The sequence below is a fragment of the Schistocerca gregaria genome, chromosome 5 (assembly GCF_023897955.1).
Source record: "Schistocerca gregaria isolate iqSchGreg1 chromosome 5, iqSchGreg1.2, whole genome shotgun sequence".
Classification (NCBI taxonomy): domain Eukaryota; kingdom Metazoa; phylum Arthropoda; class Insecta; order Orthoptera; family Acrididae; genus Schistocerca; species Schistocerca gregaria.
The window spans coordinates 376,209,240-376,416,940 of NC_064924.1; the positions used below are offsets into that span (position 1 = coordinate 376,209,240).

Sequence of the window (207,701 nt, forward strand, 5' to 3'; positions counted from 1 at the left end):
TAGAATGACACCATTAATAAATATAGACTTCGATCAGAAATCGGTAGCTAAGGCAGAGTATTCAAAATTTCTAGGTGTATGCATTGATGAGGGGTTGGACTGGAAAAAACACACTGAGGATCTGCTGGAACTTTTGCGTTCAGCTACTTATGCTCTTAGGGTCGTTGCAAATTTTGGCGATAAACATCTGAATAAATTAGCTTACCAGGCCTATTTTCATTCTCTGCTTTCGTATGGCATCATATTCTGGGGTAACGCATCATTGAGTAAAACAGTGGTTGGTTGGTTGTTTGTTTGGGGAAGGAGACCAGACAGCATGATCATCGGTCTCATCGGTGTATGGAAGAATGGGGAAGGAAGTCGGCCGTGCCCTTTCAGAGGAACCTTCCCGGCATTCGCCTGCAGTGATTTAGGGAAATCACGGAAAACCTAAATCAGGATGGCTGGACGAGGGATTGAACTGTCGAGTAAAACAGTGTTCATTGCACAAAGCGTGTAATCAGAATAATTGCTGGAGTTCATCCAAGATCATCCTGCAGACACTTATTTAAGGAGCTAGAGATCTTCACTGTAGCCTCGCAATATATATATTCACTTATGAAATTTGTTATTAACAATCTGAATGAATTCAAAAGTAATAGCAGTGTACATGGCTACAACACAAGGAGAAAGAATGATCTTCACTACTCAAGATTAAATCTAACTTTGGCTCAGAAGGGGGTAAATTATGCTGCCAAAAAGTCTTTGGTCACTTACCTAATAGCATCAAAAGTCTGACAGATAGCCATATAGCATATAAAGACAATTAAAAGAATTTCTTAATGGCAACTCCTTCTACTCATTAGACGAATTTTTGGTTATAGTAAGTGGGTGATTTCCCCAACTCCCACAAAAAATATTAAGTGTCATGTAATATTTTGTGTAATTTAATATCTTGTATAGACATCTTTTATTAACCTGACACATTCCACATCATTATGAAGTGTCGTATTCATCATCTATGGAACAAGTACTAATCTAATCTAATCTAATAACTATAAAGGACATTGCTGAATTATATATACACATGCATATACAGGATGAAGCGAAATTCGCGCTCTCGGGCGTCGCTGCGCGACTCCTCACATGCCAGCGATAAAAAAAAGTCTGTCACAAAATTTCGTCCAGTGAGTACATCCGGCAGAAAAAGGACATTAAAGTGTGGCAATCTGGCAACACTGTAACCAAGTGTATGGTAACTACCGCTTTCAGAAAATGTTAGTTATTACGTGGATAGAATTCTGGGTTTGCATGTTGGAGGTCGATGGTTCGATCCTGGGTTACGGTGCATCTTTTTTATTTGCTAACTTCTTTCTAACATTTCCTACTGTAATACACACGATTTCTTAGGTCACATGTTTCCTAAATTAAAACATTTTGTAACGCTAACAAATAAGTAGACACTTGAAACAAATGACTTGTCATAGGACAGAGTAACTAAAAAAACAATATCAATTTCGAGATGCTCAATATGATAGCACAATACAATAACACAACATCTACTTCTCATGTCTATTACATATAATATGAGTGCTCAGATGTCGTGCATTAGCAACCAGTGACAATAATAATGCCTATATTAATGACTATATGACCTTTACAACAGAATACCTTGTCCTCAGAAGAACAGATGCTCAAAGAGACTTCCCTGCACGTCAAAAAATAGAGCAACCCGCCGGATCATACATCTCTGGACCCTTCGCAGGAATGCCGAATTGAACACACGCAACCAATTCTTCCAAATTTATCAGCAGAGTAAAGTACACATGCTCATTCAAGTGTCCCCACAGGAAGAAATCCAGGGGATTTATGTCACGTAAATTCGGTGGCCATACAACTGGACCTCCATGTCCAAGCCATTTCCCTGGAAATTTTATGTCCAAATACTGTCGCTGATTAATTCGATAGCATGGAGGTGCACCATGATGTTGGAATCATTTCCTCAGACGAACATGTAGTGGAACATCTTTCAGCGAATGAGGCAGATAGTTTGAGAGGAATGTCTGATAAGTTCATGCAGTCACTGGTCAGGCAACATTTGGGGGCCCAAACACCTGTCATCCAATATTCCAGCCCAGACATGGGTATCATAGCAAAACTGATACCCACGGTTGCAGGTGATGTGTGGGTTAACCTCACACCAATGGTGGACATTGTGCATATTGAAGACGCCCTTATGAGTGAATGCTGCCTCATCCGTCCATATTACAGTGTTCACGAAGTCTTTTTTGGCTTCCTGCTGTTGTTGGAAGCATTCACAGAATTTCATACACTGATGGCGATATGAAGGTGCAGGTGTTGCGTGAAAGCATAATGATAGGGGTGTAGCCCATGCTCGTGCAGTATGTTAATGAACGTGCATTGCAAGACATGCAGCTGCCTTGCTACGCTACGTGTACTTCGCTGAGATACTTGGTGTATGACGTCCAGAATAGCTTCCTCAGTGGCTGGAGTATGGTGAGTCCGTGGACGACCTCTGTCACTCGATGGTGGAGGGAGAGAACCTGACTCCATAAGGCACAGCTCCAGATGACAAAACACGTTTTTATCTGGATGGCGTCGACGAGGATACAGCACCATATTCATGAATGGCAACACCAGCTCGGTTATCAGATGCACCAAGGACCAGAAGCATATCCACATATTCATCGTTTGTGTATGCCATACATCTGCCACACTGGTTTTGACATTTACAATTAGGAAATTCGATATGTGTATGCATGTACTTTGCAGTCTGTCACAGGTGTGTTACTCTACTCACAACTAGTCCCTGTCTGGTTGGCAGCACACACAGTATAATCACGCTGTCAGGCCTGTTCGGTGTTACACATAACGCGAATTATCCCCCAGACAAATACTGTTCTGCATGATCCATCCCAACACTGCTAATTGTGAAATGTTCAGTTTAGAATTATATGGTTTCCCTAATGGTAATAGAAGTGATGTTTCACCAATTCAATCGATAGAATATTGATAATAATAATAATAATAATAATAATAATAATAATGCACTTAGATACATACTAAACAGCATGTGGTTACCAGACTCAATGCTGATAGCTGTAATCAGTGGGACGATGGTGATAACTCATAGAAATAGTAACCGAGTTTGGACATTATTTGCAAAGCACGTTGCTAGTGCTGCTGTTAGCGTAAGTATTGTATATGTACTGGGTTTGATTACTCGGAGACCAGTTGTTCTTGAGCGTTCTCTCAAAATCAAGCCTGGTATTGTAAATGTACGTTCGCTGCTGGCCATTAATGGTTACTTGCTTACTGCTATGTTAATTGCTCTTGAGTATTGAATCTAACTATCTTTTACTTGTCAGTTGCAAGAGTCTTTGCCTAAATTGCTTGCTCATATACACTCATGCTCATAAATTAAGGATAATTGCAGAATGTGGTGCCACACAACGTGGCACTACACAAAACTGGCGCTTATATCATAGGCACATAGGGAACACACATGACACAGATCTGTAAGTCAACGGTATTGGTGATAAGTTGAGAAAACCGTCCCGAAACATGTGCTACAAAACGCCACTGTTTCCTGTGCATGTACCCCAACATCACTATGGGATATGATCACCATGCACACGTACACAGGTCGCACAGTGGGTTGGCATACTCTGAATCAGGTGGTCGAGCAGCTGCTGGGGTACAGACTGAGAGCATCCCAGACGTGCTCGATGGGGTTTAGGTCTGGAGAACAGGCAGGCCACTCCATTCGCCTGATACATTCTGTTTCGAGGTACACCTCCACCATGGCAGCTTGGTGGGGCCATGCGTTATCATGCATGAGGAGGAAGGTGGGACCCACTGCAGCCCTGAAAAGGCGGACATACTGGTGCAAAATGATGTCCCAATACACCTAACCTGTTACAGTTCTTCTGTCAAAGACATGCAAGGGTGTACATGCACCAATCATAATCCCAACCCACACCATCAAACCATGACCTCCATACAGGTCCCTTTCAATGAGATTATGCGGTTGGTTCCTGGTTCACGCCAGATGAAAACCCGGCGGGAATCACTTTTCAAACTACACCTGGACTTGTCCGTGAACATAACCTGGGACCGTTGCTCCAATGACCATGTACTGTGTTCTTGACACCAGGCTTTACGGACTCTCATGTGACCAGGGTCAGCGGAATGTTCCTTGCAGGTCTCTGGGCGAATAAACCATGTCTGTTCAGTCGTCTGTAGACTGTGTGTCTGGAGACAACTGTTCCACTGGCTGTGGTAAGGTCCCGAGCAAGGCTACCTGCAGTACTCCATGGCCATCTGCAGGCACTGATGGTGAGATATCGGTCTTCTTGTGGTGTTGCACACTGTGAATGTCCCGTACTGTAGCGCCTGGAAACGTTTCCTATCTGCTGGAATCGTTACCACTATCTTGAGATCACACTTTGTGGCATACAGAGGACCCGTGCCACGACCTGCTGTGTTTGACCAGGCTCCAGTCATCCTATTATTCTGCTCATCGTAACGTCATTAATATGTGTTCATTGCGCCAGTTTCAACACACAGTCACCATTAGCATGTATTAAAATGTCTGCACACTTACTCACTGCACCATACTCTGACATGCACCGACACACCTCTGCGTTTGTGGACTGCTTCAGCGCCACCGTGCGACGATCACAGCTCAATTGCACATCATAGTCATATCCCGAGGTGATTGAAACCCGAAAACCTCCCACCAAAGCATTGTTTCACCATGTATCAGCATTATCCTTAATTTATGAGCATGAGTGTAGTAGCTTGTCCATATAGTTGTACTGTCAATTGTTCTTTTGTGCTCTCTCAGTAATTCACGCCTTTTGTCATAAGTAAGCTAGCTGCTGTGTAGTGATGGTCACTTGTTTGAAAGCTGTGTTATTTTGCTTGTAAATATTGAATCTAATTGTTTCTTTTTTTGATCAGTTACGTGTGCTATTGGTTGAAGAATATTTGTTTATTAGCTAGTAGCTCATTATGATCGCTTGCTTAAGGCTGTGTTATTTGATTAAAACTGTTTTCTTTCAAACTTTCATAAATGGTTTTACTGCTTAGTCATGACTTTTAGCAGATACAACACTCTAACAAAATAGTTTGCAAGGTTATGTCCAGTTAGAATTGAGATTGTTGTTTGGAATTAGTCTAGAACTTAATGAATTAAGAAACTTTATACAAGCCATTTAATTGGAACTGTTTTTCCTAATGTGAGATTTCTAATTGTACTGTAGTTTGAAATTAACAATCCTGCTGCTTTGTTTTATTGAAAAGAAATGTTTTTAGTGATGCCCAAGTGTGTCTTATTCTATATTGCTCATGTACCGATGTATGTTCTGTGTGCTCTGTTGTTTAAATACATTTTGAAAAGCGGCAGTGTCTTTCCACTCTGGGACCTCTGTGCCCAAGCAAGTTAAGTATCACCTAGCTTCCCCCTGATTTTTTTTATAATCATGAGTAATTTGTAATGTTTTCTGTGTTTACAGCGTTCTCCACCATGGAAGCGAGAAGTATGTCGGGCGTGAACTACTTAACGAAAGAGAATTTGCAGTTTGAACTGAGTATAAGAGGTAAACTGAATCAAGGGAGCATGACAGAGGTGGACCAAAGGCTACAGGGTGCATGGGATAAACCGATTAACATCACGGCGCAGTTGGTGAATGAGATGTATACAGAATGTGCCACATGTTCCTCCTTACTCAGTGTTGTGCAGGAGGGTGTTGGTTTGTTGGAAGGCATTCCTGCCCCCCCCTCCCTCCATGCACAGATGTTGCAGTTACATGCTTTAGTGGATCATATCGTAAACAGAGCTACTTACCTCTGCCTAATTGATAAGGACTGCAAAGATGGGACTTCTATATAATCCTTTCAGGAAGAAATTATTTGAGTTCAGAGAGTCCTCTCTTTTGTTAAATGGCAAGAATACAGGGGGATGGGGGATGTTAGGGAAGGGGAAGTTGTGGAGAGGCGAGATGAGCCATGAAACCAATTTAGCATACTTTTGAACTCACTGTTGACCATTATTCAAAACGAGAGAGTGCTCTCTGTTAAAGACGTAGGTCGTATCTAAGAGAATTTGTGGCTTACCGTTAGACTGCAAGAGTAGGCTGCGGCTTTACAGATCTCTGGGGCGTTGGTTTATCAGGCCATTAACCCTTTGTCCCATGGCTGTTTAAGCTAGCTTATAACCAAGATGTTGGAGGAGAGAGAAGCTATGACGACTCTACACGAAAGAATTCTTGGTGACTGTTTTGGCACACATAGGTGGAATGATCTGCCTGACTAATATTTCCATAAGGTTTAAGCTGCTGAAGAAACCATGCCTGACTATGTTGAGCAGGAAAGTGCGGTTAGGAGTGCTCTACGTTTAGACGTTTCCTAAGCAGAAGTTGTAATGAGTGTTTTGGAGGGCATGAGATCTTTGGATCTGTCGCAGATGATGTTTGCAGAAAAGCCAAGATCGTCTGCTGATTGGTAGTTAATATAGAAAGTATTGGTTATGCTGATGAGAAGCGTGGGAACCTAGGACCGTCTGAGACGGACCAATTGTCACTGAGGCACGCTAGTGTCAAGCCTCGAAAGAGCAATGGTCGATAGCATATATGTTTCTGTGTGTTGTAGGACAGAGCTTTTTGTTTCGAATTGTGGGGTCCCGTGGGAGAGTGGAGCAAGCAGCTGACACAAGGAGCCTATGCTAGGACCAAAGGCATCACAGGTCCACAGGCATCACAGGGTATGTGTGGTTAAAGCTACACAGGTGCCCTCTGCAAGTACCGGTCTGGGTGCTTAGGCCCTGGGGGCACCAGTAAACTCAGGTAGGAGTATTTCCCCAGTTGATTAAGATTGGTTTAATTCTTGCAGAGGTATTGCTGGGTTTCCAAGGTTGTGACCTGTGAATGAGGTTTGTTGGACGGTTTACAGGTACACTTCAGCAGATGCGAGAAAAACATATTGCAAACTTAGAACAGGAAGCATTACATGGCCTGGGAGCTTTTAGATAGTGAAACCGTTCACTATGAATCTTTGGAGCACACTTAGCGCTTACTTGATTATGCACATTGGCAGTGCAACCTTTGGTAGTGAAACAGTGAACTGTATTTTTGGAGCACACTTAGTGCATGCTTGATTACTCACACTGGAAGACATACTTCAAATTCATCTGGATTCAAAGTCAAAATTTTGCCATCATGTGATTTTAGATAATTTTTGTCACATTCAAGGTAAAGGAGCTGAATTCGAGGTTGGGCACTTGGCCAAATCTCAGAGGAAACAATTGTTGAAATTTTCGCACCTGTTCCCAGAATTTTTAACTGACAGGTCGGGGATGACTAACAAAACTGAGAACCAAATAAAGCTGACTGATCAGATCCCAGTGAGGCATGCGCCCTGCCAACTGTCTGAACTGTGCTGGATTATTACTCAATTGTTAAAGGATGGCGTGATAGGGACTCTGTCTCACCATACCCATCGCCAATCTTCCTAATTCCATTTCGGGTATCGTCTGGTGTTGGATTATTGATGTCTAGTTCAAAATTTCTTTCTCCTTGTAATCCAGCAAATTCAGTTGTTTGGAGTTCGAAGAAAGAAACTGGAAATTTTGGGTTTTTAAGACTTTTTTGTTCTAGTTCAAGTAAATATCCTGGTTCATATTTAACAACAGGAAAACCGAGTTTCCATACTTTTAACAACAAATAATAAAAAATGTAACTAGGCTGTTTAGGTTTTTTTATTGGTAACGCCGCCGCCACGTAGCGCTTGTTAGAAAATCACTGGCTGTGCAGTGTGCAATCTGTGGCTGGTTTGCATTGTTGTCTGCCATTGTAGCGTTGGGCAGCTGGATGTTAACAGCGCGTAGCGTTGCGCAGTTGGAAGTGAGCCGCCAGCAGTGGTGGACGTGGGGAGAGAGATGGCGGAGTTTTGAAATCTGTAAGACTGGATGTAATGAACTGCTATATATATTTTGACTATTAAGGTAAATACATTGTTTGTTCTCTATTAAAATCTTTCATTTGCTAACTATGCCTATCAGTAGTTAGTGCCTTCTGTAATTTAGCTGGCAGTAGTGGCGCTCGCTGTATTGCAGTAGTTTGAGTAACGAAGATTTGTGGTGAGGTGAGTGTTTTGTGAAAGGTATAGGTTAATGTTAGTCAGGGCCATTCTTTTGTAGGGATTATTGAAAGTCAGATTGCGTTGCGCTAAAAATATTGTGGTCACCTTAAGTACAGTGATGCACAATTTTTCAAAGGGGACGTTTCAAATATACAAATAAAAAATAAAATATTAAAAACACAAAATAAATAAAAATTTAAGAAATTATGAAATTAAAAAACTGTTGATTCATAAGATGAGAGCTTGTTAGTGATTTGTCAGGTATGTTCTCGAGTTCTTATTCCTTTCTCTTTTTGTTATTATTCTGTTACTATAATTAATTTTTTCCCATTTGCAGCTCATGTAACATTATGCTATGTCGAAGTTTCGTCATAGTATGAACTCATTCAGATAACAAAACAGATAAAAAAAGTAGTTGCTCGCTGAGCGCTGCGAATTGCTAAGCGAATAGGTTCGGGTTCGAATCCCGACAGGGCCGGAAATTCGCTCGGAGCCTGGATGCTTTGTTGTCCTTACATTCGTATCGTCATTACGCTACTAAGATGGCTGATCGGGCACAAACCGAAAGCCAGTTTATTAACAAAGGAAAAAAAACGTCAACGTTCGAACGAGTAATATTAAGTCCATCCCTCTGTTGTTTGATTGTGGAGAGAGCAGGAATCCAAACAGAGTTTAAGCAAGAACCTTCGTCTCTATTTCTAAGGTCCCTTGTTAATTTAAACGGAGCTGCTTCCTTAATAACACCATCCCAGTAGATAGAAGTATGCACGAGAATCTCTGTGTAGTTTCATTCCATAGGCTGACCAATGTATGACATCCCACAACTGAAAAGAATGCTATGAACACCCACCTTACGTAACTTAAGATCATCCTTTGGGGACTCTAAAAGGGCCTGTACACCCGTAGTCGAAAAACACTTCTCAGCGCGTTTCCGCAGAATAAGACCAAAACTGTTGAAAAGTTACTTTGGTAAGGCAAAGAAGGCCGTGCCACCTCGTTATTTTCATCTCTCACTTGATTCACCGTTGTCTGGTAGTGCAAACCGCGTCTGATCTGTTTTTCACTACAACGATTTTGGGTAAATGGTCAATTGTGCTGACAAACTTGGAGGCTCTGAGACGACGTGGGCTCCATAAACTAGGATACCAAAAAAACTGTTCAAAGAATAAAAAGTAAATATTCTCGGAACATTTCGTTAATTCAACACCAAACCCTGCTTCAGTTAGTTGTAACAAATCAGACAGAGGAACGAGAGAGAAGACAGAGAACATCAAAACTAACTAGATATCAGAATCATTCAAACGCATTCCCTCTAATCGAAGTATGAAATCCTCCGAATTCTTAATCTGAGTAACATACCGACTTATTAGTGGGTTTCGCTACACGTTACGTCGGAGAACCAGTGCTATTGACAACAGGCCTAAGAGTTACTCACTCTTGTGGATCTTCTAGAGGTCATATAATCTGTGAGGGACAGCAGAATGAGAGTTAAGATTCTCGATAATCTCTTCGGACAAGTAAATTTCCTTCAGGAGAAAAAGAAAAAGTTCAAATGTGTGTGAAATCTTATGGGACTTAACTGCTAAGGTCATCAGTCCCTAAGCTTACACACTTCTTATCCTAAATTGTCTTAAGGACAAACACACACACACTCGAACCTCCGCAGGTATCAGCCGCACACTCCATGACTGCACCGCCTTCAGGAGATTGTTAGTCCTTAGCTCAACCCTTTTTATCAGGTCACCACTGAGTCTGCGTTACGCTGAATCACATAGTAAACTCTGTATCTACTGATCATAATTCTGCTTGTCCACTACAACTGTAGCATTACCCCTTTCCGTGGTGAGATAACAGTATCAGGATATAACCTGACTGAAAGCAAAGCAGTTCTCCCAGCTGCTGTAATGTTACTCATCGGACGAAGGTACCACAGTCAACATACGACATACTTCTCTCCTAACCTCCTAGGCAGCTTCAGAAGGTAGATTACAAGCAACTTATTCTGCAGAACTTATAAAGTCACAACTGGTCAACGCTAAGGCGTCGGTGCAAAGCTTAAACCATCCCTAGTATGGATAAACCTGCGTCGCCCAAAGTCTTCTCCGTGAGATTCATCACAGAAAGTCGTGATGTAACATTACATTCCAAATCATAGAATCCTTCAAACTTAATTGAATGCTGGACAGTTACAGAATCAAATTCCCAGTCAGACTGCGACCAAGAAGCATTACAATAAAATGCCACAATTTTTGAAGCAGTCATCAAATGAAACTGAAAATTCCGTGGAAAAAATACCAACAGTCGGTGACTATAGTCTTTTCAAGAATAAGAGCTGAGCAACACTAAGATTCTGGCATGTACTTCCAGCTTTTGTTGGGGTGTTTTTAAGGTAGCAATTTAGATTAAATTAGCACGTGACCTTACAAATAAAGACAGAGTTTTTTGTTCCAATTCTGCTTGAAATCCTTCTCTCTCTCCTTGGTCGAACCTTTGGAACAACATTATGGTCTCGATAACGTAACAAAAATGAACTACACGCAGAAATTCAGCTTTCTAATAAAAAAAAGCGACGATACATTTCCTTCCCATAGGGGTAAACAAAGTGCAACTTGAGTTTCTCCCGGTAAGTTTAGTGTTCCAACAATTTTGTCACCTATTGTGCCAATTTGTTTCTTTTTTTTTTAGATATGTAAACGTACTTTAATTGTTTGACCCTTGGAAGAGAGATTTCAAACAGCTTTTAGAATCTCTGCATTCAATCCATCCCAATATTCGCTTCACAATGGAGATTGGGAAGGAAGACCGCTTTCCTTTCTTTCATCCGTTGGTCGAGTTGAAGGTTCATGGTACATATGGACATGACGTCTATACGAAGCCAACTCACATTCATTTTTATCTTCAGGCTGATACTTGCCACTATCCGGCTCGCGTGAAAAGGGACATCGTACGTTGTTTCATAGGGCCGACGTTATTTCAGCCGCGTGAATCCACCATTGCAGAACATTGGCTTGGTACCGGACGTCCTATGGAAAACAACAACACTGAGATGCTGGCGTGTACTTCCAGATTTTGGGTTGGTCTTACTAAGGTAGCAATTTAGATTAAATTAGCACGGGACATTAGAAATAGAGAAGGAGATTTTTGTTCAAATTCTGCTTGAAATCCTGCTCTCTCTTTGGTCAAAAAACAGAGGAACTGAATTAATGCTACTTGCTCGCAGGTTATTGATTAATATTCACTACTCGTAACATCTGATTGCGGCCATATTTGATTTTGTGGTGGTACTAGCAAGTGACTCAAATACCGAGGTTTTAAATATGCTTGCACAGGCTTTCTCGTTGTGTTTGTCCCTTGGAAATGACGGCAGTATGCACCTGTCGAAATATCGGCGGTTGTCGGGAACCTCACCCGGCTACATTCCCGAGTTTGTTTGAACAAACCTTACCGTTGACATTCTTTCGTCCCTTTCCTATTCCTTTTTTTTTTACTTCTTCGATGTTGAACAACAGGGGAGAAAGAGTGCATCATTGACTTGTGCCATGTCCAATCACTTCTCTCTTGGTTTTCCACTCTTGACTCTCGTACATATTGCATAATACCCGCGTTTCCCTATAACTTAAACCTATTTCTTGTTACAATTTCCAAAAACTCGGAATGTTTTATATTGTTGCACGCGTCCTCCGATGCGACAAGTTTTGTGAGGAAAAGGGAAATAGCAGTGAAACATTAGCCGCAGCCCAGGAATGTGTTTCCAGAATGAAGCTATGCAACAAATTATGCGCTATTTGGAAACAGCCCGTGAGATTAAAACTGTGTGTCACACTGGGAAGCTTGTAAAATAGGTGAAGCTACTGCCATAAGTGTAGTTGTAAGGGAGGGTCGTAAGTCCCGCCAGAGTAGCTCAACCGGTAAAAGCAATGTGCATGAAAGTCAAAGTTCCGGGTTTGAGTCCTGGTCTGGCAAACAACAACAATTTTGATCTCTCTGGAAGTTTCAACTAGTGCCTTACTTTCTGTCAATGGTGCAATAATCTATGGTATTGCAGGAGTGGAGGTTCAAACAAAACTAGATTTTTGGCATGAAGATCTCATGAAGTGGTCTAAAACAGCAAAACCAGTTAGTGTTGAATACGTTCTCTCCAACAACTCATCTTTGAATTGGAGTTGAGGAGACTAAGCTCTGTAAAAAGAAAGAGCTTCCCATAAATACTGGTGTGAGACCAACACTATATGAGATGAATCACTTAAGACTTGTACCATACATATTGCGGGACTGGAAAGTGCCACTGATGTGGGATTTTCACAGAACAGATTGGTGGTCAGAGGTTCGTATTGTTAGCCAATCAGTAGTCTGTAATAATGCTTTGAAAGTATACTATTTGTACAAAATACACTTTTTTAAATGGAACAGTGCCTATACACACTAACGGACTAAAAGTATGGTAAATAGGAATATCAGTAGTGATTATTGCAGCAATATAGTGCCAGTCTTTTACGAGGTATCGTATTATGCAAAGTTTCCACACAGGCACTTGTACAATCCTTGTAGTGGCACACACAAAAGAACAACACAAGTAGATACACTAGTTAAGTGGATGCTGATCTGTAACGAGACAATTCACCTTCACATGTTGTACTCAAAATAACCACCGGGAGAATCTGTACACGCTTCCAGTCTGGTGTGGAACGACAGTTGCACACGTGCTAACATTTCAGCGATGTCCGAGCAGGGTGCAGTAACACCTCGTTGCATATCATTGGATTTAGTTGATACTTCCTTGTAGAGGGCGTGTTTCAGCTTCCACAGAAAAAAAGTGTATAGGCGTCAAACCCGAGGAGGTCCAGCCAAGGTACAGGTCTTCTGCATCCAATCCAGCGATTTGGAAACAATTCGTGAAGACATGCTGTAGTACTCGTACTTCTTGCACTACGGGCTGGACAGCTATCAGTGTCACATGGCATTGTGTTTCTTTTCTGCTGCTCTAATACTTATAATCTGGAACATCATCTGCCGCAGTTCGATATACAGCAGCAGGAGTTGGTTCTCTTGTAGTCGTCCTGACCCGTGATGGTGGCATAATTCCCTGTAACGAAATAACTAAGTAAATAATGAGTCTGTTCAGTAATAACGACTTTGTTCAGCAAGACACTGCTACTCCTTACAACATCATACCTGATCTACTGTTAGCTAACGAAAATTAAAAAAAAGAAAAAGAAAAAAAAATACTGGGGACCTGCAGCTGCAGTAGTGGAGACGAAAGAAACACTGTTACTTTCGTCCCCGGTAGTAATGCTTCTTTTGCCCCGACCACGCTTTTCTGTTTAATTCATATTTTAAACAATTACAGTACACTTACGTTTACAGCGTACTGCCACCGTTATCACAAAACTAAGAAAATAGATAAAACTTACGTGAGACACTGAAAAATCGTTTTACTGCGCCACACTCAACAGAGACTCTCCAATACTCGCCAACAATTGGTAGCCAATAGGGAAACATGAAGGGAACACATTGTTTGAATCACGTGATTTTCGGAGCTACATGCGAAGGTAGAGGAGAGATGTTACTTCCATGCCCTGTTACTTTTGTCCTCGGTCTCCCCTACCACACGTTGTGCCTGCAGAGGAACGTTTCCTAGCATCCGTGGAAGATGGTCTATTAGGAGATGCGATACTTGTGTGCGTTCCGTGTTCCGTCTATGAGAAACAAGCCTATGCGTTGATGATTCACAGTCCCACACCACACCCCATGGATGCTGATGTTCCACCTGACGAAGCCAACGGGGATCGTCAACTGACCCACAGTAGATGTTTCGATGGTTGACCTGGCCATGGTTGGTACATGTGACTTCATCCCTAAACCAGATACATGATTCATCTGGAGTATCCTGTCTTAATGACCATGTACAGCAATTAACACGATTCTCATAATCGTTTGCATGCAGCTCTTTATGGAGAGAGATGTGAGAAGGATTGGACCTATGTCGATGGAGAATGCGTAGGACCCTTGCCTGACTCATGCCACTTCACCGTGATATTGCGCGGGAGCTAACGTGCGGATCAACTTTAGCAGTAGCAGCAAAAATATTAATTTTCCCCTCTGCTGTCGTCACTTGTTTCCTTCTGTTACGTTGTCTAGGATTTACATTACCATTTTCACGTAAGTGGTTGAAGAGATCTATAAAAAGTTTCCGACATGGTTGATGTCTATTGCGATATCGTGCTGCGTACATCGTACAAGAACGAACAGCATTCTTCCTACACTCTCCCTACACCATGGTCATGCCAGCTTTTTCTGCACTGGTAAATCTCATCATCCACTCACGACCTACTGCTTGGACCGTCACACACCTACTGACTAGCAAGTTGCAGCGCACTCAAGAAAACACAAGCACACTGTAAGCAAACATAACAAAACCGTACCTAGCAATTAATCAGGCTGAATGTCAGAAACAAGCGTCGTTGTGGAAACTTTTCAAAATACAATACCTCATAAACTATGCGCACTAGAATATAGCACTGCAATAAACAGCACTGGCATTCTAATTTACTCTACTATTATTTTGTTAACGTCAGTACACTTTAAAAAAAGTGTATGTTTGCACAAAAACACACGTTCTGAGTATTATTACAATCTGTTTATTGGCTAACAGTATGAGCTCCTGACTAACAGTCCATTCTGTGAGAACCGCACATCATTCTCACTTTCCACTTCCACAATGTCTGCGGTGCCAGTTTTAGGTGATTCACGGTGTAAAATTCGCAGTCTGGTTGGTGTCCAGGCAGCTAGTACAACTGAAGCAAAATCCGGTTGAAGAAGACGGATGGGTCAGTCGCCTAAATGTTGTGCATAAAATGGAAACAACAACCCGGTAGAGCACCCTGAAGCATACCATTAATATTATAACCCCAGAAAGGATAGAAAATTAAGAAATTTTACTTATTGTGCGTCTACAGTGTAATAGCAGAAATACATGATTACATTTTCAGCGATTTTAAAGGTATACAAGGAGAGAAATTTGGTACACAAAGCTGCCACCTCTGGCAGTGATAATTGCTCTAACCCTGATGGGCATAAAGTCGAACCAAACTTCCTGGCAGATTAAAACTGTGTGCCGGACCGAGACTCGAACTCGGAACCTTTGCCATTCGCGGGTAAGTGGTCTATCAACTGAGCTACCCGAGCACGACTCATGACCCGTCCTCACAGCTTTAATTCCACAAGAACATCGTCTCCTACGTTTCAGGCTTCACAGAAGCTCCTCTGCCAACCTTGCAGAACTAGCACTCCTGGAAGAAAGGATATCGTGGAGACATGGCTTAGCCATAGCCTAAGGAATGTTTTCAGAATAAGATTTTCACTCTGCAATGGAGTGTGCGCTGATGTGAAACTTCCTGGAAGATTTAAACTGTGTGCCGCACCGAGACTCGAACTCGGGACCTTTGTCTTTTGCAAGCAATTGCTCTACCAACTGATGGTTCAAATGGCTCTGAGCACTATGCGACTTAGCTTCTGAGGTCATCAGTCGCCTAGAACTTAGAACTAATTAAACCTAACTAACCTAAGGACATCACACACATCCATGCCCGAGGCAGGATTCGAACCTGCGACCGTAGCGGTCGGTCTGCTCCAGACTGCAGCGCCTAGAAGCGCACGGCCACTCCGGCCGGCCTACCAGTTGAGCTACGCTCTTCCCCACTAAAGGCAAAAGTCCAGAGTTCGAGTCTCAGTCCGGCACACAGTTTTAATCTGCCAGGAAGTTTCGTATCAGCGCACACTCCCAGCAACCATTGACCAGATGTTTCCAGTGGTTGAGACGTCTGGAGAACGTGGTGGACAGGTCACCTGTCATACGCTCTGTATCGAAGTACCGGTAAGTCAGTACAGCATGGGTAATATGCAGCCATGTGTTGTCTTGTTGAAAGACAACATTGCGGAGATATCGAAGATAAGGCACATCGACTGGTCTTAACAAGTCAGAAACGCAATAGCTGCTGTCGAAACCAGCATGAAAAGTAGATAAGTTCGTGTAGTGTGCCAAATGGCACCCCATCTGTACCTTCACATCAGGTGCTGGGCCCTTGTGCTGTTCTCGTTTCAGCCTGGATACGTCCATTGTGATGCTGTATTCAGAACTGAAAGTCTACCGAGAAGAGAACGTGGTGCCACTACCGTGCCCATTTTGTCACTGGGCGCGCCGCTGTCGGCGGACGTCTCCCTGCTGCCGCATTGAGGGTAGCCCAGTCAGTGGTCGCCATGCTGGCAAACTGTGGTGCTTCACTGTCCATGTCTCGAAAACAAGCCCATTTCCTGACTCAGGGTATGTGACATTCCTCTAAATATAGTGGACTTGTTTCTAATGAAGACTAACCACTGTCTACGTGTTCCTGTCTCACTCGCGAACTGAAGACTTGAAGGCACGACGAACGTTCTGCAGGAACTCCCTAGCAAGACTCCGACTTACAACTAGCAACTTATGTTCGTCTCTCTTCCTGGTAGCGCTGCCGCTCCAGGGGGCGTCACTTTCGAGGCCAGAGTGATTGGTATGCGCTCAGTGATGTTCTTGCTGTGGGCAGACGTCGATTCCTTATACCATCTGTCACAAACTCTTCTAGTGTGGTATTATCTCAGTACATTACACTAAAGAACCAGCACAGCTGACTGAACAATCTATCTGTCCTCCTTGGCGCTAGTTGCAAAGCGCTATTGAGATCCTACATGGCTTTGAGTATGACGCCACTGAACCCATCGTTTCCGTATTTGCCTTGTAGTCATGGTATCCCAATCAAGACTAGCAGCAATGCAGAAGAATGATAAATCGCAACATATCACGAGCTTCTCGCAAATTACCAATATTTAAATGCGATATGTGAAAGAGAAACCTGCTGCATAATCTTTCTTTATATACAAATTATAGATGGCGTTACTCCTATCCAAGCATGTAGCACACTTCATGACGGTTTCAAATTTTTTGCATGCTGCCTACATAATGTTGCAATTTTAATGGTCAGCTGTGTATATGAAATGAATTAAATTGACTGGAATGACATAAATCCATCGATGAGCATGAAATCAGTGAAGATGAAATGACACGTAATATGGACCACTGCAGACTGTTCAGAAGCTCTGAAACTGCATTGTAATAAATGGTAGTGATTTATAAAAATTTGTGACAGATGAGGATTCCAACATGGGTTTCCAACCCTTTAATGTATATGAGCATCATTCCAGCTCTCTGAGTTGAGTCCTGCTGTAAAACAAATTTTTCATTTCTCTTGATATCTTCATTGTATTGCAAGTTTAGCATGTCTGGATGTTTTGTGCAGATATCATCATACATAACTGCATCTTCAGCAGTTTCATTCCCATCAATCCATTATTTTTATTTCAACATATTTTATTCATTTGAACTGGGAAGGAAATAATATACCAGTTAGGGCTCTTCAGTGCTGTTCTGGTTTGTGTGGTGCCATAGATAATTTTTGACCCAAGATCAACTAACTATTCTTAAGGAATGTTATATCTAAGAAGATAATGAATACAAAACTAAAATTCAGTAGATAACAATATTGCTATATACCTTCATAAAGTTGTTATGGTAAAATCAGATCTAAAATAAATAAACAGCAAATAGCACCATCAATTTGATGAGTGAGGTAAGTTGTTTCTAATGGCTCTGAGCACTATGGGACTTAACATCTGAGGTCATTAGTCCCCGAGAACTTAGAAATAATTAAACCTAACTAACCGAAGGACATTACACACATTCATGCCCAACGCAGGATTCGAACCTGCAACCGTAGCGGTCGCGCGGTTCCAGTCTGAAGCGCCTAGAACCGCTGGGCCACTGCGGCCGGCGAGATAAGTAGGAATGGAGATTAACTAGTCTTTTTGTACATGTTGGGTAAAAACTGGGTGCTGCAGTGGATTAATACTATGATACCTGTGATCAGTGGGCAGGTGTTACCAATTCACAAGATAATTTTTATGTAATAAATGTCTTATGTATGTTAAATATGCCACAAACACTAGAGAGACTGAAGCAAATAATAATCACAAACGATTGTGAAACAACGGAAACAGACGTTTTTGTCAAAGTGCAACTCAAGCACAATGCAGGCACAGCTATGAGCATCCATTGTCAATTTAAACAGCTTGACTACATTAATAAAGATTTTTCATCTATTGTTATTTTATTTGCAAGAAAAATACCTGAAATTGGTGCACCTCATAAGACTGTCTGCACTTGAGTCTCTGTACCCGTGGACATTTTGTTATCATAAAATAATCTTATGCCCATCTTAGGTCATCAGGTTAATAATAATTACAGTTGCCTTGCAGTTAAAGTAGCATTAGAACTGTCTATTTACAACAAGAATAAGACTTCAGTAAATTTAAGCACAATTTTCAGTTAGTCATTTACAATGGAAAAGTAGTGCATGGTGAAACTATCAAAAAGTGTATATTTTTAAAAGAGTTAGCACAAAAAAGACTTTCAAATTCACTTCAATCGAAATTCGTCAGAAAGAATTAATGGATATCTTTAGAGGACTATCGCAAAGTATAGTTGTTGACAAATTGCTGCAAATCATAATGATCTTTCCTCTTTGTCTTCTCTTGAGGCTGGAGGTGAAACTGTTGCAAAAAGTGAGTTTTGCCTCTAGAACTTCTTTCTTAGGTAACTTCAATATTTGAATTACGTGCTTTATTGTGAGTGGTACTCATATATTTAATTTTCTGGTTTTCAATTATTTCTGTCAAAATTATTTCTGACTCCCTTTTCCAGTTCAAGGGCATTTAGACAACTATTATGATAGATATAGTTAATTGATATAGGCCCCATAATGGATATCTATTTTTTACTGTAAGTAAAAATGGACATTTCGTGTAACAGAGTTGTAAAAAACAAAATAATGGCATGTATTTGTTTTATTAAAACGTGCATACCTGTAATGAATTATGTTTGAATCGATTTTGTTATTTAATAATTCTGTCAATAACAACTATATGTTCAATGATACATGCTTTGAAATTTGGTTTATAAGAACGTCAGTGTTCTTAATGACTTTCCTGGAGGTTCAAACACATTTTTCAATTAATTTAAATATTTTATGGCAGTTATAGTCTTAAAATCAACTTAAATTTTTCTCTACAACACTCTAGAGGTAGAATAAGGTGATCCCACACCGACTGTGTGTAAAGAAAAATAAGGTCTTTTATATGAATCACATGCAGTATGTCACCCACAAACGTCACGTTTGTTTGGAGCTTTTCTTATCGTCATTGTTGTATTTATTCTTCTGTTTTATGTTGTTCAGCTTGACTACTCTCTTCCTTGGCAGTAATCTTTTCTTCTTGAGGTTTCTCTTGTCAGAGCCTGCAATGACAATGTATACATTTAACAGAAATTTTTACCAGTGTTTTACTATTACGACAAACAAATAATCCATATAATAAGCCATATTGTGTTGTACGACAACATGAAGGCAATGAATTTGAAATGAACACATAAAATTAATTTTTAGTTGCAATGCAATATTGATCTATATAACTTTTTCACATGTTTATCACATCTTAATTACTACATGTCTGTTAATATTAAACGACTCAACTCACAGTTTTGGTGGTCTTGCTCAAGTCATTGTTTGTTATCCAAAACAGACATTCATTCTTTCTGTTTTATTTTAAGTGATTCTACCGGCTTACTGTGAAATTAATTTCCGTTAATATAACAACATTTTTATGTTGATAATGCCGCATTTATTACAAACTCTAAATAAGACATGTGAGAGCAAATCACAAGATTTCATCACATCACTGAATACTGACTCAAATAACTCATTGTTTTAGGATTCAGCACAGTCTCCCAGAAACATTCTAGTCTGACTGTGTCCTATGGTTCCGCCATTTTTGTTATTAGAGGAGACAACATCTAGCCTCACCTATAACAAATAGAGAGGACGAGAGGGATAGCCATTGGTGGCCTTGAAACAAACTGTTAAGTGTGAAATTTCAGTTTCTCCCAGGACATAAAATGTTCAAGCAACTTACAGGAAGATGGTGATGTCATCAATAAATTATAATATTTCGATAGGTGCACACCCTGTCATTTTAAAGGTGCAAATACAACGAAAGCGTGTTGCCCAACTAAATTTGAAAGAGTGGTAATACACACACACACACACACACACACACACACACACACACACACACACAAACAAACACACACACACACACACACACACACACACACACACACACACACACACTGTAAACGCTGGCACAACCACACAACGAAAGATGATCAAAAGTTATCAACGTGAATGTTAATAACCACTGGGTGAAGTAACATTAATGCTATCCATCTGCTGATTGAGCAGGAAGAGAGGAAGGTCCACACAGAATTTAACCATAAACCTCCATTCCTATCTATAAGGTCACTTGCTAATTTAATTTAAACATCTTCCTTAATAACACTATACCAATAGCTGGAAGTGTGTTTTAGAAACTTCTTATTCTTATATTCCATAGGATATCCTCCTTCGAAGCCAATGTTCTGCTGAAGTATTACAGAGAGCCGAGTGGGAAAACCTCTGCATGAAGTCAGGGTAGCTGTTGAGAACCTGTGAATCGTCAACGATGCTAGTAAAACATTATTAGAGTCCAGTTACATATTCACAATGTTTACAAGTCGTCGTATTTGGTACCAGCCTTGACTGTTGCTCATTCACGTGGGTGCTGGATTCTAGCTCACGTCCGTCGAGTCAGCTCAGCGTTTGCACGCCCAGGAGGTGATGTCAGCGACCCTCACTTCCCGGTGGTCTACCGGAGAGCAGGCGCGACGGCTTCCCAGCGCGAAATGGTTCCCGCGCTGGCCGCGGAGTGTACACGGACCTACTCCGAACTCTACGATCACCCTTCATGATGCATCCATGATGTACCTGGTGTTGGTAGTCGTGTGGCCGGTTGATCTCCTCCCTATCCCTGGTAGGTTTCAGCGCCCGACGGCGCCTGTGTGTTGAACAGGAGTGTGGACCCCAAGGGACCCTGCTTGTGACTTCCTCGTTGAAATCCGATAATGGCAGCACTCTGCGATTGGTGTTGTCGGCAGACCGTCAGTTTCTCAATTAGAAGATGGTAGGCGGCGAGCAGCACGAATTTCATCATGTGACGGCTATCATCTTCAGTACGTCTTCAGCTAGTTCACAGACCGTGCCAGAGAATCTAGGACATAGATTCAATACAGTATCGCAATCATGGAATCGAGTACTATTGCTGTGAATGCCGTGGATCCCAATGATCAACTCATGACAGAGCTGGAGAGCTGCAGCATTTAAAGGGAGCTAACATGAGGCTATGACTCAAGGCTTGGTTCGTACTGTTGAATGTGCCCTCTTTATTGTGCGAGATTTACTTAACAGGCTATTGACTGCTGTGTCGGTACTTGCTAAGAGCTCCTATGAAAGAGATACAGTTTCTTTCAGCATGCCTTACGAGCTAACTAATCGCTTGTCTCGCTTCCTTTCGTTTTCTTTTACAATCTCCTTTCTTTCCAATCCCTACTCAGCAGACAGTGTTGTCGAGTCGAACCACCTGAGAAATATTGGTTTGCTACTTGCTTTCGCCTCATTCCCTGGCATGACTTGAATTTGCCTGTGGCACTGTGAGTGGGTTATAATAAAATTTTATAATTTCTATCCCTTACTATTCAGTGCCCTAACAGCAGATTACCTTGGCCGTTGTTAGCGAGTGTGACACTTATGCTCAGTACACCAGTCCTCCACAGTCCCGATTATCTGAGCAATGAATGACAAGCCACAGTAGCAAGGGATACTATAAACACTCGCACTTCACAAACCAAAATCATCATTTAGGGACCCTAAAAGGACCCTATTCTTAGAGATGTTCGAAAAAACACATTTCACACCATTTTTCCGCAGAATACGAAAGCGTTTTTGGAAATACTTCATGCTTAAGGCAAAAAGGCCGTAGAAAAGAGTGCCATACGTCTTTATCATCACTCGCCCAATTCAAGATAGGTCGATGGAACAATAAGCATCATATCTGTCTTTCAACAATAACCATTGTAACTCAGTTGACAAAATTTCACAGTCCGAGACAATATGAACCCTTTAAACAAAGATACATAGCACCCTTTCATGCTGGGCCATATGGCGACAGCTATCGGCATCTATAGTAGATACAAATCCAACGATCCTTGAGTCTTCTTCCTGACAGACAACTCAAGGGAGGGAAGGCAGCCGTCCTTTTCCATCTCCATCAAGAAGCAAATATTCAGGTCGATTGAATTCAGATGTTCTAAAAAACTGTTTAAATTCTCACTTCCATCAGGACAGGAAATAAAAGTATTGTCTACATATCTGAAAAAAACACACAAATTTCAAAGCCCCCGACTTCAAGGCACATTCCCGGAAACCTTCCATGAAAAAATTGTTTACAAGCAGAATCAGATAATAGGCACTGGATCTCTTAAACGTAATCCTGCTTTTCCAACATAAATGCAGTATTTCCCTTGTCTGTGGGTAAGATAACTATATCAGCTCCCTCAGATGCTGTTGTACTTACTCTGCGAACATCATCCAATAATAGACCAAAGGCTCACATGGGATGACCACATAAGCTACCTGACAGGCAAACTTGCATGTGTAATATTCCTGCTGTATAAACTAAGATGTTCTGTCAGTAAAAGTTTGATCCTTTGCTACTGTGCATTCTTTCAGTCACAACTACAATATGGGATCCTGTTCTGGGGTAATTCACCAGGCAGAAACTGTGTATTCAAATGGCAAATAAAGCAATTAGATGTTTACAAGGGTTGGTTCCAAGAGAAAGCTGTAAGGAGCACTTCAGTATATTAAACATAATGACACTCCCAAGTCTCTATATGTATAACTGTTTAATATACCTAAAAGAAAATATACAACAATTTACACAGAGAATGAATTTACATTTGCACAACACTCAAAACAACTGCATGCTTGATATACTGTATTCTAGGCTGTCACTGACACACAACAGTCACAAACACTTAAGTCTAAAGTTATATAATAAACTGCCACAATCTGCCAAAACCCTCACCCATTTTAAATTTAAGGAGGTATTAGACACATGGCTCAAAAATAAAGCATATTACTCAATTGAAGAATATCTTGAAAGTAATTTGAATGGAATGTATAAAAAATTGAAATAATGTACTATCATTAACTAAATATGTAAAACCCTATAATTAATTCTTGAATGTAAACTGTATAATGATTATTGCTGAAGTTGTCTGATTAGTAAGAAGTTTGTGTATTTAAATGTATTTATGTATATGTAAAATGATAATGTGAGCCAAATGTACAAATTAATAACTACTAAAAAGATGTATGTATATCTATACAAAATGTATAATGAAAAAATTAGTAACAACTATACTTTTATGAAATAGGTTCTTTGACAAAGCCAACTGCATGGTAAACATGCTGAATGGCTAATAAATAAACATATGAACATATGAATAAGTACACAACATATTTGTGTACTAACATCCTTGGCAGTGTCGTGAGTTACTTTGTAAGTAGCCTGTTTATATGTTGTATGTTGGCAGCGCTATAGTCTGTATTAATATCACTGACAGCGCTCTGCGCCCTCGGCAAAAGACTCTTTGGCATCAGTTAGCAGTTAGTAGTTAGTAGTTAGCGAGTGGAGAGGTTGGAGATGTGTTCTTCATGGAGACTCGGTGTTAGTAGGACATGCATTGTAAAATGAAGGAGGATGTAGATGGTAATGTTTGGGTACTGCAATTATTGACCACTATTAATTTTTGGAACTGGATGTCTCATGAATAAGGTATAATCTGCTAAATACATTGTTTGCTCTTCAACAAAATCTTTCTTTTGCTAACCATTATAGTTAGAGTCTATAGTAGTTAGAATCTTTTTATTTAGCTGGCTGTAGTTGCTGCTTTCTGTAATTTCTGTAATTCGTGTTATGAAGATTTTCTGTAAGGTAAGTGACTTATGAAAAAGTATGGGTTATTGTTAGGATTTCTTACAATTCAGTGCCATTCGTTTGTGTTAATTATTTGAAGCCATGTTGTCATATATTGTCGATAATAAATGAATAGGTTAAGTTTGAGTTGTCTTTGTCAGGGAAAATTCTGTTATTGAGTGCTGGAATGGTGAAAAGAAGTAAAGAGACAGTAGCAGCAGTTTCACTCAGCAGTTTAAGTAAACACTAAGAAGTTTCAACTTTAAAAACAGCCTGTTCGACAGCATGTATAAAATCGACAACTGGTAAATGCTAAGCCGTCAGTAGAAAGATAAAACCTTTCCCTAGCACGGATAATGCTGCCTTGTACAAAGCTAACCTCGTGAAATTGGTAACAGAACGTCGAGGTGTAGTATTAAACTCCAAGCCACGGAAACCTTCAAATTTCCTTGTTCAGGTGTTGAAATCATAATGTTGCGCCAATGTTTGCCATAGTTTTACACCATACCATGTCGCAAAACACCTTGTAACTCTATTGAACCCACTGTAGATCGATGTGTGCATCACATTAAGAACTCTGTAGATTTCTTATGTCGATTAGGGGGAGTCCATTTGAATGCTCCTGAAATCTTAGTAAGTTTTGATGTGGTCTCTCTCTTCATTCTCGTTCCTCTGCCTGATTCTTTACTTGTACCTGAGACCGTTTGGTGCGGGATTAACTAACCTATTTCGACATGTGGTGACTTCCATTTGTTGTCATCTACTATTGCTAATTTCTTTATACAAGATTTCTAGAAATGTGCCTTGGAATTGGCGCCATTTAAATTTGCTTGTTTTACTCAAATATGTAGACAGTACTTTTGTTGTTTGGCCTCATGGAAGTGAGAATTTAAATGGCTTTTTAGAATATCTGAATTCAATCCATTCGAATATTCGCTTTAGAACAGAGATGGAAAAGGATGGCTGCCTTCCTTTCTTTGACGTGCTGGTCAGATGGAAGGCTGATAGTGCATTGGGACATGCCGTCTATAGGAAACCACCCACCCTGGTTTCTATCGATAGGCTGGTAGTTGCTAGCATCTGACTGATCGTGGAACAATACTTCGCACCTTGGTTCACAGGGCCCACGTCATCTCGGACTCTGAAAGTTTGTCAAGCCCATGGTGATGTCAGCTCTCGGCAGAAGGGTTCCAGTGAAAGACAGACCAGATGCACTGCTCTATAGACCCATTGTGAGTTTGGTGAATGATGATAATGACAGATGACATCTAGGTCTACAGCTCTCTTGCCTTACGTATTATTTCCAGTAAGATAATTCGTATTCTGCGGAAATATGGTGTGAAACGTATTTTCGACTGGTATCTGAGGTTAGGGCCATTTTAGGGTCTGTTAGGAACGATCTTGGTTTGCGTAAAGAGGGTGTCTATCATATTCCTTGTAGTTGTGGTAGGTCCACAGCTATATCTGCATCAATAGTTTGTCAGCCACCTGACGGTGTGTGGCAGTGGGTACTTCTGATATCACTGAATCGTTCGCCCCTTCCCTGCGTGGGAAGAATGATTGTCGGTAAGCCTCTGTATTAGCTCTAATTTCTCGAATTTCCTCGTTGTGGTCAGTTCACGAGAGGTATGTAGGAGGAAGTAAAATGTTACCCGACTCTTCCTGAAAATTACTCTAATGAAATTTCAATAATAAATCTCTCCTTGTTGCATAACGCCCCTCCTGTAGCGTCTGTCATTGGAGTTTGCTGAGCGTCTCTGTAACGCTCTCTCTAACGATCCCGTGACGAAACTCGCCGCTCTTCGTTGGACCTTCTCTCTCACTTGTACCAGTCCTACCTGGTAAAGGTCCCAGACGTAAGAACAATACTCAAGAATCGGTAGAACAGACACCTTGTAAGGCACTTCCTTCGTAGGTGGATAACATATCCTCAAGATTTTTCGTATGAACCTCAGTCTGGCGTCTACTTTTCCAGAGTTCATTCCACTTAAGGTCACTCCAGATATATACTCCTAGGTATTTTCCGATAGTTACTGTTTCCCATAACTTGTCATCATTAGTATAATTGTACAGTGGTGGTTTCCTATCCTATATATGCACAATGTTACGTTTATCTACGTTCAGGGCCAACTGTCAGAACCTGCACCATTTACCAATCCTCATTAGGTCCTTGCGCAAATCGTTAGTGTCTTCTGGCGTTGCTGCCTTCTTGTAGGCAACCATACCTGCGAACAGCATTAAAAAGCTTCCGACGCACTCTACTAGGTCATTTATAAACACTATGTGATCAAAAGTATCCGGACACCTGGCTGAAAATGACTTACAAGTTCGAGGCACCCTCCATCGGTAACGCTGGAATTCAGTACGATGTTGGCCCACCCTTAGCCCTGATGACAGCTTCCACTCTCGCAGGCATACGTTCAATCAGCTGCTGGAAGGTTTCTTGGGAAATGACAGCACATTCTTCGTGGAATGCTGCACTGGGGAGAGGTATCGATGTTGGTCGTTGAGGCCTGACATTACGTCGGCGTTCCAAAACATCCCAAAGGTGTTCTACAGGATTCAAATCGGGACTATGTGCAGGCTAGTCCATTACAGGGATGTTATTGTCGTGTAATCACTCCGCCATAGGCCGTGCATTATGAACAGGTGCTTGATCGTGTTGAAAGATGCAATCGCCATCCCCGAATTGCTCTTCAACAGTGGGAAGCAGGAAGGTGCTTACAACATCAATGTAGGCCTGTGCTGTGATAGTGCCACGAAAAGCAACAAGCAACAACAAGCACAGCAAGCCCCCTACATGAAAAACGCGAGCACATCACATCACCACCACCTCCTAATTTTACTATTGGCACCAAACACGCTGGCAGACGACGCGCACTGGGCATTCGCCATACCCACACCCTGCTATCGGATCGCCACATTGTGCACTGTGATTCGTCACTACACACAACGTTTTTACACTGATTACGCTCCTTACATCAAGCGATGCGTCGTTTGGCATTTATGGGCGTGATGTGTGGCTTACGAGTAGCCGCTCGACCATGAAATCCAAGTTTTCGCACCTTCCAACTAACTGTCATGGTACTTGCAGTGGATCCTGATGCAGTTTGGAATTCCTGTGTGATGGTCTGGATAGCTGTCTGCCTATTGCACAATACGACCCTCTTCAACTGTCGGCGGTCTCTGTCAGTGAACAGACGAGGACAGCCTGTACACTTTTGTGCTTTACGTGTCCCTTCACGTTTCCTACTTCACTATCGCTTTGGAAACAGTAGACCTAGGGATCTTTAGAAGTGCGAAAATCTCGCTTACAGACGTATGACACAACTGTCACCCAATCACCTGACCACGTTCGAAGTCCGTGAGTTCCGCGGAGCCCCCCATTCTGCTCTCTCACGATGTGTAATGACTACTGAGGTCGCTGATATGGAGTACCTGCCGGTAGGTGGTAGCAAAATGCACCTAATGCGAAAAACATATGTTTTTGGGGGTGTCCGGATACTTTTGATCACATAGTGTACTTCGTAAACAGTAACAGGCCTGCTTCATAGGTTCACGGGTGCCACGTCTGATAAAGTTGCGGAAGCTGCACAATATCGCAACGAGACAGCTGTTCGTCATCTTGAGGAGCTTACTGACGTGTTGCTGCGGTCCTATCACACTTCTTTGGGGTACTACCGAAATTACCTTCACATCTGTCAATATTGTTCCGTCAAGAGTGACGTGTTGAGTCCCATCTCCGTGGAGGCCTTGAATCCAGTCGCGGTTCTGGTCCGATATTCGGCAAACCCGTATTTTTTTTCACGATACGACACTGCCGGACCGTGTCAAATGCCTTTCTGATGTCAAGCAATACGGCACAAATCTGGGCGCCAACGTGTACAACAGCTGTGGATCTCATGGAGGAACAGAATGAGCTGAGTTTCACAAGATCTGTTTTTGTGGAATCCATCTTCATATTTATAGACGATATTTTCGTTCTACAGAAATGTCATAATACATGAGCATAAAACATGCTCCATAATTCTTCAACCGAGTGACGTCAACGATTTAGGCCTATAATTTTGAGCTTCCGTCCAGCGACCCTTCTTGAAAACGGGAATGACATGTGCTTTTCTCCAGTCGCCAGGTACCCTTTGTTGCCCCAGCAATCTATGCTCCACATCTTCGCCCTCTGCACTAAGTATTTGATGTTGACTACTCCGATACTCTGCAATTTGTATCCTGACACTCTGGTCAAGCAAAAATATTTTATTAGTTTTCTGGACATTCCTTGTAACACCCATAGTCATAGATGCTATCACGACCTCATGATCACTGATACCCTCCTCTATGTTAATTGATTCGAGAAGTTTAGGTTTGTTTGTTGCTAAGAGGTCTAAGGCGTTACACTCACGAGTTGACTCTCTACCTATCTGGTCGAACTATTTTTCGGAGCCGGCCTCTGTGGCCGAGCGGTTCTAGCCGCTTCAGTCCGGAACTGCTCTGTTGCTACGGTCGCAGGTTCGAATCCTGCCTCGGGAATGGATGTGTGTGATGTCCTTAGGTTAGTTAGGTTTAAGTAGTTAAAAGTTCTAGGGGACTGATGACCTCAGATGTTAAGTCCCATAGTGCTTGAGAGCCATTTTTTATTTTTCGGATAAAACAATCAGGCTATCGTCACATAGTTTTGGTAACATGACTCTCTCAGTATATATCTGGCAAGTAGAAGCCACCGCCCATTACAACAGCGTGATCAGGAAAATTGTTCACGAAATTCTGCAAGTTCTCTCTGAAGCGCCCTACCGCTACACCTCCTCTCGCAGGTGGTCTGTAAAAGCACTAGATTACAATTTTTGGCCAGGGTGTGTAAACTTACTCAGATCAATTCATATTCGGAATTCGTGATAACCCTGCTATATATTGTCGGTAGATATTATTTGCAACAAATAACCTATCCTCACGATAATTGTTCCAATCTGAATTTAGGATTTCATTGCTATCCAAGTCCGGTTTCGACCAACTTTCTGTTTCTAATAGTGTTTGGGTCTACCTTTAAGCGATACTAATTGAGGGTCGTTACCATGGATGTTCTTACACTTTACTAACATCATATTAATCTTTTCTATTGTCGACCTACAGGGACAAGAATTCTCTGAGATGAATACGGCTCTTGTACCTTCGATTTTGGCAGGTAGTTCATCTCTGATACGTAGGGCGAGGGTGGGGAGGAGGGGCACTCTAACCTAAAAACGCCCATGTACATGCCACACGTAATCCGCTACCCTAGTAGCCTCTTCCTGCGTGTAGTGCACGCCTTACCTATTAAGGGGAACCCTATAGCTCTACACACGACGGCGAAGGTCGAGAAATTCGTATCTGATACCATCTCTGGTTTAGACCTTCCACTCTGCTCTAAATCAGAGGACTGTGATCACCCCAGGATACAACGCCACAAGTAGAGAGCTAGGCCTGCACCCCTTGTGCAGTGCTAGCTGTCGTCACTAAATTATCCATCTTCCTGTGCGAGCCGCGCGGTCTACAGCGTCTTGTCAAGGGCGGCGCGGCTCGGCCTGTTGGAGGCTCGAGTCCTCTCTCGGGCTTGGGTGTCTTTGTTGTCCATAGCGTAAGTTAGTTCAAGTGAGATTAATTACTGTGTAAGCTTAGGAACCGATGACCTAAGCAGTTTTGTCCCATAAGATGTTACCACAAACTTACAAATTTTTTTCCTGTCGGAAGTGAGGATGGTCTTAGAGCGCTAGCGGCAGGCGTCATTCTTGCCGAATGAGCAAGGGATTGGAGCCAGATGCACACATTGACCTCAATGCATAGGTTCAAAAAAATGTCTCTGAGCACTATGGGACTTAACATCTGAAGTCCCCTAGAACTTAGAACTACTTAAACCTAACTAACCTAAGGACATCACACACATCCATACCCGAGGCAGAATTCGAACCTGCGACCGTAGCGGTCTCGCGATTCCAGTCTGTAGCGCCTAGAACCACTCGGCCACTCAGGCGATCTCCGTGCTTAGGCTGAAGTTCTCTTTCAAGTGTGACATTCAGAGCTCCTTTGTTCTGAATCAACACAACTCGGTCAACTTGTATCGATCCAGAAATAGGGAGTTCTGGCTCAGGTCATCGAAAACAAATAGTACACGTTCTGGCGTTCTGCCATTATTACACCTCAGTCCCTTCTTCCTCACCCACAGCATCTGGCTGCAATGCAAGTTTTATATTGCTCTTCTTTTATGATGATAGGGCAGCGGTGTATGTTTATGGAACTGTACTTGCAGTGAGTGTACTGGTATGTGGTTTTCCATGTATGCTGACTAATTACACTGCTGTTTGCTGGTTCAATACAACTAACCTTGCTTGGTAAATTCTTTAGTGTGTTTTAAATGGGAATACTTTACTGTGACTTATTTTCGGCAATATAATAAGTATGTCGTGACAATTAAAAAAATGATTCTCTAGTGAGTGTATGGTTGACACATCGACATTCCCCTGTAGATGTCAGAATGATCAGCATTAATTTAATTAACCAATCAGATCACTCCCCTTGATCCCACATACATTTAATGAAAAAGTTGTCACAACGGGTAACTAATAGGACGGGGATGACCATAGCAAACAGGAGATATGGGCGCTGCAGCTCACGAAAGGTAACAAACAGGGTGTTCATCTAAATTTGAAATTGAACTGTGTTTCTCTTTGAACCCTGTTTATTACAAAGTTCCCTGATGGCCTACATTAATAACAATTATTTACAGGACTTCTTCAATCAAAAGCAATGTATAAAATAATAAAACTGTCAGTTGTTAACATGGAAAAATACAAATTTAATAAATGTATATCTCTACAAAGTTTGAATAATTCAGGGAGTTGGGACAAGGCTGTAATATACAAATGATACACGCAGAGATAAATCCACGGTGATCACACAATAATTGTCTGGTAGAAGTGTGAAAAGACTACATATGCAACTAACATTCCCGACTGATTCATAATGGGCCTGCAGATGCTGGATTACGAAGTATGGCTAGTCCTAACAGTGTGCCGATAAACGCACATAAATTTCTGCACCCGATGAAAGAAAAATTTCAAAGAAATAAAACCAAGGGCTCAGAGGATTTTACTCTGAGCATTGGGGATGCAGATTTAGAAGAGGTAGGTTGCTGATGGTTTCTGGGAATGGGGCTGGACAAATTTCTGACAAGAGAAAATCACATTCATAAGATATATTCTAAAATAAGCACAAACGTATTGTTAACAAAGAAAATGTCCTATACAGTGGATACAGAAGCCTAGCTAAAAATGTACTGTGGACTTATCTTCCCACTTATATTGTACTGTGTACCAATATGGGTAGGAGGAGCAGAAGTACAAGTTCAGAGAATTTTAAAATTTGAAAAGAATGGTATCAGATGCATAGTGAAACTAATGTCACAGAAGAATTTCAGTTATTAGCTGTACAAAGTCTAGACATACAAGAGACAATACTTTTAGTCCTACATTGTACAGCAGCTCTAAACACAAATTTCCATTATCACAACACAAGACCTGGAGACAATTACCATATTTGCGACAAAAGACTGAAATTCATGGATAGGGACCATAGAAATGCAGGTAGTTTGTTTTATAACAGGCTGTCACTTAGCGTAAAGAGCATAAAAGAACTCAACACTTTTTTTAAAAAAAACTGAAGAAACATTTCTTTTCTGGATTTTGGTTAAGCTAAAGCAATACTTTCAGTGAAAATCATAAAACAAAGGAAATTAAAATTGCGAATGGCATACTTAGTGAAAATACAATTAAAAAAATTTTTTTTCACTTTGTATACATTTCTAAATATTTTCTGCAGCATGGCATGCATATGTGATATAAAAGAGTAGGAGTAGTTTTTCAGTCTGTACAACTATCTTAGTATTTTTCTACAGTATGGCATACATACCATATACAGGGTGTCCCAGAAATGTTGCAACAGACTTTGAGGGATTATAGAGGGTGATTGGAGAAATGATGAACCCATGTCCAGAAACGCCATCCGACGACGCTACAGAGTGTCAAAGTCACAGACATCGACATCTGCAAGTGGGCTACCCCTTCGGCAGTAGACGTGACTTTGTACCCTGACGCTGAAACCCTCTAAAATCTCCAATGTCCTCCGTCTACAGGAGAAAAATAAACTGCAGATGGAAACCTGTGTCCAGAACCATCATCCGCCAAGGCAACAGAGCATCACAGTCATAGGAGACAAGGCTTGTCTACGCCACAGCTAAATCTATCCTCTCCACTGGTGATCAGGGCAATCAGTCGCGATCACTAAATAACGAACAATATTGCGAGATGTTCCACCTACTGGCAGGCGCTGGCCCCTATAACTTAGACTCTTCATAATGTCGTTGGATGACGTTTTGGGACACGTGTTCCTATAATTCATTTGTTTCTCAAGATACTCTCTACAGCTCCTTGAAGTTTGTCACATTTCTGGGCTACGTTATATAGCTTTGTCTACTTCCTTATTTCTGCAAGATTTTTACGTAAATAAATGTAGGCTATAAGCATTTATCATTATTACATATTACTAAAAGTTTTTTCTCCGTGTTGTTTGGCTGTATCTATAATATCTTGTTACTATTGATTATCTGTTACTATCATCATTTAAAAAAATTGTTTTTTGTGTAAATTATAAACTTTTAATAAATTCCATACAAAACCAGCAACATGACATGTCTAATAACACAGTGAAATATATTCAATAGACAAAAATAAACAAAAAATAAATAACAAGAGAAAGATTATCCACTCATTTCATTTCAAAGCATCTAATTTATTTCAGCAGAAAGCAGTGTTCATAAGTTGCTGTGGGGCTTGAGAAGACAACTAAGGAAAAACTTGAAGACATGCAAATTAATCGACAGAGCGTCTGTCCAAGTTTTAACCCACATTTCAGGTGCTCGGTATGTTTGTGACATGGAAAATTTCAATATAATAATTAGAGTCTTGCCAAAAACATCGCAACATGTCATGGTTGATATCAGGAACTTACAATAACTTGCGTTATTTATCCTTCTTTGCAACTATTCCTAATTAAGCAGCAGTGGGAACAAGAACAAACAATCTTTGATATGACCCCATAACAAGAAATCAGATGGAGATAAATCAGGTTACTATGAGGGCCACTGTCGACAATGAGAGTGATGGTTAGAAGCATATGCATTCTAATATAGGCAATTTGGCACTGAGGTAAACAAGAACGTCTGAAAGTGTGGGGGAGCTCTGTCTTGGTGCAAAATGAAGTCTCCAGCAACTGTGGATTAAGCCAAAGATGTAACGTTCCAGGTACACAAAGCCAGCCACGATTTTCTCCGAAAAGAGAAATGGTCTATGAACATTTGAAGAGGACAAGGCACAAAGCACTTTAACTTCAGGTGAAACTAAAATTTGTTCCATAATCTCTGTTGCCGAAATACACATTCTATGACGATTCACTTCTCCAAACATATTAAATGTGGATTTGTCACTGAAAACCGACTCCTGAGAGGAACTGTCTTCCTACAGTTGCTGCTGAAGATCATTGCAAAGGTCAGAATGAAATCCACTGTCCCAAATAGTAAGCGCATTTAACAACTGCAGCCATTTGATTTTACACGCAGATGTTTGCGCTGAATGTACCATGCCATTGACAGCATTATCTGCAGTTCCCTGCTCGCACGTTTTGTCGATTTCTTTGGGCTCCTGAAGAATCATTTCCGCACACACTCCACCTTCTCAGCTTGTGATTAACCGCCGGCCTGTTTTCTTCGCACCAGATATGCAGTCTCAAAGAAGGTGTTGTACCACTCATGGATTGTTTCGTCCGTTGGAGCTTTTACCTAATATTTGATACGAAATCGTCGATGAACCGCCACAATCGAGTCACATTTAGCGAATTGAAGGACACAAAACGCACAAATCTCTCCAGCTTTCGTCATGTTATAACACGGCTGCTCCCTAGTGGTACACTCTGCAATTACGCCACGGCGTGTATTACGAATCGAAACTTGGAGATATGCTCTACCCACTGATATGCGTCATTTTCCTGAGTCTTGTAGTTTTCGTGCAGTCTGTTTATGGTATCCTGGAGGTACTTGTGAATAACTCCATGTCAAATCTGAAGGAGTGCCTAGCACAGTGGTTCCCTGCTTGGGGTTAATTATCCTCTGAGGAGTAAAATGGAATCGTCTTAGAAGTAAAAACAAAAGGGTTCTATTCCATTTCGGTCACGAAATTAAATCATTTTTAAAAGACCATTACTGTTATCAATATTGCTTAAGGCTGATTACATAGATTACCAATAACTGCATTTCACTTCTCAAATGCCATCACTAATGCTTGACGCAGTGAGATGAATGTTACAGCTTGTGAAACGAATGTATGAACTACATCTTCATCAAATCATGTACCTGCTACAAACGTTATTGGCGCTTTGTAAGATACACCTATTACAGTAAAATGAGACATGTATATCACATATGCTTAAATACCTCAGGACAATAAGTTCTCCATGTTGGAGATAGTTCCCGCAATGGACCAGTAATTGCTTCATCATTCATTTCACGACAGATTCGAACTGATAATGACAGCATGATGTAACGACAGCTATGTAATGGGTACAACACTTCTGTAGGGCCTAACAACATTATTATTATTATTGTTAGTGGTAGTGGTCAGACACAAAGCGCTGGTAGCATGAAGTCTTCTTACATTGAAGAGCCAAAGAAACTGGTACATCTACCCAACATCGCGTAGGACTCCCGCGAACACGCAGAGGTGCCGCAACACGACGTGGCATGGACCCGACTAATGTCTGAAGTAGTGCTGGAGGGAATTGACACTATGAATTACGCAGGGCTGTCCATAAATCCGTAAGAGTGCGAGGGGGCGGAGATCTCTTCTGAAGAGCACTTTGCAAGGCATCCCAGATATGCTCAATAATTTTCATGTCTGGGGAGTTTGGTGGCCAACTGAAGCGTTTAAACTCATAAGAGTGTTCCTGGAGCCACTCTGTAGCAATTCTGGACGAGTGGGGTGTCGCATTGTCCAACTGTAATTAACCAACTACAAGAGAATGCACAATGGACATGAATGGATGAGGTGATCAGACAGGACGCTTACGTACGTGTCACCTGTCAGAGTCGTATCTAGACACATCAGGGGTCCCATGTCACTCCAACTGCACACGCCCCACACCATTACAGAGCCTCCAGCAGCTTGAACAGTCCCCTGCTGGCATGCAGGGTCCACGGATTCATGAGGTTGTCTCCATACCCGTACACGTCCATCCACTCGATACAATTTGAAACGAGACTCGTCCGCCCAGGCAACAAGTTTGCAGTCATCAACAGTCCAATGTCGGTGTTGATGAGGCCAGGCGAGGCATAAAGCTTCGTGTCGTACAGTAATCAACGGTAGACGAGTGGGGCAACGGCTCCGAAAGCTCATACCGATGATGCTTCGTTGAACAGTTCGCACGCTGACACTTGTTGATGGCCCAGCATTGAAATCTGCAGCAGTTTGCGGAAGGGTTGCCCTTGTGTCACGTTGAGCGATTTTCTTCAGTCGTCGTTGGTCCCGATCTTGCAGGATCTTTTTCCGGCCGCAGCGATGTCGGAGATTTGAAGGTTTACCGGATTCCTGATTTTCTCGGTACGCTCGTGAAGATGTCGTACGCGAAAATCCCCACTTCGCTACCTCGGAGATGCTGTGTCCCATCGCTCGCGCGCCGATTATAACACCACGTTCAAACTCACTAAATTGTAGCAGCAGTAACCGATCTAACAATTCCGCCAGACACTTGTTGATTTATATAGGCGTTGCCGACCGAAGCGCCATATTTTCCCTGTTTACGTACCTCTGTATTTGAATTGTACCAGTTTCTTTGGCGCTTCAGTGTGTTTCAGCCATTTCTGAAGTAAGGAGTGCAGCAGTCAAAGCATGTACAAACAGTTAATATGTGCAGACACTTCAACTTGGTTGATTTCAAATGGGGTTGCAGAGCATGGTTGAACCATGTGTCACTTAGGAGGGGAGCGGTGCGGAGGAAACACGTTTAGTAACAAGTGTCTACTCTCAAATTGGGTAGTTAACTTCCTTTCCCGAAGAGAAACTGTAGACAGCACTTGCAATGGACTGGGATTTTTTTCAACATTGTGTTAGAAATGTTAGAAATAAGCAGTACCAATTGTCTCATTGACTCCTTAATTCGTGGTTCTGTAAAACACCTACAAGAAACAAATATCATTTACTATTCATTGTTTCAAGAATAAAGCTGTTGAAAGAAAATTTTGGACACCTAAAAGAACCAAATGTGACTTCTCTTTCATTATTAAATAAAAGTGTAGAACAAAATTCTTATTCGTTCTAAATTTTAGCTACGCGCTAATGTTGAAGATGGGGGGGGGGGGGGGGAGGGAGGTACTACATTCATTCTCATAAATTAAGGATAATGCTGATACATGGTGAAACAACGCTCTGGTGGGCGAGTTTAAATCACTTCGGGGTATGACCACGCGGTGCATTTGAACTGCGGTCGTCGCACGGTGGCGCTGGCAGAAGTCCACATACACAAAGGTGTGTTGGAGCACGTCAGAGTACGGTGCAGCGAGTAAGTGAGCACACGTTTTCAGACGTGCTAATGGTGACTGTGTGTTGAAAATGGCTCAAAGAACACATATTTATGACGTTGTGAGGGGTAGAATACTACCTGATCCGGGAGGCTAGTCAAACGCACCATTCTATAGCATCGACCCTCCGTGTGCCACAAAGTGTGATCTCAAGATTATGGTAACGATTCCAGCAGACAGGAAAAGTGTCCAGGCGCTACACTACGGGACATCCACAGTGTACAACACCACAAGAAGATCGATATCTCACCATCAGTGCCTGCAGACGTCCATGGAGTACTGCAGGTAGCCTTCCTCGGGACCTTACCGCATCCACTGGAACAGTTGTCTCCAGACATACAATCTACAGACGACTGAACAGACATGGTTTATTCGTCCGGAGACCTGGAAGGTGCATTCCACTGACCCCTGGTCACAGGAGAGCCCGTAAAACCAGGTGTCAAGAACACAGTACATGGTCATTGGAATAGTGGTCGCTGTTTATGTTCACAGACGAGTCCAGGTATAGTCGGAACTGCGTTTCTCGCCGGGTTTTCATCTGACGTGAACCAGGAACCAGATACCAATCCCTTAATGCTCTTGAAAGGGACCTGTATGGAGGTCGTGGTTTGATGGTGTGGGGTGGGATTATGATTGGTGCATGTATACCCGTGCATGTCTTTGACAGAGGAACTGTAACAGGTCAGGTGTACCGGAACGTAATTTTGCACCAGTATGTCCACCTTTTCAGGGGTGCAGTGGGTCCCACCTTCCTCCTGATGGATGATAACGCACGCCCCCACCGAGTTGCCATCGTGGAGGAGTACCTTGAATCAGAAGAATATGGTGGCCTGCCTGTTCTCCAGACCTAAACACCATCGATCACGTGTGGGATGCTCTGGGTCGAATTTCCGCTGCACGTCTTCAAATCCCTACGACACTACAACAGCTCCGACAAGCACTGGTGCAAGAATGGGAGGCTATACCCCAGCAGCTGCTCGACTACCTGATCCAGAGTATGCCAACCCGTTTTGCGTACTGTGAACGTGTGCATGGTAATCACATCCAATATTGATGTCGGTCTACATGCGCAGGAAACAGCGGCGTTTTGTAGCACATGTGTTTAGGGACGGTTTTCTCAACTTATCACCAATACCGTGGACTTACAGATCTGTGTCGTGTGTGTTCCCTATGTGTCTATGCTATTAGCGCCAGTTTTACGTAGTGCCACGTTGCGATTATCCTTAATTTATGAGCATGATTGTACGGTCAGGGGTACTGGTCTCTCAGAAAGACTGGGAAGCAGTGGCCTAGCAGAGAGAGTTGCCCGGCCTGCCGTGTAACGCCTCTCACCAGCACGCACCGTGTCGCCTGCGCTGCCGGCCGACGTGCAGTGCCCGCGCCGGTTGCTGCTGCTGCGGTCTGGCGGCTTTCACGCTGCGAGAGCTCCTGGCAAGCCCCTGCCGCGCCTCGCCACCTGTGTCCGCTCCTGCGACACACAAGCACAGCACGCCCATTCACTGCGATAACTCTCGCAAGATACTAACACAACTCCGCTGTCACACGTACAAACACGGACATTTTCTCCAGAACTGACTGGCAGAGACCGAAGCTGTGAGAAAGCGCAGGTGAAGTCTTACAAAAAAGTATAAGGAGCAGCCGGTCACCATTAAACTGAATAGGTATATGTCTGGCCTTTTTTAGGGGGAATTATTATTCGTTAAGTTATGAAAGCCTACTTGTTAGAAGAATGAGATTTTCTCTCTGCAACGGAGTGTGCGCTGATCTGAAACTTCCTGGCAGATTAAAACTGTGTGCTGGACCGAGACTCGAACTCGGAACCTTTGCCTCTCGCGGGCAAGTGCTCTACCACTTGCCAGCCAAAGGCAAAGGTCCCGAGTTCGAGTCTCGGTCCGGCACACAGTTTTAATTTGCTTGTTCGAAGTTTGTTGTTTGTGTGTAGCCTACACTGGCCGAAAAAAAAATTAGTACACCCTTTTAAAGGTTACCAGTTTACTCAAGACTTATTGTTGCAACAGTGTACATGAAATGTTTACATTTACATATCAATAACACAAGCGGTTCTGAGATACCACATTTTGACCCGTGTTGAAAAGCTCTTAGTTGTTAGCAGTTTAGCGTCCACGGGTGGCAGTGGAAGCGCTGACTCTGTCATCCAGTCTATCGTACAGATAGCGAGTACTATCCTGGGATACGTGGGTGAGTCAAATGAAAACCTTAACTATTTTTTTAAATATTATTTATTGTGCAGAAATGGTTCAAAGCTGTATAACTTTTCAACATAATCTCTCCCACGCTCAATGCAAGTCCTCCAGTGCTTAAAAAGTGTATAAATTCCTTTAGAAAAAAATTCTTTTGGTAGTTCGACCAACCACTCATGCACCGCGTGGCGTACCTCTTCATCAGAACGGAACTTCTTTCCTCCCATTGCGTCTTTGAGTGGTCCGAACATATGGAAATCACTTGGTGATGAGGAATGGCGCCATTCCTTGCTCGTTTCTGGTTGGTGGAAGTGAACCCATGTTTTTCCCCCAGTAACGATTCTTGCAAGGAAGCCATCGCCTTCTCGTTCAAAGCACCGAAGAAGTTCTTCACAAGCATCAACACGTCTTTCTCTCATTTCAGGAGTCAGCTGCTGTGGCACCCATCTTGCAGACACTTTGTGAAACTGGAGCACATCATGCGCAATGTGGTGTGCTGAGCCATGACTAATCTGTAAACATGCTGCAATGTCATTTAGTGTCACTCGGCGGTTTTCCTTCACTATGGCTTCAACTGCTGCAATGTTCTGTGGAGTCACAACTCGTTGTGCCTGACCTGGACGAGGAGCATGTTCCACTGAAGTCACACCGTTTTCGAACTTCCTACTCCATTCTTAGACTTACCGACGTGACAAAAATGCATCACCGTACTGAACCTTCATTCGTCGATGAATTTCAATAGGTTTCACACCTTCACTAGGAAAAAACCGAATAACAGAACGCTGTTCTTCCCTGGTGCAAGTCGCATGGGGGGCGGTCATCTTTATACTGTTACTGCGACGGTATGTGTGCATCTGCGCTGTGCTGCCACCTACAGACCATTATGCACGCTGTTTGTAGCACGCTTACCAACTTACAGGATAACGGCGTAAAATTTCGATTTGTTATTACAAATTTAAGGTTTTCATTTGACTCACCCTCGTACGTTATGCCACCCCTGCTCGACCTGTTCACGCAGTTCTGTAAGACTTGTTGGTTGGTTGGCGAGTCACACGACTTACGTCTCGTTGTATCATGCAAGTGTTCGATTGGAGACAAGTCCGGATATCGTGCTCGCCCGGTAATGTCTGCACGTCTTTCAGAGAACTCTAAGTTTCACGGGGCAGTGTGTAGGTGAGCATTATTCTGTTGGAACAACACATTATCTTCCCGTTGTAAGAACGGCAAAAGAACGCATCTAACAACGATCTTTGCGTACTGAGTGCTGATTAGCGTCCCCTCCAGAACAGTAAAGGTAAAAAAGGGCTTTTAGATTATCGCACTCTAGACCATAAGCCCAACGGTGGGGTCAGTGCGTCTTGGACAAATGCACTCTAGGAGACAGCGCTCACTAGGTGTACGTCATGCGAGCGGACGACCATCATTTGAGTGAAGGAAGACTCTTGTTTCATAACTGAAGACCACAGCGCGCCATTCCATCTTCCAAATGATCCTCTGGTGGCACCAATCGAGCAGTGCACGTCCACACTGGGGCTTGAGTGGAAGATGGGGTAGAGGTGTGCGTGCCCGTAGTCCCACTGCTAATAACTGTGTAACAATAGTTTGCGCTGAACGTCTGGGTTCACAAGCCCTCTTACCTGTGCTGTGGTAGCTGTTCAGTCTGGCACTGCTGCCCTTACAACACGACGATCCTGGCGGGAGTCTGTGCTATGTGGACGTCCAGAACCTCTTGTATGGGTGTAAGAATGTTCAAATGGCCACTGATAGAAGCATCATCGTACAAGTGATGCAGCACGTCCATCACGTGTGGCAATTCTCGGAAAGGACCATCTCCCACTCGCAGAGCCACAATTTGACCTCTTTCAACTCGCTCAGTTGACTGTAGAAAGCACGAGTGCATCTCCATAACATTGTTGCCTGCTTGCTTCACAAATTTGTATCACACTGAGCCTTCTGGCTGTGAACATTCCGTATTCAAATGTAGATACAGGTGGCGCTCTGGTAGCTATGCCACTACGCTATCTGTTGACGGTCGACGTTGAAACGATTATCAGTACGTCTGGAGGTGGAATATGCAGTCATCGAATCAAAATCGACGTTGTCTTTCCAGGTGTACTAATATTCCTTTTCCAGCAGTGTATTTAATATTTTTAAACAGATTACTTATTTATTCTTACAGACTACTTATTGTTTCTTAAAGCAGAAATATCAACAGACAGGACGTTTCTTCTTTTTCTTGTAAGCAGGGTCGGCAAGGATTAACGGATTCGCTATGGTTAATTTAAGGGGTGGCAGGATGCCTTCCTGTACGGATTTAGCATGGTTAATTTAAGGGCTGGCTTGATTCCCTACCTCTCGCTACTCTGTAACCCCACCCTACCCCGTCCCCGAACCAGATATATGTACCCCAACTGACTCCGTGTTGTGAAAGTGAGCATAATTTTGCTAAATGTTTGCGAATCGCGTAACGGAGACTAACGTTGGATACCAGTGGGATGTTTGAAACCGCCTAAAACCCAGGTTCAGGGTGGCCAGCATACCCACCATCGTTTTCAGCCTGCTGTGTGGAGTCGATCCGGGATCAGTACCCTCCCCATCACGGAGCGGGGCTTTAAGATCTACGGCTATCCAGACAGGTCAACATACATGAGATTTAAAAAAATATTTATCAGTTTTCGCAAGAGTATATCTCCTAAACGAATGAAGATAGAAATTTGGGATGAATTTCAGCTTGCCGGCAGCTGTAGCCGAGCGGTTCTAGGTGCTTCACTCCCGAACCGCGCTGCTGCTACGGTCGCAGGCTCGAATCCTGCCTCGGGCATGGATGTGTGTGATGTCCTTAGGTTAGTTAGGTTTAACTAGTTCTAAGTTCTAGTGAACTGATGACCTCAGAAGAAGTCCCATAGTGCTCGGAGTAATTTGAACCACTTTTGAATTTCAGCTTATGCATCGAAACAAAAAAATTATCTTGGCGCCAGTTCTAAGTTACTGATCATGTGATTGCCCATGAGGGGTCTCCTTGGTGGAGTTAGCTTGTTAGGTCGTTCACTGTGCAGCGTACATAGGGTAGAGATAGCACACAAACAAAAGGCAGATTGTGTTCTCCATGAACTAGAACTGTGAAGTATGATGTCAGAACATATGTTAACAATGAGCTACCTCAGAGCTGGATCGGCAATATGGGGCCTGCACATCTCGTACTACATACGAGGCTTCGAGGCAGTCGGCATTACGGTATTTGTGTGTTTTTTAAAATTTTTATATGTTGGTGAAACACTCGCTTTTCAATAACTATGAGAAGAATCTATCATCTGGATGTTCGTCGTGTGTTCCGTTCACATTTGTGAAAGGTAAATGAAAACTTTGATCCTAAACAACATTGTAAAACGTACACCAAGCTTGTATGTGCATGCGTGACAATATATGTCCTACAATCGGATGGTTCTTTTGAAAATAAAAACCTAACTAAGCTAAAATTTACCCCAAGTCCCTATCTTTACTCGACTAGAAAGTACTGTCTTGTGAAACTGGGTTAATCTTTAGGAAAAACCCTGTGTTTTATATTACTTTCTACTGCCTGTGGCGCTGACATCATGGGTGTGGAGTGAGAAGCTTTGTTGGCAAGTTGTTTTAAGTTATTGCGATACTTCCTATATTAATTTTTTTCAAGAGTAAACATGTAAACACTGAGGCCCATAAACCATGTATACTCCCACTCAGTTTTTGTGCGCTAATGATTTGTTAAAATTACCCCGTCAGGATGGTGACATGTCTTACTAAAAGTTGGTATGCACTTACTTTTCGAATCTCCGTACAGTTTAGAGAATCTGACTGTGACAGGGATACTTATGTATTACGGTATGTCACCGGAATTCTTTTCGGTTAAGATTGACGTTAGTATAGTTCATAATACCATCCTCTTACTTGACACAGTCTAAAGAATGAAGTATGTGCTGTGATAAAGTTTTGCACTGAGTGAAAAGCGAGATTAGTGAGATTTAACCCGGACTACACAACTGAAGTTGCGTAAATAAAAAACTTCTGCTCACTGCAAATTGTGACCTCACTCCATTGCCCTTGCACATTGTGCCGCTTGCTGTCGCTCTGTGGGAACTTGGTGATAGTGTAGTGGGAGGATTTGTTCTACTCCGTTGTATTATGAGTAAGTTCCTGCACCGAAGGAGTTCTCGGTAAACTATCGCTACCTGCCGTGAATTTCGCTAATTAAACAGCCATTGGCTGGTGTATGCTACACTCAGCCACGTTTAATACTCGTTCCTGAACTTCTCAGTATACTTTTCAGCATCCAGGTCCCGTATTCACTCGCTACGTGGTATAACGATGACGTTAACCTTTAACGGGGCCTGTTTTATTTAACAGTCCTAGTTTCACTCACATTAATTTTATTAAGAGTTTGATATTATTTTTATCAATTAGGATTTTGTACCTCGGTATCAGTAATTGACAATCGCTAATTACAGTGATCTGAATCAACAGAGGTATTAGAAAGTTAACATTATTCCGAAAAATTCGATGAATTTCCTACTGGAGGCTTCATTCGGCGTGTGGAAGTGGCTTCCGGCCGCGGTAAGAGGTGGCGGCCGGGCCCTCACGCTGTAGGTGTTTGCAGGCGGCGCTCCTGCTTTCGAAGAATTCTGGACTCTGGAGCGACTATGGAAAATAGCCAAGGCACGACCACGCCAGGACTGGAGCCTACCCAAGGCCGTAGAGGCTGGCTTTTTTCAAAGGGGCACTCCGATCGCGAGCCACTAACTGGAACCCACTTGCTAAACAGCAGCGGTTGTTGCTGTGGACCGACGGTGCTAGAAGCTTTTGATGTTGACTTACGCACAACTTCGTTGTGCCAAGTGCAGACACATAGCCTGCACCTTTTTATTTTATTTTTGTCAGGTAAGGATTCGGGCTAGTTTTGCTGGAGCGTAATTTTCGATGGTACAGACACCTTGTGACACCAGTCACTCAGCACGTTTTGCCGCTATTGGCTCCAGTGTGTTAGAGACATGTTGATGGGAATCTAAGTCTTGAGGCGAAATTGTACCATTGGTGCCGCCTTAGAAAGCTCTTTGAGCATTGGATAGCGTTTTGGTTGTGGTGCAAACACCGAAGTTTCGCAGCCGGATAGAGGCGCACTGTGTTCTGAGCAGGACATTTCGGCCAGCTACTAACGTAGAGAGGAGTTTGATTCAGACTGCGATAGCCGTAGGTCGAGATTCTAGTTTCGGACGGCACACACCCTTCCTGTAGGTTGATGCAGACGGAGGCAGTGAGTGGTTCGACTTAAAGGACTTTACCGAGGGCTGTCCTGCTGTGTGGCAACCTGGCCTGCCGTTGCAGGTCATCTCGCGGCGCTCACGCAGTGCTACGACGTAACCGTGGTGCTGTTGCCTGCCAGCTCCAAACTACAGTTTTTGGTGAGATAACTTGGTGCTTTTGCGGTTAGGACTCCGTTTCATTCAGATTGGTCAGCTTAGTGCAACGTCTCGTTTGTCTCAGCTGGTGTTTAGTCTTGTGTGATAGCAGTCATATTTGGTTTTCACGTTATCTGTTTATAATTTTTGGTCGACGAGATTAGCCATTTCTTCTTCTTTTTCCCTTACTTGCCATCTTAATAGACATATACAGGGTGATTTTTTTCACCGAGTATTAACTCTAGGGATTGATCGATGAGAGGATACAGAACAAAACATATCTAATGAACGTACGTCCTCCGATGCATGGGTTCATGCTAGAGACCATTTATTCAACCATACTTCGCTACAGAGACTGCAATCTAAAACGCACTGTACCATGCACCCAAAGTTACAGTATGCACAGTTTCTTCGTAGAGGGCGGTACTGTTCCTCATACGTCATGCCTTAGCTCCCTCTCCTGCCACAGTAATTGGTAATGCTGTGTCCGATTCACTTCTCTTGCTGACTCGCCTTGTAGTGGATGTGATTCAGCGTTGTACACAATGCCTCCGTATTCGAGTCGGGAGGTTGTCGAAATGGTGTTTAGTTAGGGAAAGGCAAATGGAAACGGGCGGCAGGCATCAAGGTTGTATCAGGAGATTTATACTCGCCGACAACATCCGCAGCATTCAGTATCTGCAACAGCGTTTCGCCGTTTGCCTAAGACAGGGTCATTTCAGCACGTGGGAAGTCATAAAGGACGTACCCGATATGTTCGGGGACCAGACTTGGAGGAAAATGTGATTAACAATGTGGAAGGCGACCGCCGTGTCAGTACCAGGTAGTTGGCCCGCCAGTACAGGGTAAGCTACACAGCAGTGTGGAACATCTCCATGAGAACTGTTAATACCCTTATCACTTACAGCGCCTGCAGGGCTTACTAGGGACAGACATTCCACGTAGGGAGCAGTTTTTTCATTGATTTCTTCACCAAGCAATCATGATTCCGAGATTTGTGTCATCCATCCGTGTAACAGGTGAGACCACCTTTACGCAGAGTGGTGTGGAGGGCGCAGAGAAATGGTATCCCCCAAGGAAATGTGCTAGCCCCACTGCTGTTTAATATTTACACTAATGACCAGCCTGTTAATTCTGTCACGAGATCTTTCATTTATGCAGATGACACAGCACTTGCAGCGCAAGAAAGAACCTTTGAGGAGGTGGAAGAAAAACTCACAACAAGTCTTGAGGCATTATCTAACTACTACGATAGCAACTACCTGAAGCCAAACCCCTCCAAAACACAAGTGTGTGCATTTCACTGACGGAACAGAGAGGCACGGAGGAAACTGAGAATAAGCTGGAGAGGTCAACAGCTGGCCCACTGTGACACCCCAAAGTACCTCGGAGTGAAGTTGGACCGGTCCCTCACCTTCAAGGACCACTGTACAGATACAAAAATGAAAGTCAGTGCTAGGAGCAACATTATTAGGAGACTGACGGGCAACAACTGGGGAGCACACCCACAGGTCCTCCGCACATCTGCCCTCGCTTTGTGTTTCTCCACTGCTGAATATCCAGCACCTGTATGGTAGAACTCCAGCCATGCCAAACAGGTAAATATTGCCCTAAATGAAACAGGACGAATTGTAACCGCCTGCTTGCGGGCAACCCCTGTTGACAAAATCTACCACCTCATGGGCGTAGCACCGCCAGATATCCGAAGGAGAACAGTAGCTGAAGTGGAAAGAAAGAAGCAGGAGACAGATCAGAGACACCCCCTGTTTGGATGCGAACATCAAACGCCAAGACTCAAGTCGAGAAAAAGTTTTCTCCAGACAACGCGACCAATCCAGACATCATCTGCAGACCATGGGATACAACTCTGGCGTAGCTCATCATCAGAGAAATATTGGGACAACCCGAAGGAAGAACTTGCTATAGGTCATCATCTCCCATACACAACATGGAAGGTACTCAATAGACCTAGAACTGGCGTATCTCGATGTAAGGAGAACATGAAGAAATGGGGATACATCTCAGGGGACGAACTATGTGAATGTGGTGAACCTCAAGACCATCAGCACCTACTCAACTGCAGGAAACTGTCGGAACCTGTGTCCATGGACGATCTGATTATCGCCAATGATAAGGCAGTCTGTGCAGCGGAATACTGGGCAGCACATGGAATATAAAGACGCACATATTCTCTGTAATACTTGTAATATATATGCTAAGTATGATATGCTATGTGATATGCTATGTATGATATGCTATGTATGATATGCTATGTACTATAAGTTATATTTAATATGTTATGTTCTGGACACGTAGAAATATTGGTACACGACAGTGGCCATTTACTACACTGACCCCGATTACAGCCAAGGTTTTCGGGAGGTTTCCGTAGGTTGTAAGGCAGACGTCAGACTTATTAATCCTCTTGTCATTATTCCCAATTCGGAGTCATCTGCTCCAGAAAGGGCTCGCCTGTTATTTGGCTAAAAAGAAGAGCAGCCTTATAATGGGCCGAATATCAAACATCGTACCTCATAGAGAATGGAAAGTACAAACAAGATATTTTCGAAATACCAGATCATCTGTTCAAATAAACCAAAATGTGATAGAGACTGCGAATTTTACAGTTTGTTTAGCCCTCAAAATACCGTTATACGCTAATGGTCAAAGTGACCCCTTTTCACAAGAACCATTTCAGTAACATAGTAGCGCAGAGAGTTGCTCCAGGTCCGGCAATTGACAGTTTCTACAACGACAGTGGTGCAGTTATGTCCCATGTGAGGATCGAGTGAGTCAATAACGCCCAGAAGCGATAAATTCGCGGTACGGGCGAGAATTCTTGATTTCGCGCTGTAACGAATAGGCGAAACCAATTGTTACATATTTTTTCATACACATTGCGTGTTGCTGCAGACTTTCCAATCAGGTGGCACAATACTATTTACTGCAAAGAGAAGGCCAAACCTCTGTTCATGACTCGCAAGGGAATGGTCATACCTTTCATGTCGAAACCTGGCGTTATTTTTTGCCACTCTCAGTTAACCTCATTTAAAATCCACATGTCAGAATTCAGGTGTAAAAAGGGAATCTAACATACGTATTGCTGCTTCATTTAATTTGTGGAATGTGCTTCGAAACGTATCTGTCTGTTCCCAGTTCCAGTTTAAAAAAATGTATTCTGTGCATTCATTCTCGCCTCACAGGTGATGGGGAATCAGGCAAATGTTTGTTCAGCTGAAGCCATAAGAGGAAACCTCCGTGAAGGTTTTGTGATGTGCTAAATGGTGTTTAAACTTTCAAACGACCATTTAAATAAGCCAGACATGCTGTTAAAAGCGACTGAAACACTTGATATTGCAAGCTGTGAATCCAGCGACGAAGAGTAAACTTAAGAAAGTTATAATGATGAACAAGTTTCGAGTAGTAATGTCACATTTAATAATTATAATTTTTCTGCGAAAGACACGTCAGGGACTAAAATTACTTAAACAGAACAAGAGAAAGTGAACGAATGTGGCTAGAATCACCTACCTGTGAGTACTGTTCCAAAGAAGCTTCGCTTTCTCTGTTCCGCAAAAAATAACAAAATTTGTATCGTTAACCAGATCTGGAAGTGAAGGATTCAAACTGATCGATGATTTCATTATAAACACAAAGCAACCTACCATCTACAATACGGATCAATCAAATTTTGAAAAAGAAATACGAACTAAAACTCCCTTCTATTCGGAGAGGAATAATGTTCCGAGGCGATTGCGCCGTCCGCAACCGCATTCACACAATAATACCTATAATCAGTTTGTGTAATTCATTCTTATCTGTGCAATATGTCTATCATCAAGAATCGATCGGAAATTTTTGATCACATATGAAAATATCAATGTACTACACAGAATAACTGGCTGTGGAATCATCGAAGTTTGGAAAAGTGGTAAATTAAAATATTATCCTTTTTATGTGACACGCTCTCTTCTGTTTTGTTGGAGAAAATACTTTCTCCTTCTAGATTCTTAGTCAGGCTGTAAAAGCTCTGAATTATTATGTGCGGCATTTCGAACTGATCTTGACAAAAAAGTTGAGATACTTTACGGGGAATGTAGTGACCGTTAGACAGAGAATTTTTTCCGTCAGTGGAAAAGATCTTAAAGAATACTAACAGAGAAAATTTTCTTGGATAGAGCACTGTAGTTTCCAGTCCAGGATCCTGATAATGTTCTCATGTTGCTATCAGTCGTACATTATCAGCTTTCCTCTCCTTGGTTTCAGAATCAAATTGAATATGCGTGGCACTGCTCATAATATGCTCAGATTTATCCATAGCTCCGGGCCAGTTGTGACCAAACACGGCTGCGTCTGTCTGCAATCTCACTGGGCGCAAAAATATAAATTTCGATCACTGTATCAATATTTCATATTTTTCCAATAGTTTGCAAAGAATAAAGTTATGACTGACGTATTGCAAACTTCGTACTTGTATTTATTCGTGTGTTCTCCATTGCTGTTTGGAAGGAACTTCATGGATAAACTGTGACTTATAATGTTCTATCCATGTAGGATTATCTGAAGTTTGCTTTCAGTTTGTGATTTAGCGCTGGCCTCAGAAGCCAACAGAAGCGGTGACAGGAGAACGATGCATCGCGTAGCGATATAATTCAGGGCTCTACACCACGCAATTTCAAGAGCGGAGACCTTGGGAAAAGGATCCAATTTCATTGTTTTTTTTTTTCATTTATTTCCAGTTCCTGTCTGAAGCTGAAATTTAGCATGCGGATTTTAGCAGACGTTAAGTACGAATGGGAAACTGTCAGGGCAGGTTTCGACATGACAAGCATGACCATTCCCTTGCCAGACGGTTGCCATTTTTCAGCAAATGTCAATGTAACCGTGTCGCACATGCATTGACAATGCGCTGACGCATGTTGTTAGGCGCTGTCGGTAGATCACGATAGTAAATATCCTTCAACGTTCCCCACACAAAGAAATCCGGGGACGTCAGATCCGATGAACGTGCGGGCCATGCTATGATGCTTCGACGACCAATCCACCTGCCATGAATACCGCTTCAACCGCACGCGAGCTATTTGCCGTACGTCCATCATGTTGGAAGTACATCGCCATTCTGTCATGCAGTGAAACATCTTGTAATAACATCGGTAGAACATTACGTAGGAAATCAGCATACATTGCACCATTTAGATTGCCATCGATAAAATGGGGACCATAATGCCGCACCACACATTAACCCGCCGAGATCGCTGATGTTCCACTTGTCGCAGCCATCGTAGATTTTCCGTCATCGTCTCGTAATTTCTATTGTGCCCAGTGGTAGAATTGTACACGACGTTCAAAGTTGTCGCCATGCAATTCCTGGTGCATAGAAATATGGTACATGTGCAATCGATGTTGATGTATCATTCTCAACACCGACGTTTTATAGATTCCCGATTCTCGCGCAGTTTGTCTGCTACTGTTGTGTGGATTAGCCGCGACAGCAGCTAAAGCACCTACTTGGGCATCATCATTTGTAGCAGGTCGTGGTTGACGTTTCACATGTGGCTGAGTACTTCCTGTTTCCTTAAATAACTATCCGGCGAACGATCCGAACACTTGGATGATGTCGTCCAGGATACGGAGCAGCATACATAGCACACTCCCGTGGGGCATTTTGATCATAATAGCCATACATCAACACGATATCGGCCTTTTCCGCAATTGGTAAACGGTTCATTTTAACACGGGTAATGTATCACGAAGCAAATACCATCCGCACTGACGGAATGTTACATGATACCACGTACTCATACGTTTATGACTATTACAGCGCCATCTATCACGAAGCGAAAAAAGTGGTCCAACTAAAACATTCATATTTCTTTACGTACTACACTAATATGTAATAAAAAAGGGTGTTCCTGTTAAAAAAAAAAAGGCAGTTGATATCCGTTTGACCTATGGCAGTGCCATCTAGCGGGCGAACCATAGCGCCATCTGATTTCCCCCTTCAAGCTAGGCAAGTTTCGTTCTTTGTAGTTCTTTCGATTGACGCTTATTTCGTGAGATATTTGTCCCGGTCACGATCAATGGATCATCCTTTATACCGAGGACCGCTTGCTACTATGCATAATAAAACAAAAACAGTTGTTATTGTTATTCCTCCAGGACAAATCGTTCAGAAAATAAAGGAAAAATTAACATATTAACGAGACACGAAGAAACTGAGGACCTGGGATCTGAACACGTTTTTCTCCCACAGATGTAGCACATGACACACCAAAGTACTAATTTCTACTAGGCAGCGCAGAGAAGACATGGAAAGAAAACTTTATTTCGTCGTAGAGTATGAGCATTCGTATAAAAACTTTTGAAGCACACGTTGCCGACAGGGGTCAAGTGTATAGATACGTGTCACGCTAAGTTGGAGCTGTAAACACAAGGAGCGGCATGGCCCAACTAAGAATGCTGTTTATAGCGCGGACAAGCTGTCAAGTCTTGGTGCACTTTTCCCCTGGCTTATACAGGCGGACAGGAATCACTCAGAAGTTCACACTCCTCATTCTTGTGAACTGCAGCTGCATTTACATTCTTTTACATAGCAACACGGGAAAAACAATTACGTGCTTGTAGTTCAATAACTACGTATTCGCCGCGCGGGGTAGCCCCGCGGTCACGGGCACCTTGTCACGGTTCGCGCGGCTGCCCCCGTCGGAGGTTCGAGTCCTCAGGTGGTGCATGGTTGTGTGTGTGTTGTCCTTAGTGTAGGTTAGTTTAAGTTAGGTTAAGTAGTGTGTAAGCCTAGGGGACCGATACCCTAGCAGTTTGGTCCCATAGGAACTTACCACAAATTAAATTAAACCTATTTATTAAATTTTGTCCTCATTTGTGACTCACTCTGAATCTGCTGGCGAGCGAGAAATTAAGTCTTCGTTATCGTAATGTGTATCGGTGTGTAAGCTGCCTGTGTGGTTAGAAAATAGAACAGAACAAGGACTCTCCCAAAAGGTAAATACACAGAATTAGACATGTTTCATTCAAAAAAGTGACTATACAATAAAGTCATATTGAATGCCAGTCACGTTGTAACGTCATTATACATCTGGAAGCAAGCATAGGTGACTGGTTGTCATCATACTTTAATCCACACGTTAAACACATTTCTGCGTCCCCACGCATTCGAAATTGTTTTCGCTATCCAGATGAGTAGAAAAAAACATTTAACAGTAAAACAGCTACATCGATACTGCTTCCACACAGTTCTGTCTGGAAAACTCGACACAAAAATCAAAATAATGCTAACGCACTTGCTGTGTTTGCAAACTTGGAAGGTAAGTGCTCACAACACGTGCAACGCACTCACCTTGCACAGAAATCTCACCGGCAGCATCATTGGAGTCTCCACCTTGTTCCTGCTCTCCAGCAGACGAGTCTTCTCCAATGGCTCCCACCTGCAAGCATACGGAAATCACAATGCGACTGCGTTATATTGTGAAGTTGTTGCTGTTATTGTACATGATTGCAAGGTGAGCTTCATTCTGTGATACATAAGGAGGAAAAGTATATGGAAATTACCCGTTTACGATGGTACTATGGTAAGCAAAAACTATATGAATGCATTGTGTCTGTTCTTTCGGACAATTCGATATAATCTTAGTTTAAAGAATCTGACGCTTAACAGCACCGTTTCTCGTTCCATCGTTTGCAGTCCCTGGGGTAAGAGAATTCTTCGAAAGAGTGAAGTATGCCTTTCCGCAACTGACTTCAGCACAAAAGACGCATAAGACGAAATAAAACTAATGTGATTGTTTCTGTCTTTGATTTCATTCTCAGCGCCTATTAGGCCTATTGAAACAACGTAATTTCAGAATTACTCTTACACTGAACTAACATAATAACAAACAAGACACAAAATATTTAGGTAACGTCCACTCGTAAAGGAAAAGAAGAGGCAGCTTGCAATAAACAAACTAAAAGTTCTCAGTTCAGTGTATTTACTTGCAGCGTGTTCGTAAATCGTGGGACTTTACAGCGAGGTGGCAAAAATCATTGGTTACCTCCTAATTTCGAGTCTGATCTCATTTTGTCCGGTTTTGTGCAGGAACTCGACGTGGGATGGACTCAGCAGGTCGTTGGAAGTTCCGTGCAGAAATATTGAGCCATACTTCCCCTATAGCCGTCCATGACTGAGAAAGCGTTGCCGGTGCAGCATTTTGTGCATGATTTGAACTCTGTTATGTCCCATATGTCGATGGGATTCATGACAGGCGATCTTGGTGACCAAATCATTCGCTCGAATTGTGCAGAATGTTCTTCAAACCAATCATGAGCTGTGACCCAGCGGTTCTATGCGCTTCAGTCCGGAACCGCGCTGCTGATACGGTCGCAGGTTTGAATCCTGCCTCGGGCATGGATGTGTGTGATGTCCTTAGGTTAGTTAGGTTTAAGTAGTATAGGGGACTGATGACCTCAGATGTTAAGTCCCATAGTGCTTAGAGCCAACTGAACCACTTGAACCATTCATGAATAACTGCGGTCTGGTGACGTGACATCACTGTTCGGGAACGTGGAGTTCGTGAATGGCTGAAAATGGTGTCCCAAGTAACCGGTCATAACTATTTCCATTCAGTCCATTTCATATAAAATCAGCCCACACCGCTAAGGAACCTCCATTATCTTGCACAGTGACTTGTTGACAACTTGGATCCACGGCTTCGTGGTGTCTGTGCAACACTTGAACTTTACCATCAGCTCTTTATCAACTGATACGGTTACGAGCACCGGAGAGGCTCTGTGGGAGATGTCGTGCTTTTAGTAAAGGTACTCACATCGGTCGTCTGCTGCCATAGCCTATTGACGTTAAATTTTGCCGCGCTGTCCTAATGGATATGTTCGTCGTACGTCCCATATTGATTTATGCTGTTATTTCACGCAGTGTTGGTTCTCTCTTAGCACTGATAGCTCTACGAAAATGCCGCTGATTTCGGCCGTTAAGTGAGAGCCGTCGGCCACTGAATTGTCCATGGTAAGAGACAATGCCTGTAAACTAGTGTTCTAGGAACACTCTTGTTGCTGTGGATCTCGGAATACCGAATTCCCTAGTTCCAACTACCATTCCGCGTTCAGTGTGTGCTAATTCTCGTCGTACGGCCATAATCAGGTCGGAAGCGTTTTCACATGAATCAGCTGAGTACAAAAGACAACTCAGTCCTTTATACCTTGTATATCCGATACTATCACCATTTGTATATGTGCATATCGCTATCCCGTGACTTTTCTCATCTCAGCTTAGCCAGCACACATGTTCTACTCACTATGAGTAACTTCAAATATCGGATTTGTGTACTTTGAGAAATATATTGTAACAATTAATACGCTGACATATTTCGTATTCTGTCCGTTTCATAGGATTAGGAATTTTACCAAGATCGATATCTAAATAAAAAGCAGAAAACTACTACTGACCCAACATTTCCATAAATTACGTTACAAGAATGGTCACGCGTCATGGTAATATTACTTAAAACTTATAGACCTACATTCGCGGCGTAAACTCTCTCTTTATGTTAACAACAGGAATTTGTTACAATGAATGAAGTATCTGAGAAAATCAATACCCGTGATTCTACCACATAATTCATCCATTGAGCTTCTCAAAAATAAAATTGTATGTGAATAACGAAGTTTGTAGAAATAGCTGGACTGCCAGATTTCTATATACAGTAAGTCTATATTTTCTTGCTCTGAAAGGTTTAGATCTGCTTAAATATTTTTCAGAAAGGTAGTGAACCGTGGCCTTATCGCTGCAGGAAGTAAATTTAAACAAACATAAATCGTGTAGTGCGGACAGACAGTATGTCTGCTGCTTTGCATACAGCCAGACTGGAAAAGGGGATGTCGGCCGAGTGGCTTCCCTTACGGTAACTGCTGACTCGACTCTCATGCAGAAGAAGCAACGCAGTATACCGGTACTGGCGCCGTGTGTCTGCTTCCGACCAGGGATTGGAAATTAACCGTTACCCGGTTACCGGTTTTTCAGTCGCCTGTTAATCGTCGTTCGCACAGCGAGTGGTTTTAGATAATCTGCTTAATGAATTAACACGTTAGAAAAACCACTATTAACGGTATCAAGCGCTTTATGAAAACCTCACAATCCACTGCTCATTAACCGCAGGGTCGACTACTCATAACCGCTTTTTGCGAGTAGCTTTTGGAAGTCGTGTTTCATTCCGTCTTTGCTCGAACGGGAAGATCTTGCCTGCTTTCTGGTCGATGAAGTGGGACAATGTTATCAATACTAATTTCTCTGTGTCCATAACTCCATGAGAATCTGTGTGCTGTTCGAAAGTAACCTATCGCCCTTGATATCTAGCAAAAATAGGTGGTAAATATACTGAACAGGAGATAGTTCCGCTCAAGCTTAGATTTTAAATGACTAGACCCAATGTTTTGTTCAAACCCAGCACCCGTAGTCATTCTTAACTAAGAACAGTCATCCGTTACATACAGAATTTTACACGATCAGCGACATCGGCGTATGTTTGAACTTGCAAATATCACTTAATGAAAGCCTTCATTACTGACCAAGACTCCCTGACACAACATATATCATCTTTGCAGAATCGTTGTGTTTGCAGCACTGGCGCAGGTTGTGTTGGCAGCACTGGCGCAAATCGCACACGCTTGAATATTAAGCTCGTCAAGATAAATAATTAATTCTATAATAACTGTCAATTAAGTGAATACTACACCGTAACGAAGTTAGAGTCTGTTTTATGTTATCTGTTGAAGGTTTCACTCATTTCAAAGTATTTCTCGAAAAAAAAAGAAGATAAGGGCCAGTTTTCGCGTACTTCTGACGTAGGTTTACCTACAAATTTAAGACATTTCTTTAAGTATTAACGGAAGAATGTAGGTTGTTTTCATTACACATAATTTAATAATACCGTATCTACTTGGGGAATTAAAGGTTTTAAGTTCTGACTTATATTTACATTCAAAACGCGTGAAGTACGTACCGCGCATACATGATCTTAGGCCTAATTTTTCGGGTATACCAGTTTTGATTTTTATTAGTTTAACTGCATTAAGTTACTATATTAATAGTATACATGTATATTAGTGTTCCACATAACTTTAGTGGCTTTTGTGATCTGTAGTTAATAGAATATTATTGTTATTGCCTGGAAAAATTTTGTAAAAAAATTGTAAACAACCATGAGCGAGAAGTGTTTGAGCTGCCGTAGGAAAGTCAGTTCTGGGGTTCTGTGCAGCTGTCGTGACAGATGGTTACTTTGGGGCGAATGTACTGGCATGGGAATCAGGGAAGTAAATGGGTCTCTTCCATGGTATTGCAAATTATGTTCAAGGGATAGCAAAATAGCGGAACAGGAAGGGAAGATTAGAGACCTTCAGGCTGAACTGGATAGTGCTAGGGAGGAACTGATGGGATTAAGGGGGGAGGAGGGTGAAGACAGGTGGGAAGTGATAGCAAGGAACAGGGACCACAGAAAGAGAACAGTATCAGACAGTTCCATCATTGGCACAAACAACAGATTTGCCTTGCTACCTCAGTCAGCTAAAGAAGAAGCTCAAGTAGATGAAAGTGTAGTCAGCACTCAACTGACTTTCACTAGGAAACAAACGGTTGCAAAAAAAAAAGTAGAAATTAGGTGGAAAGTTCTGTTTGTAGGTAGTAGCCATGAAAGAGGTGTGGACCAGATTTTGCCGGAAAAATTAGGTGACAGGTACCTAGTCATAAGTATTTTCAAGCCCAGTGCATGTCTTGGCCAAGTTATAGAGGATGTAGGATCATTGTGCAAAGGTTTTACAAAGAAGGATCATGTTGCGGTAGTGGGTGGAGCGAGAAACAGTATTGATAGGGATCAGGGCTACAATACTGAGTTTGACCTGGTAAAAATAGCATGTTCAACGAACGATAGAAATGTTGGCTTGGTTCCTGCTTTCATGTGGTATGACTTGGCCCCAATTGAACAGCTCTGTCAGGAGGGTCGATATGGAGCTAGATCAGCTGCTTCAGGCAGCTATTTTGTTAAGCAAAGGTTTGGTTCCTGTTGATGGTATTGCTAGGTGGGACTTCACAGGACATGGCCTGCATCTCAGTAGGAAAGGGAAGGGTAAACTGGCTGGGATGATAAAATCTTCAAGGGGGGGGGGGGGCACTGAAACTCAAGGGAGCAAGTTTTTGGGCTAAGATCAGTATCCAATCATCCTACATTGGTTGAAATTAAGCTTAATGAAAAATTCAGATAGGCGGGTACTAGAGATGTGAAAATATCACAAGATTCTCATAACAGTGAGAAATAATGTTAGTATGTCACAAGATTCACATAAAAGCACAATAAAAATTATGTTAATATATTACATCAGAATATCAACGGATTAAAAAAAAGTATATGAGCTTCTAGTTTGTATAGAAGATTTAGAAAATGAGGGTGGAATAAATGTACCATGCCTGTCTGACCATCATATAGTCACAGGTATGGAAATGGTACATGTAGGTGGATATATCGTGGTTCAAATGGCTCTAAGCACTATGGGACTTAACTTCTGAGGTCATCAGTCCCCTAGAACTTAGAACTACTTAAACCTAACTAATCTAAGGACATCACACACATCCATGCCTGCGGCAGGATTCGAACCTGCGACCGTAGCGCCTAGAACCGCTCGGCCACTCTGGCCGGCGTGGATATAAGCTTTCTGCACATGTAAGTAGAGACACTATGGAGAGAGGAGTTGCTGTATATGTTAAAATAAGTCATAGAGTGAAAAATTTGGAACTTAAAAAATTTTGCAGAGAGCAACACATAGAAGGAAGTACACGTGAGCTTAAACTAAATAAAAGCACTTTTATAATTGTAGCTGTGTATAAGTCCCCATTGGGAAATTTCCTTTTTTTTTGATAACTTGGATTCTTTGTTGTGCTACCTGCTTAAATGGTTCAAATGGTTCTGAGCACTATGGGACTTAACTTCTGTGGTCATCAGTCCCCTGTGCTACCTGCCAGACAAAGGAAAGCAAATTATTGTTTGTGGAGATTGCAAAATAGATTTTCTGAAAGAGTCTGATGGAAAGCTTGACCTTGAGCTTGGTTCTTTCAATTTGGCATCAGTTATTGATTTTTCTACTCAGGTGGTACAGGAAAGCAGTACACTGATAGATAACGTTTTCATAGCCCAAGATAAATTTAATCAAATAAAAATTTTTCCTGTTAAGAATGGTCTATCTGATCATGATGCACAGCTAATTACAGTATATGATATGGCTCCATAGAGTAATGCAGAACAGTCCTCCAAAATAGAGCGTTCCATTAACGATTTAACACTTCAGAATTTTATGGAAAGCTTACAATAGTTAGACAGGGATGAGGTGTACAGGGAACATGATGCTAATTTAAAATTTAACCTGTTTCATGATACCTTTGTGGTTATATTTGAAAACAGTTGCTGTAAGAAAACAGTGAAATATAATTGTAAGAAACCATGTAAAAAACCATGGCTTACTAAAGGGATAAAAATATCTTGTAAACAGGAAAGAGAAATGTGTCTTATAGCTAGGAGGAGTAACGATCCTGAAACAATGAAACATTATAAAAACTACTGTTCTGTGTTAAGGAAAGTTATTAAAAAGTCCAGAAGTATGAGCATTATGTCTGAGATTAGCACATCTGATAATAAAATTAAAACAATTTGGTATATTGTGAAAAGGGAAACAGGGCAACCGAGAGCACAGGAAGACTGTATTTCTATCAAACACAATGAAAAGTTTGTTAGCAAGAAGTGAGAACTAGAAAACATTTTCAATAATCATTTTTAAGTGTTGTAGAGAAAATATATTCCAGCTATTCATTAGAAAACGCAAAGCAGTATATGGAAGAAGCAGTACCTATGCAATTTGATAAAACTGAAATTCAACCCACCTCTCCTCCTGAAATTAGGAAAATAATAAATTCACTCAAAAGTAAAAGCTCATATGGAACTGATGGCATTTCCAACAGAGTATTAAAAGCTTGTTTCCAACAAACAAGTAGGATTCTCAACCACATATGTAGTAGCTCACTGAAACAAGGAATTTTTCCAGACAGACTGAAATATGCTATTGTTAAACCATTAAATAAAAAAGGGATAGCTCTGATGCTAACAAATACCGCCCAATCTCACTTCTGCCACCTTTATCCAAAATTCTTGAAAAAGTACTTTATTCAAGAGTAGCATCACATATTTGTAAAACTGGAGTACCAACAAAAAGTCAGTTCGGTTTTCAGAAATGCTTTTCAACAGAAAATAGTATATATGCTTTCACTGATGAAATATTAAATGCAATTAATAACCGAACATCACCTATTGGGACATTTTGTGATCTCTCAAAGGCTTTTGATTGTGTGAATCATGAAATTCTTCTTGATAAGCTTAAGTACTGTGGTACGAGTGAGACAGTGCACAAATGGTTTAATTCATGCTTAACTGGAATAATGCTGAAAGTTGAAATTAACAGTACAGATAGTCTACAAAAACCGGCAGAATCCTCTAACTGGGGAGGTCTCAAGAATGGTGTCCCACAGGGTTCAGCCTTGTGTCCCTTATTGTTCTTAATATATATTAATGACTTGCCACTCTACATTCATGAAGATGCATAGTTAGTTCTTTTTGCTGATGATACAAGTATAGTAATCACACCCAAGAAGCAAGAATCAGCTGAGGAAATTGCAAATAATGTCTTTCAGAAAATTATTAATTGGTTCTCTGCAAATGGACTCTCACTAAATTTTGAGAAAACACAGATTATACAATTATGTACAGTAAATGGCATAACACCATTGATAAATATAGGCTATGAACGGAAGTCTGTTGCTAAGGCAGAATACTCAAAACTTCTAGATGTGTGCATTGATGAGAAATTGAATTGGAAGAAACACATCGATGATCTGATGAAATGATTAGGTTCAGTTACTTATGCTATTATGGTTATTGCAAATTTTGGTGATAAACATATCAGTAAATTAGCCTACTACGCCTATTTTCGTTCACTGCTTTCCTATGGCATCATATTTTGAGGCATTAAGAGAGAAAGTATTCATTGCACAAAAGCGTGTAATCAGAATAATAGCTGCAGCTCATCCAAGATCACCTTACAGACATTTATTTAAGTAACTCGGGATAATCACAGTACCTTCGCAATACATATATTCACTTATGAAACTTGTCATTAATAACGTATCCCATTTCAAAAATAACAGCAAAGTGCATAGCTACAACAATAGAAGAAAGGATGATATTCACTATTCTGGATTGAAGCTCACTTTGGCGCAGAAAGGGGTGGATTATGCTGCCACAAAAATCTTTGGTCATTTGCCAAATAGTATTAAAATTCTGACAGATAGCCAATCAACATTTAAAAGCAAATTAAAAGAATTTCTGAATGACAACTCCGTCTACTCAGTAGATGAATTCTTCGATATGAAGTTGTAACTGTATAAAAAAATTAATTTTTTGTGTAAAGAAAAATTACGTTAAAGTGACACGTTCCACATCATTACGAAATGTTGTTTCATTGATCTGTTGAACAAGTATTAATGTATCTATGTATGTATCATGCCAACTAATCAAATATCAGACTTATCGCTTGCAACAAACTGTTAGGAAGTCTGAACACGAAGTTGTATAGCAAAACGGAATTCTTGACCAGCCTCTATTGTGTTTTTTAACTAAACCTGCACAGATGTTAAATGTAGTTTTATTTGTAAGTTACAATATGTGCACATATTTAAACTTGAAATGACATGATGTAATACTTTGTGCAGGACGAAAATCCGTACCCAAAACTAATCCGATTATTAATTAAGCAGGATTATATGTTATGTATCTGATTTTTTTACACCAGTAGTGAGTCATTCGAACCTGGAATGACCAAACGAAAAATTTTATGTCTGATAAGGATTTAAACTCCGTATCTGTCGTCTTTGTAGACTATGCAGCCTTTACCTATCGAATTCTTTTCCCCTTCAGCTAATAGAACTTGAAGGAAGTGATGAAAATTTCTGGCTGACTGGAAATCGAAACCAACACATATTCTCATTTTGGTCTACACACTTGCAAAGACATTATGATAATTTACGTTCCAGACCGGCATTCGAACTGAGGTACGCCGCTTTCGCAGCGACAGCGAGGAGTTCGGAATTTTTGTGAAAACAACAAAATAATGGAACTATCGACTCGGGAGAGGCAAATTCCGTGAAAAGGGGCATCCCAGTCAGGTATCAAAGTTATTGCATCTCATGTTCAAATGAAATAAAAAATAACTGCTCTGTGACGATTCGTTCAGAAGATAAAACAAACTTCATCGTTTAATCAGCACTTATTGGTGACGTAGTTTCTATTCGTCGCCACTATTGCTAGCAGCGGAACACCGAATTTCGTTACGGGCATTCCTAACAACTGTGCAGCCTGACACTTTTTTTCTTTTTTTTTTTGACGTTACGAAATTTGAAAGTCTATTGCTGCCTGTTAAAAATGGTCTCCTGAGGTGGGAATCGATCTTGAAACTTCATCATAACAAGGAAACACCAACCTACCAACCGCTGCAGAACATGCGTGGTGTGTTCAGTATTTCATCGTGTCAGAATAAGTCCCATGACTACCTAAAGGTCGATTCCTGTCTCTTCGATACATTTCACTTCTTGGTTCTATCGCATTATTGTTCGAACTACCTCCATTACTCACTACGTACTTTGTACATGCACGGTAGCTACTCACATACAACAGTTCCTCGCAATTTCACTGACACTTCCATTACATTTTGTATCATATCTAATTAACCCACCGAAACCGTTTCATATTAGCTTTTTAACTGCCAATGGTTGCATGCTTTCTGACAGTGGCATTAAAAACTGCTTACAAATTGAATGCGATCAAGAAAAATCGATTATCTGTTAAATAGTTAGTATTTAGTGCGTTGACAATTTCCACTCACTACTTCCGACACGGAAACTGTTGTCCTGTCTTGTCAAATGATTCAAAATGGCTCTGAGCACTATGGGACTTAACTTCTCAGGTCATCAGTCCCCTAGAACGTAGAACTACTCAAACCTAACTAACCTATGGACACCACAAACATCCATGCTCGAGGCAGGATTCAAACCTGCGACCGTAGCGGTCGCGCGATTCCAGACTGTAGCGCCTAGATGTCGTGTCTTGTCAGCGGGATGTAAACACGCTTCCTGCCGTCGTAGCTCCTATGATCATTACACGTATCGGAGAGATCTAGAAGTAGTTGCTTCAGATCGGGTAAATTATTCCATAATTTCCTTAGGTAGGTAATACTTTTGAAGTTAATATCAGCTATCTCCTGTAATTCGTACATTTCATTAAACTAAACTAATTGATCAAGGTATTACCTTATAAGAGAAATTAATTTGAATTAATTCATCATCATGATCTTAGTAACGAAATTTGGAAAATGCTAAAACTGTTGGTCTCGCACCGGGGAGAACGACGTTTCAAACCCCCATCCGGCCATTCTAATTTAAGTTTTCCGTGATTTCCCTAAATCGCTTCAAGTAAATGTCGGAATGGTCCCTTTGAAAGGGCATGGCCGTCTTCCTTCCCCATTCCTTTCGTAATCCGATGGGACCGATGACCTCGCTGTTTGGTCCCCTCTCCCAAATCAACCAACCAGCCAAGACTGTTGGAAAACGCAAAGTCAAATTGCCAAAGATATTAATGTCAGCTGTTAAATGTTATTGGTAATTTCTGCCAGATAAAATGTCCACACTGCTCGACATCAGCAATTTCATGTAGTTCAAAATGGTGCAAATGGCTCTGAGCACTATGGGACTCAACTTCTGAGGTCATCAGTCCCCTAGAACTTAGAACTACTTAAACCTCACTAACCTAAGGACATCACACACATCTATGCCCGAAGCAGGATTCGAACCTGCGACTGTAGCGCCCAGAACCGCTCGGCCACTCCGGCCGGCTTCATGTAGTACAAGAAGAAAAGTATTGACAAGCTTTATCCGTTTTTATGTAACTAAACTCAGCTTTCCATGCAGTTCACTGTGAAAAACTCAGAAGATAAAAACATTCACCACTGTCACAGAGGCTGTAGAGAGCTCTGCTGTCTCTCGAATTAGTGAAAATATTGCAGCATTTTGATGTAATTAGTTTCCACCTCAATGATGTAGGAAAATATTGCACAAATATAAACTTCGCACCTGACAGTAACTTTGACGCCAACAAAACATTTTAACTCGTTTCAGTAATATGATTTACTGGAAATGTTATGCAACGTTCGTTCTCGTCAAAAATATGTAACTTACTTATTGGACGCTGTAACTACACTATAATACTGTTTTAGTGCGACAGGAATGGTTACGGATGGCCAAATTTAAATGTACCAAGACTTCTGTCTCTGTGTTCTCCTGACCTATGCAGGCTCCACTACGGTTGATCATAGACGACCCGAGCATTTACGAGCTTTCTGTTTTTCATTTGATGTTGCCAGACGTGAATAAGGTCGTTTTATGTATGTTAAAATGGTGAGTTATGTTAATTTAACCATCACAATTATAGGCTTCATGGTAGATAATGGTGAAGGTTCTTCGTAGTCAAGCAGAATGTTGGAGATATCAAAATCTGGTTATTCAGCCTTCTTAAACACAGCAGTAAGAAGGCTACTTCTAGTTTCTTTAGTGAATTTCATTCTGATTGCTTCCTGACAGGTTAAAAAAGAAAGAGATGGGAGGCCAGATGACTTTAGTTTATGAGAGAGATTTGAACTGGCAGGTTACTAGCCGTGTTTACTCCCATCTGATTGCCACAGTGATAATTCACAAAGCAAAAAATTAGATTAGTTATAGCTACTGTGTGGAACGATATTTCTCCACTCAAAATCTTAAATTTATTAACTCGGTCTCACATTTTAAGAGAAAATCACTCAAAGTATTAAATGAAAATGACGAGGAAAGTATCTAGTGAATTTAGAAGGATAATTCTGTGGCGCTCCATGAAGTAACTTAACATTACAGATTTACCAAACACATTCTGTGATATTGTCAAATCTCAATTATTCTAGCAGCAGGAAGAACAGGTTTCCACAGTTGACATGTTTATTTAATGGGCTCACATATGCAGAGAACAGCTTGCGCTTAAAAGACGTGGCTGAGGCAGGGAAAATTATTTCTGTGGCCCTCCTATTCCATAAGCGTCATAATTTCACAAGCTGCGACATGGTCGCGTATAAAACAATGACCCGAATATAGAATAAATTTCCTTTACTTTACGTCCATGGTCCCAGGTTTTTTGTCGACAGACTACCGGTTTCGGTCTATGATGGCCAACTTCAGATCTGTTTCATGAAAACCTGTCCTAACTTACTGCACCCATAGTGATATCGTCAAATGTTAAACACAAAGTCAGCATAGGCAAAGTCAAATATATATAATTAACAGCAAATGCAAGAGTCATCTTGTCAGCCTTACTGACCTTAGACGTAAAGGAAATTTAGCTTCATAATTGTTTATTTTCTGTCTCGAGCGTAGTGCAAACTGAAAAGCTCATTCAGCAGATGCGATTCACTTTTTATGGAGCATCTCCAGTGGTTGTAATGTAAACTTTACAAGTTGTTAGGGCATTCTTTGATCATTATAGACGTTTAAGGTTGTCATTGTCTGACATTTACACTGCCCTCAAAATAGAGAAACACAGATGAGAAGAAAACTACACACCACTGACTGCAAAACACGAACATCCAATAGAAAAATGTTTTAAGTTATAAGACACGTTGTTTGCTTACCTTAGCGAAAGCGACATCCTCCGATTGTGACCCCTGTTCGCCACTCGTGTCCTTTGAGAAAGTATTCGCTATCTCGGAGTACTCGCCGATTCCTTCTCTCTGTAAGAAAAAAAAGTAGACGTAGGTGAAACATACCTAAGAGGTCTGTGTACTGAGTCAAGGAAGAGCCAAACCAGCTACAATATTCTTTGCTGGAAATGGAATCGACATCTTTCACAATGCCAACTGTAGGCTTGGGAACGTCATCGTCAGACAACCGTCAGTCTTTTCTGAAATCTATGTAACTAGTGTTTCATAGATTAAGGCTATACAAAAGAAGTGGATATGTGCAAAAAAGGCACCGAGTATTACTTAGTAATAAAAGAACAGACATTTAGCAAATACATGGCATTATCGTGAACACAAGTGTACGTATGTGAGTGTGTGTGTCTCTATGCTTATGAGCATATGTGTATACTTGTGAGTAACTTCATTAATGGCTTGATCTGCAGAATAATAGGACCAGGTCTGTGTGCATACCTTGCTGAAGGACAGCTCCTGCTGTTGTGGCTGCATCCCATCTCCCGTGTCCTTCGAAACGCTGCTCAGCATCTGGGGGTCAACGCCAACGCCTTCATTCTATTAAAAAGATAAAAACGGTAGAAATGCTAATAAGAGATTAGGAATCGGGGAGTGAAGCACCTGAACGCTCTATATTGGTCAAAAAATAGGCATTTTGGGTTGCAGTGCATTTCCAATAAAAATCATTCATTTCTATCTGTAAATACACAAAAGGGAAATACCATGAAAACGTAGTTGGATGTCAATAAGCTTCTTCAACGTACACACCCTCTTCTTGCGGTAATTCTCCCAATATCAGCTTTCTTAAAGCACCGATACAGATATTCGTTGTGCCTTCTTTACCATCTTGCAGTTTCTGTATTGTATACTGGGCCATAAATTTTCCCTAAAATCTTCCTCTCAAACCCACAAATGCGATCTTCCATTGTCTGTGTACTTGCCCACGTCTCACAACCATAAAATACCACCGGTCGCACCAGTGACATGTATAGTTGTATTTTGCTTTCTTGGGATACGATGCGTGACATGTATTGGTGGTTTAAAATGTAGTACACCAGGTTCGCACTTATTATTCTTTGTCGAATTTCCTTCTCCATCTCACCTTTCTTCGACAGTATTGCCCCCAGATATCTGAATTTTTATACTTTTTCAAAACTGTGAGCGTCTATTATGATGGCGTCCATATCATTTTGCCAACGAGAGACTACTGTATACTTTGTTTTCTCATCGTTGAAAAGTAACCCTAGTTTGCTCGCTTCTAGCATTCATCGAGAGGCAACTGCTGTCACCTCATTTAGAGTTTCGTCCACAATCACCACATCATCTGCAAATGCAAAGATCATATCACTTTCAGCCATCTCCATCACCCATGTCTCACCTCTTCTAGCGTTATGTTGAACAGACCTGGTCAGGGAAGATCGCCCTCTCTCAAACCATTTTTAACTGAGAAGGGTGGTGACAAATGATCTACAAAGCGTACTTGCCAACTATATCCGCTGTAACAAACTGCAATCAGTCTAATGTAATTCACTGATATGCTGAACTCCTGCACTGTCTTCCAGAGGGCAGCCCAATTAATGCTGTCGTATGAAACTTCCTGACAGATCAAAACTGTGTGCCGAATCGAGACTCGAACTCGGGACCCCTGCCTTTCGCGGGCAAGTGCTCTACAGGCAGGATTGAAGCTGTGAGGACGGATCGTGAGTCTTGCTTTGGTAGCTCAGTTAGTAGAGCACTTGCCCGCCCAAGGCAGCGGTCCCGAGTTCGAGTCTCGGTCCAGCACACAGTTTTGATCTGTCAGGAAGTTTCATATCAGCGCACAATCCGCTGCAGAGTGAAAATCTCATTCTGGAACGCTGCCGTATGCCTGCCAGAAGTCAATTAATATAAGGTGTAAGCTACAGTGGACAGACATGTTCTACCAGCAGAGGGCACTCCCCCTAACAGAGTATTTGTACACCAGCCAACTGGTAGACTTCCAAGAGGTCGTCCGCGAACGAGGTGGAGAGATAGGACCTCAATGACTCTGGAAGAAGCAGATCCAACAGTCACCACTGAAGATTCCCTAGACAGAAGTATATAGACAAACATATGTAATAAATTTCTGTGATATTACAACTATTTTCTCATGATTTGTGAACGTAATGTGTTAATCATTTCATTATGTTCTATGTATGTGTAGTATTTGTACATTTTTGTCTTCTGCCATGGGCCTAAATAGCTTGTGTATGTGCAATAAATGACGATGAAACGTACAAACCAACAGCAGGCATGTAACAGACAGAATGGCTATCAGAGGGCATTACTGTTGTTTGTGCCAAGTATGGTATATACCGAGTGTAAGTGTCAGATACTGAGATATCTCTATGAATGACATGGAGATACTATGTGGTGGTGGTGGTGGTTAGTGTTTAACGTCCCGTCGACAACGAGGTCATTAGAGACGGAGCGCAAGCTCGGGTTAGGGAAGGATTGGGAAGGAAATCGGCCGTGCCCTTTCAAAGGAACCATTCCGGCATTTGCCTGAAACGATTTAGGGAAATCACGGAAAACCTAAATCAGGATGGCTGGAGACGGGATTGAACCGTCGTCCTCCCGAATACGAGTCCAGTGTGCTAACTACTGCGCCACCTCGCTCGGTGAGATACTATGTACTGGTGAAATACAGCATTATCAGAACCTGACAGAATTTGAAAGGGGCCCCATTGTTGGTGTCCATTTGGCCAGCTGGTCGAATCGCGCAACATCTAGATTTGTGAACGATTCAGCTTGACTTTGGCCCCAGGCTGCACTTCTGGGGTCGGGAGAGGGTCAGGCAGACTCATTATCAAGATTACGGTTGACTGCCGGCCGCTGTGTCCGAGCGGTTCTAGGCGCTTCAGTCCTGAACCGTGCTGCTGCTACGGTCGCAGGTTTGAATCCTGCCTCGGGCATGGATGTATGTGACGTCATTAGGTTAGTTGGGTTCAAGTAATTCTAAGTCAAGAGGACTGATGACCTCAGATTTTAAGTCCCATAGTGCTTAGAGCCATTTGAACCATTATGGTGTACTATATCTGGCCACCAGAAGGGAGGATCACCGTATTGTGCACCAAGCGCATTTGACAAATTCGCATCCGCACCTGCCATCCGAGGACAAGTTCTGTGTGATCCCGCACTGTAAGTCGGAACTAGCAGCTGCCAGACTACGGCATTACTGTCCCATTCATAGGCTGCGTTTGAGGTGGTACTCTGACTGTGAAGCACCGACTGCCCGTGACTGCCATCCTATTGTGTTCGGCGATGAATCGAAGTTCTGTACTACTGCGAGTAACCATCATCGGTGAATATCACGGCGACCTGGGAAGAGACCCATTCTTCCATGTATTGCAGAGACAGTGCAGTGTTACCCCTAGCATCATGGTTCAGGGTGCTAACAGATACGACTTCTGGTCATAGTTGGTAGTGGCTGAGTAAACTCTGACACAAAACGGCACCTCACGTACATCTTGAATCCTGATGTATTACATGCTACGTGGCAGTATTGTGATGCCATATTTCAACATGATAATGGCCGTCCAAACATGTCACATGTCGCTACGAACTTCTTGCTTGATACTGAGCTGTTTTCACGGCCAACAAGATCCCCCGATCAGTCCCTGATAGGACTGTTACATCGTAGTACATGCTTAAATTTGTTATAGTTCTACCAGGCAATCTCAGAAGAGAGAAGGCAAGCTGTGAGGCATTATGCCAATCAGAATGTCAACATGATGTACCGCCGATGTAACCGACGTAGGGGCAGCAACCGAACATGGCCACACAACCTCTGTATGAGTAACGCAGAAATGAAGATGCTGCAGCGCTACATAACAAGCAAGTGTGGAGCAACACTTCGTAACTTCAGCGCCAGAGCGCCACTGCAATAATTTAAAATTTCAGAAAGACTTCGGCTCGGCGACCCAAAATAATTATTGAATTACCACTGTGAGGCAAGGAGCGCTGAGAATACCAATAAACGAGGGTATATGCTTAAATTCAAGAGACACCGAGTCTTAGACGTTGGCATGGCCCTCTAATGAGGCTTTCGGAGCTTAGAGACACATCCAATCATGCGGAAATTCTTTCCAAGTTGTTAAAACAGAGAGAATGACGGGCTACTGAGTATGAGTATCAGTGAAACCATGATAAGATGACTGACGATGGTTTGCCCGCTACCTGCTTGCTGACTTCCAACACCGATATACAGCCAACCTGATGCATGCAACATCTGTGGTCTACCCTTGCTACCTGTTGGGCCATGGCAGATGAGGAGAAGACTGGTGTGTGGCCAACTCTCGTCCAGTGAGGGTGAATTGCAGATGATTTGCATGCTTTCATCTCCACACTGACCAGGTGTGGTGGATTTGCACAGCCTCTGGCCGACTTGTGAACATCTGCTGAAGTTTTGTTCGATCCATGGTCGACGAACAGGGCCTACACTTCACGACAACCAACATCCTGGACCACACAGCCAGCTGTCTTCACCTGAGCATGCGCGAAACGTCTATGTGGGCACTGAAGTGCGAACTGCACTGTACAGCAGAACATCTGGGCGGGCTGCCACGCCGCCACCAGACCAGCGAGTGGCCTGACTCATTGACCGGTGGCAGCGACATCACCACCTGCTGACGAGGCGTCACCACTTTTTCGCATCACACGCTGCATGAGACACCCTGAGTCATTTTATGACTCTATCAACTCTGCCTCAGAAACAAATGTTATTTCAGATATTATTGTGTCACTGACCCCTCTGGGTGTAAACCGGACCGCTCACCCACACTCCATGCCTCACCTCCTGTACATAGTGCAACTGCAGCTCTCCAGGTCGCAACAGCACACCTGCGGTACCGGAATGGACATCAACTCCATCCCAGTGCCAGTATCAGGATATCAAGGTCAAATTAAAACAGTTATGAGTCAGTTCTCTGAGGAGAGGATACAACAGATTTATGACACCCTATCCTACTGAATCAGTGCATGCAACCAGATCGGAGGGGGCCTAAAGTCATACTGGGCTCGTTATGCCAAGTTCTTTGCACATTTGATTCAGTTTTGTAATCACTGAAAAAACTTCACATACATGTCAACATATGAGGCTCATTTCGTTGTCTTTTCCTCTTCAGGATGTTTTCCTTTTTTTTCAGGCAGGATTAATATTTAAGACCTGCACCTGAAATATACTAATATTCGTAACTGCAGCACATGTGTGACATGAACTGCAGATTACGTACGTAACAGTATAAAACTGTTTTGTCTTGAGGAATTTTTTATGGTGTCTGACTGTGTGATACCAGTGACATCTATACTACCTGGACGATATCTCAGCGTTGAACTCCAGAGTGCCTGCAGAATCCTGTTGGGTACACAGTTCGCCATATTGTAGTTAGACAAGACGTTCACATTGCTCGATAATTGCTAATTAATCATCTCTCTTGTAATTTTGTTGCCGATCGTTGTGGCCGAGAGGTTCTAGGCGCTAACCGAAACCGCGCTGCTGCTACGGTTGCAGGTTAGAATCCTGCCTCGAGCATGGATGTGCTTGATGGCCTTAGGTTAGTTAGGTTTAAGTAGTTCTAAGTCTAGGGGACTGATTACCTCAGATGTTATGTCCCATAGTGCTTAGTGCCATTTAAACCATTTGTAATTTTGTTGCTGCAAATGACAACAGAAAATATTTGCGTTCCAGAAATATTTCCTGTGGTTTGTATTTTTACTGTGGTTACTTCTAAGGTATTTCACCAGCATTTACAACAGTATTCCTAAACTCAGGTGCCTTTCATCTTTCACATTCCTCTTGTCAAAATTGACCAAGAGCAGCTCTGTATTGGTCTCACTATTAGCTAAAACTGTGGGCAGCCTCCTTATTAGATCTACCCATGTCCTCTTGAATGCCCTTCACACGATCCAATTCAGTCCATGCCTCGATGGGAAAGGTTTCCGACGGGAGAGGCCAGATATTGTTAATCTCAAGTCAAGAAATCCACAATTGTTTCCTCGCTGTAGCTGCTGTTGTTTGAAAAACTGAAGTAACCTTGAGGAAACTTCTTCTGGACATTAGCCTTGAGGTCGCCAGAACGTGCGCACATAATACATGCCTTTCCTGGTGATCTTAGTTTTCTCCACACTAGCAGCTACCTCACGATGAATTTCTGATGGCGCTATGCCTGCAAACTGGTACAGTTTTACAAGCGTCGTAGGTTTCAGGCAACCTGTACTATGTCTACATGTCTCATTTAGTGGAAAATTTGTGGTAAGGTCTTATGGGACCAAACTGCTAAGGTCACCGGTCCCTAAGCTTACACACTACTTAATCTAATTTAAACTAACTTACACTAAGGACGACACACACACACGCATGCCCGAGAGAGGACTCGAACATCCGACGGGGGGAGCTGCGCGGACCGGGACAAGATGCTCCAGACCGTGCAGCTACCCCGCGCGGCTCTCGTTGCCTAATCTGTTTGCATGGGTAGATTTGTACCAGACTGACCATGTAACCTCTGCTGCACTGTCTCAAGTTGGTAGGGCTGTCTTTCTCAGGGTTTGTGGTTGAGAACCTTATATACTACCACTGATCTCGCTAAGGATATTATTTCTGGCTTTCTCCTTCATTCTCGTACTTTCACAGTGCTGCTTGTACATCGCACTATGAGCCACTGTGACTCCCAGGTATTTAGAATAGGTCATATTCATCCCTTCCCATGTAATGTTAAGTTTTGTGACATGTGTGACTGAGCTTCAGACGATATGCACAAAGATGAGTTTTAATTGGGTTTGGATGAAGTGACTGTCAGAGTAACAGATACTAGACTCTTTCAATGCCTCTGTCACGTGGGCTTCAACATCTTCACTGTCTTCAAAAGATTTCATTTTATTCGCTAATGCCAGGTCATTGGCATAAAGGAAACTGCTTGTGTTTGTCGGAAGTGTTTGGTCATTGGTACAGATGTTAAGTAACATTGGTGAAAAAACACTTTGGTCAAGCAGATGAAACCAGATGTGTCCTTATAGTGTCTCATTCATGCGCAATGAGGAACAATTGTAACTGCTGTGACAGGAAGAACACCTCGAGAATTGATAACATGACCTACACATTCTATTTCCGCCTGGAAAAAGACACATTTTTCTTTATTAGAATTGAGTCCGGCCTCAGACTAAACTTGAAATAAAGTGCGCAAGTAGGCAAGATGTTTCGCTGTGCGGCCAGCAACTACAATATCGTCCAGATAATTTGTATGTGAACAGAAGTAGTCAGCTTTTCTAAGTAGCGTAGGAAAAAGACACGGGCTGATGCGCTACCAAAAGGCAAACGAAGGAACTTTAAAAGTCCTAAATGTGTTCTGATGACAATCACATTTTGCGAAGATTCGTCAAGAGGAATCTGAAGGTAGGCATCACGTAGGTCAGTTTTTGGAAATAGCGACCAGCACCTAAGTGATCCATAGTTCGTCAGAGCGAGGCAATGGGTAAGTATCCACAACTATTTGAGGATTGACAGTGGCCTTGAAATCAGCACAAATGCTAATTTTACCTGATGGTTTGCGAACATAAACTGTTGGGGAAGACCACTGACTTGCAGAGATTAGTGTGATTATCGCACCCTCGGAGCCAGTTTTGTAAACCCACGTTGCCAGTTTTGTAAAGGCCTCGTCGCTATTGCTATGGAGGCCGAGTTGCCACTGTTATTACAGTAGGTCGAGTTCGTGAGTTCGTGAAACTGCTTGTGTTTGTCGGAAGTGTTTGGTCATTGGTACAGACGTTATGTAACATTGGTGAAAAAAACACTTTGGTCAAGCAGATGAAACCAGATGTGTCCTTATTGTGTTTCATGCATGCGGAATGAGGGTGCACTGCACCACTAAGACAATTTCTCCCTGCCACTATTACACAGCTATGCCCCAGGGTCAGGTTACAGAATAGGAGAACGAAGGTTCTACAACACTCCAACAAATTAGTAACGAAGTCACACAAATGAGTTAACGGTTTACTTATCTTCGTGACTTGTCGAATAATGAAGTCTGGAACACTGCATGTAATATAACACAAATAAGGACCTCAACGGCTAAGTGCAAATAATCGTAGGTAAACTTCACAATACATAGCAAATGCAATTTACGACTGTCTGTTCACTTCTAAGAGTTCACTAAACGACGTTACCTGTCTACCACAGCCCTGGACGACGATCTATAACCAAGTGGGCGAGAGCTGCTCTTCTATCTTCCGAGTAGGCTTCTGTCCGTTGTCGTCCGTTCATTGGCGGATTGTACTCGGCCGGCAATTGGCCGAGGCGAAGTCGATATCTTCAACCTCAGCGCCGCCTGTGGCGCTGGTGCAACTCGCCAGGTGGGAGTCTCTTTGGCACTAGCACCAGCTCACATCTTTACGCATGTGGTGTTTTTGCCCTGGCTGTGTCTTATTCGGACGACACAGCACTAACGACCATAGTGGGGAGGGAAGCATGTTGGAGAGCGCGTTGGATAGCGCGAAGGAAGAAAGTAAGTTTAAGCTTTAACGTCTCGCTGACGACGATTCTGTCAGAGACGGAGAACAAGCTCGGGTTGGACAAGAATAAGGAAGGAAATAGTTCTCGTCGTACTCAAAGGAACTATCCAGGCATTCGTTTTGATCTGTTGATAGAACCTCCATAAAATATAAATCTGTGTGGCAGGGCACGGATTTGAAGCCCGCTACTGCACAATGTGAGTCCAGGGTCTTAATTACTGTGTCAATACTCTCGGAGGGTTACACGATAATTGTGTCCATGGGCAACATTCTTCTGGAAGAGCATACCCACATATCTTTGTAGAAATAAGGGCAGAATGTAATAGATGATGTACTGCACATATTTTGCATTGCACAGTGTTCTACCAGCAGATACCCAAATATATACTTATTTTAGGCTATACCTGTACACGTCATGAAGCCCAGTGTTGTTACCTTGTACTATAGAACAGCTGTTGTTCTCTCGGGCATCACCGCACTCGAAAAACCGTTATTACTGACTTCAAGACAGAATATGTTGTTATCATTAAACACAATTAAGCACCATTCCTTCTTCTAATTCCATTACCCTACACTAGACCAGTCGTATTACATGGTCATGAAGTACGAGAGGACATCTGGTCAGCGGAAATATTTCTCTCATACCAGCTTGCGGTAAAAGAATTTTGGCGATCCTAGCTGACATTCTGGGCGCGACCTATTTGTACTGGGATTGCTAAGCGAATAAAAATGACTACTCGTGAGACTTAGATGTGTAGACGTTAATCTGTACGTAATTTTCTTCGAGAAGAAATGCGCTAAACCTGTGTAGCTCCCTTAGACTATCTAGGCCAACAAAGATACACAAATGACCCTATGGATGCAACATGTTGGACAGTTCTACCTAAGGATCACGTAGCATCCATCACGCTCACAATGAGACTTGACTGAAAATCGTTTGATAGAAAGAATAGCGCACCTCGACACCGTCCTTGTATGCTGCAGTGTTCACTAGCCGCACGATTCTCGATTCAACAGCCCATTCTTAAAGGGCAACTACAGCTATAGAATCAGCATTTTTATGATATTCGCGTAGATTTTGCCCAAACAATAGCACAGTGCTTCAGTAAGTGCCGTTGTTGTCCTCTATCCATCCTCCATTCAAATATGATATTTCTTGGTCATGTCTTTACAAGTATTTCAGAAGGAATCATGTTTCATAGTGTTTATACATCCAAGGTGTGTGTGTGTGTGTGTGTGTGTGTGTGTGCGTTTGTGCCGGTGTGTGTGTGTTTGTGTATGTATGTGTGTGTTTGTGCGTGTATTGCCTTCTCCAGGGCAGATATCCCCTACCAGCACAGTGTGACCACTTTGGGTGCATACCTTGGCGACAGAGAGTTTCTCCTCTTCTTGGTTGTCTCCTTCGCTAGCGTCCTTTGAAATGCTGCTCATCATATCTGGCCCTTCACCGGCGTCATCGCTCTGCAGACAGCCGAAAGTAGAAGAGAAACGTGTGTAAGACTAACGTCCCCGTGCGATACAGTGATACTACTGTCAGCAGAAAATACAGAATTGTCTAACAGATCTTAGCCAGAACGATTTAGAGGCATCGATTGTGGTCTATAACTGTCTGGGAGTAAAATAAGTTGTACCTTCACGTTCACTCATTCCATATCGTTTTGTTTCATATTTTTGTACAATTATTATGGCGTATCTGGATGTACTATGTGAATAACTGGCTTTCTTGCAACTGTCTACTAAAAACTTCTTGTTTCGATTGCACACTTACCTTGGTGAGAGCTACTTCCTCTGATTCTGGCCCCTGTCCGTCATTACTGTCCTTTGAAATGCTACTCAACATTTGTGAATTCTCGCCGGCGATTTCGCCCTGCAGAAAAACAATAATTACTTTTGAAATCCACGTAAGAGATGAAGATTTTAAGATTTCTACATTAAGAAATACAGTATGTAATGCGAGTTAGAAAATATTGCGACGTTTTGAGTTCCATTCCACTCCCCTCCCTCCTACATAAGCTGCTTCTCGTCACCACCCACGACATTTGAAGTACACTATCACCAGAAATAAAGCAATGTGCTAAACAGCAAAGTTATAGAGTGGAAAAAACAGTTAAGGTGAAATATATTTCCTTATTGACTAATACTGTATAACCACTTTTTCTACATTCCTGATTTATTAAGTTCTTGAGAATATAGCCGAGCGATAATATACACGATATATTATTGTGTGCACACACGGTATCTTGATTTCTTTTCCAAAAAAGCTTTTTCATTTGCTTCCTTGTGCATTTTCTTATTTATTTTACAGCTATCCAGTGCAACTAGCACTGGAAGTAGATCAGAGAGACAAGGAAATTGCTAGAAAGGCGTTCTAGGAATCATTGCACAATGCCAGACGCCAATCTACTAAAAGCAATAGCCACTAACATCCAAAAATGTAAACCACGAGGCCAGAGAAAGATGGATGAAAAGCTATGTTTGGAATATAGCTGTGCACAGATGCGTAAGATGCACAATGTGGAAGACAGTTAAATGAGACTATGAGAAAGCTTTCCAATGTGGTGCTTTAGGAGACTTACTGAAGACCTGATGGACAGATCGAATTAGGAATGAAGATTATCTGCAGAGAGTCAATGAAAAACCAAAGGCCTGTTTAGAAAAGATTGAATAAAGGCACTGAAATGAAGTGTGTGGATATATGGGCATGTGATCGATGAAGATGCAGTCATATGAAACGATGGCAGTACAAACTATTCAGGTATGCTGAATCTGTAATTTGGTGAATATGTAACTATGCACATATAACAACATTGGATATTACTGAAAACTGTATATGAAGGATGGCTGGACAGAAATGATCGCAGAGGCGGATCTTGATGTGAACACACACTGCTGACAAAAGAAGTGAAGTGCCCAGAAAGAGAGGAAGAAACAAAATGAAACTTTGCGGCTTCAGAGGGCATGTGATGTTATTTCACTGATTACATGACAGTATGAGTCCACTTAACAGCATGGCGTTCCACCCTTCTGGCCTGTACGCACACATGGATTCTGTTGGAAGGTTGTCATAAAGCCATTTTATTCTCTCCTGAGGTATGCATGCATGTATTAAACTGGGGAACTAGAAAAGTTGGAGAGGTTTCGTCCCACTGTAGCCCTCAGTGGTTCACAACCCCACAACAGGCCACAGCAGTCCACCCACCCCACTGCCGCCCCACACAGAATCCAGGAAGACGATATATTCGTGCTCCCCCCCCTCTTCCCCCGTCCCCACCCCCAACGACACGATGGCCCCCAGTGGACCCCCGTGGGAACGTCTCATACCAGATGAGTGTAACCCCAAATGTTTGTGTGGTAGAGTAATTATGGTGTATGCATACGTGGAGATGGTGTTTGCACAGCAATTGCTGACTTAGCGTAACTGAGGTGCAATAAGGGGAACCAGTCCGCATTCACCAAGGTAGATGGAAAACTGCCTTAAAAACCATCCACAGGCTGGCCGGCACACAGGACCTCGACACATAATCCGCTGGGAGGATTTGTGCAGGGGACCGACATGACTTCCCAATCAGGAAGCAGCGCATTAGATGGCATAGTTAGCTAGGTGGGCCTCCTGTGGTAAACTGTCCACAAGTGTTGTAGCTGTCCCTTGATATCCTGGATGCAGGTACTGATACGTAGTTGACATATGAACTGTTCCCACACATGTTGAATGGGGACAGGTCTGGTGATCTTGCTGCCTACAGGAATAAATTAACTCACACAGTCAGTTCATACTGGCACATGTCATGTGTAGATGAGCATACTCTTGTTGCAAAAACCCCACCAACGTATTGTTGCAAGAGAGGTAGATATGAGGATGTAGGATATCCATGACGCACTGTTGTGCTGTTAGAGTCCTCTCAATCACTGCCAGCTGTGACCTGAAATTATATACAACGGCTACCCACACTATGACATCAGGAGAAACACTGCTGGGACTCTCCAAAACATTGGAAGAATGAGACCTCTCCACGGGTCATCACCAAATTCGCCAATGATGGTCATCTATGTTAGTGGAGAATCCCAATTCATCACTGATTACAATGTGGCGCCATTTATCAGCATTACATACTTCCTGGTCATGGCACTACTGCAAAAGCAGCCATTTGTCATTTGTGTTGTGGTGTTAGTGACTTCATATGCATGGGACAGTAATTCCCCAGTCCGGCTGCTAACCTCTGACCAACAGTGTGGGATGACACAAGATGTTGCTCTCAGACGTTAGGTGCAGATGTGAAGGGGTTAGTATGTCCTTGGTGCATAATACAGAGCTTTCACATAGTGTTGGTGATGCATGGTGACATGGACACTTGACGACCAGTATGCTTGCCTTCATATTCCCTTGCAATCCCCAATAGTGTTACTGAATGCTTCAAAAATCTTAATATCCCTCGATTAGACCAGGTGGTCGAAAGGAAAACCACAGTGAGACCCCTTTCAAAATCTGTTACATACTGATCACACAGTCTCACATGAGTACACATCATCTCCTTGTCCTTTAGTGATCAATAAACATCTGACACTGTTCACACCTCTTAGACGTCCTACCAGGTCTGTAAAACACTAAAGAGCGCTAGGATACTTTGGCTCATTCTACCTACTGCAGAAAATTGCACTTCTAAATAGGGTATCACTACTGGCATCAGATAACCTTCAAATGACCTTTGGTGTCATATTACTGTCAATGCAATGCAAGTGTCATATTCAGGGTCACTATTGAAACGTGTCAAGTTTCCTCACGCCCCCTAGGTTCCTCACACCCCCTTCCCAGGGGATGTGGGGGAAGTGGAGTGTAGAGGGAGGAGTGGATGGACAAGTGGGGAGGTGGAGGTGCACCGGTCACTTTACCTTAAAATCATCATGCTGTCTGCCAGTCACTGTGGGTTCCCTAGACATTGACTTCTAAGCCAATGGCGTGTAAGTTGCGCCTCACTTTCTAATTAGTTTTAATTTTCATAATTCTCTTGCCATCATTTGCTGTCTGAACTTCATGTTGTTGAGAGAATGAAGGAGTTGCACTGCTTTCGAGCAATATGCTCTTCATTCTAGCACAGTGCTCTGTATTGAGAGTATCAGGGTGTGGGTATTTGTTACAAAAATTATTCAAATAACATGCGTTCTGTCATTCGCTGTAGTAAGACATAGAGTTAAAACGGTGAGGTAAGATACTTTGAAAGTATACGATAATGACATCATCTCCAACACAGTGGCAAATGTTGAGGGACCCCCTGCTCTCAGAGAATTAGCTCTAATTATTTATTAAAAAAGACATTATCGAACTATTAAGCTTATGTTTCTGATACAATGTCTCTGATATATCCTGGGGAGGCATCGAACTCGAACATAATCCTACTCATATATATCTTAGAGTAAATCTGGATCATGGGCTGACGTATATAAAGCATTGCCTAAACACCAAACAGAAAGTGGCAGCCACAAATAACATAGTGCGAAAACTGACAGGTACATCATGGGGTGCCAATACATGCACTGCGCTCAAGCGCCCTTGCTCTATGTTATTCCACTGCTGAATATGCATGTTTGGTATGGTACAAGCCCAGTCATGCAGGAACGTAGAAGTGGCTCTAAATGATTCTTGCCGGATTATCATGGGTTGCTTAAGACCTACTCTGTGGACAAACTCCATTGCCTCGCTGGCATAGCTCCTCCTGAAATCAGACGTTAGGTAGCTGCGAGATATGAGAAAACTAAGGCCACAACGAAGGAAGCCCATCCACTATATGGTCATCATCCCACACATCCTAGGCTGAAATCAAGAGAGAGCTTCTTGACAACTACTGAGGCTCTCATCGAGAATCCACATGCGGCAAGGGTCTCGCGATGGCGGGAGAAATGTCGGGATTTGGGAGAATGGGTGGCTCCAAAGGAAGAACTTCCCCCTGGACATTCGGAGATGTGGTCAATATGGAGGTCTCTTAATAGATTATGATCAAACACAACGATATGCAAGACCCATCTGCTGACTTAGGATTTCTCTGTGGACTCAGTTCTTTGCCAGTGTGGCGTTGAGCAGACTAACAGCCATTTCCTTCAGTGTTCCTCATCACCAACCACCTGCACCATGCAAGACCTTATGAGAGCTACACCAAATGCAACTGAAGTGTCCAATTTTTGTTCTTCTTTTGTGTAAAATTATGTCAACACACACACACACACACACACACACACACACACACATATATATATATATATATATATGATAAATAAATATGGTAATGTTACATTTGCTTTCACACTGAATGTGTCTCCACACTTCAATATCTCTGATACAGATAAAACTTTATATATTTGACACGATAAATAAGATAATGTTACATTTGCTTTCACACTGTATGTGTCTCCACACTTCACTATCTCTGATACAGGTAACTTTTCTTCATACTCTACAATGCTAGCTTAGTTGCGTATTATTTTGTGAAAACGCTGACACCGTGTGTAAATACGCCACCTGAAATGCGTGAGAACGAAACGAATGCCATGTGATGATGTGTAAATATGCCATCTAAAATGAGTAACAAATCACATATTTTCAGACACCTCAACAGTTAAGACATATAGCACCCGGTACATCGTCAATACCTGAATTACCTGCATGTCTGTATAACTTACAATGCTAGCTGAGCAGTGTACTGAATGAGGTAACATATCGACATTGCATACTGAGATGATGTGTAAATAAACAAATCGAAATGCGATTGCGTACGTGCCGAACGTCAAGATAGAAAATTAATTTTGAGCCCAGCAAGACAATGAGTTGCTATACCTGACAGTAAGTATCTGCCCATCTCCAGTTATTACTATGTGTGAATTCCACACATATATGTACACACTGTAGCAGAACAGAAGTCCAAAAGTGTGTATCCACAGCCTTCTGCATCAAGACATAGGAGTTTATTTAGACTCCCAAGCAATCAAGAGGAACATCGGTCAATAGAATACTTTCCACCCTCACACATATTACTAATGAATGCCACAATGCAAGTAAACACGCACACATACACACACACACACACACACACGCGCGCGCGCACACACACACACACACACACACACACACACACACACACACACACACACACACACACATAGCACTCTCAATGTACCTCAACCCTCCACTGAATTGACCTTGTAATGATGAAAAATAATAACTTCGTTGGGTAAATGGACAGAAAATGCACGTTTAATTGTTGCTGTCATCGATCTACATATGTTAACGAAATTAAAATATGAAGCAAAATAGATATGATATACAATTCGTGATAAATGTCACCCATTGAGTTACAAACCTGTGCGTGCCAGCAATAATACTTAGCTCAAATTGTAAAAGCGTTGGAGCCTTCTAACCGTCAGCTTCTGGCCTTGGGACATCACAGTTTTTATAGCTGTATCACATTAATTTAGGGTGTGTTAACCCTCATATTTATAACCAACAGATTTGCATGCTAGAAGAAGACAAGTACATACACAGCACAATTAATTTACGACTATGGTTCGAACTTATGATGATGCAATGAAAATGATAGTAAAGATTAGCACTTATCAAAAAGGAGGTGATACACCGGCTCACTAGCGACATCACAGCAATCTTGCTCCAACATTGCTGCTACTTCATGCAACGTGTGCTCATCTCGCCCACTGGTAGATGTCTGAGAGACGCATGCGTTCGCAGCTGCGGTGACCTTGTAACATGTGCTGCAGTGCCCCTGATACATGCTACGTGTGCAGGCGAGTGTGTCAGCAACTGTCTCTTATCTGCAGGCCTAGTGCTATGTGTCAGCGTGAAGGAAATATCATTCAGCGTCAACCGTCAAAGCACCCAAATTATTTATTTTAAATAATGCACTGTCTTGGTATACCACTGTGATTATATTTGTTAAACAATGCACTCTCGAAGTAATTGAGCATATGTACATATACACTGCACAATAAGCCAAAACACACACACACAACAGTGTGTTGTGATACTTTGGCTTGACTCTCTAGAGTGATAAGGCTGCTACACTATTCTTGTTCCAATTCATTCCATACACAGAGAAAAATTCTGCTAGCGGATATTAATAAAAAATAGTTACCCATCTTTTACACAGGCTCCCCTCCTTGCTGATAAAATATATCTTTTGATATTACCTCAAGCGTTGAAAAAATAGTTATTTTATAAAGACATGCAGGACCTACCTTTCATATACTGTAGTGTTAACCCAGTTATAGCACACACCAGTATGAACAGGTTTCCAAACACTAGTTGTGTAGTTGCTATCACAGTGACAGAAACTACATTTCTTTTCTTTCACATTGTTGTATAGATGTGAATAAGAATACATTTCCTCTTGTATTAAACAACTGAAGATGTAGCCAGATGTCTTCTCACATTGTGTGGTGTTTTCGGACTGATTCCTACAGCAGTATGCAGAATAAATCAGTCCTGCTTCTTCTTTTGTTCAGAACAGGGGATGTGTTCAACAGAAGGAATAGGCTCTATCAGATACCAAAAACTCTATCGCACAAACTATTTTGCAGTGGCAAAGCGTTTAACATTTAGTCTAGTACGATATTCGCCCATTCTGGTTGTATTGCACGCCAATATACCAATAACCTATCCACGTCAGCTAATTAAAAACAACTGACTATGCAAAGTTGCACTACAGTCCTTAAGTGTCTGTGCGGAGTTTTACGGCTGTGGAAAGCTGTTCTGCAGAAGGTCGTTGGATACCCTCACATATAATGATACACAGATGGTTTTTATTATTTGTGAGGTGTTGCAGGTAACAAGCAGTGAGATTTCCCTGTAGCTATTCTCCCAGGTAATATATGAATCTTACTGAGTGCTCGCACGGAAAAGATGGTTGTCGATAAATCTCTTATTTTCTCTCCGACTAATCGATAAAGTTCTATACCTCATCATATTGTTGAACGGTGTCAGAGACATTACGTAACTGTTTACTAATATATCTTGTACAGGTACGGAAGACGCAGTATGGTGCGCGCCACATCAGCCAGAACATAATCACCACCTCCCTTATGGCTGGTATGCTCACCTTTGACACGGATAACTGCGGCGACGTGTCATGACATGGAAGCAGTGAGGCCTTGATAGGTCATTGGAGAGAGTTGGCACGACATCTGCAATCACAAATCATCTAATTCCCGTAAATTCTGAGGAGGATGCGATGAGCTCTGACGCCACATTCAATCACATCGAGATGTGTTCAATCAGGATCAAATCTGGTGTCTTAGAGGGCCAGCACATCCATTGGAACTCGTCACTGTGTTTCTCGAAGCACACCATCACACTTCTGGCCTTGTAACATGGTACACTATCTTGTAGAAAAATGCCACTGTCGACGGGAAACGTGATCGTCTTGATGAGGTGTATGTCGTCTGCAACCAGTGTACAGTACTCTTTGGCCATCATGGTGCCTTGCACGATTTCCATTGCCCTCATGGATGCCCACGTGAATGCTTCCCAGAGCATAATGGAGCCGCTACCAGCTATTCTCCATCCCAATTTACAGGTGTCAAGGAGCTTTTTCCCTGGAAGACGATATATTCGTGCCCCCCATCCCCTCTTCCCCCGCGCCCACCCCCAACGGCACGATGAAGAAATTGCCAACGGTCAGATGCCTATTTCAGTCGTTTGGTCTGTTTGGTGCACAGTGTGTTCAGACACACTTGTACTCTCCCCAACATTAAGTCCGATGTTAGTTCCGCCACATTTCGCCGCCTGTCCTGTTTCACCAGTCTGCCCAGCCTATAACGCCCGACATCTCTAATGAGAGGTGGCCACCATGCGCAACGACGTCTGGACTTGGTTTCAGCCTGGTTTCGCCACTTGTTGAAGATACCACAGCACTCCTCGAACACCCGACAAGCTGTGCTGTTTTCTAAATGCTCGTACCGAGCCTCCGGCCCTGCCCTCGGTCAAACTCAGTTAGATCGCGCAACTTCTCCTTTCTGCACATGAGCAACACGCTCACTGATATTACATACACCGTGCATGTGTCTGACTAGCAGTCATTCTTCGCCAAGAGACGTTGCTATCCCTTCGATGGGTTTGTATCGATAGCACGTCGTTGGTCATAATGTTCTGGCTGATCAGAGTATGAAATAACTGTGACAGTACCAAGGAGCACACTGTTAATACTGTATTCAAACGTTACTGCATTGTTTCGGCCTACTCATCTGCATTTAGATTTGTTCAGCTGTCATTCATTACACCAACAAGAAATTTTTGTGTAAGTCGTCTCCTATCCTCTTATAGTCAGTCAGCGATGACACCACAACACTGTCAGCAGATTGCTGCGCCTCCTATCAGGCAGATCATATATATATATATATATATATATATATATATATATGTGTGTGTGTGTGTGTGTGTGTGTGTGTGTGTGTGTGTGTGTGTGTGTTTGAGAGAGCTCGCATACTAAGAGGTCTTGGGACTTTTATTAAGATTGCAGTTTGCAGCAAGTTTTGCAATCGTGTCACTTAATTTTGGAACTGTGTCGTACCGTTTTCATATGCTACTGGGTCAAATTCTCACATGCAGAATCTGGTGTCTTTTTCACATTCCATTCATTTCTGAACACGAGGTGATCTGATTCCGTCTCCGGCTTAGACTTACGAGTAACATTTTTATACCTATTTTTTAATGTTATTTCTTTGCGTATCTGAGATGAGTTTATGGAGGGTGTGTCAAGTGTTCTTGTTCGACGTTTATTCGACACTACTTTATCAAACAGTGTGTCATTTTTCTGCTGGTAAAGTCTGAGATGATCTCGTTGCAGCAGATTTGCTTAGTCGCTACAGGGTTAGTTCAACGATACAGCAAGTTACAGAACTTAGGACGTTGAGTCGGTGAGAAAATATTATTGGTCGGCTAGCAGCAAACTTCTAAGGTAGATGCCTCGAGAAAGATAAGGATTATATTCGGTGGTGAGTTGTCTTTCAGTAAATGCCAGATTGTCACATAACTGCTGTCACTCGAGTCAGCTGCACGCTTCTGTCCTCCTGCATATTTTCAAGTTCAGTGACGACTGTAAACTCTGTCTTGTGCTATTCCCACACTAACAAATTTTTGTAGGCTTGCAGGTTTCAGTGTTGTATTTGATCATAAACAATCTCTATTCAGTGTCCTCAGTACGTTGCAAGTATCAGCCGTGGTGAGAATAGCATTCCTTGGGTAGTTGTTTGTGAATGATTTACGCCAGAGCTAAGACAATTCGTTAACCAAGAGAGCTGAAATTCAAATGGCTCTGAGCACTATGGGACTTAACATCTGAGGCCATTAGTCCCCTAAAACTTAGAACTACCGAAACCTAACTAACCTAAGGACATCACACACATTCATGCCCGAGGCAGGATTCGAACCTGCGACCGTAGTGGTCGCGAGGTTCCAGATTGAAGCGCCTAGAACCGCTCGGCCACATCGACCAACACCAAGAGAGCTGAAGTATTTGGTGTTTCAAGAGGCATAATATCGAAGATTTATACCGCATACAGGGAAACCGCCGTTTGCTTATAAAATAACTTTCTGATTTGAATCGTCGATGGTTCTCATATGGACGTCCGGATACTTTCGATCATAAATAGTTTACATAGTTTGCATATCGCTAAAATGAAGTGTGCTTTCTGCTGACAAATCTCATTTTAATATTTGCACACCGGCGCTTTTTATTGCACTGTCCAACGCCGTCCCCGTCGCAGCCGCGGTGATCCACAACGACACGACGACTTCCGCAGTCCACTTCACCCCTCCGTCGCCGCACAGAACCACTCTGTCAGGGTAATCGTGTGGTTCGGTCCCCAGTGGAACCCCCCCCCCCCCTCCAAACCCAGGGAACGTCTCACACCAGACGAGTGTAACCCTTATATTTGCGTGGTAGAGTAATGGTGGTGTGCACGTACTTGGAGAACTTGTATGCGCAGCAATCGCCGACATAGTGTAGCAGAGGTGGAATAAGGGGAACCAGCCCAAATTCGCCGAGGCAGATGGAAAACCGCCTAAAAACCATCCACAGACTGGCCGGCTCACCGGACGTCGACACAAGTCCGCCGGCGGATTCGTGCCGGGGACCAGGCTCTCCTTCCCAATCCGGAAAGCCGTGCGTTAGACCACAATTTTACACATCGCAACAGTGTTCTAATGGTGATTTACATGATACTAGAGTGAGATTATTGTATGGTCTTCGATGCATGGGGAAGCATTTTACAGGTGGCAGCAATGAATTTCCCAAAACAACCAACAAAATGTCACAGGTACACTAATTACGTATAGAGAACATTCAATGAAATATGCAGCTAAAGAAACAGCAGAAATTAATGACAATGAAAATGACATTCATGATGCCTTTGATGGGAGCTGGAAGAAGAGGGGGTACACTTCAAAGAATGGTTGTTTTACAGTAACAAGTGTTGACACAGGTTAAGTTATTGACTTTCCAGTACGTACTAAATATTCCTACGTCTCAATAATAGGCATGTATCGAAACAGAAAGGTACTTCGCAAACATAGCTCTGTGAAAAACTAAGATGATTGAAGTTGGGTGATGAAAGTTTCTGCTGTTATAGCTGTCTACAGCAGATCTCAGTCTGAGATAGGTGAACGATATGTTGAAAAACTAGGCGACGAAGAAAGCAAAGCATTCAATACTGTCTCCCAGAGTTAACTTTATGATCTTCCAATATAAAATTAGAATGTATAGGACATGTTAAAAAGAGTATGGGCACCCACCGTCGTGCACTCTAGAGGAAACTCGATGGAACAAAGCTTTCTCAAGTCAAGTCTAGCCGGCCTGAGTGGCCGAGCGGTTCTAGGCGCTACAGTCTGGAAACGCAAGACCGCCACGGTCGCGGGTTCAAATCCTGCCTCCGGCATGGATGTGTGTGATGTAATTAGGTTGTTGTTGTTGTGGTCTTCAGTCCTGAGACTGGTTTGATGCAGCTCTCCACGCTACCCTATCCTGTGCAAGCTTCTTCATCTCCCAGTACCTACTGCAACCCACATCCTTCTGAATCTGCTCAGTGTATTCATCTCTTGGTCTCCCTCTACGATTTTTACCCTCTACGCTGTCCTCCAATGCTAAATTTGTGATCCCTTGATGCCTCAGAACATGTCCTACTAACCGGTCCCTTCTTTTTGTCAAGTTGTGCCACATACTCCTCTTCTCCCCAATTCTATTCAATAATTCATCATTAGTTATGTGATCTACCCATCTAATCTTCAACATTCTTCTGTAGCACCACATTTCGAAAGCTCCTATTCTCTTCTTGTCTAAACTATTTATCGTCCATGTTTCACTTCCATACATGGATACGCTCCATACAAATACTTTCAGAAACGACTTCCTTACACTTAAATCTATACTCGATGTTAACAAATTTCTCTTCTTCAGAAACGCTTTCCTTGCCATTGCCTGTCTACATTTTATATCTTCTCTACTTCGACCATTATCAGTTATTTAGCTCCCCAAATAGCAAAACTCCTTTACGACTTTAAGTGTCTCATTTCCTAATCTAATTCCCTAATCTTAATTCGACTACATTCCATTATCCTAGTTTTGCTTTTGTTGATGTTCATCTTATATCCTCATTTCAAGACACTGTTAGGTTAGTTAGGTTTAATTAGTTCTAAGCTCTAGGGGACTGATGACCTCAGAAGTTAAATCCCATAGTCCTCAGAGTCATTTGAACCATTTTGTCAAGTCTATGAAGTATAGATTGATGTATAAAATTATCAACGAGTTGCAGGAATATTATGGGAATGTCATTAGGGAGAATTCTGAAGATCTGTAGGCAACGAGGAAAGCAGTGTGGGCCAATTTCCTCCACCGCATATCCACTGACGAGAAGTCAACCCATTTTCTACGTCCGCCACCATTTGATACATAGTGCAAGTCTAGGAAGGCACAGGTACATGCCACTCTCAACTCATTCGCACACAAGCACTCTATCTCCGATTCAATTACGGTCCAAATGAAACTAATCTACAGCCATCATGCCCACACTGGCATACTGAGGAAGTGCTTGCACAGCAAGACTCAAAGTGGAAATCAGGCCTTCGACAACCGCATCCCTAAAAATGCGTTTGTTGGTTACAGAACTTCACAACGAGGAGTGTCAAATGCTGTGATAACGTGGAACAATGGAAACATTATGAAACTAAAAGTTTTAGAACCATTAGGTACATCATCCGAACAGTATACTGTAACCATTCTAATAGAACTTGACAGCTCGCGTGCTGAAGGTTCGATTTTGCTGCTCTCCAAATGTATAGAGAGTGAAAAAAGTAAAGGAAACTAGCAAATGAACTCAGAGATAATGAGGAGCTTGGTTAGGATGCTTCTAGCCTCTTCTTGGGAGCAGATCTGTAACTTTTTCCTAGCCTGAACATGTTGTACAACTTGATGTCTCATTTTCTCAAAACTGTAAATTCTGAAAAATTGTCCCGTTTTCTCCGAAATTATGAGAGAAAATTTACTGAAAATTTCAAAGTTTGCAAACACCTCAGTACTTAAGCTGTGGATCCTGTCATGCTGATTGCACCAGTGATCCCGCTGTAGTAAAAATTTTAGACGAGGTAGCATCTCGGCTTAAGCAACAGTTACCCAGTCACGACATGCACCACCTGTTCAGGCAACAAGGCACATCTAAGATCCTCAGTGAATTTGCCAATGAGATATCTACCAAAGTCCTTAAAGAGTTTCAAAGGAACAATTATAATATACCAACTAAGACACGACGCACCTGTCCTGTACCACTGCAGTGTGGACTTCGCTAGCTGCATGATCGCTGGCATCCTTAACGTTTGGGACTCATGGAGAGGGTGCATCAACTACCAACTGGTCAACTCACCGATTATGACTGTAGTATTAAGAATCTTAGGTTAGATGTAGAGACAGGATAAATTAATAGTAGATAAACTGCAGCGAATTTCAAGATCTTGGTCCAACCCTCTGTCAGGGACATGCCCACTGGAATTGCTCGGTGGGCATGGCCACCAATGTAGGTTTATGTCACATTGGCACACCTGGAACGCTACAGGTAGTATAGATTTGTTTCGCAAGTATCATGTTGTGTAAAACTTACCATAGAATCAGATAATAGATACTAGCGCACAAACCAAGTAGATAACATTGCAGTAAATCTTACACGTAGAGTAAACAACGATAGTTAAAACAAGAAATGTCCATAGTGTATTAAGAATCCATATGCTGTAGTAATAACAAATTAACTGCAGTAATTGTAAATGTAGATGTAGAATTACGACCCACGAATGGGTTGTTGTGTATCACATTGTTGTTTGAAATAAAGGAAGCTTAAAAAAAAAGGACTGCCCTTGTACTGTGTATGGACTCCATGGACTCCACAATTAACAGAATTCCAACTGTTGACACAATTCCTTCTCTTTCAGAAGCTTTCGAATTTTTCACGAAAAATCTTCATATGATTCCCAAAGAATGTCTAGCTTTTCGTTGGTCTACTCGTCTCAGTACAGCAGGTTTTACCTGGGGCTTAGTTCCTTTAGGAGCTCTCATTATGTCAGCAGCAGACCTCCGCCTTTGATTTAAGTAAGCTTTTGTCTTCCAGGATATACTTGTCGGGGACACCATTTCTCTGTCACGGGGATCAGTTTGTGCCTCCCTCCTGGGTCGCCTTCTTGTTGCTTTAATATCTACGAGCTAGCACGCTAACTGCTCATCTACCGAGGCAGACATTGTAATGTTCTCAATAATATCTGCAAACAGTGATGAATATTAATAAATACCCTGTTCATTTTCATCCGACTCGCTGCTGTCAGAAACTACTTGATTTGGTAGTTCCACGACTACATCTTCAGTTTCACTGCTTGAACTGTCGGAAAGTTGCACACTAAATTCATTGTCTGAGTTTTCAAGCAAATTTTTTGTTTTAACAGTCAGTTTCATCCTTTTATGCATTCTATCAGTGTGCTAGGAAAATATAAGCTTCCACTCGCCACACTGTTTACCGGTTGACTGGGGTGAGTGTTACACTGATAAACATTCAGTCAAAACAATCACTATAACTCAGCAGTGAATGTAAACCAAAAGCTCTTCTTACTATCAACTGAAGCAATTACAGTAAGTGCCTTGTATGTATTGGATCAAATAATCACCACAGCATGACTTATAGTTTAGGCGAATTATATCGATAGGGTTTTTGTTCTACCATCTATGGCTATTCCTGCAAACAGCGCGAAAGCAGGAGAAGAAGAAGAAGAAGAAGAAGGCGTGATTTGGTACTGAGCGTATTGCTGTAGGAACAATTTGAAAACTCCACTTAACACGGGAAGTCTGCTGGTTACCTCATCTATTGTTGGATACGAGTTCAATTGTATTCTGATAGCCACCTATGTGTCGGTGCTAAAGTGCCATGATGAGGTTGCTGTCGCTGTGGAAGCAGCTACGCAACTTACATTTGTATGTGTATTCACAGTGATGTGTATAACGCTTGAGGAAGCGAAGAGTAAAACCGCTGACTGCATTTCTCCCCAACTCAGTAATTCACGCGTACACTGTGGTGCACGATATTCGAATGGCTTTTATTCATAGCAATAGTTTTAAAATAGAAGAAATAAAAATTTTGGATTTTCGCCGATGACATTGTAATTCTGTCAGAGGCAGCAAAGGACCTGGAAGAGCAGCTGAATGGAATGGACAGTGTCTTGAAAGGAGGATATGAGATGAACATCAACAAAATCAAAACGAGGATAAGGGAATGTAGTCGAATTAAATCGGGTGATGCTGTGGAAATTACGAGGGTCGGTCAAAAAATAATGCCTCCCATTTTTTTTCTACTTAAAAAAATTAAGTTAAGTGAAAAATTTGAATTTGGCGCCATTCCTCAAACCTTCTTCTGCAATCCACTGCAGTAGTAACTTTCTGTGTCAACAGGTGGCAGCACAGCAGAAGTTTGTAAGATGGCCGACATCGATGTTCGTTTGAGACAGCGTTGTGTGATTGAATTCTTGAATGCAGAAGGTGAAACGCCCATACGCATTCATGAAAGACTGAAGAAGGTGTATGGTGTTGTGACAGTGGATGTCAGCACTGTTAGACGATGGGTTCGTCGTTGTAAGGAAGCTGAAGGGCAAACACCGTTGACTGACGAAAAGCGGAGCGGCAGGCCGGTGAGTGCAGTGACTCCACACAACATTCAGCAAGTTGATGACATCATTCGTGGTGACCGTCGGGTGACTGCAGATGAAGTGTGTCGCATTATTTCTCTTAGTGAAGGCAGTGTGATCACGATTATTAAACAATTGGGGTACTCAAAAGTTTGTGCACGGTGGGTTCCAAGAATGTTAACCGATCAGAATAAAGAGGCAAGGAAAACAATAGCCTCCCAACACTTGCAGCGCTTCCGTTTGGAGGGAGATGAGTTTCTGAAAAAAATTGTGACCGGGGACGAAACATGGGTGCATTTTTTTGAACCCGAATCAAAGAGGCAGTCAATGGAGTGGCGTCACACAAGCTCGCCGAGGAAGAAAAAATTCAAAACTGTGCGATCGGCAGGGAAAGTTATGGCAACAGTTTTCTGGGATACAGAGGGTGTGATTCTGGTTGATTTTTTGGAGCAGGGATGCACAATAAATTCTGTTCAATACGTCACAACCCTCAAAAAACTTAAAGCACGTCTTCAGCGAGTTGGCCCAACAAAATCAATGGCAGATGTTCTTCTTTTGCATGACAATGCAAGACCACACACCAGTCGTCACACCTCTGACGAGATTGTCAAAATTGGATGGGAAGTTTTGCCTCATCCCCCATACAGCCCTGACCTGGCACCATCAGACTTCCGTCTGTTCGGGCCACTAAAAGAAGCTCATCGTGGGATTCATTTTGAAGATGAGGAGGCCGTCAAAACATCCGTGCGTCAATGGCTTAGGAAGCAGAGCTGTGATTTTTACCATGCTGGGATACATGCCCTTGTTCAAAGATGGACCAAAACTGTAGAGATGGGCGGAGATTACATTGAAAAATGACAAAATGATCCTCAATGTTGTGGGTTTCAACCTATGTAATTGCATTTAAATTTCCTGACAATTAAACGTAGCAAAAAAAATAGGAGGCATTACTTTTTGACTGACCCTCGTAAATTAGGAAATGAAACGCTTAAAGTAGTAAACTAGTTTTGCTATTTGGGGAGCAAAATAACTGATGATGGTCGAAGTAGAGAGGAAATAAAATGTACAATGGCAATGGCAAGGAAAGCGTTTCTGAAGAAGAGAAATTTGTTAATGTTGAGTTTAGATTTAAGTGTCAGGAAGTCGTTTCTGAAAGTATTTGTATGGATTAGAGCCATGTATGGAAGTGAAACATGGACGATAAATAGTTTGGACAGGAAGACAATAGAAGGTTTCGAAATGTGGTGCTACAGAAGAATGCTGAAGATTAGATGGGTAGATCATATAACTAATGAGGAGGTTTTGAATAGGATTGGGGAGAAGAGAAGTTTGTAGTACAACTTGACTAGCAGAAGGGATCGCTTGGTAGGACATGTTCTGAGGCATCAAGGGATCACAAACTTAGCTTCGGAGGACGGCGTGGAGGGTAAAAATCGTAGAGAGAGACCAAGAGATGAATACACTAAGTAGATTTAGAAGGATGTAGGGTGCAGTAGGTACTGGGAGATGAAGAAGCTTGCACAGGATAGAGTAGCATGGAGAGCAGCATCAAACCAGTCTCTGAACTGGAGACCACAACAACAACAACAGTTTTAAATACTGTGGTGTGCTTTGACTAAGTTACCGCTACAATGTATGAAATGTGGGTACTGCTTTTGTTCATAAAATAATTTTTTTCGGTATCAGAACTAATATGAACAGATGTGTTTAATTAGTGAGGAGGGGTAGCCTGTGAAGATGACCACTTTATTTTTATTAATGTCTGCTGGCAGAACAGTGGCACTGGCGAGAGCCAGGCTCTGTAATTTTTTTTAATTTACTTCTATAAAGTTAGATGACACATATAACTGACGTAGTTAGATTACTGATTTATCGCCCCTTGCTATGCGGCAGTGCTGGCCAGCTGATAATACATCTCGATTATGCGAACATCGAACGAGACTAAACGTGAGGCGCTTTCCTTTTTGTTTGTAGCAAGACGACGATGCAGGTTTGTGTGTTTTGCAACCACATACAGATTCCATAAGTCTAGAATTTTGAAAACGTAGTGCCACTCAAGACTGTTAAAAGTACGAGCGTAGGGAACAGGTTCCCGGACTTCTTAAGTAGTAGAACCAAGTGCGGATCCCTCCGAGACAAGGGTATCGTCAGGAGTTCCCCAGGAAAGTGCGTTAGGAACGTTATTATTTTCTATATGTGTATATGATTTGCAGGACAGCGTGAGCAAGAATCTGTAGACGTTATTGTGGATGAGCGACTGCAAGGGGATAGGAGATGACTTACACAAAAATTTCTAGTTCATTTGATGAATCACAGCTAAATCACTCTAAGTGCAGATAAATAGGCAGAAAAGATGCTGAAATGTTCGAATACAGTGTGCTGCTTGGAACAGTCTAGGCGAACGAACATGTATGGAAGGAGAATGGTTGACTTCGATTTATTGGAAGAATTTTAGGGTAGTGAGGTTCATCTGTAAAGAAAACCATATATAGATCATTAGTGCGATTCACTTTTAAGTACTGATCAAGTGTTTGGATTCTCTACTAGGTCGGGCTACTACATTTGTTACATTTCGCGTAAGGATCACAAAGATAAGAGAAATTGGGGCTCGAATGGAGGTATATAGACAGTCTTTTGGTTTTGGTTCCTCACGCTATTTGCAAGTGGAGCAGGAAACGAAATGACTAGCAGCGGTACAAGATATTCTCTGCCAATCACTATCCTGTGGCTTCTGCATTAGTATTAGACATACAGGGTGTTACAAAAAGGTACGGCCAAACTTTCAGGAAACATTCCTCACACACAAATAAAGAAAAGATGTTATGTGGACATGTGTCCGGAAACGCTTAATTCCCATGTTAAGAGCTCATTTTAGTTTCGTCAGTATGTACTGTACTTCCTCGATTCACCGCCATGTTTTCATACGGGATACTCCATCTGTGCTGCTAGAACATGTTGCTTTACAAGTACGACACAACATGTGGTTCATGCACGATGGAGCTCCTGCACATTTCAGTCGAAGTGTTCGTACGACTCTCAACAACAGATTAGGTGACCGATGGATTGGTAGAGGCGGACCAATTCCATGGCCTCCACGCTCTCCTGACCTCAATCCTCTTGATTTTCATTTATGGGGGCATTTGAAAGCTCTTGTGTACGCAACCTCGGTACCAAATGTAGAGACTCTTCGTGCTCGTATTGTGGACGGCTGTGATACAATACGCCATTCTCCAGGGCTGCATCAGTGCATCAGGGATTCCATGCGACGGAGGGTGGATGCATGTATCCTCGCTAACGGAGGACATTTTGAACATTTCCTGTAGCAAAGTGTTTGAAGTCACGTTGGTACGTTCTGTTGCTGTGTGTTTCTATTCCATGATTAATGTAATTTGAAGAGAAGTAATAAAATGAGCTCTAACATGGAAAGTAAGCGTTTCCAGACACATGTCCACATAACATATTTTCTTTCTTTGTGTGTGAGGAATGTTTCCTGAAAGGTTGGCCGTACATTTTTGTAACACCCTGTATACGCGAACAGCTATGTAGTTCTCTCACACCGATCAACGATGTGATGAGGTACACAACTTCGATCGTTTAGTCGGCGTGTAACTAAGAGATTTATCGTCAACCATCTTTTCCACGTGAACACAAAACAAGAAGCGTACAATACCTGGGAAAAATAGCTATGGGGTAATCTCATGGCTTGCTGCTGCCTGCGAAACAGCGCAGAATAGTAAAACAGTTTGTATATATGTGAAAGAATCGAGCAACATTCTACAGAATAGATATCCGCAGCCCCAAAATTCCTCACAGCACGCTCAAGGATTGTAGTGCGACGTTGTAGAGTAAATTTTTTTAACTAGCTGACACGGTTAGATTACTGATTTAATGGAGTACAATACATCTCGATTACGCAAATATCAGACTAGGCTAAATGTGAGGCGCTTTTCCTCTTCATCAGTATTTCTTTGTTTTTGTTTTTTAAGAGCCAAGGAGGCAGCGTTTTTCGTTGATTAAACTCATATTAATTTTGATCCTATGTAGTTTATGAGATAGGGTTTTTGTTATGCCATAGATAGCTTTTCCTTTTGTTGTACACACCATATGTTGTGAACAGTGCGAGAGAAGAAGTAGGAGGATTCCTTTATTCTGCATATTGCTGTATGAATCGAACTCAACATAACGTGGGAAATCCGCTGGCTACAACTTCTATTATTTGACACGAGAGGAAATGTGTTCTCATAGACATAGATGCGTCAATGTGAAATTACTGTAAATTGGTTGCTGTCGCTGTGGGGGCAGCTACGCAACTTACATTTGTATGTGTATTCACAGTGATGTGTATAACGCTTGAGGAAGCGAAGAGTAAAACCGCTGACTGCATTTCTCCCCAACTCAGTAATTCACGCGTACACTGTGGTGCACGATATTCGAATGGCTTTTATTCATAGCAATAGTTTTAAAATAGAAGAAATAAAAATTTTGGATTTTCGCCGATGACATTGTAATTCTGTCAGAGGCAGCAAAGGACCTGGAAGAGCAGCTGAATGGAATGGACAGTGTCTTGAAAGGAGGATATGAGATGAACACCAACAAAATCAAAACGAGGATAAGGGAATGTAGTCGAATTAAATCGGGTGATGCTGTGGAAATTACGAGGGTCGGTCAAAAAGTAATGCCTCCCATTTTTTTTCTACTTAAAAAAATTAAGTTAAGTGAAAAATTTGAATTTGGCGCCATTCATCAAACCTTCTTCTGCAATCCACTGCAGTAGTAACTTTCTGTGTCAACAGGTGGCAGCACAGCAGAAGTTTGTAAGATGGCCGACATCGATGTTCGTTTGAGACAGCGTTGTGTGATTGAATTCTTGAATGCAGAAGGTGAAACGCCCATACGCATTCATGAAAGACTGAAGAAGGTGTATGGTGTTGTGACAGTGGATGTCAGCACTGTTAGACGATGGGTTCGTCGTTGTAAGGAAGCTGAAGGGCAAACACCGTTGACTGACGAAAAGCGGAGCGGCAGGCCGGTGAGTGCAGTGACTCCACACAACATTCAGCAAGTTGATGATATCATTCGTGGTGACCGTCGGGTGACTGCAGATGAAGTGTGTCGCATTATTTCTCTTAGTGAAGGCAGTGTGATCACGATTATTAAACAATTGGGGTACTCAAAAGTTTGTGCACGGTGGGTTCCAAGAATGTTAACCGATCAGAATAAAGAGGCAAGGAAAACAATAGCCTCCCAACACTTGCAGCGCTTCCGTTTGGAGGGAGATGAGTTTCTGAAAAAAATTGTGACCGGGGACGAAACATGGGTGCATTTTTTTGAACCCGAATCAAAGAGGCAGTCAATGGAGTGGCGTCACACAAGCTCGCCGAGGAAGAAAAAATTCAAAACTGTGCGATCGGCAGGGAAAGTTATGGCAACAGTTTTCTGGGATACAGAGGGTGTGATTCTGGTTGATTTTTTGGAGCAGGGATGCACAATAAATTCTGTTCAATACGTCACAACCCTCAAAAAACTTAAAGCACGTCTTCAGCGAGTTGGCCCAACAAAATCAATGGCGGATGTTCTTCTTTTGCATGACAATGCAAGACCACACACCAGTCGTCACACCTCTGACGAGATTGTCAAAATTGGATGGGAAGTTTTGCCTCATCCCCCATACAGCCCTGACCTGGCACCATCAGACTTCCGTCTGTTCGGGCCACTAAAAGAAGCTCATCGTGGGATTCATTTTGAAGATGAGGAGGCCGTCAAAACATCCGTGCGTCAATGGCTTAGGAAGCAGAGCTGTGATTTTTACCATGCTGGGATACATGCCCTTGTTCAAAGATGGACCAAAACTGTAGAGATGGGCGGAGATTACATTGAAAAATGACAAAATGATCCTCAATGTTGTGGGTTTCAACCTATGTAATTGCATTTAAATTTCCTGACAATTAAACGTAGCAAAAAAAATAGGAGGCATTACTTTTTGACTGACCCTCGTAAATTAGGAAATGAAACGCTTAAAGTAGTAAACTAGTTTTGCTATTTGGGGAGCAAAATAACTGATGATGGTCGAAGTAGAGAGGAAATAAAATGTACAATGGCAATGGCAAGGAAAGCGTTTCTGAAGAAGAGAAATTTGTTAATGTTGAGTTTAGATTTAAGTGTCAGGAAGTCGTTTCTGAAAGTATTTGTATGGATTAGAGCCATGTATGGAAGTGAAACATGGACGATAAATAGTTTGGACAGGAAGACAATAGAAGGTTTCGAAATGTGGTGCTACAGAAGAATGCTGAAGATTAGATGGGTAGATCATATAACTAATGAGGAGGTTTTGAATAGGATTGGGGAGAAGAGAAGTTTGTAGTACAACTTGACTAGCAGAAGGGATCGCTTGGTAGGACATGTTCTGAGGCATCAAGGTGTGGGGCGGCGAAGAAGTTGTCGAATGAGTTGTTTGAATTGCCGATGCAACATATGTGGGACGGCGAAGAAGTCGTTGTTTAATGTTGAATGAAAGTTGAACATTGCCACCTTAAATCACGCGAGCCTGGCAACTAATTTGGTGGCCAGTCAGAAAGCGAAGGGAAACTTACTGACCTTAGTTCCCAGTCTGCACGGCCACATTCCTGTACAGCCCAGCTAAACGAAAAATATCCATAGTTCTTCACGGGATTAGGGCTGCTTCAATAAAATTTAAAGTTCCAAACAAGATTTTATTATCTTAAAGGCTCACACAAATTACTCGAAACTTCTGAAAATGCTAAAGACATTAAATATTGTTAATTCAGCCAATCGTTTAATAGTTCAGAGGCGACTTCTACAGCAAGTTCCTCCCGAATAGTTCATTACTCTAACTAACGGTGCTCTATTAATAGTTCGTAATAATGTTAAAAAAAAAAGATTAATGCTCGCCTTAAAAGTGGAGTTAGTCACCACTTGCCACGCGGAATTATACTTCACACGGACGGCACAATAACAGTTTGTTACCAAAGTCTAAACGATCCAGGACGGTGTACAGTCCTCGCGATTTTCAATGTCCGTTTACATTGCTAAGTACGCGCATGTCACAGCCCGCTATGACGTCACCCGAGGCGAGGCGCGATCGGACGTTAAGCTCGCGTGGACTAGGCGTTGGTCTAATGCGGAGTGAGCTTACTACTGCCTCTGCCGCTCTTTTTATATAGCTCCGGCGCGTACCGCCAAGAGAGCATCTGTTCTTTCCGTTGTATGCAGATGCCTGTAGCCTCCAAATGATCGCTATCTCAGGCACATAATCTTAAATATCACATTTAATAATAGCTTTACAAACTTCTCAATTTTTGTATACATACATCTGAGCAGTACAGAAGCACGTAGAAAATCTCAGCCCGCTAAAATTAAAACTTTACTCTCTAGAATTTTTACAATGGAACTAACGGTAGATTGTTACCTCTGAACCATAGCTTTATCAAGACTTGTATCAGCTGTTAATTATGCTACAAGACTAAAACTTGGTGTAGCTTTGTTAATTGTCCTATCTGATCATTGGTCTTAAAGAATTTGTTTTATCATTAAAATTTAAAGTACTTAATCTATAATGCTTATGTACATTTTACTCACAAAAGTAGTTTTTACTAAATTACTAAAAAACTAGAAGAGGTAACTGATTGTGGTATTTCCATTATTATTATTAGGGTGAACTGAAGCATCCTACCAATTTTCAATATTGTAGCTCTATTATTTCGCGCCTCTGATTTTTCCGAAAAACGCGGATTCTGGAGTCAATTTTAGTTTTATGGTTTTGGAAACCAGCACCACTCATTAATGACTTCTTACTGCACCTTCTCACCAAATTTTGGCTTCCTAGCGTCATTATTTAGCGCCTCCTATTTTTCTTTCAAAACGTGAATTTTACGTAAACTACTAATTTTATAACATTAAGATTTGTTACCTGAAACATTATTACATAGAACTATACTTTAACAAAGTTTTACACACAAATCTTAATTTTTACTTTTATGTTAAATGTGGTGCAATACTATATGCAGGCGCGTTACGATGACGTGACGCTACTAGCAGTGAACTAGGGTAAGTCCCGTGCACTCGCTCGCCTCTGTATCTTATACATGATACAGCGCTTGCTTTGCTTCATCACCCCCTTTTTAATTTTCGTGAAAATCTATTTTTGAACAAAATTAAATTTCTAAAAGAACAAACAAGCGATGGATTACTTTAGTATACCTCTTTCAACTTAAGTTGCTTCTTCTTAGGAAATTCCTTATTACTACATACACAAAATAACCATACTCATATACACATAGAAAACCTAGTACAGAAGACATTCACAAATTATTTACATACATTTACATGGAAATATAAATTTTTCAATGGTTACAAAACAGTTATTTTTTTTTTTTTTAATCAGTCTCTTCCTGAAAAAGAAAATACACACGACTTTTATCACTGCAACGCACTCACATTTTTCTTTTACTATAATACTCGGCACTGTGGTGGGTGTCCTATTGTAACACTCATTTAATTTCACTGATTGACAAAATTGTGGGAGGAAATTGTATTCACTGTGGTTTGCGTTTCTACTTCCAATCTCCCTACCGCTTGTTGTCAGTCATTCATGCAGCCTGCATGTCCCTGAGAAACAGACAATACAGTCTAAGTTTCTGTTTTCAACTTATATCTAAGGTAGGACAAAGTACATTTTATAGTTTATATTCTGGCACTATTTTACTAATTGTGAAGTTGTCAGAAAGACATTTAGCACTAAGTCGTATCTGATACAATAGCTCCTACTTTCTTCTTTCATAAATAATCTTTTAGGTTCCTAAATAGTGAAAATTCTTTTAGCAAATTAATATATTAAGATCTTGCTTCAACTTAGAAAATTGAGTAACCTTTTAGTTTTAATGTACTCTGGCTTAATTATCGTATGGATTAGTTCATCAAAGAAGTCATTTGCTGACCAGCACTTTGCTTTATTGTATGAATTACTAAAGAAATTAGTTATTTTCAGTATACCGATTCCAAATTTCTGCATTTTCCAATATTTGTGTGTTTCTGTTGTCTGTTTAACTATTTATTTGCCTCAAGCAAGATTTAGCGTTTTTCACCATTTCACGAGACGTGAGGGAATTATTCTTTAATCCTACATCATTTACTTCAATTTACTTACTTCACTTCTTCACCTTATTCATTTTCTCCCTTTTCTTCCAGATTCAAAATACTTCATTTCTCCACTTCTTTCTCCCTTTTCCTTTTGTCAGCCTATTGACGTCCTGTTTCTATATATTTGGTGCGATCCTCACACCACTTCCACACATCTCCATTTATTTAATTCTAAAACGCCATTGCTTGCCTCTATGAGCATTACCTTCTTACGCTGTTTTCCTTCAGACAACCTTATTTCTAGCAACATACTACCTTCTGCATAATCTCATGGATTATTCATATTCATACCGTACTTCGTATACTGCAAAGTGTCTCTCTTAGTTGTAGTTTCTAACCCTTTACAATTACATGAAATATTTTAATTTATTATTTTAGCCATGTTTGCCTCTTATTGGTACTCAGACTTTTGTTTTGCCATTCACTAGGTAGATCCTTACTAAGAATACTTAAAACCTAATAGCATATATACAACATGAAGACATATGTGATTCTTACCTGTTATGATAGACCAGAAGAAGGGAATGAAACTTGAAAAGGAAATAAAGTTTCACCCAGCTGGGACTGCACGGTACGCCAAACCGTGTATCCGCCAAAGAGTGGCAGACTCCCTACAGTAATTAATTACTGTTAATTTTAAATTCCTTTAGGATGTGTCTCTCTTCAACCTTAGCACTTTCCTCATTCTCACTGAAAACCAAATTTTCCTGCAAGTATCCTTTATTCTTTATTACTCTAATAGGCAGTTCCCAAGTTTCATTACTACCGCCTATATGACTTCCTATAAAAGACTCTCTTATCACTTTAGAGTCAGGTAAAGTTAAAATTAAGTTGTTCTGATCAAAATTGATCTTTCCCTGGTACTTTGATAAGAAATCAGTACCAATCAACATATCAACACTTAAGCCTAGCACAATCAAACAAGGATGATCTATTACTACGTCATTTATACCAATGGGTATCAAAGCTTCGTGTTGAACTGGTCTAGAGACTTTTCCAGTAGCACCTATAATCTTTAAGCCACTTACTTTCATAACTGTTAACTTCTCTTTATTGGGTATGGTGTCAAAAAATGTTTGTGATAAAGCACTTGCTTCACTGCCACTGTCAAGCAGACAACGCACAGTGACTCCTGATATGTTTACTTTGATAACAGGGTGAGTTATTTTACATTGAACAGATTGCTCACACACCTCGTCTAATAAATCTCGTTCTATGTTCTTCCAGCTAAAGTAATTCTGATCAGTTGCAATTACATTTACATTTACATCCTGGGGCTCATCATGCTCTATAATCTTAGCTGCTTTCTCTAATCTGTCCATTAACTTTAAATCGAAGCATCTGACGACTTTTTCTACTTTTGTTTGCTGCACATCAGCCAAACTATCCTCTACCTCTGAGCAACTGCGTCCCTGCGCAATATTGCTGTTCATAAGAATGTCGTCACCTTCAACCATTTGTGGCACGTTTACACAGCTACTAGATTCTTTCACCTCGTTACTATTTCTACCCCCTTCATTCATCATTTCCTCCTCTCTAAAGTTTTGCAGTACTGATTCTACTTCTGCTACTTCTACTTCAGCTTTTAGATTGCCATTTTCATCGAAGATGTAAGCTTTTACTTCATCATTATTCCCATCAGACTCAAACCCATTATCTATTTCTTCCCCATTATCTACCTTGAGTTCCTGTTCTTCCTTGACCCATTTTTCTAGTGTATCCAAAATACTATCCACTATTTTGTGAGAGTGGCTTAACACATCACTGGTATTATCTGTATTTATTTCGTCATCCATGTTGTCTGTCTGTGTATGTTGGCTGATTGTCTGTGTTTCCGTTACTGGCTGTGTTACTGTTACCGCCTGGTGAGCGCCAGTTTCCTCATAGACGGGATTTAGTTTCCCACACGCGGCCTGTTGTGTTCATCTGTGACACCACTAGATATAGTAGCATCATGACTCCCTTCTTGTCTTAATGGCATAGGATTTACTTCTCCACTTTCGTCATAGTAGTTGTTACGAAAGCGTGGTGAGTATCTACCCCCTCTTCCTCTGCCACGGCTTTGGTTTCGATAGTTTGTTTTGGTGTGCCTAACTTCCATATTTCTAACGTTCACGTTTCCATTATTTTGTACGTGATTGTTAGAAGATTTGTTATTCTGCTGCACCTGCTCCTCAGCAGCAGCTACTCTTTCCACTCTTTCCAGATATTCAATAAATTTGTCTATATTATCTCTAGGGGCGGAAATGATCCTCTTCTGCCAGTACCACGGCAGCTTACCTTCTAAACCCATAATGATCATATCTGGCTTCATCTTTTCTGTCAAATGTGACAGTCTTGAAACCCACTTCCTAGCGAAATCCTTTACTGATTCACGCCCTGGGAAAAACTTCTTACCACTCCAGAATTCCCTTAACACATCATTTTGTTTGTTATGTGACCAGTATTCGTTGAGAAATGCAGACTTAAATTCAGATAAAGTTTTACATTTGATCATTACATCCGCTGACCATCGCAAAGCATCACCTGACAAATGACTTCTTATAAATGAAATTTTTTCTCTTTCTGACCAAGTGTTGGGGAGAACATCCTCAAAGTCATTCCAAAATTCAAGAGGGTGAATGTACTTATCAGGATCAAAGCGCAAAAACTGTCGACACCCTATAAAAGCGGCGTCAACTGAAGTCACATGCTGTACAGTAGAATGACTAGAATTAACAGAGGTTACTCTATTTTCTAGGTTAGCAATGTTAGTATTTAATTCCTCTACTTGTGACTCTACTGCTTCAATCCTGGCAGAACATCTTTGTTCCACTGCACCACGAATTTCGGTACAGGTTTCTTTTACTTTCTCAATGTTTTTCTGACAAGTATCTACTTTAATTTGTACCTCTTTAACTTTGTCAGAGCAAAGTTTGGACTCGTTGCTCAATCTTTCGGACAACCTCACTTCCAAAAATTCATCTGCCTCTTGATAATTTTTTTGAATTTGATCTATTTCACATTTGAAAGTACTATGCATTTTAGTTAACTGTTGCCCTACTTTTACTTGAATGTCATGATGAATAGCATCTATCTTATAATTCAAACTATTCCATTTTGATTGCAGTTCTTCCTTTAGTTCTTTATTACTAACCTCAATTTTATTCTCCAACTTTTTATTACTAACCTCAATTTTATTCTCCAACTCTTTATTACTATTTTCAATTTTAGCCTCAATTTTATTTTGGTTTGATTCGAGTTTGGCAAACAGTATTTGCATCCAATCCGGAGCTTCTACCTTGATACTTTGTATCTCTTGACTTGACTGAGCTGGAGATATATTGAGCTCAGTTTCACTACCTGACAAAGTTAGCAACTCTACTGGCTCCCTTTTGACTTCTATTTCACTTATTGATTGCATCCCTGCACTCTCATTTAAATTAAAGTCATAATTTACTGGTGACAAATTACGTTCTAGTTCAATATTTGAGGGATTAATGGAACCATCCTCATTAAACTCAATTCCTGATCGTGAGGATTCTTGGTCAGAGACCGGTTCCCTTCTGAAATGTACACTACTTTCCATATCTTTTAGTTTGTTAGCAGCAGTTAATAAATATTTTAAAAGTCTTTGACTTAACTTAAATGCTTGATTTCGACGAATGATGTCGTCGCGGTGTACCAGCAATCGTGATGCGACGCGTCGCGACGTATTGAAGGCAGCAGCAGCAGCTGTAGCGTCGAGTACCGCCACAGGAATCGCCTACTGCAATAGCTCCAGGGGGGGGGGGGGGGGGGGGCAGCAAGGCACCGTTGACCGCTCGGCGCAGCCAGCAGCTGTCTCGCAGATCAGCGCAGCTCCGCGATGACGCACCGTCTTCCTTTAGTCTCAGCGCCGTCGGCAGCCGCGATCCAGCATCGTCGCCTTCCTCACCATCGTCACTAACCAACGTACAGCGGTAGACACTTATTGTTTATACACTACACCCGCCTTTACTGGTAACACTGTTCCCACACTAGTTCAATTCAGTGTCCTGTTATTGCCTACCGAGTTCGTTAATTTATACCAATCGCTTTCACACATCGAGCACTTTTATTTGCTTTTAATTCAGTTTTCCCGGCCGATAAGCACCATATGTGGGGCGGCGAAGAAGTTGTCGAATGAGTTGTTTGAATGTTCATTTCACGTAACAGACTATTGCCGATGCAACATATGTGGGACGGCGAAGAAGTCGTTGTTTAATGTTGAATGAAAGTTGAACATTGCCACCTTAAATCACGCGAGCCTGGCAACTAATTTGGTGGCCAGTCAGAAAGCGAAGGGAAACTTACTGACCTTAGTTCCCAGTCTGCACGGCCACATTCCTGTACAGCCCAGCTAAACGAAAAATATCCATAGTTCTTCACGGGATTAGGGCTGCTTCAATAAAATTTAAAGTTCCAAACAAGATTTTATTATCTTAAAGGCTCACACAAATTACTCGAAACTTCTGAAAATGCTAAAGACATTAAATATTGTTAATTCAGCCAATCGTTTAATAGTTCAGAGGCGACTTCTACAGCAAGTTCCTCCCGAATAGTTCATTACTCTAACTAACGGTGCTCTATTAATAGTTCGCAATAATGTTAAAAAAAAAAAAAAGATTAATGCTCGCCTTAAAAGTGGAGTTAGTCACCACTTGCCACGCGGAATTATACTTCACACGGACGGCACAATAACAGTTTGTTACCAAAGTCTAAACGATCCAGGACGGTGTACAGTCCTCGCGATTTTCAATGTCCGTTTACATTGCTAAGTACGCGCATGTCACAGCCCGCTATGACGTCACCCGAGGCGAGGCGCGATCGGACGTTAAGCTCGCGTGGACTAGGCGTTGGTCTAATGCGGAGTGAGCTTACTACTGCCTCTGCCGCTCTTTTTATATAGCTCCGGCGCGTACCGCCAAGAGAGCATCTGTTCTTTCCGTTGTATGCAGATGCCTGTAGCCTCCAAATGATCGCTATCTCAGGCACATAATCTTAAATATCACATTTAATAATAGCTTTACAAACTTCTCAATTTTTGTATACATACATCTGAGCAGTAAAGAAGCACGTAGAAAATCTAAGCCCGATAAAATTAAAACTTTACTCTCTAGAATTTTTACAATGGAACTAACGGTAGATTGTTACCTCTGAACCATAGCTTTATCAAGACTTGTATCAGCTGTTAATTATGCTACAAGACTAAAACTTGGTGTAGCTTTGTTAATTGTCCTATCTGATCATTGGTCTTAAAGAATTTGTTTTATCATTAAAATTTAAAGTACTTAATCTATAATGCTTATGTACATTTTACTCACAAAAGTAGTTTTTACTAAATTACTAAAAAACTAGAAGAGGTAACTGATTGTGGTATTTCCATTATTATTATTAGGGTGAACTGAAGCATCCTACCAATTTTCAATATTGTAGCTCTATTATTTCGCGCCTCTGATTTTTCCGAAAAACGCGGATTCTGGAGTCAATTTTAGTTTTATGGTTTTGGAAACCAGCACCACTCATTAATGACTTCTTACTGCACCTTCTCACCAAATTTTGGCTTCCTAGCGTCATTATTTAGCGCCTCCTATTTTTCTTTCAAAACGTGAATTTTACGTAAACTACTAATTTTATAACATTAAGATTTGTTACCTGAAACATTATTACATAGAACTATACTTTAACAAAGTTTTACACACAAATCTTAATTTTTACTTTTATGTTAAATGTGGTGCAATACTATATGCAGGCGCGTTACGATGACGTGACGCTACTAGCAGTGAACTAGGGTAAGTCCCGTGCACTCGCTCGCCTCTGTATCTTATACATGATACAGCGCTTGCTTTGCTTCAAAGGGATCACAAACTTAGCTTCGGAGGACGGCGTGGAGGGTAAAAATCGTAGAGAGAGACCAAGAGATGAATACACTAAGTAGATTTAGAAGGATGTAGGGTGCAGTAGGTACTGGGAGATGAAGAAGCTTGCACAGGATAGAGTAGCATGGAGAGCAGCATCAAACCAGTCTCTGAACTGGAGACCACAACAACAACAACAGTTTTAAATACTGTGGTGTGCTTTGACTAAGTTACCGCTACAATGTATGAAATGTGGGTACTGCTTTTGTTCATAAAATAATTTTTTTCGGTATCAGAACTAATATGAACAGATGTGTTTAATTAGTGAGGAGGGGTAGCCTGTGAAGATGACCATTTTATTTTTATTAATGTCTGCTGGCAGAACAGTGGCACTGGCGAGAGCCAGGCTCTGTAATTTTTTTTAATTTACTTCTATAAAGTTAGATGACACATATAACTGACGTAGTTAGATTACTGATTTATCGCCCCTTGCTATGCGGCAGTGCTGGCCAGCTGATAATACATCTCGATTATGCGAACATCGAACGAGACTAAACGTGAAGCGCTTTCCTTTTTGTTTGTAGCAAGACGACGATGCAGGTTTGTGTGTTTTGCAACCACATACAGATTCCATAAGTCTAGAATTTTGAAAACGTAGTGCCACTCAAGACTGTTAAAAGTACGAGCGTAGGGAACAGGTTCCCGGACTTCTTAAGTAGTAGAACCAAGTGCGGATCCCTCCGAGACAAGGGTATCGTCAGGAGTTCCCCAGGAAAGTGCGTTAGGAACGTTATTATTTTCTATATGTGTATATGATTTGCAGGACAGCGTGAGCAAGAATCTGTAGACGTTATTGTGGATGAGCGACTGCAAGGGGATAGGAGATGACTTACACAAAAATTTCTAGTTCATTTGATGAATCACAGCTAAATCACTCTAAGTGCAGATAAATAGGCAGAAAAGATGCTGAAATGTTCGAATACAGTGTGCTGCTTGGAACAGTCTAGGCGAACGAACATGTATGGAAGGAGAATGGTTGACTTCGATTTATTGGAAGAATTTTAGGGTAGTGAGGTTCATCTGTAAAGAAAACCATATATAGATCATTAGTGCGATTCACTTTTAAGTACTGATCAAGTGTTTGGATTCTCTACTAGGTCGGGCTACTACATTTGTTACATTTCGCGTAAGGATCACAAAGATAAGAGAAATTGGGGCTCGAATGGAGGTATATAGACAGTCTTTTGGTTTTGGTTCCTCACGCTATTTGCAAGTGGAGCAGGAAACGAAATGACTAGCAGCGGTACAAGATATTCTCTGCCAATCACTATCCTGTGGCTTCTGCATTAGTATTAGACATACAGGGTGTTACAAAAAGGTACGGCCAAACTTTCAGGAAACATTCCTCACACACAAATAAAGAAAAGATGTTATGTGGACATGTGTCCGGAAACGCTTAATTCCCATGTTAAGAGCTCATTTTAGTTTCGTCAGTATGTACTGTACTTCCTCGATTCACCGCCATGTTTTCATACGGGATACTCCATCTGTGCTGCTAGAACATGTTGCTTTACAAGTACGACACAACATGTGGTTCATGCACGATGGAGCTCCTGCACATTTCAGTCGAAGTGTTCGTACGACTCTCAACAACAGATTAGGTGACCGATGGATTGGTAGAGGCGGACCAATTCCATGGCCTCCACGCTCTCCTGACCTCAATCCTCTTGATTTTCATTTATGGGGGCATTTGAAAGCTCTTGTGTACGCAACCTCGGTACCAAATGTAGAGACTCTTCGTGCTCGTATTGTGGACGGCTGTGATACAATACGCCATTCTCCAGGGCTGCATCAGTGCATCAGGGATTCCATGCGACGGAGGGTGGATGCATGTATCCTCGCTAACGGAGGACATTTTGAACATTTCCTGTAGCAAAGTGTTTGAAGTCACGTTGGTACGTTCTGTTGCTGTGTGTTTCTATTCCATGATTAATGTAATTTGAAGAGAAGTAATAAAATGAGCTCTAACATGGAAAGTAAGCGTTTCCAGACACATGTCCACATAACATATTTTCTTTCTTTGTGTGTGAGGAATGTTTCCTGAAAGGTTGGCCGTACATTTTTGTAACACCCTGTATACGCGAACAGCTATGTAGTTCTCTCACACCGATCAACGATGTGATGAGGTACACAACTTCGATCGTTTAGTCGGCGTGTAACTAAGAGATTTATCGTCAACCATCTTTTCCACGTGAACACAAAACAAGAAGCGTACAATACCTGGGAAAAATAGCTATGGGGTAATCTCATGGCTTGCTGCTGCCTGCGAAACAGCGCAGAATAGTAAAACAGTTTGTATATATGTGAAAGAATCGAGCAACATTCTACAGAATAGATATCCGCAGCCCCAAAATTCCACACAGCACGCTCAAGGATTGTAGTGCGACGTTGTAGAGTAAATTTTTTTAACTAGCTGACACGGTTAGATTACTGATTTAATGGAGTACAATACATCTCGATTACGCAAATATCAGACTAGGCTAAATGTGAGGCGCTTTTCCTCTTCATCAGTATTTCTTTGTTTTTGTTTTTTAAGAGCCAAGGAGGCAGCGTTTTTCGTTGACTAAACTCATATTAATTTTGATCCTATGTAGTTTATGAGATAGGGTTTTTGTTATGCCATAGATAGCTTTTCCTTTTGTTGTACACACCATATGTTGTGAACAGTGCGAGAGAAGAAGTAGGAGGATTCCTTTATTCTGCATATTGCTGTATGAATCGAACTCAACATAACGTGGGAAATCCGCTGGCTACAACTTCTATTATTTGACACGAGAGGAAATGTGTTCTCATAGACATAGATGCGTCAGTGTGAAATTACTGTAAATTGGTTGCTGTCGCTGTGGGGGCAGCTACGCAACTTACATTTGTATGTGTATTCACAGTGATGTGTATAACGCTTGAGGAAGCGAAGAGTAAAACCGCTGACTGCATTTCTCCCCAACTCAGTAATTCACGCGTACACTGTGGTGCACGATATTCGAATGGCTTTTATTCATAGCAATAGTTTTAAAATAGAAGAAATAAAAATTTTGGATTTTCGCCGATGACATTGTAATTCTGTCAGAGGCAGCAAAGGACCTGGAAGAGCAGCTGAATGGAATGGACAGTGTCTTGAAAGGAGGATATGAGATGAACATCAACAAAATCAAAACGAGGATAAGGGAATGTAGTCGAATTAAATCGGGTGATGCTGTGGAAATTACGAGGGTCGGTCAAAAAGTAATGCCTCCCATTTTTTTTCTACTTAAAAAAATTAAGTTAAGTGAAAAATTTGAATTTGGCGCCATTCATCAAACCTTCTTCTGCAATCCACTGCAGTAGTAACTTTCTGTGTCAACAGGTGGCAGCACAGCAGAAGTTTGTAAGATGGCCGACATCGATGTTCGTTTGAGACAGCGTTGTGTGATTGAATTCTTGAATGCAGAAGGTGAAACGCCCATACGCATTCATGAAAGACTGAAGAAGGTGTATGGTGTTGTGACAGTGGATGTCAGCACTGTTAGACGATGGGTTCGTCGTTGTAAGGAAGCTGAAGGGCAAACACCGTTGACTGACGAAAAGCGGAGCGGCAGGCCGGTGAGTGCAGTGACTCCACACAACATTCAGCAAGTTGATGACATCATTCGTGGTGACCGTCGGGTGACTGCAGATGAAGTGTGTCGCATTATTTCTCTTAGTGAAGGCAGTGTGATCACGATTATTAAACAATTGGGGTACTCAAAAGTTTGTGCACGGTGGGTTCCAAGAATGTTAACCGATCAGAATAAAGAGGCAAGGAAAACAATAGCCTCCCAACACTTGCAGCGCTTCCGTTTGGAGGGAGATGAGTTTCTGAAAAAAATTGTGACCGGGGACGAAACATGGGTGCATTTTTTTGAACCCGAATCAAAGAGGCAGTCAATGGAGTGGCGTCACACAAGCTCGCCGAGGAAGAAAAAATTCAAAACTGTGCGATCGGCAGGGAAAGTTATGGCAACAGTTTTCTGGGATACAGAGGGTGTGATTCTGGTTGATTTTTTGGAGCAGGGATGCACAATAAATTCTGTTCAATACGTCACAACCCTCAAAAAACTTAAAGCACGTCTTCAGCGAGTTGGCCCAACAAAATCAATGGCAGATGTTCTTCTTTTGCATGACAATGCAAGACCACACACCAGTCGTCACACCTCTGACGAGATTGTCAAAATTGGATGGGAAGTTTTGCCTCATCCCCCATACAGCCCTGACCTGGCACCATCAGACTTCCGTCTGTTCGGGCCACTAAAAGAAGCTCATCGTGGGATTCATTTTGAAGATGAGGAGGCCGTCAAAACATCCGTGCGTCAATGGCTTAGGAAGCAGAGCTGTGATTTTTACCATGCTGGGATACATGCCCTTGTTCAAAGATGGACCAAAACTGTAGAGATGGGCGGAGATTACATTGAAAAATGACAAAATGATCCTCAATGTTGTGGTTTTCAACCTATGTAATTGCATTTAAATTTCCTGACAATTAAACGTAGCAAAAAAAATAGGAGGCATTACTTTTTGACTGACCCTCGTAAATTAGGAAATGAAACGCTTAAAGTAGTAAACTAGTTTTGCTATTTGGGGAGCAAAATAACTGATGATGGTCGAAGTAGAGAGGAAATAAAATGTACAATGGCAATGGCAAGGAAAGCGTTTCTGAAGAAGAGAAATTTGTTAATGTTGAGTTTAGATTTAAGTGTCAGGAAGTCGTTTCTGAAAGTATTTGTATGGATTAGAGCCATGTATGGAAGTGAAACATGGACGATAAATAGTTTGGACAGGAAGACAATAGAAGGTTTCGAAATGTGGTGCTACAGAAGAATGCTGAAGATTAGATGGGTAGATCATATAACTAATGAGGAGGTTTTGAATAGGATTGGGGAGAAGAGAAGTTTGTAGTACAACTTGACTAGCAGAAGGGATCGCTTGGTAGGACATGTTCTGAGGCATCAAGGGATCACAAACTTAGCTTCGGAGGACGGCGTGGAGGGTAAAAATCGTAGAGAGAGACCAAGAGATGAATACACTAAGTAGATTTAGAAGGATGTAGGGTGCAGTAGGTACTGGGAGATGAAGAAGCTTGCACAGGATAGGGTAGCATGGAGAGCAGCATCAAACCAGTCTCTGAACTGGAGACCACAACAACAACAACAGTTTTAAATACTGTGGTGTGCTTTGACTAAGTTACCGCTACAATGTATGAAATGTGGGTACTGCTTTTGTTCATAAAATAATTTTTTTCGGTATCAGAACTAATATGAACAGATGTGTTTAATTAGTGAGGAGGGGTAGCCTGTGAAGATGACCACTTTATTTTTATTAATGTCTGCTGGCAGAACAGTGGCACTGGCGAGAGCCAGGCTCTGTAATTTTTTTTAATTTACTTCTATAAAGTTAGATGACACATATAACTGACGTAGTTAGATTACTGATTTATCGCCCCTTGCTATGTGGCAGTGCTGGCCAGCTGATAATACATCTCGATTATGCGAACATCGAACGAGACTAAACGTGAGGCGCTTTCCTTTTTGTTTGTAGCAAGACGACGATGCAGGTTTGTGTGTTTTGCAACCACATACAGATTCCATAAGTCTAGAATTTTGAAAACGTAGTGCCACTCAAGACTGTTAAAAGTACGAGCGTAGGGAACAGGTTCCCGGACTTCTTAAGTAGTAGAACCAAGTGCGGATCCCTCCGAGACAAGGGTATCGTCAGGAGTTCCCCAGGAAAGTGCGTTAGGAACGTTATTATTTTCTATATGTGTATATGATTTGCAGGACAGCGTGAGCAAGAATCTGTAGACGTTATTGTGGATGAGCGACTGCAAGGGGATAGGAGATGACTTACACAAAAATTTCTAGTTCATTTGATGAATCACAGCTAAATCACTCTAAGTGCAGATAAATAGGCAGAAAAGATGCTGAAATGTTCGAATACAGTGTGCTGCTTGGAACAGTCTAGGCGAACGAACATGTATGGAAGGAGAATGGTTGACTTCGATTTATTGGAAGAATTTTAGGGTAGTGAGGTTCATCTGTAAAGAAAACCATATATAGATCATTAGTGCGATTCACTTTTAAGTACTGATCAAGTGTTTGGATTCTCTACTAGGTCGGGCTACTACATTTGTTACATTTCGCGTAAGGATCACAAAGATAAGAGAAATTGGGGCTCGAATGGAGGTATATAGACAGTCTTTTGGTTTTGGTTCCTCACGCTATTTGCAAGTGGAGCAGGAAACGAAATGACTAGCAGCGGTACAAGATATTCTCTGCCAATCACTATCCTGTGGCTTCTGCATTAGTATTAGACATACAGGGTGTTACAAAAAGGTACGGCCAAACTTTCAGGAAACATTCCTCACACACAAATAAAGAAAAGATGTTATGTGGACATGTGTCCGGAAACGCTTAATTCCCATGTTAAGAGCTCATTTTAGTTTCGTCAGTATGTACTGTACTTCCTCGATTCACCGCCATGTTTTCATACGGGATACTCCATCTGTGCTGCTAGAACATGTTGCTTTACAAGTACGACACAACATGTGGTTCATGCACGATGGAGCTCCTGCACATTTCAGTCGAAGTGTTCGTACGACTCTCAACAACAGATTAGGTGACCGATGGATTGGTAGAGGCGGACCAATTCCATGGCCTCCACGCTCTCCTGACCTCAATCCTCTTGATTTTCATTTATGGGGGCATTTGAAAGCTCTTGTGTACGCAACCTCGGTACCAAATGTAGAGACTCTTCGTGCTCGTATTGTGGACGGCTGTGATACAATACGCCATTCTCCAGGGCTGCATCAGTGCATCAGGGATTCCATGCGACGGAGGGTGGATGCATGTATCCTCGCTAACGGAGGACATTTTGAACATTTCCTGTAGCAAAGTGTTTGAAGTCACGTTGGTACGTTCTGTTGCTGTGTGTTTCTATTCCATGATTAATGTAATTTGAAGAGAAGTAATAAAATGAGCTCTAACATGGAAAGTAAGCGTTTCCAGACACATGTCCACAAACATATTTTCTTTCTTTGTGTGTGAGGAATGTTTCCTGAAAGGTTGGCCGTACATTTTTGTAACACCCTGTATACGCGAACAGCTATGTAGTTCTCTCACACCGATCAACGATGTGATGAGGTACACAACTTCGATCGTTTAGTCGACGTGTAACTAAGAGATTTATCGTCAACCATCTTTTCCACGTGAACACAAAACAAGAAGCGTACAATACCTGGGAAAAATAGCTATGGGGTAATCTCATGGCTTGCTGCTGCCTGCGAAACAGCGCAGAATAGTAAAACAGTTTGTATATATGTGAAAGAATCGAGCAACATTCTACAGAATAGATATCCGCAGCCCCAAAATTCCTCACAGCACGCTCAAGGATTGTAGTGCGACGTTGTAGAGTAAATTTTTTTAACTAGCTGACACGGTTAGATTACTGATTTAATGGAGTACAATACATCTCGATTACGCAAATATCAGACTAGGCTAAATGTGAGGCGCTTTTCCTCTTCATCAGTATTTCTTTGTTTTTGTTTTTTAAGAGCCAAGGAGGCAGCGTTTTTCGTTGATTAAACTCATATTAATTTTGATCCTATGTAGTTTATGAGATAGGGTTTTTGTTATGCCATAGATAGCTTTTCCTTTTGTTGTACACACCATATGTTGTGAACAGTGCTGTATGAATCGAACTCAACATAACGTGGGAAATCCGCTGGCTACAACTTCTATTATTTGACACGAGAGGAAATGTGTTCTCATAGACATAGATGTGTCAATGTGAAATTACTGTAAATTGGTTGCTGTCGCTGTGGGGGCAGCTACACAAGTTGCTTTCGAAAACTTATTTGTAATACCGTGTGCTTTGACTAGGTTAACGCCACAATATACGAAATATAGGTCCTATATTTCTTAATATAATAACTATTTTTTCGACGCTGGAGGTAATATTAAAAGATATGTTTAATCATCAAGGAGAGTGAGGCTATGTAGAAGACAACCAACTTTTATTATTATGCCCGCAGTAGAATTCGTCTCTAGAGAGTTAAGTGTAACGAGAACTGTGCAGCGGTCTTATCACTCTAGCGCGCAGGTCGGGTATCATACCGCGCTCCCATGTGCCGTACATGTGTCGCTCATCATATGGTGCATGTGAAAGTATGTTCAAATGTGTGTGAAATCTTATGGACTTAACTGCTAAGGTCATCAGTCCCTAAGCTTACACTCTACTTAACCTAAATTATCCTAAGAACAAACGCACACACCCATGCCCGAGGGAGGACTCGAACCTCCGCCGGGATGCGAAAGTATGATGAGTTATTACGACAGTGTATTATGTAACCAAAAAAATTACGATGGCAGTGCGTTATGTGAAACAAATAATTCGGTACTTTGACGGCTGTTATTGAATGATTATTTCTTCACACTGGCGAATAACACTAAGGCTGGCGGAAGGGAGATAGTTGCACACACACTCGCCTGCACATATTGCATGTATCAGGGGCGCTGCGATGCATGTGCCAAGGCCACCGTGGCTGCGAATGCCGTCTGTCGAGACCTTCCAGAGGACGAGATGGACACACACCGCGTGACGTAGCAGCAGCGTTGGAGCTGTGACCTCGTCAGAGAGCTGGTACATCGCCCCTACTTTTGGTAAATATTGACGTTTACGGCCATCATCACAAGTTCAAACCAATGTAGTAAACTGATTGCACTGTGTGTGTACTAGTCTTCTTCTAGCAACCCTATTAGACATATATATGGGGACGAACACACCCCTATTAACGTGATACAGCTATAAAATACTGCAATGTGCCACAATCAGAATCTGACGGTTAGAAGGGTCTCAAGCTTTTCAAAAAATGGTTCAAATGGCTCTAAGCACTATGGGACTTCACATCTTGGGTCATCTTTCCCCTAGACGTAGAACTACTTAAACTTAACTAACCTAAGGACATCACATACATCCATGCCCGAGGCAGGATTCGAACCTATGACCGTAGCAGCAGCAGCACGGTTCCAGACTGAAGCGACTAGAGACACTCGGTCACGGCGGCCGGCTCTCAAGCTTTCACAAGTTCAATTAGCTGGTAGTGCTGGCACACACAGTTTCGTATTTCAAACCGCGATGTATGTCGCGCTGTTTTGATTCATATTTTAATTTTCTTTAACTTACGTAGGTCGAATGCAACAACATCGAAACAGGGATGTTCTATCCGTATACCCGACAGAGTTTTTATTTTGCATCTTCGCAGATTCAATTCGGTGAGTGACTGAAGTTCATAAATGGCACTAAGCACTATGGGACTTAACTTCTAAGGTCATCAGTCCCCTAAAACTTAGAACCACTTAAACCTAACTAACCTAAAGACGTCACACTCATCCATGCCCGAGGCAGGATTCGAACCTGCGACCGTAGTGGTCGCACGGTTCCAGACAGTAGCGCCTAAAACCGCTCGGCCACCCCGGCCAGCTCGATGTGTACGTCCGCAGGCAGTGTAAAAGCAGGTATAACCTCGCCTTAATAGTCCGATTAGAACATTTTCTGCTATTTTGCATAATATGCTACGATGTCATTAATTTATTCTGTCAAACTCTCTTTGCTCGCCATTTTTAGTTTTCCTTCTCATTGCAGCGAACGACGGAAATCACGTGATAGGAATAATTTGTTATAACAAATGGCCACTCCCTAATCCTCTCACTACAGGGAACTGAGCTAGAATGGAGAGCATATTGCCCGAAAGCAGTGCAGCCCCTTAATCCCCTCAACAACACGAAGTGCAGACAGCAAACGATGGCAATCGAATTATAAAAATTAAAATTGATCAAAGGGTGGAGGCCTGAGATTGTAAGCCATTGTCCGAGACACCTATACTTTGCGACCCCACAGCGATTGACAGAGTGTATGTTGACTTCAGTTTAATGCTATTGGTCGACTTCCACCTACCCTTCCTTTCTCTCCTCCCCTCCCGGGGGATCTTGAGACGTGTCGCCAGAGGCATTCAATATGACAGTCACAACTGCATCGACAGTAATATAACACCTAAAGTCATTTGAAGATGATTTCGTAAAGGCAGTGATACCCTACTACTCTTAATCATTTACGTACCTGCCAGTGTTTTGTACGTGTACGAAGTTACGTGGATATGCGGCAATGTCTACTGCGTGCTTCAATTTTTCTGTCGGGCTGTGTATAAGACCAATTGTTGATGAAGTGGGTGGCAACACCTCTGTGAAGTTTGAAAGTAAGGGGATGAGGTACTTGAGGAAGTAAAGCATTAAAGATGGGTCGTGAGTCTTGCTAGGGTAGCTCAGTTGGTTGAGCACTAGCTCACGAAAGGCAAAGGTCCAGGGCTGTAGTCCCGGCCCGGCACACAGTTGTTATCTGCCACGAAGTCTCAAATTAGGTCTTGTGCGGCCCACAGCGCAAGCGGCCAAAAAAACTTCGGTGCGGCCGTGATGTTTCTTTCTGCCTATTCATGAGCAATACATTAGACTTCTTTACGCATAGTCTCATCTGCCAGACCCTGCACCCAGCGCCAGTTCACTACATATATTCGGGCAGGTACTTTCTTACGTTAGTGCAAGGTTGTTCCTGGGGTTTTGGCTGATGTCCACCAATATTGTCTTGCTTCGTTCGGAAGCAAAATTAGTGCAATTTATTGAAGTACGGAGCTTCGAAGACAGAACAGCGGGAGCGGCGGGTTAAAATATTTAAGTAGCTCGGACACAATTCTCATCAAAATATTGTTATTTAAAAAGTTTTAAAACTTCGGAACAATTTCCTACTTACCTTAGCAAGAGCGAGGTCATCCGACTCTGGGCGTTGTTCGTCGCTTGTATCCTTTGAAATACTGCTCAATATTTCAGAGTCTGCGCTAATGCCATCGCCCTGGAGAACAAATAAGTATCACTGAAGCGCCAGATAAGTTTGACGCTATTAGGAGCCATTCGAATCTCAACAGCAACTCTAGTGTAATACACTCCTGGAAATGAAAAAAAGAACACATTGACACCGGTGTGTCAGACCCACCATACATGCTCCGGACACTGCGAGAGGGCTGTACAAGCAATGATCACACGCACGGCACAGCGGACACACCAGGAACCGCGGTGTTGGCCGTCGAATGGCGCTAGCTGCGCAGCATTTGTGCACCGCCGCCGTCAGTGTCAGCCAGTTTGCCGTGGCATACGGAGCTCCATCGCAGTCTTTAACACTGGTAGCATGCCGCGACAGCCTGGACGTGAACCGTATGTGCAGTTGACGGACTTTGAGCGAGGGCATATAGTGGGCATGCGGGAGGCCGGGTGGACGTACCGCCGAATTGCTCAACACGTGGGGCGTGAGGTCTCCACAGTACATCGATGTTGTCGCCAGTGGTCGGCGGAAGGTGCACGTGCCCGTCGACCTGGGACCGGACCGCAGCGACGCACGGATGCACGCCAAGACCGTAGGATCCTACGCAGTGCCGTAGGGGACCGCACCGCCACTTCCCAGCAAATTAGGGACACTGTTGCTCCTGGGGTATCGGCGAGGACCATTCGCAATCGTCTCCATGAAGCTGGGCTACGGTCCCGCACACCGTTAGGCCGTCTTCCGCTCACGCCCCAACATCGTGCAGCCCGCCTCCAGTGGTGTCGCGACAGGCGTGAATGGAGGGACGAATGGAGACGTGTCATCTTCAGCGATGAGAGTCGCTTCTGCCTTAGTGCCAATGATGGTCGTATGCGTGTTTGGCGCCGTGCAGGTGAGCGCCACAATCAGGACTGCATACGACCGAGGCACACAGGGCCAACACCCGGCATCATGGTGTGGGGAGCGATCTCCTACACTGGCCGTACACCTCTGGTGATCATCGATGGGACACTGAATAGTGCACGGTACATCCAAACCGTCATCGAACCCATCGTTCTACCATTCCTAGACCGGCAAGGGAACTTGCTGTTCCAACAGGACAATGCACGTCCGCATGTATCCCGTGCCACCCAACGTGCTATAGAAGGTCTAAGTCAACTACCCTGGCCAGCAAGATCTCCGGATCTGTCCCCCATTGAGCATGTTTGGGACTGGATGAAGCGTCGTCTTACGCGGTCTGCACGTCCAGCACGAACGCTGGTCCAACTGAGGCGCCAGGTGGAAATGGCATGGCAAGCCGTTCCACAGGACTACATCCAGCATCTCTACGATCGTCTCCATGGGAGAATAGCAGCCTGCATTGCTGCGAAAGGTGGATATACACTGTACTAGTGCCGACATTGTGCATGCTCTGTTGCCTGTGTCTATGAGCCTGTGGTTCTGTCAGTGTGATCATGTGATGTATCTGACCCCAGGAAAGTGTCAAGTAAGTTTCCCCTTCCTGGTACAATGAATTCACGGTGTTCTTATTTCAATTTCCAGGAGTGTATGACTGTCTTACTATGGCTCAAAATGTTCATGTGTTAATTTTGGAATGAAACATTTCAGCTACCAGCCATACATGATCTCTTCAAATCTTATTTCCTCCTTACTTAAAATACAATACTTCAGAAGACAGCAAGCACCTACCACGTTAAAAGAGACACTGCTTGATTTAAAAAAATGTGAATCAAAATCATCAGGAGGTAAGGATGCTGATGACACAAGTGACTAACAGTGATAAGCGATAAACGTTTTCGGCCAACAAATCGCTGCTTTAAATGCCGGTATGGTTCCTCGGAAAGGGCACGGCCGACTTCCTTCCCTGTCCTTCCCTAATCCGATGACACCGATGACCTCTCTGTTTGGTCTCTTCCCCCACAACCAACCAACCAAATCGCTGCTTTAACCTCACAGTGTTTTAAGTTTTCATGACTTGGAGTTTCTACAAGTCTCGACATCGAATCAAAAAAGTTAGTTCGCTTCGGCATAGGTTGGCGCATGAATGCTCTTAAGTTGTGCCAAAGGCTCTTCTCATAGAGATGAATTCGTTAATTAAGCTATGCAAATTATAATTTTAGACCAATGATAACTTTTAGTGTCTGTAAATGGTCGATTCTGTAATATACAACTAAAAAAATTGTTCATTTTAAGGGTAGCACGAAGGTAATCAGAACCGAATTGCAAGCGCAAGAATCGCAAAGAAAATCCACCATCGCCTCGTTGCAAGAACCGTCATGTCGTTCGCTTCAAGTCATTTAGGGAAACCATAGAAAACTTAAATTATGATGGTCAAAATTTACTTTGAAGCCCACTCTCTTCGAATATGAATTAAGTGTTCAAATAGAAGGTCTCCTCGCTGAATTTGGACAGTTGCCATCTTTGTAGATTAGCACGACTACAAACTCCACTTCGCGGACTGTATTGTGGGGATATTTTCATATTCGACGCAGAAGTCTGCAAGTAATTTACGGTGGAGAGTCCGATTAGCTGTACCGTGCACAATGCATTCGTCAACTATTTCTAGATTTTAGAAAAGCTTTTGACTCAGTATCACATCAACAGTCATTTAAGAAAGTGTGATTATATGAGGTTTCAAACGAAATTTGTGACTGGATTGAGAATTTCTCGATAGCGAGGACGCAGCCTGTTGCCTTGGATGCGAGTCATCGACAGATGTGGATGTAACTTCAGGCGTACATAGGGACCCTTTGTGTTCGTATTAATGACATTGGAAACAGCATTAATAATAGCTACGGATTTTTGTAGACGATGCAGCTGTTTATAAAGAAATGCTGACTGAAAAAAATGTGCACAAATATTCAGACAGATCTTTATCAAATTTCGAAGTGGAGCAACTTTGTCAACTTACGTTAAATGTTCACAAATATAAAACTGTGTGCTTCACAAAACGAAAAACCGTTGTAATTATGACTGAAATATCAGTGAATCATGAATGGGATCAGCTAGTTCATACAAGTATCTGGGTCTAACAGTACAGGGTGTCTTACTCAAACCTTCCTGATATCAAGGACTCAGGAGAGAAAAACCACTATAGATACGACAATGAAAAATGCTCCCCATTGTAGAGCATCTTAAGAATTTATATTCCCGCTTCAGAAATGCCAAGTATCGTCGCCAGAGTGTAGCATGGTCGCATGAAGTGAAAATGGCGACTCCACAGCAGTGAGTGCAAGCAGTGATGTGATTTGCAGAAACAAACTCGCCGATTACTGTGCAAATAAATTATCGTCGAGTGTATGAGTGAGACCCACCTGATGTGAAAACAACTAAGGAATGGTATGGGATGTTTCTGGCAATGGGAAGTGTTTTGAAATATGCTGACAGTTTCAGAAGAGGCAGTGGAGGACATCAGACAAAACGTTTTCAAGAAGAGCACGTAAAACAATTTGTCAAGCATCTAGGCAACTTGATGTACCTTGATCATGATTGCATCGTGTAGTTCACCAGCGTCTTCGTATGTGAGCTTACAAAGTGCAAATTCTGCAACATCTGAGCCGGCCGGGATGGCCGAGCGGTTCTAGGAGCTACAGTCTGGAGCCGCGCGACCGCTGCGGTCGAAAATTCGAATCCTGCCTCGGGCATGGATGTGTGTGATGTCCTTAGGTTAGTTAGGTTTAAGTAGTTCTAAGTTAAGTCCCATAGTGCTCAGAGCCATTTTAACCATTTTTTGCAACATCTGACGCCAAACGACGAACCACGCCGATAACAATTTGCTGCGAATACACTGCAGCTTACTGATATGGATGCTAGCTTCCTGGGAAGATGTTTGTTCTCAGATGAGGCAACCTTTCATCTATCAGGAAGGGTTAATAGGCATAATGTTCGGATTTGGGATTCGCAAAATCTGCATGTTGTCATTGAACATGTTCATGATAGCCCTAAACTAAACGTCTGCTGTTGGTTAATGAATTACAGGATTGTGGGACCGTTCTTCTTTGCGGAACAAACAGTGAATGCGACAGTGTAACTGGACATCATGGAGCAGTTTGTGTACCCTCAGATACAAGACTTGCAACCCAGCATCGTTTTTCAACAAGATGGAGCTTCGCTCCATTGGTCAACGGCTGATTGCAAGTTCCTGGATAGGAAATTTCCCAGTCGTTGGATCGGACGTGGAGGACCCATTGCCAGGCCACCACGTTCACCCAACATAACGCCACTTGATTCCTTCATGTGAGGAATCGTGAAGGACCACATGTATGCGACCAAAGTGGACGATATTCCTACGTAGCGACGTCGTATCACTAATGCAATTGCAACAACAACAGAGGATATGTTACAAAGAACTTGGCAAAAAATCGAATGTAGACTCGATATTCTTTGTGCTTCAAATGGTTCACTTGTAGAGATGTATTGATGATAAATAAATAAATTCTTTGGAACGCTCTACAAGTCGAATCTACTGTGGTTTTTTTCCCTGGGTGTTTGAAATCAGGGAGGTTTGAGTGGGACACTCTGTATATAAGAAAATGAAATGGTTAAGCAGATAGTAAAAATCGGGGATACTGGACGTATACAAAGAAAAGCAACATGACTGCTTACATATTTGTTTGACTCACAGGGGAGGGGAGGGGGGGCACCTTGCAAGATGTAAGGGGAATGAGGGCAGATATTTTTATGCGAGGGTTGGAACTTGAATAGTGGCAACTATTTATTCACAACCGATACAAGAGAGTTACATGTTTGCACCAGTTACTGTCCTTCAGAGTAGTCACCAGCGTTGTGTAGAACCCGTTACCAGAGATGTGAAAGACGTAGTACACCGTTAGCAGAGTCTGTTCTGTTGATGGTGCGAATGGAGCGGTCTAAAGTTATGGTGATTCTCGTGTACGACTCTAATGCTGTTATCCTAACGCATTACATTCCTCCATGGCAGACCGTCAATTCACACTGTTCGTTTTTGGAGCATCACCTGCAACCACCTTTACGAAAAACGTGACGACATTTTATACGCAACCCACCCATCATTTTGCACGACAATGCGCGGGCGCACAGAGCGCAAGCTGTGGCTGCTCTGTTCGGTCGATGAGACTAGGGTGTACGGTAGCATCCACCATACTCCCTGGACTTAAGTCCTTGTGACTTTGATTTGATTCCAAAGATGAAGGAACCACTTCGTGGCAATAGTTTCAGATCTGTTCCAGAGATTCGACAAGCAGTAGGCCGCTCCATTCGCACCGTCAACAAAACAGGCTCTCTAACGGTATACTACGCCTTTCACACCGCTGACAACGGGTTCTACAGAACGCTGGTGACTACTTTGAAGGACAGTAACAGGTGAAAACATGTAACTCTTTTGTATCGGTTGTGAATAAATAGTTGCCACTATTTATGTTCCAACCCTCGTATGTGCTACCTTGATACATACGTACATCAGTGTCTTGCTTGTGTTTTCTCTGCAATGACCCGACCCACTGCCCCAGGGAAAACAAACATTAATGGCTTGCCCTTGCCTTATGTACCTGAAAGTATTAACAAACCTAAAAAGATACTACACCTAATAGCTACAATTATTTGTCTGCAAATGAAGTAAATACTGATGTGAAAAGTAAGTTCAAAAAAATGGTTCAAATGGCTCTGAGCACTATGGGACTAAACATCTGAGGTCATCAGTCCCCTAGAACGTACAACTACTTAAACACATATCATAATTACACTTGTAGTCTCCATTGTCTACAGCAAGTGTTGTTTGTAAATGGTAGATCTCAATGGGACTTAACTTCTGAGCTCATCAGTCCCCTAGAACTTAGAACTACTTAAACCTAACTAACCTAAGGACATCACACACATTCATGCCCGAGGCAGGATTCGAACCTGCGACCGTAGCAGTCACGCGGTTCCGGACTGAGCGCCTTAACCGCGAGACCACCGCGACCGGCGAAAAGTAAGTAAACCGTTTATTGTTTCAAAATTAATCGCCATAACTGTTCGTACATTGATCCCACTATGAACAAGACTGTCAATGTCTTAATGAAAAAATGTTTGTGGTTGCCTAAGGAAACCTGATTGTACCAACGGGTCCACTTATTCGTCCGAAACTCCAAAAAAATATGGAAAGCGTATGGGGGGGGAGGGGGATCGCGATCTTATGGCGGATCTGTGAGGACTTCCCAGAGAGACTTCTGGAGCGTACTCGAAACTGCCTTCGCATCATCTGGCCAGGCATTATCCTGCAACAAAATGACGCTGCCCGTCAACAATCCTAGGCATTTGGATCTGATGGCTCGTTTTAAATTTTTGCACATTTCAAAGAAAATGGCAAAAACGTTCGTAAACAAGTCTAGCAATGGCTTTGTCTTGTGAGTAACGAATGGCGATAGGCGCGCCGCCATCATATCGCTGGCCGCGGTCTGTGCTTGCGTGCTCTAGAAGATAGACACCAACGACCCAGCTAAAGCATGCTCACAAAGGTTCAAGAAACGGTATTAAGCGAGTAATCTAGCAGCATACTACATTCCCCTGCGTATCGCTCCCGCAGGAGCCTTAAAGACGAGATTATTTGTAGATTAATTACAGTGCGCACAGAGGCACACGCAGTCACTGTTCCCACTGTCCATGTGTGAAAGGAGCGGGAACAAACTCTAATAAGAGATACAACGGAATGTAAATACCCTCCACTGTTCACTTCACAATGGTTATCTGCGCACAGATGTAGATGTAGATTTGACAAACTTGTGCCACGACTTTGACGAGCATTTACTGAAGAGAGGTAACAGTTTCGGAATATGGTGCTACAGGATGAGAAATTCGTTGTAAAAATTGTTTTGGGGAAGGAAATCGGGCATCCCCTTTCAGAAGTGCCAACGCGGCATTCACCCCATGTGATTTAGGAAAATTACGTATGGGGATTTGAACCGCCCCCCTCATCGTCTTATCAATGAGCCGCCTCGCACGGTGACGTCATGGGGCTGAGACAGGCAGCATGTTTTTATGAAAAAGGAAAGTAGTTACCGGCATTCAACGTGCTGAAGAAGATTGTTATTCAGGGATATAAATGGACCATTCGTATCCTAGATGCCTTAAGTATTAATAGTAGGCTATCTGAACAAGGTAAGTATGACCCTCTCATTCAGCATTCTGATACGGTGAGAACGAACTTAACTTCCAGCTCACCATCACTTTATCACTAACACGAAATAGCTCAGCTTGAGAACAGTCTCACAGTATAACGGATAGAGAGAAGACTAGATTAGATTACATTAAATGTAATCTTAGATCCAATTGATCCATAGTCAGGAATCCCAAGTATGAAGAACATGTCAGAAAAACAAGAATACACATTAAATATTTACAATAAAAACAAGTATACTAATCAGTTAATATACCTTCCACATAAAGAAAGTGAAATGATCCTCATTGATATGGAATAACTAAAAAAGATCTTAAGCGTATCTTCACTTTAAAAGCGATAAATATTAAATTTTAAAGGACTTATTTACAATGATTGCATCACTGCATTGAAAGTTCTGTGATGTGTTCCTCCCAGGTCAATTTATTATCAAGCTGCAGTCCCAAGAATTTAACACTGTCCGCTTCTTCTATCCGTTTGTCATCATATTTTAGGCATATACTGGTGGAAATCGCTTACAAGTTCTGAACTGAATGCAGTGGTTTTTTTAAAAGTTTAGTAACAAAGAATTGTCTAGGAACCATTTACCGACGACTCTACGACACCTCTTGATTTGTTATTTATTGCAATGTTTTTATCATCTGTAAGAAAAATAAATTTGGCACCTGAAAATGTTACTGAGGAAAAGTAAGGGTCTTAATATTGAACCTTGTGGGACCCCACACGTAATTAGTTCTCAATTGGATGATGCCTGATAGTTTAATAAATGTGTCTTTCTAATTGCATTTTTTTCCTGTGAAAGGTACAGGATTTGAACCATTTTGCAGCATTCCCAGTTACACCGCAAAATTTTAAGACATGCGAATGATTTTCACCTACATTCTACTTTCACTGAGCACAGTTGTACTTGTACTTATCTGGAATTCTGGAGAACCTTATGAACCATAGCAAAGCAGCTAGGCTGACAAAATATCAGTGTGAAACCGAAACAGAATGTACTGTGACCTCAACAAAAATAATTCAAGAAGTAGTTCGCTGTAATTGAAAGTACGAGGTACAGTCATATGGAGCAACAGTAGTGACTGAAAATCAAAGGTGTCAAGTACTTACATCACATCACTAATCATGTTTGTTTTTATTAATGAATTCTTTAGTGTCTACTTTCGTTCTGGAAAGAGATAGATTTCATACTCCAGAATGCTTCCTCTCCCATCAGAATCGTTTGTATTTGTGGAGCTAAGGTAACTGTTCGTGTTTCTTTCTGTTTTTGTTTTTCTCCACGTGTATCTGCTTACCTTGGCGACTGGGAAATACTGTGCTTCTGACTGCTGTCCATCATCGGTCTCCTTAGACATACTTCTCCACATTCGTGTGCCTTCGCTGTCTCCCTCATTCTGCAGCAAGAAGAAAACACAACCATATGGCGCAGAAGACATAAAGAGCAGCCAATAGAACCATACGAACACCACTAACAACTAGAAAATTCGAAGCCAGATATGAAGCAAGTCCTTCAAAATTCCGTGTAAGTATCTCCTAAATGATGTCCCTGTCTACAACTTGCTTTTCTCTGGTGCTGTATGTACAAAGATCCCCTATAAAAGAATTGTGCTGAATAAGAGAGAAAGTAAAAATATACATTCCAGTTTATGCAATAAATCTGACGTTTTGCGTAACTACATTCAGTCCAACTTAGGACTCTTCTTTCTTTTAATAAAAAAGGAGTGGTTTTGACAGATTTGGGAGGTGATAGTAGGCATTTATTTGTCTTTTTCTGGAACTGAAACTTTGTCCTACATCTCCAAATCGATGCATAGACTCTATCGGTGTTTTTCACACTTTGCAGAATACAACACGCATAAACTGCTAATAAATTTTATTATGTCCCTTCAAAGCGATTGTTACGCATTACGAGACTGTAAAGAAAAACGTTTCACTCCAAAATGGCGCCAACGACTCGGAAAGAACCTCAGGTCTAAATGTCAACAGAACTGTTCTGAGTATGTCACCGCATCATCATAGCATGGATCAACGTTCTGGCCTGTGTTGCAAGTTGTCTTAGTCATGGTGGCGTATATAAGAATGACTGTCCCTTGGAACTTTGACCACAACGGTGATCCACATTAGGGCGTGATGACGCAGTCTCGTACCTAGAACATTTTTTATTGACGTTGTTTACGGTCGAGCAAGCAAACATTAGCAAATACAGCCTACTCTGTGATGATGATGATGATGATGAAGATGATGTGGAGATGAGGATAACGTTGTTGATGATGATGGAGATGAGGACAGCGCTAACGACGATAATGATGAGTTGACATATTTCTTGTCCTTGAATCTCCTACTGCTGTTAAGAATTTTTAGGATTTGTCTCCCTACTTGTTGCTTTTAGAGAAGAACACAATGATCTTTTTACCTGCTTACCTTCGTGAGGGCATACTCCTCCAGTTCTGGACGCTCTTCACTGCTATCCTTTGATATGCTACTCCATCCTGGCGAGTTTTCGGCAAATCCGTCTCTCTGTGGAAGACAAAAATATGAAAACCTTAAAGGAGTATTAACTCGAGTAAGATCACTGAACGAAATGATGGGCATCCTGTTAACTCGTGTAAGGTCACTGAACAAAATAATTGGCATCCTGCCCTCCCCCACGACCCCTCAAAATAACACGCTGGTCGCTTTTGAGCGCTGTAGATGGTGTAGAAACTGGTTGCACACAGTCAAGTGACCCTCCACTGGCTGAGAAGTAGTATATATGTGCTACCTTACATCGAATCAGTGCAGTAACATAGATCTACGTGGAGCCGTGACAGAAAGCCGAAATTATCGTGTTTGGACATGCCCGTGATACACCATTAATTAAGTTGCCGGATTTGTTGGTATATCGATGCTGTCTGTTCGATGTGTTCACAAGGAATGGCGTGCCACTGGCAGGCACGGACATAAAAAGATCCTAATCGACAGTGACCGGAGACGTTACACCTCATCAGTGACAATCGCTTACAAACCCAGCAGGAATTTGTGCTGTCAGTGAATGCAGGTCCTTCTCAACTAGTTTCAGGGCGAATGCTGGGAAGGGAACTTCATGCAATGGACATTTAGAGTCCGGTACCTCGTAAAAGACCTTTGTACACAGCGGCACATAAAGCTCCGTGCCTTCAGTGGGCCAGCAACACAGAGCTTAGTGAAGGCGTGCAGTGTGGTATGACGAGTCGCGATTTTGTTTCTTTTCAGATGATACAAAGCGCGCACTCCACCGACACTTCAAAAAAGCGTTTACGCTGCATTGTATAAGGGTGTAGTTCAAGCCAAAGGCCTGTTCTTCGATGTTTTTGCGAGTGGTTTTCGTAGCACGACTTGTACCCACTCTTACATTTTATAATGGCAGGAACCGGGATATGTATTTCAACATTGTTGGTGACCAACTGCTGCACTTTTTCTATATCTTCACGATGTATATCTTGTGGCCACTCTATTCTTCCCTGACTACAGCAACCGTGCTCACTACATCGCACGCATATGCTTCTGATTTGACGAACCCTCATGCATTTTACTCTAGCTCAAATGGTCCCCTAAACCACCTGATTTTGACCGCATAGAAAATTTTTACAGTTGGTTTGAACAGTGGATACAATGAAAGAATCAACACCCCTGTAATTTGGAAGCTGTGTGGGATCTAGCCGTCAATACGTGGCTCGAGCTGGATATGGCAGACCTGAAGAAAATTCCTTGGCGAATAATTGAGGGCATTTTCAAGGATGGGGGGGGGGGATCATATGGTATTATGATGACATCTCCTAAAAGTGACCGATTTGTTGTCCGATTTTATTATAAGAAAGAAAGATTATTTCTTCGATCAATTTGAATACTTATAGTGCAAGTAAATTGTCTTGCTAGCAATTCTGTGTAGTCAAAGACACACCTATATGAGGTTCTACTTGATTATACACTACTGGCCATTAAAATTGCTACACCACGAAGATGACGTGCTACAGACGCGAAATTTAACCGACAGGAAGAAGATGCTGTGATATGCAAATGATTAGCTCTTCAGAGCATTCACACAAGGCTGGCGCCGGTGGCGACACCTACAACGTGCTGACATGAGGAAAGTTTCCAACCGATTTCTCATACACAAACAGCAGTTGACCGGAGTTGCCTGGTGAAACGTTGTTGTGATGCCTCGTGTAAGGAGGAGAAATGCGTACCATCACGTTTCCGACTTTGATAAAGGTCGGATTGTAGCCTATCGCGACTGAAGTTTATCGTATCGCGACACTGCTGCTCGCGTTGGTCGAGATCCAATGACTGTTAGCAGAATATGGAATCGGTGGGTTCAGAAGGGTAATATGGAACGCCGTGCTGGATCCCAACGGCTTCGTATCACTAGCAGTCGAGATGACAGGCATCTTATCCGCATGGCTGTAACGGATCGTGCAGCCACGTCTCGATCCCTGAGTCAACAGATGGGGACGTATGCAAGACAACAACCATCTGCACGAACAGTTCGACGACGTTTGCAGCAGCATGGACTATCAGTTCGGAGACCATGGCTGCGGTTACCCTTGACACTGCATCACCGACAGGAGCGCCTGCGATGGTGTACTCAATGACGAACCTGGGTGCACGAATGGCAAAACGTCATTTTTTCGTATGAATCCAGGTTCTGTTTACAGCATCATGATGGTCGCATCCGTGTTTGGCGACATCGCGGTGAACGCACATTGGAAGCGTGTATTCGTCATCGACATACTGGCGTATCACCTGGCGTGATGCTATGGGGTGTCATTGCTTACACGTCTGGGCCACCTCTTGTCGGCATTGACGGCACTTTGAACAGTAGAAGTTACATTTCGTATGTGTTACGACCCGTGGCTCTACCCTTCATTCGATCCCTGCGAAACCCTACATTTCAGCAGGATAATGCGCGACCGCATTTTGCAGGTCCTGTACGGGCCTTTCTGGATACAGAAAATGTTCGACTGCTGCCCTGGCCAGCACATTCTCCAGATCTCTCACCAACTGAAAAATTCTGGTCAATGGTGGCCGAGCAACTGGCTCGTCACAATACGCCAGTCACTACTCTTGATGAGCTGTGGTATCGTGTTGAAGCTGCATGGGCAGCTGTACCTGTACACGCCATCCAAGCTCTGTTTGACTCAGTCCCCAGGCGTATCAAGGCCGTTATTATGGCCAGAGGTGGTTGTTCTGGGTACTGATTCCTCAGGATCTATGCACCCAAATTGCGTGAAAATGTAATCACGTATCAGTTCTAGTATAATATATTTGTCCGATGTATAATACATTTGTCCATTGATTATCCGTTTATCATCTGCATTTCTTCTTGGTGTAGCAATTTTAATGGAAAGTAGTGTATGTCTGTATTCGCCATATGATAACACCTCCAAAGGCAGTACTATATGCTTTTTGACGTACTCATTCTCTATCACTGAGATGATGAATATGAGCATTGACTTAACTGTCTAAATCATTTTATTGCTTCAGTAAACGTTCGAAATCAGAGTTCCCGTTTATCTTTATATCCAGCACTGTGTGACTGGCTCATGTTCTTATGTTGAGCGAAGATTTCTGTACCCCACATATCAATAGTGAAGAGGTGACGAGACTGCTGAAACATTGCTGCTTTCCAAAACCAAATCAGCGAATGATCTGTTGTATTATGCTCATTGTGTATGCCGTAACAATCCGAGATATGGTGATTTCTTTCACCTAGGTATTGTTGATCACGACTGTTACACATGGCTGCTCATCCAATGGTACAGCTAGTGGATGCGCGACTGAGTGTGTGTGTGTGTGTGTGTGTGTGTGTAAAGTTCCCCAATAAAATATAGGCATGTTTTCTACTTACCTTTTGCAGGGGAAGATCCTGCGACATTGCATTCTGTTCACCATTAGTGTCCTTTGACGTGCGACTCAGTCCATTCGCCTCTTCTCCACTACCTTCGTTCTGTACAAAACGGAAATGAGTGTAAATTATTTAAATATCAGTAGCAAATACGTCATTTAAAGTAGTTTGATGACCAAACCTTCCTATCCTTCAAAGAATTCTTAACTGAACAGACACATGGTTCATTCATGGCGTGACAAATATAAATACGTTAATGCTGTCCAGCGACGGCAGAACAGATGAAAAGACTTTTTTTAATGAAAAAATCTAGAAGAGATGTAGACGCTGAGTTACACATGACTAAGTGATGTTGAGAAACGGAACTAAAATTGTTTTATGCGTGTAGCGATGTTATTGTAGCTTTCTCTCTTACAGTCAAATATCCAGGTGAAATCAGCATATTAATGGTTTTATAATACACTCAAGAAGGCCAGAAGTTTCGAAAATAATCCCTAAAATTTCCAAAAGATATGTATATCTATCAGGTGTTGTAAAGTGACTAACAAATAACACACCTTACTTTGAATTCCTGAAACAATTCCAGTTAACTCGATATGTCACACAACATAGTTATGTAAAAATGTACATATTAAGAGACAAAGCGAATAAACAAATCAGCAATTCGTGAATATAAGTCACTAACACTCACACAAGTAATTGCACGCACGTAATTTCCCAGAGCCGAACTACGAGACGCAGTTCTGAGAGAAGGAGAATTTTACGATGGCAACACCCGTCCCATTGTTAGCCGAAACCCACCCAGCGAGACATCTAGTGGACGCAGTGAGACACTGGAGCCACTGTGCAGGCCAACGGCAAAAGCCGCCCCTGTCTCTGCTTTTAACGGCGGCCCTTTTGCAAAGACTTTCTACAGGAACACGGTGGAAGATGGCTGATAAACATCTGGAGAAACCCAACTGAAAACATTGATGACTCACTGTAGCCACCTGCATTAAAACTCGCATGGAAGAAAAAGCTGTTTATTTCCGTATTTAGTAGCAGAAGTTAAACTGTGCCTTACGAAAGAAACGAGGCCTGTTATAGGCTACAAAAACTCTATTGGGTGAAGTTATAACAAGTACGAACGCTCTGATTGGCCAGAAAGAAAACGCGTGGCCACCAGCATTGATATACGCAAATTTAGACAGAGAAATTCGCTCTTTCTCTTGCAGCAAATCGTTGAGTGTTTGAGCAAGGCGACTCGCACATCACTGAGACGATTGCGAGAATCATTGTGTGAACATTTGTTCACAGACTCGTCTTAATTCACAAGAAGTTAAACTGCAAAGCCTCCTAGTACGGAGAATCGCACCGAGCATTGACAGTTTGACAGTTAACACTTTTGAGCGATTTGAGAGCAATGATATACACGCTATTCCACCCAAATAGCGTGTACCATGCCAATTATACTTAAGTTACAAAACATCTGCTTCACCGACGATGTAAGAAATGCATCAGACTGGGGTTTTAAAAGGGAAGACAAATTTAGAATAGATTCTCAAGTTCACAACTCGCGCCGAGAGCCGCCACTGGCGCCGCCAACGAAAGGTAAACACGCGCGCTCGCGCTACGCCAGCATGTGATATTCAGTTCACACTCGGAACTGTGGTCGTCTCCGTTTCTCGTATTTTTTCGTAGATTCAACCATGACCTGTAGTCAAGCATATTTACGATGATTGAGCTTAACTGAAACAGAAACGCGAGATTTCCCATCCAACGAAAAGAACTGATGAGCTAGTGTAGAGTGCTTTATACCCTGAAGTTATGGGATTGTTTTAATTGTGTGCTTCTTTCTGATTGCTCTTTACCGATCCCTATCCATTAATTGGTTATTTTAATTGTGAGTTTTAAGCTTAATTGAAATCTCTGGCCCCGACTGTATTTAATTTGTTTGTATTTTATCGCCCCCCAGGCCGGCCGTTGTGGCCGAGCGGCTCTAGGCGCTTCAGTCCGGAACCGCGCTGCTGCTACGGTCGCAGGTTCGAATCCTGCCTCGGGCATGGATGTCCTTAGGTTAGTTCGGTTTAAGTAGTTCTAAGTCTAGGGGACTGATGACCTCAGAAGTTAAGTCCCATAGTGCTCAGAGCCATTTGAACCATTTTTGAACCATCACCCCCAGACAGTTATCAACCACCATATTATGACAAAACCTTAGAACAATCGTGAATTTCGCTTCACAGTTGTGAACACCCAGTATCAATATTTTACTATCCTCTACATATCATATTTATGATATTATGGTACTATGAAATCATACTTAGAGAAAATATAAAACTGAATAACGAAAATCTAAGATTTTCATTTTTCTCTAGCATATAATTACGCCTGAACCCGTAGACTAATTTCTGTTAGTGATAACGTTTCCTTTACAGGGACTCTAGTAGAACCAACATTGAGATCATTGTCTGACTACATCATTGTCCGTACTGCTGCACTCTCCGAAGTCTGCAGGTGTGAGATGGTTTTAATCTGCCGGGAAGTTTCATATTAGCGCACACTCCGCTGCAGAGTGAAAATCTCTTTCAGGTCCACCCTTACCGATGCAAGGACTGTGAACGATTCTTAACACAAATGTCAAAGTGCAGTGGGATACTCCAATGTTGAATCCATAACCGTTCTTTGTCAGCAGAACAAACTGCAATAGTTGTGGCAGGACTTCATATCAAATTCTACATAATTTTCTTTGTGCAGAATTCTGGGCTGGTGGGAAGACCCAGTCAGATGTTCAGCTACGATACCAGCGAAATTCATTGGTGTATTTTCTACCAAAATGAATCAATGGAGAGGTCTGAGATAGTGTGAATGAGACACAACTATAGAAGCTCGTGCTTCTAGCATGTTTGTGCTCAGAATGTCTTCCAATAAACTGCAGCATATCCTGCTAAATTAAGGAGCTCACACAATGTATCGTAAACAGGTTTCAAGCCAAGATGGTCCCAATGATTCTGTTGAGAGCCATGAAGTATTTGAAACATCGGACGGTATGGACAGTCTCTTTATTGGAAATCATTCTCTAACAGATTCCCTACGCCCTACTCGTGCTTGTATGGCGGGTGCTTCTGCAACCAAGGTAGCTGAAGTGTTTGGTGTTAAAAGGGGCACCGTATCGAAGATTTATACCGCACACAGGGAAAGCGGAAAAACATCATCCATTCAGTCACAACGCGGACAAAATTGTGTACTGAGTGATCGTGACAGACGGCCATTGAGGGTGATTGTGGTGAAAAATAAGAGGACGCCAGCTGCAGAACTGATTGCAGAACTGAATGTCGTACTTATGAACCCTGTCAGCACCATAACAACACGAGGGGAGCTTATTAAACAGGGAATTGCAGGACGAGCTTGAATTCCAAAACCACTCATCAGTGATAAAAATGCTCTTAACAGAGAACGTGGTCCCGAAGCTATATAACCTGGTGTATAGTGTAAGAGAGAACGTCTTTTGGTCGAACGAGTATTGTTTCACATTGTTCCCAACTTCTGGCCGTGTTTGCGCCCTAAGCGTGAAATGTGACGGTTTGGGCAGCCATGTCGTGGTATTTCATGAGCCCCGTGGTTACTCTGATAGGTTGTATTACTACCAAGAACTGTGTGACAATTTTGGCTGCTCAGTTCCATACCACGCTATAATGTTTGATCCCCAACGGTGATATTATATTCCAGGATGACAGGGTTCCTCTTCACACAATTCGAAGCGTCCAGGATTGGTTTTGTGAGCACCAGCATGAATTTTCGTATCTCCCCTAGTACCACAGTCTATCTCAGAATCATTGAGTCTTTGTGGTCTAATTTGGAGAAAAGAGTGCGTGATCGCTGTCTACCTCCGTCATCGTTACCTGAACTTGCTCTATTTTGCAGGAGAATGATGTAGATTCCCTTGAAGACCGTACAAGATCTGCATTTATCCATCCGAGACGACTGGAGACTGTTTTTAATTCCAACGGTTTTACAACACCGTGTGCATGGGCATGGTAAAGTGTTGTGTTTGTGGTGTTTCATATTTATGTCCGCCTTCTGTAAGTAAAAATGAGCACATCAACAACAATTATACACTAGTAGTATGCAGAGCTTTAGGAAGTTAGTTTACTTATTTGCATGTTTCGTTGATTATAATGCTTCCTCCCGCTACGATATGGAAAGGGTCAGCTTTAGAATTATGGTACTTGTTCTCAGCGGGAAATTATTCATTTAATTCGCCATATTACCGGACAGGTGGTCAAAGTCGGCTGAATACCTAAGGCTGGTATTACACTATCAAATTTCTTTGTCAAATATCTTTGTCAAAGATATTTGATGGTGTAATAGGGAACTTTGTCAAATGTCGTCCAATATTTGATCAAATCTAGGGCCTCGCTGTAGATTTGATCAAAGAAGTCGCTTGTCTTCTGTTCACTGCAATGTGACATGTTACCACATGGAGCGCTAGCATCGCTGCATTCTGTCGTCTATAGTGTTTTTATAAACATTGCCGGCACATAAAATTGGTGTGTGCCGACAACTACAAAATTAATAGAGATGTATGAAGCTGATGAGGCGCTTTACAACGTGAGGCACGCTGAATACAAAAATAGATTACGAAGATTTGAGACCTGACTTAACCTAACCCAACCCTCTCCTGTAGCAAGGAATCAGAGTGTTACAGTGAGCCTGTCTTCTGCAGATGTAGCAGTTCTTAAGTGAATATTGTGCTTTGTGATATGAGGATACACAAGCTCATGTAACAAGTTTTGTTGAATGTTTTTATCGTTTCGTCGTAAAACCCACGCCTTCACCCAGGTGTGTTTCCTTTTTTTCCCCCGCTTCTCTTCCACATGTGCACACCGTGCAATTGTGGTACATGCAACTGCTGTGGTTAATAACAACTTGTTGTTGTCAGCTTGAACTTTGACGAAAAATATGATGACAGAGTAATACCCCTTCTAGCGCTATGTCAAAGATTTTTTTCAAATATATTTGACGGAATACTTGATCACTTCTTTGATCAAATCTTTGACAAAGAAATTTGATAGTGTAATACCGCCCTAACGCATTTCTGTGCCACAATAATGCTAAGTGTTGGATAGTGTAAATCATTTTTAGTGTTGCAATTATTAATGATCATGTTGTCCTCAAACTGCGATTGATTGTTGCCAACAAACTTCATCAAGGAGTAAATGTGTTCCAGAGCTGTTGTCAGTATGCCCAGTGTTAAAAGAGCTGTCAATAAGAGATTCTGTAATGGATAGCACACGTTATACGTTTCCATGCCACTAATACTTTTTCCCTCATGACAAGTTAGCATTGAATATGATGCTATAAGACATTATTGATTGAAAATAGGAAAAATAGGTCAACATTTTACGTAATCATCTCCAAAAACTGTTCTACTGTAACGCTAAAGTTACAGAGCTAAGACGTTTAAGAAGATGTGTAACATGTGACTTCAAGTTAAAGTTCTTATCAATAAAGACACCTAAGAATTGAGAATATTCTATCTCACTGATTGTTTTACCCTCGTGCATTATTTCTGATGGTGTGGTCAGGCCATGTCCAGTACTGAATTGCATGTATTGTGTTTAATCTAAAGTCAGTGACAATCCATTTGCAGAGAACCAGTTCAAAATATTATTTATTTTTTGAAGTGTTGAAGTTACTCCGTTAGCCTTGATTATAATACCTGCATTGTTATGGAAGACAACTATTTCTGTTTCTTGGCTATAAGATATAAGAAGATCACATGCGTGTAAAAAAGTCAATAGCTAACACACTATTGGACTCTGTGGTTCACTGGTAGTGATTATTCCACATTCTGGAAACGGTGTTTCATTGAGTACATTCCTTGAGTTTCTTATTTCAACTCTCTGTGGGTCTATCTTTTTAGTTCGATAATACGAAAACCAGTTACCAGCAAGCTCTCAAATCTATAATAGTTTAACTTCGCTAGGAGAACATGTGAACAGCACAATCAAATGCTTGCGACAAATCACGGAAAATACTAGTTAGCAATATTTTGTTATTTAAATTTTTTTAAATTTGATTATTGAATCGCAGAAAAAGCATATTTTATGGTGAGACCTATTTGAAATGAAAACTGAGGGTAAGTATTTTATTTTGAGAGATTTGTGGAATGGTTCATGCATGTGTAATTTTTCTAGAACCTTTGAGAAGGAGGTAAACAGGGACATTGATCGGTAATTATTAATGTGTGTCTTGCTATCTTTTTGTAAAGGCGTCTCACAAAGGTATATTTCAAGTTGGCACGAAATATTCCTTGTAACAGTGATGTGTTGCATGTTGTTGTTGTTGTTGTCTTCAGTCCTGAGACTGGTTTGATGCAGCTCTCCATGCTACTCTATCCTGTGCAAGCTGCTTCATCTCCCAGTACCTACTGCAACCTACATCCTTCTGAATCTGCTTAGTGTACTCATCTCTCGGTCTCCCTCTACGATTTTTACCCTCCACACTGCCCTCCAATGCTAAATTTGTGATCCCTTGATGCCTCAAAACATGTCCTACCAACCGATCCCTTCTTCTAGTCAAGTTGTGCCACAAACTTCTCTTCTCCCCAATCCTATTCAATACCTCCTCATTAGTTACGTGATCTATCCACCTTATCTTCAGTATTCTTCTGTAGCACCACATTTCGAAAGCTTCTATTCTCTTCTTGTCCAAACTAGTTATCGTCCATGTTTCACTTCCATACATGGCTACACTCCAAACAAATACTTTCAGAAACGACTTCCTGATACATAAATCTATATTCGATGTTAACAAATTTCTCTTCTTCAGAAACGCTTTCCTTGCCATTGCCAGTCTACATTTTATATCCTCTCTACTTCGACCATCATCAGTTATTTTACTTCCTAAATAGCAAAACTCCTTTACTACTTTAAGTGTCTCATTTCCTAATGTAATTCCCTCAGCATCACCCGATTTAATTTGACTACATTCCATTATCCTCGTTTTGCTTTTGTTAATGTTCATCTTATATCCTCCTTTCAAGACACTGTCCATTCCGTTCAACTGCTCTTCCAAGTCCTTTGCCGTCTCTGACAGAATTACAATGTCATCGGCGAACCTCAAAGTTTTTATTTCGTCTCCATGAATTTTAATACCTACTCCAAATTTTTCTTTTGTTTCCTTTACTGCTTGCTCAATATACAGATTGAATAACATCGGGGAGAGGCTACAACCCTGTCTCACTCCCTTCCCAACCACTGCTTCCCTTTCATGCCCCTCGACTCTTATGACTGCCATCTGGTTTCTGTACAAATTATAAATAGCCTTTCGCTCCCTGTATTTTACCCCTGCCCCCTTTAGAATTTGAAAAAATGTGTTGCATATGTGACTGAAAACGCTGCATGTGTGTGAATAACTGAAGTTTAGTACTTTACTTGAGATATTATCTACTCCATGAGAGTTTCTGATTTTTAATGACTTAATTAAATTCATAATTTCTTTGGCACAGCATAGAGTAATTGTAATTTGTTTGTACACTCCTGGAAATTGAAATAAGAACACCGTGAATTCATTGTTCCAGGAAGGGGAAACTTTATTGACACATTCCTGGGGTCAGATACATCACATGATCACACTGACAGAACCACAGGCACATAGACACAGGCAACAGAGCATGCACAATGTCGGCACTAGTACAGTGTATATCCACCTTTCGCAGCAATGCAGGCTGCTATTCTCCCATGGAGACGATCGTAGAGATGCTGGATGTAGTCCTGTGGAACGGCGTGCCATGCCATTTCCACCTGGCGCCTCAGTTGGACCAGCGTTCGTGCTGGACGTGTAGACCGCGTGAGACGACGCTTCATCCAGTCCCAAACATGCTCAATGGGGGACAGATCCGGAGATCTTGCTGGCTAGGGTAGTTGACTTACACCTTCTAGAGCACGTTGGGTGGCACGGGATACATGCGGACGTGCATTGTCCTGTTGGAACAGCAAGTTCCCTTGCCGGTCTAGGAATGGTAGAACGATGGGTTCGATGACGGTTTGGATGTACCGTGCACTATTCAGTGTCCCCTCGACGATCACCAGAGGTGTACGGCCAGTGTAGGAGATCGCTCCCCACACCATGATGTTGGCCCTGTGTGCCTCGGTGGTATGCAGTCCTGATTGTGGCGCTCACCTGCACGGCGCCAAACACGCATACGACCATCATTGGCACCAAGGCAGAAGCGACTCTCATCGCTGAAGACGACACGTCTCCATTCGTCCCTCCATTCACGCCTGTCGCGACACCACTGGAGGCGGGCTGCACGATGTTGGGGCGTGAGCGGAAGACGGCCTAACGGTGTGCGGGACCGTAGCCCCAGGAGCAACAGTGTCCCTAATTTGCTGGGAAGTGGCGGTGCGGTCCCCTACGGCACTGCGTAGGATCCTACGGTCTTGGCGTGCATCCGTGCGTCGCTGCGCTCCGGTCCCAGGTCGACGGGCACGTGCACCTTCCGCCGACCACTGGCGACAACATCGATGTACTGTGGAGACCTCACGCCCCACGTGTTGAGCAATTCGGCGGTACGTCCACCCGGTGGTGGTGGTGGTGGTGGTTAGTGTTTAACGTCCCGTCGACAACGAGGTCATTAGAGACGGAGCGCAAGCTCGGGTTAGGGAAGGATTGGGAAGGAAATCGGCCGTGCCCTTTCAAAGGAACCATCCCGGAATTTGCCTGAAACGATTTAGGGAAATCACGGAAAACCTAAATCAGGATGGCCGGAGACGGGATTGAACCGTCGTCCTCCCGAATGCGAGTCCAGTGTGCTAACCACTGCGCCACCTCGCTCGGTACGTCCACCCGGCCTCCCGCATGCCCACTATACGCCCTCGCTCAAATTCCGTCAACTGCACATACGGTTCGCGACCACGCTGTCGCGGCATGCTACCAGTGTTAAAGACTGCGATGGAGCTCCGTATGCCACGGCAAACTGGCTGACACTGACGGCGGCGGTGCACAAATGCTGCGCCGCCATTCGACGGCCAACACCGCGGTTCCTGGTGTGTCCGTTGTGCCGTGCGTGTGATCATTGCTTGTACAGCCCTCTCGCAGTGTCCGGAGCAAGTATGGTGGGTCTGACACACCGGTGGTAATGTGTTCTTTTTTCCATTTCCAGGAGTGTATGTTTGGGGCACTGTTTCGTTCTTTAAATCTATTTCTGTATCCTTGAACTGTCCATGACATCTTCTGAGCAGTTTTAAGTAAGTCATTATTAAAAACATCGACCATCTGTCTGCTATCATTAGACTGTTTTGTTTGCTAATAAAGTCCTCACATTCCTTATCCGATTTCGTGTTTCTCGTTTGACCTTTGACCATACAGATTTAACTTTATTATTTGAATGATTGATTTAAGATATTATACAGTTTGTTGATGTGTTAGTCACTTTCCTTAATATAGTGCACTCTTTCTTTTAGCAGGAAATCAGTTCTGCTTCTCTGTCCAAGCAATATCACTTTCCCTGCGCGTGATATTTTGGATCATTTTGTAATCCAAGACATTTTTGATGCCATATTTCTGCTATACTCTATTGTTTTCATGGGGAAACAGCTTTTAAAGACTGATAGAAACCCGTGCATAAATACATCAAATTTAGAATTGACGTCTAACACGTTAGACACATCCTTCCAATCAACTTCCTGTAAGGCTGTTTTGAAATTTTCTGTCATCTGTTCATTGATTACTCTTGTTACAGTCAAGAGCGCCCATACGGTGGTTGATAGGGGAATGGGCAAACCGTGGAGAGGGGGAATGAAGTATTTTTAATGTTCTGGAAGACCAATAGCGACTTGTAAGTAGCCATAAAAAAGTTTCAGTTCCGATCCTGTTAATGACCTGCGTAATACCGACTTTTGAATCATTTTGTTCAACGAAAAACACCTGAATACTTTACATTTTTTTTTTCTTTCCGTGAAATCCAGGGGAAGGGGGTGCCTGGTCCCCCTTGCCCCGGATATGAACGCCCTTGGTTACAGACAAACTGTGAAATCCGGTTTTATATGAATGCCTAAGCAATTTATACAATACTAATTATACAATTAGGCAGGTATGAAATGCATCTTTGTTTTAATACTTTGCCTAAGCATTAGTACAGAATGCCAGTTACGGTTAAGGCAAGGTGAGAAACAAAGATAATTTAAATATTTAGACAGTTACAAAATCCATAGACATCATTATTATGACGGTTACAGTCCAGTTTGTCATTCTCCAAGCTGTGAACGATACACTGTCATGTACGGAAATTCTACTCAACTGGAGGAAGAAAGATTTGGTATGCGTATCATATGCCGCCTTCGCATGAATAACAAAAAGGCCATTACTGGTCGGCGAGACTAAACCAAGATATAGAGTCTTAGGCGAAGTAAATGAAAGTGCTCTCCGACAAAATCTTCCCGTTAGCTGCAAAAGAGTCTACATTTAGAGCTCCTCTTTCTGTGATTGATAATGGTTATGAGGACGCTTGCGACATTTTGCCTGTCGCAGTGGATGTGACAAATGACGGTATTTTTATAAAATGGGTGCCAAAAACGGAATTTTAAAGCATTTGTACACAAATCACAGTTCACAGCATGCAAGAAATCCCTCTTACAGTATATCGATGTTCCGATGGACATAGAAATATCTCTCCGGTCAGCTGCAACTCAACATACTACCGAGACTGGACAAAGATTTGTGAAGTGCATGCACAAAAATAAATGTTATTTACAATTATAATGTCATTTAAGTTCTACTTGCTGCTATAAATAAAGCATAAAAGAAGTACAGCTTCGCCTTACATAAAATAGGAAATTTAGATTCAATTATTGTTTTCAATAAATTAGTAATAATTGTTAAAAAGACTGTTTTTCAATTATTTGTTACTTATTAGTGACTGTTAGAAAGCTATTAAAACACATATACATTAGACAAGTCAATTTTCAGACACACACAGTTGTGATAATTTTCATGTTCAAGTTTAATTTTTCATCAAATAAATAAACTTCTAGTTTGAGCAAGTTATTTCTTTGTAATTTTATACCTTCCCTATTCCGTTTCGCATTTTATAAAATACTTTGGAATTTTATACATTTACTAGGAAAAATGTTAAATAAAATTAAGTTAAACACCGCACCAGAAAGTTCTAGGCATTCAGTATACTGCCTAAGCATTCTTTACAATGTCTTCACCCGACACTTTGCTGGTAAGACTCTAACTTTGATGAGAACTGTGTCCACAGACCTCGTCAAATTTTTGCCGCTATTGTAGTCCATCTACCACAGCTGCTACACGAGATTTTGACTTAACTGTTGATCACGTCTGTCGTCATTTCACCAGCTTTCTCAAGTGTGCTCGCATGGGTGCATGGAACAGCTAATAAATTTACGCCTCCACTATTTTTACACTGCTGGGAACTATGTTGCAGTACGTCACAGATTTATGTTATTCAGTAGGTAACAACATGCCACGTAAGAGTAGCTTTGAAAATTTCATGTTTCGGCGTTTGGTTATTTTTTTAATTACTTTTATTTTATTTGGTGACTGATTGCTTTCATAATACTTAACAATGGCCATGTGTCGAAATTTAAATCGCAATAGATAATATTTTAACAGCCTATAGGACTTCATTCAAAAACTGTGTTTTTTCCATGATGCCTCTTCCTTGTTATCAGATAAGTTATTTAGTATGGTTAGTTGTGCATCATGATTAGAGAGGCCATTAACTATTGGATAAACATTTATATCACTGATTGAGTGTTCCCCTACAAAAATGTTGACTTCCCTGGGAAAAATTAGCAACATAACACATGTTGTAAGTATTAAGCTGAGTGTTTAGCAGGGGTTTTTTCTTTGGTACCCTAAATTAAAAAATATAACGTCACAGATAATAAACAGGAATTTCCAGTTGTATATGAAAAATGAGAGCGATATACAAAGCTTAATAACTGCAAAAGAATTGTTCCGTAGTGTAAAATGGGGTTACAAGCAGGTAATGTTTGTATTAGTTGTAGACAAAGAAAAAAACTTCATGTGCTACGGTATGATTTTATTCAGCAGAGAGCTGGATGTTTTTGCACCAGGGTGCTTTATCTCCTTTTGCATGCTTATCAAAAGCTCTGGTATCAAACTTCCTGAAAGATTACAACTGTGTGCCGAATCGGAACTCTAACCTGGGAACTTTACCTTTCACTGGATTATGCTTTACCAACTAAGCTACTGAAGCGCAAGAATCCCATCCCAAGGTGACAGATGTAATAAGTTCATTAACATCATTCAGCACCGACACAACAGATGAACAGATACGCTTTCAACTGAAAAAATCTTGCACGCATGTAGATGCGGAATACTATGAGTAAGTGATGTTAAGAAATGGTATTCAAATGTTACTGTAGCTTTCTCCCCTACAATCAAATACCCAGGTCCTCACTGCTTTATTTCCCGCAATACCTCATCTTCTACCTTCCAGACTTCACGGAAGTTCTCCTGCACAACATGCTAGACTAGAATTTATGGAAGAAAGGGTATTGTGGAGACAGCCTGGGGGATATTTTCATAATGAATTTCGCGCTCTGTAGAGTAATGTACAGTGCTATGAAACTTCATGGCAGATTAAAACTGTGCGTCTCTCGCGGGCAGGTTCTCTACCATTGGAGAACTTGCGCACGAAAGAGAAAGATCCCGGGATATAGTCCCGGTCTGGCACACAGTTTTAATCTGCCAAGAAATTTCATTACACCAAATTGTTTGAAAAGATTACGGAGTGAGGTTCGAGGGGCGCCTGCACATATAAAACAAACTTCTCTTTTCTGTGCTGTAAACATTTTTTTGCCGGCGCGTTGATCCACAGTACTATCCCTGAATCAGCTGGGTTGAAGAAAATGCTGTAACCAAAACAAGAGCTCATCAATGGAGCAAAACACTTGCTTTTGTTACCTGGTCATCAAGCTCAAGAGCTACTCCTTATGGGTGATTGTGGTTTGCGTGAAGTGAATGAAACGAGTCTTTCTTAGATTAATTGAAATGAAACTGGTTGTTATCCAGGTCAGAACTTCCGCAAGCATGTCCTTGACATCAGACTCTAATAAAAGCTTTGAGAAATGGAATATGAAACGGCAGATAAATGCAAGCGGTACAAGTACAATGAAAATCTGCCTTAACTAAAACGAACCTGTGTGCATGTCGTTTTGAAATGACCTTGTTGTGAGTACTAACAAGTGTTCAAACAATTAAGGTCCATAGAGAGAGAATAAGAGCTTGGGGTTTACAAGCGTACAAGCGTGGAGAATATCGGTGAGACTTTGTTTAAAGACATACTCTGATATCTCTCTGGCATAATTTCAAGGAAATCGACGGGATAAGGGTATTTGAGTCTCGAGCCCTCGGAATACTAGTCCAATATTGTATCCACTGCGGCTGCCAGCTGGGTCAGACACGTGCAAATAAAGCCAACTAAAAGTAAAGTTAAACTAAAATTTCCAAAAAATTACGGAAACTCTGTAAGGGCACAAGAGTAAATTGTATGAGCGCTGAAGACTAGCATGTAGCTCGACACACGTCTGAGCTTTATAAATAAACAATAATACTGGTACAAGCAGCCTCGTCTGTGGGGTTATACATTGCCTGAGGAAAAAAGTGCATCACCCGGAAGACGGAACGAAATGAAATTTCACGGGTTGAGAGGGAACGAAATGCAACTTCACTGGGCTGCGAGGGAATGTGATGTTTCAGCACTGCATGCAAACTCGAATCAAGTTAACAAAGAATTCGGTTGTATGCGCCCACTTATCAGAACGACGTTGGACCCCTACTGGGCTGGATGCATGCGCCGATTAGGTTGGGAAAAGTGTCACAAAACCGTTGTACCTTCTCCTGAGACAAGCTGGCCCACAACTGTTGTGACTGGTCCCCGATATAGTGGATACAGGCATTGGAATGGTGTTGATGTCCGAGCTAGTCCCACACCTGGACAGACCTGAGAATCGCGCCGGCCATGGGAGTATCTCAACATCAAGCAGACAGCTCATAGAGACACGCGTCATGTACGAACTAGCATTGTCCTGTTGAAAAATGGCACCACGATACTGCAAGTTGAGACGCAATACTTGACGACGAAGAATGTACGTGATTTACTGTTGTGTCTTCGGAGTTCCCTGAATCACTACCAACCGTGACCAGAAATGGACTCCGACACGATGACGCCAGGACTAATATCGCTGTGCCTACCGAAAACACTGGAAGAACGGGGCTTCTCTCATGGTCGCCGCCATACTCGTCGACGATGGTCATCTTCTTCTTGAACACATGTGACGCCTTTCACCAGCAGTCCACGCTTCCCACTCACGGCACTATTCCAAACACAACCGTTTGTGTTCGGGCTGTTGCACAGGCAACTGCTTTGAGAGACTCACTAGATGCGTCGTTTTAGGTGTGTACGGCCCTTACGCGCAGTTGTTTACATGGCCGTTGACAACACTGAAAATACTACTGGGCCCAAAGAGAAAAATAAATTGAATATGAGAGTTACTGCTTTACATCCCGTCGTTGATGGTCCATGTGTTTTTGCACATTCCCCGGTCTCAGAAAAACGGGGCGAGATGACGGAGAAAGATGCAAGGAGTCCAATACTTGTAGTCGAATGACAGGTGCGGCTGTCAGAGGGTTACGATGTGCTTGGTTCACAGTAGCGCAATCATCCCTTGCTCTTGGAAAAAGGCACAGGTCACACCCGTCAACAAGAAGTGTAGTAGAAGTGATCCACAAAATTACCGTCATATATCCTTGACATCGATTTGTTGTAAAATCTTAGAACGTATTCTGAGATCAAACATAATGAGGTATCTTGCACACAATGACCTCAGTGCCATCCGTACCTGGTTGTAACACTTTGTAGGGATATGAAATGGCATGTTCCAACAGGTTCATTCGTGGGTAAAGCTGGTGGTAGACTTCAGTTCATTGGTAGAATACTGGGGAAATACAATCAGTCTACAAAAGAGACTGCTTCCAAATCACTCGTGCGACCCATCCTGGAATATTGCTGAAGTGTGCGGGACACATACCATATAGGATTAACAGGGGATATTGAACATATACAGAGAAGGGCGACACCAATGGTCACAAGTTTGTTTAATCCCTGGGAGAGAGTCACAGAGATACTGAAGGAATTGAAATGGCAGACTCTTGAAGACGGACGTAAGCTATCTCGAGAAAGTCTATTAACAAAGTTTCAAGAACCGGCTTTAAATGATTACTCTAGGGATATACTACAACCCCCTACGTATCGCTCACACAGGGATCATGAGGATAAGACTAGAATAATTACTACATGCACAGAGCCATTCAAACAATTATTCTTCCCGCGCTCCATGTGTGAATGGAACAGAAAGAAATCCTAATTACTGTTACAATGGGACGCACACTCTTCGACGCACCTCACTGTGGTTTGCAGAATGTAGATCTAGATGTAGATGCAGATGTATGTGGTAGTCAGAAACAGTCAACCAGAACCTTGACGATCATTCCTGCCCTCCCGTTCCCATGCAGTCCACCACTGGGTCACTGTAACATAAATCTGAATAATGCACAATGTGACCAACCGAACAAAATTATACCCACACAGAGGCCTCTTTCAAAGTCTGTCAGGTGCTGACAGTGCTGTCTCACACGAGTACGCGTCATATCCATGTCCCTCACAGTGATCACTTAACATGTGACGCTGTTCACACGCACCTTATATACTCTACCAGGCCTGGTAACAGCACTAAATACAAACAGTACTAATTCAGTCTCATGGTCGTGCTACATGTCACAGAGAATTGCAGTTGTAATCATTTTCACACCTGTCATTGGTGTGCGCACTTACAAAGTTACAATCACATCCGACCGCTTGCTGGGGTGCTTCACATTTTTGCCAGGCGCTGTATATATACAATGTCACTCATCAACGTCCATAAGAAAAAGTGTTAACATAAGTACGTAATTATCGGCAGAAATGCTAGCGATACGTCTTCCAAGATATCTTATAAAAGGAAAATACGGAACGTAACACATGTATGGTAAAGAAACAAATGTATCATGGCAACTTCTTTGTAGGTTGTATCATAATTAAAGGCGAAAAATGATACGTGACAAAATAAATGAACAGAGACGGAAACGTTCCAGTAAGCATGCTTCCACGAAAGGGTTGTTTTCGAGATAATTACGAATGTGTGATTACAAGCCTCCACTGACTTCGGTATGAAATATTATCCTAGTTAGTACAACGATATTTCAAATGTAAATTTTTGTATTAGGTCTCCACCTATTTGGGCTCAAGTTTCACCTATGAACTACATTAACAAGAACAACAAAACTACTTCGCATTTTGCATTCTACAGTTTACCGTACACTCGTACCGGTTAAAGGACCTGTTCCAAGTTTTGAATGCAATAATACAATCGTCTACACAGCGTTTTACGAATTCTTTCAAACATTGCGAGGTCACCTAGTTAATGTTAACAAGACTGTACAATTTGCTGCCCCATTTCTCAAACCTATATCGATGCGAATGCTTGTGATCGCTACTATTGAAATGACCTTAGGATGAAAACTCGGGACTTTTAAGCACAGGCGATTCTGGTCGATATGCTACAAACCCTACCACGCCACATCACAGTGGCGTATATTATGTCATTTGACATCAGCAGCATAATCTGCTGCTGTCCCACATGCATCTATTACACTCCCCAACCATGGGTCAGAGGTGAAATTTGAGTCCAGTTTTATGCATAGTTAATCGGGAAGTTTACATTACAAATATAATGCATGAAAAAAATTAGTAGACCCTTTTAGAGGTTTCCAAATCACTCAATATTTATTGTTGAAACAGTGTATACGGCGTGCATGAAATTATTACATTTACGTATCAACAGCACAAGCGGCTCTGAGGTACCAGTTATCGACCCATGCTGAAAATCTCATATTCGAACGAGGTGTAGCCTCTGCGGGCGGCAACGCAGGTGCTGACTTTGGTATTCAGTCGATTGTACAGATGGCGAATACTGTCCTGGGAAACATTGTGCCGTGCCTGCTCGATCTGTTCACGTAGTTCTGTGAGAGTTGTTGGTCGACAAGTCACATGTCCCATGTTCCAACTCTGGAGATCGTGCTGGCCAGGGAAGTTGCTGCGTGTCTTGCACAGCACGTTGAGTTTCACCGGCAGGTGTGGGCGAGAATTATACTATTGGAAACAGCCTTACTAACAACGTTCTGCACATACCGAGCACTTATTAACATCCCCCCAGAAACACTAATGGTGAACGATAGTTGTAGCTTATAGCACCCCAGACCATAAGGTGGTGTCTCTTGGACGAACCCACTCTACGGGACGGCGCTCACCAGGTCTACGTTGAAGGAGTAAGAGAGCATCACTTGAGTGCAGGCGGGATGTGCTTACATCGCTGAAGGCAATGGCGCGCCATTTCATCTTCCAAATAATCCTTTGACGGTACCAGTCCAGCCATGCGTGTCGATGCTGTGGCGTGGGTGGAAGACGGACTAGCGTACCTGTGGACACACTGCTGATAACCAGTTCGCAATATTTCGTGTTGACATGTCTGGGCTCACAAGTACTTTTATCTGGGCTATGGTAGCTGTACGATCAGCCACTGCTGCCTTTACAATACGACGATCCTGGCTGGCGTCTGTGCTGCGTGGACGACCAAAATCTCGTCTACTGGTGTGAGATTGTTCACGTGAACACTGAAATCAGCAGCGTTGCACAAATGCCGCAGCACGTCCAACTTGTATGGCATTTCTTCGAGAGGATCATTGTGTGACTCCTAAGGCCACAATTTAACCCCTTTCAAACTCGCTCAGTTTGTTATAAGAAGCACGAGTGCGTCTCCGTGGAATGGTTGCCTGCTTGTTTCACATGTTTGTACCACGTTGAGCCTTCTCTGTGAGCATTCCCTATTACATGGTGGTCACAGACGGCGCTCTGGTAGCTATGCCACTACGCTATGTGTTGGCGGAGAACATTGAAACCATTATCTGTACATCTACTATGTCACAGCTGGAATATGCCGTCATCGAATCAAAATCAATGACGTATTTCCAGGTACACAAATTTTTTTTTTTTCGGCAGTGTTCTTCAATAACAACAGGAAAATACTTCATACTGAAGTTAGTGGCGGCTCCTAAGCATAAAGCCACAATTATCTCGCAAACAGCGCCTTTTGCGGGCCCATGTTTACAAGAAAATTTTTGTTTCTGTTATCTTATACTTCCACCGGTGCCAGTTTTCACTGTTAATTAAGATACACGCTGGGTACTCCAGAAACTTTGTCATTCAGCGAATTTATGGAATGGCTCTGAGCACTATGGGACTTAACATCTGAGGTCATCAGTCCCCTAGAACTTAGAACTACTTAAACCTAACTAACCTAAGGACATCACACACATCCATGGCCGAGGCAGAATTCGAACCTGTGACCGTAGCGGTCACGCGGTTCCAGACTGAAGCGCCTATAACCGCACGGCCACACCGGCCGGAAATCAGCGAATTTAATACCAAGTATTAGTCCCTGATTTAATGTTTACACATAAACTAAGAAACTCTGGTAACAAATACTAACAAAGAGATAGAGGGGCTGGCCAGTACTTAGCTCAGTACAGCCGATAGATATACAAAACAGAACAGAAAATTTACATATCCTAGCTTTCCTCTCCCGCAACTATCCTGCAGACCTTGTCCACAAACAGATCTCCCGAGCAATACGTTCCTCCCCGTCCAACAACAACGTTCCTACCCCAGACCACACAGAAGCATCCCCCTTGTCACCCAATATTATCCTGGCCTCGAATACATCAACAAATTACTGTGCCAGGGATATGACTTTCTCAAATAAAGCCCTGGAATGAGATCATCCCTTGACAATATTCTCTCCACACCGCCCAGAGTTGTCTTTCGTCCCCCCCCCCCCCCAACCACCGTAACATACTAGTAAAACCCTACAATATTCCCGGACCACCTTCTCTACACAGCGGTTCCTAGCCCTGTAACTAACCCCACTGCAAAACCTTCCCCATGCATCCCCCCACAACCACCTATTGCAGCCCCGCTACTGGTAAAACATACTCAATTAAAAGTAGGGCCACATGTGAAACAACACATGTGATTTATCAACTGACATGCCTGCACTGCACAGCCTTTTACATTGGTATGACGACAACTAAACTGGCTGAGCGCATGAACAGGCAGAGACGAAATGTCCGCCTAGGAGATGTCCAATACCCAGTAGCAGAGGATGCCCTCCAGCATAATTCTAGGGACCTAAGAACCTGCTACAACGTACGTGCCATTTGGCTTCTCCGGCTTCTCCCACCCAACACCAGTCCCTCGGAACTGCGGAGATGGGAACTTGCACTCCAACACATCCGTTCATCCCGCCATTCCCCTGAACTGAACCTATGTTAACCTACCTCACTCTCATTTACGCTTCAGTCTTCCTCTCTTTCCCTTTCCTCTTCAGCCATTCACGCATCTTTTCATCCTACATAGTTGTGTTTATCTTTATACTATATACCTCTTTACTTCTGTATGCCTCCTCTTTAGTTTGAAACTGGCACAGTACTTACAGTAGAATTTCTTTGGCTTCCCTCTGACACCCATGCTTCCGTCTTTGCTACCCTCCCTGTTTACCTTTCCCCTGTTGTTTCATAAACTGGGTTCTGAGTAACTGAATCCACTTTCCCTTCTTCCCATTTTTCTCTTCTCTCCTCCCTGACGAAGGGACAAAGTTCCGAAATCTAGGACACGTAAATTTTCTGCTCTGTTTTGTGTATCTATCGGCTGTACTGAGCTGAAGTAAGTACTGGCCAGCCCCTCTATCTCTTTGTTAGTATTTGTTTCACATCTTTATATGAGATTTTCCATTAATCATTTTAACTCTGGTAAGAAGTTAATATGACGTTAAAGCAGAATTAAGCATTCAAATATTAGTGCACTTCCTTGTCGATTCACTTTCTGTTGCCGTAGATTTACCGAAATTTCATGTTTTATAGGTACTTTGCAAGTGATGTGTGTGTGTGTGTGTGTGTGTGTGTGTGTGTGTGTGTGTGTGTGTGTCTGTGTGTCACATTCACCACGACAGATACTGTTCATCAGAACAATGCATGTAAGGGTTTTTTTGCTGATTACCTTACTGAGGGAGAGTTCTTCAGATTCCGGGCGCTGGACGTCGCTGGTAATCTTCGAAATGCTGTTTGATTTCTGTTGATCTGCTTCTGCTTCGATATTTTTGCTCTCCTTAATCATAAGAGACAGAAAAAGAAAATATAATGCAAACACCTATTAGAGATGCAGTGATGATATTAGATTAGTACCAGCATCAACAACAAAATTGTTTGGCATTGTCTGGCTAGTCTGAGAAAAACTCTTCAAAATTCCAAAGACTGGTTTCTGAAATGAACATGTTGTTCAGTTGGTACCGCAGCATAAAAAAAGAATTCGTTACGGATTGAATAAGTCGTAGAGATAGCATAAATGAAGCAAAAATAAAGGTGCACGACTGAGAATATACAATCTTAGAGTAACTTCTTAACTACATTTCTGGGGTTTGATTAGGCTGATATGTCTAAGGGGCAGTGAAATGGAGAGGACACAGCTAGAAAAAGAGTAAATAAAATTTTTATCATTTCTAAAGTAATCGGCAGGACTGTCAACCTATTTATCTCACCATGAGACAAGACGGTCAATGCCTACGTGGAAAAATGTTTGCGGTTGCCTAAGGAACCAGGCATGCACCTCTTCGTCCTAAGCAAATCGGCAGCCACGTATGTCCGGTGACATGTTCCCATGGTTGTTTGGAGTACGCCGCAGAAGTTTCGCTGAGAATCCCTCACACATCCTCCACACAGTCCCGACCTCTTCCCGTGCGATTTCGATATTTTTGGAGTCGTGAAGAAAGGTATTCGAGGCCGTCGATTTGCTTCGGAAGAAGATCACTCCTGGCTGCAATCAAGCTTTGGCAGACGACCGCAATTTTTTGCCATGAAGGTACTGATCGTCTTGTCTCACAGTGGGGTAAATGTATTAACACTTATGGCGATTACTTTTGAAGTTATAAACTGTTTACTTACTTTTCTCCATCGGCCTTTTTCCATTCGACTAATATACCCAATATACCCCTCCTTGATTGTCAGATTTCCAACTAAGCGATAGTCAAATTCATCCCATACTCGATCATTATACATGATACACACAAGAAGATCCGAATTGTTACAGTTTTATTTTGGTGGTGGTTGAATGTTAACTGGAAACCTCAGTTGTATAGCTTTCTTCACTTCCTGGCACTCCAGAAACAAATTTAAATTTGCTTTTCCCTATTTGAGAAGCGTTGGATGAGTCTTCCACGGCTCACAGTAACTGACATTGACACAAAACTCCATAAGGAGTAGTTTCACGCGTAAAAGGACTATTCAAAAGTCGCACCGGCGTGGCTGTGGAGTATTTTTGAGAATATGTAGGTAGTTCTTTGGACATTCCTCAAACAGGAGCACTCATTCCTTCAGCTGACGGCTCTGCAACCTTAAAGTATCTTTGTGTCTTGTTCTGTGAAGATGTTTGTTGTTAAAAGCACGTAGGAAGCTGTCCTTCATTTTTGTGACTCCCAATATCTTGTAGGTAACAGCATTGAATTCAATCCGGACGTGGAGATGAAATCCAACACTTTTGTATCGTTTTTAATGACCAAGCATTTGACTGGAAAGATGACACACTATAGATACGAATTCGGAATAGTCGCGTGCAGTATCTACAAATGGTGATCCTCAGAAAAAATAATTGTATCTACGAGGGTTGAATGAAAAGTAATGCCTCCATCTTCGTAACTCTTCAACAATTGGCAGCATTGGTATATGTCAGGTACTGGCTTGTTCCGTAGCCTCTTTTCTACAGACCTAGTTGGCGGGAAACCTTAGCATTGAACGGTTGTGTTGTTACAGTGTAAAGTATGGAACCCTGCGCAGACGGTCGGTCAATGCGATTTAAGCAACGTGCAGTCATTGAATTCTTGACAGCAGAAGGTGTCACCCCAAAGGAGATTCGTCAGAGAATGAAAGCAGTTTATGGTGATTGTGTTGGTGTGAGCACTGTGCGTCTTTGGGCACAGTTTAAAGGTGTTGAGGCGGGAACATCTGAACTGTGTGACGAACAAAGAGTTGGACGTTCTGTGACAGCAACCACCGAGTTTCAGAAGCAAAATGTTGACAGGTTGATTCAGGACGATCACTCAGAGAAATCGCAAGCACAATCGGCATTTCACAAAAACGTGTGGGTCACATTATTGCTTTGCTTTGCTATATTGCTTTGCTTTGCTATCGAAAGATCTATACACGATGGGTACCCCAGATGCTGACTCCAGAAATGAAAGCGCACAGACTTGCAATTTCCCAGAACTCATCTCGCATTACGAGAATGGAGGTGACGGCCTTCACCGTTCAATTGTGACAGGAGACGAAACGTGGGTACACCATTACGACCCGAAGACGAAACGTCAGTCTATGGAATATCGACACAAATAGTCGCCCCAGAAAAAGAAATTCAAGATGCAGCCCTCAACTGGAAAAATAATCGCCACACGTTGTTGTGAAATGCTGATTGTGCTTCCAGTTTCTCTCTGAGTGATACGACGATCGTCCTGAATCAATCCGTCAACATTTTGCTTGTGAAACTCTGTGGTTGCTGTCACAGAACCTCCAACTCTTTGTTTGTCACGCAAGTCAGATGTTCCTACCTCAACATCTTTAAGCTTACTTACCCAAAGACGCACAGTACTCACACCAACACAATCACCATAAACTGCTTTCATTCTCTGACGAATCTCCTTTGGGGTGACACCTTCTGCTGTCAAGAATCCAATGACTGCACGTTGCTTAAAATCGTATTGACCAACCGTCTGCGCAGGGTTCCATACTTTACACTGTAACAACACAACCGTTCAATGCTAGGGCTTTCCCCCCCCCCCCCCCCCCCCCACTCCCCCTCCCAACTGGAGCTCTAGAGAAGAGGCTATAGAACAAGCCAGTACATGCCACTGCTGCCAACTGTTGAAGTGTTACGAAGGTGGAGGCATTACTTTTCTTAGCAGGATCGTGTCTCTCAGTGGTGGTGGTTGTTGGGATGTTTAAGGGGGACCAAACAGCTAAGGTCATCAGTTCCCCATGTCTCTCAGTATTGGTACCCGAATGTAGTAGGGTTTCTATAAAAGATTCTTCATTTCATTACACGTCAGCTGACCCACGAGTTAAGACACTCTACTCGTATCGTGCCAGGCGGTTTATTGCTTAACGGGTTGGAAGAATGTTCAGGAATCAACGCTAGCCATCCTGATTTAGGTTTCCTGTGATTGCCGTAACTTAGATCATTAAGCGAAGCCAGTGGCCGAAATCAGAATGGTTCCACATACGAGATTTCGATCAAATTCCTTCCCCGTTCTCCTACATCTAATCTACTGCAGCTTCCTAATACCTTCAATGTCAACGAGACGCTAAATTTCAACGCTTCTTCTTTTAACGGTGCGTGGATCGTAACTGCTTTCTTAACTGCACTGCCAACCTCTTACACCTAGCTCCTCCTTCTCACTGCCTTCAGTTTTGTCTTGTGGGTATTAGTGGAACACTACTTCCAACAGCTGTGGGCCAGCCGAAAAATTCAAATAACGACAATAGTGACCATACGAGCACCACACCTACTCACCCACGAGCAGAGTTTGACCATCACGTAGAAATTTGCTGCCAATGTGTTTCCGTTTTGACTCGTGTCGAACTGTTTTACTTTTTGCAAAGTTTCGGAATTTCTCAGACATGCCGGGATTGACTGTACGCGTTGAGCACTATAGCTTTCTCTGCATCTACTATGATGTACTTATTACTCTGCTTACCTTAACGAGGGCGAGATCGTCCGATTCTGCACTGAATTTGTCACCAGAGTCATTTACGACGGCACTCCATCCCTGAGAGTCTTCCCTTGTGCCATCATTCTGAGAAGAAATTAACAGAACAGAAATGAGCGTAAAACAGACAATATTACACTTAATTATCTCAGTACCAACAGCTACACAATTTTATGTCATTTTGAACTCCACCATTCCTCATAGCCCAAAAATGTATCACCATTCCTTCAGTTTTGAGTGTCTAACAATACGGTAATTTTACGAAAAAAAAGATAAAAGTAATTCACCGAATCAGTTTGTACTCTCATGTTGACTTAATCCGTGTTACTGTGTGGATTCCCTACAGTTTTAAATTTCTTATGATTTTTGGAGCCTAAATATATCGGAAAAATTTTGTGTAGTAAGGATGTGCTTTTTCCGGACTGAGTGGCTGTGTGGTTCTAGGCGCTACAGTCTGGAACCGCGTGACCGCTACGGTGGCAGGTTCGAATCCTGCCTCGCGCATGGATGTGTGTGATGTCCTTAGGTTAGTTAGGTTTAAGTATTTCTATGTTCTAGGGGACTGATGACCACAGCAGTTAAGTCCCATAGTGCTCAGAGCCATTTGAACCATTTTGATGTACTTTTTTGTTGCTTTTCGCAACATTTGATCATTGGAATATCTGTGTCTCGGCAGCAATGTGTAGTTAGCACTGAAAACTACGGGCATGTATTTGGGAAGACTGTGATCGAAATCCTGCCATCCCGATCCAGTCTCTCCGTGGTTTTCCTGCATCAGGTGAATTGGCTGGCTCTCAGCACTGTGGGACTTAACATCTGAGGTCATTAGTCCCCTAGACTTAGAACTACTTAAACCTAACTAACCTAAGGACATCACACACATCCATGCCCAAGGCAGGATTCGAACCTGCGACCGTAGCGATCGCTCGGTTCCAGACTGAAGCGCCTAGAACCGCTCGGCCACCCCGGCCGGCCTCAGGTGAATTCCGGCACAGTTCTTTCAACACGGCTACGGCTAATTTCCGATCTTTTACGTTGAAGCTTTCTTATTTCTTGTTGAAAGCGCGGTCATGTTTGTAAATTTCTATGCCTTTCCTGGACAAGCGATCGTGGTAGCACTACTACACAGAAAAAATTTCATTTTGGGGTCGGTCTCATACGGCGCGTGCTCGGTTACGGCCGATTTCTCTACCTGGCTCATTTGGGACATTTCACTGAGGGGCTGAAGAAGCTGAAACTCGGACCAAACGTCGTCTTGGTCAGCTTTGATGTCGTTCTTTGTTTACCAAATTTCCGCTGTATGGCGGAAATAGGTTCCAGTTAGACGCAGAATAACACAAAATTTTTTCATGCATGTCTTACAACGAGCTACTTAACGCAGAATGGCAACTTCTACGAAGTGCTAGAAGGCTTCACGATAGGTAGGCCAATTAGTACAGTGGTTACTAATTTCTTCAAGGAGCCATTCGAAAGACATGCACCGAATCTTGGCACCTTGTAAAGCTAAGGTGTGGCACAGATACGTCGACAACTTTGTCATGGTGAGGAAGAGGTTGGTAACTTCCTAAGACATCTGAACACTGCTCATGCCAACCTATAATTTACTATCGAGTTAGAAAAGAACCAACAGCTACCATTTCTAGATGTGCCAGTTAGGAGGACCGGCCACACAGACTCATATCTACACACACTGTAAAATCGTCACCCAAGCCAGAAAAGGGGAATGATTAATACGTTCGTAACGCTTCCAAGACGAATTTGTGGGCCACAGCGCCTCAGTCACGAAATTCAACACCTTCTAACATTCTGCATGATTTCTGTTTGTTCTAAGTCGTGTCTCCCTACCACTTTCGGGCAACGACGCTCTCAGCGTGTTTTTAGGGAATTGACTAGTTTGAACCTGGGACCTGTTGCTGGTAAGGAGACGCCAGACCACACATGACATGTAGAGTTCAGAAGAGTTCAGTGAGACTAGCGGTGATATAACCAAATACTTAATGATTCCACCGCACTCCCTGTAAAAGAATCTTAATACTAACTAAATTTAGTGGAAGGGGTTCAAGGCTTTCCTATTTTTAGTTAGCTGGTAAAATAACGTCGAAAAAGCAGTTAAGTTTACCATTGGAAATTTTATTCTACCGACAAAACATTGTTTATAAATTGCACTATTGATAAAAGGAAATAAAGAATGATAAAAACCAACTCTGTTCAACAAAAATGTGAACGAATATTCTCTGAGTGGGTTTCCAAGTTCTACAATGGATCAAAGGATGACCTATGCCACATCACATCTATAATCTAGGTTTAAATTAAGATTCACAAAAGAGAAAACTACTAAAATCGTCTACAGTGATCCTCAATTATCTTTAATTACTTATCTAAATTGTCGTAAATTCAGTGGCTGATGTGGCTTCTCAATAACTATATAACAGAAAAATCATCGCTTTTCAGATTTTAACTTACGTAGCAAATGTGAATACCATGAGATTTAATTGACGATCGACACTAGTATTACGTAAAAAGGGGATGTAACAGATGAGACTTCTGCAGTTCTGAGTGAAGCCTTATGCGCTCAAAAATGCGGCATCGCATGCGTTCATTACCTGAAACTGGTTCTGAGGAGCAACGGGTAGGCCACCAGTTGCATAACAAATAGCACGAGACCTAACACATGGCGAAGTGACACGTCAGAAGAAGAAATGTCGGGGACGGCCTTTCTGCCATACATCCTCAAGATGAAGGACAAAATCGGCCGTACACTGCGCAAACAGGGCGTATACATAGCTATTTACAAACCGACAAAGAAGATCAAAGAGTGTATGAAATCGGCTAAAGCCAAAAGAAACCCACTCGCAATGCCGCCAATGTACCGCATATCGTTTACATACAGAAAGTCTAATTTGGAAGGACTGGATGATCCATCAACACCAGTATCGTCGAACATAAACTAAATTTTAAGTTGGAACAGGTGAAGAGGTGGAGCACGCACTGTGTGAGACCGACCTCGTTTATAATTCGCCGACACGAAGGTTCTCGTTGTGCAGTAAAGCTACGACGCAAGCTTGTGCAGGAAAGCCGTAGAAATTCACAGATTATTGACAGTATTTCCAACAAGAAAGAGGAAAGCCTCAAGGTAGACGGATCCTAGATTTCCATGCTGCAGTGGACGATCGTTGCAGGTAGTAAAAGAACCACAGCTTTAATGACCATGGATAAGCCCTCAGACAATGACCTGACACATAAATATAATCTCTTGGCGTGGGTTCGACTCCCGTCCACCTCTACTTCATCTTGAGGATGCGAAGAAATTAGGTTTGCTGATTGACTAACCTTCATGACGTCTTAGTGCAACTCGATGCGACTACGAAACTCGGTAGCAGTCTGACGGCCGTATTGTATTTGTAGTACTTCATTGTGTTCGTATTATAAGCTGTGTGTCATGATAGTATACCGTATCAAGGCACTAGCGCATTGAAGGTTTATGACGATCACGTCACTCCTGGTATAATTTGTTATAATTAAATGTCACTTAATGACATCCGACGAAAAAAACTTCAGAAGCTTGTGAAATGAAAGATTATGTCCGGAGTTCCGTGCGTTCACTGTAGCCCAGCGAATAGAGGTATGGAGTTACAGAGTGAATGGAAGTAGGTTTGCGTCCCACTACGTTAATTTTTTTCATCTTTGCTTTAGTAACGGACTCTGAGACTTTGTTCTAAATATAATACAAGTATGTTCTGCTATATTTGATTTAATTGACATAAGAACTCTCTCTCTCTCTCTCTCTCTCTCTGACGAATGAGGTTCTTCGATTTTGTAGCTTCAGGCTGACTAAAAAACAAGAGCTGAATTTCCTGCGATGAAAGAGCAGTAGCGACATATTTGTTCCCGCTTGTCGCAAATATTTTGGCGTTTTTTCATGTCGCGATTTCCGGGGCATGGTTGGCAGCTTAAATGGCTATAGAGCTATTTACACTGCGCAACAAAATATTTTCCCTGCTACTGGGTTGAAAATACATTCCTCAGGTAATTCATATGCGCTGAATACAGAACTGCAGACGGATTTGCTCTGGCATGTCAGGAAAAAAAAGTTATATACGTATAAAGGTTATTAAGGATAATGCTATTAGCTACGTTGAATTGCAAATGTAAGAAATTTAAGGGTAATTGATGTGCGTACTTTGGGATGAAAACACTAAATATTATAATTAAGAAGTCAATTATAAATGTTTATCTACCTCTGAAATGAGTCAGGTACCCTTAATAACACTAAGATGACAATGACTTGGTTTAAAAGTGCTTTCCGCCTGTGAACATATGTTGCTCTCTGAAAAAAACCAACAGCAATCCCCCATCATCCTCGGATTGAAGAGGGCTTGACATCTTGCTTCCGTGGTGGACATCTTCTGGCGGAATCTTTCACCGCGCTCGTCACTCACGGCCCCCATATTTGACGGAAAAGTGAAATGCGAATGCAAGAAATGCATCATTAGTGACATTCGACAACTGAAGTGCTGGAAGGCTGTTAGCAAGTTGTCCACAATTTCTGCGTAATTTTCTGCTCTGTGGTTCCCGAGAAAGTTATGCACGACAAGCACAAACACGTCCCAAGCTGCTAGTTCTCATTCCGTGAGCTCCAATATAAATTGTGTGTGATCTTGGATCAACTTTCGTATTTCTGGTCCAACGAAGGCTTCGGCTTTCAGCTTTGCGTCAGTTTTAATCTTTCCAAACTTGCCTTTCAGCTACTGAAAACCACAATTTGTTTTATCCATTGCTGCAACAAAGTGTTTCATAAGACCCAGTTTGATATGGAGTGGTCGTAGGTAAATCTTATTACGATCCTTAAGTGGTACATGTTGAACGTCGTGCTGTCCGACTACAGGTAAATTTCTGGGTGGCCAGTTTTTCACTGCGTAGTGATTCTTGTCATCCACAGGAAAAGAAAGCACATGTGCTTTGTATACCTAGTCTACATTTCTAACAGAAGGGCAACAATCTTCAACTCTCCGCAAATATTACAATTATACTCAGAGTATTTAATCATCATCAAGAGTATGTTCATTGTGTCGTAGGTTTCCTTCATTCTCACGGCATGAAGGATAGGAACTGATGGTTACTGGTTGCCATTGCAGCTTTGGGACTGCTTGAGCTAGAGCCAATAAAAAGTCTCCACCCTTCTGCTACGCATTCGTTACTTAGTTCTTTATGAATCTTGTTACGTCATGACTAAAGCAAACACCGCGTTCAACACCATAGTACGCTGAGAATTGCATGTGGCTATCTCGAAAATGCGTACTGTAACACCTCTCTCGAGTAAGTTCCACTGCTTCAGTCTGGAACCCAACAGTTCAGACTTTTCTTTCGGCAGGGACAAATCGCAAACTAGGTCGTCTAATTCGGCTTGGCTGATCAAATGTGGCTTTTTAATGTGATTGTCGAGATCCGGCGTCACTGTCATTACCTTCAGTATCTTCGTTGTTCAGTGCATCGGATGAAGGAGGAATTGGTACTGCGTAATGTGTACCATGCGCCACAGGCTTTAGAGCAGAATGACAAACCGGACACACGATTTTTGACTTGTTCTTCTTGCTGTATCCGGATATGATGGTCAAGCAGACATAGTAATCCGAGTGGTGATCTTTCTGCTCCCGCCAAATCACGGGAACGACAAAAGGCATTCGATTTCACTTATCGTTTTAGACAGGAGAACAGACGGTACATCGGAGGTGAGGAGCCCAGGATTTTGTTTGATCTCCGATTTCACATCGGAAGTAATGTTTGTAAGCTATATGTGGCTTTCTGGTCATGTTATTGCCCCGGTCGGACGTCTTAGACTTGCCATAAATGTAGCAAAAGCACTCCAGACAATTCACACAGCTGCGGCCATTCATCTTCTGTTTACTGAAACACCACATACCGACTTACCGAATCGTCTTATACGATATCACTTAAATACATTTTACTGCGACTGTTGATTAATAAAACACAGAACCACACAGATGTTTGAAATTAGCATACAATATCCTCAAACTTTTAATCTAAGTTAAGATTTTAGTTAGCTGGATCAAATGTAGTTAGTTGAATTTTAGTAAATTGAATAGCGTTTCTTGATATCACCAGTATGTATTCCTCTATTACTTTTTCTATTTTTTATTTTCGTGTATCGTCACTATTTCTTTCATTAATAATAATGCAACAACAGTGGCGACCGCTCTAGTTTTTTAGGGTAAATGCACTTTTCTAACTAGTGCTTGCGCCGAATTCCTGAAATAAACTTGTCCCATGACTTGAAAAACTAAGACTGAGAAATTTTTTGTTCTGTTTTGTTCTAACGTAGATACGCCAGCAACTGCTTACAGAAGTTACTTGCTAATGGACGCAAGCCTTTTGTAATAATTCGCATTTAAAGCCAGCTTGACGTTGGCAGCGTTCGGAGACAAATGAGTATCTCTCAAGTAGTGCCGATTTCCTCCGCATCTGGCAGCACTAGCGAAATCGAGCGAAATCGTCAAGTTACCATAGCCAAATTACAACTTGAGATCTGCTCGTTGTTCTGGAGTTCTTGCTGAGAAATGGAGTCACATTTTAGGCTCAATCAGCACGTAAGGTGCAATAAGAAACAGACACGCCTATGTACGTCTCACTGCAAATGTACTACACGCAATGGCATATGTGATGCGTCACAACACCTCTGACCAACAATCCCGCCAGCGAGCTGACTACCTCCTGCCAGAGTGGCCGAGCGGTTCTAGGCGCTACAGTCTGGAACAGCGCGACCGCTACGGTCGCAGTTTCGAATCCTGCCTCGGGCATGGATGTTTGTGATGTCCTTAGGTTAGTTAGGTTTAAGTAGTTCTAAGTTCTAGGAGACTGATGACCTCAGACGTTAAGTTCCATAGTGCTCAGAGCCATTTTCGAGCTGGCTACCATTCTTTTTTGACATCCTAAACAATATTTTCAATATTCTGAGAAGGAAAGTTGCTACTCACCATATAGCGGAGATGCTGAGTCGCAGACAGCCACAACAGAATGACTTTTCACAGTTAAATCTTTCGGCTATTGGCCTTTATCCACAATAGACACACATAAGCGCACACACACACATACACACAAACACACACACACTGACGCAAACGCAACTCACACAACACACGACTGGACTTTCATGCAACTGAAACCACACTGCTGTTTGCATTTGCGTGAGTGTGTGTGCGTGAGGGGGGGGGGGGGGGGGGGGATGTGCGCGTATGCGTGTGTGTATTGTTGACAAAGGCCAATGGCCGAAAGCTTTAAGTTTTAATTGTGAAAGTCTTTTTGTTGTGCTGATCTGCGACTCAGCGTCTCCACTATATGGTGAGTAGCAACGTTCCTTCTCTTAATATTGTTACATTCCATCTTGGATTTTCCATTGTTTGATTTAAACAATATTTTCATTATTGCTGTTATGGATTTTCGATAGTACAATTAAAAATAATTACATCCAAATGAACTAACTTGCATACATTGTCGTTCCAGATATTCTCGTTGGTTTTAGACATACAATTCAGTCAAATTACGGTATTCTTATTTTGTGAAAGAGTATGTAATTACATTGGGAATTAAAGACACACATTATGTAATTTTGTTTTACACACTGTCAGCAGCAAATACCATGTTATTTCAGGTATTTAGACCAACAGACCAAAAATTGAGTAACAATGCATTATGCAATTCATTACTTAATAATTAGAACTGAATATGTTAATCTGAGACGTTCCTACCAATCAACCATGTTCTATAGGTTTGGTACACTGCAGTTTCAAGTCATTGGCATTTCACATCATTCACAAGGAAGGGGTTACTGGTACAAGCATTGTATTTACATTATAATTATAGAGTTAATTGGAATTTGAGTGATTACGTGCCCTAAATGAACTAAGTTTATGATACCTATCGGTGCAACAAACCTCCTAAATTGGTCACTTAGGTATCAACTACCAACAAGTCAATGGCATCATCTCACTCCGATCAGCTTCATTAGATCGGTTCTCGATAGCAAATATTGGGGAGGGAATTGGACTTGCCCAACAGAACACACCTCCATTGAGAAATACCCAGTAGTTGTGTGCAGTGTAGGTGGCATCCTTGGACGGACCACCACAAAATGTCACAGGAACCAGTAGAAATTATTCTTCAATTCCGTGTTGCTTACATAATTCTTATATTATTACTATCTCCTGATAAAAGCAAGTTTCGGATGGGTAAGTATTATGAACTGCTAGCCGATTTTAAAGCAATCCTAAATTTCATTTCATTTTGAAATGTTCCTGTGGGTACAACTGTTTTTTAAGAATGCATTTTTCAGTGTGAATCAGTGTTTATTACGTATGTTGGACCGATTTCAATATGTTTAAGTTTCGCCTCACCATGTACTCAAGATTCTCACTCATTTTATCTGGAACACAGTCTCTCTCTCTCTCTCTCTCTTTCTCTCTCTCTCTTCTCTCTCTCTCTCTCTTTATTACGTGTGTGTGTTTGTGTGTCTGTGTGTGTTTGTGTTTGTGTGTGTATTTACAGTACAACATTATCATTTGTTACCTTCGCGACAGCGGCGTCCTCTGACCCTAAACGCTGGTCGTCACTAGTGTCTTTGGAAATGCTGTTCAGCATCTGTGTGTCTCCACCAGTGCCTTCGATCTGTATATTAAGACAAACAAAATATAAATGAGAGAAAGCTTTCATAAGACATAAGGGACTTTACAGACCCGTAATGATGAAGCAAAAAGCGATTTCAGGTTAACTTGTGACAGAGAATTTTAAAAAGATGAAAGTATGGAAAAGTTTCCACAACCCTGAAAACTACACTGTTTAACAAGAAAAGGGAAGCTCCCAGAAGAGGATTAGGAAACGAAATGAAACTTCACGGGTTGAAAACGTACACTATGTCATCAAACGTATCCGGACACCTGGCTGAAAATGAGTTACAAATTCGTGGCGCCTCCACAGGTAATGCTATTGTTCAGTAAGGTGTTGGCCCACCCTTAACCTTAATGACAGCTTCCACTCTCGCAAGCATACGTTCAATCAGATGCTGGAAGTTTTCTTGGGGAATTGCAGCCCATTCTTCACAGAGTGCTGCACTGAGGAGAGGTATACATGTCGGTCGGTGAGGCCTGGCACGAAGTCGGCGTTCCAAAACATCCCAGAGGTGTCCTATAGGATTCAGATCAGGACTATGTGCAAGCCAGTCCATTACAGGGATGTTATTATCGTGTAACCACTCTGCCACATGCAGTGCGTCATGAACAGGTGCTCAGTCGTGTTGAAAGATACAATCGACATCTCGAAATTACTCTTCAACAGTGGGAAGCAAGAAGGTGATAAAAACATCCATATAGGCCTGTGCTGTGATAGTGCCACGCAAAACAACAAGGGGTGCAAGCCCCCTCCATGAAAAACACGACCACACCATAACACCACCGCCACCGAATTTTACTGTTGGCACTACACACGCTGGCAGATAACGTTCATCGGACATTCGCTGTACCCACACCCTGCCATCGGATCGCCACATTGTGTACAGTGAATCGGCACTCCACACAAAGTTTTTCCACAGTTCAATCATCCAGTGTTTACGCTCCTTACACCAAGCGAGGCGTCGTTTGGCATTTACGGTCGTGATGTGTGGCTTATGAGCAGCCGCTCGCCCATGAAATCAAAATTTTCTCTCCTCCCGCCTAACCGTCATACTGCTTGCAGTGGATCCTGACGCAGTTTGGAATTCCTGTTTGATGGTCTGGGTAGATGTCTGCCTGTCACACATTACGACCCTCTTCATCTGTCGACGGTCTCTGTTACTCAATAGACGAGATCGGCCTGTACGCTTTTGTGCTGTACGTGTCCCTTCACGTTTCCATTTCACTATCACATCGGAAACAGTGGACCTAGGGATGTTTAGGTGTGTGGAAATCTCGCGTACATGCAAATGACACAAGTGACTCGCAATCACCTGACCACGTTCGAAGTCCGTGAGTTCCGCAGAGCGCCCCATTCTGTTCTCTCACGACGACTAATGACTACGAGGTCGCTGACAGGGAATACCTGGCAGTAGGTGGCAGCACAATGCATCTAATATGAAAAACGAAAGTTTCGGGGGGTGTCCGGTTATTTAAGATCACATAGTGCTTGTAACATTATTTCAATGATTACAAAACTGTGTCAAATTTACAAAGTATTTGGCAATATGAGGCTATTTGTCAGTGACGCTGCACTCTCTTTGATATGAATGCATGCATTGATTCAGTTGGCGCAGTGTGTCGTAAAGCTGTTGTGTCTCTCCAAAACGAGGTGGCTCACAACTTTTCCATCTGGTTCTTACTATCCTGCGTAATGGCACTGAGATGAAATTGATATCCGAGCTGGTGCCACGCATCTTGTGTGGAAGACAGATCTGCTGATCTTATTGTTCAATGGAGTACCTAAACATCACGCAGCCAGTTAATAATGACGGGTGCCATGTGTGAATATACATTTTCCGGATAAAAATTGTCATCAAGACACTGTCGCATGAAAAGAAACAAATGAGGACGCAGGATGTTTGTGACGTAATGTTGTGCCGTCAAAATTCCCTCACTCACTATCAGCTGAAGTCATGACCGCTGGCTTCTATACCGTGGCGCCAGAAGTAACACCGCTGTGTCTCTCCAAAACATTGGAAGAATAGGCCCTCTCACCAGGTCTCCACAGTGTCCGCCGACGATGGTCATCCGAGGTAGAGCAGAACTTCGATTCATGGCTGAACACGATACGACGACATTCACCAGCAGTCCGCGCTTACCGATCGCGGTACCACTACAAGCGCAGCCATTTGTGTTCTGGTGTTAACAGTAGCATACGCATGGGACTGTGATTCCCTAGTCCGGCTGCTCCTAGTCTTCACCATTGGTGTGGAGTGAATCAGAATGATGCATGGAATGCATTACCTATTCTGAGATGTGCTGATGTGAGGGATTATGACGTGACTGGTGCAGAGCAAGGCGATTCTCCCTTTTGTGGTCGACTGGACAATTGACAAGCTGTATGGATGCCTTCACGTTCCCATGAAGTCCAACGTCGTGCTACTGTCACATTTGAATCCCCACAAATCTGGATATTGCACATTTCGACCACCCAGCCAAATGGAGAAACACAATGAAGTCCCTTTCAAACTCCGTCAGCTACTGATACAACTGTCGAGTAATGGCATCTCCGTGTCGTTCACACTGATGCTATTCACGCCCCTTGCAAGCCTTGCCTGGATTGGTAAGGACACTAAACACGGGCAGTAATAACGAACTCTAATGGTCGCTGTAATTGTGACAGAGAATTGCAGCTCAGATCATTTACATACCTGCGGATGCAGCGTACTTTTGAGAAGCTGTATTGGCATCTGACAGTGCATTCTGGGGGTTTGATTTTTTTTTTTAGTTTTTATGTTTTCAGGCAGTGAACGTAAACTGCAGAATCTTCCAGTGCTGGCTGCTTCTGTAAAGTACACTAACAACAAATTATGACCCGTGTTAATTCATGTAACATACATACATCAAAAAAAGTTTTGCATCACCTCGGTTCCAAGAGTTCCGGAACCTGTACAGAAAATTGGAATAGAGATCAATATAAACATCATTACGGCCCTTTTTATAGCTCTTGAAAACCATACATTGCATGTGGTACCACCACACAGCGAGACCTTCAGAGTTGGTGGTCCAGACTGCTGTACACACCGGTACCTCTAATACTCAGTGGCACGTCCTCTTGCATTGATGCGTGCCTGTATTCGTCGTGGCATACTATCCACAAGTTCATCGAGGCCCTGTTGGTCCAGATTGTCCCACTCCTCAACGACAATTCGGTATAGATCCCTCAGATTGGTCGGTGGGTCACGTCGTCCATAAACAGCCCTTTTCAATCTATCCCAGGCATGTTCCATAGGATTCATGCCTGAAGAACATGCTGGCGACTCTAGTCGATCGATGTCGTTATCCTGAAGGAAATCATTCATAAGATGTTCACAATGGGGGCGCAAATTGTCGTCCATGAAGACGAATGCCTCAACAATATGCTGCCGATATGGTTGCACTATCGGTCGGAGGATGGCATTCACGTATTGTACAGCCGTTATTGCGCATTCCATGACCACCAGCGGCGTACGACGGCCCCACATAATGCCACTCCAAAGTAGCAGGAAACCTCCAACGTGCTGCACTCGCTGGACAGTGTGTGTAAGGCGTTCAGCCTGACCAGGTTGCCTCCAAACACGTCTCCGACGATTGTCTGATTGAAGGCATATAGGACACTTATCAGTGAAGAGAGCACGATGCCAATCCTGAGCGGTGCATTCGGTACGTTGTTGGGGCCATCTGTACCGCGCTGCTTGGTGTCACGGCTGCAAAGATGGACCTCGCCATGGACGTCGGGAGTAAAGTTGCGCATCATGCAGCCTGTTGCGCACAGTTTGAGTCGTAACACGACGCTCTGTGGCTGCGCGAAAAGCAGTATTCAACATTATGGCTTTGCTGCCAGGGTTCATCTGAGCCATAATCCGTAGGTAGCGGTCATACACTGCAGTAGTAGCCCTTAGGCGGCCTGAGCGAGGCATGTCATCGACAGTTCCTGTCTCTCTATATCTCCTCCATGACCGAACAACACCGCTTTGGTTCACTCCGATACGCCTGGACACTTCCCCTGTTGAGAGCCCTTCCTGGTACAAAATAACAATGCGGTCGCGACGGAACCGCGGTATTGATCGTCTAGGCATCGTTGAACTACAGACAACACGAGCCTTGTACCTCCTTCCTGGTGGATGGACTGGAACTGATCGGATGTCGGACCTCGTCCGTCTAATAGGTGCTGCTCACTCATGGTTGTTTACATCTTTGGGCGGGTTTGGTTCAAATGGCTCTGAGCACTATGGGACTCAACATATTAGGTCATAAGTCCCCTAGAACTTAGAACTACTTAAACCTAACTAACCTAAGGACTGCCCGAGGCAGGATTCGAACCTGCGACCGTAGCAGTCCCGCGGTTCCGGACTGCAGCGCCAGAACCGAACGGCCACCGCGGCCGGCTTGGGCGGCTTTAGTGTCATCTCTGAACATTCAAAGGGACTGTGTCTATGATACAATATCCACAGTCAACGTCTATCTTCAGGAGTTCTGGGAATCGGGGTGATGTAAAACCTTTTTTGATGTGTGTGGTTGCCATTCGATTTTCCCGAGGTAATAATGAAAATTTTGTGACCACCCTCTGCATTACCAAAAAACCAGGGCAAATATTTAGCATTTGCTTTACCTTTGAAGGCATTTATGTAAACAGCACATGTTGCAAACATCAAGACAGAGAAGGAACGGCAACTTCGAATGGCAGAAACCAAATATTGAAGAGCAGTTGATAATTTGAAGCATGTGATGAAAGGAACACGATAGTAAATGCTGAAATAAACTATTTTTGCTAATGCCTTCGGTAACATGTGGGAAGATACAACCATAATTTTATGACAGAAAAAAATAATAATAACATAAAGAAAACAAAACAGCAGTTTATGTTGGGAAGGAAAGAAGGCAAGTGTTTCACGTCCCGCCAATTACAAGGTCATTAGAGACGGAGCACAAACTCGGATAGGGGACGGATGAGAAAAGACCTCAGCCGTGTCCTTTACAACGAAAAACCTAAATCTGGATCGCTAAGTGAGTAAGTGAAAGTCGTCCTCTCGAATGCGAGTCCAGTGTGCTACCACCGAATGTCTCGTTCAGTTTTGTGTCCTAAAGACACGATATTCCATCAGTTAGGACGGCAGACTGAACGATAATTGACGACAGACACAAAATTGCACAAACAATCCAAGATTTTATTTAAATGTTTGAATAATTCGAGAGATAAATAACAAATTCAGCCCTCAGTAATAATGTAATAATATTCCAGAACTAGAGTCAGATGAGTTGTATAAAGTCATTCGAAGAATGAAAAAAGAAAAAGTGCACAGAGGTGATGGTTTATCAATAGAAATGATTAAAAATTATAAAATAATAAAAAATAAAAAGCTTTGCATAGTTTTTTTGTAAAAAAAAGGCAATTCCCTAAAACTGTAACAATGGTTTAAGTATTCTACTTCACACGAAAAAAAGAGACAAATAACACATAGACCAATCAGTCTTCTGGCCCCAATACTCGCAAAATATGCTATATTACCGCCAACCTCATAAAAGTACATGAAATTCTAAACAATGAAAGACTTGCAAAACTCCTTTTTCAGGTATCAAGCTTTTGCCTGCTATGTCTTCTTGTATTTACGAATTTCTTAGTTGCAAGTCAAGATTAAAATTATAGAATTGAGTGCAAATTAGGAATTACCACGTAATCTGAGATACATAGACTCTGAGAAAGCTTTTGACTACTTTTGACCAAATCTGTATTAACAGCCCTTGACAAAGAAGGCACTGATTCAAACTACGTTAATGTACTGAAGAATAGATAGACAACAGTGATATACCTTACATTAGACTTAATGAGGACTGAGAGAAATTGAAAGAGGAGTCTAGCAGGGGTATTCAATGTCACCATAATTATTCTAAGCAACCCTAGGTGTAGTTCTCAGATCCTTAAATTGGGAAAACGAAAGTGTGATACGTGTCAATGAATCAGAACTAAATCAACTTTATTTTGTGGATAACGTTGTACTGTTTACCTGTAGTGTACATGAATTTGAACAATGAATGGGAGAAGTTCTTACAGAAAGTTTGTAAATAGGCCCCAAAAATCAAAAATGATATATAACCAAAGTACATAAAATAAAATAGTACAAAATCACAACCAAGCCATGAATCCAACTGATGAGGTTTGTGAGTTAACGAGCATAGTGCTCTCATTTAAATATTTGGCCGCAAGAGTCAGCCTACAGGAATTGTGAAACGGACCCTGTCGTCGAGGACCGTGTGCCACAAAGGCTCCACATTCACCACGAGATGGGGTGTCTATTGTCTATTGAGACCTAAGCGCTGTAGTGTGCGAGTGAGTAGTAGTAGTAGAGTGGTTTTGGGCGCACGACAGCAAGGTCTTCAGCGCCCGTTCGGTAACATAGTGACACGGGTGTCAAGAAAAATCCCAGAACAGGAATATAAAACGAAACAGAAAACATGGGTAACAATCGTTCAAAAACATGTGCTCACCCACACCAAAGCGTGGGATGAAGCAGAGCGTCCAACATTTTTAAGTAAGAAGGCCTCACAGACCCATACACCGTGCACCCATAATCGAGCCGAGGTCACACAAACGCTCTGTAAAACTGGAGCAGACAAGTCCTGTCAGCTCTCCATGTACTGTGGCTAAGACATTTTAAAATACTTAAAGCCTTAAGCGACCGCCGTTTCAGGTCTTTAAGATGAGGTAACCACGTGAGCTTCGAGTCAAAAATGAGCCCCAGAAACCTCACCGTGTCTTTAAAAGTAAGAATAGTGTCCCTCATCCGCAACTCAGGAAAGGTTAAAATCGAACGAGAACGGTTAAAAAGAACACATACAGACTTCTCGGTGGAAAACTTAAAACCACTCTTCCGCGCCCAGTCATCCAAATGCCTAATCGTAAGTTGCAACTGACGAGTTGTCGTTGCAAGGCTTGAAGAAGAGCGAAACAAAGAGAAATCACACACAAACAAAGAACACTGGACAGGACTTTCACTATGAACGTAATGCTATTAATAGTGATGCCAAAGAGAGTCACACTTAAAACGCTATCCTGAGGGACACCGTTCTCCTGCTCAAAGCGATCAGACAGGACGTCACCAATTCGGTGTCGAAAATATCGTGGCGAGAGGAAAGACTGAATAAAAAGAGGAAGACAACGACGAAAACCCCATTCGTGGAGCTGCTCCAGGATGAGACGCCTCCAAGTAGTATCGTAGGCCTTCTAGACGTCGAAAAATACACCTAGAAGGTGATGACGGCGTAGGAAAGCTTGTTGTATAGACCTCCTGAACCCACACTGAGAACAACTAAGGAGTTGCCGGGATTCTAACATCCAGACAAAGCGGCGGTTGACCATCCGCTCCAAGGTCTTCCCTATGCAACTAGTGAGGGCAACACTACGGTAGCTACTTGGGCTCGTGCGGTCTTTCCCAGGTTTTAAAAAAGGGATTTTAACTGCCTCACGCCACGCTTCAGAATAGGGACCCGACGCCCAAATGGCATTAAAAAGTGCGAGGAGGATTTCTTTGTTGCGCATTGTGAGGTGCCATAGCATGCTGTAATGGACCCTGTCGTGACCAGGGGAGGTGTCACGAGCTCCAGACAATGCAGAATCCAGCTCCCACATAGAAAATGGGCAGTTGTAAACTTAATGACAGGTGGACTGGAAGTCCAGACTACATCTCTCAGCAACAGCTCTATGGCGCTGGAAACCTGGATCCTGACTAGTTGTTGCAGTAACTGTGGCAAAATACGCTGCCATAGTCTGGGCAATGTCTCGCGGATCTGTGTGGAGAGTGCCGTTATTCATTACAGCAGCTATGGGGCACCTCCCTCCTCTGCCAGAAAGTCTCCTGATGGTCTCCCACACGATGGAACTTTTGATGGAACGGTTAATGGTGTTCAGGAACTTTTGCAACGACCTCTTCTTGCTCTCACGGATAATACGGCGACATCTTGCCCTCGCCACCCGAAAGGCTGCAACATTCTCAGCAGTCGGCCGACACTTGAACCGACGCAGAGCCACACTCCTGGTCCTAATTGCAGAGCGGCATTCGGCACTCCACCAAGGCACAGGTGGTCTCTTCCGGTGGCCTGTAGACTGTGGAACGGATGCTGCAGCGGCGTGTTGGACCGGTTTGGTAATACGATCCACCCACACCTCAACATTCGCACAGTGTTCAAAATGGGCCAACTGGCTATAAAGTGTCCAGTCAGCTCCACTGAGCACCCATCGTGGTGGTCTCCTTTCAGGGGCCACGCCATCTGGCAGCTGAATCCAGATTGGGAAACGATCACGGCCATCCAAGTCAGCGACCACTTCCCAGTGAGCACTGGCAGCAAGAGCAGGAGAGCAGAGTGAGAGCAATGACAGAGAACGACCTAGTCGCCGTGCAGAAATGAGTACTCTGTCCTCCATTGAGCAAGTAGGCACAGGATGACAGGAGAAGCCTCTCAATTGCCCTACCCCTGGGGCAAGTAATTGCAGAGCCCCAAAGCACATTGTGGGCATTAAACTCACGACAAATAATGAATGGCTGGGGGAGCTGTGTAAGAAGGTCGGTGAGGGCCGCTTCATCAAGTGCATCATGTGGGGGCAAGTAAAGTGAACATACAGTCAATGGATGACGCACGTGCACAGACACAGCGACGGCCTGTAAAGTCGTCGTAAGTGAGAGAGGCGAGGAATGGTAGTCCGTCCTGACGAAAATACCTACTCCTCCTCTAGCTCTCTCTCCACGCAGGTCGTCCTTTTTGTGGAGTGTATAGGCTCGTATCTCAGGGGAGTATGATGGCTGGAAATACGTCTCCTGGAGCCATAGACACAATGGTCTACCCTGAGAGAGTAGACGAAGTTCCTCCACATGCGTCCCGAACCCTTGCAAGTTCCACTGAAGTATGGGAGCCATCTATGTTGGGGGTAGCACTTGCATCCTGTCTCTCCAACGGGGCGGGGAGACCGCAGCAGGTGGAGGGGCAGGCGTGGGACGAGATGATTGCCCCACACATACATCGAATTCCATCAACTCAGGAGAAGAGTCAGATGAAGCCTCCCGTAAAACAAGATCCGCATGGTCAGATGGTTTACCACGGGATTTGACCCGCTGTTGCTGCTGTACAGGAACTTTCTGTGGTTTGGTGGGCTTTGGGGGAGCTGATGTGGGAGTGGTAATTGGCGCACTGGGCTTGGGAACAGCCTCAGCTGTTGGAGGCGCGAGGGGCTGGCCCAAGTTCGCCACTGTTCCTTTGTCTGCCGTTCGAGTAGGGGCTACTGGCTCTGAAACACTGGCTGCGTTGCAAGTGCACTGACAGCTGCAGGTGTTAGTGCCAACACTCACCACCTCGGTCTGCGTTGAGGCATCGACTTTTGGAGCAGGCTTCTGAACCAGCGATGCAAAAGATGTAGCAAATGTGGGAGGTTGTATCGACTTATAGATCTTCTTAGCCTCACCATAGGGGATATGCTTGATTGTTTTTATTTCCTAGACTTTGCGTTCCTCTAAAAATATTCGGCAGTCCCTACTCCAAACAGGGTGGTTCCCAGAGCAATTAATACATTTAGCCGGAGACGAGCAACCAACTCCTTCATAAGCAGCCTTACCACAGTTTCCACAAGTCGCTTCGCCTTTATATCCTAAGGTGGTATACCCATAACGCTGGCATTTAAAACAGCGCATTGGGGTCGGGAAATAAGGCCTCACACTAAGGCGAAGGAAGCCAGCTTTAACATGTTCAGGAAGTTTTGTGCTACTGAAGGTCAGAATAAAGGAGTCGGATTTGACAAGATTGCCATCAACCCTCTTCATGATGTGTTGGACATCAACGACACCTTCCGGAGCCCACTCACGTTGCAGTTCGTCCTTGGGAATGTCAACTAGATCCTGGCATGTCACAACACCTTTGCTGTAGTTCAAGGTGCTGTGCAGTTCAGTGTCTATGGCATACTCCCCAAGGCATTTAGCAGCTTGCAGGTTAGTTGTTTGCTGGAAAGTGGAAGTTTCCACTAGCAAGGTACGTAAGCGCTTCACCGATTGTAAGGAGCCACAGATGCCCTCCAATCTCTTTTGTATATAGAAGGGCGAAACCTTCTCGAAACTACCCTCCTTCCGTTTCACAATGAGAAACACATCCTGAGCACCAGAATGCAACCTGTTACTAAAGACTTCACTTGTCAAAGATGTGCTGCAGTCAGGGGGACTGACTGCACGAGCCCTCTTCAGAGACTGGGTGTTAGAACCCTCCAGCGGCCCACCCTTTCCACTGGGAGGAGGAAAAAAGGATTTCGAAGGATCCATCTCGGTCCCACGAGCAGCTAGGGAACTAGAAGTCCACCTAGACAGATCCCCGCGTGCCTAGGTAAGCCTTATACAACTGAGGTGCGGCAGGTTCCCCAGAGGTTGCCCGCTAACGATTGTTCCACCTCAACAGCCATGCATCTCATCAGCGCGCAGCACACCTTGAGATTGAGGGGTTGTTTATAGAGGTTTATTCCATCCTCGCGATCCGGGCGGCCAAGCCAAGATCCCCACTCCCTGAGACACACAACATTCCACCGCCGCGCCGCACGGTGGTCGTTGAAGCATGCCCAGAGCTTACGGTGACAGGGGACTGGCGGCGCTTACCAGTGCCCAGCTCAGGAACCCCGGGGTCGCCAAGCCCGTACCCAGCAAGTGAATGCTGAGCCCCTGGGGGCATGTGCGAGTGAGACAGACGGGAACCTACGTCAAAGCGAAACCCACTAGAAGTCGTTTGTGGCCGAGGAGACGTAGCAGTGTTAAATATGGCGGACCTAAGATTGGCCATAAAGGGAAACATTTATGAAAGCTATTTAATTCTGAAGTAATGCAGGAAATCAAGCCACAGTAATTTTAATCTTCCATCCTCCATAAATTTTCATGGTGATCCCAATAAAACTTGAATATTGATCACATCTATAATAGTTCAGGATTTACTGTTTAAGTGAAATTAATAAGTTTTGTAACAAAGACCTGAATGCTAAAATCTGAATGCTTTGGTCGATCTTAACGATCGACATTTCATATATAAGCGCATCATTAAAATGACAAACATTGTAAATATCAACTCTGTGACATTATTTCTTTAAAATATATAGTAAATTTAAATTATCAGTATTTACAGTTAAACATCAGATCATCATTTCCTCCGCACAAAATAAACTGAACGATGACAGCATGACACCTTATTGAATCAGTAGAAAATAGAATATTTGTTGTAAAGTTCAGTGCATAATAGTTTCTTTGTTCTTTATTTATTTATCAGAAAGCACATTGGTGCAAGGCTACTACCCGTGGCACTCAAAGCTAAGAAGGAAATTGTATCGGTTTTATGCAAAATAATTTAACGTTTAATATGTAATGTATATTATTGTTACTTTATTTAGAACGTGAAAGTGGTCAAGCTTTGATTATTTAAATATGATAAAATGTAAAATGACGTAGAATAAGCTGCAGCCAATCAGATGGACGCCTTCAGGAAAGGGAACTGCCCTAGTCGGTTGAGCGAGGATATTCGGCGCGCGGGAAACGCGGCCGGGGACGGGCGGAGGGATACTGCTGGTGCAGACGCGAAAGCAGACAGTTCAGCTGGAGACACCAAAGGGACAGTCCGGTTGCACACGGTCGCTCTTTAGGCAGCTAGGAAGTGAAACAACTTAGAAAATTTCGCGTTAAGCGGTATCGCCGGACTTAAGTCTCTGAGCGGCGAGCAGCTGGGCGCCTGGGGTGAACTCTAACTTTTCGCGTAGATAAATTGTATTTCGCGATGAGATTGTGAATGATCGAACTGAGTCAAATGGATATGCGCTCGAGTGTAACAGTAACTCTAAATACGACCACTTTCGCTACTAGTTTGCTTTCTGAATAAACATTATTCTAATCAAATCGCAACTGTGTGGCCTACATCATTTACGGGTCGTTAATTTAGCTCTCGATATTACTACTGTTATTATATTTTACGTTAACTTTGTATTTCGCAAGCTTGCCATCAGCCAGACAATTTAACCAAAGGGTCACAAGTGTCTAATAAAAAGCGTTTAAGGCGACACGTGCGGTTCAATCCCTAGACGAGTTTGAGCCAAGACATTTCGACGAAGAGGAACCGCATGTGAGCCCGAATATCTTTGGGATGTTAACTGGCAGGTTCTACATTTAGGACAAATTGGCTGGGAGGACTGCAATAGACAAACTACATAACTTTTTCAGAACTAACAGTCCAACGTATCTGACTTGCGGCATTGAGTTCTGAACTTTCAATGCGAAAACAAAATCTGTGGGAGAGCCCTTGAAAAACAAGACAGAGATTACGCAAGTATAATGAAGAAGATATACATGTATTTTTGGAACACAACCTACGACCAGTTTAGAAACAGAAGTGATGACACTTTCTGCAGGACCTGACCATCATTTTGCAGGACAATGCTCAAGCACGTACAGTGCAAGCTGTTACTGATTTATTTGACTGATGGGGCTGCTAAGTGCTATACCACTTACTGCACTCCCCTGACTTAAGGCCTCGGGAGTTCAACTGGATTTCTAAACTGAAGGAAACATTACACGGCATTCGCTCCAGAACTGCTACAAATTCGTTAGGAAATAGACCGCGCCGCTCGAACTGTCAACACAACTGTCACTGCTAAGAATATCCTACGACTTCCACATCGCTGGCAACGGGTTATACACACTGCTAGTGTCTACTTCGAAGGTCAGTAAATTTTGAAACACGTATCTATTTTGTAAGAGCTGTAAATAAATAGATGCCACTATTAAAATTCCAATCCTCGTATATAAGACTTGACGTCCTCCAATAACAGGTCCCATGACAAATTATGCTGAATGCTTTTACTATCTCGACGTAATACCTATGGCTTCATCAAGAACGTTTCCTTTTTTCCCCACTGCTTTTCTTCCAACTACATACACAGTGCAATTGTGGTACTAGCAACTGCAGCACATAATAACAACTGCTTGTCCGCCATCTCGAAATTTGATGAAAAATATGACGATAGTGTAAAACGCCTTTAGAGCTTTGTCAAAGAAGTTTGACGAATATTTGATCACATTTCTTTCTCAAAGAAATATGATAGTGTAATACCGGCCTTAACAATCTTGTGGCTAGCATAGAAGAACGTTGCAGAGCATGCATTGCTGTCCGTGGCGGTCCCACACAATGTTAAGAATCGTTTTCGGTCTTTGTAATGTCCAGGGACCACTATGGATCGCTGTGGCCTCAGTGAAATTACTGTGTTTGAACCAAAGTGTAATTTATTTGTCTCACTGCTAATTTTTTCCTGTTAACTTCTGTACTATAATATAGCGGTTCTTTCTATGTATGCCTCAAGTTTCATTGACGTGTGTTACTTGGAAGTGACGCATCATGCGAAAGTTACTTTCATCCTTAAGTTTCCCACTTCATTGTGCATTGCAATACGAAGCTGAGCCTTCGCTGATAGAGCAACGCGCAGCGCACTGGATTTTTGCGAGACCAGAAGCTGGCCCAGCTGTTGTTGTTGTTGTTGGTGTCTTCAGTCCTGAGACTGGTTTGATGCTGCTCTCCATGCTACTCTATCCTGTGCAAGCTTCTTCATCTCCCAGTACCTACTGCAACCTACATCCTTCTGAATCTGCTTAGTGTATTCATCTCTTGGTCTCCCTCTACGATTTTTACCCTGCACGCTGCCCTCCAATACAAAACTGGTGATCCCTTGATGCCTCAGATCATGTCCTACCAACCGATCCCTTCTTCTGGTCAAGTTTTGCCACAAACTTCTCTTCTCTCCAATCCTATTCAATACTTCCTCGTTAGTTATGTGAACCAGCGAGGTGGCGCAGTAGTTAGCACACTGGACTCAAATTCGGGTGGACTACGATTCAATCCCATCTCCGGCCATCCTGATCTAGGTTTTCCGTGATTTCCCTAAATCGTTTCAGGCAAATGCCGGGATGGTTCCTTTGAAAGGGCACGGCCGATTTCCTTCCCAATCCTTCCCTAACCCGAGCTTGCGCTCCGTCTCTAATGACCTCGTTGTCGACGGGACGTTAAACACTAACCACCCCCACCACCATTAGTTATGTGATCTACCCATCTGATCTTCAGCATTCTTCTGTAGCACCACATTTCGAAAGCTTCTATTCTCTTCTTGTCCAAACTAGTTATCGTCCATGTTTCACTTCCATACATGGCTACACTCCATACAAATACCTTCAGAAACGACTTCCTGACACTTAAATCTATACTCGATGTTAACAAATTTCTCTTCTTCAGAAACGCTTTCCTTGCCATTGTCAGTCTACATTTTATATCCTCTCTACTTCGACCATCATCAGTTATTTTACTCCTTAAATAGCAAAACTCCTTTACTACTGTAAGTGTCTCATTTCCTAATCTAATTCACTCAGCATCACCCGATTTAATTTGACTACATTCCATTATCCTCGTTTTGCTTTTGTTGATGTTCATCTTATATCCTATTTTCAAGATACTGTCTATTCCGTTCAACTGCTCTTCCAAGTCCTTTGCTGTCTTTGACAGTATTACAATGTCATCGGCGAACCTCAAAGTTTTTACTTCTTCTCCATGAATTTTAATATCTACTGGAAATTTTTCTTTTGTTTCCTTTACTGCTTGCTCAATATACAGATTGAATAACATCGGGGAGAGGCTACAACCCTGTCTCACTCCTTTCCCAACCACTGCTTCCCTTTCATGCCCCTCGACTCTTATGACTGCCATCAGGTTTCTGTACAAATTGTAAATACCCTTTCGCTCTCTGTATTTTACCCCTGCCACCTTCAGAATTTGAAAGAGAGTATTCCAGTCAACATTGTCAAAAGCTTTCTCTAAGTCTACAAATGATAGAAACGTAGGTTTGCCTTTCCTTAATCTTTCTTCTAAGATAAGTCGTAAGGTCAGTATTGCCTCACGTGTTCCAAACTGATCTTCCCCGAGGTCGGCTTCTATTAGTTTTTACATTCGTCTGTAAACAATTCGCGTTAGTATTTTGCAGCTGTGACTTATTAAACTGATAGTTCAGTAATTTTCACATCTGTCAACACCTGCTTTCTTTGGGATTGGAATTATTATATTCTTCTTGAAGTCTGAGGGTATTTTCCTGTCTCATACATATTGCTCATCAGATGGTAGAGTTTTGTCAGGACTGGCTCTCCTAAGGCCGTAAGTAGTTCCAATGGAATGTTGTCTACTCCGGGGGCCTTGTTTCGACTCAGGTCTTTCAGTGCTCTGTCAAATTCTTCACGCAGTATCGTATCTCCCATTTCATCTTCATCTACATCCTCTTCCACTTCCATAATATTGTCCTCAAGTACATCGCCCTTGTATAGACACTCTATATCTTCCTTCCACCTTTCTATTTTCCCTTCTTTGCTTAGAACTGGGTTTCCGTCTAAGCTCTTGATGTTCATACAAGTGGTTCTCTTTTCTCCAAAGGCCTCTTTAATTTTCCTGTAGGCAGTATCTATCTTACCCCTAGTGAGATAAGCCTCTACATCCTTACATTTGTCCTCTAGCCATCCCTGCTTAGCCATTTTGCACTTCCTGTCGATCTCATTTTTGAGACGTTTGTATTCCTTTTTGCCTGCTTCATTTACTGCATTTTTATATTTTCGCCTTTCATCAATTAAATTCAATATTTCTTCTGTTACCCAAGGATTTCTACTAGCCTCGTCTTTTTACCTACTTGATCCTCTGATGCCTTCACTACTTCATCCCTCAAAGCTATCCATTCTTCTTCTACTGTGTTTCTTTCCCCCATTCCTGTCGATTTTTCCCTTATGCTCTCCCTGAAACTTTGTACAACCTCTGGTTCTTTCAGTTTATCCAGGTCCCATCTCCTTAAATTCCCAACTTTTTGCAGTTTCTTCAGTTCTAATCTACAGTTCATAACCGATAGATTCTGGTCAAACTCCACATCTGCCCCTGGAAATGTCTTACAATTTAAACCTGGCTCCTAAATCTCTGTCTTACCATTATATAATCTATCTGATACCTTTTAGTATCTCCAGGGTTCTTCCATGTATACAACCTTCTTCCATGATTCTTAAGCCAAGTGTTAGCTATGATTAAGTTGTGCTCTGTGCAAAATTCTACCAGCTGGCTTCCTCTTTCATTTCTTAGCCCCAATCCATATTCACCTACTAAGTTTCCTTCTCTCCCTTTTCCTACACTCAAATTCCAGTCACCCATGACTATTAAATTTTCGTCTCCCTTCACTATCTGAATAATTTCTTTTATTTCATCATACATTTCTTCAATTTCTTCGTCATCTGCAGAGCTAGTTGGCATATAAACTTGTACTACTGTAGTAGGTGTGGGTTTCGTATCTATCTTGGCCACAATAATGCGTTCACTATGCTGTAGTAGCTTACCCGCATTCCCATTTTCCTATTCATTATTAAACCTACTCCCGCATTACCCTTATTTGATTTTGTATTTATAACCCTGTATTTGCCTGACCAGACGTCTTGTTCATCCTGCCACCGAACTTCACTAATTCCCACTATATCTAACTTTAACCTATTCATTTCCCTTTTTTAAATTTTCTAACCTACCTGCCCGATTAAGGGATCTGACATTCCACGCTCCGATCCGTAGAATGCCAGTTTTCTTTCTCCTGATAATGACATCCTCTTGAGTAGTCCCCGCCCGGAGATCCGAATGGGGGACCATTTTACCTTCGGAATATTTTACCCAAGAGGACGCCATCATCATTTAATTATACAGTAAAGCTGCATGCCCTCGGGAAAAATGACGGCCGTAGTTTCCCCTTGCTTTCAACCGTTCGCAGTACCAGCACAGTAAGGCCGTTTTGGTTATTGTTACAAGGCCAGATCAATCAATCCTCCAGACTGTTGCCCTTGCAACTACTGAAAAGGCTGCTGCCCCTCTTCAGGAACCACACGTTTGTCTGGCCTCTCAACAGATACCCCTCCGTTGTGGCTGTACCTACTGTACGGCTACCTGTATCGCTGAGGCACGCAAGCCTCCCCACCAACGGCAAGGTCCACGGTTCATTGGCGAGCGGGGTGGGGGGAGGGGGGGTGGGGAGGGGCGGGGGGGGGGGAGGGGGGATCTGACCCAGACGAGAATCTAAGTGTGGTTTTTAGGCGATTTCCCGTGCTCGTTTAGGCAAACTGCAAGGCTGGTCCACAATTTTCACCACAGAAATTAAGCTAAGCACACAGTAAAAAATACAATCTCATACACAACAAAGTTTACACAATTCACAGACAGATGCGCGCACCACGACTTCCCTCCCTGAGGTAACCCGACTGCAGTGACAGGAAGGACATCCAGGCCCGAGGCAGGATTCGAACCTGCGACCGTAGCGGTCGCGCGGTTCCAGACTGAAGCGCCTAAACCCGCTCGGCCACATCGGCCGGCGTACACCACTGTCCCATCTTTTATCATAGCAGTTATTACTAAAAAGATGTGAGACCCCACACACCGAAGCATGTTTGTGTTAAAGATGTTCTTTTGCAGTTTTTATACTGAAACAGTTAGCAACGAATTCATCTGAAACACAGATGTAATGAAATGATGCGACGAAGTAATTCGTATAAAATACTGAATGTTCCTGGCTAATGGTGAAAGACTCATTCAAATTGCTCGCGCGTTGCAGATGGATAGCCTTCCTTTAATTTCTTGTTTTGAAGCACACAGGCGTTTCTGTTATTGATATGTAGAATAATTAGACACTTTTATATTGAAATGTTGTTATTGATTTCACCTCAAATACGAATTCTTATAACAGTGACAAAATTACAGGGACTGCACTCAGCCCATTTGCAAGGGAAGCTCTACAGTTTAAAAATAACTTTAGTCACCGTCCGTCCAGAACATATTATTTCTAACATACTGCAGGATTCTGGACGCAAGGACACATTAAGGGGAGTAGGACGTCAAACGGGCCGACTTGAAGCAGGAGAGTCACCACAGGACATTTTAATTTCCACTGTCTATTCTTTTACAAACAAATTCATAAAACTTTGTCACTATGATTAGGAAGGATTGAGGACTCACACTCATCGCAGTGAAAGTTCAAAAACGTAGCAAGATACCTTTTTTTACATGTGAAATTTCATCATTTTTCACTTATTACTGGTACTATAGGTGCACTTTTCTTCCTAAGTAAGAGAGATTCTTCGATGAATTTTTCTTGGCATACAAACAGTTGTTACAGGTGGATGAAACTCTAGAATTTTACAAATCTACTAAAAAACTGTTGAAAAATTGAGATAATTAACTATTAAACTTGAGTTTTTTCTAAACATGAAGTTTAAAATGTAACAGTTCATTCATTTTTTCATAAATTAAATAACTTCTAGAGTTTCATACACGTATAACCATGATTTGTATGCTGTGCAAAAGTCATCGAAGAATCTCTCTTACTTAGGAAAAAAAGTGTACCTATAGCAACAAATGCAGCCAGTAGTAAGTGAAAAAATGATGAAGTTTCACATGTAAAAAAAAAGTGTTTTGTTACGTTCTTGAGCTTCCACTGCTATGAGTATGAATCCTGAATCCTTCCTGGTCATGGAGACAAAGTTTTATGAGTTTATTTGTAAAAGTATAGACAGTGGAAATTAAAATGTCCTGTGGTGCCTCTCCTGCTCCAAGTCAGCCCGTTTGATGTCCTACCCCCCCTTAAATAACCTAAAATGAAACTATCACGTTCCAACCCAACCTAGACATCATGTTACACTATAGCTCAGTCTTATCTCCACAACCTAAATTTCAGATTCACATGCACTAGATTCCCAAACTCACAATAAGTCACCCTCCAACGTGACCTAGACTTCGGGCTATGCTACACATCATTCTGTTATCACAACCTAGCTTTGAGGCGAAATCATAAATAACATTTCAACACAGACTGCAAAAGTGTTGTATATATCCATAAAAGAAACTCCTGTACACAGAAAAAGCAGACGGTGAAGGAAGAGTTGTCTACACAACATAAATAATTAGTAGAGTAGTAGCGTAGTGACATATCTGGTGAACAGCTGGTCAATGGCTTCTACATTCCGCTCTCCCTTTGGCTTCCTCCAACGTAATGCCAACATCTGCTGTACACCTCGAACAGGCGAATTAGCGTATTCAGCCTTAATATACTTTCAGTTAACGTTGCTGTTACCTCTCCGCCGGCTTCCAGTGGTTCCTCTTCAGCGCTGACAGCAGACGGCCAACGTTGAGAAAGATAAGCTGACGCCGATCTGTCATTTACCGCTTCTCGTGGGGTTCTTTCGACCCTGAACCTCCACTCCCCAAGGTATGGGTGATAGGAGGAGTACTTATGGTTATTCCCGGAAGACTTCTCATCAAAACGTCCCTCTTGCATCTCCATCTGCTGGCGGCCGTCACCGGCCCTCTGGTTTTGTGGCTGCAGCTCGCGATTACCTTCGAAAAATCGCATACGTGACGGAGTCCCTGAGTTTAACAGCGAACTGTAGCTTTCGCTGCGCTTGTGTCGAGCTGCCGCTGCCGCCATTGGGACAAACGGTTGCATCAGATTGACTCTCCAGGGACTGTCATCTTCAACTTCATTTTCTGACTTCATCAACACTGGGCGGGCGCAAACCCCGTGCCCTATGATCGAGGACAAAACTGTCGCCACCAGCACCATAGTCAACAACATATTTTTTTCTCTAAATAGTTGTTCCAAAAACGCATACAATAAAAACTGTTACACCAAAGGAACACTGAGTTAAGTAAACAATGCAGTTCCCCTTAGGTATCAGGAGGGGAGTATGATGTCATCAACGCCATATTATTTACTTGATGTTCAAGTGTTTCGTATTTAACGCATTTCTCGATAAGCCGCCTAAGATTGTCTGTGATGGTGGCGCTGCTATGTCAACTGGATCATCTGTAGCGCATGCGCCTTGAGTTTCACAGTACATATTTGTATTGTGTATAACGTCCAAGATAATACGTCGTACGATAAAATGTAAAACATACTCGAAATTTCGGAGTACATTCTCTGGTTCGCACGAATAAAGCAAGTCGGAGAGAATTTTCTCAGCATGAGTAAAAGGGTGGCGGAAGTTGCTGAAAACAAAGAACATTCTCAGATTTCGTATGAATAAAACTAGAGGAGCTTTTCACAAGCTTAAAACATTCTCCGTTTTTTGAAATGAGCTCTGTAGCATACTTCGAAATGTGTAAGTTCTGTTGAGGTTAAGTTTTACCAACTTCTTGGCGGTAATAGCAAAACATGTTGCTTGGAAGGCAATTCGCCGCCTGAAGCAACACTGAGGAAACTATAGAAGTTTTGTACGGGTTTAACAATGAAAACATTATTTGTTTAGCGAACTTACTTCCCGAAAATCATTAAATAAGAGGGGCCGAACTTTTCAAGCGAAGTGAAAATCAAGAATGTTGCTGTTTAGCAGACTCAAAATTTCAGACTGATGTACGAGGAGACTTAGGTATACATAAAACAATGGTGTCACTGGCATTTCCAAATGTTCATCATCACGCTTTTTCACAGCACAGCATAAATCTTATATTTCGTTATGTTATAAATAAGTAGGTGGATCAGAAAAGTTAATAACAGGTTTATTACAAACCTAGTGAGCTATTTCTCATAACGAACCGCACAGGCGCCCGCTCACGTACTTGACTCACGAGCAGACCATTTTGCATCATATTTAACCAAAATTATCTCGTGTTAAGAAACTCTGTTAGGAAACTCTGCCACCGTTCTAGTTTGGAGTAGATGAATATGTCAGGTAATTTTAATATTTCGTTCGCATAATATGTTCAACTAACTTCAACAACAAAAAAGTTTCCCACATGTCGAAAATTCGGTAACATTGCAGAAAATGCATTTTCGTAAACCCTCCGCCACACACCGTCAGGTGGCTTGCGGAGTATGGATGCAGAGGTCGCTAATCATCTTAATAATTTGCTGCCGCACGTAAAAGTAAAATCGAAACGTAGTGCAACTCTTCCAGAACACACTGATGCTCGTACCATATTTGTACACTGAATAGTTTGCTGTGTGAGCGAGACGAATGAAAAGTAACACTACGCGTGCGTTCTATAAGGGCACGGCAAACGACACACACTGATAATAATTAACCGTCTCAAGGAGGGGAGGTAGTGAGAAGGAACTCCCTCGGCAGAGAATGTGCTTGGAATTTTTTATTCATACCAAACTGAGAACTTTCTCAGAGAACGTCCTTTTCTCCAGAGAATATTCTCCTTTTTATTCTTATGACTCCTATAACCAGGTATACACATTTCACAACACTTCCTGCAAACGTGACTTCATTTTGAAGTTGTACAATATCGACGACCACAAACTGTTATCGACTTTCGTTAGCGTTCGATACGGGCTTCTCTCATGACTTCGTGCACGCCTATCGGAGATTTATAAAAACACGTGATTCTCGGACTGATTTATTATAAGTATCGCTATAATTAAACATCATGTAGTCAACAATTTACAAATGAAGCATGAACCGCTTGTATTATAATTTGCAGTATGCTGTTTCAAGGTAACGGAGCACTGACAATCTATCACAAACACGTCTACATTATCATTAAGTGACTGTTAATAACGCATCAACGATATAAGCCTTCAAGAGATACTAAGATAGTCAAGACAGTAGACACACATCATGTGACTAAATGCTAATCAACCAGCAGCCGTAGCTCACTGAGCAGACTGCTGGGACATCAAACCAATATCTATTATAGAGCTATGGTTTGAATCCTCGTCAGGTTCTTTTAACAATTTTTTAAAGGCTGACACCAAACTGCTGTTTTTCAAAGGAAATTTCGAGTTTATGTAGAAGTGTAGCTTAGTTCCTATATTTCACATAGTCAGAACATAATTCTATTTCTTCTAAAATGACACGAATTAAATAATAACGTACCTTTAATAAAAGAAGGTTTGGGTTTCAAGAGGAAATATCAGTTTTTAACCAAATTTAAAGAAAAAGAATTTGCTTACTTAAGAAAACCTGAATACAGCTGATGGAATCTACCCGATGAAGACATAATCTGACGAGTGCAAGGATGGCCTGTAAGGGTGGATGGAGGCATGGAAAAAAAGTGTATAATGTGGTTTCTGGAGTTGTAAGATGTAGGTTCACATCCTTCCACATACAATTTGTTTTTACATGTTAGCGTTAGCGTTGTTAGCAAATTTTGAGACTTTCTTATGAAAGTAATACAATGTAATATAAGTAGTCACTGTGAAGAAACTTCTAAACAAACAAAGATTACTGCATAGCAGGTGTAAAACAAGGCATAGGACTATAGATAGAGAGATGCTGAATGAAACACGTTTGGCTGTCAAGAGTGCGGTGCATCATGTCTTCGGTGACTACCGTAGCAAAATATTGTCAAATGAAATTTCACAAAATCTAAAGAAATTCTGACGGTTAGTGGCACGAAAATTAGTGACCAGTCCCTAGCGAGTGAGAAATGAACTGAAATTGCGGGTAGAAAAGCAAAAGCTGAAATGCTTAACTCCGTTTTCAAACGTTTCTTTACAAAGAAAAACCCATGAGAATTGCCCGGTTTAATCATCGTACCACTGAAAAGGCGAATGAAATAAGTATTAGTGTCAGTGGCGTCGAGAAACAGCTGACATCGTTAAAACTGAACAAAGCTCCAGGCTCTGATGGAGTCCCTTTTAGATTCTATACTGAATTTGTGGCTGAGATAGCCCCCTCTTCTCATTATAATCTATCATAGATCCCTTGAACAAAGGAGCCGGCCGCTGTGGAAAAGCGGTTCTAGGCGCTTCAGTTCGGAACCGTGCGACCGATACGGTCGCAGGTTCGAATCCTGCCTCGGGCATGGATGTGTGTGATGTCCTTAGGTTAGTTAGGTTCAAGCAGTCCTAAGTTCTAGGGGACTGATGACCTCATAGTGCTCAGAGACATTTGAGCCACCTGCATATTGAACGTGCCATATCCTTATCAAATATATTTGGCTCTTTATTTCCGAATGTATAACGACTACCGAGTGTGTGGAAGGAACGTAAGAGGACAACTTAAATTTCTGCGAGTGAACTGAGAAGCAATGACATTCATATTTATCCTCGTTATAAAATCGATAGCCGATCATGCGGTCGTCGACATTGCGAGTGACGTCAAAATAACGTCATATTTGCAGGAAGTGTTGTGAGCCGAGCGTTACCCGTAATAACACATCAAGGAATAAACAGCTCGCATTTACACTGAACAGCCAAAGAAACTGGTACATCTGTCTAATATCGTGTGGGGCCCCGGCGAGGAAGCAGAAGTGCCGCAGCACGGCGTGGCACGCACTCGACTAAGGTCTGAAGTAATGTTGGAGGGAACTCACACGATGAATCCTGCAGGCCAGTCCATAAATGCGTAAGAGTACGAGGGTATGGAGATCTCTTCGGAACGACACGTTGCAAGGCATCCCAGATATGCTCAATAACGTTTGGTGCCCAGCGGAAGTGATTAAACACAGAAGAGTTTTCCTGGAGCCACTCTGTAACAATTCTGGACGTAAGAGGTGTCGCATTGTCTTTCTGGAATTGGCCAAGTCTGTCGGAATGCAAAATGGACATGAAAGGATGCAGCTGATCAGACAGGATGCTTACACACGTGTCTCTTTTCAGAGGGGTATCTAGATGTATCACGGGTCCCATATCACTCCAACTAAACATGTCTCACACCATTACAGAGCCTCCACCAGTTTCAACAGTCCTCTGCTGACATGCAGGGTCTATGGATTCATGAGTTGTCTCCATACCCGTACACGTCCATCCGCTCGATACAATTTGAAACTAGAGTCGTCCAACTAGGCAACATGTTTCCAGTCATCAACAGTCCATTGTCAGTGTTGACAAGCCCAGGTGAGATGTAAAACTTTATGTTCTGCAGTCATCAAGTGGAACTCCAGCTCTGAAAGCCCATATTGATGATGTTTTGTTGAATGGTCCGAACGCTCACATTTGATGATTGCCCAGCATTGAAATGTGCAGCAATTTGTGGAATGGTAGCACTTCTGTCACACTGAACGATTCTCTGCTGTCTTCGTTTACCCCGTCTTTGCAGGATCTTTTTCCGGCCGCAGCGATGTCGCAGATTTGATGCTTACCAGATTCCTGATATTCACGGTACACTTGTGAAATGGTCGTATTGGGGGGAAATCCCCACTTTATCGCTACCTCGGAAATCCTGTGTCCCATCGCTCATACGCCGACTGTAACAGCACGTTCTGCTGCTATTGTACCAGCTGTAACCGATCTAACAACTGCGCCGGACACTTGTGGTCTTATGGAGGTGTTGCTGACCGTAGCACTGTATTCTGCCTGTTTACATGTCTCTGTATTTGAGTATGCATGCCTATACTAGCTTCTTTGGCGCTTCAGCGTATATCAGATAGTATAATTCGACAAACGTGTGGTTCCTGAAGAGGGGCAGTAGCCTTTTCAGTAGTTTCATGGGCAATAGTCTGGATGTGACTCTTCAAGCTTTCCCGGCGAGGTTCAACCACCTGATGCTGTCGGACAGTTGCTCCGAAGAAATATTGTGGGATTTGCACAACGTCATCCGGCGGCACACCCGTGAAGACTATTTACAATAGTCTGGATCATTGACTGATCTGGCCTTGTAACACTAACCAAAATGGCCTTGCTGTTGTGGTACTGCGAACGATTGAAAGCAAGGGGAAACTACAGCCGTCATTTTTCCCAAGAGCATGCAACTTTACTGTATGATTAAATGATGATGGCGTCCTCTTGGGTAAAGTATTCCGGAGGTAAAATAGTCCCCCATTCGGATCTCCGGGCGGGGACTACTCAAGAGGACGTCGTTATCACGAAAAACAAAACTGGTGTTCTACAGATCGGAGTGTGGAGTGTCAGATCCCTTAATCGAGCAGGTAGGTTAGAAAATTTAAAAAGGAAAATGGATAGGTTAAAATTAGATATAGTGGGAATTAGTGAAGTTCGATGGCAGGAGGAACAAGACTTTCGGTCAGGTGAGTACAGGGTTAAAAATACAAAATCAAATAGAAGTAATGCAGGAGTAGCTTTACTAATGAATAGGAATGCGGGTAAGCTACTACAAACAGCATAGTGAACGCATTATTGTGGCCAAGATAAGCACGAATCCCACGCCTACTACAGTAGTACAAGTTTATATGCCAACTAGCTCTGCAGATGATAGAGAAATTGATGAAATGTATGATGAGATAAAAGAAATTATTCAGGTAGTGAAGGGAGACGAAAATTTAATATCATGGGAGATTGCAATTCGACAGTAGGAAGAGAAGTAAACTTAGTAGGTGAATATGGATTGGGGCTAAGAAATGAAAGAGGAAGCCGCCTAGTAGAATTTTGCACAGGACATAACTTAATCATAGCTTGGTTCAAGAATCATGAAAGAAGGTTGTATACATGGAAGAACCCTGGAGATACTAGAAGGTTTCAGATAGATTATGTGATGGTAAGACAGAGATTTAGGAACCAGGTTTTAAATTGTAAGACATTTCCAGGGCCAGATGTGGAGTCTGATCGCAATCTACTGGTTATGAACTGTAGATTAAAACTGAAGAAACTGCAAAAAGGTGAGAATTTAAGGAGATGGGACCTGGATAAACTGAAAGAACCAGAGGTTGTACAGAGTTTCAGGGAGAGCATAAGGGAACAATTGACAGGAATGGTGGAAAGAAATATAGTAGAAGAAGAATGGATAGCTTTGAGGGATGAAGTAGTGAAGGCAGCAGACGATCAAGTAGGTAAAGAGACGAGGGCTAGTAGAAATCCTTGGGTAACACAAGAGATACTGAATTTAATTGATGAAAGGAGAAAATACAAAAATGCAGTAAATGAAGCAGGCGAAAAGGAATACAAACGTCTCAAAAATGAGATCGACAGGAAGTGCAAAATGGCTAAGCAGGCATGGCTAGAGGACAAATGTAAGGATGTACAGGCTTATCTAACGAGGGGTAAGATAGATACTGCCAACAGGAAAATTAAAGAGATCTTTGGAGAAAAGAGAACCACTTCTATCAATATCAAGAGCTCAGATGGAAACCCAGTTCTAAGCAAAGAAGGGAAAGCAGAAAGGTGGAAGGAGTATGTAGAGGGTCTGTACAGGGGCAATGTTCTTGGCGACAATATTATGGAAATAGAAGAGGAAGTAGACGAAAATGAAACAGGAGATATGATACTGCGTGAAGAATTCGACAGAGCACTGAAATACCTAATTCGAAACAAGACCCCGGGAGTAGGCAACAATTCATTAGAACTACTTATAGCCTTGGGAGAGCCAATCCTCTCAAAACTCTACCATCTGGTGAGCAAGATGTATGAAACAGCGCAATTCCCTCAGACTTCAAGAAGAATAAAGTAATTCCAATCACAAAGAAAGCAGGTGTTGACAGATGTGAAAATTACCGAACCATCAGTTTAATATGTAACAGCTGCGAAATACTAACACGAATTCCTTACAGACGAACGGGAAATACTGGTAGAAGCCGACCTCGGAGAAGATCAGTTTGGATTCCATAGAAATGTTGGAACACGTAAGGCAATACTGACCCTACGACTTATCTCAGAAGAAAGATTAAGAAAAGGCAAACCTACGTTTCTAGCATTTCTAGAGTTAGAGAAAGCCTTTGACAATGTTGACTGGAATACTCTCTTTCAAATTCTGAAGGTGGCAGGGGTAAAATACAGGGAACGAAAGGCTATTTACACTTTGTACAGAAACCAGATGGCAGTTATAAGAGTTAAGAGGTATGAAAGGGAAGCAGTGGTTGGGAAGGGAGTGAGACAGGGTTGTAGCCTCTCCCCGATGCAGTTAAATTTGTATATTGGGCAAGCAGTAAAGGAAACAAAAGAACAATTTGGAGTAGGTATTAAAATCCATGACAAAGAAATAAAAACTTTGAGGTTCGCTGGTGACATTGTAATTATGTCAGATGCAGCAAAGGACTTGGAAGGACTGTTGAACGGAATGGACAGTATCTTGAAAGGAGGGTATAAGATGAACATCAACAAAAGCAAAACGAGGATAATGGAATGTAGTCGAATTAAGTCGGGTGATGCTGAGGGAATTAGATTACGAAATGAGACACTTAAAGTAGTAAAGGAGTTTTGCTATTTGGGGAACAAAATAACTGATGATGGTCGAAGTAGAGAGGATATAAAATGTTTACTGGCAATGGCAAGGAAAGCGTTTCTGAAGAAGAGAAATTTGTTAACATCGAGTTTTGATTTAAGTGTCAGGAAGTCGTTTATGAAAGTATTTTTATGGAGTGTAGCCATGTATGGAAGTGAAACATGGAATAGTTTAGACAAGAAGAGAATCATAGCTTTCGAAATGTGGTGCTACAGAATAATGCTGAAGATTTGATGGGTAGATCACATGACTAATGAGGAGGTATTGAATAGAATTTGGGAGAAGAGGAGTTTGTGGCACAACTTGACTAGAAAAAGGGATTGGTGGTAGGACATGTTCTGAGGCATCACGTGATCACCAATTTAGTACTGGTGGGCAGTGTGGAGGGTAAAAATCGTAGAGGGAGACCAATAGATGAATACAGTAAGCAGATTCAGAAGGTTGTAGGCTGCAGTGGATGCTGGGAGATGAAGAAACGTGTACAGGATAGAGTAGTATGGAGAGGTGCATGAAACCAGTCTCAGTACTGAAGACCACAATATCAACAACAATTCGACACTGAGAGTGATTTCAGAGCTAAACTTTGTACCAATGTAACACATATTACAGTTGATTACTGGATCGATTGTTGCAAACAGTCAACCATGAAACATTCTATCTAAAGTATAGATCTCAATAACTTTTTGAACTTCTTTGACTTTCAACAGTTAAGAGTGATTTCAGTTAAGTTGTCTTTTTAAATCTTTTAATCACAATAAATGTTTTGGAGACCATTGGGAGGTGTTTTTCCTTTTAAAAATTAAAACAATATTTATTGAAAATTTTATATGAACAATTGTATTACATCTGTTTGCCAATAAAAATCTCTTTATTTCACTTCACAAATTATTCTTGAGATTTTTTAATATTTAGTATCCATCAAAAGCATGTCACAGAAACTTTCTAGCAGTACAATGTTCTTTAATATTGTGATGGTATGCATAATGATTAATAAAGTTGTTCATGTAAATATGTGTAAAAATTGATTGGCGACTCCATGGACTGTTCTGTGCACCACTACCAGATAATGGATATAATTGGAAGGAGAAACAGCCTTGGTCGTATCTTTTTGTTTTATTTTCCACAAAAACGATTTTCGGTCACTTAGTGACCATCCTCACTGCTAGAAGTTTGAAATTTCACATAACGATCAGAGAGTATAAAGCAGAAAATCACAACTACACCTGTGTATGAACATAACAGTTGGTAGGAACATACCTGTAAGATACAACTAAAATTGTTAGGCACTGGTATTAGCAAGCTTAGAGCAATCACATAAACTGAGGCCACTGTTAACATGCACATGTTCAGCAGACCTCGGTGTGCCAGGGCTTCGAACGCCCTCTTGTGACATGTGTCACGTGAAAACTTAATATTACTGGTTTTGCGAGATATTAACACAAAATAACTCTTGTGCATTTGTGAATCATGAAGTGATTCAAATTTAAAATGTATGTAAAACACATAGCAGACAAAGGGGGAGGAAACATCTAAAATGCATTGGCGTACTGTTTTTTAAAAACAAATTTACAAAACATAAAACAGACCAATAATAAGTTGTCAGAGTGCAGGACAGGTAAAAGAGAAAAAGATAACGAAAAAGAATAATATATGAATAACGTATAATGAGGTATAACACAGGTTTTTAAAAAACGTAATACCCACCCTCTTACGTGGGAAGTTAGAAGTACAACGTTCGTGATTTACATAAAATGTTACGTTAAGACTAAGGAGTCAAATATATAAAAGAAATAGTAATAGTACGAAACTGCCATTACGTAATAATTAAAATGCCGTGAAACATTATGTTCATTACAAAAAAGTTAGTAGGTGTGGATAAACAATTTTGTTATCATATTTAACCAACATGATGTACATCCTGTTTGTCCCTTTGGACAAGCTAGCATTATTATAACAGTGGTTATAAGATGGAAGTTTCATGTGTTGAGGTAGGTACACTGAGTAAAAGTATGAAAAATAAAGGGAAAACGTTAGGCTCACTAGAGAACAAAGCTAAGCTCGAAATAAAAGCTGTAGATGAACAACTTAAAGCATGTAAAGTCGAAGTTTGCACAATTCTTGCTCAGTCACTGAATAAACTTCAGGAACTTATTTTAGCTAGTGGAATGTAACACTAATGAAAATGTTCGGAATTTCGAATGGTGACTAAGAAAGAGATGGACAACAAAGTGTAAGATGTTAAAGCAGCTGTTTGTAGAAGAAAGAGATCATTGGAGGCTTCCAGTGTAGGGTACTTATTGAACCAAACGTTTCAGAGGTAGAAAAAGTTGAAAGCCATTACTCCTAAATTATCCAAGAAAACAGAGATTTTAGAAAACTCTCGTCCAGGAACCAAAATTTTTCCATTTAGAAGGGCATGAGACAGGAGACATACGAAATTGGGTGAGCACAGTTGATGTAGGACGTAACTCTTCGAAAAATTCTTAGAAAAAGTTTCAGAAAACTATTGGCCACAGAGTAGGGAGTTGGAACTGTACAGTGAATTTTTAGATTCACCTTCATACAGATCTGGCAATAACAGAACGATGAAAATATATTGTTCTTATCTGTATTTGAGGTGTTTTCAATAAGTAATGCAACAAAATTTTTCCGGCCCAATTTCGGTAGACGAAATGCGGAGTTAGTTATAGGACATCGTGGAATATTCCTGCTCCAGGCCCTATAGTTTCGTTAACTTCGGATATGTGATGGTGCTATACGTAGCCTTCAAAATGGCGTTTGTAATGGAGGTGCATTGCAAGCAGAGAGCTGTCATTTATTTTCTTTTGGAGGAAAACCATAGCATCGCAGATTTCATAGGCACCTGCATAGTGTCTATGGAAACCTGTAAGTGAACAAAAGCACGATGAGTCGTTGGGTGAGGTGTGTGTCATCATCGCAACAAAGTAGTGCAAACCTTTCCGACCTCCCTTCTGCCAGCTGACCACACTCAGATGTGAATCCTACAATGTTGAAACGTGCAGACATTGTCATTCGAGGTGACTGACTGATGACAATCAGAAATCTCACTGCACATCTCTGTTGAACAGTGAAGCACTCTGACACACTCGTCCACCAGTTGGGATACTCAAATATGTGTGCATGCTAGTTTCCTCGCCACCTAACAGAAGACCATAAAGAGCAATGAAGGACCATCTGCAAGGAATTTCTTGAGCATTATGAGGCTGATGGTGATAATTTTTTGTCGAACATCGTTACTGGCCATGAAACATGGGTTCATCACATCAAACAGGAAACAAACTGACAATCCATGGAGTGGAGCACCACTACCTTCTCCTATGAAGAAAACGTTCAGAGCCACACTTTCAGCTGCAAAGTCATGGAGGGGTTATTCTGTTTCATGTCCTCTCTCATGGCGCAACAATCAGCTCGGAAGTGTACTACGCAACCGTCAGGAAATTGAAGAAACGACTTCAGTGTGTTTGTCGGCACAAAAATGCAAACAGATTTCTGCTTCTGCGTGACAAGGCAATGCCTCACAAAGTAGAGCAGCCGAGAGGAGTTCACAAAACTTTATTCGATTATTTTTTGTCATCTATCCTATAGCCACGATATCGAACCTTCCGACTTCCATCTGTTTGGCCCAATGAAGGAAGCACTCTGCAGTAAGCATATCGTAGATGAAGGGGAGGTCAGTGATGTAGCAAGACGTTGATTCCGGTGCTGACCGGTCGAGGGGTACCATGTGGGCATACAAGCACTCCCAGTAATGGAGCATAAGACCGTCGTCCTGAACGGAGATTGTGTCGAAAAATAGGGTTTTGCAGCCAGAAGAGTGGGGAATAATATGGTGTATTGGAATCCTGAATAAAACCAATCTACTTTCAGAAAAAAATGAGTTGTGTTACTTATTGAACGTCCCTCGTCGAAAATTACAGCATTTTAACATCCCAGTCTGTGATTATCATTTTTTAATGACTATGCATACAAAATTACCATGGCGTGTAATGATGGGGATTATAATCTGGAAATATTTTTGAAGAAAATTGGGGAAGCAGACAGCTGGGATCAAGGTAACAGTAGAAATTTTCTTGGTAATCTTGGATGACATATTAAAAGGAATCTCATAAAGAATATGGTGTATAGATGACAGGAACAGATGGAGGGAGAAGAGGAAGAAGAGATATCAGGCCATGGAGGGGACAAATAGACAGTTTCAAGGTGCCTGTGATGAGGAAAACACCAACCCACAACTGTCAGAAGACTAACTGGAGTGGATTGTGAACACCATCTGAAATGATTGAGTGCAGTGAAGAACAAAGAAGTTTTAGTATGAAGATAGTAAATCTCCAAAAAAAGAAAGACAAAAATATAAAAATAAACACATTCTGCTCTGTTGGCAGAGGTTACTAATTTAATGAAACGGATAATCTACAAAAGAAAATTAAAAGGGAGAACAGATTAGTCTATGGCTTAGAAGTAGGTAAAATGTAATGGATTACAATCTAGATTAAATAAAAATTGAATATGACGTAAATGTTATTAATATTCCCTTGTATGTATTTCGTTGCACGTATAAGGAGTGTGCCAAAGAGATGAATAGCTTAGAAGATATCACACACACACACACATACACACACACACACACACACACAGAATCAAGTGAGTTTGGGGGAGAACAGAAAAATTATACAGAAGAGAAATGTGAGGAGGACAATCAAGTAGGAAGTTGTTTTGACACTGGCGAAGAGAATTAAAGACGGAATACAGTCAATACAGAAAGCTTCAACCTAATATGATGAGCAGAAAAATGTGATCAATGTACTCTGGGCTACAAAGTGAGCAGATCCATTGCGAGTAAAAGATTGTCAGTGCATAGAATCTGTGAAGAAGTAGGAAAGGAGAGATGAATAAAAAAAGAACAAGTTAAAGATAAGTTTTAGAGAAGTCTAAATACCACTGTGAAAAATGTCCAACATCCCCACGGACTGTGTTCAATGGCACCAGGGTATAATATGTACATACTGGGGGATTTTAATGTTAATGAATCATTTGTCATGATTATCAGCAATCAGATGGCGCTCATGAGGCCTGGCTCTGCGCCCTCTGTTTTGATTCTGCGGCCGATTTAGAGGTGAACAGGTCAGCCATTTGAATGGGGTGGCATTGGATTGCAGGTCTACAGGAAGCTGGGCAGACATATCGACAGATTGCTGCACAGTGTGTTGGGCACAGTGTATTGGTGGTGCGCCGCTGCTTTCAGCAGTGGCCTGTGGAACATTCCCATGCCTGCAGACCAGGTTCAGGACGTCCACATAGTGCAAACGCATGTCAAGCTCGACACATTACGTGAGCAGCAGTGGCCAATGAAACATCATCCAAGGACAAAATCTCGACGCCAGTTGCACTTGCAGTGTCATCAGGGACCAATAGGAATCATCTCATAGCAGCAGGATTACGATCACTTGTGCCTCTGGACAGCCTATGACTGACACCATCACACCAGAAAGCAAATGTGCTCTTTTATCGTGAATGAGTTGAAGAGTCGAATGGTGCTCTATTGGCTTCAGTGATGAGAGCCAGTTCTGTCTGCATGTGAGTGATTGATGTACATGTACATGTCATAGATCTGGTGAGCTGCCTATTTCAGAGTGCATTTGCCCATGCTACATAGGTCACATCCCAGACATTCATAGCGTTGGCCGCCATCAGTTACAACTAGTAGTCACATTTGGTGTTTCTGCAGGAGAAAGTAACCAGCCTGCTACATTGAACAAATATCATCTCCATGATGTTGTCATTCTTTCTACAGGAAGGTGAAATGGTTTTTCAACAGGACAATACATGTCCACATCTACAACTGGTTCAAAACAACACACTCTTCATAGTGCAGAACTGCTCTGGGCAGCAAGATTACATGTTCTCTCACCAATTGTACATGTATGGGTCATGATAAGGTGGGAACTTACTGATTCTCGTGGACTTGCAAGAAATGTTGCTGAACTGCAAAATAAAGGCGCAAGATACTTGAGATAATCTAATGCATGATACTTTTCAGCACCTATATGATTATTTCGTTTGAGAATACACGTCTGCATTGCCACCAGATGAGGATACACTGTGTTCTGATGCAACTGTATGGGCATCCTTTACTGTGATTTGTTTCATTAGGACTCCATTTGTTATCATATATTCCTATAATCATGAACTACCTGTCACTTCATTTGAAAATAGAATGATTTCATCCTTACGTTTTTTTTCTGGCAGTGTAGTTTAATGAAATCTGGTTAGGTAGCAGAGGTAACTGATCAGGATTTATTTTTGGAAGAAGAATTGTGTCAGAAGGATCAATGTATAATAATAACTAACACTGATGCTTTAAAGTAAAGGGTTTTGTTGGACACTGGAAATGAGTTCACAACATTACCAGAAACATTATAGGTATATTTAAAGAAAAGTAAGAAAATCATAGAGATGCCTGTATCTCAAGTAATTGTGGTCCATGCCAATATAAAACTGAGCAAAATGATAAAAAGACAAGTTCACTTGGCATTCGAGACTGAGATATGTAGCAGAGTATGAACTTTTAATCACACCTGACTTATGTTAAAATATAATTTTAAAGATGGACTTTATGAATAAATGTAATATAAAAATTAGTTGTCAGAAGGGGATGACCACATTTCTATGGAATGGGGCTGAAGTACCATCAGGGTAATGAGTGAGGATAATGGGATAGGACATATAATGGTAATTATGATACCACTGGTTTATGTATAAGAATGTTCTGGAAACTGTACAGATCCAAATGTTGAAAAGAAGGAACTGTTAATGAGGAAGTACATGAAATTTAAGGTACTAGTGAAAGTTAAAGAGCAGAGTTGTATAATATATTGCTTTTGATAATGACAAAGTATTTTTTGACGAATAAGGGGAGTGAAAAATTTGGCTTATTGACTGAACGCAAACCAGTATACTCCAATTTTGTTAGACCACACTCAATACCTTTGGCTAGAAGGACGGCTGTGGTCCAAAGTTGGTTCACACAGAAGAGTGAGATATTGCTAAAAGGAACAACAGGAAATACAACCCCTTAGTAGTTGTGGGTAAGATGGATGGAGGATAATGGATAGTAATAGATGCTAGGAAGTTGAACACTATAGTGCAGAGGGATGTGGTAAACCAGAAAGCGTAGAAGCTCTGATACCAGAGTTTGATAGTGAAAATTTATGACAACTCTTAGCCTAGGATCAGGTTACTGGAAAATATCATTGCCTTATGAGCCATTAAACTTGGTTGGTTGATTGATTTGGTGTAAGGGACAGACAGCAAGATCATCACTCCCATCAGATTAGGAAAGTATGGCCCAGGAAGTCGGTCCTTCCCTTTCAAAGGAGTTATTTCAGCATTTGCCTGAAGCGATTTAGGGAAATCATGGTAAACCTAAATCAGGATGGCCGGATATGGGTTTGACCAGTTGCCCTCGTGAATGCAAATCCAGTGTGATAGCTGCTGTGCCACATTGGTTGATCATGTAAATTTGTTGCATTTTTGTTTGCATGAGAAAAGTATCAATACTGTATTCTTCCTTTTGAGACATTTTAATGCCAGTTTTCATTAGAGCATTGGAGTCAGTTCTGGGGAGGAAGAGAACTTAAAACTTAATTTGTATGAACATAACAGTACAGTAGGAGCAAAAAACTGTGAGAGGCATTTGAAAACTCTTGTCAGAACTATTTCATTCACTGTAGAAAGGTGAGATGACTTTTAAACTGAAAATATTTGTATTTATTAGGACAGAACTAAAATTTCTAGGATGTATCATGACAGCTGAAGGAACTAAAAATAGTTTAGAAAAGAACAAACTCATTAAAGAATTCGTTGCTTCCAGAAGTAAAAAAACTAATAATATCCTTTGGACTGTGTGACTTTTATAGAAAAATGACTCCAACCAATCACTTAATAAACCTACAGAACAAACTGTTAAGTGAGAACAACAGTTGTGTTTGGACTCTTGAATATCAAGAGATTTCTGTAAACTAAAGTAAGAATAGGATCATGAATTTATCTTGTTTTTAGCCAACCTTTAAAAATGAACACTGACAGCACTGCATATGGATCAGATGCCACCTCCTACAATTGGTAGAGAATAAGAAGGGGAAAGGGTACAAAATAATATCATTTGCAAATAGGATGTTAAATAAATGTGAAAAAAATTATAGTATTTCAAAAAAAGAGAAATTTGTTACAGTCCATGACTTCAGAAAAATCCATTATTCTCCTTTGGACATAAGTTAATTAGTTTCATGAACCATACAAGCCAATACAAACGATCAAATAACTATATTCACCAAACATTTGACCATGTACAGTGCTGTTTGATGTGTTTGTCAAGCATAGAACACGTCTGAAGTATTTGTGAGAAATTTTGATCGACCCTATGTTTGACACGATGGAGGACATCATATGTGCCAAGGTTTTGCTGCATATGTTCAGTGGAATACAGTTCTATTAAAATTTATGTTACTGTACTGTCAGTTTCCATAACTAAGGAAACTACGGTCAAGGATAAAAACAAAATATCACTGGCAATTGCCAAAATGATAGTGATGTCAAATATTTCCTAGGCATATATTATGAAATATGGATTATGAAGAAAATCAGTATTCTACACATAACACATAGGCAGGAGTGCCATGAAAGAAATTGAAATTCTCTTTTTCTACCATGGAGAATGTGGACTATATGTTTATACATTGTGGTATTTTAATGAATTGTCATTAGAGGACCATGTAGAAGATAATAAAGTTTCACATACTTGTGTCTTTTTTTTTTGGAGTGAGGATGAAGTAACTATAAACAAGTCATTAAAAGTTTCACTGTCCATCCAAAGAAATATGATGTAATCATTAGGTTCTGAGTGTAATATTTCCTTTAACAGGTTTTCATGTGCATATTTATATCTCATTTTAAACTATTCCCTGGATCAGCATCTTATTTAAAAACTGTGCCAAAATCCATGTTAGAACTTCTTTATCTGCATTTCTTGCCATTCCAACTGATGTCAAAATACACACAGCACATACGAAAATCTGCTTCAAAATGTAAGATTAAATTGACAAACTTTTTTGGCTAGATAAGAGCGAATTTGACAAACAAGTTCGCTCTTTTACAAGAGACTGAACAACTCATCAAAGATTTTGCTGTACATTTGAAGAAAATTTGTGTAATCATTGGGTTCTGAGAGTAATATTTCCTTTGGCAGAGTTTAATGGCTAAATTTTTTATTTTAAGAAATTCCTTGGACCTGTGTCATCTATTTATCCTCTTTTTCCGTAAAAACAGTGCCAAAGTTAACCCCATAACTGCCTGTGTGGCTATTCTCATTACTGTAAAAATACTCATAAATACAAGCAACATATGGTTCAAAGTGAGGTTAAACTGGCAACGTTTTGTTTGTATGTGTACAGGTTTGCTTGAGAAATCTGTGGTTAGACGAGGGCGGATTTGACAGACATGTTTGCTTGTTTACAGTGGCCTTAAGGCTTTGTCTTGTTTCACTAAATATAGACTGATTAACAGTATATTGATGTGTTAGGTACTTTATTTACAGTGATTCATTTTTGACTTTAAGTATACATTTGGGACATAAAATGTAGTGCCACACTCATTGTCTAGACTACCTGTGGGAATGTTTTATAGAAAATAAATGTCTGAAGAGAAGGAAATAAAGAATATACGTAAAAATTTGGGCAAAGACCAAAATGATGATGAATACTTAAAACCAGTGAAGAGACAACTGGGAAAGACAGGGGTAATAAATTACTTAAGTACGACTGGTTTCTTTTCTTTTTTTCAAACAATACTGTTTAGGCTAGGACAGGAAGATTCAGATGAGTAGTATGTTTGCCAGCCAGAAAAACGTATAGAAGTGCTCATGTGCGGGAAAACTAATGTAAGTTGATACTTTCAATAATATTGGTAGAAAGGTTATGTAAGTAGTAAATCTCAATGCTCACGTTACACTCCCAGCTTGCAGGTTGCAACATTACACATTCGAAGTGCATTGTGAGTAAATAATTCTTATGTTGTCAAAACCCTAACAGAGATTGTAGCCATGAAGATGAATCTAAGTTATAGTAATTAAACATTTTTTAAAGGGAAGTCACATACATAACTGTTGTTTATAACGCCATAATTACATCGTAGTATGCAATAATTAGACACAAATGTTTAATGAACTCTATTCCAATCTATTCCTAATACAAGTTATAAAAATTCGAGAATGATCTAAACGAATTTAAAAGCCAAATGTTAATCTAGAATGTTCCAGAATAAAAGCACTAGAGAAATCTATTAGCAGTATACAGTTATCCAGTTTTCTCATTTAGAGGGTATGTTGTCTAAGGCTACTTGTCAGTAATAAATGTTGCAGACTTTTAGTTGGGACAATAATCGAGAGCATCTACAAGTCAGAAAACAATACTGTCATTCTTGTATTCTTGAGGAACATAATATTGCTTATAATGGAGACTTTTTCCAATTCAGCCATAATGTTGTTGCTTCAAAGAATTATAATGGCAAACTCTTAACACTTCATTTGCAAATGAATACTGGTATTCGAAAAATATGCAAAAAGTGTAAAAAAAAAGAGATAAGTGGGAAATGTCAGTTGAGGAATCACCAATCACTTTGGATAACCTCAATGTTTCCCTACAAATTGAAATTGTGTTACTTGAGAACGAAGTGATTATGGAATGTGGCAAAGATGCATGTGCTTCAAAGACTATAAAAACTAGTGCATTAGATTGTTTACGTCATTGGCATAATCTGACTAGAGTACAGTAACATTTGGTATCCCACAAGGTTTTGTCTTATGTCCCTTAAATTTCCTTATGTTTTTGTTAGTGATCTACAAGTCTCGAAACGCCAAAAAGGCACAGTTCACTTTATTTGCTAGTGTCTCATCATGCTGATTGGCAAACTTCTTCAACACCCCAACAATACTGTAAACAGCAACTTCCAGCACTACTTTTGAAAATGTTCTAGACTGGTTTCAATCAAATGGTCTCTCTTTATCAATGTCAAGACACAATTGATACATATTTGCACAGAATTCAAAATAAAAGATTATCTGATGATAAAATGTAAAAGTAAAGACATGTTAAGAGTAGATCCTGCCTAAATCACGGAACTTAACATTGATAGAAATCTCATCTGGATGATGTGCATAAGGGCACAATGGCTAGGTTGGGTGTAGTGGCGATTTGAATTTGCGAGTCTATACAGTACTGCAGTTGTGCAATAACTGCATAAAGGTCTCACTTGACACCCCTGGAGTCACATATAGTCATATAAAGGGGCCAGGATATCGCATTGTCTTGAAATCATGTTTTATGTGTTAGAATTCTTGTGATCTAAGGTAAATTCTGACTTCACGTAATTATTACGAATTTACATTACAAGCTAGTTTATTGTGACATAACTATGTTGAAAGAGGAGTTGCTTAGCAAAAAATTCTCATATCAACAATTGCTTAATAGGAGGCCATTGCCCACTATGAACAATTTCTGTGGAATGGTATCTCAGCTGACACTCTGGCCAGCTAGAGGTCAATTTACCGACCATTGTGGTCAATATACCTGTCATGAATTACATTTTTTCTTTTCATTTTTACTGTTATTCATGGGATCAAATATTGATTGTGACTATAATAAACAACAAATAATCATGAATATTAATAATTTTACTAATTTAAAATAAATATAATAATCACTGAATGACAATAAATAGTGATCGTTATAAAATAACAAAAATAATTCATTTTTATGTACAATGATGATGCACATAAATAATCACAAAGGAGACAGTCACTTGTACAATCTGTATGACCTGGAGAGAGCAGTACAGACAGTGTCAGATGATAAAGATTTCAAATTTGCTGCAACCGCCCTCACCCATCAGTTTCAAAGAATACATTGAAGGGAAGAGCCGTGAAGAAAAATCTATGCACTGGTGACAACAAGAAGGTATATGGATGTTTTCAGAAGTTTTTACCTCAAAACAAGAAAAAATTACTATTACCTCTTATTGTTGGAGAGAAGATTTTTTACCATGGCAGTTAAGGATCTTGCATGTGTAGCATTTGAACTGACTAATAAGGGTAACCTTCCTCATGACTTTGATAAGGAGACCAGACTGGCTGGAAGGTCATTGACTGCTGGTTTCCAGGAAAGCTTTCTATGATTGTGGGTGAGATCAAGGAACCAGGATGTGCAATGTAAGCCCATGAACAGTGCACAGCTGTTTGTGCAAAAACGGTGCCTAAAATTATGTAAAGCACTTCATCTTTTCTCTGCAGTGGTAATGAATTTTCCTTTAAAAGCGGTAATAATATGATGTAATTTTTTACTCTCTGCATTTAATTTGTGCTGTAACTAATCTTCTTTATCTCAATACATTTTTGAAAGTTAAAACTGATTTTCTCAATTTAATTGGCCCTATGTTTGTGTATATCAGAAGCAATATTGAATACAAAATCAATCCTTGTAATACACTTCGTCTGACTACTTCAAATTCTGAGCGCCTATCGTTACGTAATTCACATGTAACTGAAACACATTATTGTGCTGTCTGTTCCGCGTAAGTGTAGCATAGTTTGGAGTAAGAATTTTATTCTTTGCTGATTTAATACTGTTTCTTCTGTTGATGATCGAAAAAATAAATGTTTTTAAATACACATGAGTTTCATTTATTGCCTACATAATTGGTGAGCCCAAGAAAAAATAACAACTTAAGTCGCAATAACGTTTTTCGCGTCACATTCGTTAATGGAAGGAGCAAACTGCTTTAGACAACCCATTGGTGACGATATCTAGTATCTGCAAATCTTCAACAAGAGACTGAAGTTTTAGAGCTTTGGACGATGAGAAATGATAGCAAGATAGACAAGACGAACTGACAAGTTCCAGCAGTCACAGCTGTGCCTCGAGCATACACGCGCGCCAGAGGTTGCGAGATTTTTCGCTTGCTTGCTCGTTCACATCAAACGCACTGCGACTACAATTGCCCGCGCCATTGTATGCGCCCACACAACTGGACATATGATTTGAGATCTTGGCGTACATTTATGCACAACAAGGATCACAGAAGAATGTGAACAATTAACGCTGGCGATTATTGATGATGATATTTTCCAATGTAATTTTACACCCATCTCACCAACAAGCATACCTCACCTGCTACTGATGGGAAAAAGTTGGAAAATGCTTTTGCAATTTTAAAGTTGTGTTTGATCACTTAAGTACCTAACTTTAAAAAAATCTTCATTTTCTTTGTGTGATTTTCCTGTTTAACTTTTTATTGTTCCAGATGTATGCATTTTGTTACTAGAGAAGATTATTTTCTTGAAAGTATATACATTTTAATGCTCTGGAGACTTAGCTTAGAGTTTTATAGCACAGTTTATAATAAGATTTAATCCTGTCTTCGTTTTTGTTCTTCGATCTCAAGTAGAGTAGCAGGTCAGAAATCAAACCCACAGGTATTTTGAGACTTTTTTTTATTAGCTTACAGTCGGAAGTAACAACTCTACATAAAAACAAAGAATAAACATCCAACTCTCAAAATCATTTACTCTTCCAAGGAATAAATAATGCACTTCACTGGTCAGTCTCTTGTTCCCACACTGCTCCACCCTTGAAGTGCAGAGTGCCTGGGATGTAAGAGTACTTGAATTTGTGTTGTTCAGTTCTAGTACATACGACCGGTTGTTGCGTCGGTGCGAGCACAGGTGTGATTACTTGTTCCGTAGTCCTCTGGCATCTTGGTGTTGTCTCTTCAGTTTGACTAGGTGTATATCTGACTTGACCTTCAGTCATCCTGAACTGGAGGAATGTTTTGGTGCATTGGCGGTGGTAATATCTACGCTGGTTTCATTCTTTCAATAGAAATCCTGACAGTTTTTCCATTTTGCAAGATGTCTATATTATGGGCATCATGCCACAGTACTTAGTAGGACCCAGCGTAAGGAGGTTGTAGAGGAGCTCGCATGGCGTCCGTGCACAAAATAACATATGAGCCATCTGCCAATGCTCTGCAGACGTGGACCAGATGTTCACCGTGGCGAGATGCTAGTAGCCCTCTCATCCATGCCATGTGGTTACGAATGCGCTGTACCAGTAGTGGTAGCTCCATTTGTGGCGGTAGTGTGCCATTGTGAGATAATCTGCCAGAATTCTCAATGGTTCTCTGTAAACCAACCCTGCCACTGATGTGCCTACATCCACTTTATACAGTCCATAAACCTAGAAGTACTAGTGGCAGCGGTTCTGTCCAACTCTCTCAGTGACACTTGAGGGCCTTCTTCAGTGTTCTATGCCACTTTTCCACCATCACATTGCTCGCCTGGGTTGTGTGGTGACCCTGGAATCCACACAGTCTAGCCAGGTCTTTAAACAGATTAGATTCGAATTGTCGACCCTGATCTGTCGTAATATATAGAGGGCATCCGAAACATGCTACCCAACGTGCAACAAATGCCTTTGATATTGTCTTGGCTGCTACATGTCTCACTGGTACAGCCTCTGCCCAACTAGTGCAGCTATCCACTGCCATGAGCAAGTATTAGCAACCCTCTGAGGGTGAAAGTGGATCCATTAAGTTGAGGTGAACGTGACTAAACCTCGCTGGCGCACCTGCAAAATTTTCGAACTTTGCATGAAAATGTCATCCTACTTTACAACATTGACACTGAAGGCACAAGTGACTCCAATTTGGCCTGCTAAGCTGTGGACACTGTCAAAAGGCACTTTGTGGAATCACTGTATAATGCAGGGCCATGGCCTCTGTTGTGATACGTCGCACCATATTTTGATCTTGCTTCTTGGCACTTCTATTTGTTCCATTCGCAATCCTGTGTGCCTATCCCTTAGTAAGTCTTACAACTCTTGATCCCTCTCTTGTACTGTGGCGTGATCGTCATAATTTAAGATGTTAACTAAGCTGCATAAAATAACCGACGACTATGTTCCCAGCACCTCTAATATGTCGTAGCTCCATAATGAACTGGCTGGTGAACTCTAAGTGTCGGAACTGTAGTTGTGAACATTTGTCGCTGATGTTGTGGAGGCTGACACAACAGGTTTGTGATCCATGAACATTGTCATTGGTCGGACTTCAATGTAAGGGCGAAAATGTCTCACACTTTCATATAACGCCAATAACTCCCTATCATAAGCACATAATTTTGTCTGTCTGTGCTGTAGCTTCTTTGAAAAAAAAGAACAAAACACAAAGACATCCAATGTCCATTTACTTCTTGGTATCATGCTGCTCCAATCGCGATCCAGCAGATATTATCAGCAGTAGTTTGGCCTGGAGTGGTGTCTGTCAGCTATGGGTTGGATGAACTACACGACCGTGTTTTCATATTGGAGTCCGTCCATAACTCCAAGTTCTGCAACTTTTTCCATTGTGGTTCTTAACTCTTGGAGTTCCCCACCGATGTCCTATGATTATCGACAAGAAGCAGCGATACAATTCGTAATCGGCTCCTCCAAACACCACAATGTGTGTGTGTGTGTGTGTGTGTGTGTGTCACCTTTTGTTTTGATGCTACTATTTGTCCCTGCTACGCATGTCACAGTAGTTGACTCCAATGTGACATATGCTCTATAAGCTACTTGCAGTAATTTAACCATCGTTAGTTCTTTATACGCTCCTAACATCAATTGTACTTGAAACGGAACCTGTTGTCGCCAGATATGTAGCAGCAACTCATTAGATATTACGCTATCGCTCGCAAACGTCTCCAGACTTTCGACGGGTTTCTGTTTCTATGTTTCTCCTGGTAAAGCACTTGTGAAAGCCTCTGCTCAGGTAACTTCGTGCAGTGAGTGATTAGTAAAGTCTTCAGCACGAGGTATGCTTGTTGATGAGGTGGGTGTAGAATCACATCGGAAGCTACTATCGTCGCTCTCTGCTTCAAATTGCTAACTGCCAGCATAAATTGTTCACAGTATTCTGAGTTCCGCTGTTGTGCGAGAATGTTTTCCAAGATCGCAAACCATATGTCCGGTTGTGTGGGCTAAAATGGAGGTGGTCGCAATTGTAGGAGGGGCGCACTTGACACTAGCGAATAGGCACGCAGAAAATATCTGGCGCGGTTCTGCACTCGTGGCGCAGCCGTTATCACTGATATTTGTGATCTCGTCACGCCCATCTTGCTGTCGTTTCTCAGCATCGACAATTGTAAAACTTCAATCTCTTGTTGTAGGTGCCGGCTGTCGTCACCAGTGTTTCGTAAAAATTTATTTGTGCCTTCCATGCTTAACAGATATAATCCGAAAAATGTTATTGCGACTTAAGCCATTTTGTTTTCAGGGTAATCAGTTATACAGGTCAGAAATCAAACCCACATGTACTTTGAGACTTTTTTTCTTTGTTAGCTTACTGTGCAACTAACAGCTCTACATGAAACTGAAGAATAAACATCCAACTCTCGAAATCAGTTACTCTTCCAAGGAATAAACAATGCACTTCACTGGTCAGTCTCTTATTCCCTAAGAGTCTTCTCTTAGTGTTGTACAATATTCTGTTGCACTACATTGTATTTTATTCGTCTCGTAACATATATTTTATAGATCATCTCATCATACTGCACAGGAGTTATGTTAATTTTTATTTTATGATATACATAGTTATTTTAGTCTCTAACAGTATTTTTACAAGCGCACTTTTATGTTGAACACAATATTATCATTAAATTGTTTTCCTTATTATATACCAATACATACAGTCTAAATGTCTCAGAAATTAATTTATAAATACAGTGTTATATACAACACTATGAAATTAAATCATCAGACTGTTCAACTGATCATTTCATCACTCATAAATTTCTCCACTGAGTAATTGCATTTTTCGACTATAGTGTGTAGTTTTCTCTTCAGTGAACCTATTTTCAAGCTCACTACATGTCTAATCTTGCGTTTGTTGAAGATTTTCATTCCCTTGTGCTAGGGTGCCTGATACTGGTGTATTAAATGGTGTTTTGAAAATATTAAGTTTTCCTTGTATCTAGTGTTGTACACATGTTTGGAATGGTTTTCTTCAGTAAGCTCAGGATTACTGTGAAAAAGATGATACTCTCAAATATGTAAAATACGGAGACACGTCATATACTTAGATTCTTGAATAATGAGTGTCAGGATATACTTTGAGGGCAGCACACATTTGCTTATGATTATTTTTTGAAGTAGCAGGATTTGTGACCTTTGACTTGAATTCTCCCCAAAAATTAAGCCATACCTAACAACTGTGGTACGCCATTCCTCTACGAGTTATGTCTGTTTCCCCAGAGAGTATGTCTATTGCTAAATCAAGGCTGTTTAATTTAGTTGCAAAATAATCTATGTGTGCTTGGCAACTTAGATTTTTGTCCAAGTTTAGTCTCAGGAATTTAATGGACTGAGCTTCTTCCATAACTTGATTTTTATGTATGGTACCAGTTTTACTAGTTTTTATTCTTTGTTTTTAAATTCTGTAAACAGAATTTTTGAAACGTTATGTTTAGAAGAATTTTGTTGAAACTATGCATCTGGGTTGTTCAGTATGTTTATGACACTACAAAGAATTTTTCTTATTTTTCGTTTTTGAATAAGTCCTGAACTATCATCAGAAAACATGATTGATTCGGTTCTGATATTGAGAGGTAAATAATTTACATAAAAGAGAAACAAGATTGGCTCAAATATTGATCAATGGGGAACTCCTTGTAAACTGTATTCCACAAATACGTATAATTTATGGTGTTAAATGTTATCAGTACCCCTTGCTTCATGCTTGTCACATAAGATACCAGTCACTGCAGAACAGTTTTCCCAATGCCATATCTGTTTATTTTATGAAGCAGCAGGAGTAATTTACAGAATCAAATGCTTTTGTAAGGTTTCAGAAGATATCTGCCACTTCATAGATTTTGGCCGGTCATGAGCTGCTTTTTTATCAATAATTCATTAATAAGTTCAAAGTACTTTTTCCTTTACAGAATCAATATTGTTTTTGGGGACAACCTCATGTTTTGTGGTAACATGTGTTACATGGACTGCAGCTATATTTTCAGATACACTCCTGGAAATTGAAATAAGAACACCGTGAATTCATTGTCCCAGGAAGGGGAAACTTTATTGACACATTCCTGGGGTCAGATACATCACATGATCACACTGACAGAACCACTGGCACATAGACACAGGCAACAGAGCATGCACAATGTCGGCACTAGTACAGTGTATATCCACCTTTCGCAGCAATGCAGGCTGCTATTCTCCCATGGAGACGATCGTAGAGATGCTGGATGTAGTCCTGTGGAACGGCTTGCCATACCATTTCCACCTGGCGCCTCAGTTGGACCAGCGTTCGTGCTGGACGTGCAGACCGCGTGAGACGACGCTTCATCCAGTCCCAAACATGCTCAATGGGGGACAGATCCGGAGATCTTGCTGGCCAGGGTAGTTGACTTACACCTTCTAGAGCAGAGCACGTTGGATGGCACGGGATTCATGCGGACGTGCATTGTCCTGTTGGAACAGCAAGTTCCCTTGCCGGTCTAGGAATGGTAGAACGATGGGTTCGATGACGGTTTGGATGTACCGTGCACTATTCAGTGTCCCCTCGACCATCACCAGAGGTGTACGGCCAGTGTAGGAGATCGCTCCCCACACCATGATGCCGGGTGTTGGCCCTGTGTGCCTCGGTCGTATGCAGTCCTGATTGTGGCGCTCACCTGCACGGAGCCAAACACGCATACGACCATCATTGGCACCAAGGCAGAAGCGACTCTCATCGCTGAAGACGACACGTCTCCATTCGTCCCTCCATTCACGCCTGTCGCAACACCACTGGAGGCGGGCTGCACGATGTTGGGGCGTGAGCGGAAGACGGCCTAACGGTGTGCGGGACC

General features: G+C 42.0%; 1 protein-coding gene across 1 annotated transcript; it reads right to left on the reverse strand.

The window, feature by feature from the left end:
- Positions 1–19,104: 19,104 nt before the first annotated feature.
- Positions 19,105–181,101, reverse strand: LOC126273348 (uncharacterized). The gene is made up of 15 exons (XM_049976895.1): positions 180,748–181,101; positions 161,461–161,559; positions 152,869–152,967; positions 149,127–149,234; positions 128,945–129,043; positions 125,500–125,595; positions 124,374–124,472; positions 115,884–115,982; positions 74,569–74,667; positions 74,163–74,261; positions 64,737–64,835; positions 64,218–64,316; positions 51,769–51,856; positions 38,127–38,252; positions 19,105–19,519 (listed from the first exon to the last, which is right to left on the reverse strand). Exons 1-15 carry the CDS (start codon positions 181,099–181,101, stop codon positions 19,395–19,397), a joined length of 1,788 nt encoding a protein of 595 aa, XP_049832852.1. The 3' UTR covers positions 19,105–19,394.
- Between the last annotated feature and the right edge of the window lie 26,600 nt (positions 181,102–207,701).

What these genes read in the sequence shown, in the direction of transcription:
- LOC126273348 (XM_049976895.1), bottom strand. Translation starts at nt 181,101, where the DNA reads ATGGCGGCAGCGGCAGCTCGACACAAGCGCAGCGAAAGCTACAGTTCG. An exon ending in CACTGGAAGCCGGCGGAGAG is followed by an intron (nt 161,560 to 180,747) that starts GTAACAGCAACG and finishes CTTAATATACAG; the next exon opens with ATCGAAGGCACTGGTGGAGA. An exon ending in AAGAACTCTCCCTCAGTAAG is followed by an intron (nt 129,044 to 149,126) that starts GTAATCAGCAAA and finishes CGTTTTGTACAG; the next exon opens with AACGAAGGTAGTGGAGAAGA.